Source organism: Lepidochelys kempii, chromosome 4 (assembly GCF_965140285.1).
Source record: "Lepidochelys kempii isolate rLepKem1 chromosome 4, rLepKem1.hap1, whole genome shotgun sequence".
Classification (NCBI taxonomy): domain Eukaryota; kingdom Metazoa; phylum Chordata; order Testudines; family Cheloniidae; genus Lepidochelys; species Lepidochelys kempii.
In genome coordinates this window covers 110,403,872-110,663,644 of record NC_136383.1, presented here as the reverse complement: position 1 = coordinate 110,663,644, position 259,773 = coordinate 110,403,872, and the positions used below count along the sequence as shown (strand labels likewise).

Here is a 259,773-nt window from a genome sequence, read left to right as displayed (position 1 = left end):
TCATATTATTCAAACAAATATCAATATAAATTAACTAATGGTTTGATCCATAAGCATCAAACCCTCCTGCCTGACCTGTCCCATCAGCTCAACGGAAACTTAAATCCAGCAACCCACCTCTGTTCTAAAACCCCCCACAGAAAGATCTTCTTCTTTTATATGTTCTAGGAATAATTTCTAATGAAAGACATGAATGCTTTACACACCTAATTCAACAGTTAGGAAAAAGGTTTCAGAGTAACAGCCGTGTTAGTCTGTATTCGCAAAAAGAAAAGTAGTACTTGTGGCACCTTAGAGACTAACCAATTTATTTGAGCATGAGCTTTCGTGAGCTACAGCTCACTTCATCGGATGCATACCGTGGAAACTGCAGCAGACTTTATATACACACAGAGATCATGAAACAATACCTCCTCCCACCCCACTGTCCTGCTGGTAATAGCTTATCTAAAGTGATCATCAAGTTGGGCCATTTCCAGCACAAATCCAGGTTTTCTCGCCCTCCACCCCCCCACACAAATTCACTCTCCTGCTGGTGATAGCCCATCCAAAGTGACAACTCTCCATGATTTCAACAATTTCCATCCCACCATCAACCTCAGCCTGGTCCAGTCCACACAAGAGATCCACTTCCTGGACACTACAGTGCTAATAAACAATGGTCACATAAACACCACCCTATACCGGAAACCTACTGACCGCTATTCCTACCTGCATGCCTCCAGCTTTCACCCTGACCACACCACACGATCCATCGTCTACAGCCAAGCTCTGCGATACAACCGCTCCAACCCCTCAGACAGAGACAAACACCTACAAGATCTCTGTCAAGTTTTCTTACAACTACAATACCCACCTGCGGAAGTAAAGAAACAGATTGATAGAGCCAGAAGAGTTCCCAGAAGTTACCTACTACAGGACAGGCCTAACAAAGAAAATAACAGAACGCCACTAGCCGTCACCTTCAGCCCCCAACTAAAACCCCTCCAACGCATTATTAAGGATCTACAACCTATCCTGAAGGATGACCCAACACTCTCACAAATCTTGGGAGACAGGCCAGTCCTTGCCTACAGACAGCCCTGCAACCTGAAGCAAATACTCACCAACAACCACATATCACTCAACAGAACCACTAACCCAGGAACTTATCCTTGCAACAAAGCCCGTTGCCAACTGTGCCCACACATCTATTCAGGGGACACCATCACAGGGCCTAATAACATCAGTCACACTATCAGAGGCTCGTTCACCTGCACATCCACCAATGTGATATATGCCATCATGTGCCAGCAATGCCCCTCTGCCATTTACATTGGTCAAACTGGACAGTCTCTACGTAAAAGACTGATGATACTGAAGATTGCGGATGATACTAAACTGGGAGGAGTGGTAGATACGCTGGAGGGGAGGGATAGGATACAGAAGGACCTAGACCAATTGGAAGATTGGGCCAAAAGGAATCTGATGAGGTTCAATAAGGATAAGTGCAGGGTCCTGCACTTAGGACGGAAGAACCCAATGCACAGCTACAGACTAGGGACCGAATGGCTAGGCAGCAGTTCTGCAGAAAAGGACCTAGGGGTGACAGTGGACGAGAAGCTGGATATGAGTCAGCAGTGTGCCCTTGTTGCCAAGAAGGCCAATGGCATTTTGGGATGTATAAGTAGGGGCATAGCGAGCAGATCGAGGGACGTGATCGTTCCCCTCTATTCGACATTGGTGAGGCCTCATCTGGAGTACTGTGTGCAGTTTTGGGCCCCACACTTCAAGAAGGATGTGGATAAATTGGAGAGAGTCCAGCGAAGGGCAACAAAAATGATTAGGGGACTGGAACACATGAGTTATGAGGAGAGGCTGAGGGAGCTGGGATTGTTTAGCCTGCAGAAGAGAAGAATGAGGGGGGATTTGATAGCTGCTTTCAACTACCTGAAAGGGGGTTCCAAAGAGGATGGCTCTAGACTGTTCTCAATGGTAGCAGATGACAGAACGAGGAGTAATGGTCTCAAGTTGCAGTGGGGGAGGTTTAGATTGGATATTAGGAAAAACTTTTTCACTAAGAGGGTGGTGAAACACTGGAATGCGTTACCTAGGGAGGTGGTAGAATCTCCTTCCTTAGAGGTTTTTAAGGTCAGGCTTGACAAAGCCCTGGCTGGGATGATTTAACTGGGAATTGGTCCTGCTTTGAGCAGGGGGTTGGACTAGATGACCTTCTGGGGTCCCTTCCAACCCTGATATTCTATGATTCTATGATTCTATTAAAAGAATAAATGGACACAGATCAGATGTCAAGAATTATAACATTCATAAACCAGTCGGAGAACACTTCAATCTCTCTGGTCACGCAATCACAGACATGAAGGTCGCTATCTTAAAACAAAAAAACTTCAAATCCAGACTCCAGCGAGAAACTGCTGAATTGGAATTCATTTGCAAATTGGATACTATTAATTTAGGCTTAAATAGAGACTGGGAGTGGCTAAGTCATTATGCAAGGTAGCCTATTTCCCCTTGTTTTTTCCTACCCCCCACCCCCGGATGTTCTGGTTTAACTTGGATTTAAACTTTGAGAGTGGTCAGTTTGGATGAGCTATTGCCAGCAGGAAAGTGAGTTTGTGTGTGTATGGAGGTGGGGGGGTGAGAAAGCCTGGATTTGTGCTGGGGGTGGCCCACCTTGATTATCATGCGCATTGTGGGGAGAGTGGTCACTTTGGATGAGCTATTGCCAGCGGGATAGTGAGTTTGTGTGTGTGGTTTTTGGGAGGGGGGTGGGGGGGTGAGAGAACCTGGATTTGTGCAGGAAATGGCCCAACTTGATTGTCATGCACATTGTGTGGAGAGTTGTCACTTTGGATGGGCTATCACCAGCAGGAGAGTGAATTTGTGTGGGGGGGTGGAGGGTGAGAAAACCTGGATTTGTGCTGGAAATGGCCCAACTTGATGATCACTTTAGATAAGCTATTACCAGCAGGACAGTGGGGTGGGAGGAGGTATTGTTTCATGCTCTCTGTGTGTATATAAAGTCTGCTGCAGTTTCCACGGTATGCATCCGATGAAGTGAGCTGTAGCTCACGAAAGCTCATGCTCAAATAAATTGGTTAGTCTCTAAGGTGCCACAAGTACTCCTTTTCTAGTTAGGAAAAAGGATATTCGCTCCGCAACACTTACATTAATGTGTGTGTGTTTATGGTCTTGTATAATTTATGTACTGTGAAGTGTTTTGAGAGCTTTTTAGACAGGACTATAAACACAAAGCCCGATTCTTTCATCAATTTACATGGGTGCCAATCCCATTAAAGGTAGCGGAATTTGTGCTTGTGTCTCTGAGGGCAAAATTTGATTGAAATGCTAGACCAGATTGTTTTACAGTTTTTTAGTCCAATACTATTGAAAACCTGAAGAACAGTTAGGCTAGTCACTTTTGTTCCTGAAATATTTTATATCATCTTAATTAAATTATCAATAAAATGGACTATAAACTCCTCAGATCAGGGACTGTATCTTCCTCCTCTATCCCTGCTGGGATCTTTGGGTACTACTGCAACCCAAGTAAGTAATCGTTGTCATATCTGATCTTTATTTAAATTCACTTTGTCACCAAAATACCTTTTTGGAGAATAAAAAATTCAGAGCCTAATATTTCCATCCTACAGAAAAGCCCTCTGGAGGGGAAAAGTGATCTGAAAGCTCTGTGAAAGTAAGTAAAGTCACCAAGTTTGAGGAACGTTTCTCTTGGTAGGAGAAATCTGGACCTGTCGGTAGGGGACAGGTGTTGCAGTCTTCAAATACTGCAGACCCAGCTGAGCTGAAGGGAACAAAGGATCTGAACAGATGGATTCCAGAGTATCAGTAGAGAGCAAAAAGAACAGGAGTACTTGTGGCACCTTAGAGACTAACAAATTTATTAGAGCATAAGCTTTCGTGGGCTACAGCCCACTTCATCGGATGCATAGAATGGAACATATAGTAAGAAGATATATATATACATACAGATAAGTTGGAAGTTACCATACAAACTGTGAGAGGCTAATTAGTTAAAATGAGCTATTATCAGCAGGAGAAAAAAACTTTTGTAGTGATAACCAAGATGGCCCATTTACACAGTTGACAAGAAGGTGTGAGGATACTTAACTTTAGGGAAATAGATTCAATATGTGTAATGACCCAGCCACTCCCAGTCTCTATACAAACCCAAGTTAATGGTATCTAGTTTGCATGTCTCCCTGACCTGCTCCTCTTGGCAGCAAGACTTCCTCAGAAACTGTGCTGCCATTCGCTTCACCTGTGCCCTAACCTCTGCTTTCCCCTAAGGATATAGCTACCAAGCTTTGCGCAGCTCCATGAGTGACATTTCATTCCAGTTATCTAATTAGCTAATTTACATATCGGCATATAACCATAAACTTCCATTATAATTGTGTGTGATTCAGTTTCAGTGAAAGTTATCAGTTTAACAGCTCTAGTAAATGAAGTTTGCTGTTTATGTACAGGGTAGTGCTATGGCAAGCTTGCCATATGCTGTCCCGCCTGCCAGCATGGTTCTATCCGATCCACGAGGGGTAACAAAGATAGTTCAGTGTCTCCACAGTCTGTACAATTCTTGGCTTTTCTGCTGAGTCTGCCACTTAGTGCAAACTGTGGTGGTAAATTTGTCATGTGGGAGCTAGAACTGAGGCCAACCAAACTAATCTCATATAGAGGACACAAAACATGTATTAGATCGGATAGGAACAACTTCAGTCTTTACAGTGTTTTGCTGGATTCAGATTGGTGACCTACAGATAAGACATAGTCCACTAGATACACCCTGACCAGTGGTGCAAGTATGGCGGTATAGTACAGTACACCATACCAGTATGATATTTATAGCTGGTACTCTATACTGGAAAGACACAGAAGGAGCAGACCGGCATGGCTGTACCACCCTAAGCCCTGCCCCCAGCCCTTCCACGCAGTTGCATCTCCTGTCTGGGGTCTGTACAGCAGCTCCGCTGGAGGACAGGGCTGGGAGAGGGGCTGGAGTGGTACGGCCGTGCTGGAGGAGCTGCTGGCCCCATGTTCTGCTCCTCCTGTGTCTTTCTGGTAGAGAGTACTGGCTATAAATATCATACTGGTATGACAGTTTTTCGTAACTGTCAAACTTTAACCATTTGGGATGAAATTTTCCATGCCTGGAATTTGCCTCAGTCTGGATTTTTTTTTAAAGTTTCAGCCAAAATGATAGGAGTTTTCTAAGACCAAAGTTAGGGGAAAATATGTTATTTTTTTCATGTTAAAAAAATTCTAACAACTGTTTCTTTGAGAAGTTCTAATTCCCTCATGCTCTGGAGTAGAGACTTGAAATTTGGCAAGGGGCAGCCTTTGTATTAGGGATGTGCCTTTGGCTATTCCTGTGGCAATCCGCCCAAATTTAGGCAAGTTACAAGCCTTTGAAAAATCTAAGATGCACCCATTAAGAGTTTATTTTTTATACTCTTTAATAATCAGCTAGCTGGACATTAGCTAAGGTCAGATGAAGCAGTTTCTGATATAGTCAATTATTTGCTGTCCCTGGTGCCCAGTTAACCATGTTTTATTTCTATTAATTCACCCCAAGTCTTAAGTAAGATAACACTGGTATTTCAAAGAGTCACTACAAGTTTAACACCACAACTCTTCTTTCTCCTGATCTCATTGTTCTTGGAATATTCCCATTCTATTTAAAACCATAGTTCACCTAAATATAATGTGGGCGTCTACACCCTCATAGCTTGTATATGTGACAGAACTGATGTGCCATCCCCAAATAGTAACTGAGTATGCTCGAGCCCAGGGCTCAGCAGGACTTTCCTTGCAATTACAGCACCCCGGTACTCTGGGCCATGGTAAAGCTAGGCCCTGGAACTGAGAGCAGGAAGCCTGTCTTCACTGTGCTCTCATTGACTTCCCTACTGGCACCCAGGCAGTGTGGAGAAGGAGAGTGTCTGTCCTGAATACAGAGGTGATAACAGCTCGAGTGGGGGTGCAGAGAAAAGGTGTTGACTGGGACAAGGAACCACTGAGGGACAGGGACTGGGACTGGAGGCTGGGACAAGGGAGAGAAACTGGGACTGGAAAATGCAGGGAAGACAGGGATCAGTTCTGCAAAGAGACTGGGATCATGGGAGGTTGGACAAAGAGTGTGGGGGTGCAGAGAAGACCGGGACTTGCTGGGCAAGGAGATTAGGATTGGGAAGTAGTGGAGAGGAGGATGGGCAGCTCTGACAAGGACCTGGGGTGTGAAGGAAGAACTGGAAGTGGGTAGGCAAAAAAATGGGGCAAAGAGCATGGGAAAGGTGAGATTGGGACAAAGGGCAGTGCAGACAGGGGAGAGAAAACTGAAATTGGGTGAGGAGCCTGAGAAAAGAGACTGGGAGCCAGTGGGGGGAATGGTGGTGGTGCAGGAGCAATGACTGGTGGCCAGATGGGTGTTGGAGAGAAACAGATTGGCTGAGGAGCTGGGAAGGAGGAACTGGGATTGGCTGGGTCAGGAGGCTGGGATTTGGCTGAAGAGACTGGAGAGGAAAACTAGGACTTGCTGAGAAAGGTGGCTGGGACTCGGATGAGTAACCTGAGAAGTGGAGTCTGGGGCTGGCTAAGTGAGGACAATGGGCCTGGGATGAGGTGATGGGGTGGGAGAAGAGACAGAACAGGAACAAGGTGGAGGGAATGTAGCAGAAGGGGTCACACTTAGGAATGGGAGATAAATGTGTGGCAATTAGAATACACTTCTCTCCAGAGCGTGGAATGGAACCCAAGATTCCTAAATCTCACCATTACTTTGGTGTCTGCAAATACATGTGAAAACCACTGATGTGACCTAGTAGGGATGGTCCACACATACATGTGAGTGTGAGGCCTTTCCCCCCACAAAATAGTCTATAGTCTAAGGGAAATTACTGACTGAGTTGTAGGTTTACCTCTTCTACAGACTGATGTTACTGCTATCAGTTACTCCATCAGCTCAAGTGGCAGAGATCTATGTCAGGGGTGGGCAAGCTTTTTAGCCTGAAGGTCACTTCGGGGTATGGAAATTGTATGGCGGACCATGAATGCTCACGAAATTGGGGGTAGGGATGCGGGAGGAGATGAGGGCTATAGCTGGGGGTGCAGGCTCTGGGGTGAGGCCAGAAATGAGGAGTTCAGGGTTCAGGAGGGGGGTCTGGATTCGGTTGCGGCGGGAGTGAGGGCTCTGGGGTGGGGTTGGGGATGAGGGGTTTGGGCTGTAGGATAGGGCTCCAGGCTGGGACCGAGGGGTTCAGAGGGTGGGAGGGGGATCAGGTCTGGGGCTGGGTGTTGGGGTATGGGGGAGGGGTGCGAGGGCTCCAGCTGGGGGTGCGGGCTCTGGGGTGGGGTCGGGGATGAGTGTTTTGGAGTGCAGGAGGGTGTTCCGGGTTGGGACCCATGGGTTCGGAGGGGAAGAGGGGGATCAGGGATGGGGCAGAGGATTGGGGTGCAGACTCCGAGCGGTGCTTACTGCAAGTAACTCTCGGAAGCATGTCCCACCTCCAGCTCCGAGGTGTGGCCAGGCGGCTCTGTGCGCTGCTCCGTCCGTAGGTGCCATCCCTGCAGCTCCCACTGGCAGGAACCACGGCCAATGGGAGCTGCGGGGGCGGTGCCTGTGGACGGGGTGACGCCTGTAGACGGGGCCGCGCGCAGAGCTGCTTGGCCACGCCTCCGCGTACTACTTAGGAGCCGGGGGGGGGGGTCATGCCAGCCGCTTCCTGGGAGCCGTGCGGAGCGGGGCAAGCCCCCGACCCCACTCCCTGGCGGTAGCTAAGGAATGGATTAAATGGTCTGATGGGCTGGATGTGGCCTGCGGGCCATAGTTTGCCCACCCCGGGTCTATGTGGTATATCTAAAGGTTCCAATTCTTCTTAAAGCACTCAAAAGTCAGGAAATACAAGAGCTAAGGTTGCCTAATTCAGCCCCCTTGTGAATATGCATTATGATACAGTCTTTAATTACATGATGGCTTCTCAAGGTCCCATCCAGTCCTACATCCATTATCCTATGATCGCATACTGTTTTTTCCAATACAGTTATCAACATGATTTATTAGCACCTTCATATACAGAACAGAGAGCTCTACTACTTGAGCTAAAGAACTAGCTTGTAGCAGAAGTAGGCTGTTACCCTCTATGTGGACCAAAGCTTAGGTATACAGCACCTGGGACCCTATGTCAATGGGTTACAGTACAAATCTGTTAATGAAATCTGTTCCTGGGGCATATTTATTCTGAAAGGCATGGTGGCTAAGGAGATGAGGCTTCTGGTTGTCATATTAGAGATCTGAGTTCTCTTTCCTAGTAGGAATATAAGGCCTAGCAGAAATATTACCATCACTCTGTGGAAGAGGTGAACCTACAACTCAATATCCGGGCTCAAAATCCAGTGTGATTTTCGCTAGGCTAAAGAATATTATGTGTGGAAAGGCCTCACACTCACATGTACACTTTCCTTGAGACGCAAGCAAGCATAACAGGGCTGCCAATGTGTGACTATCAAAAATAATTTAGTCCACACTCTGACTTTGAAAGACCTCTATAGTTTAATTAAAAAGCAATCGTATCTCTTTTGTGTTACTAGTGCACCAAAAAGCATTGAAAACTGGCAATTTTTTTTCCACACTCCTTTAATGGAAAAAGATGGATAATTTAATTTTTCAGAGTAGATATCTAATGGGATAATATTTACACCACTCCATTCCTGAAAGTTCAGGGTGCTCTATTGTTAAGTATATATTCCTAATGCTTTTTAAAGGATCATTATTTTAGCGGTTCCAGTCAATTACTTAGAAACTGAAGACCCAGCAAGTACTAATCACATGGAGGATTTGTGTGTAATAATAGATATTTTTGCAAAGTGACTGCTTCCCTAGCACAGTATTGGTTTCATCCTGTATTTTGTTTTTAAAAGTGTCACTTAATGTATGAGAAGTAATTATTGCACAGCCACTGTGTATTATTACTCTAGGATTACTATTGCCTTCTCCCTAGATTAGCAATGTAGTATCAGGCCAAAACATTAGGCCTGAAAATTTGATAACAAGAATTTTTGGCTACTCTACTTAAAGAATCAGGTATCTGTTTTTAATACACCACACAACAACCCATTTATGTTGTAGTACAGTGTGTAAGAAACCCCCTCCCCCATGTGCTTGTTTATTAGCCTAATAAATTAAAGGTTCTTGTGATCCTGGGGCTGCTTCCCTTAGTTCCCAACATATAGGTCACACTCACCATAATCCTGGAACACAGTTGAAAAGATAAAATTGTTTTATTATTTTTGCAGATAAAAAACTGATATCTTGCCTCAAAAACATTACTTTGACCCAAAACTGAAACAAGACTGACCCCTGGTGGTCATGTTTTAGATGTTTGTCTGAATGATTTTCGCATTCTCTTGGAAAGACAGAAGTGTTCCTCTTCTGGGAAGATATCTGGGGCATGTTTTAGATTCTTTTTCTATATACACTGCATCATTGCTGAAGGTAATAAAAGAACATTATTTGGGAAGATTAAGTTTGCAAACCACATGTTTTGGGTTTCAGTACAATACTTTTGGGAATATGTTAAAAAATACTATTCTTTTCCTAATTGAAGTTGCCCAATTTGAATGCAATTGTATGATGAAGAGGAGAATATTTGAAACTCAGGCCAGAGTAATTAAACAAAATAGTATCACTTCTCCTATATGATGGCCTAGAATTTCTCCTTTCTAAAAGTGCAACCCTATAAATAGCGGTAAGTAGATAGGTTTCAGAGTAACAGCCGTGTTAGTCTGTATTCGCAAAAAGAAAAGGAGTACTTGTGGCACCTTAGAGACTAACCAATTTATTTGAGCATAAGCTTTCGTGAGCTACAGCTCACTTCATTGGATGCATACTGTGGCAAGTATAGAAGATCTTTTATACACACAAAGCATGAAAAAATGGGTGTTTACCACTACAAAAGGTACCTCACGAAAGCTTATGCTCAAATAAATTGGTTAGTTTCTAAGGTGCCACAAGTACTCCTTTTCTTTTTGGTAAGTAAATATTAAAACATCCCCCAAAACTCTGCATGAATGTCCAGTAAATTTAAGTTCCTAGTGTTCTCAGTCTCCATGATTACATACCCTTTTCTACAATTTTTGTGACTCTGCTCTTTGAGTACCTTCTCAGATTCTCCACTGTTTTGCATGTTGTATAGTCACTGATACCTGTGCAAAGTGGGTGTAAAACACTATTATTCTGGTTTGGTAGTATTTTACCCCTACTTTGCACTCACTCTTACTAGCAAGTAAATGACAATGCAAGATGTGAAGCAGCTGAGAATCAGGCCCATTGTGACAAATTCTGTTCACATTAAAATTCTGTTTAAAAGTATGTGCCTGGGAATATGTTACTGAAACATGATTTGATTGTGTCCCTGCGGGCTGGCTGATTTGTGCTAGAAATAATTTTAGCTGGAGATGTGTTTAAAAACTGAGGCCCCATCTACACTGGCAAGTTTCTGTGCAGTAAAGCAGCTTTCTGTGCTGTAACTCCCAAGGTGTACACACTGCCAAGCCACTTAGAGTGCAGAAACTGCCCAGCTGTAGCGCTCCAAAAAAACTCCACCCCGATGAGAGGCATCGAGCTTTCTGTGCCGGGGCTACAGTGCTGCGGTGCCCGTACATACACCCTGGTCGATTACAGTGCTATGATTGGCCTCTGGGAGGTGTCCCACAATGCCTGTTCTTGCCTCTCTAGTCATCGGTTTGAACTCTACTGCCCTGCCCTCAGGTGACCAACTCTCATCCCCACCCCGTAAATTCCTTTGGAATTTTGCAAGTCCCTTTCCTGTTTGCTCGGTGATGCGTGCAGTGGTCTCAGCACATCTCTCCAGGTGGCCATGCCTGCTCCACGCACCAGGCGATCCCCCGCTTGGAGCAGTGCCGAGCTGCTGGACCTCATCAGCATTTGGGGAAAGGAGGCTGACTAGTCCCAGCTGCGCTCCAGCCGTAGGAATTACGATACCTATGGACAGATTTCACAATACATGATAGAAAGGGGCCATGACCGGGACACATTGCAATGTAGGGTCAAAGTGAGGAAGCTGTGGAATGCCTGCCACAAGGTGTGGGAGGCAAACCGCTGCTCCAGTGCTGCGCCCACGAGCTGCCGGTTCTACAAAGAGCTGGACACGATACTTGGCGGCGACCCCACCTCCACTGTGAAGGCCCCTGTGGATACGTCATTGGCTTGCATGCCAGTTGAGAGTGGACTGAGCCTGGAGGAGGAAATCTTGGACAAAGAGCGGGAGGGGGACCCAGAGGCAGAAGATGGCTCGGAGGCCAGAGATGCATGCAGTCAGGAGCTCTTTTCTACCCTGGAGGAGCCTAGCCAGCCACAGCAGTAGGATCTTGGTGAAGCACAAACAGGAGAGGAGGCGCCTGGTAAGTGGATCTGATTTTGGGAATTGCTGAAGCAATTTGTTGGGGCAGGAGGGTTGCAGAAAGCAGGCTCATCTCCCACCGTATGCCTATTCTGAGCGGCGGAACAGGCTGTTGATAGACTCCCTCACTTCAAGGAAATCACCCTCAGAGATCTCCAGGAAACTCTTGTGGAGATACTGGGCAATCCGCTGCTGCAGGTTTCTCGGCAGAGCTGCTTTGTTTCTTGCCCCATTAACGGTAACTTTCCCTCGATACTGTGCCATCACAGGGGGTAAGGGGGGGGGGCGGCGAAAGGGGGATGACCATTGCTGCACACAGGCATAGGGGCCAGGGAGGAAGCTGCAGGCTTGGAGAAAACCCTCCCTTGATTCCCTGCTCATGCTCAGCAGCAAGATATCTTCTATAATGATCACATCCTGTGGAAAGTGTGGGGACAGGAATGATTATCAAGCCCCCCCTACAGTTCTGGCTCTCCCCAAGAGCCACATGCCCAGTGTACAGCAGGGTCTGGGAGGAGTGATTCACGCTGCCCAAGTGGCTACTCACTGTTTTGGGGGTCTTGTGGCTCATGTGTGCTTGTCTTGGGTCAGCCAGTTAGTGACAGGTGTGTGAGTACAGTCTGTGTTGCAAACAATACTGCTTCTGTAAAATGTTGCATTTAAACTTCACAGAGATGACCTTGGGAGGCCAGTCTCCCTTATCGGCAGCAGAATGGCTGCGCAGAATTAGAAGGCGGCCTCGGAGAACTAAGGAGGACTTTCTCTGTGATGTTCTGATGCACTCTGCCACTGAGAAACAGGAATTGAAGACAAGGAAGAGAAGAGACAGCAAGAAGAGGGACCGAAAGGAGAACGCGGCACGCCAGAATGAAGCCACAGAGCGGCTCTTAAACGTTATGGAGTGCAAAGCAGACACGCGCCAGGCAATACTAGCTCTTCAAACCAAGCAGCTCCGCGCCCGCCCTCCTCTGCAGCCGCTGTCACAAAACTATTTCCCGTGTGTCCCCTCCCCCCACCCACACACACTGCCAACATACTGTTATCAACCTCCTGGCTCCACTCTCTACCCCCAGCATTCCACTCCTCCCTCCTCACAGTCCAGCAAAATGTGGACTTCCACGACCCACTGCACTCAACACCCATCCCTCTGCAGTTTGGCCCTGCTGAAGTACAGCACCCGCTGTATTATACTCCAAAGGAGAAGGTTGGGTATGATCCCTGGACATACACAAATCTGTAGCCGTCCCGGGACCCCTCCTCCTCTGGAGGCCTTCCCTTCCCCCATCCCTTCCCTGCTGATGTATTTTTGTTCTTTGACTCTCTCCTCCAGTTGTTGTCTTTTAATTAAAAAATTGTGTTGGTCTAATAAGTGAAAGCAAAAAGAACCCTGCAAAGCAACATGCAATTATGTTAAACTCCCTTATTGCATCATGTGCACCAGTCACCTCCTAGCATTACAAGTACTGCAATCCCGAGCACAGCAGCAAATATTAGCGACTTTCAACTTCAAATTGTTGCCTCAAGGCATCCCTGATCCTTTTGGCCCTGTGCTTTGCCCCTCTAATAGCCCTGGTCTCTGACTGTTCAAACTCAGGCTCCAGGTGCTGAGCCTCTGCAGTCCAGCCCTGAGTGAAGCTTTCACCCTTCCCTTCACAAATATTATGGAGCATACAGCACGCGGCTATAAGCATAGGAATATTGTCATTGGCCATGTCCAGCTTCCCATACAGGCTGCACCAGCGGGCTTTTAAATGGTCAAATGCACACTCAACAGTCATTCTGCACTTGCTCAGCCTATTGTTTAACCTCTCCTTGCTGCTGTCAAGTTGCCCCGTGTATGCCTTCATAAGCTACAGCATTAAGGGGTAGGTGAGGTCTCCCAGGATCACAATGGGCATTTCGACTTCCCCTACGGTGATCTTCTGGTCCAGGAAGAAAGTCTTGCAGCTTCTTGAACAGGCCAGTGTTCCAAAAGATGCGTGCTTCATGCATCTTTCTGGACCAGCCTGTGTTAATGTCCATGAAATGCCCACGGTGATCCACAAGCACCTGGAGAACCATTGAAAAATACCCCTTGCAATTAATGTACTCGGTGGCTAGGTCGGGTCTGGTGCCAGAATTGGAATGTGCGTGCCATCTATCACCCCTCCGCACTTAGGGAAGCCCATTTGTGCAAAGCCATCCACAATGTCACGCATATTGCCCAGAGTCACAGGCTTTCGGAGCAGGATGTGGTTAATGGCCCTGCACACTTCCATCAACATGACTCCAACAGTCGACTTTCCCACTCTGAACTGGGTAGTGACCGTTCGGTAGCAGTCTGGAGTATCCAGCTTCCACAATGCAATCGCCCCATGCTTCTCCAGCGACAGGGCAGGTCTCATTCTCGTGTCCTTGCGTCATCACACAGGCCCAGGAATGTGACTTTCCTCATGCAAAAGTTCTGCAGCTATAGCTCATCATCCCAGACGTGCATCATGATGTGATCCCACCACTGAGTGCTTGTTTCCCAAGACCAAAAGCAGCATTCCACTGTGGTAAGCACCTCCCAGAATACCACAAGCAATCTCGTGGTCGTAGCTACTTCGCGTGGCGAGATCAATGTTGCACTCCTCTTGCCTTTGTAATTTAAGGATTAACTCCACTGCCACTCGTGACGTGTTGGTAAAAGCGAACAGCATACTGATCAGCAGTTCGGGATCCACTCCTGCAGTCTGAAAGAGGCAGGACACGCAGTACACAAACCATTGAAAGATGGCATCAAATGCAGACGGAAACACAGAGGTTGCTGGGATGCGAAGCAATGCATTGGGACTGGACCCAGGATTACCCTCGACCCCCTCCACCTTCCCACAAGTCTTAGTAGCAAAAGAGAAAGAGGTGCTCTGTGGGATAGCTGCCCAGAGTGCACCACTCCAAATAGCACTGCAAATGCCACAAGTGTGAACATGCTATTGAGCAGGCAGCTGTTAGTGTGAACACACAACAGAGGTTTTCCTTGTGCACTCTCTGAGTGGCACCGTAACTTTGCCAGTGTAGACGTGCCCTGAGTTAAATGATCCTCTCTTCTCCCTGATGCATAACAGAACAAAATAGCTCCTGCCTGCTTCCAACAAAGGAAACTTCCCTGCCGAGATCTTGCAGGAAAGATAGTCTGATGTAGGTTTTCCTTAGTCTCTCCTATTGAAGTTGTTCCACTTTAATTATATGATTAACTAATCAAATATTAATTGGGCCAGAAAAAGAATGACGCTGTAGTCCAGTGGCTAGAACATTCACTTGCAAGGTGGCTGAGCCATGTTCAAATACCTTTACCTCATCAGGCGAGGGGGAACCGTATAGCCTGCTACATCCTGAGTGGATACCCTAACCAGTAGGGCACAGGTTATAAGGGAGCACGTCTTCCTTTCTCTCCTCCCCCAGCTATTTTGCATGAGGTTAGGCAGTCTCTGAGCACACCTACTGGATCAGGCCCACTAATTAATATCTATCTTCCCATGGTTCAGAAAGGCAAGCTAATTAATATCTATCTTCCCATGGTTCAATCATTCTGGGGCTTATGTGGGAGATAGGTATCTGGGTGCCTATCATGAGGCTGGAATGTGCATGCCCAGAAGCAGAACCTTAGGTGTGTAGGGAACTCTTATTACAAAAACTTAGGTGCTGAGTAAGTTTAGGTGTCTACAGGGTTAGGTGACTGACAAGCAGAGGTTTTGTGGAATACACTGGTGCCTAAATCTGGGGTTTAGGCACCTAAGTACCTTTGTGGATCCAGGCCTTCTTTTACACATTCACACTGTTCCATTTTAAATTCTTTCCCCACATGTCTCCCAGTACAGAGGCAGCAGGTAAGTTGTAAAATCAAATGAAATAAAAAGGAAACAGTAAAGGAAGAACAAATAAGATAAGTGAGATGACAAATGTGTCCTTTGTAGGACCTACTTTCCACCAAGGATAAAAAGACAGGGAAAGAAACAAAATATTTATAAAGGGTTCTCTAGGATGGGGAGCCTGCCCTTTCTTACCATCTCTAGAGACTGACCTAATTAAAATTCAGTCTTTTAACGTGTTACCTCCAAAAAACACAGTATTTTATTAATTTCAAATTAAACTTTTGGAGAAAATGTTTATTACACATGTAGAGACCCTCCCCTCAGAATATTAAGGCACTCAGTAAAACACAAATATTAGTCTGGAAACTCAAAGTAAAGGTTACACAAAGAAAACATCCAAGCTTTGGAAGGAATGGAACTATTCATCCAGATAACCTTCAGTTAGCACTACCATCCTTCAGCTCGGCAGATGCCTTACAGACTGTGCCAAACATGAGGATGTTTTGGAAAGGATTCTAAAAAGTTTGTAGCCTGCAGCTGTCAACACTTTAAATTCACTTTATTTGCATAGTTTGCCCATGGAGTTGAGAAGCTCTTGGAGATGTGGCTTTAATACTGTAGGTTATTATTTATTAGCCTTATGTTTAATCTATTTTGTAGCTCCAGTTACAGTAACGGTTTTTGCTGAGTTTCATTGTATGACAACCCAAGAAAATATTTGTATTAAATTTGGGGTATTATCTAGGCACTTGTGGACAGCAGCATATGTTGCTTCAGGATAGTGATTGGCATAACTTTCTATCTATCTCTACCAGTCTCTTAAACTACCTAACAAAAAAGGGAAGTTGAATGTGCAGAATTTTGCACTTTCTGTATCTTATTGATCCTTCCAAAACGCTTGGCTTTCATCATCTAAAAGTGAAAATACTCCTGCATTTTGAAGTTTAGACATGACTTCCTCACCCACTCTCATGAAGCAGCACTTGTGTTTGATGGTCTTGTTCAATCTATAAAAGCCTAAACTTCTTTAGTCATTGGAATAAAAACATACTGTTTCCAGGCAGTTGGTGTGTGCATCCATCCAATAAGACCTAATTTTGCTACCTGGCCAAGTTCACCTTTTACTAAAGTTATTTTTGCAATAATTACTCAGCAATAGTCAATATGTGCTGATCTCCAACAGAGACAAGGAAATCACCCCAACCCTTCCTACTGTGTGGTTAAATTTTATTCTTTTATAAATTTCAGGTAACTGGAACTGTCATAAATATAAAAGGAAGGGTAAACCCCTTTAAAATCACTCCTGGCCAGAGGAAAACTCCTCTCACCTGTAAAGGGTTAAGAAGCAAAAGGTAACCTCGCTGGCACCCGACAAAAATGACCAATGAGGAGACAAGATACTTTCAAAAGCTGGGAGGAGGGAGAGAAACAAAGGGTCTGTGCGTCTGTCTTTATGCTGCCTTTGCAGGGGATAGACCAGGAATGGAGTCTTAGAACTTTTAGCAAGTAATCTAGCTAGGTACGTGTTAGATTATGTTTTCTTTAAATGGCTGAGAAAAGAATTGTGCTGAATAGAATAACTATTTCTGTCTGTGTATCTTTTTTGTAACTTAAGGTTTTGCCTAGAGGAATTCTCTGTGTTTTGAATCTAATTACCCTGTAAGGTATCTACTATCCTGATTTTACAGAGGGGATTTCTTTACTTCTATTTACTCCTATTTCTATTAAAAGTCTTCTTGTAAGAAAACTGAATGCTTTTTCATTGTTCTCAGATCCAAGGGTCTGGGTCTGTAGTCACCTAGGCAAATTAGTGAGGCTTTTTACCAAACCTTGTCCAGGAAGTGGGGTGCAAGGTTTTGGGAAGTATTTGGGGGGAAAGACGTTTCCAAACAGCTCTTCCCCAGTAACCAGTATTTGTTTGGTGGTGGTAGCGGCCAATCCAAGGACAAAGGATGGAATATCTTGTACCTTGGGGAACTTTTTGACCTAAGCTGGTAAAAGATAAGCTTAGGAGGTTTTCATGCAGGTCCCCACCTCTGTACCCTAGCGTTCAGAGTGGGGGAGGAACCTTGACAGGAACATATGCATTATTTTTTCAATATACCTTATAGAGGGATTTTCACCTCCCTACTCTAAAGAGTCCACTGAGCTCCCTCTAGCCATTATTCTTCCCATTGGCTGTGCCTATGCTCCCTCTGTGGGTCTGTCTACACTGCAGCTGGGAGTAAGTCTCCCAGGATATGCCTACACTGCAATAAAACACACATTTGCTGGGCTGGATCAGCTGACTCTTGCTCATGGGGCTCAGGGCGGATGCAGAAGTGAGCTGTAGCTCATGAAAGCTTATGCTCAAATAAATTTGTTAGTCTCTAAGGTGCGACAAGTACTCCTTTTCTTTTTGCGAATACAGACTAACGGCTGCTACTCTGAAACCTGTAAACATACCCTCAGTCTCCTCAACACCAGATATGTAGTACAGTATTGCCAGTATCAAGTGGTAACAAATCATGAATGAAGCATCCCCACAAAAAATAAAATGTTGAAAAATCGGGGGGGGGGGGGTTGTACTTATCTGCTTGTTTTTGAGTCTTTACAGGTTTATTTTTAATCTTTTCATATGGGCCAGACACTTTTTAAATGGAAGCTGAGATTCTCACATCATCATAGCAATGCAGGGCTGGAAGGGACCTCGAGAAATCATCAAATCCAGCCCCCTGCCTTGTGGCAAGACCAAACGAACCTATAGCATCCCTGACAGGTGTTTGTCCAACTTGTTTTTAAAAGCTTCCAATAATAGGAACTCCACGACCTCCCTTGGAAGCCTATTCCAGAACTTAACTACCAGTATAGTTAGGAAACAAATGGAGAACAATTGATCCCTGTCCTGTTTCTAACAGCCCTTAACATATAAGACTGTTAGCAGGTTGCGCCTTGGTCTTCTTTTCTCAAGACTAATGTGCCCAATTTTTTCAACCTTTCCTCATACTGTACATCAAGTTTTCTAAACCTTTTAGTATCATTTTTGTTGCTCTCTTCTGGACTCTTTCCAATTTGTCCACATCCTTCCTAAATTGTGGCACCCAGAATTGGACACAGTACTCCCCCTGGGGCCTCACAGTGCCAAGTAGAGTGGGATAATTACCTCCTGTGTCTTTACATACAACCTTCCAGTTAACCCTCCCCGCCCCAAAATCACATTAGCCTTTTTTGCAGCTGCATCACATTGATGACTCGTATTCAGTTCATAGTCCACTACAACCCCTTGATTCGTAGTCCACTACAACTGCTGATACTAGATCAGCAGTAATATCGCCTAGATGACAGTTATTCCCCATTTTGTAGTCATGCATTTGATTTTTCCTTCCTCATAATGTGATTCCAGGAGCTGGGGCTTGATCATGAGGCTTATTATAAAATCACAATCTGGCAATGTTAGAAGCAGACACTAACCCGCATTGTTTAGGGTGGGGAACCTTTTTTCTATCAGGGCCATTGACCCACAGAAAAAATTAATTGTGGGCTAGACACGCGGAGGCTCGGGGCTTCCCCCTGTAGCAGGGCGAGCCAGTGCTTGTGGCTCCAGCCCCACAGGGTATGTGTGTGGGTGAAGACATAGACTCATAGACATTAAGGTCAGAAGGGACCATTATGATCATCTAGTCTGACCTTCTGCACAACGCAGGCCACCGAATCTCACCCACCCACTCCTGCAATAAACCTCTCACCTATGTCTGAGCTATTGAAGTCCTCAGATCATGGTTTAAAGACTTCAAGGTGCAGAGAATCCTCCAGCAAGTGACCCGTGCCCCATGCTACAGAGGAAGGCAAAAAACCCCCAAGGCCTCTTCCAATCTGCCCTGGAGGAAAATTCCTTCCCAACCCCAAATATGGCAATCAGCTGAACCCTGAGCATGTGGGCAAGATTCACCAGCCAGATACCCAGGAAAGAATTATCTGTAGTAACTCAGATCCCATCCCATCACAGGCCATTGGACCTATTTACCATGAATAGTTAAAGATCAATTAATTGCCAAAATCATGTTATCTCATCATGCCATCTCCTCCATAAACTTATTGAGTTTAAGCTTGAAGCCAGATAGGTCTTTTGCCCACACTTCTTCCCTTGGAAGGCTGTTCCAGAACTTCACTCCGCTGATGGTTAGAAACCTTCATCTAATTTCAAGTCTAAACTTCCTGATGGCCAGTTCATATCCATTTGTTCTTGTGTCCACATTGGTACTGAGCTTAAATAATTCCTCTCCCTCCATGGGATTTATCCCTCTGATATATTTATAGAGAGCAATCATATCTCCCCTCAGCCTTCTTTTGGTTAGGCTAAACAAGCCAAGCTCCTTGAGTCTCCTTTCATAAGACAGGTTTTCCATTCCTCGGATCACCCTAGTAGCCCTTCTCTGTACCTGTTCCAGTCTGAATTCATCTTTCTTAAACATGGGAGACCAGAACTGCACATAGTATTCCAGGTGAGGTCTCACCAGTGCCTTGTATAACGGTACTAACACCTCCTTATCACTACTGGAAATACCTCACCTGATGCATCCCAAGACTACATTAGCTTTTTTCACGGCCATATCACATTGGCAGCTCACAGTCATCCTGTGGTCAACCAATACTCCAAGGTCCTCCTCCATTACTTCCAATTGATGCGTCCCCAACTTATAACTAACATTCTTGTTATTAATCCCTAAATGCATGACCTTACACTTCTCACTATTAAATTTCATCCTATTACTATTACTCCAGTTTACAAGGTCATCAAGATCCTCCTGTATGATATCCCTGTCCTCTAAATTGGCAATACCTCCCAGCTTTGTATCACCCACAAACTTTATTAGCACACTCCCACTTTTTGTGCCAAGGTCAGTAATAAAAAGATTAAATAAGATTGGTCCCAAAATCAATCCCTGAGGAACTCCACTGGTAACCTCCCTCCAGCCTGACAGTTCACCTTTCAGTATGATCTGCTGTAGTCTCCCCTTTAACCAATTTTCATATTGATCCCCATCTTTTCCAATTTAACTAATAATTCCCCATTTGGCACCGTATCAAATGCTTTACTGAAATCTAGGTAAATTAGATCCACTGCGTTCCCTTTGTCTAAAAAATCTGTTACTTTCTCAAAGAAGGAGATCAGGTTGGTTTGGCACAATCTACCTTTTGTAAAACCATGTTGTATTTTGTCCCATTTATCATTGACCTCAATGTCCTTAACTACTTTCTCCTTCAAAATTTTTTCCAAGACCTTGCATACTACAGATGTCAAACTAACAGGCCTGTAGTTACCCGGATCACTTTTTTTCTTTCTCTTAAAAATAGGAACTATGTTAGCAATTGTCCAGTCATATGGTACAACCCCTGAGTTTACAGATTCATTAAAAATTCTTGCTAATGGCACTGCTAATTTCATGTGCCAATTCCTTTAATATTCTTGGATGAAGATTATCTGGGCCCCCCAATTTAGTCCCATTAAGCTGTTCAAGTTTCGCTTCTACCTCGGATATGGTAATATCTACCTCCATATCCTTATTCCCATTTGTCATGCTACCATTATCTCTAAGAGCCTCATTAAAGACAGAGGCAAAGTATTTGTTTAGATATTGGGCCATGCCTAGATTATCCTTAACCTCCACTCCATCCTCAGTGTTTAGCAGTCCCACTTCTTCTTTCTTTGTTTTCTTCTTATTTATGTGGCTATAGAACCTTTTACTATTGGTTTTAATTGCCTTTGCAAGGTCCAACTCTACTTGACTTTTAGCCTTTCTCACTTTATCCCTACACGTTCTGACCTCAATAAGGTAGCTTTCCTTGCTGATCCCTCCCATCTTCCACTCCCTGTATGCTTTCTCTTAATCACCTCTCTGAGAAGCTTGCTCCTCCAGCTTGGTCTACAACTCCTGTCTGTGAATTTTTCCCCTTTCTTGGGATGCAGGCTTCCGATAGCTTCTGCAGCTTTGACTTGAAGTAATCCCAGGCCTCCTCTGCCTTTAGATCCATAAATTCTTCAGTCCAATCCACTTCCCTAACTAATTTCGTTAATTTTTGAAAGTCAGCCCTTTTGAAATCAAAAATCCTAGTTGCAGATTTATTTTTGTTAATCCTTCTGTTCAGTTTGAACTGAATTAGCTCATGATCACTTGAACCAACATGGAGGCTTGGGGCTTCCCTTAGTGTTGGCCAACTTTCTAATTGCACAAAACTGAACACCCCTGCCCCACCCCTTCTCTAAGGCCCCACCCCCCACTCACTCCAGCCCTATCCCTGAACCGCTCGCTCACCCCACCCTCACTGGGCTGGGGCAGGGGGTTGGAGTGCGTGAGGGCTGCATGGTTGGGGCCAGAAATGAGGCATTCAGGGTGCAGGAGACGTTGAGGGCTCCAGCTGGGGCGTGGTGGAGGATGAGGTGTTTGGGATGCAGGAGGGGACTCTGGGCTGGGGCCAAGGGGATTGGAGTGCAGGAGTGGGCTCAAGGCTGGGAGAGGGGGTTGGTGTGCAGAAGCGGGTTCAGGGTGCTGGCTCTGGCTAGGCAGCACTTACCTCAGGTGGCTACCGGTGGGTGGTGCAGTGGGGTTAAGGCAGGCTCCCTGCCTGCCCTGGCGCCACGCAGCTCCCAGAAGTGACCGGCATGCCTGGCCCTTAGTCGAAGGCGTGGCTCGGCAGCTCTGTGCAGTGCCCGTGCCTGCAGGCCCTGCCCTTACAGCTCCCAAAGGCTCCCAGCCAATTGGAGCTGCGGAGCCGGTGCTAGGGGCTGGGTCAGCACATGGCGCTTCCCTGATCGCTCCTGTGCCTAGGGGCCACAGGGACACGCTGGGTGCTTCTGGGAGCTTCCCGGAGCCTGCCTTAGCCCTGCTGCGCCGCCGACCCGGCTTTTTAACGGCCTGGCAACCCTAGCTTCCCCCTGCAGTGGGGCGAGCCGACACTCGCGGCTCCAGCCCCACGGGGGAGCGCCGAGGCTCGGGGCTTCTGTGCCGCGGCGCCAAGACTTGCTGTGGTCTGGTCGGGCCATAGGTTCCCCACCCCTGGTTTAGGGCACCGCTCAGGGCACTCACTGGTGTCCAGATGTAACAAACATGGTTAATGTGGTACCCCCCCCCCTTGACAGCTTTGGGGATCTGCACCAAGTGGTAGGGGTGCTGGAACAGTTTTCATAATGGGAGTGCTGAGAACCATTCAGCCAAATTATACTGGAAACCACGTCAAGCCAGGGGGCGGGGCAGCACCCCCGACCCCCTTCGTTCCAGCAGCCTCTCTGCCGGTGTAGCGTCTGCTCTTCTTCCCCCAGAAACCCAGCGCCCCGCCAGCCGTGCCCCACAGGCTGTGTGAAATCCGGCTGCGCCCCCTCCCGGCTGCTGCCCGCACCGCCCCCCGCACAGGCGGCTGTTCCTACGACTGGGTCCCCTCCCCCTCCCGCCAGCTCCCGGCTGTTCTACTACTGCACTCCCTCCCCCGGCTGTGCCGACTTCCCGGCCCGCTCACCCTTATCCTGGCTGTTCCTACGACTGCACTCCCTCCCCCGGCTGTTCTCACTGCTACACGGCCCGCTAGCCCGCACTCTCCCGGCTGTTCCTACGACTACTCAGTCGCCCGGCCGTTTTTGTAAGGGCCTCCTCCCCCTTCCTGCTTTTCGCTCTCCGACCGGAATTCTCGCGAGACTGCTCGTGGCGCTCGGGAGAAATTTGAACTCGGTAACGGCAGCAGCGCGGGAGCTGTGGCCGGGGCGCGAGGCCCGGAGCGGGGCTGACACCGACCGACGCGATAGATCAGCGCTTCCCAGCCCGGGGCCCGGCAGGTGAGAGGCGCCCGCTCCCCTGGGCGGGGGCGGGTGTTACCGCCTGAAAAACGCCCTGGTGGCCCCCGAATCCCGCGTCCTGGTCCGACCGCGCGAGTCCCCGGGGTCTCGCAGCTGCCGCCCCCTCCCCCCTTCCTTCCGCACGGGCGGAGCGGCGCTGGGGCGGGGCGGGGCGGTGCAGGCTCCTGCATCCAGCACAGCCCCCCCCCCCCCCCCCGCCCCGTGGGTATGCGTGGGGAGGGTCAGTCGAAACGACTTGGCGAACTCGACACACATTCCCGAAGGCGTTGGGGGAACTCCCCCTTAAACTCCTCGTTGCAACCAGTCCCCCAGAAGGCCCGCGCAGCCCTGCTCATGCCCACGGACCACTCGGGCCTTCTGGGCCCTGCAGCGGCCCCGTTGTGTTCCCTGGGAAATGACGCGCTCGTATCTCCCCAGCAATGGGAGCGGAGAAGAAGCTGCTGCAAATCAAAGATGCGTTCGAGATGGCTCAGAAACCTCATCAGAACCATGCAAAGCTAGTGGCAGCTTTGAAGCGTACCTACAATCAGGTGAATATCCTCCTAGGGATTGTCCACACGAGGAACAGAGGTGGAGGGAACACACTTTAAAATGCTGATTGAACTAAGGGCCATCGCCAACCTCCACACCTTCCATTCTAAGTGCAGCTTGTGCTGCTTCTGTATGGCCTAGTGGATAGAGCACTGGACTCAGGAGACCTGGGGTCTAGTCCCAGCTCTGCCACTGGCCTGCTGGGTGATCCTGGGCAAGTCACTTCCCTGCCCCGTGCCTCGGTTTCCTCATCTGTAAAATGGGGATAATACTGACTCCCTTTATAAAACATTTTGAGCTATGTGGATGAAAAACAAACTAGGTATTATTATTATTTTTTACCTTGCTTTCTCTAACATGCATAGCAGCATGTACATTAAAAAAACCTAAAAACAAAGCTCTATCAAAAAACAGTGCACTACACTGCACACACAATTTTCCCCCAGGGAAGAAGATGAGAGAGTATGAACTACATATGACCGATGTTACTCACATTGTCTAATGCACTATTGGAAAGTACTCTGGCACTACAGAGATGAAGTGGTATATGAACCTCTATAGACTAGTGTAGACACACCAAGTTGTAGTTTTAATGTTTTAGCTTCTTGAGCTGAACTTACAGGGGAGACTAGAGTTCAAACTATGGCATAAATTGTGACAGCTCAATTACTAAGCAGGACATTGTGCTGAAAGCACATTGTGCAGTGGATCTGTGCTTACAGTTTTAGACCTATAAAGACCTAAATGGGAGCTGCCTATCTGAGACACAACCTCTTTTTTGTGATTCTGTCATGGAAAGATTGCTAACATTCTGTATTTGATGTATTTCAGCTGAAGGATAGGATGGTTTTTCATGAGGAGTTTGTTCATTACCTTAAGTATCCTATGATAATCTACAAGCGGGAACCAGCAGTGGAACAAGTGATAAATTTTGCAGCTAAGTTTGTTACTTCATTTGATCAGCTGGGGAAAGAAGATGGTAATGAGGAAGAAGAAGAAAACTCACTTCTGAGTTATTTGTTTAATTTTCTGCTTGAGGTACCATGACAACATTTATCAAGTTATTAATGTGATGGTGAAATTTCCATCTAAGAGAAAATCTTGGCATTGTAATGTACTTACCAAGTGAACACTATATAAATCTATGGCTTGATCTAAACTTTACCAGCGTAGCTAGGATAGGGGAGTAATTTTTTTATTTTTGCCTGAAGTAGCTATGCCCGTAAAAGCCCTAGTGCAAATGTGCTCATATCTGTATAAAAGTTCTTATACCAGTATCATTTATGCCAATTCTCCAAATAGGAATAAACTGTACTGATATAGTATCAGAGGGGTAGCCGTGTTAGTCTGGATTTGTAAAAGTGGCAAAGAGTTCTGTGGCACCTTATAGACTAATAGATGTGTTGGAGCATAAGCTTTCATGGGTGAATACCCACTTCGTCGGATGCATGTAGTGGAAAGCAGTTTCTCCTCCCTTGATGTTCACACCTCAACTGCTAGAAGAGGGCATCATCTTCCCTGATTGAACTAACCTTGTTTTCCCTAGCTTGATTCTTGCTTGCATATTTATATCTGCCTCTGGAAATTTCCACTACATGCATCTGACGAAGTGGGTATTCACCCACGAAAGCTTATGCTCAATACATCTGTTATAGACTAATAGGTCTATAGTTCAATCAGGGAGGATGAGGCCCTCTTCTAGCAGTTGAGGTGTGAACACCAAAGGAGGAGAAACTGCTTTCCATTAAATGCATCCGATGAAGTTGGTGTTCACCCATGAAAGCTTATGCTCCAACAAATCTGTTAGCCTATAAGGTGCCACAAGACTCTTTGCCGCTTGTACTGATATAAGCACTGCCATACAGATATATTATGGCTGCACTAGGAAAGTTTTGCTCGTTTAAGTATACCAGTGTAGTTAAATCAGCAAAACTTTCTAATGTAGATCTTGCCTAAATAGGGCATTCATTATTGTACTATTATTATTATTATTTTAATGAAATTTAAGTGTTCCAATAACAAGAAATCACAAATAGAAGTATGTTTGCTTTTGAAATTGGTAGCTTCAGAAAACTACAAAACTTGTTTTTTGAGAGGGGACTGTCTATGTGACTACAATGGCCAATCAAAATTGGTAATACTAAAAGAAAATGATTCCCTCCCTCCCTTCCCCCCCCTCCCCCATTTTCAAAGAACAATCAGCTCTTCATATTCAGTTTTGGTTTATTGGGGGCTGTGAGGAAGCATATTATAGTTAGTGTTGTATAATACTTACTAGGAAATACTTGTTCTTTTACAGTTTAAGGCCCAAATCCTGCAAAGACTTTGCTTAATTTTACTACCGTGATTTCTGTGGGACCACTCACAATAGTAAAGTTAAGCATATGTATAAGTCTTTGTAGATATACAGTCTAAGTTGTGATTTATTGGCTCTAGAGTAAAAATGTGTATTTGTTGTGTACCCACAGTATTAAGTAGCTATACATCAATATGTCTGTGTGATGTAATAATGAGGGAAAGTTATACATGATGTATAACTTGTTTATTATATCGTAATTGTGGTCAAAATCATAACCCTTTGGTCACTGTCTTGATAACTTTTGTTTTTAGTCTCACAGTGCGAACAGCCATGCTGTTAGACTTCGAGTGTGCCAGCTTGTTAATAAGCTTTTGGGAAGTATGCCAGAAAATGCCCAGATTGATGATGATCTCTTTGATAAAATTAATGAAGCCATGCTAATTAGACTGAAGGATAAGATTCCAAATGTGAGAATCCAAGCTGTACTGGCATTGGCTAGACTTCAGGATCCCAGTGATGAGAACTGTCCTGTGGTTAATGGTGTGTTTGTATATCTTTTATAATCTTTGCTTTTAGTAAGCACAGTTGACTTAATCTCTTCTAAAATTTTCTTTGTAAGCATTGACTAAACCTGAAATACTGTACAAAAATGTAGCTGTCATTTGTTTATTAATTCTAGCAATGCAATTATATGTGGATATGGATATATATAAATAGGATAGAAATTCTTTGAATCCGTAACATCTAAAATTTACTTAACATATTAAACTAGTTAATCTAGTAGCATAAAGGGCCATACAGTAAAACACAAATAAAAATAAAAAATAAAGATGTTAACTGAATAGACTGCTAACCCAATATTGCACCATCAAATAAAAGGCATTTTAAATGCCCACAAAAGGTTGAGAGAAGTGAGATTTAACAGATAAAGTAATGCAAAGTAAAAAATCAGAATAAGCCTGCCAAAACAAGTGGGCTTTCTGTTGTGCCTGAAGTCAGCTGGTGAAGATTGCAGTTCTTGGTTTATAGGGGAGAGTTCCACAATCAAAGACCCTGAACTGAAAGTTCTGCTTGAGGCTTGGTCTTGAGGGAAGCTGAGGCCTGGGACCCTTAACTGACACAAAAGGTCATTGCTTGTTATAGTTAGGGCTTAGAGTGTTCTACAAAGTGCCTACAGCATAAGGGTTGTACAGAGAGAATTTTTAATTGATTTGAACTATTTCTCATGTTGTGTTTGCAGGCATCTCGAAGATGGGTTTTATCTTATGATGATGATGAATATTTTTTAAGAAATGCAATGCTAATGACTGATATTTTCTTTTCAGTTTACAGCGCTTTGCTTGAAAATGATTCAAGTTCAGAAGTGAGACGTGCAGTGTTGTCATGTATTGCCCCATCAGCGAAGACTTTGCCAAAAATTGTAGGCCGCACTATGGATGTAAAAGAGGCTGTCAGGAAACTGGCATATGAGGTAAACCGGTCTCTTAATTTCGGTTCCAAGGCTTTAAGAGATTTGGTATATGTTTTTATAAAGCTTATAAGGTATTTCCAGTAAGAAAAGTAGCTAAAATGGGTAGTGTGTTCAGTTACCAGAAAAGTCACTGCATAAGAGAGTGATACATTAAAGGAATCTTTCAAGTAGCATCTCCTGAACCTTTAGAAGTAGTAGTCATTTTTTTCATTCATGATATAACCTTCATGGAGCTTCATTGTAAAAGTAGTGTATGGTAGAGTACATGGGCTTGCCAGCTCTTCAGGAACAGAAAGCATAAATAGTCCATCCCCTTACTACCTATTAGTCTCTCTCTACCCATCCACAGGTGTGGCTGTGAATCAAACTTTATATCTGTATATATAGCTATTGTTTCCTAAAACCTGGCTATTGGTGTTGGAGTGGTACTTGTTTGGAGTGTGCTTTTTGTACTATTGTAATACGAATGACTAGTAATAGTATTGTGGTAGCACTCACATGTGCTAGGTGCTGTTTAAAACACAAAAGAGAAAACACTTCCTGCCTCAAAGAGCTTACAGTCTGAAGGAAAAGAACCACATACAAGCAAAATATTTGGGATGATTAACAAATGTTAATTATATTTTAAATAGTTTGTCTGATAGAGTCCCTCAACAATCTAACTTGTTTTTGGGCTGAATCCTCATATTGGTGGACTTGGAAGAAAAAAAATTGGGTTTAAGTAATGTAGCAGTCTTGTTTCTATCATTACAGACACGTTTGGCTTCTCTGCTTAGTGCTTTAAAGGGAAGGTCACTCTTATTCAGAGTGTTACTTGTGAATCTTTTCCCTTAAGCCAGGAAGGAAAGAAGACTTAAACTCCAATTCTGCACTGAGAGCTAAGCAGAGCTGTGCTGAGGAAAAATGAAGTGGTGGGGTGGGGGGTGGAGAGAGGTGAAGGGGCGGTCTGGTTGCTCAGTTATGTTAAGGATCATAGATATCAGTGCCTTATTAGTGTGTCTAGGATTCTGGCAAGAGGGCTGACTTATAGTTGCTGTGGAAGCAATAAATGAATTTTTTTGCTTTGTGTGTTTAAATTCTTAAATATTCTATTAGGGTTTTTCGCATTCAGAACCATAAAGAGAACTTGAGGTGTTGAATTTCAAGTTGCTAGATGTAATTTGTAGACATGCTTTTGATAGTCAAATATCAATGTCTGTTTAACTTTTTTTTTTAAGGTTTTGTCAGAAAAAGTTCACATGAGAGCTTTGTCCATAGCTCAGAGAGTAAAACTACTGCAGCAAGGACTTAATGACAGATCTGGTGAGAGAACTATTTGAATTTCTGAGTGTGTTTTGGCTTATTTATTCCATTAAATGTTTGTTTTTCAGGTATTTAAAAAAATACTCTAAAAGAAAATGCAGAAGATATAGTATAAAAGTAATATGAAGGCAGAACACTACAGGCTATAGGTACATAATAGAGTTCAGTTAGGGCATAGAGGATTTCAGGGAGTCATACAATGTCACAGTTTTTTTTTATATGTGTAAAATGTGAACAGTTTAATGCAAAGTTTTGTATTGTGATTTTTACTAGGTTTTCTTAGGGTTGCCAGGTGTCCGGTTTTCGACTGGAGTGCCCAGTTGAAAAAGGACTCTGGTGGCTCCGGTCAGTACTGCCGACAGGGCTGTTAAAAGTCTGGTTGCACGCAGGCAGGCTTCCTACCCAGCTCCATGCAGTTCCTGGAAGCGGCAACATGTCCCTCTGGCTCCGAGGCGCAGGGGCAGCCAGGGAAGCACCACTTGCTGCCCCCTCCTGGAGCGCCGGCTCTGTAGCTCCCATGGGCCAGGGAACACCTGGTTGCCTCTGTGCCTAAGAGCCAGAGGGACATGTCGCCACTTCCAGGAGCCGCCTGAGGTGAGCGCCGCCCAGAGCCCACACCCCTTCTTATGCCCCAACACCCTGCCCAGCCCTCTCCCACACCCAAACTCCCTCTTGGAGTCTGCAACCCAACCCCTTGCCCCAGCCCGGAGCCCCCTCATGCACTCCGATCCCCTTGGCCCCAGCCTAGAGCCAATTCCTTCATCCCCAGCCTCACCCCCTCCCAACCACCAGGCCCAGCCCAGAGCCCCTTCCCATATCCCAACCTCCTCATCCCGGCCTTACCTCAGAGCCCTCATCCCCAGTCCAGAGACCATGCCCTGGCACAGAGCCCCCTCCTGCACCCTAAACCCCTCATCCCTGGGCCCACCCCAGAACTCGCACCCCCCAGCCGGAGCTCGCACCCCAAACTCCTCCCCCAGTCCGGTGAAAATGAGTAAATGAGCGAGGGCGGGGGGAGAGCGAGCGGGGGAGGGGGATGGAGTGAGCAGGTGGCGGGGCCTCTGAGAAGGGGCGGGACAGGGCAAGGGTGTTTGTTTTTTTGCAAATAGAAAGTTGGAAACTCTAGTTTATCTAGATATACTGAGCAGAGTAAACTCAGTCCATAACTTTACCAAACATTACACTCTAAGTATGGTCATTAGATCTGATGCTAAATTCAGAAGAGCAGTTCTGCAATCCTTGTTTATCTAGCTGTAGCTAGGACTTCTCAGACCTTCCTATTAAATTGGGAAATGCTAGCTATGTACCACAAGTAGGTCTGTATGGACACAGATTTAAAAAATGTTACTTTATGGTAATTGTGTTTCTTCAAGCTGTTTTATCCATGTCTTATGAGTATCTCTGTTCCCACTCCTTTGGAGTTCATTTCTTTTGATATTTGGAATGTCTGAGGGAACCGAGAGGTTGGGGCTGTTCTGCTGTATGTGGTCTCATGGGGGGGGAGAAGAAGCACAGAAACATGCAAAACACAAGCATGGCCAGCATAACACTGTTGGTTAAGAGATTGTAATCTCACACACATGCTGTTTGTGCACACCACAAGTGGGATCCACACAGACAAAACATCTAGAAGGACTACAGTTCTCATAATAACATAAGAATTGCCATACTGGGTCAGACCCAGGATCCACCTAGCGCCGTATCCTATCTTCTGACAATGGCTGGCCCAGATGCTTCAGAGGGAATGAACAGAACAGGGCAGTCAGTCAGAGATTTAGGGACACCCAGACCATGGGGTAACATGATCATCTTGACTAATAGCAATTGGTGGATCTGTCCACCATTCCTTAAAGTAATGTAAGTAGCTGCTCTTTTTTTCTACAGTAGTACTATGTCAGTTTTTGTTTCCTTATGGTCTTCATGTATGCATTAGTTTCTAATAACCCCAGAGTACCAAAAGTATATGGGAAATGTACTTAATCCTGTGAATATAGATTCAATTCTTCTATGAATAGATGCTGTTAAGGAGGTGGTGCAGAAGAAACTTCTTCAAGCCTGGTTACGGTTGACTGAGGGGGATGTCTTAGAATTGCTTCATCGGTTGGATGTAGAAAACTGCCCCAAAGTGGCTGTCTCAGTGCTTAATGCCATGTTTTCATTATCTCCACTTAATGACTTAGTTCAAAATTGCAAAAACCTTGATAACAGGTATGTAAATCAGCTCTGTGTATCTAAAAGGTTAACATTGTTCAACTTTCAGCATGGGATATCAGTTTATTGGGGTCTTTTTAATGGGAAAGGAGAAACTGTTCTGTGTGCTGGGAAATGAAGTCCATGAACATTATAGTGATTATTACGCATTTGACCTTCTTTAATGTGTCTTTTTTTTTTTTTTGATTCTGAACTTGGCCCTTTTAAATAACAAAGTTTAAAACATTTGAGCCAAATCAGCTGGGAGAATTTTTTAAATAGAAAAATTTCAGTGATAATTAGGAAGTGTTTAAGAACATGTTGTTAGGCAAAAGCCACAATTCCACTACTGAGAGAGAAGACTACACTGGTTAACAGAACAGCTTGGCTTACAGGGGAAGTTCAAGCAGAAATACAAAATAATATACAGCAAAAGGAAAAAAAAGGGGAAGTTGATAGCAATGAATGTATAGTAGAAACTAGAAATTGTAGAAAATTGATAAGGGAAGCAAAAGGTTACAAGGATAACTCTATAGCAAGCAGAGTTCAGGAGCATAAGGAGGTGTTTGGTTTTTTTTTTTAAGTATTGGGAGCAAAAGGAACCTTAACAATGGTAACTGTCCTTACTCAATGGAAGTGGCAGAATTGTCAATAGTGCAGAAGAGCTGGAAGCGTTTAATAAACGGTTTTGAATTTGGGGAGAAAAACAGATGATGTCATATTCAATGAGGATGAAATACTTTCATTCCAATAGTAGCTTAGGAGGATATTAAACAGCAACAACTAAAGTTAGATTTTTTAAATCAGCAGCTCTGGATAACTTGCATCCAAGAGTTTTAAAAGAGCTGGCTGAGAACTTCTCTGGATTGCTAATACAGGGGGTCCCCTGTATATATCGGGGTTTCTTTATTGAAAAGGGCAGTGGATACCGAAACCATGTATATCGGAGAATAATGGAATAAGGGGGGATGCATTCACAATGTCACCACGCTCGCCTATGACTGCTCTTTTCGCCTAAACTGTACCTTTTTACAATGACAGGTTATACAGTACACATTTTACGCATAAAACATTGAATAAAATAATATAGAACCCTACTAACACCGTTCAAACACATAGAACATTTTAATAAAATAATGCAGTATAAAGGTGTCAGTTATGCTAAACTTAGGTAGGAGTGGCTGACTTTTCCGTGGCTGGCTTTTTGGTTGCAGAAGTCTTTAAGAAGGATTTTATCGACGTCTGCCCTCCTGCATGAATCTTTGAACGATAAAAAGAAAAGGAGTACTTGTGGCACCTTAGAGACTAACCAATTTATTTGAGCATAAGCTTTCGTGAGCTATAGCTCACTTCATCGGATGCATTCAGTGGAAAATACAGTCAGGAAATTTATATACACAGAACATGAAAAAATGGGTGTTATCATACACACTGTAAGGAGAGTGATCACTTAAGATGAGCTATTACTGGCAGGAGAGTGTGGGGGAGAAAACCTTTTGTAGTGATAATCAAGGTGGACGATTTCCAGCAGTTAACAGGAACGTCCAAGGGGCGGGGGGGATAAACATGGGGAAATAGTTTACTTTGTGTAATGACACATCCATTCCCAGTCTCTATTCAAGCCCAAGTTAACTGTATCCAGTTTGCAAATTAATTCCAATTCAGCAGTCTCTTGTTGGAGTCTGTTTCTGAAGTCTTTTTGTTCTAATATTGTGACCTTTAGGTCTGAAATCGAGTGACCGGAGAGATTGAAGTGTTCTCTGACTGGTTTATGAATGTAAATATAATTCTTGATATCTGATTTGTGTCCATTTATTCTTTTACTTAGAGACTGTCCAGTTTGACCAATGTACATGGCAGAGGGGCATTGCTGGCACATGATGGCATATATCACATTGGTAGATGTGCAGGTGAACGAGCCTCTGATAGTGTGGCTGATGTGATTAGGCCCTATGATGGTGTCCCCTGAATAGATATCTGGACACAGTTGGCAACGGGCTTTGTTGCAAGGATAGGTTCCTGAGTTAGTGGTTCTGTTGTGTGGTTGCTGGTGAGTATTTGCTTCAGGTTGGGGGGCTGTCTGTAGGCAAGGACTGGCCTGTCTCCCAAGATTTGTGAGAGTGATGGGTTGTCCTTCAGGATAGGTTGTAGATCCTTGATGATGTGTTGGAGAGGTTTTAGTTGAGGGCTAAAGGTGATGGCTAGTGGCGTTCTGTTATTATCTTTGTTGGGCCTGTCCTGTAGTAGGTGACTTCTGGGTACTCTTCTGACTCTGTCAATTTGTTTCTTCACTTCAGCAGGTGGGTATTGTAGTTGGAAGAATGCTTGATAGAGATCTTGTAGGTGTTTGTCTCTGTCTGAGGGGTTGGAGGAAATGCGGTTGTATCATAGAGCTTGGCTGTAGACGATGGATCGTGTGGTGTGGTCTGGGTGAAAGCTGGAGGCATGTAGGTAGGAATAGCGGTCAGTAGGTTTCTGGTATAGGGTGGTGTTTATGTGACCATTGTTTATTAGCACTGTAGTGTCCAGGAAGTGGATCTCTTGTGTGGACTGGTCCAGGCTGAGGTTGATGGTGGGATGGAAATTGTTGAAATCATGGTGGAATTCCTCAAGGGCTTCTTTTCCATGGGTCCAGATGATGATGTCATCAGTGTAGCGCAAGTAGAATAGGGGCATTAGGGGATGAGAGCTGAGGAAGCGTTGTTCTAAGTCAGCCATAAAAATGTTGGCATACTGTGGGGCCATGCGGGTACCCATAGCAGTGCTTCTGATTTGAAGGTATACATTGTCCCCAAATGTGAAATAGTTATGGGTGAGGACAAAGTCACAAAGTTCAGTCACCAGGTTTGCCGTGACATTATTGGGGATACTGTTCCTGACAGCTTGTAGTCCATCTTTGTGTGGAATGTTGGTGTAGAGGGCTTCTACATCCATAGTGGCCAGGATGGTGTTTTCAGGAAGATCACCGATGGATTGTAGTTTCCTCAGGAAGTCAGTGGTGTCTCGAAGATAGCTGGGAGTGCTGGTAGCGTCGGGCCTGAGGAGGGAGTCTACATAGCCAGACAATCCTGCTGTCAGGGTGCCAAAGCCTGAGATGATGGGGCGTCCAGGATTTCCAGGTTTATGGATCTTGGGTAGCAGACAGAATGCCCCAGGTCGCGGTTCCAGGGGTGTGTGTCTGCGGATTTGTTCTTGTGCTTTTTCAGGGAGTTTCTTGAGCAGATGGTGTAATTTCTTTTGGTAACCCTCAGTGGGATCAGAGGGTAATGGCTTGTAGAAAGTGGTGTTGGAGAGTTGCAGAGCAGCCTCTTGTTCATATTCCGACACATTCATGATGACAACAGCACCTCCTTTGTCAGCCTTTTTGATTATGATGTGAGAGTTGTTTCTGAGGCTGTGAATGGCATTGTGTTCTGCACGGCTGAGGTTATGGGGCAAGTGATGCTGCTTTTCCACAATTTCAGCCCGTGCACGTCGGCAGAAGCACTCTATGTAGAATTCCAGTCTGTTGTTTCGACCTTTAGGAGGAGTCCACCCAGAATCCTTCTTTTTGTAGCCTTGGTAGGAAGGTCTCTGTGGGTTAGTATGTTGTTCAGAGGTGTGTTGGAAATATTCCTTGAGTCAGAGACGTCGAAAATAGGATTCTAGGTCACCACAGAACTGTATCATGTTTGTTGGGGTGGAGGGGCAGAAGGAGAGGCCCCGAGATAGGACAGATTCTTCTGCTGGGCTAAGAGTATCCTTTTGGTACGATGTCCATCTGTTTGCATTTGGAAAGGAAGATGATGTCTGTCTGTATCCGTACGAGTTTTTTCATGAAGTTGATAGATTTCCACTTCATACGGCTAAATGCAGTGCCTTGCATAATGACAGGTTTCAGAGTAACAGCCGTGTTAGTCTGTATTCGCAAAAAGAAAAGGAGTACTTGTGGCACCTTAGAGACTAACCAATTTATTTGAGCATAAGCTTTCGTGAGCTACAGCTCACTTCATCAGATGCGTTCAGTGGAAAATACAGTGGGGAGATTTATATACACACAGAACATGAAAAAATGGGTGTTACCATACACACTGTAAGGAGAGTGATCACTTAAGATGAGCTATGATTGGCAGGAGAGCGGGGGGAGAAAACCTTTTGTAGTGATAATCAAGGTGGGCCATTTCAGCAGTTAACAAGAACATCTGAGGTACAGTGGTATGTCCAGGAAAACCCAGATATATGGTAATCCTAGATAAGATAATACCTTTTTTTTGGACCAACTTCTGTTGGTGAGAAAGACGAGCTTTCAAGCTTATACAGAGCTCTTCTTCAAGTCTGGGAAACATAATGAGACGGTCACAGCTAAATGCAACATGGAACCTCAAAATGTAATTGTAAACAGAATCATCACTGAGCTGGTGTCTATAATGGGCTACTGCGGGGGTTAGTTCTTGTCCCGATGCTATTTAATATTTCTATCAATAACCTGGAAGAAAACAAGATAATCACTGATTATATTTGCAAGAGTGGAGTGGTAAATAATGAAGAGGACAAGTCACTGATACTGTGTGAACTGGATTGATTGGTTTTGTGGCTGCAAGCAGACCATCTAGGAATAAAGACTGTAGGCCATACTTACAAGATGTGGGGGGAGTCTATCGTGGAAAGCAGTGAAACTGAAAAAGACTTGGCAGTTATGTTGTTTAATCAGCTAAATGTGAAGTCCCGGTGCGATGCTGTGACTAAAAGGGCCATTGTGGTCCTTGACCCTATAAACGGGACTATAGAGTTTGAGTAGGGAAGTTGTATGTGTAGGACCAATGTATCTTGAAAGATGCATTATTGTGAGTGAGGGGTGTTGATCATCTTAGAAGTGGAGCAGCTTTTGCATCTTGTTCTGACGGGGTCTGGTGCTGCTTTGAGTTGGTATGTCCTGGTCTGTGGGGAGCTTGCTTCTGATGATGAGGTTGAGGGGTTGTTTGAAGGCTAGAAGGTGGGGTTCAGGAAAGAAGTCTGCATCCTGAAAGAGAGATTTCTGCTGCAACAGTGATCAACACCCTTCACCACACACCTTTCAAGATCCATGGGTCCTACACATGCCTATACAACATGTGGTGTACCTCATCCAGTGCACTAAATGTCCCAGTAACTATGTGGGTGAAACCAAACAATCACTACACTCTTGAATGAACTCAGACAGGGTGTTTTTATCTTTTATCATTTTCCTATTACCTGTGGGTGAGCATTTTTCACAAAGTGATTACTCTGTATCTGATCTCTGTCCTCATTGTCAAAGGAAACCTACACAACACTTTAAAAAGACAAGCATGGAATCTTAAATCCATAATATAGCTAGAAACGAAAAATTCTGGACTGAAGAGTGACACTGGATTTATGGCTTATTACAACAACCTATAACCCACTAACACACCTGCCCTTTGTGCACACCTGTGACTGGCGGGGTGTTAATGGGTTGGCTTCACCTTGAATGGTCCCTTGAAATGTATGTTAACTACTTAAGCTAAACAATCTCTCATCTTGTACTTAGGTGTGACACTGAGTACCTTTCCCAGACCTGAAGAAGAGCTCTGTGTAAGCACAAAAGCTTGTCTCGTTCACCAACAGAAGTTGGTCCAATAAAAGATGATATCTCACCCATCTTCTCTGTCTTTTAGGTTTCTAATATTTTTTAACTGATCTCAGCAGGTGTGTGTGTGTGTGTATTTATTTCTATTTTTATTTTTAGGAAATTGATTCCAGTGGAAGATCTAACTGCTGAGAGTGCTTTATATTGGAGATCCCTTTGTGAGTATCTAAAATCAAAAGGGGAGGAAGGTGAAGCTTTGATGGAGCAGATTTTGTCAGAACCTGCCACATATGCAGATTATCTGTTGAGGTAATTTTATTTAAAAATGCTTAATTACCACTAATGTAGGAAAAACTGCTGAGAATATTTCTTAGGGGTGGTCTGCACGACAGATTTAGGTCAGATTATGTCAACCAACTCTGTAAATGTCTATACTAAAACGTGTAGTACAGATTACGTCAATTTCATTCTGTAAGTGTCTATACTAAAACGTAGCTCCCTCTGATGTAAGTCACCCACTACATCGACTTAATTCCATCTCCGCAACAGGTGTAGTGCTTAGGTTGATGTACTTAGGGCAACCCACTGTCTACTCCTGGCGGGAATTCTGTGCCACTGCGTGTGTGCATAATTAAGGAGCCGCACATAATTTAAATTTTTTGCGCAGAAAAAAGCTGCTGCTGGAATGTTGCTGTAGTTCCACCTTTTTCCCACCAGAGGGTACTGTACTGCTAGAACACAGCAACAGCTCCCAGCCAGCTAGGGAAGAGAGAGCCTTTCTTCTTCACTCAGCACCTGCCAGGCCAGGTCATGAGATGGGGCTATGGGGAGGGAGACAGCATGAGGCTACTGGAGGGTTAGACGGGCTCATGAGGGTTAGTGGAGAAGGACAGATTGGGTCAGGGGCTGAATCGGAGTGGAGCTGCAGCCCCACATGGGCAGAGGGGGAGGGAGGTGCAGAGCTACAGGGGGAAGGGGATGGCTGAGTGGGGGCACAGAGACACATGAGGAGGGGGTGCAAGGACACATGGGGGTGCAGGGGTAGATGTACCTGACTGAATTTGACAGGCTAGGGGTCAGCCAGGATCTGCATGGGGGAAGCTCCCTAACCATCTCTCCCCAGCCCCCCAAAAACCCTGTTTCATACTTTACTCACCTATACCCAACAACCCTTCAATTTCACACCCAGGCTCCTTCACAGCAATTACTTCCCTCTCCCTCAACAACTCTGTTACCCCTGATTCCCCCTGCACTGCTTCTGTGGGGTGCAGGAAATACGGTTCTGTATTGTAGTGTAAATGAATTATTACTCGAAGTTCTGTATTAATATGTCCAGTAAAGAATCTATTTGTTAAACATGTTCTGAATCTTTTTTGTTGTCTGTTATTGTTACAGACATACTTGCTGAGAGGTATTTTGAAATAAATGACCAAAAATAATTGAAATTGGTGTGATGATATTGTATTATGTTGGCAAATAAAATATGCAGTATTTGGAAATGTTGTGTGCAGAATTTTTATTTTTTTGTTGCAGAATTTTTTGGCTCAGAATTCCCCCAGAAGTAAATGTTAGTGTAGACACTGTGTTACTTACATTGCCTGTTGGCTGTCACAGCTGGAGCCCTCCCGCCCTGGGACTAACCGCCTGGACTGTCAACCCTACGTGGTGGGAGAGGGCTGTAGCTGGAACTCCATGGGCCTGAGAGGCTCCAGCTGTGAGTTCTGCTGCCAGGGGCTAACAGCTTAGGCTATCAGCCCCAGGATGGGGGTGGGGCTCCGGCTGTTAGTGCCCCCACAATGCCCCACACAGTTAAGTTGGTGAAAGTGCTCCTGGTGAGGGCATGCACCGCCAACAGAAGGAGCATAAGGTGGACATGAAACACCGATTTAGTTACCGAGGTGGCTGAACGTTGACTTAACTTAAGTCGACTTAATTTTGTAGTGTAGACGTGCCCTTAGCTTTGACTGTTTAAGATTATTGAGGTGCATCCCTTCCCTATGTTACCCAATGCATACCGTAAAGAAACTGGCAAATTGGTATGCATATTAGAGGATGGGGATGAAACTATTAATTTACTGTTCTTTGGAAACATTTTTTCACAAATTGAAGGTCATCAGTTTTATATCTGACCCTGTTTCCTAACTTTTTCATCCTGTAAAATATAAACCATTTTGTTACACAGAAGTAGGAAGGAACACTTTTTTGTATTTTGACTTTGCAACAGGGATCCTGCATTTAATGACGACTGTCTTTTTTGTTCAGTTACCTTCAGAACATGCCAGTTTTAAGTGAAGAACAAAGGGAAGATTTTTCGTGTATTGAAAACTTGTTGACAAAAGAATTTATAGGTCAGCAGTTGATTCTTATTATAGGCTGCATGGATACCACTGAAGAGGGAGGAAGGTAAGCTTTGTAAAATTGTATGCGTGTACAGGTTTGTTTTACTGACTTCTTGGCCTTTACTATGGAAAACCGCTTGCTTACATCTAGAATGTACTCCTAAAGAAAAAAATGTCAGCCAGTCAAAATATTACAGTTCTGTGCTGATTGGAAAAATGTCCTCACCTTGCTTAACAGGATTGCTTCTGAGTATATTCAGAGTCCTAGCTGCTTACTTCAGTGGAACAATACATTTAAAATACTTCTGTTATTAATGCAGACCTAGTATCACTGTGGGAGAGTGAATTCATTTCTTTTCCGTTCTGACTTGCTTATAATCAAGAGAATTGTTGATTAAGTTCCAAGTAAACAGCCTCTTCATGAACTGTGATGTCAGAAAGAAAAAGGCATAGATTCCATTTTAGATTTCAAGCAGATTTTACTATTTTAATTGATTAATTAAAACCATTTTTACCTGCAACTTGAGCAAACTTGACATGGAAGTACTTGAGAGAGAATAAGCTTGAAAACCCACAATGACACATTTTTCCTTTTTCCAGGTATAACTGCACATTAATTAATATTGCAGGTGTGACAGTCTTGTTTTGGTTTACTGCATTGTGCAGGCATTGAAGGAATAAAGTTGTTTTGTACTATCAGACTACTGAAGACATTTTGCTTTGAGTTTTTAATTAAAGAACTGAAATAGAAGTGCTCTTCACTAATTATAAACAATGAGTGCTACTACTCCTCTCACTTTTATTTAGATAATAGGTCACACTTCATAGAAAATTTGGTGTCAACTGGTGAAAGCAGAAGAAAATAATATTGAGTTAAAAAAATTGAATAATGCATGTAAATACTGTTCAGCTAAGAACAATCTAGTACTTTACTAGCAAATGTCTTTCAAAATAAATAAAGTAGATTAAATCTTAGCTGTTGAGTGTTTTCCCAGTATTTTAAGAAAGGAGGGTGTAATTTGAAAAACAGTAACACTTTACTTTTTTTAAAAAAAACACAGGAAGCGTCTACTGGCTGTCTTGCAGGAGATTCTTATTCTACCTACTACTTCAACATCCCTTATATCTTCACTTGTCGAGAGATTGCTCAGCATTATCAAAGATGATGACAGGAGAATTCATACTGTAAGTAGTTTCAGTTGTTCTAGGCCATGTGACACACAGCCTTGACAGATTATTGTAGTGGAAGTGACAGCAATCACTATAGTTACATTTGCAAAAACATGCCATTCTGGTCCTCTGTTCCAGTCTTGTCTCATTTTCACCATTCACCTTAAGAGATGTGAACTCTGAAGTTAAATAAGCCATGTGCACGCCCACAACCTGGAATGTGTGCTTTCTGAACATCGATGGATTGTTTTTGAAAATACGACTAAATTTAAAAAGTGGTGCCCTTTCACAAACTGCAATATTTAGTGTCTCCTAACTTGGCAGATCTCAACCAATTTTTGACCAGAACATGCACAAGCCCTTACTCCTTTTTTTGAAGGCATCAGTCCTTTCTATCGCATTTGCAGACTCAGCTAGCTACCAGGAAATTCTAGACCTCTTGCATGGTAGGGCAATATATTGGCAAAAATTGTAGTAGTTTTATCTATTAAAGAAATCTGTCTCCTGACTAAAAGCTCAGGATTTATGCAGAGGGATGATGCTTTTTTAATGTTGAAAGTCCAGGTATATATGGTATATAGGATCTGAGAGTCAGACCAATGACAACAAGCGGTATTAATAGCAATAACTTTTGCATCCAATATTAGGTTGCAGAAATTATCTCAGAGGTTCGTGAGCCTATTGTTACAGTTGACACTCCTATAGATGCAGCTGAAATAAGAAAGCAACAACTTAAGGTAAATGAATTTTAGGTAACTTACGGGAAATGGATACAGTAAACCCTTAAATTTATGTACTTTTACAGACAGTACACTTAGTATATATGTGCTACTGACTAACTGATTTAGATAGGTTACCATTTATTTTACAGCTAATAAAAATCAGTTACAGTGTTGTGACTTTCATTTTCTTTGTATTTAGCTGGCTGAAATAAAAGTGAAACTTTTGGAAACAAAAGAAGCTTTGGAGGAATGTGTTACTCTGCAGGATTTTAATCGTGCGTTGGTGTTAAAAGAGAAAATAACAGAGCTGGAATGCATTAAGAGTGATCTGATAAAAGAAGCAGAACAGCCTGAAATTAAAGAAATGCGTGTGGAGAAGGTTCTACTTCCTTTCTTTCCTTCCCCTCCCAGCTTCCGCCCCCCCAAAGTGCTGGTCATGTTTTGATATCAGTGATATTTTAGTTCACTTTGGTTTTCAACAGGTGAACAGGCCTGTCTTATTTAATATCTTTTTTAAGCTGTTAACAGGCATTTCATTGTTTTTCATCCAGTTGTCCATGTTTTGTATTTAAATTTCAAATGTAAATTATAATATACTCTATCAAAAATGCTTTACAATATAACTGCTGTTTTGTGCAGTTTATGTACTTTGAGGCTATAATTAAAACTTTATTTTATAAAAGGGTTTTTATCCTACCTAAGTGCTCCTAGCCTTAAGTGAAAATTAATGACAAACGAACCACAAATTCAGCTAACTGTAGTTCTATTTCATTTTCAGTCCTGTAGGTGGATATATCATTCTTCGATAGTCAGAATATAGTGTAAAGAGAACATTTTACTTGCATAGAAAATATATGATTATCTGTTTGTTTTTCTTTCTCCCTTTCCTGATAAAGAAAATCTTTTTCTCTTAAAGAATGATCCTGAAACACTACTGAAGTGTTTACTGATGTGTTATGAACTCCTCAAGCAGATGTCCCTTTCTAAAGAAATAGGCCCAACAATGAATGGGATCATTGAATCCTTGGTATGTGACAATAAGTAGTACAACTTTACAAGTATAAAAGATAAAATGAAAATAGAAAGATTCTTAAGTATCATGGAAAATGGTGTAGTTCTTGTAATGCACCTTCACGCTACATTTCTTGTAGTTGTCAATTTCTTTGTGTATATATGGGTGTCTCATCTTCTCTGTCAACATCTCAATCTCTGCATTTTGTTTTGTGTGTGTGTGATGTATTTTAGTGTTCCTTTATAAGCTAATTTAAACAGCATTCTTGGTATTAATGCAGTAAGCTGAGAAATGCTGTTTTGGTTTGCTAAACATGTTCGTTCTTATACATAAGTTCCTGATATACTGGTAGATGGGTGTTTACTTAGTTCTTAGTCAACTAAATTGCCAGCCAGGAGCAACTAAACTCTAGTAAAGTTTAGCACTGTACATGGACTTTTACTATTGTGTTTGTGTTCCCTTTCCTAGTGTCTGTTTTTTGTGGGAGTGTCACATCAGTAGTGCCTCTGTTTGCTAGCTTTTACTCTTCATATTTACTTTTATCTTTGTAAATAGATTCAAAGCAGAAAGAAACCATAGCAGTTCATGCTACTGCTTCTAAGCTGCTCCTTATGTTGAAAGAGGCTGAAATGTGTATTTCTGCCACCTAGGTCAAGATAATGAGTGCTGAGATTCCTTGTAGGAAATCCCAGTAGAAGTTGAAGCCCAACTTTTTTACTGAGAAACCAATTCAGTCTTGCTCCCATTTCAGGGATGCCTGTATACACTCGACCTATCTAGTAGCTGACCTTAAAATGGCTGAAGCTGAGCCCTCAAATGCTGCAGGCCCTTTTATTTGTGTTGATGAGATACTTTGTTCCTTTTTCCCCTCTGGTTGTTAATACTGCTGAAGATTTATGTGGAGTGAAATGGTTCTGTGTTGAGGTATATAAAAAAGGCAATTTCAGACTTACCAAATCTTTCTCACGAGGTATGCTGCTCAACTCTAGTAGTTTTGATTATGGGATTTCAAGTTGAGTGCTTTGGATTGCCTGAAGTCCCTTTATCTGTCAGTCTGACCAAGAAACGTGTGGAAGAAATAAGTTGCATTGAACCAATGGCTGTGTTACAGAAGCTGGTGTTTTTTGGTATCTGTTCTATCTCTCCATCTGTCCAGAGTAATCTTTTACACAGTGGTCTTTCTCTAGAATTACAACCATTAAATATTGTCAGTATAAGTCAGTATTGTGATCCATGCAATCTCTCTAGCGAGAGAGGTTTTTATTTAAGTTAGTAGTTTCTTGTGCAGTGTCTCCTGTGTGTCCTTAGGTGGTTGCTTCCACTCTTTTACACTGATCTTCTGGGCCAGAGGAGTGAGTTTGTTTGAACTTGTATGTTTGTTTTAGTGTGCGAAATTCAAGCCATTTTCCTAGGCTGGTCATCCCCTTGTAATGACAATTAGATGAGGTGGGCATCAAAAGTAAATCACCAGACAACATGTTAGTGTGGGTCGTTTGAGTTCCTTGTGGTAGGGCTGGTGTGTGCTTGCAAGTGGATTTCGATGTCTGTGAGAGAAGGTGATGTATGTAGTTGTGTGGGTTCACTCTGTATTTTCTGTGATTTGGAGCTGGATAACTTTTTTTTAACAGTTTTTGTATGTTTGCCTTTTACTTAACCATAAATTATGTGTTTAATTATATTTTGTCTAAAACCTCTCTGCTCTAAACCAAAATATTTTACGGGCCCTTCATAGAGCAATTCTTCTGAATTTATAACTTCGGAATCTTTTTTTTTTTTTTTTTTTTTTTTTTGAAACTCATCAGAATATTTGAACTGATATGATGAGTCAATTACTGGAAACCAGTGTTTCACCTTCTAGTGTAGGCTCCATTTATCTCTGTTTACTCTCAAGTCTGAATATTTTGTCTTCAGTTAGCAATGGAATAGAGTCCTACTTTTTGGTTGACTCACTCATTAGGTACAAAAACACACGTGAATATGTTGCACTCTAGGTCTCTTAACGTTAACTTTCTAATAACTGCTTTTCAAACATGTTGTAGCAAGTCTTTTGTTGTTCTAGTATGTACGTTTTAATCACAAAGAATCAAATTATTATTTTTAGATACTTCCTGGAATAACTAATGTCCATCCAGCTGTAAGAAATATGGCAGTTTTATGTTTGGGTTGCTGTGCTCTGCAGAACAAAGACTTTGCCAGTCAACACCTTGCATTGCTGCTACAGGTAAAAATTTTCTTAGTGATAAGAATTGCGTTGTTTGGCTGTGACTTTGTGAATAAAATTGGCCTTGTACTTGTGGCACATAATTCTAAATAAAGTAGTACCGATATAGGATCTCAGCTGTGTTGGTTGAGGATTTAAAAAATAGTGAACAATATATATGTGGCTTACATCCCAACTCTGCCACATACACTTGACTTATGCTGATTGATCTAACTTCTCTCCACCTCAATTTTCCTCACCTGTAAAATGGGGTATTTCAGTATTGTTTACAAGATGCTGAGAAGCTTAATTCGTAATATTTGTGACTTTCTTCTTTTTGTCCTATCTTGGGCATTATGTGAAAAAGAAAGGGTTCTGGCAGCTCTAGGTGGTCTTCTCGGTACTTTTTTTCCCAAACGCAAGTTGCATATGTCCATTGTGTGGAAAATGCTTCATGTTTGGGGCTCTTCTTTTTTCCCCCCGAGTTCAGGGCAGAACAAAAGGAGCTTAAATCAAACCTAAGGGCTCTAGAGCAGAGGTGGGCAATTTGCGGCCCGCAGGACCATCCTGACTGGCCCTTGAGCTCCCAGCTGGGGAAGCTAGCCCCCGGCCCCTCCCTTGCTGTCTCCCCTCCCCCACAGCCTCAGCTCGCTGTGCTGCTGGCGCTCTAGACTGCGTGGCAGTGTGGCTGGCTCCGGCCGGGCATCGCGGCTGCCAGTACTAGTGCTCTTATCAGCATGGTAAGGGGTGGGGAGTGGGGGGGTTGGATAAAGGTCAGGGGATATGGAATAGGGGGGCTGGATAGGCATGGGAGTGTCAGTGGGCAGGAGTGTGGATAGGGGTCAGAGCAGTCAGGGGACCGGGAGCAGGGGGGTTGGATAGGAGTAGCTGGGGGACAAGGAGTGGGGTGGAGGTGGTGAAGTGGTGGATGGGTCAGTGGTTTTTAAGGCGGGCAGTCAGGGGTGGGAAGTGGGATGGGGGCGGGGGCCAGGCTCTTTGGGAAAGCACAGCCTTCCCTACCCAGCCCTCCATACAGTTTCGGAACCCCGATGTGGCCCTCAGGCCAAAAAGTTTGCCCACCCCCACTCTAGAGTCACATGGACCAGAGCAGATGAATTTCTTGAACCGCTGTTTTCTTATTTATAACATTCTTATATATTTATTTGTACTCTAGTAGCATCCAAAGGCCCTCATCAAAATAAGTGACCCATTGTATTAGGTGCTGTATAAACATATTAGGTGTATTAGGTCTTATATAAACATATAGGACAGTATAGTCACTGTCTGAGAGAATTTAGGGTAAAATTTTCAAAAGCCTAAATCCTATTTTTCAAAAGTGATGTAGGTACTTAGGATCCTAAATCCCATTGACTTTCAGTGAGACTTAGACTTCTAAGTCACTATAGAAAATGGAGCTTAAGATGAAGTCACTTTTGAAAATGTTACCCTTAGCTATGTGTGTCTTATTTCAAATTAGACTAACTTATGCAACTATTTGAATTTATTACCCTCCTCCTCCCTGCTGTCCTTCCATTCCATTCCATTACTTGTTGCGTCTTCTTTCAAATTAGACTGTAAACTGTTTGGGACAGGCATTATTGTCTTACATGAATAGTACTCAGCAGAGTGGGGTCCTGATTATGATTTGGGCCTTTGGAAGTTAGCAAAGTCTAAATAAGTTTGATTTTATTATTACATGCTTCCAAAATAGACACAATAGGACAGTAAGAATACATGGGATAAGGCCTCCAATTTGGATCAGGATGACATCCACGATTGAAACAGCTATAAATAGGGCTGCACTGTTTTGGCCTGAACAAAGTAGGCTGATTGCATAGCTGGAGCTGAATGAATAATTTTGTATAGTTCAACCTCAGATTTTATTCCAAACTTGGGTTCATATTTGAGCTCTGTTTGCTTTTTCATATTGTTCTAGAGTTTGGGGAGATTCCGCTTAGCTTAGATGGATTGTTGTGTGATCTTTGGGTAACCTCAGTCACTGATTTAGGAGTTAAATATTGTCAGCTCTTTGTTTTTAACAACACTTCTAATTGAGTGATGTACCACAGAACTATACATCTTTTTCCCCCCTTTACAAAATCTAGGTTTTACAAATTGATGATATAAAGGTAAAGCGAAGTGCTTTAAAGGCAGTCTTTGACCAGCTGATGTTATTTGGGATAGAAACATTCAGAGCAAAAAAAGTCAATGATTCTCACAGTGAAGAAACAGAGATTAGAAGTGGAGATATTGAAGAGGAGGAGACTAAAATAAAAGAGTTGGAAGAAGAGACTGCCACTGTTCACAAACTCCTACAACTTCTTTCCAGTTTCTTAGACAGCGAGGTAAGTTATCTATAAAATGCCGTCAGTCTGCTCTTCTACATCTTTTTTGTTACAAAAGTAAAAATTTGTATATAATTGTACATAAGTAACACTTCTGTATGTTTTATATCTTGGATCAGATGCCCAGCGTATTGAGATATTTCAGGAACTGCTTGTAGATTTAAATGTGAATGAAAATTGCATGTGCACTGTTGCATACTGCACAGAAGTCTATAAATAGGGCTGCTGTAACTCCATAGTACTCCTGGTGAAAATATGTGAGACATTCCTTTATGACCCAGATAACTATTTTCCCATTAAAGGTCATTTGGCTAGATCCTCGGGTGGTGTAAATTGGCATAGCTGCATTTAAATCAATAACAACTAGAACAGCTTGTGATAACAAGGATATCTGTGTGACTACAGCAGTATCTATACCAGAACAGACTTATTTAAACACTACTCCAATCCATTTTTATAAACTGTTTTCTGTACTTTGCAAGAGGAGGAAATTACTTCATCACTGTTGGAGTTAAAGCTTCCATTGTGAGTTCACTGGGTCTGGTTTTTGAGTCGTAGTATTCTGTTCCTGTACTTTGCTACCCTCCGACATAACTCATGGCATTAACTAGACAACTCCCCAGGTTTTCAGTGGTTTTGTTTGTTACAATTATATGACCCCAGTGCTTTCTGAAAACCATCAAATTGTGACCTTTGTAAGGGGGGGGAAAAAGAAGGTGTACGTGCCTTCTGATGGATTGTATTCCTCATTATTATTTTCTGTTTTATATCAAATGTTCATTAAGCTACTTTTGGATCTTGGTCACGTTGTGTGATTTGGCTTTTTCAGGATGGTAGCCTTCTTGTAAATAGTCTTAGGATAAATATATTGGGACTTGTCTTGCAAACTGGCTTCTACTTTGGACCTACTTGACTCCTTCCTTCCTTTGGGAAACCGCTCACAAACTTTTTGAAACTCTGTAAGTAGCTGGATAAGGGCAGATATGAAGCCTCATCGATGAGTTTGAACTAAATAAGGAGAAATGGATGCAAACTACTAGTGTATGAGTATTTGGCAACTTCCAAAGAAGTATGATTAACTGCATCTCTGCCATTACTAAAACTGTCAGTCCTACATGCCTTTCATAGCTGTAAAAGAGCAATGAAATGGCAGGATTGTTGTAGCAAAGTTGTGTGTTCTGAAATCCATTTTTTTCACTAGTGAGTGAAAAGCCTTTTTCATTTTTAACTGGGTTGGAAATGGATTGGAATCTAAGAAGTGTGGGGTTTCCTCCCCCCCCCCCCGTATGTTAGCTGTAGGTTTCATGATAGAGATTTGAGGCTCCTGAATTCTCTTAGTATGGATTTGGATATCATTTTGCATTTACAGTAACTTAAGTGTCTGGGATATGCTATTTTTAGAGTTTCACTGACACTAAGGATGCAAGTTTGAGCCTGCATTGAGGTTGTCGGTGGTGTAGGTATGCATCCACAATGATGTCAGTGTAAGATTGGGGCTTTATTTTTCAATTAACTAATGTGTATCGGTCAAAGGATTGTAATTCTGTCTCTGATACAGTCTTTCTTTACTTAAGTTTTCAGAACTCAGGACAGAAGCTGCAGAAGGCCTGGCCAAGTTGATGTTCTCTGGGAGATTAATTAGTGCGAAACTTCTTTCTCGTCTCATTTTGTTGTGGTATAATCCCGTGACAGAAGAGGATACTCAACTTAGACACTGTCTGGGAGTTTTCTTCCCTTTATTTGCTTATGCAAATAGGTAGGAGCTTTTAAAAATCTGATGTTGAAATCATACATTGTTTTTTCTTTCTTTTCTAGGTTGTAGTTTTAACTGATTTTGTTCTTGTGATTCCCGTACATTTTGTATGTGGGATGTACTACGTAACTATGATACAGTAGCCTAAGAAAGTAAGGATAGCAGTGTCCAACCTGAGTACTTTAAATTAGATAACTAAATAAGTGGCCTAATTTTTCAGTAGGTCTGAGCACCTGCAGTTCTCATTTACTTCATTGGGAGTAGATGCATCTCAATGACTCTGAAATCGGGGCACATTTAAGTGCCTAACTATGTGTTTAAAGGCTTAATTTACAGCCTCTTAAGAAGGTAAGGTGATCATTTTCATGCTTCCCTCTTGAGAGAGTTAAAATAGTAATAGTGTGTATCTATTTGCACAAGAAGATTCTTTCCATATTTATTCCTTTGCGCTGCATTAGTATATGGCCGTCAACACTGATTGATCGCTCCACTGTTTTGGTTACATCTGCAACATACCTAGAAGTAAAATCCCCACCTCCATTTTTTTAATGGAGCGTTCTTCAATGCTTAGTCAGACAGTCATCCATAGCGATCGTTCGCCATTTGGCCCATTTCCTGCACAATTGCAAAGGCTTGGTGGCCTGAGTGTGCAGCATCAGAACAGACTTGATGAACCCATATAATAGGGGGTCTGCCTCTGGGCCGCCTCTACCCCTCAGTTGGTGGAATTTTATCCCAGATGTTACAAGCCACCCGGAGAACGGTGTTCACTGAAACGTCTTGTGGCATCCTTGTGACTTGTCCGAAAAGCATAAGGCTCCACCTGCGAACAATGGCCCCCATAGTCTGTAGACCCGAACAATCATAAACATCTGCATTACAGATGAAGTCATTCCACTCTATGCCCAGTATACAACATTGACATTTTGTGTGGAAAGCCTCTAGCTTTGTCCAGTCTGCACGGCATAGTGTCCATGTTTCGCAGCCGTACAACAGTATGGGAAGGATACAGCTTGAATAAATCCTGAACTTAGTTGTCATACTAAGATGATGTTGATTCCATATCCATTGTAAACAGCCTATGGCAGATGCTGCGATGCCAATCCAATGGAAATCCTCCGTGTGAGAATTGGAGGAGCTTGTAAGTATAGAACCCAGATAACAAAAGATGGAAACTGTTTCGTTGATCAAAGAGATTGGAGTCGCCGGTGGACCTGGTCCTAAATTTTGCAGTTTTGTCTTTGACCATGAAACATGGAGACTAATCTTATCTGACTCCTCCTCCACATGCTGCAGTGCCTCACGAAACCTATTGGGGCTCTGTACTAAAATAACATCAACAACATAGTCGAGGTCTGTGAGTGAGAAATCACTGATTTCAATGCCGATGGACCTGACGAATGCTGCATTATGAAATCCATTGCCCAACAAAGGAGTGCAGGGGCCAGAATGCAACCCTGCTTAACACCAGATACTGATTTAAAAGGCACTGACATGCGGTTCCCCAGACGAACACGGGGAGTGGTTCCATTATGTAGCTCTCTAATCAAGTCCAGCAGTGTGGTAGGGACACCTACAACTTTTTAAGGCCTTCCATAACACAACACGGTCTACTGAATCAAATGCGGCCTTAAGATCAACATACGCCACGTGCACGGGCTTCCTGAACTCGCGATGTATCTTCGAAAACAAGCAAAGGGCCAAAATGGCGTCTAATATGAACCTGTTCCTCGTAAAATCTGACTGTTGGGAACGATGCTTCCGATGTAGCAAAGGCTCAAGCAAGCAAAACATGCGAAAAACACCTTCCCTAGAACGGAGAGCATGGTGATTGGCCTGTAGCTCTTACATTCATTGCGCGGTCCCTTGCCCTTATAGAGTGAGATCACAATACTGTCCTTCCAGGTGGTTGGCAAGGTTCCAGTTCTCCACACTAGACAAAAGATGGCCAGAAGTGATTCTGCTACAGGATCAATAGTACATTTTAGCAGTTCTGAGTGGATGCCATCAGCACTGGCTGCGTGTCCGTTTTTCAGTTTAGAGATGATACACTTCATCCAGTGTTGGTGCATCAGTACAAATGTCTGGATCTGGAATCACAGTGACTGCCAGATCATCCAGCTCTGAACAAGCGGCAGCTGGAGGATGGTTCAGGACACTGTGATAATGTTCCGCCCAGCGTGAGAGAATGTCGTCATGCGATTTACATGGATGACGTTGGCTGTCGTTCAGGATGCCATTTGTAATGACTACCTCTTGACCGCTGAGGTTGCAAATGGCGTGAAATGCTTCAAGTCACCCCGGCTAAGCCAAATTCGACATCATCTGCCATTTGGTTATAATATGGCTTGCGATTGTGGAGTGCCAGGATGTTAAATTTTCACTTCAGCTGATTACAAGTGTGCTTATCACCATGCTGGCGGGCTGTGGCCTTCAATTTAATAATCTGGAAGGACTTTTCTGATAGCCATGGTCGACGTGCTGGATACCTATGAGCAGCAATTGTCTGCTCAGCAGACGGGTTGAGGGTAGAAGTGAACAGGGACCAGGCAACCTCCACGTCGTCTGGCAGATGAGCTAGAGCCAAGAATCTGTTGCTGACATCAATACAAAACCTGTTGGCTAAACCTGGCACATGGAGTGTGTTGATGTAAAACTTCATCATCATTGCAGAGGATTTACCCTGCTCGTTGGTGCATCAACACCATACGGGCAACCACTAGAAGGTGATATGTGTTCGCTGCGCATTCTGCACCACTGTATGCTCCACAGGAGGCGAAGAGATGCCTATCGCGTGTAATGATGTGGTCCAACTCCTTCTGAGTGACTCCATCATGAGAGATCCATGACATCTGGTATATGCGTTGCCACTTGAACCATGACCCAAGAATGGAAAGAATCTGGGAGGCACAGAATGTAAGCAAGCGGTGAGAGTTATCATTGGGTGTGCTTGAACCATAATGACCAATGACCTGTTCAAATCCAGTTCGTAGGGATCCTGTAACTGCATTTAGGTCACCCAGGATCACGATATCATCATGTGGTGGGACTGTGCATACTAGATGTTCCAATTGATTGTAGAAATGATCTTTAAGTCCACAGATTCCTCTGTCTGCGCATAGATTACTGTGACAGTGAGATAACTATGCCGATGTTTGACATGCAGTTAGGGTTGGAGTGAAATAAATCTTTTCTATTCTTTTGAAATTCCCTTTTATCTCCTTTTATCCTTCTTTTCTTTCCCCTCTCTTAAATCTATAATTTTTACTGCTGCCTGTGAAACTGCTTTGGGAGCTCTCATCCAACTCTTTTATTGAATTTCTGAAGGAAGAGATGATATAAACAGAATTATTTTTACTTGTTTATGCTGCTGAGCACTGCAGCCAGGCATTGAAGTGTCACTGACGGAACACTAGCAGTGGAACTTCAAAAGGAAACAGACAAACTGACCTTAGTGCTCAGCAGCTGTGTAGAGGAAACAGTTGGGCTCCTGTTTTAAATAATTAAATTTGCAGATTCAGGATTTTCAATGCAGGGTATTTGTTTTTGTGGGGCAGAAGGAGGTTGGTGCGGGAGAGGGAAAGGTGAGGTTTAAATAAACCCAACAAAAATGTGGCAGACTTAAACTCTCCTTCCTTTCTCTGCCACGGGAAAAATAGGACTGGCTACTCTTTGAGTGGCAGTTTGTGGCTAGCTAGTATAAAAGCTAAAGTGGGAATATGAAATAGTTACGGCATCCTTTTTTTACAATAAAATGTGAATTTAAAGTTTCTACAAATTGCTACTAAAAGGACAGCTGAATGAATTGGGGATGAGGAGGGGGAAATTGTGGAGGGAAAAACCCTTAATTTCCTATCGCTACTCTGTCAAGAGCAGGAATAAGTCACTTTATTGAGAGGATAATTTTTCACTTAACTTCTGTTGAGTCCAGTATCAAAGTGAAACTAGGATATATGTCTTCAGTGTCCCCCAATCTGGAAAAATGGGCTGACCTCGGTGATTAGTTCTTCTGCATGTGAACAGGTTATCTGGTTTTATTGAGACATGTTCTCTGGTTGCAGTTACATTGGCAAGAGGAGTCTGAAATCTTTATCTTTGAACATTAGTCTTACTGTATATCCCACCAAGTCAAGGTCATTCTTTGTTCCAGAGTCACCACTATTAAAAATGCAATTGCGTATGTGCTATTGTGGCATTGAATGTACCTTCTCTAATAGGAGGGAAATGCTAATGTACTTCCTTGGTTATCATCCCTTTGGATGATCCCTCTGGAGAGTTGCAAACTGGATTCTTCAGGGACCAACAGACACAGAAAGGGTTGTTGGATAAATAACCTGGTTTTAAACTGTTTTAGGGCCTTCTTTCTGATACAGTAAACAGACAGGACCCCTGGTCCATGGTGGACCCCAATCCTTAGGATGGGGTTGGAAGTTTTGGGCCTACTGAGGCCCCACAAAATACTGTGCTAGTTCTGAGATGAGGCTGTGATGAACTTCTGATCACATTTTCACATTGTTTACTAACATTTGACTCTTTTAAAACAGGACTAATCAGGAATGTTTTGAGGAAGCCTTTCTTCCAACTCTGCGCACACTGTTTAATGCTCCTGCATCTTCACCTTTGGCTGAAGTAGATATTGCTAATGTTTCTGAACTGTTAGTGGACCTGACAAGACCAAGTGGACTGAATCCTCAGGCCAAAAGGTCCCAGGATTACCAAGTATGTAGATCATGGCTGACGGGGATGCTACTTTGATGTTTGTGGCTAGAGATTGCATCCCAACAACCCAGCCACTGCTATCACTCTGTGAAGATTTCTCTGTTTGAGGCTCTTGCATAAGAAGGAAGGAAAGAGATTATCCCAAGTGACCTGTCTCTAGCTTGCTGTTTCCTCATGTGGCTAAAGCAACACCACCGTACTTAATTTACCAGCAGCTGTTGTTTGCTCCCTCCTGTGTGTGCGTGCATGTACATAAATTGGTGCACATGCATAAAATGCTGCTTTTTGAGAAATGTAATTTTTTACCATTTAACATAGCTGATCGGGCACTTACATCAGGCACATTACACGGTCTTCTCATGTAAATAACTTTCAACCAGCTTTCAGAATATTCTTATGATTTTTACAGGATTTAACAGTGCATGATAGCTTAGCTGTGAAAATCTGCAATGAGATCTTGATAGACCCAACTGCACCAGATGTTCGTATTTATGCAAAAGCCTTGAGTTCATTGGAACTCAGTAAATATTTCACAAAAGATCTTCTGGTCCTACTTGAGGAGATCCTTGAGGTAGGTAGTATACAAATAAATTGTTACATTGCTCTTGGTACCTTTTTTAATAGCTAAAAATTCAGTATTCTAGTAGTATTCCATAGTTTATTTTTTACTTATTTAACAAAGAATCTGTGTTTAACTTAATACTAATCAGGATGGAATTATTTTTGTTTTAATCAGGATATTTATATTTTAAACTGTGGGCTGAGGTCACTATGAACTATGTTGTTAAAATACATTGAACCATTTCAACCAGTGCAATAAGTTGAAGCTACATGGCATGTTTTTCATGTGTCATCACAGTAAGATTCATGATAGATGTGCTGCACCTTATTTTATCACATGTAAATAAAATTGAAGATAGTCCTTTACATCTTGGACCATAGAATAGAATCATAGACGATTAGGAAGAGACCTCAGAGTCATCTAGTCCAACCCCTTCTCAAAACAGGGCCAGCCCCAACTAAATTATCCCAGCCAGGGCTTTGTCAAGCTGGGCCTTAAAAACCTCTAAAGATGGAGATTCCATCACCTCCCTAGGTAACCCATTCCAGTGCTTCACCACCCTCCTAGTGAAATATGTTTTCCTAATATCCAACCTAGACCTCCCACACTGCAACTTGAGATCATTGCTCCTTGTTCTATCATCTGCCACCACTGAGAACAGCTTAGCTCCATCCTCTTTGGATCCCTCCCTCTTTCAGGTAGTTGAAGGCTGCTATCAAATCCCCCCTCACTCTTCTCTTCTGCAGATTAAAGAAGCCCGGTTCCCTCAGCCTCTCCTCATAAATCATGTGCCGCAGCCCCCTAATCATTTTTGTTGCCCTCCGCTGGGCTCTGTCCAATTTGTCCACATCCTTTCTGTAGTGGGGGGCCCAAAACTGGACGCAATACTCCAGATGTGGCCTCACCAGTGCCGAATAGAGGGGAATAATCACTTCCCTGGATCTGCTAGCGATGGTCCTACTAATGCAACCCAATATGCAGTTAGCCTTCTTGGCAATAAGGGTACATTGTTGACTCATATCCAGCTTTTTGTTCTCTGTAATCCCTAGGTCCTTTTCTGCAGAACTGCCGCTTAGCCAGTCAGTCTCCAGCCTGTAGCAGTGCATGGGATTCTTCCATCCGAAGTGCAGGAGTCTGCACTTATCCTTGTTGAACCTCATCAGATTTCTTTTAGCCCAGTCATCCAGTTTGTTTAGGTCACTCTGGCCCCTATCCCTACCCTCCAGTACATCTACCTCTCCTCCCCGCTTAGTGTCATCCGCGAACTTGCTGAGGGTGCAGTCCATCCCATCATCCAGATCATTAGTGAAGATGTTGAACAAAACTGGCCCCAGGACAGACCCCTGGGGCACTCTGCTTGATACTGGCTGCCAAGTAGACATCGAACCATTAATCATACTTTTTTAACTTGCTGGCAAGAATACTGTGGGAGACTGTATCAAAAGCTTTGCTAAAGTCAAGATATATCACACCCACCACTTTCCCCATATCCACAGAGCCAGTTATCTCATCATAGAATGCAATAAGGTTGGTTAGGCGTGATTTGCCCTTGGTGAATCCATGTTGACTGCTCCTGATCACCTTCCTCTCCTCCAAGTGCTTCAAAATGGATTCCTTGAGGACCTGCTCCATGTTTTTTTCCAGGGACTGAAGTAAGGCTGGCCTGTCTGTAGTTCCCTGGATTCTCCTTCTTCCCTTTTTTAAAGGCACCATGTTTGCCTTTTTCCAATTGTCTGAGACCTTGAGTTTTCAAAGATAATGGCCAATGGCTCTGCAGTCACACCAGCCAACTCCCTCAGCATCCTCGGATGCATTAGATCCGGCCCCAAGGACTTGTGCGTGTCCAGCTTTTCTAAATAGTCCTTAACCTGTTTCACCACTGAGGGCTGCTCACCTCCCCATACTGCGCTGCCCAGTGCAGCAGTCTGGCAGCTGACCTTGTCTGTGAAGACCAAGGCAAAAAAAAACATTGAGTATTTCAGCTTTTTCCACATCATCTGTCACTAGGTTGCCTCCCCCATTCAGTAAGGAGGAATGCACCTCCCCCACACTTTCCTGACCTCCTCCTTGTTGCTAACATACCTGTAGAAACCCTTCTTGTTACCCTTCACATCCCTTGCTAGCTGCAACTCCAGTTGTGCTTTGGCCTTCCTGATTACATCCCTGCATGCTCGAGCAATATTTTTATACTCCTCCCTAGTCATCTGTCCAAGTTTCCAGTTCTTGTAAGCTTCCTTTTTGTGTTTAAGCTCACCAAAGGTTTCTCTGTTAAGCCAAGCTGGTTGCCTGCCATATTTGCTATTCTTTCTGTGCATCGGGATGGTTTGTTCCTGCACACTCAATAAGGATTCTTTAAAATACAGCCAGGTCTCCTGGACTCCTTTCCCCCTCATGTTGTTCTCCCAGGGGATCCTGCCCATCAGTGCCCTGAGGGAGTAAAAGTCTGCTTTTCTGAAGTCCGGGATCCATATTCTGCTGCTCTCCTTTCTTCCTTTTGTCAGGATCCTGAACTCAACCATCTCATGATCACTGCTGCTCAGGTTGCCACCCATTTCTACTTCTCCTACCAATTCTTCCCTGTTTGTGAGCAGCAGGTCAAGAGGAGCACGGCCCCTAGTTAGTTCCAGCTACTGCTGTTAACCAAATCTCAGTATTTGCAGCTGAATGTAGAGTTGGACCTTATCTTTATTCAGTCCTTCCTCAGCTGAATGCTTATGTGCATGCTTAGCATTAGGTCTCTTAGGCAGTGGGGAAAGAGTACAGTTTGAGCTGAGATGGAGAGGTATTGGAAGACTGCTACAGATAGCTAAAAGAATAGCAGAGAAAACTTGCATCAACCATGGTCCAAGTGGATGGAGGGTTAGAAGAATACTGTGCTATACATGCAGAAGAGTTGAGAGGGACACAAGGTCGATAAGTCCATACCTGGATTTAACAAAAGTGGTAATTTTGAACTCAGTCCTGAAGTGAATGTGGAGCCTATGGACTCTTTTAAGGATGTGGCCTGAGGAGGGTGTGTGTGTGTGTGTGTGTGAGTGTAGGGCAATAACTTCTGCATGCGTTGGAGTCTAGAGAGCTTCGGCTGTTTATCTGATTCTTCTCTATTGATTTTAAAGCTAGTTGTAGTAGCTAGCTTGGTAGTTTTAATTCTAACTTACAGTTTAAGCATAGTTTGACAAGTGTAGTAAGAAATGACATTCTTCCATGTTTAGAATGGCATAAAAATGAAATATATAACCTAATGTGTTGAATCCTCTTACTGCGCCAACAAAGTGCATTTCAGGCACTTATACCTAGTAATGAGAATTAATTTGCCTTCGAGTGGTGTTTGGACTATTGTGGTATTACACTATTACCTGTGTCTAATGGGGTGGGATGGCCCTTTTAAGGGATGTGGGCTTAGCCCAGGGGTGAGCAAACTTTTTGGCCTGAGGGTCACATCTGGCTATGGAAATTGTATGGGGGGCCATGAATGCTCACAAAACTGGGGTGCATGAGGGGGTGAGGGCTCCAGCTGGGGGTGCGGGCTCTGAGGTGGGGCCAGAAATGAATTCAGGGTGTGGCAAGGGGTTCTAGGCTGGGGTAGGGGGTTGAGGTGTGTGAGGGCTCCAGCTGGGGGTGCAGGCTCTGGGGTGGGGTTGAGGGTGCTCCAGGCTGGGACTGAGGCGTTTGGAGGGCAGGAGGGGGATCAGGGCAGGGGTGCGGGTGGGGGGCAGGGTCTGGGCGGCGCTTACCTCAAGCAACTCCCAGAAGCAGCGACATGTCCCCCGTCCGTCTCCTACGTGGCGGCATGGCCAAGCGGTTCTGCGTGCTGCCCTGTCCGCAGGCACCATCTCTGCAGCTCCCAGTGGCTGTGATTCCCAGCCAATGGGAGCTGCGGGGGAGGCTCTTGGGTCGGGGGCGACGTGTGGAGCCCCCTGGCTGCTCCTACGTGTGGGAGCTGGAGCAGGGACATGCCACTGCTTCCAGAAGCTGCATGGAGCGGGGCAAGCCCTCAATCCCACTTCCTGGCTGGAGCACCGGAGCGGGCCAAGCCCTGGATCCCGCTCCCTGGTGGGAGCTGAAGTGCTAGATTAAAGTGCCTGAAGGGCCGGATGTGGCCTCTGGGCCGTAGTTTGCCCACTCCAGCTTAGCCCCACCTGTTACTAACTAGGTGCCTTCCAGGTAGAGGGTTTGAGATAGGGGGTTTGAGGTCAGTAGGTCACCTGGTCCTTAGATAAAAGGCCAGCAAGCAGGAAGTCTTTTCCAGAAGACCATGATCAGGGAACAGTGTGGGAGGGGCTCTCTACACCAGCTAGGTGGAAGATCTGGCTGGAGATATCTGCTGTGGCAGAAGCCTTTTGAGGAAGAGGCTTTAGGAAGGGCTAGGCATCAGGACCTGGTTTACCTGTTTTGTTTTGAGTTGAACTGTTTGGATTTTGAAAAATAAACCCATCCTAGAAGAAAGCGACTGCTATTCTATTGCTGTTGGCAGCTTTATTTGACACACTGGTTGGTGAGTTGGCCCCCTTCTTATACCACAGTACAGCAAAGTGATGGAACCTTCTGGAAGCCCTGCCCATTGTAGTCCCTGCACTTCTTCCTACCCCTGAAGCTCTAAATGTTCCAAAGGTGAGGGTATAAAAGGGGCTAGGGTGCCCAACTGCCTCATTTCCTTCCAACACAGGTTATATGCAGACCTGGAACCTTTACTGGGTCTTAATAGCAGAAAACATTTATACTCTTAGTACCTTGTACATTGTAGTTTTTACCAAATAAATTGGGGATTTTAGGTTGGAGCTCTCGTATGGTCACAGAGCTGTGACGGGATTCAAAATGGTCCAGGCCTTTATATGGTCTCCTCTGAAATGTTCAGAGCAGCACAGGTGCCTTGAGGCATTGCTTTCAAAGGGTCCAGTAGCTTGCTGCACTGCCGATACACCTTCCAATAGTGTGAATGGGCAGGGACTCATCTCGAAGAATTCAGATGATTGATCAGTAGCCTTCCTTTTATTTCGGCCACTAATTCTAAAATGAACAAAGGTTTAATGCTGGTGACCTAAATAGTCTTTTTATTCTTCATCTACATTGCTACGTAATGACCTTGGTTTTTAAACTGATCCACCCTGTTGTTTCCTAAATAATTCGCCTTGTCTGTTAGTATCCATAACTTAGAGTGTTTTATCGCCATACAAAATATGGTACTAGTTGCATTTACTATAGTGAAGGGTACCTGATTCTCAGATATAGAAATACCAGCATTTTGTGGATAATCCTATATTAGAAGATATGTAGAAACTGAGCTGTTGCAGAATTAAGCAATATTAATATGAAACATTTCTACCCACAGAAGGTCAAAGATAAGTTGTGTCAAAGAGCGATTGAGAAATTCAAGATGAATTTGAATTTAAGCAAAGGAAATTATTTCGACAAAGACCGCTCAGAAGTAGAACAGGAAACTGTCACCACAACATCTGAGCATGTTAATCCAAATGAGGAAGGTAATGTACTGAAAGTATGGCTAACAGGAGAGTAAATGAGTCCCTGAATGCAGGCGGGGTGGGGAGTGTATATATATTTTTTACATAGAAACATAAAGGTTTTCTCTTTACTATGCAGAGTTTTAAAGTAACAAAAATATAAGTTGTACATTCTTACCCTTTTGAAAAAGTATTGCAATGTTGGACTAATCTATCTTTTGATTTTTTTTCCTAGCTTTTTCCTAGTTTCTCTACTGTTTTTCCCTTTCATTTTCCATATTCCTCTTGTGTTAAGTATTGCCACACGTTTCTCCATCATCGATTCTCTCCACAGTCTCTTCACAAATAAATGTTACACTAACCAGATGGGCTTTCTTCAGCAGATTTGAATAGTCACTTACCTCTTGAATACTAGTGTCTACTAATTAGCCTGGAAACCTACTGAGTTGAAAAGTTTTCACTAGTTTTCAAGTTCTTCTTTCCTTTGCTTGCTTGTTGGACTTGAGTACTTTTCATATCTGTAGTTTTTCTCAAAAGAGATTTCTTATGTTTTTCAGACTAATTTTTATTGTAGTGATATGTTAGCCGTGATGCCTCTTCTCAGTGTTAGCTTATACATCTGGAGCTAGACTTTGCACTTGTAGTTGTGCAGCAAGAAGCTAGCCATCCTCTGTACCATTTAGGCAGCAAGGGACCACTTGCAGTTCCTGTGCTATCAGTAACTCAGATCTGTTAGCACCCCTTCGGACAAGGAGTTTAGAAATCCTTCCAGGAACTGGTCTTGATCAGTTTCCTATCTAAATAGCTAAGCAACTTTCTTAAGCTGACTTGAAGACCACTCAGTTGGCTCTTCCTTTCTGCTTCTTTATTAGTGGCTTACTTCAGGGCCTGAACTCCATCATTTCAGAGTACTAAGCTCCAGGAGTCATAGCTCAGTGGGGCTGATAGATTAAAATAAATTTAATTCAGAGATGAATCACAAAATATGTATAACAATTTCAGCTGTTTTCATCTTTGCATATTCATAGTAGGGGGAGCTGGTAGTGATTCGTTTGTTTAGGTTGTGCGCCCTCGCCTCTCTCCTCCAGCTGTGGGATAACAGCCTTTGCCTACTGTTGGCTCATAGTTGGTTTTCTTTCCAGTGTGAAGTTCCGTCAAAGAGGAATGGAGATTCTGCATTTCAGTACATATTTTCTTGCAGCGAGAGCTCTTGCGTCCTGTAAAGCAGTGGTTCTGAAATTGTGGGGTGTGCTCCCCTAGGGGTGCAGAGGAATATTTAGGGGGGTGCAGGACTGTGGCCAGCCCCCACAGGAGGGCAGGAAGGGAGTGCCATGCCCCCCAACCCAGCACCGCTTTGAATCTGAGCTCTGCTGCTGAGGATGCCTTGGCTGTGCAGTAATTGGAGGGGTTGGGCGGCGGGGGGGAGAAGGTAGACAGATTCCATTACTGGTAAGGAGGGACATGACTGGAAAAGTTTGAGCATCACTGCTGTAAAGAAAACCACACTTTGCAATAGTTGCTAGTGTGTGTTCCTATTTTTTCTGAATTAAAAATGACTGAACTTTTAAAAAATGACAGCAGAGTTGTGTTTAGTTTATTTTCAGCATTGGTATGTAAAGATCACATCTGTTACGATTGACCTGATACACTGTTCTGTTACACAGAAAAGAATAAAGAAGCTGATCAAAGTCCTGTTAATGAACATAAAGATAATGCACCTCCAAAGCAGAAATCTACAAGAAGCAAAGCTAATAGAGGTATGAGCTGACTTATAGCTTAACATTAACAGCTACAAATATTTTTTTTTAATTTAAAGTAAGCCCTATAGGAATTGCAGCAAAAATGTTTTTGTTGTAGCATAATTTTCTTTAAAGCCTTTGATTTTTAAAAAATAAATAAAACATCTCTGACTGACAGAGTTTATGAAACAGTTCTTGTCACTATAACACCCTTATGTGGTTACTTTACACAGACTAAAGCAGTGTCAAGTTATCTGTAAAAAGTTGGAACTGTGGTTTATGAAACGAAACTTCTGCCTCTACTTGATATTCTGTGTGTGCAAATAATGTCCATGTCAAATACACATTGTACTGTTCGTTACTGCGAGGTGAATTGTAAATTCTGTCATTGGACACCTGACTTAAAATCTTTGAATGATTATAGGTGTTTAAAAAGTTGGGATAGAGGAGAAGAAAATGTTAACTGGTTTTAGATCCCTCATTCAACAGGTGAGAAGTAAGGGGATGTATTAACGCATTTTATGGCACATTAGAGCAGTATAAGGAGAGGAGAAAGTATGTGATTTGAAGCAAGACACAAAAGCTGAGCTCTGACTTTGGAAACAACAGAGCTAGCCAAAAGAAAAGACCCACAACCTCCACATTCTCTGGCCCTAAGTCACATCACATTACTGCCTGCAAAGATACTAACGGGCCCCGCTTGTGCAGTCTAAATATTCGGCATGGAGATGAGATAGCAAGGACTGTTCAGTCATTTTGCCTTTTAGTTGCCAATGAGAAACTGGCTTCCTAATTCCTTTTTATTATAGTCTAACTAATAGAACCCAATAAGTATTGTATGTAAACAAATAAGGCATTTTAAGAGGGTGATATGTGTGTTTCTTCATGGTTTATCAATCATCTATAGTCAGGGTCCTGTGTTCTATGTCTGTGGTTCTCAACCAGGGGTACATGTACCCTGGGGGTACGCAGAGGTCTTCCAGGGTGTGCATCAACTCATCTTGATATTTGCCTAGTTTTACAACAGGCTACATAAAATGTATTAGTGAAATCAGTACAAACTAAAATTTCATACAGTGATTTGTTTATACTGCTCTTACTATACACTGAAATGTAAGTACAGTATTTATATTCCAGTTGATTTGATTTATATAGTAAAAATGAGAAAGTAAGCAACTTTTCAGCAATAGTGTGCTGTAACACTGTTGTATTTTTATGTCTGATTTTTTAAGCAAGTAGTTTTTAGGTGAGGTGTAACTTGAGTCTGATTTGTCTTGCAGACCCCTCTGAAAGGGGTACGTAGTCTGGAAAGGTTGAGAGTCACTGGTGTAAGGAACTACCCATGTGTGGTGAGGGAAATTTGTTTAGGAAGAATAGTATTGAAGAAATGAAAAGTCTCTAGGAGTTCTAAGATGTGAAGATTGTTTGAACAAAAGGCACATTGTCATTGTTCTGGTGATGGGTAACTTTCATTTGTGTTTTAGGGCAGAGAAAAGTCAACACAGAGGCTAGGTCTGTGAACATGAGAAGAAATCGTAAAACGGTAGCGTCTGACAGTGAAAGGTAAACAGTCTTGTGTAATGACTGCATGACGTCCCTACTGCCACTCTAACTTCCTTCCTTCTTCCTTGCAAGCAAACTTAATTCAAACCCTTTCATCCATATGATCCTTCTTTTTAAAATTAGATGTTCCAAGCACAGAAGATAAACTACATGTTAACTATATATACTATAGAATTAATCCCAGACTTCTCAACAAGGGTAATAAAAAATAAGTAATTAAAAGCTGTCCATAAATGTTCAGTCTCCTTCAGAAGTACTAGTTAAGAAAAAGTAATTTTTTTCCTTTCAAGGAAATAAAACAATTCTTTAATAGCTAAGACTTACAGCTAAGAAATTCAACCTGCATTAATTCTTTTCCAGTATATCTTCCAATTTTTTGTTCTTGTGTAACAGCTATTTAGGGAAGGGTTTGTAAAGTTACCTCTGCTATACTAATTGCTACTATCTTGTTGCTATTATTCAGTTTTTTAATTTGTAAATTGATAAACTGTAGAAATCAACATTTGGAAAAAAAAATTGAATGCCATTCACTTCACCCCATTACGCAGTGCTGTTATCTTAACACTAACTGTGGACCCACATCTGCTTATGGTCAGGCACATGACCCATTAACTTCAATATGATCAGGCCCTTTAATTTGTCTAGACAATTTGTTTTATGTTGATAGCCCCTAAAAGCTTATCTTGCTGCTTTCCACGCACTTTAACTACTAACCTTTGGTTATGCCTTTGTGGTGGTCACTACTCTAATTGATATATACACAGCTATTTAAAAATAAACTTACAACCTATATCAAGTGCAGTGTCTACAATAAAGAATGCAGTTTATTATTCAGTGGTTTCAAGGCAGTGCATTTACATTTAAATTTGCTTTTTTGTGGCCATTTTGAAACCTTTTATGTTTAGTGGTGATGAAGTTCCAGAACCAGTTACATTGCCAAGTTCAAGACCTTCAAGACGAGCAAAAACAGCAGCACTTGAGAAAACTCGGATGAATCTCTCAAAGCTTCTGAATGCAGAAGCAGATGATTGAAGATGAGAGCAAGCAAGAGAAGTGTCCTTCATGAAAGCCAGCTCTTCACAAGACTTACAAAAATAAGCTTTGTTTTACTGTCAATTTAGTTTTTTTAAAACTTTCTATAGTTGTAAAAACATGAAGTTCCCTGGAACTTTACAATATTTTAAATTAGGGTTAATTTTGACAATCACTCCTTAGATGCATATTTTCTCTTTGTGTAATAAAAGTATGAAGTCTGTCTTAAACCTGATTTGCGGCTTTTAGTCTTCTTGATAAAGCACCTTAACACCACAGCACTTTCCATCTGAAGATTTAAGTCTTATTCGCAGCATTGAGAATTACCTTTTGAATTTTCAAGCTAGCTGTTGTTTTTGGTGTGTGTTTACAGTTACTGGTGCGTGGGTTCTTGAAGGCGGTACATCTTAATGGACTTATTCTCATTATTGGCTTGTCTGTATTGCAGTGTGACGTGGGGGGGGACCTGGTTGCTTTATGCTTCCAGTTTAACCACTGAATCATCAAAGGACACTTCTTCCAGGCTCTTGACTCTCTTGGCTCTATATTATCAAGGATGGAGAACTGAGTGAAAGAATCTTTGCTCTGTCCATAAAATAAGTGCATCGAGAAAAGGGAAATGTGCAGTATAGGGTTTTTTTATACCTAATATAACAGCACACTACTATCAATACACTTTTTATTAGACATGTCAAATAACCTTAGCTGAGGCTATGTTTTAGGCTTGATAAAATTGTCTACTAGGTAATAAAAATGGAAACATTTACATCTGCTTAAGAGGTATACTCCATGACTGTTGGAAGTGTGAAATTAATTCTAAAATGCAATAAAGCAATTAACTGGAAATGTGTTTACATCCATTTTAATTGGTGACAGGCAAATTCATAGAAACAAAACAAAATGGACCACTTATCAGAAACATCAATAAAAAAGTGCAGATACAAGTTTGTTGAATGACTATCTTTCAAGAGATTTCTCCTGCAAGGCTGGCCTTTCTTTTAGACTACAGTTTTTAAATATTGACACATTTTCTCAGGATAAGTGAAAATAAACCCCACCCGCAACCCCCTAGAAAAGGAAAACATACTGTGCAATCTGATTGTTCTGTAAATTTTGAACATTTCTGAATGAGATTTTATACATCTTTGCCACATCTTTTTACTGCTTTGCTTCGAGGTAGTCAGTCTCCACCTGGTACAGAATTGTTTCTGAATCATTGCCATAAATCTTTACAGTTAGTGACCCATGTCACAAAATATATTAACTTTTGTGCACAAAAATAGAACTGGGATAATATATAATTAAACTTAAAAGAACATACGCCCCCTTCCGCCTCCCCCTCCCCCCCATGAAATACTATTAAAAGGGAAACATCTGATATGAGATTTGTACTGCAAAATTCCATAATGGTCAAATGCAAACCTTCATGTAAAAAACATAAGAGTACATCAAAATGAATAATGCTACTGATTTTAATATAAAGCCAAATCACAAGAGATCAGTTCAAGATCAATTTAATAAATGCTTATGATTCAGCAGGAGTAAAACAACAATGTACAAAATAATAGTGCAAGAATAGCTGCAGTCTATTTGTTCTCATCACTTTTGAGATTTTGGTTAAAAACTTTACAGCTGGCAAGAGATACTGTTGCAAAATTCAGATTCCACTCAGTGGGCTGATTAAGGCACTTCTTTACGGACTTCAACGGTTGAGTTGCTGTGTTCATGTCAAATACATTCTGCTTCTCAGAGGCTTTCACTTGTATCAGGCTGGGGGAGGGGGAAAAGGAGATAAAGAACTTTAGTGTTTTATTTTTCATCCAAACCAGGCACATCACCACAGGTGAGAGGTGGAGAGGGCACTTTTCTTTTCTTTGGCTACCTCAAGCCCACCTAGAGGTACCAACTGGGAGTGGAGCAGAGCTGGGGCTCTGCACAACATCTAGGAACACTCAGGGTTTTCCTCACTGTAAGGTTAATTCAAATTATAACTGAAGCACTGTCCCCAGCTCAAGTCCTGTCCACACAATCCTTAATGCAAGTGTGGTGGTGCTTTAAATTGGAGTTGGCTGGTGCATTGGGGCTCTTAGGCTACAGCTCAAATTAGCACAACTCATCAGCTGCCCCTACGGTTGGTTGGTGCACTTTCTGTGCTCTGCAGTATTGCCAGGTTAGCCTCTCTCGAGTGAGCATGAGAAGTGTTAACCGCAGTCAAGCTGTAGCCTCAGTCCCTGTCCCAAAGTTTATTGTGTAAAAGTAGTCTGCTTATTGCTGTGTTTAATCTAGGTTGTATTTACAATAGAGACACTAAGGATGGATATACTATTTCCCTGGATGGCTGGGTGGTTTTGTTTTTTATCCATACCAAAAAAAGCACTGAAATCAGGCTGCAGCCTTCAATTTATTCAACGCAAAAACCTCATCAGTGCAAGGTAGTGTGCATTCAAAGGTCAACAGGAAACAGTCTCTAGAAAGTAGGACAAAATTCCAAGCTAATTTCAAAGCTCCCTAAACACATTTTTATCAAAGGAACAAATATTGGAACCAGGTGCCCCAGCAACTGTAGAGTGAGATTTTTCAAATGTACTCAGTCCTGGTGTTCACACTGTACAATTTGTCAACATTGTTTTTCAAAGGATTCAAAAGAGAACTATAAAAATGATTCAATTTCTGGAAAGCCTGACAGTGAGAATCCAGGAAAACTCAAATCCATTTACCTGAATAAAGATAGTTAAGAGTGATACTCAGCCTGAGGCTTTGCAGCATATGTTATTAAAACACTGTGATTTTAATTATTAACCAATCAGCCTGCTTTTACTATGTTAACTAACTAGTTGATAAAATAACTTTGCTGTGAGAAAATATATATTAAAAATAAATAAGACAATGAATTCACACTACTGTAGCTCTTTAATGTTGATTGCTCACTGGCGTAGTCTAGTAGAAAAAGGCACAGTGCTCCAGTGGCTAGATGCTGAAGCTAAACCAATTGACTGGAAATAAGCTGCAGGTTTAACCCACATTACCAAAACTTACATAGGCAGGTGGAGATTTTGCCATCAATTGAACTCTTAGCTATCCTCGCTATATAAAAAACATGCTCTACTTCAATCATGGGCTTGATGCAGGAATTAGTTGGTTGTGGAACATAAGGCACGGGGTTGCGGCAGCTCTGGGCAGCATCGTTGACCGGGCTGTTAAAAGTCCCGTCAGCGGTGCTGCCCAAGGCAGGCTAGTTCCTAGCTGTTCCAGAAGCGTCCAGCAGCAGGTCCTGCTCCTGCGGGTGGGAGCCACGGGGCTCCATGCGCTGCTCCTGCCCTGAGCAGCGGCTCCGAACAACCATTGGCCTGGAACCTGCAGGCAAGATCCATGCAGAGCTGCTTGCACACCTCTGCCTAGGAGCTGGACCTGCTGCTGGATGCGTCCGGGGCGCAGCGCGGCCCACAGTGCCAAGACAGGTGAGAAGCCTGCCGCTGCACCACTGACTGGGAGCCGCCAGAGGTAAGGCAGTGCCTCAATCCCCAGCCCTGAGCCCCCCTCAAACACAAAGCCCCTTCCTGCACCCCAAACCCCTCATTCCCAGCCCCACCTTGCAGCCCTCACCCCAACCCTCTTCCGTAGCCCTGAGCTGCTCTCCTCAGCCCCAGCTCCACTGGGCTGCGGGCATCAACAATTTTCTTCAACTGGGTCACCAGGTCAAGGGGATATGAAGTATTATATAAAATCAGACAGGAGATCTTTTCGCTGGCCTTAACTATGGCTTTTGGAGGTTAACATGCATGTGTCTGCTTCTTTGAATTAGAGTGCTGGGCAGGTGCCCCAGAAAAAAGTTGCAGGTTTTTACTGTAGGAAATGGGTTTTAAATAGAAGTATGTTCTCTTTACACAGGTGATATAAGAAAGGGTGGCATTAAGTAGACATACACATTCCATTCTCTAGCTAGAAACAGTAGTGAGAACATTCTGTACAGAAGAATCTGGTGCATGTCTCTAAAGATAAGGACTGTGGCCTGTGCTTGAGTCAGATTTTTCAAAAAGCTATAAAATTTAAAAACCAATTTCTTCAACCAATATTTAGCTTGCCAAGCCTTTTCCAGTTTCAATGAATTGTAATCTTCAGAACATTCCCAGCTGTGACTTAGAAGTAGTCTACCCCATTACAGCTAGAAAGCAAAACGAGGAAGGCCTAAACAATGACTGGGATGTGCGGTCAAAATCAGAAGTTTTTGCGACTGAATTCTGGTCTTAAAGCACTAGCTCAGGCACCTCCCTTGTTGAAAGCAAAGCCCACATCCCACATGCAGGACCATGTACTGTACCTGCCAAATTTTAAAGAAAAGCCATTCTGAGTCAGCTGAGCGTCTCACAAAAATGAAAAACAAAACAAAACCCTGAAAAGTATTTTTGCATTCTGGCACTTGGAAAGTGATCCAATTTGATTATAGCCTAGTAGTGTCTAGATGAGCCAGTTTTATTTATCTAATGGGGAGGCATTGTTTGTATTTTTATATTTCTAGGTCACCTAGGAAGCTTTTGGATGAAACTGATGACAGACAAAATCTGCTTTTAATGAATAAATATTAGTGAAATGATATGAAAGCTTAATATGGGAACTAGCCAAGCATATGCTAGCTAACTAGCATTTTTCACACAGGTGGCAGGAAGACAATATTTCCTTTTTGCAAGAAGTTTTAAGGTAAAAAACTTTCATTCTGAAACAGATCTTAAAGATTTTTTTGAAAAAAAAAATCATATAAATAGTGAGGAAGCACAAGCCCAGACTAGCCCGGTTACTAGGACACCCAACAGCAATGTGGGTGACCCACGTTCAGGCTCGTGTTTTGCCTGATTCAAAGCAGGGACTTGAATCTGGGTGCATCTGTCTAGCTATTTCATCCTGCACCAGAGAAACACTCCTGGGGAAACCAATGTTTCCATGAACACTGCAGGTCTGACGAAAAGAGTGGCGCCTAGTCACTTTTTAAAGCTTTGTATCTTGTTCGGGTTTCTGGCTTAGGAGAGACAAGAATTAGTTTTCTAAAGAACAAGGAGCTAAGAATCAGCTGAAGCTTGCTATGTAGTACAACTCTAGGAAAGTGATTTTCTTTATCTAGGCCCGTTCATGGCAGCTGTCACTGCTTTCTAACAGGTATTTTAAAGCAGAAATAGCAAGTGTGTGTGTGTGTGTGTATATATAAAAATGTGTATGTGTAGTAGGGCTGTCAATCAATTGCAAATAACTCACACGACTAACTCAAAAAATTAACTGAGATTAAAAAAATTGTGATTAATCACACTGTTAAACAATAGAATACCACTTGATGTATTAAATATTTTTGGATTGTCTTCTACATTTTTAAATATATTGATTTCTATTACAAAACAGAATGTATGGTTACAGTGCTCATTTATATTTATTACAAATATTTGCACTGTAAAATAAAGGAAAATATTTTTCAATTCACCTCATACAAGTAATGTAGTGCAATCTCTTTATCCTGAAAGTGTAACTTACAAATGTAGAATTTTTTTTGTTACATAACTGCACTCAAAAACAAACCAATGTAACACTTTAGCCTACAAGTCCACCCAGTCCTACTTCTTGTTCAGCCACTTGCTAAGATAAACAAGTTTGTTTACATTTATGGGAGATAGTGTTGCCCGCTTATTTACAATGTCACCTGAAAGTGAAAACAGGCATTCAAATGGCACTTTTGTAGCCAGTGTTGCAAGATATTTATGTGCCAGATATGCTAAACATTCATATGCCCCTTCATGCTTCAGGCACCATTCCAGAGGACATGCTTCCATGCCGAGGATTCTGGTTAAAAAATAATGTGTTAAATTTGTGACTGAACTCCTTGCAGGAGAAGTGTATGTCTCCTGTTCTGTTTTACCTACATTATGCCATATATTTCATGTCTCAGATCATGACCCAGCACATGTTCATTTTAAGAACACTTTCATAGCAGATTTGACAAAATGCAAAGAAGGTACCAATGTGAGATTTCTAAGGATAGCTACAGCACTCGACCCAAGGTTTGAGAATCTGAAGTTTCTTCCAAAATCTTAGAGGGATGAGGTGTGGAGCATGCTTTCAGATGTCTTAAAAGAGCAACACTCCAATATGGGAACTACAGAACCCGAACCACCAACAAAGAAAATCAACCTTCTGCTGGTGGCATCTTACTCAGATGATGAAATGAAAATGCGTCGATCTGCACTGCTTTTGATCATTATCGAGCAGAACTCGTCATCAGCATTGACACGTCTTCTGGAATGGTGGTTGACACACGAAGGGACATATGAACCCCTTTAGCGGATGTGGCACGTAAATATCTTGCGACACTGGCTACAACATTGCCATGTGAAAGCCTGTTCTCACTTTCAGGTGACACTGTAAGCAAGAAGCGGGCAGCATTATCTCCTGCAAATGTAAACAAACTTGTTTGTCTGAGCAATTGACTGAAGAAGAAGTAGGACTGAGTGGACTTGCAGGCTCTAAAATTTTACATTGTTTTATTTTTGAATGCAGGTTTTTTTGTACATAATTCTACACTTGTAAGTTCAAATTTCATGATAAAGAGATTGCACTACAGTACTTGTATTGGGTGAACTGAAATATACTATTTTGGTTTTTTACAGTGCAAATACTTGTAATAAAAAATAAATACAAAGTGAGCACTATACACTTTGTATTCTGTGTTGTAATTGAAATCAATATATTTGAAAATGTAGAAAACATCCCAAAATATTTAAATAAATGGTATTCTATTATCGTTCAACAGTGAGATTAATCACGATTAATTTTTTTAATCGCTTGACAGCCCTAATTGTGTGTGTGTCTCACACACACAATATAAATGCTGTTTCTTTTTTCGAAGGGCATGACTAAACAAATCTTTACTCGTTTTTTTACTTTATAAACAGATACGGTAAGTCCCTAATCCATTTCTTTCTACTGTATGATTGTTGTGCTGTCCAGAACAAGTCCATCATCTACCTTTAGCTCTGCCGCTCACGTGGATTGACTTATCTCATAACTACCTGTGCATCACCAGAGAACTTCTGCACCTATTTAACAGTACACATTTTTAAAAACACAGCTCCCTGATTATTTTGGTACATTTATGTGAAATATATTTTGAATTATGAAATTTACAATGAACACAAAAATAGAATTGTTTCCTAAATACCACTGTGATTATGCAGTACATTTTACAGCTTTTAAAAATGTTTTGTTCTTCAAGCAAAGCTTAGTAGATACAGTGTTGCACTCAAGTATGAAATGTGTTCCAAGTAATAGAAATGGCGGCATAAATGTTTCACATCTACAACTGTTGTTTGGTCTTTCCACACAGACACCTTTTGCTGGGAAGAGCAGAGCTGCAGATTACACCATGACCCTAACAGTGGGCCTACTTCTTTTCTCCACTTCCAATGGAGTCAATTAATGGTCTGTTTATGAGAGCGGGGATTCCAGCCTCCCTGGCCTCATCTCCAGCTTTCCCTGACCCCAGGAAACCCCTCCATAGGTGCTCCACAAATACAAAGCTTGGCAGTTGTGTGTGGTTGGGCCAAGGTGACCCCACCAACTCAATGGGAAATCAGGAATCATTTGCTTGCTGAACCCAGTCAGCTTTAATTTACTTGCTCTTCTGCTCTATACTCTGAGCATCCTAATGTTCTCCAAGGAGTGATAAGCAGCAGTCTCCTCAGGAAAATCCCCTAGCAGCAGCTTCTGGAACCATACTGTTGCATGCCTTGGTGGGGAAGGGGGAGAGGAACCAGTGCTCAATTACAGGACATCTATATAGAGATGGCTCTGTTATCAACTGAATCCCTGAGATCTGCCAAGTTCTATGTTCCAAGCAGCCTGTCAGATCCAGGGCTGGTCAAGCTCTGCCCCACAAAAGGGATGAGTTGAAGGAAGCTTTGCAACTGAAAACTCTTAATTTCCTATTCACAATGCAAGAAAACCCCACATAAGGAAAGATATGGCTCACTTCAGCAATCTCAGGCACACAGCATGAAACTGCAATTTCAGGAGTCTTCCTTACACACTATAGAACATTTTGCCTTACAGCAAAACCAGTAGCAATTTGCTGAATTTAAACTATAGCCTGTAGAAAGACTAAGTTTCTAGTTCTGATGCAGAATGTTTAGTATTTCTGCAATAAGGTCTGTTTCAGGTGCATTAACAGTAGTACATATTATGAGGGACTAGGTGATAGATGCATTCATCTTGAAAATACATGGGTTTTGAAGTTAGACTTGGGTGCTTCCATCAAGTGGTATTTGAATTTGGGTCATGGAGTACGCAGCAGTTCTGCTTGCAAATTGTCCCAGCAAAGACAGTCCAACAGGATTAAGAGGCCCTATGAAAAAGAAGCGAGCAATTAAAAACTGGACTTTACAAATACCTAAATTTTTTAGATTTCAGTGTTTAATGGACAAAATTTGCCAAGAAAAACCCACACTAAAAGGACTTAAGAATTAAAAAGCTGCTTATCCTCTTTAAAACTGTGCTGTCCCAAACCAGACCCTGCCCTCCAGCTGTAGTGGCACGAATACTGTTGATCTCTTTATTATAAGAGACATAATTTGCTGAGAAGTACAATATTTCCAAGTCAATGATTTAAAAGATTTCAAATATTCTTGGAGTGTAAAGTAACCATATCATGCTCACTCTTGCCTCTGCTTGTAACGTCTGTAATTAAAAGTCTGTTATGGGCAATCAGACTATTCCTATGGCCTTTCATGACCTAAAGCAAAAGAAACAAGCATTTATAGAATTCAAAGGGTTAAATCATGGCTTTACCATAAGCCCCAAGAGAGCACTGTGTGGTTGCACCACCCAAGGGATTAGACTGGGAGGCAGAGGCACCAGAAAATAATGCTCCCAAAGGTTCTTATTTTTTAGTGGTTGTGAATTGTATTCCTCAGGAGAAGCAGATGAAGTGGCACCTACAGTATGGAGACTAGAGGATTTATTATTTAAAAAAAAAAAAGTCTTCTGGCTAGCTATATCCACAGAACTGCTGGGTGAATTGCAGTGTAGCAGTTTAACCCCTTACACTAGGTCAGTCCTAGGCATGTACTGTGAAAAGACCATCAGTTAAATTATAGGGCAGTTATCCTGTGCAACTGACCCTAAAAATGGCATTGTGGAGTTCCCTGGTTTTGTCTGCCAATGACTTCCAAATCTGGTCAGTTTACAAATAAAAATGTCTTTTTCTCACTGCAAACTCATTGTAAGGCTTTGTCTATACTAACACTGTTTTCGGCAAAACTTTTTCAGTCAGGGGTGCGAAAAGACACCCCCTAACCAACATAAGTTTCACTGACAAAAGTGCTGATGGGGACAGCACTGTCAGCAGGAGAGCATCTCCTGCCGACATAGCTACCACCGCTTGTTGGGGTGGTTTAATTATACCAGTGGGAGACCTCTCTCCCACCAGCATAGAGCAGCTACACAGGAGACCTTACAGCAGCACAGCTGTGCCACTGTAAGGTCTGTAGTGTAGACATAGCCTTAGTCAACCTGTGTTTTTTCTGTCTGACACATCATTCAACAATAAAGAACCTGGGATTGGAAATCTGTGAACAATGCCACTGATTATGGGAGAGCTGGGAAAGAATTTGGCTCCCTCTCCCAGCGTCAACAGGAAAAATGTAATGAGTCAGCATAACCAGAATAAAAATTGTGTTCTACTTCAGCCAGAAGTTATGGGCTTGATGGAGAAATTACTGGATGAAATAATATGGCCCATGTTATGCAAGAAGTCAGACTAGATGAACATAATGGTCCTTTCTGGACCTAAGAAAATATTACTCTGAATATACACAGAGTACTAGATGGCCTGAATAAAAAGGTGCAATTTTTTCCAGCCATTTTCCAGAAAAGAGCTGCTTTTTAAACTATGATGTTATAGAGGGTGTTTTTGTGGTGCTGGCTCGGTTCACTGAATTGTGACCACAATTCATTTCAGTTATCACCACCTTTACTTCAACTATTTGACTCCATTAAAACTCTCTTTCTTTCTTCAACTATTTGACTCCATTAAAACTCTCTTTTCTCATAATGCTGGCTAACTCTCAACTTTGACTCCATTAAAACTCTCTTGTCAAATCAAAAGTCCCCAGGACAGTAATTCCATGTAGACATCAATTCATTCCCTTCCCAAACCCCTTCCCTCAGGATTGCTAGTGATACAATTTAGTGTTTCATGGAGGCAATACAAATTTAGCATCCTTTACTGTAACCTCTTTCCCAATAACACAGGGACATGCAGCATTGATTTCAAGATTTTACGGAGGATTTCAAAAATACTGGATGGGGTCTTGTGGAACCCTAGATCATATAACAAAATATTACCTTGGACAAAAATCTCTCTTTTTACTATAAAATATAGAGGACGAAATATAAATCTTTTAAATCTACAGCTGCACCAGATTCAACATCTCTTCAAATATGGACAGATTACATAATGCCTGTATGTTGGCGTTAGGGCAGCCTGGGCAGAAATGTGACACATTGTTTAGTTGTACCTAAAATTGAAAATCTTTTTGTTGGAGCTTCTAAACACAACACAAAAAATTATAAAAAACAACATGCGTTTCAATTATACTTGTCAAATGATTTCTTACTATAATACGGAGCAACTATTTTGGTAAAAGGAGAGGTCAGGAGTTAGACTGTAGGAGATCCACAAGAATTAGAAGTAAAGGGCCCTGGAAACAGATGGCATGCATAAGGAGATGAGAGAGTAGTTGGAGAAGCAATGCAAGGTCTAGGGAGGCTTTTTAAAAACAGGGGATACAAAATCAGGCTTGAAAATAGCTAAACGAGAGAAACAGACAGAAGTTCGGAGGTGAGAATGGATGGAGCTGAGGAGACAGAATGAAGGGTTAGAGATTGACACTAAGAGAGCCATCTTACAAGACTGAAATTAAGGCTGTTGTGTGGGAGGAAATGGTGGAAAGAGTGGGCAGTGGAGAAAAAGTAGATTGGAAATCTTTTTTGTCTTGAAAAAATTGGTGAGATCTTGGATAGATGGGGATGCTGGGAATATGGGTTAAGGACATAAAGAGAGAAGAGGGGAGTTGTGGGGCATGGAAGGCGTAGGGATGTGTCAGGAAGAGAGATTTACTTACCAGTAACTGTTTTCTGAAAGTATACGTTGTAACAGATCAACGCTCTGTGTTCATGCTTTGAGTCTGTGACAGGCAGAATTCCTAGAGATATAAAATTCTAGGGTAGAAGGTGGCATGTTGTACCATAATGCTGGCGTACCATAATGCTGGCTAACCATCAATTTCATCTTCAAGCAAAAGGTGTCAGCATAAAAGAATGCAAGCACCAATTTGCAACTTTACTGGGAAAGTGCATGAGTGAAGGTGGGTCTATTAAAATGTATCATTTCAGAGACCACCACCACAATTTGCGGGAATTTTTTTCTCCATATAGGTACCAACTGCAATAGGTTCCCAGCTCTTAGAAACTTAAAAGCTTCAAGGATGTTCTATAAAAGACCAAGCAATTAGCCAGAGCTTTTTGCCAAGAGGAAACCGTTATATGTAGCTTTTAAGCAGTCATTGCTGTTTAAATTTAAACTTCTAAGCAAAGAAAACAGAGCAGAACAACTATTTAAGAGATGTCCAGTAGTCAGTAAAATTTGTAGGGGCACAAGACTGGGCACTCAGCCAGACTGTGCCCCCAAACCAGACATTCTGAGAGTTAGCCTAGACAGCAATGATTTGTAAAAGAATGCAGAAATTCTATTTCAAGCAGACTGACCTAGAGAGTCACCTCAGAACTGTGAAGTTGGAGTTTATCAAGAATTACCATGATCAAAGGTCAGACCTCATCTTTACATTGTTCTCGTGGAAATTTATTAATTCAAGCAGTGTCAAAAGGACCAAAGCTGAATGGACACTCCAAGAGTTTTAGTATGCTTTAGTTTTATATAAATTTTAGGCCCCTTTAACCATTGCTGAAATTGGTATGAATAAGAAAGGAAATCTTACTGGGATAATTACCCAATCTGTAGTCTCCCCTAATGGTACAAAAATTATAATTGTGGTCTCAAGTTTCCATTCCAGTGGTTGAAGTCACTGACATCAGAATTAAGAGGTTCTGGAAACTGAAGCCTACAAGTCACCTAGCCGTTGAAGGGAAATCATTCATTAGTTTAGTAATGAACACAATGAATCCCTTATTTGGGGATTTCAATGGAATGTGTTTTATGAAACAGATGACCAGAGTCGGACAGAGACTCACTAATTTCTGTGTATTAGTGGAAACCTAAAGAATATGTAAATTACTAAGAAATGTCTTTTGTGGTTCAGATGGGAATATAGGAGAGTTTCCCTTGGAAATATGAATCCTGTAAGAGAATCAAGACCTTACACCTATTCTACTCAATTGCACTAAGAAATTGGTTTAACTACGGTAAAAAGGACAAAACATGATTAGGAGATTCAGACACTGGAATCTTGATCAGGACGCTTGTTTTCACAAGAGGCCAATGCTGTGCATTGTTGTTTGTGGAACGAGATGATCCATCCAAAAGGGCCTGACTCTCCTGCCGGGTTCTCCAACTGTGATGGATGCAACTTTGTATACTGCAGCTTGAATTAGATTAATCTAAATTCATAATTTACTCTCTAATGTCAAGAAACAAGTATGACCTGGATGGAGATTAACTCAGAGATATGATGCAACAGTCCACGTGTGGCTTGTGAATTTACTGAGACTTCTGAATAGTTAGGTGGAGTAATTAAGGTTGAAACCAACCATTCCATTGGCTGAAACTTCTATGTCCCTAAGTGCACTTTTTACACAAATAGCAGTGAAAGATAGAGATGCAGAATCAGAAGCAGACCTCAGAGACAGGGGAAGACTACCCTGGGTCAGGAATTCTCTAGAGAAAAGGGATAGCAGATCACCGACACATTCCTAGATACTGCCAGGATTTTACCACACACGTATCTGAAGGTAAGTCTCCTAAATCTTTATTAGTATCCCAAATAAGTGATTTGATTTTCAAAAGTGAGGTCAATGGGCACTGAGCACTTATGAAATTTAAAAGCCTAAATACAGACTGTGCTGGTAAGAAGTCAACTAAATTCTCTGGGTATATGTGAAAATAGCACTCTGGCTAACAGTCTGTAAGTGAGAGAATCCATGAAAGGAACAATCACATATGACAACATATGTATGGTATGAATACATATTTACACACATTACAATGTGAAACATACAGATCACATCACATAGGGAGTGCTAAATAACTTTATGCATGAAGCTGCAAAGTGACAGTGGTTGTCAACTCCACCCCCATATTTTCTGCACAGAATTGAATGGAAAAATGTGTAAGATTCGATTACGCTATTCAGTAATGGGCCCATGAGTACAAAGGGCTCTTTACATGCAAAGTTGCACCAGTTTAACTACAAGTGTGATTCAAAAATGATTTAGGGCTTGTCTGCATAGGGAGTTACTGTGCGGCAAGCCCGGGTGCCCATCTCAGCGCACCAGCTTTGAAGCAGTAGATGTGCTAAGCTGCACTCTAGGACTTCCACTATGCTGTAGCAGTGTCCATATGGGACATTATTGCACAGCAAGCTGGTTCACTGTAGGCTTGCACCCTGGCTTGCTGCATAGTAACTTGCCATGTAGACAAGCCCTTAGTTAAACTAATACAGAAGGTTGTGCAGACATTGTCAAATCAATATAAACTTGCCTTTATATAGATTAAGTTTAAATTGATTAGAACAGGTTTAAGCAAACTGAAACAAACCCCTCAAATGGAAATAAGAGCATATATGCAGGGTTTTGAACTAGTTTAATTTAGTTTTAAAACCCCTTTAAATTAAACTGGTGGAATTTTCATGTGCACAAAAGACCTAAGTCTCTTGCCACTGAAGAGATTTCTGGAGTCACCTCAAGGCATCTCTGCCTCTCATATCAGACAAACTATGGCAAGGCACTGAGTCTCAAGATAGTGTGGGTTTTGTGGTAAGGCACAGACGTAGCTAATTTCAGCTGGGTAAGTCAGATAAGTTTCAACTGCTGAACCTGAAAGAAAAACGGAAAAATATTTGAGACACACAAAACCTAAAAGAAACAAGACAGGGAAGTAACCTTAAGGCTTAATGAGGCAGTAGTTGCCTCACACCATAGTCATATTCTCTTAAACTTGATAGACTGGGCCAGACAGATATCGTTAGGATACATGAACATAAATCCCAAGAAATACTTCAAAGCAATAAGTAGTTTTAGCTAAATTTGTGACCAATGCAATTGTAGTCAGAAGGAGTTCTTCTTCCATCAACAGTGAAAACAAATTAAGAGAGGAAACTGGAGTTGCTACACCTTCTCAGCAGGTACAGAATGCATCACCTGTTGACAGTCTTGGGAAGGTGAGCAGACGGAGAGTAGCTCCTCTAGAATTCTAAAGTTTTCAGAGTACCTGACCTAGAAGCATAGAAACAAAATACTACACACGATGCCTTTGCATAATTAGTATTTATGATGTTTAGTGCTTTACAAACAAATTGTAAGGTATATAGTGACCTGCAATGAGCTGGAAGTGGCTAAAAAACTAGCAATGGCTATTTATAAAGGGCTTTCTCAGTGTTTTGAGGAAAGATTGGAAATATATTGCTTGTGGGAAGAAGGAAACAGTTCTCATGCCTAAGGAATGGAATGAAAAAGCAGAGTTTAACAAGGAACAGTGCAAAGTTGAAGAATGAATTTGGAGTGCAGGAAATGTACTTTGTCGCTGGATTTTCACGCAGTGGCAAAAGATTGAAAGTGTAGAAAGATGATATAAAGGTTCAGAAGAGGCTGGGGTTTGATGAGATAAACAGAGTAGTGGGAGAGAAAAATGAAGGAATTAAGTTGGGGGGGAAGGTGGAGACCATCATACAGAATGGAGATCAGAAAGGGAATAAGGGGACTGAAAGCTGCAGAGGTCAGAGTCTGATAGTCCTGAAAGGAGTATTGGATTCAACAGGTTGTAGTGCAGGGAGTGAGCAGCAGTAGAAGAGATGAGATCAGTAATCAAGTATTCAGAGTGAAGTCAGGAAGTGAACAGTGCTTGGTGAAGACCAGTATGAAGAAAATGTCCAAGCCAGTCAGCCAAGAGCTGATGATCTAATGAAGAAAAACAGCAAAAGAAACAACAGATGGAGGAATTATGGAAACTGAAGTAATCCAGGATAACAACTGGTGGACTGAGATGAGAGGAATATGAACAGGAGGCGCTGAAGAACACATACAATGTAGCAAGGTACTGTACTTTGGCCAATTAAGAGAAAGAATTTTATTTAAATTCTAATTGTTAGCTGAGCAATGAAGCTTGTGTGTAACACATTATAATGTCTATTTTTCTTGCAGAGTAAGGATTTGCCTGGATATTATTAAAAGTTGTCCACTGACCATCACAGAAATGATATCTGCTTCCTTTTATCACACATCAATATTGCACAGCTAAAAACTATTTGCATATATCATGGCAACAGAATAGGCCATAAGGGGATCCTTGTGATCATCTAGTCTGACCTCCTGTATAACACAAACTATAAAACTTCCCCAAAATAATTCCTAGAGCAGATATTTTAAAAATACATTCAGTCTCGATTTAAAATGGTCAATGATGGAGAATCTACCACAACCCTTTGTAAATTGTTCCAATGGTTAACAACCCTTGCTGTCAAAAAATTATGCCTTATTTCCAGTCTGAATTTGTGTAGCCTCAATTTACAGCCACTGGATCATGATGGACAATGTTAATTGTCTTGTTGATTTGTGTCCTTAATCTGAGCTCCATCTGCAGTGTTTCAAGAGAAGGGATCTGCCTTTTTAAAATAGTCCATTGGAAATTCCCTAAGTAGGTAGAGACTTCCTTCTTGGATTTATTTTAGTCTGTTCAAATGTTTAACTTTGGTTCTAGAGGTAATCTTACCCCACTGCAACCTGTTCTTGTTTAAAACTCCTAAAAACATTTTCATAGCCAGATAATAAACCTTACAGGCTACTGATGACAAATATGAAGTTTCATTGCCAGATTTCATATATAAGCACACCATTATTTCAATACAGGCAGTTGTTCCAGATCACAATGGGCCCAATACTGTAAGATGCTACAGTGTGTTTAAGGCCCTCAGTTCCCACTGAAGGCAAACATGTAGGCCCTGATCCTACAATGCATAGCACACATGCAGACTGCTGCTCCTGGGTGAAGCCCCACTGAAGTCTAAGGGGCTTCATGTGAATGCAGCAGTTCATATGTGAGTGCTACTCATGGCAGGAGAAGGGCCTTGATTAGGATTTGAGGGCACTCAGCTTATTGCATGAAATCACTGCCCAGTTATACAGTTTATGTGGAGGAATGAAAAAAAACAATCACATAAAAATCAAATACAATGTAAGAAAACAACCAAATCTTTACCTCTGATAAAAACACTTGGATAGGTTCATACACATTAGCTGCAATGGTGCAAACATTGCTGAGCAATGTTTGTTAAAAAGTTTCCATTAGAATGTTTAAAAAATAAAATATTTGTATTGGTCTAAAATTTTGTTTAAGCTTAGTCTAGATCAGAGGCTCTCAACTTTTTTCGAACAACATTCAACCTCAGTGTCACTTAACAGCCTTAACTGATTTTTGACATTTTCCCATCTCCCCGCACCCATTCTTTTGTGTGGGAAAATAAAGACAAGGTTTGTAAAAATTTTAAAGAATAGACAATGCAACAGATTACTTGGTGGTAGGCAGCTAAGGAAATACGGTCTTCTGTGGTCTGTCTCATTTAATTTGCACCTAATATATGTACATTCATTATGTAGCCAAGTTAGTCATGTTTGCATGTGGCGCACAGCTTAACTTCTCTCCAAATATTGGCTTAAAAGTGTTTAGGAGTCATAATGTTCTATCACAAGATTTAAAACACAGATTTCTTGGATTTATAGACAATACTTAACCTAGTAGGCTGATTGTGCCTCCCAGGTAAGATCTTGAACCTCTCTATCTCTTAGTTACCCTGTCCAAAAAATTTGGAGCCCCACTGTTTGTTCATCTCAAAATCTCAAAACACTTTACAAACTTTACCTTCTTTATAATGTTGACCTAACTACAGAGAGCTGAGCCAACATGTATAAAAGACGGGCTGTTGTCTAAATAAATGAAGTATGGGTCAACAAACATAGATCAAGGTTCTATTCCCATTCCTGCTGCAGCTTCCTATTAACTTTTAGGAAGTCACTTTAACACTTTGCTCCTTAGCTACACCATGTAGAAAATGAACCCAATATCTAGGGCATGAATTAGTTTTGATGGTGAAAGAAGATAATGAGTAAATTTTATCAGCTCTTTCCTTTCAATTTTGATATGTAGCCCTGGTCAATTTCTCTGTCACCATGAAGTTCTTCTAGATCAGCTTAACTAACAGAATCATGTCAAGTTTTCTAATAAAGCTATTTATTTATACAGTAGAACCTCAGAATTACGAACACCAGAGTTACAAACTGACCAGTCAACCACACAGCTCATTTGGAACTGCAAGTACACAATCAAGCAACAGTAGCAGAGACCCCCTTCCCCCCCCCCGAAAAAGCAAACATAGTACTGTACTGTTAAATATAAAATACTAAAGAAATAAAGGGAAAGCAGCATTTTTTTTCTGCATAGTAAAGTTTCAAAGCTGTATTAAGTCAACGCTCAGTTATAAACTTTCAAAACAACCATGTTTTGTTCAAAGTTACGACCAACCTCCATTCCCAAGGTGTTCATAACTCCAAGGTTCTACTGTATATTTATTTTTACTAGTCCTGCCCTTGAAAAATGCCTCTTAGATCTGCCAGGTTAGAACTTTTTACCTTCCTGAATTTCTGTTAGATGATTATTTATCAATCATTTTTCAAATTAGTCATTTATCTGGATCAAGATTTTAAACCATGGCTGGATAAAACAATACAGTACTTACCTGCATTTCTTATAAAATAATATATATATATATATTAATATATAAAATAATTTCTTATAAAATAATATTTTACACAGATCTACACTCGTAGTTTAATGATTCTCCAATTAATGGATTTGGGAGCATTCTCCAAAGCCCAATTCAGCAAATCACTTAAACCCATGAATAGTGTTGTTGACTTCAATTGAATTACTCACATATTTATAGTTTAAACATATGCTTAAGTGCTTTGGTGAATTGGGGCTCAGGTGATTTTAAATACATTTCTTCTCTAGTGCATCATCTAAAAAGCATTATTAGTTCATTAAAGGAGCCTGAAAAACCTAACAGTAATTATCCCCAAATTGTAGCTGAAGGAGAGAAGATGAGTGTGAATCTGTCTGGATTACCATATTTGGAAATCAAATGTTAGTATACCAGTTAAAGAAAAGGTATTGAGACCATCCTAAAAGAAAAACTGAAATAAAAATAAGATTTAAAATGATCAATGAATGTTTTGAGTGTAAATTATATACAAAGGATGAAAAAACAAGACACCAAGATATAAAGAGATCCTAGCAGACAAAATAAGTGGAAGTATTTAGAGTTAAGCCTCTTTGTTTAAAAGAACTATTGTAGTACTGATAAGCCAAATTTAACATGGTGCCTGGCCAGTGACACTCAGCCCATGGCTCTCTCCAGTGAGAGGATAAGCAACAGCCTATGATTCAATAATTGTCCAAGAAAAAAAACTGCAATTTCACGCACAGGCATGCACATATGCACACACACACAGGATTTATTACATGTATATTTGTACTGCTAGCAAAATAAATTAAGTTAAAATTTTGTCCTTGACATTTTAACTTTAAGAAACATGCATTTAATTGAAAGTAGCTATTAATTTTAATAACTGTTATATACAATTTTATTTTCACTTGTTACATTCTTTTATATCTCTGTGATTCTGTTCAATGATAAAATGACTCCTTGACTGATAACAGTTGGGTGCCAATGACTTAGGTAATTACAGTTCATGAAATGAACTGCATGTGTTTGCTCTGAAAATCTACAGGTGGAAATATCCTGAGTCCAACTACTTTCATTAGTATTCCTCTGATTTCAGCAGATTATTTTGCACTTAATGTGACCTCATATACTAGAAACATATGCCTCACTTGTTCCACACCTAGAGCATAGAATAAGCCTCTCCATGTGTTAAAAAGCTGAATGCACTCTCTAAGATTTTATTTATTTGTCCTTAGCTCTTTGGAGCAGGGATTATGTCTTCCAATGTGCTTGTAAAATGCCTAGTACAATGGAGTTAACTGGACTATAGTACCAAAACAGAAATAGACAGACTTCAATATAACTTTTAAAATCCAAGAATCTTTCTGGAATGAGAAGGGAAGTTTGAGAAAAATCTTGGCTGTTGTTATCCTGATATGTTAGTGCAGACATTGTTTTAAATTGCAAGGGATTGTACAAAGCAAGAGATGGAAATCAATTAGATTCTTGGAACAATACAGTCCAATTTTCAAATGTGGGCTCCATGTCCAAATCCTGTAGTTGGACGTCCAAGTCAGTATTTAGGACTGTAAATTCCCATTTTGTCGAAGTGCTGAGCTGAGTGTACCCCATTAAGATATCGACATTTGAAAACAGGGCTCTCAAATCTGAAAATAATTAAATAAATCAAACTACTGGTAATTTTACACATTGCTAGTAAAACCTTTTCAAATACCTATGATGGGAGTTGTTCTAAAATCTCCAAGCCCCTGTCGACTCTGTTCGTTGCCAAAATGTAAGGCAGAAATGAAAAAGTTCACAATAGGATGAAGAAAGGTGCCCTATGTTGCAAATAATTATAATTGATCTCATTTTTAAGAGTTCTTTCAGTACCTCTAGCTGAAAATCTTTAGACCATTCATCATATGGTGAATTCCTCACATGGCATCGTCTCAATATCATGTTACGTTTTATCATAACATGATCATTTATTCTATTTTAGCTTAGCCATCTCCAGAGCCTCTATGTGGATACTTTAGCTAGCTCCAAGCCTCTAGGTGAGGTCTATAATATATTGACAGGGGAAATCATGTTAGCGCCTTTCTAGCAAGAACCATAAATCCTTTACTAAAAATGTATTTATATGATATCCTTGGCTCGTGTAGACAAGTCTAATGCAACACTGCCTTTTTTAAAAAAAAAAAAAGTTTAAGAACAGAGATTCATAGTACATTGGAACCAAGCCCTCAACATATCCAAATATGTCATTGCAGCAGCCACTTCACAAGCTAATCGAAGTGCCAGAAGCATAATATAAAGTTCAAAGTATCTCCTATTTGCCATTTTTTGAACAAAATGTGATATGAGAGTATGATCAGTCCTCTTCTGCAGTCAGACTGAGACTTGATCACAGGGGCACCTTCTTTTTCAAAAGTGTCTTGACCTGTAAGAATGCAATAGTATCCACCTGTGTATGGTTATATAACTCTCAGATTGCAACAAAAATTGAAACCACAATTTTTCAATATCAACATCTTGCCCTTTCTCTCAGGTTTTCTAGATAGAGGACATCAGAAAGTTCCTTCAGGAATACTCAAGGTATTCCGCAGTCGGATATGAGGAAATACTTGAAAATGTTGACAAAAATATCTATTTATCTATATAAAAGTATTTAATATACAGAAAATCTTAGCAAGCGATGTAGTTCTTGATACCCTATAACACCCACATGCAAGCCAAAGAATATACACATACATAATGATGCTTCCATATACATGAAGCTTTCAGATGCAGGAAATGTGCCAGAAAACAGTTATGCATGCAAATTAGAACCCCATCTTGCAGCTGCATTCATTGGGGTATGGGGAGAGGGGCGAGGGAGGAAAGAGAGAGGGAGAGACAGGTTCTGCACCAGTTCAAAAATCCACAAGCATGGATGCAATTGTAGAATCAGGTCTTAAACACCAGGTTGAGGCTGACTAAAATTTGCCTCTTTGAGATCAGTGCTTCTTTTGATGCTAAAAGTGAGCTTTTTTTGACATCTTTCTATGGATGCCAACAGCTATGGGACAGACACTATGAATAACAGAAAAGAAAAAAAAAATGTAACCAAAGTCTAAAATGAAATAATGTAACAATATTAAAATAGTGATCAGATTTTCTAAAGATGTCAAACTAAAAAGGAGGAAAGTTATCAGTAAAAATTACTCTTAAGCAGAACTAACATGAGAGTATGTTGCAGTTTTTTTGTAGATTGTTGTCATTAGAAAAAGTAAACTCAGAAATAAATATAATTTGAATACAAACTTTCTGTATTACAGCAAGAGAGGGTTTAGCTATTTTTTTCTTTTGTGTGCACTCCAAAATTAATGCACTTGAAGCACACACAGAAAAAAAGATAGTATAAATTTAGGTAGAAAATTTACCTTTGCAGAAGTAGGATTACATGAAGTGAGCATGACATAAGAACCATTTTACACAGTTCATAATTTTCCCTCTTTACCTTATTTATAATGCAAGAAAGCACAGTTGCTTTCTGTGCTGCATTTTCTAAACAATGTACAATTTCATTCAATGTGTCGTTTTACAGCTAAAATTAGATTTTGCCTTTACCCAGGGTCAGTTTTCTTAGATACAAAAGACAAGGGGAGAAATATTAGATTTTGCTTCATTGTTTTGAATAATTTAAATTAGTTCTCTTTTCTGGGCTACCTGGACAGATAATCTAATATAATTGTAGGTTAGTAAATGTTTCATTTTATTGTAATTATGGGCCCTGTTGTGGAACCCTTACTGTTCTGCTGAGCACTTATTCACCTGAGTAGTATTATTAAAATCAACAGGACTACTTATGTTAGTAAGGGTTCACAGTCATGAATAAGAATTTCACAATCGGACCCTATATTTTTAACTATATTATGGCCATGACAACGTCAAACCTGCGCAATTATGCCCTATAAATATCTTACTGTTCTTTCTTATGTACAAATTGCATTTCACAATAGCAATACAACATTCTAGGGCAAATGCATTTCAGTGTGATTATTGTATGTCTCACTTAATTAGGATCACTCCACATCTGGTTTTGTATATTAAGGGATCACTACAAAATCTATCAGCATCAACAGAAATCTTTTCATTGATTTCAAGTGGCATCGAATCGGGACCTACCACAGAAATTCTAGTAAATAATTGCCCAGAAATACACAATACTACCGGTCATATCTTACTGTTTAATTATGAGTCCTATTATAGATTTGTATTTCAATCAATGTCAAATGAGAAAAAATGAATTCTTTTGTTTAACTGTGCTGTAACTTTGTATCTCAATGTAAATATATTTTGTAGTTAACTCCTCCTTGACATACCAAGGACGGCATAGGTGAAATCCTGCCTATGCCGTATGGGTGAAATCAATGACAAAACTCCAATTGACTTTGACTTTAATGATGTCAGAATTTCACCTGTCTTGCTCAGACTATGCTACTAAAAGTAGCTCATTGCTTGTCATTAAGTGTATCTTCAGCCTGGATAGTGTAATATATCTATTGTAAAAGCAAATGGCAAACTTTAGTAAAATGATAAAGTATTTTAAAAAATTTAACTGGACTTTCAGCACTATGCTTTTGGTATTATAAATTGTTCAGTAATACTACTTTTTGAAGACTGGATATTTTTGACCCACACAGTACACATTTTAATGTTTCCAGCTATTCTACTTCTCTTTCGGTTATACTCTAAAATGAGTATTTTAAAATTAGTGGGGGGGAAGGGGGGAAACTTACCTAGTTGGTATTTTGAGTAATAATTCATCATTTGTCCAGTACTGCATGATTGTCTCTTATGCCTTTTTCTTATATTCATATCAGTGGTCTCCCATTGTGGTCTTTTTCTTATGTTTATTTTGTTAAGAACTTCAGAACTAGCAGCAGGGCTCTCATTATTTACACATTTGTTTGATTTTTTGCTGTCTAATTGGTCATCCAGCATTGCAGTCATTTTGGAAGGATTAGTTCCCTTACATGTCTCCACATCCTTTTCTTTTCCCTTTAATACATCTTGCCTACCAGAATAGGACCTTAAAGTACAATGCCTTTTTTCTTCAGTGTAGGTCTGATTGCTTCTATTTTCAACAGCTTCCGGAGAGTAAATGTTTAACTTAAATGATTTATGCTGTTCGATATGGTTGAGTTTTCTCAGAAATATTCTACAATCTTTAAAGGTTTTGGCTCTCCATGTACTTTGACTCATTTTAAGTTGGTTCTGTGCTTTTCCAACATTTTTTTGATTATAACTTGTTCCATTTATCTCTGAATGTGATTTAAAAATATTTGTTAAACCAGGATGTGTGCTGAAGTCCGACAATTCTATTGTCTGTGGAAGAAATGTATCTTTGACTTCAGTTCCAGTTGACAAGATTCTATTGTGAGATTCTAAGATTTCAGTGGGCTGGGTTTTTACTGTACTTTTTCCTTGGTTCATGGACACTACATCACTGATTTTCCCACTTGTATTTTTAAAAAACTGGCTTTGGCAGAAAAATCTTAAGTTTCGCCTTTTAGATTTCCAGTCACCTGTTCCATGGTTATACATTTTTTTCACTTGTCTCCACCTGTCATGTTGTAACTTCTTAAATTCAGTTCTTCTTAATTTGGCTAGTGTGAAATTACTTTTCATATTTAAGACTGGAGCCTGGACCATTTTATGCAAAATTTGTAATTTCCCAGCTGGCTCTGAAGGAGAGGATAGTGCAAACTTTTTAAAGTGCTTTCTGAAAGGAGTAGTATTAAGATCAGATTGTTTACTTCCCATCTTCATCTCTCTAGTACTAATTACTTCCAAAGGATTGCGAGCATTTGCCTTTCTCACTAGAGAGAGGGACTGTGTTTCTGTTGTTTGCATAAACCAAGTACTAAGTTCATTTATATTACACTTCTTCTGGAAAAGCATTTTTATAGGTGATGCTTCAAGTTCTACAAGGCAGGTGTCCAAAGGTCTTGACACTTTAATGCTACAATCTTGTTCAACATGATGGCTTTTTTCATATAAACGCTTTTCAAATTCATTTCCACCCACTTGCAACCAGGTATTAGTTATCTGTTCAAATCTATTATTTAGTTCTTCCAACAAAGAGTCACGTGAAGTGGAAGTAGCCCACCACCTGAGAGAAGGATTTGATGAAAAAATGGGATCCAGTGATATTTCATTAACAGACCTGAATTCATTTACCTCTGAACCCTTTTCTTCACTCCCTGGATTTTTAGTTTCTGAGGTATCGTTGGATACTATCTTCAGATTTGATTGCATATGTTTTTCCCTTTGATCCTTAGCTTTTTTCAAACGGAGCTTATATGATTTACGTAGCAAGGCACTTCTACAAGTAAATGTGCTAGAAGATGCTAATGAATGTAAGAAATGCAGTGATGGTCTTCTGTCTCTAACAGAATGCCTCAAAGGAATTTCATGTTTTCTTGATTCTGTAGTAATCACAGATGAAACCGTGGTAGTGTCATTCTGAACGTTCTTTATTTCATTCATCTTATTGCACGGTTGATTATTCTTCTCTTGTGATATTTTTTTTTCTAACACATGCTGTTGCTGTAATGGAGGTAGGCAGCCACTAATACTTACTTTTCTTTCCTGAGGTGAAACTCTATTAACAGTCACTGATATGCCAGAGATTTTTACCTTTGCTGGTCTACCAGGCTTTCTAGTGATAGTTAAAGGCTTCTGATTTGGTTGTATGATATTGCTGTAAAGGTGTGGTAACAGTGGATTATTCTTGATAGGTCTAATATATTCATAACCAGACCCAGAGACTTCATTTTCAGTAGCAGAATTCTGTAAGACTTTTACTATTTCTGCAAAACCACTTTCAGTTTCTGTATTTTGCCTCAGTTCACTACAGTCATTTGTAAAATTGGAATCATGTTGTGTAGGCATAGCATTAATTATATTGATATTACCTTCAGAAACATGCCTTTTAGTTCTTCTTGACCTTCCGAAAACAACTGTCACAGTAATATTCTTGTTACTGATAACTTCTTTCATCACTGTTACATCAGATTTGGTGGTTTTCCCAACACTGGTGGGTTCACTTCTAAGGTCACTATTTTCAGCCATGTTTATTTTAGGCTTTGGAGGTCGTCCAATTGGTCGCTTAACCTGTTTTACAACCTGAGGCCCTATTTTTTTAGGCCTACCAGGTTTTCTTTTTAAAACAGGTTCATTGCCACTATTTGATTTTTCCACAGTTTCTTCACTTTGCTTAAAATAATTTAAGTCAGTTTCACCTGCTGCACAAGTATCTGCAGTTGTCTCAGCATTATCAAAATTTGATTCCTCTTTACTGTCACTTTCATTACCATTATATCCAGAGTCTCCAATGCAGATTTCATGAACAAGATCACTTGTTTTAGATTTTTTTCCTGATATTGTGTCTGGATGCTTCTGAAATAAACAAAGATTGGTGTTTGCTGTAGAAGATGCACTGGCAGCAGTTAAAGTATATTTCACTCCTTCACTACTATTAACCTCTGAGACAAACATAAGTTTTATTGGGCTAGAGTAACCTAGGAGAGATGCACTCTCCCCAACTTCAGATCTTGTTTGTACATCCCCATTACTGAAAGTCAATCTGCCTGAATCAGATGATGAAGTTTTCAAAAGGTTGTTACCAAGTCCTTGATCTAGAACTTCTTTGTATTTTCTTGTTGGCACACACTCTGTTTTGCATGTATTGCTGCATGACAAGTGAGACTGGGGGAGGAAACTCTGTCCTGCACATCCTTTTTCACCCATGTTAAAATGTAGGCCTCTCCTAGCAGTTTCGTTCATATCACACTCAAATGTACTGGATATTTTATAACTATCCAACAATGGACTTTTAGTCTTTTTGGCTATGTTTATTGTATCTTCCAAGCGCTCCACAACAACTTGTAGATTTGTGTTCCTTACAATCTTATTTACATCAATAGATCTTTCAGCTTGAAGATCTTTAACGATATTATCTCTCTCCAAATTTTCAGGAGATTTTTTTGTTTTGGAGGATTTTCTACATAAAAAGTCATTTGTTACATATACAGAGTACCATCCAGGAGGCACAATGTTACGTTTAGTTCTGCCCAAGATTCCATTATATTCCCCCTTCAAAGGACTCTGATCACGCTCTTTTTCAATTGCATAATCTCCTTGTGTTTTTGCAAAGTTAGTCTGGTCTACTATAGTAACATTGTTTTCTGAAAATGCTACAAAACCAGAGTTAGTTTCAAAATTATTCAGAGGTAGTCCCATTGATTCTGCTTGACACACTGGCAAAGACATGGATTTAGCTTGACATCTCATACCTAGATTGTCAGGATTTTTTAAAGCTTTGTCTTCGAACATGTTGTAACTGTCTCCTTTGTTTGCTGACATTTTACCATATTTTTTGGTAGACTTCTTTACATTTCTCTCTAAAGTTGACTTTTTCCTTATAAAAGTTTCATCAAGACTTGCAAGTTCCCTCTTGATTTGCAAAGACTGTCGCCTAATCAGTGGTGAATCAGGAGAATTATACATTGCGAATAAAGTTTCCTGACGTTTGCGAAATCTGGTTTGGATAATTTTATTTTCCACTTGTTTATCATGTTGGCTCAGTAACTCCATAAAAGTGTAATCACTTGCTTTAGCATCGTGCAATAGAGATGTTATGAAGTCCCCCAATTTTACATTATCGTTTTCTGGTGCCCTGTTACTCTCAGACAATTTTACAAGATTGGTTGTTATATCTGTAGTTTCTATTGATTTTAATTTTTCATTAATACGATCAATTAAATCTTGAAAAATGGCAGAATGTTCACCATTTTCAAACTTTTCAGAATTTATAACACATTTGCTGCTTTCTTGATCTGTTGACAGCCGCGTTTCATTTGAGTAACCAAATCCTTTTCCTTTGCATAGTTTACCTTCATCTTCATACTCTCTATTGCTTCCTTCTGCTGGCAAGAGAGATGGAGGTTGATTAATGGTTATTTCAAATTTGTTGTCTAAAGCTGGAAAATCTATAGGTGATCCTTCCAATGTTTCAGTTTCATTACTTTGTACAGGTGACAATGGAGGGGGTGATGGGCTGCGAGATCTACTAGAACTTTTAATGCTGTTTGACAAATCATAGTCTTCGGTTGAAGAAAAGGATGTACAAGTTGCTGCCGTCACAGAGTACTTGTTGTTATAGTTTTGTAGTTGTCCTGTATAGCACCTATGAGGATTACAACTGTGAGAAATCCTTTTATTCACTACTGTCTTAATACATCCAGTAGCTACAGTCTGACATGGCAAACAGTGTAAATCTTTACTACAAACACACAGAGATGGTAAACAAGTGTTTGGATTTTGATTTTGTAAACAGCATCTTTTTGTCACCATATGTCCATCAGAACTACAAAATGGAACATGGATATCATCTTCAATGAGGGAGTTCTGAATTTCTGAATGGATAATATGAGGTTGCAGGCAACTGCAAAGTGAAGGAACATTTTTGTCTTGGATTAAAAATTTCAAAATAGCCAAAATCTGCTGCCAGTGGTAAGAGCACAAGGATTCCAAAACCTTGTTTAGTGCCGATTTTCCTTTTTCCAATTTAGTTGCTTCCTCTGATTTTTCACCAACTGTTGAACTGAAAACAAAAACAAATCAAAACAAAAAATAAATTACAGTAAAATATGATGTATGTTACAGTTTTAACTGTTAAACAGAAGACTGAAATCCTGAAAAGGCATGGAAAAATTATTTCCATTTCCTTTACATAGTTCATTTATCGTATTTGCAAATTTCTAATAGAACTATTTCACTACAGCTGATATGTATGTTATATACAGTACAATATTTCTAGCATGTTAAGTAGGAAAATATTCAGTGAAAAAAACATTTTACTCAACAAAGGAAAAATTGTTTGAAATCCAGCATTTCTCAAATACAATAATTATAATACTATTTATTTCATGGCATCTTTCATCCAGTATTTCAAATTTCCTTGCAAACATTAATGAATTAACCCTCACAACAAACATGTGAGGTAAGTATTATCCTTATTTTACAGGTGTAAATGGAGAGGGGTAAAATGATTTGTCCAATGTCCAGTGTCACAGTGGATGCTTGTGGCAGAGACAGGGAGAGAACCCCTCTCCTCTGACTCCAGATTATGTGTTTTAACCACAAGACCATCCCTTCCTTACTGTATGTGTTATGCAGCACAGCCCATAAGATGTTCAATATGAACTTGAAAAATTTGTTTAAAAGGACATTCAACCTTAGTAGGCCATAGAAATAACTTTAGAAGCCATCACTGACGTTAATGTTCTTTTAAGATATAGATTCCCTTTTTTACCCCAGTAGCATAAATCTGCCACAGACTTCCACTGCATCTCTCTCAAAACACACACACACACACACACACACTAGAAGACAAAAAAAGGAAGTAAATAACTTGCAGACCAAATGAGATTGAATCCCTTTAAATATCAGGTTAACTTAAGTGTCTATATCTAAATAAGACTTCAAAATAGCTGTTCTCAGATACTCAACCAAAACAAAATCAGTTATAAAATACTATCTTCTTAACTACTGATTTCTCAACACAAATTTATTAAAACTAAAGTTACTACTTACCTAATCAATCATTTAAATTGAAAAGCTGAAAATGTTCCATTGTAGAAATAATAGATCTTTCTTCAACTAAACACAAAAACCACTGTTGAATAGTAACTAAAATAAAATAGTTATCCTCTATAATTCAGAACTTTTACTGGTACCAATAGCAAGAGCAGCAAATAATATTAAAAGTATTCTGTTTTAGAAAAGTATATATTTTTTAAACATATCACCAAACTCTGAACATGACACTAACTATTCACCCTATTCCTCTTGCCAATCATTTTCAACATTTAAATCTCCATTTTGGCAAAATTTCATTTTGATTGGTTTTACATTTTAATATACCATGTATATAAATTATTAATTCATTACTCAACAAATGTAAACAAACTAGTATCCTGTCTGAATGATAAAAAGCCATAAATTACTTCATCGTTCTTACTAAGATTTGTACATGCATAGTTTTGTATGTATAAATTATTGCCCGAGGTAAGTTTTAAGTTGTATGCTATAAAAGCAATCAACTATGCTTAATAATTCCTGGTGATTTTCTTCCTCTCCTGAAACATTTTATATAAAAGTTTGAAGGTGTTCAAAGTGAACCATCAGGTTGATGCTACTATCTCTTAAAATCCTAACTGAATCCTGATGTTATTAGCTGAACTTGTAATTAAAATTCAATTAAATGACATGAAAAGACAAAATTATTTGCATCTGTCATCTAAAATGAAACTCTACTGTATTGTGGAGCCTGTAATGATATTACCACCATGAGTGAGTTTAGGACCCAATCAGCTAACCTTATTTTATGTGGAACTCCAATTATAGCAATAATAAAATGTAGAACAACTTATCAGATTTATTGAAATACCAAAAACAAACCGATCAACCAAAAAAACAACAAAAAACAAAAATCAAACAAAAATACAAAAGCCAAGACTGAAAGCGAAATAGAAAAATTAGATTAAAAATTGACTTCTGTAATCACACTGGATAGATAAATAAATAAAAGGTATTTTCTATTTTTTTTTTTTAATTTAGGAACACATTTTGTCATTTAAAAATAGAAATAAAAATTCTTGAACATAGTAATAGGGCTTTAACATGTTATTTAATAGTTTGTTCAGTAATATTATATGCTGTAGTTTAAAGAAACACCTATCAAATTACAACTTTGATAAGCACTTAATTCACCGTGATTGGTGTGGTAAAAAATACCTACATAAACTGAAGCCTCCAGACAGGAATCTGTCTTTATATGCTCTCCACGCATATAAATGCGTTATCAATTATGGACTATTAGTGTTCTTTATAAGATTACTTTTTTAAACATTTGACGAATCAAGAATATTAGAACATCCATCTAAAGAAAATATATGCTCACTAGTGTAAGAAACTTCAGTGTTCCTAAAGGTCTCTCAAAGTTATGGGCCAGGTCTTCCAGCTCAAAGCTTGCCACTGAAGGTTTTCCCACTGTGTACAGTTATTCTCAGGTGTGCACAGTCACTATTGCTTGTACACCACCGCTTCCCTGGCCATCAGTAGAGTGGGTATGACATCCCTATACTCCAGTGATCCTTAGTTGCCAGAACAGCCCTATAAAATCATATGCAGCTCATGCTGCTCTAACTTATGCATGGACTATGTGATCCCAGGTTCAGGGGAATGCAAAATGTTAAGAGTTACCTTTGCACCACCCTGCACTAAAGTATGTTGAGCACAGCTTGGCTGCTGCGCAGGACATAGGCCTAAAAATCTGTTTAAAACAAAGCATTTACTTTAAAGAGATACGAACATTTCTACAGAGGGATTTTGTGTATATGTAAACGAATTCATTCAACTTTCATGTTTTTAATAGCTTTCCAACCACTTTCGTTAAATATTAAAGAGTTGTGCTTCAGCAAATTCTTTCCCCTCTTTTTCTCTTTCATCCTGTTGTGTCGTCATTATACAGAATCTATAGTATCACAGTAATTCCCATGGCAAAAAGTGGCAGTGTCAAACACAGAGGTCCAGGTTACTAGCCCTGTAGAGTCATACATGAATCTTTCCCCTTCCTGTGCGCAGCGGTAGCTACAATTCCTGTCTTCACAGGACTCTTCATCTTTTTATGAATTCCATGGTAGAGGTTCTGTGGGTACAGGGTTCATGTAGAAGGAGGGGATAGAAACGGGTTGGGTTAGGGGCAAGAGGATCAACACATCTTGTCCGCCAAAGTGAAGCAATTCACAGATTCGGTGGAAATTATAATAGAACCTGGGACTGTATTATCCTTTCTACTGAGATCCCCTGCTCAGTGCCAGGGGCAACAACTGGAAAACTGGTGATTATTTGTGGGGGTCAAAGTTTGCACAAAGGCATAGGGTCATCACATAGTGACCCACCAAATTTGAGGACAGGTGTCATGGCCTATTTTGTATAGAATTAACATATAAAATATCAAGATCTGTTTTCTCTTCCAACCCAAGGAAACTATCAAAGAGGAACTGGGAGAGGGATAGCTCACTGGTTTGAGCATTGGCCTGCTAAACCCCAGGTTGTGAGTTCAATCCTTGAGGGGTCCATTTAGGGATGTGGGGCAAAAATTGGGGATTGGTCCTGCTTTGAGCAGGGGGTTGGACTAGATGACCTCCTGGGGTCCCTTCCAACCTTGATATTCTATGATTCTAAACAAGATTTTCTCCCTCGGAGTTCCAGCCTCAGCTTTTTCCTCCAGAGATGCTTTATAACATGATTACAGCTTCTATGAAGAAATGAGCAGAAAGGAAACTGGACTTGGGAGGAACAAAAATGTTTTCAAGTAGTCAACGGGAGAACAAAAAAAAATTACTGGCCATATAAATTATCTGTATAAATGTTCTCCCTTTTTCTATGCCCCAATGCATATATTTAATAAATAAATATATTGGCTGAAGAAAGTTTAACAAATTAAATGAATAAAGCTTTCTGAACAGATTAGTAGTAAAATAAGCATTCAATTTATACAGATCGGTTTGCAGTTGAAAACTGATAAAACAATTTTGTGCGACTCCTATACTTTAGGACATTTTAATTTTCTAAAGTGTGCCTAATTTATTAGCAGACCATCATATTTTGAGAATCAGTCTTCCTTGTGACAATTATTTTTGCTTTATAAATATGTTCATTGTAGCAATAACTGTCAAAAGCAAGTTCTATCATGAACTTATTAGACTAATAGTAAATTTGTGCCTAAGGAGTAAGTCAAATGAGCCAGTATATGGTCTTTTTTTCTTTTGTTTTACTGAATGAGCAAAATCAATCACACATCAGTGTTGTTGTAAATTTATGTGCAAAAGCATTGAAGTGCTTTACTACAAATTACAACGTAGAAACACGTTAACTAAACAATTAAATTCATACAATCAGATTTAGGTATATAACAACACAAAGAGGAAACAGAATTACAGTACATTTACAACACAAGACAAATACATGGAATTCATTAGAAAATATTGTAATAAATAATTCATGAATTATAGTGCAATTGATTTATGCATAAATATAACTAATTGCCTAAAAATCAGTTATTAACAAAATCTGTCAAAAAATCAAGGCAGCCACAGAGTTTTACTAAATTACTGCGACAATGGAAATACTGCAATTAAAAAACAAATACAAGTATTTGTACTGTAAACAACTAAAAAAAAAATCAGTCTCACTAAAGTTAATATACAATTTAATATAAAATTGTCATTAGCTACCAGAAATGGTTTAAACAACTTTACTGAGCAGTAGTTCTAAAAACAGAGGCACTGTTTTTTAATATAAAATACTTGAGAAACATTCAAATAAGTAGAAAGCATGTAGGGCTTGCTTTCGCCTTCATTTAAAAGTCTGCTGAAACATGAATTTTCAGAAATTGTCAATTACGAAGTAGTGACTGGTAACTGAATTTATAAAACAGTTCAAAGGTACAACTTAAATGACATTTAAATGGAATACACTGGAGTTAGGGAAGGGGAACCTACACATTTCCCTGCCTTTCCTTAGTTGTGTAATCAAAAGTTAATCTAATAATTAGAAACAAATAATTCTGTTTCTTTTTAAACACTTACAGGTCGAGCATCATCTATAAACTATCAAAAAATATTTTAATATACTATTTCTGACCAAAAAAATAAATAAATACAAGTACTAAAATGCTGAAAATTAATTATAATATTACATATAAAACTACTGATCACTGTTAAGTGAATAGTAAAATGATCCCTGATTTTATGAATCCTGTCAATTTTTGGTCAGGTCATCTTTTAAATGATATAAAAAGTGTACTGTAACTTGCCTTCAATATAAACTTCTGACTCAATTTATAATATTGTCTGAGGAATAAAAATTTTTTAGTGTGGTACAAATATTAGGCAATGTATTGAAGCCCCCAAAACTTCTGCAAGTAAAATTCTGTATAAAGAGAGATTTCGAAACCTTTAGGTACTGTTAATTTTGTTTTCCACTGGGGAGTATACATCAACAAATTCATCTTTCTGGCCCTCACAAAATATGGCTTAATTCTTTAAAAATCAACGATGACCCTGACACCTGCTTATATGTATCCTACTTGTTATTAGATACAATTATTTTTACAGAAGGATTCCATTTCTAATATGCAAGTAAACCTTAATAGTTGAAGAGGGTACACTATAGATCTAAGAGACCAAAAGATTGATATGTTGGTGGTTGTGCAGTTTCACTTAACTTCTTATGGATTAATTTATTTTAAAAAATAAGAAATTACCTGTAATTAGGTTAATAGCCAAGAGCTAGATTTTACCATAAATTTTTGAGGGAAACTTCCCACTGAGTTCAAGTTTCTTTTGAAAGTCAATTACATGATGTGGCCCTACACGTGTAATGTATTCTTACATTCACATAGGATACTCAGCCTATACAAAGGCAAATTTAAGCAAAAAACATGTCTGACAATGTATGTGTGTGAGAAAATTTACAAAAAGTAGAAAAAAGGGTAAGTGTTTCTGGATATGTTTGATTTGGTTTAGAAAAAGCAATCTAAACCTAAATTTTAATTGGAAAAAGGGCACAGATGTTTAATTTCGAATGTATAAAGCAAGTATTCATTCTTATGTAGACACATGCTTTATGACATTACACCACCAAAATTACATATTATTTAAAATCCAATGTAAATACTTGGAAATTAATTTAAAAACTGCAATCTGAAGACAGCTAGTCTCTCTTAGATTCTATTAAGTCACATATTTTAAATGAACTGCCTAGCTTCTACCAAATTTATAATGAATTTATACTACTGAAAGTTCAAAACAGCTTCACTGTTTAATATTTGTGAATCTGTCAAGACCCTGAACTGTAAATTTGGTTATTAGCAAAACAATAGTGTATCGGCCCACCAAAATGAAAACTTGATATTCATTTTGATAAACTGAAAAGGTTTGAAATGTCACAGCAGCAAATACATTATAGTTACAGTGAGTTTTTTGTTTTTCAATATAAGGAGTGTGACAATCCTTAAATGAATTTAAAGTAGTCATAACATTAACTAACCAGCACATTTAATATCCATTCTCAAGCTCATTCTGTGCACATTATGAACATGCTCTAAGTTGCATTCCAACTTTCTTCTTAAACTTTAGAAGTTGTCTTATTCTCCAAACTAAAAAGGAAAATTAGGTTAATAATTAAGTTTATTTTATACTTAGTATTCCATCTTCTTTCATATTTAATAATTCTATAGCTACAGTAATTTGTCAGTTTTCATAAATGTATATTTTGTAAACACCAATTTCTTGCTAAATGAACAACAAAATTCTTCTTAAAATGATAAAAATGCAGTTTTATGTCTGCTATCACACATTTTTATTAATGAAATGTTTTGGTTTTTTCTAGTTGTATTGGAGATCTAGTTATGATGTTTTTATTATTTTCTTCCACAGAATGTACTACCTCCTACTAATACTTCACATATCCATTTCCTTGGTAAGGAACTAACTTTGTAAAAGAAAAACAATCCCTTGATTTGTGTATTCTGAACTACTTACAAACTATTGCAAGTATTTTGTGAAGTATAAAAGTTTACAAACCATGGGTCATGAATTTCGATAATAAGATGGTTTATTCAATGGCTAATGTGGTTCTTTATCAACTAAAAATAATGCTTCACATGACAAATACTTGTTTTCCCCAAACATTTTATGCTATTGACTACTAAAGAAAACCTGAATATTTTTCACCTATTTATACAAGGATTTTATTAAATACACACTATCAGAATTAAGGGAGAACTCTATAATTCTGTCCACAGTGAAAACCCTGAATAAAACTACTTTTCAAAAGGCATGTATGTGGTTTTTGAACTGTATAATTTCATGTCTTCTGTCAGTGTGAGCATATGTATTTCTCGTATGTGTGTGTATACAGACAGACATATACACACACACACACACACACACACCCCCCAAACAATTTGCTAACAATTAATCTACACAGGCTTGCTGCTGTTTTTGCAGCTGCCAGTCCCTGAATCTGTCATATTAAATAACCCAGTGTCTGGTAATCGAAGTTTCTTCTTCGGCGGAGTCTTCAGTGTTCCAGATCTTTCTTTAACTTTGTATTCTAAAGTGCTGTGAGGTACCCCATAAATTCCTTGTGCTTTGGAAACACTCATTTTCCCACTCATTACCATAGCAATAGCTTCTTCCATTATTTCATGATCGTATTGCCTATAACGGCCACGTTTTTTCCTTGGTTGTTTATTGTCTTTGCGATCCAAACCATCTTCTGTATTTTCAGATGTTCCATCAACTGTTCCATTCTTAACATTAAGACATAAAGAAGAGAGGTCCCCATGCAGAAAGTAGGAGTCAACACTTGAGTGAGTTACAGGTCCAGAACATTCAATTTTGTTCTGTTTAGGGAGTATATTTTTCAGTTTTTGAAGAGCTGATCCGTCTAAGACTGAGGAGGTTTTGGAAACATGGTACATGACATCCAGAAGACCAGCATTATCAGATTGTGGTTTGGACACAGAACTTATTCTTAGCTGAGGAATTTTTAACTGTACAGTAGGATTTGAAGTTTCATATTGTAGATTTTCACTTTTTTCTTTGAACTGAGTGACCATTCTCTGTAGAGTTAACTGGTGGAGGTAACTGGAAGCTGTTGGGAATTTTAATTCTGAGGTTTCAAGTAGACTTAGTTTACTTTTTTCTGTGCGCTCTGCTTGAGCTCTTGCCCACAAGGCTACTTTTTGCAGCACTGCACAAGTTTCTTTTCTGTCTTTAAATGAATAACTATCATTGAAATCTCGAGTTTTGTTTTTAAAAAGTGCAGGCTTTCCTGCTGGTAAGGCTTCTAAGTGGAGAAGTAAAGTTTTTTGAGGTATGCCATAAAGTATGCCTGCTTTATTTATGTCCAGTGCTCCAGACTGAATGTCTTTCAAAGCTTTTGAGAGCAAACCATCTGCAAACTCAGCACTTCTTTCCACATAGTCCTCTCTGTGTCTGTGTAGTCTCCTGGATGGATGGAATGAAACGATGGTAAACTGATGTATGAGAGACTCTCACACAGCTATGGAAGGGAAGGGTCCACTCCTTTATTATACTCCTTGCTTAGGTAACATCACTGCTTCTGATACTTTTAAGTCTTTGAGATGTAGTAGTTACTGATTATCATAGTAAAATGCTACAATGTGTCAAAATCATACGGTGGCTTCTACAGCAGCCCTTCCAAGAACTTTAAATCCTAGTTCAGTATTTGATAATATTCTCATGTGTTTGTTATTTTCCCTTTGATACATGCTTGCAGAGCAACACTTATAATTTTAGTTATGCAATTAACATTCCATTAAGTACCCAAATCCTAAATGAGATTTTGTTAGTAGAAACGTGACGTTACCGCTAAACAAGTAATAAAAGAGTCAACCCCCTTATAGAAAATTTGCAGTGATAGGTACATTACCAAACACAAAACCCCCAGATTTCCACAGGACTAATTTTTCTACATTCATAAGATAAAGTGCTGTATTAACAAGTAAGTCCCATTTTGTCAATTTACAACTCAGTTTTTAAAATTCTAATCACTATTTATATTTTCTAATTATAAAATCATAATTTTAAAACCTGTTCATATTAATAGATTAACAGAACACAATTTTACACAATTCAACAAATAAAGCTAAATGTATTATTTGGAACAAATTATTTTGTAAAATGTACAGGTGACAAAAAGGGTCCTGCTATGGCTAGTGGATGGGAAGATGCCAAAATTATAACAAAATCCAACAGAACAATGTATTTCACTATTTTTGTTTCAGTTAATGTAATGGTAGCTTTCAGCACATGAAACAACATTTTTAGTTTTTAATGCTGAATGGACATATTTAGCAGTTTGCCACCACACACTATAGGCAAAACCATGATGTAAGTATAACAATTAGGAACTCTCTCTCTCTCTTTCTCTCTCATTGAGAAATATTGAGGATAATAGCTGTTTAACTTGTTCATGTTAGCTGAAGGATATTTTTAAAATATAATCTGGATGTTATATTTTTGTGCAAAATGGAAGCTTCCTAAATAAAACCTTGAATAATAATTTATGTTTTCTTCTACTGTCCTACTCTTTTGTATTATGTAATTAAGTTTTCAGTTCATTTTTAGTAACATGAACTAAAGTTTGGTGATTGTTCTGATAACTTTTCTTTAACAGAAAGAAAAGAAAAAGACAATGAAACAAATGATATATACATAGACACACACTTATGAGTGAAACTCTTGAGGAAAGCAAAATATAAACTGAATTTGTGTGTCAGTATATACTGTACAAATATGTTATAAAAAATAATCTGCCTTCACAGAAGAGATTTTTTTCAGTGTTTCCTTTTACAAATATTAAAAAAATATTAAATGCTGCTTACCCAGACACTGAATTTTCAGATGATGATGGATCGTATGTTGACTCTTCCAGCCGTGCGCTTTTCTTTGTAGAGAGATCTAACACTCCATCCCCTGTAACAAAATAATCATAATAATTTAAGAATTTAAGGATTTTTTGGAATTCTGTTAGTAAATTTTTATACACATAGCACAACTTTTTAATATATAACCTATGTTGTAATATTTTCTGACATCTTGGTTCCATTAACAGTGTGAAATGTTGAGGAGTTAACTTTTTGCAAAATTCATTTGTAAAAGTTAAACAAGATTTTTTAAAAAAAAGGTGAGTCAAAATAAAAAAAAGTGGGCCTATTGTCATACATAGGAATCAGAGGGCTTAAAAACAGATATTTATTTATTTATGGGAAGGCCATAAAATGGAATTCTCATCCCTTGTTTCTTCCACAGATATACTCCAAGATTACACTTGCCATTTCAAACAGACCAATAAGCCACAAGTAATAATGGTTTGATATGTGGGTCATAAATCTGAACATATGTAATTCAAGATCAAGTTCATATTAATAAATAGCAGATCCGTGATACACTAATAATACAAAGATCCAAAATGATGACGATATCTGTGTGTTTGGGGGACAAGGTCCATGAAAGAACAAAAAGAAAAGGAATACTTGTGGCACCTTAGAGACTAACAAATTTATCTGAGCATAAGCTTTCGTGAGCTACAGCTCACTTCATTGGATGCTGCTACTCTGAAATGAAAGAACAGTTATTTATCCTACAGGAACTGTGTTTTTTCAAGATGTTGTAATCAGTGAGGATCCCAGTGTAGGTGCGCATTAGTCCTATGCATGCAAAACCCAATTCTTCTAGCTAGCAGTATTTATCAGAACTGCACGTGTTCCCACATGAGGCACACAGGATGGGGTGACCGCCAACTCTCCCTCAGTTCCCTTGCATTTCAAAGCCTGTGTTTGCCAAGAACTCCTGAAGTGGGGATGGAGGGTGGGTTGTAGCAGCCACATTGACTACAACATCTTGAAGAACCAGCTACAGTAGGGTAAGTAATAGTTTGTTATTCTTTGAGTAAGTGTCAGTATGGACCCCACTGTAGGTGACTAGTAAGCAATATTCTCCTGAGATAGTGGGATTGAGGAGTCTCCACAGATGAAACAGACAGACTGTAGTATCACTCTTCTGAACTCAGTATCTGCCCTGGCTGCCATGTCAAATGCATACCATTTAACAAAGGTCAGTGGGTTACTTGCAAATCTATAAGACTGGTGCATTTCTGAAGCAGGCCAATGATGATGTCTCCTGTACTTCAGTGGAGTTGTGTCCTAATGTTTGGGGGGAAGGAGGACATCTAGTAACAGAGGGAAATGCACTGTATTTCATTTGGAAAGTTTCTGTGAAAAGATCACCAGGTCTTTCTATACACCCAAATCAGCCACAAAGAGCCAGTGAGAGCCAGAAGGGTTTAGTCCTGTCTTGGTAGTAAAGTAGAAGCTCTGGAGACATCCAAGGTGTGATGTTTCTTTTCTCCTGCAGAAGAGAGGTTTTGGAAAGAAGACCAGTAAGGTAAGTGACTGATTCAGTTGCTATTTTGAGATTACCTTGGGAATTAATTTAGGGTGTTGTCTCATTACTATATTGTCCCTGTAAAATACAGATGGTCCAACTATAAGGATTTGGATCTCACAGACTTTGTGCCAATGTAACAGCAACAAAGTAGAATGTTTTGAAAGATAGAGGCTTGAAGGGAGTCACCAGGAGATACAGGAGAATCACACTGAGGTCCCAGAAAGCAGTCTGGTGTCTAAATGGAGGGTAGGCATGAAAAAGGTCCTTGATGAATCTTGACACTGTAGAGTGTAAGAAAAGTGAATGCAACTGAACTGGTGTATGATATGCTGATATTGCTAAGTGGACTCAGAGAGCTTAATGCAAGTTCTGATTGTTTCAAGAGCAGCATGTAGTCTAGGATCTTTGGAATCTGGGCTTCAACCAAGTCAGGTTTTTTGGGCTGCCCATATGGAAACCTCTTCCATTTGCAGAGCAGATACTTCTAGTGGAAACTTTCCTGATGTGGATAAGAACTGCCTGGAGCATTCTCTATCGGTAGTGCTCATCCGGCCAGCATCCAGGCAGTCAGGTGTATTGACTGCAGGTCTGGATGTTCTGAGATATTGTGTTTACGCAAAGAGGAAAAATGAATGGGAGATTGACTGGACATATGGAGTAGGTCTGGCAGCCAAAACGGTCTTGGCCAGTATGAGGAGATCCTGATAGTGGTGGCCTTGTCCCATCTGATCTTTGATATTATTATGGTAATCAGGGGGGTTAGTGATAAGGTGCAAAGGAGAGCTTGACACCAGCAGAGTAGAAAGACATCTGGCAGAGATCCCAAGCTCACGCTACCTCTATAGTAGAAGGTGTTGCATTTGACATTATTTGCAGTGGCAAACTGGTCTTTGGCCAGAACCCCCCCTGGCTGGAATATCATGTCTAGGATGAATTTCCAGCGACTACTGCTGGTTGGTTATCACGTCTCTGCTTAAGAAGTCTTCAAGGTAATTGCTGACCCCTGGAAAGTGCAGGGCCAGTGGGAGCTCGGGGGGTTTACTCTGCGTTGGTGACACCATTCCCAGAACTTGATGGCTTCCAGGTAAAGTGGGATCTACCAAGGGCCTCCTTGTTTGTTGACATTACGCATCACAGATGTACTGTCCATCAGGATTTGCTCTACAGAATTCTGTCGAACTGACAAGCATGCTATACAGGCCAATCTGATGGCTCTCAGCCCTAGGACGTTCACATGCAATTTCTTGCAATTGAGGTGATTCAGGTGGGCCTCCAACCTCTCACTTTTGCATCCATATTAAGTATAGTTTGCACAGGAAGGAGTTGAGAAACATACCCTTATCTCACATTCAGGGGGGTCATCAGGTGAGTTCTCACAGGATTTGAAGTGTTACAGTGGCCAATCTGTTCATATTGTTTTTGTCTGGGGAATACACTGTTCTTTGATGGTGTTGTAGTGACCTCAAGCAAAGTATGGCAAGCACATCATGTATGTACACAACATATGACCTAGTAATCCTATGCAAGCACAAACCATCGTAGATGGTCTTGACCTTATTTCATGTATGATTGATCAAAGGGAACAGAATCCGTCCTTTGGCAGATATGATCATGCTGACAGAGTCAGATAGGGTCTCCTATGAAGCCTATCATCTGGGATAGAGTGAGAGATGACTTTTTGTAGTTCACCATTAGCCCTGAGACAACAAGGTGAGGATTCAAGGTACGGTTATCTTGGTTACGTCATGAGGTTTGTCCTTGATCAGCCAGTTGTCCAGGTACAGGTAGATGTTTCCCTAGATACCTGTTACAATCCTGAATCTGAGGCATCAAACATATTTGTTGAGCCTCCTCAGGTCTAGAACAAAACGAAGGCCCCTTTTTTCTCTCGAATGAGGAAATACCAGGAGTAGAAGCCTCTTTCCCAGTACTCCTAAGGCACCTCTCCTATGGCATCTAGACAGGGCAATGAGGCCATTTCTGTTTGTAAAAGGCTCTCATGAGAAAGGTCCCTGAAGATAGATAAGGAAAGGGGGTTGTGGTGTAAAGGGAAAGAAACTGGATGGTATGTCCACAGGTGACAATATCCAGCACACACTTAGTGGTGGTAATGTCTGATCTTGCCTGATGGAAAGAGGCAAGGAGGCTTCCAAAAGAAGCGCTCTGCTGACTGTTTGCGGTGCAGCTTTCAACTGAGTGGTCAAATTTACTGGTGCGTGCACGGAGCACTACATGGCTGGAGTGGAGGAAGGTGAGGTTACGTATCTTATAGCAACTGGAGATTCTTTGAGATGTGTGGTCCCTATCTGTATCCACTGTGGGATATGCATGCTCTCCATGCGCCCAGAGTTGGAGAATTCTGAAAGCAGTGTCTGAAAGGCCCGTGCATATGCCCTTGGTCTCCTGGTGCATCCTACTGAGGAGATAAATGGAGAGGTAGGCCGACTGCACCTCCAGTTTCTTCTCTACTGCAAATCCAAGTAACGTCCTAACCGTAGGGAAAGAAGGGTGGGTAGTGGTATACAGACCACACATCTCAAAGAACCTCCAGTTACTTAAGGTTAGAAACAACCCTCTTCTTCTTCTTCAAGTGCTGGTCCTGGTGTGCTCCATTATGGGTAACTAACAAGCAGTACTCAAGAAGGCAGGTGGCAGACCATTTGAAGCTGTCCCAAAGGATGTCAGGGGCGGAGTCCTGTACTATAGCATAATGTCTTGAACATATGGATGGAAGTCCACATCACTGCTTTACAAATGTCAACCAGAGGCACTTCCTGAAGCGATGCTATAGACATCACTTGTACTCTTGGTAGAATTCTCACTCTCTATCGGGGAGGAATGTGAGAAGGATTGATTCTTACTCTATCAATTAAGAGCCACTTACTTACAGATCCTCTGAGAGGAGATATCTTGATCTCAGACTCTTTCTGCTACACCAATAAAGAGTCTAGGAGATTTTCTAAATCACTTGTGTCCTTTGTAGACAAAAGGCAAGAGCATATTGTACATCAAGGGAATGACACCACCTCTCTTCACGATGTACGTGGTTTTAGAAAAAATGCAGTTAAGTAGATTGGTTGGTTTATGTGAAACTCCGAAATCAACTTGGGAATGAATTTAGGATATAGCCATAAATAAACATTTTGCTTATGGTATACAGTGTATGGCGGATCTGCCACTAGGGCTCCCACCTCACCTACCCTTCTGGTGGAGGTGGTGGTCCCAAGGAATGCAACTTTCATAGATAGGTGAGACATGGAACATGAAGCTAATGGCTCAAATGGAGGCTTAGTAAGAGCTGACAGATTCAAGTCTCAGTGACGGGGAGGGCTCCTTACTGGAGGAAAGGTTCTAATTAGGCTCTTAAGAATCTGATAGTCAACAGCTGAGTGAAAACCAAATAACCATCCGCTGGAGGATGGCATACTGTCATGGCCAGGTCATGGGAAGCCAGACCTAGTAGTCAAAGCCAGAGTCCACAATCACAAGACAAGCTTCAGGAGTCAACTGGGTCAGGATATGGGTAAGTCAGAAGCAGGAGACAAACTGGAGATCAGAACCACAAGTTGGATGCCAGGAGTCATGCCAGATCAGGATGTCAGGAATTCAAGCTAGGGGAACAGGAGCAGGAAGCACAAGTCACACACAGTCCAGAACAGCATGGAGCCCAGTTGTTCAGACAGCTTCCTGTTTTTGCTGCTGCCATAAGTAGGGCCAGTCAGGTGCTCTGAGACTCAACCAATAGCACTGCATGGGAGGAGGTTCAACCTCGGGCAGGATTTCGTGGGTCCTATATAATCAGCATCAGCAGGCTGCCAGGTGGAGGGCTGGAGCTTGGCTGTTCCTATAAACCCTGGTAACCAGTTTCAAGACCCGTGGGTTCTGATATCAACCCCAACCCTAGGGGTGCTCTCCAGGAGATGTGGGCCTAGGTTTCTCAGGGTGGCTCCTAGGGAAGACCCAAATCAGGGTGAAAGCATGAACATTTTCTGCAGGCTCCCAAGTGTGAGCCTCTGGGCCATAACCTTCCCAATCCATCAGGTACCATGATTTTCCCCATTTGATCTGAGGAGTCGAGGACTTTATGAACAATATATTCTTCCTGACCCTGTACTTGTACGGGTAGGGTGGTGATAGTGAGCTCTGAGAAAATGTATTCTCTTAGAAGTGAGACATGGAACACAAGGTGAACTTCAAGGGATCAAGGAAGCTTGAAGGTGACCAGGTTGATTGGCCAAATGTGTTACGGGCCAAGGAACCAATAGTTTAGTTTCTGGGAGGGTCTGTCCGTGGGGAAGTGTTCTCTTGAAAGCCATATCTCTTCTGCTACATAGTCGGCAGGGCCTGTTGTCTAGGTTTGTCTATATGCCTTTTGTAGTTCTCCTTTGCCGTTTCAAGATGCCACATCACCTCCTCTTGGATGTGATGTACTAGGTCTGAGGCAGATGGGTTGGAGGAGGAGGTGGGTAGCTGTCAGTGAAATCACGGATGGTACCCACAGTTGATAAAGAAGGGGCTGTGGCTTGTGGATGCAAGGTCTGCATTACTGTCTGAGAACTCTGCATATGATAATAGTGAAAACCAGTCATCCTAGTGATGGCTCATGTAGCATTTTAATTATTGTTCAAGGATCTGGTTGATTCTTTCCATTTGACTGGGGTATTATGCACAGGACTAGTGCACATGGACTCCTAAAAAAATTAGGGTCTCGTGCCAGAAGTGGGCAGTAAATTGTGGTCTCCAGTGAGAGGTGATTATGATCTGGAAGGCCATGAAGACGGATTACATTGTTTATCCAGAGCCAGGCGATTTCTTCCACCAAGGGTAAGCCTGTGCAGGGAATAAAGTGCGCCATCTTAGAAAAGCAATCTACCACTCTCAGGATGGTCGTGAAACCACTGGATTCTGATAGTTCCATGTCAAAGTGAAAGGAAATGGCTTCCCAGGCTCAAGATGGGGTATCCAGAGGTTGGGGATTGCAGGGTTTCTGGCTAGGGATCTTGGTGTGGGCACACGCCTGGAAGGGTACTTAAAGGTCTTTATTGTGAGGCACATTTGGGGCCACCAGAAGAAATGGGATGTTGATCATTGAGTTTTATATCACTCTAAGTGTCCTACCAAGGTGGAATCATGGCATAGTTGAAGAAATGCCACCCTTGCAAGTCCTGGGGGAAAACACAAATATGATCCCCTCCTGGGTACTGTGAGGTTCTCGGTTGACAATGGCTAACTCATCAAGTGGAATTCCAGAGACAGAAGCAAAATGGATGAGTATGAGTAGGTCCTAGCAGTGAGCTGCATTAAGAAAGTTATAAGACTTGAGAATGTGGGCTGGTTCTAAATTGGGCCTCATAGGTCAAAGCCATATCCCTGAGACAAGGCATCAGCCTTGCCATTTCTGGTTCCAGGGCAGTAGGTCAAGGTAAAATTGAGCAGGGAGAAGAAATGTGGGATATGCATGCTCACTGGCCCACTGGACCTGTTGTTGGTGCAGGGTCTTGGCCCTGCGCAGGTACTACAGGTTCTTGTGGTCCGTAAACACTTGGACTGGATGACAGGCCCCTTCCAAGTAATGTTGCCACTCTTTGAAGGCAGCCTTAACTGCCTGGAGCATCTTGTCCAAGATCTCAGTTTCTATCAGCAAATGTAAGCTTCCTTGAGTAGTAGGTGATGGGATGCAGTGTTTGCTTGAGTTTATGCCTTTGGGAGAGCAGTTACGTGATTGCTGTTCTACAGATGTCAGCTTTCACAATGAAAGCTTGTGCCATGCTGGAGTGGGCCAATACTGGAGTAGTGATGAAGGCAAGTTTCAATTGCTCAAATGTGTGCTGGACTTCTGGTAACCAAGAGAACTTGGCATTTTTTCAGAGTAGGGCAGTGAAGTTTATTTTGAAAAATTTGAAATGAACCTCTAGCAGAAGTTCACAAAGCCTAAAAGACCTTGTTGGTCATGAACATTATAGGAGCCTGCCTAGTTGTGGACAGCCTGGACCTTGCAAAAATCCAACCAGATGAAACCCACGAACTCGGTTGAGGTCTGATCAAATGCGCATGTCTCTCGTTTAGCGTAGAGAACATGTGTTGTAGTCTCTCCAGGACAGTGGGGACATGAGTTGAATGTTTGTCTAGATCATCTGAGAAGATTAATATATCATCTAAGTACACTACCACAAACTGTTCCAGTAGGTCTTATAGCACATTGTTAATGAAGTGCTGGATTGTTGCTGGGGCATTAGTCAGTCTGAATGGCATAATTAAATATTCAAAGTGGCCGTAGCAGATCCAAAAGGCAGTCCCTATCTCTGATACAGATGAGATTGCAAGCTCCCCAGAGATCCAGTTTTGTGAATATGCAGGTAGCCCCCACGCAGTCCAACAAATCTGCTATCAGGAGTAGCAGGTAATGGTTCCAAATTATCTGATTTATGGCTAGGTAATCGACACAGAGGTGGAGGCTGTCATTTTTTATGAAAAAGGATTTGCAGATGAACCCCCAGGCCAGATTCTCTTGGAGATTCTCACAATGCTGCCAGTTTAGACTATGACACCGTGTATATCCGCCCAAACAGCAGCTTTGCCCCTGGCTGAAATTCTGTCGGGCAGTCGCAGTCTGCCTCGTATATGGGTCGGTTTTCTGCATTCTTCTTCTCAAAAGACATCAGTGTATTCATGGTACTTGGAGGGAGGAGAGGAGGGGGAAGAAGTTCTATAGTTCCTCCAGTGCGTGTTCAATGTGGACAACTACACCTATTTGAGCCTTCTGGGGTGTAGGTGCAATGTCTGCTAGTCCATGGCCATGCTGTCAGCAGAATTCCAATGGGAAGATAACTTTCTGTTATCATCAGTGAATGAGGAGGTCATGAAAGGGCATGCCAAACATCAGGGGAAAAAATGCAGGGAATGAATCACACCAAATTGTATTATTTCTCTGGCATCCAGAGGGACAGTCTCCTCCAAAACTCTATCTGAAGATAGTGGAGAGCTGTCAACCATTTCAACTGGTTGGGTATGGCCTTGCGTAGCAGGGGAATCTATAGGGCTGAACTGCAGCCATGAAATTGTCCGCTGCTCCTGAACCAATGAGGGTCTGTTGGAGGGGAATCTGTCAGGGATCCCATAGGATGTGAAGCTGAATACACACCTGCAAATGAGAAGCCCATGGATGGGGCTTAGTGTGCATATCAGTGAGGACTAGGGTATCAGGATATTCTCTTCTTTCAAGGTGCAGGCCAGTTCCCTCCACCAGGCCTGGGTCAGCTTGTTTTTCCGAGCTCTTCGGTGTTCATGCTGGGTAGAATGAGATGGCATGGTCAGGTTCACCACAGCAGAAGCACAGGTTACACAGATGATGGCGTTCCTTTTCTTTATGTGAGAGTCGCCAATAAATCAGATTGGCATGCACGCATGAGCAACACAGAAGCTAGGGTCATGGTTCATGGTAAGGGAGTTGGAGGCAACCTCCTTTCTTATCCCTTTATTCTCACAGCTGATTACCTATGCAGATAGTGAGGTCCACACAAAAAAACCTCTTGGTGTCTCTACATGGGGCCAGTGCGTTTTTTATTTATTCCCATAAGCCCCATTGGAACTGATACAGCTGCTTTGTTCCACTCTGTATCCATTCTGATGCAACAGAAGTGCGCTGCACAGGAGGCCACTGGGTCTTGCCCCTGCTGGAGTCCCCTCAGGGTAACCTCAGCTGTCTGCATTAGGTGTAGGTCATTGAAGATGGCGGGCACTGATTGGAAAAAAGCATCCCAGTCTGACAGCACAGGGCTATGGCCTTCCAGGAAGAGGGAGGGCCAGTCTAAAACATCTCGTCAGCAGGCAGATTACCAGGGCCACCTTGGCCTGATCAGAGCCATAGATTTGGGGATGCATCAGAAACAGAAGGTGGCACTGGTTCATGAAGCACTGGAACTGCTGGCAGTTCCCATTAAGCCACTGGAGCAAGGATAGTGGAGCCCCCTGTTTAAGGCAAAGCACTGCACACTGGGTTCACAGCACAGTATTCTCAGTGCTGACCTGCCTCACTTGCAGCCACTGGTTGTCCAAGATCAGCTGTGCAACTTGGGCCTGTAGTGCTTGATTATCCGTAAGGCTACGTTTTAGTCAAGGGTATTTTTAGTAAAAGTCATGGACAGGTCAGGGGCAGTAAATAAAAATTCACAGCCCGTGATCTGTCCATTAATTTTACTATATACCCCTAACTAAAACTTGGGCTCGGGGCCATGGGTGCTCAGGGGGGCGGGCTAGGAGCACTGCAGGGTGGTGGCCCGGGACCTCCGCTGCTGCTGGAGGAGGGGGGGACGGACGGGAAGGCAGGTGGCAGCACATGGCCTGGGACCCTCACTGGTGCTGGGAGGGAAGGAGAGAGGGAGGGACCGGGTGGCAGCACACAAGCCAGGACCCCCGCTGGTGTTGGGAGGGAGAGAGAAGGGCCGGGTGGCAGCGTGCAACCTGGGACCCCTGCTGGTCCAGGGGAGGGAGTGTTGGCGAGACTGACAGGCTCCCTACCCGGCATGTCCCTGTAGCTCTTAGGGGGACAGGTGGCCAGGGGTGCTCTGTGCGCTGCTCATGCCAAAAGCGCTGGCTACACAGCTCCCATTGGTCAGGAACCGCAGCCAATGGGAGCTGCAGGAGAGCACATGCGAGTACAGGCAGCACACGGAGTCCCACCCAGCTGCCCCTCCCCCAAGGAGCTGCAGGGACATGCCAGTGGAAGCGGGGAGCCTCCCTCTCCCAAGTAAGCGCCATCATGCACCCCAACCCACTGCCCCAGTCCTGAGCCACCTCCCACACACCCAAACTGCTGCTGCCAGCTCAGGCAGCCCCTAAGCCAGCACCAGCCGCTGCAGAAGTCATAGAGGTCATGGAATCCATGACCTCAGTGACAAAAACGCAGCCTTAATTATCCGCTTGGAGATGGAAGGCCCATTCAGGCAAGTCCAATGCTTCTAGGGGCTGCAGTGGTGCATCTGGGTCCATACTTCTCACACCAGGCTCAGTCCCCCAGGGTAACTGTGATCTGAACAAACTGTTATGGTTGGGTCATGGGCAGCCAGAGTCCATAGTCACAAGACAGGAGTCCGCTGGGCCAGGACACTAGGAGGTCAGAAGCAGGAGACAAACTGGAGACCAGAACCACAAGTCAGGAACCAAAGTCAGGCCAGGTCAGGATACCAGGTGGACAGAGGCAGGAGACAAACTGGAGATCAGAAACACAAATCAGATGCCAGGAGTCATGCTAGGTTAGGATGCCAGGAAAATCAAGCCAGGGGAACAGGAGCAGAAAGCACAAAGCACACAGTCCAGAACAGGGTAAAGCCCAGTTGTTCGGATAACTTCCAGTTCCTGCTGCTGGCTTAAGTAGGGCCTGCAGGTCAATCAGCTTCTCTGGGACTCCACCAATAAGACGGCAGGGGCAGAGCTCAAACTGGGGCTAGGCTTCGTAAGTCCCAAGTAAGTGAGCATCAGCAGGCTGCTAGGTGGAGGGTTGGAGTGTAGCTGTTCCTATAAATCCTGTGGATCTAGATTTGAGACGCGTGGGTCATGACACACACACACTGATTGCTGCCAGTGGACTTGTACAGAACTAAGGGAAAGGTCAGCCTTTTTGAGAGAAACTAGTCCAAAATGGAAGGAATAACCACTGACTAAGACCCCCAGATGGAGAAATGTTTCCACTTGGCTGAATAGGACTCCTAGTGGAGTTTCTTTCTATTGTTATTAAGCATGGTTTGTACAGCTTCTGAGCAGGAAAGTATCAGTGTTGATGCCCATCCAAAAACCAAGCTGGTGAGATGAAGCTCTCGGGGTTGGAATGCTTGATCCTGCCTCTCTCCTGGGTCAAGAGATTTGAAAACTATTACATTCTGATCAGAGGACAGAATGACAGCTGTAGAAGGTTTGGTAACCAAAACTGTCTGGTCCAATGGGGGGCACTGAGGATGACATGTGCCCTTTCTTGACAAATTTTCTTCAAGACTCCAGGAAGGAGTGGTAAAAGAGGAAAGACATAGTTCAGATGATTTGGTTAGAGAAGATGGAGGACATCACCTTGAGTATGTAGCACCTCTGGAGCAATGTGTGTTGAATTTCTTGTTCATTTGAGAGGTGAACACATCCCAGGTCGGAATCCCACACTGAGCAAGAATGTTTACTACTGACTCACGCAATTCCCACTCGTGATCAGATGGCCAAATGCCTACTGAGGGCATCCATCAGCACGTTCTGTGGCCCTGGAAGGTAAGCTTCCAAAAATGTGATTTGATTCTTGATACATTAACTGCATAGGCTGAGTGCTTCCATGCAGAGGGGAACTGATCTCAGACCTATGTGTTTGTTGATGTAAAAGATGGTTGTCATATTGTCTGACATTATCAGAACATGGCTGGACCATGGGAATTGTAGAAAAACTTTGCAAGTTTCTCAAACTACCTTGAATTCCAGAAGACTGATGTGCAGATGGCCTCTCAAGTGCCCTGAGTCATGATTGTCAGTGTGTGCTCCCCCCAGCCTAAGTGAGACACATCTGTAATGATCATCTTATCTGGTGAGGATGGTAGGAAGCAGATGCTCACGCACACCTGATGACGATCTTTCCACCATGTTTGAGATGCTGTTACTCTGGAAGGATCTTTTACCATGGTGTTCATGTTATGTTTGGTTGGTGAATACACAGCGTGGAACCACACCTGAAGCCAAGGTAGGCAAAATCTGGCAAATCCAGTAATGTAAGTACATGAAGCCATGTGCCCCAGAAGGGCAAGACAAGTTTTGATTGAAGCTCGAGAGTTGCATAAAACTTAATCAATCAATCAGGTCTCTCATAGTGCAAAACCTGTCCTTTGGCAGATAAATTCTTGCTCTGACTGAATCTAGGGTAGCCCCTATGAAGTCTACAGTCTGCCTCAAAGTGAGAATAGACCTTTGCAAATTGACTGACTCCTAGAGAAGAAAGTAGTTGAAGCATTAATGAGGTCGACTTGTGGGCTTCCTCACAAGTGCTAACAAGTAGCTAATTGTCAAGGGAAGAAAATGAAACTGATCCATCTGAAATGAGCTGCTACTGCCAGGAAGATATTTGGTAAGGTCTCCGGGGGCAGTGGGAAGGTCAAATGGGAGTGCTCTGTATTGGAAGTGGTCAGAGCTGACTATGAATCCGAGAAAATGTCTGTGTGTAGGGTGAATATCCACATGAAAGTAAGCATACTTCATACTGACTGCTGTAAACCATGTGTCTTTTTCCAGGAATGGGATTACAGATGGCAGAGTGATCATGCAAAACTTCAGGTTGTGGATCAATCTGTTGACTTTGCGAAGATTGAGGATGGGTCTCCAGCCTCACTTCTTTTTGAGGATTAGGAAGTATGTAGCGTAAAACCTTTCCTTTGGTGTTGGATAGGTACATTTTGGTTCTAGAGGTACATTTGCTCCTCATTGGAGGAGGGACTCCACTTCCTGTCTGAGAATCTGCTCATGAGAATGGAGATTTTGAAGGAGATAAAGAAGTAAATTTGATCTTATTGCTATATTAGAGGACATCTAAAACCCACTTGTGCATTGTAGCGGCACTTCAGTTATGGAAACAGAGTGCTAAAGGACTCCCGAATGGTATGCAAGGATTGGGTAGTGGTAGTATTGTTAATGGTCTACATCTCTCAAACTCCTGTCAAAAGTATCTTTTCACCAGGGGATGGGATTGAGATGATACAGTAGGGAAATGATACAGAGTACTCTGCCTTTTACGAGGAGGGTCAAAAGATAGCTAGAGAGAAAACTGTTGAGATCCTGGTCTAGGTCTGTAAGATTACCTGTAATATTTCCTTTTCAGGGCAGGTGTATATATTCCCAGGGAGCAGAGGATGACTCTAGAGTTCTTTACAGTGTGCAAAGGCTCAAATGTCATTTCATTGATAAGGTGGGCTTCATTAAAGAACCGGTCCTCCATCCCGAGGTGCATAACCAACCTCACAGCACATTATGATGGCTATTGCCATCAACCAGGATGATGTGTCTGCTGCATCAAGTGCTGATTCAAGTGCAGTTCTGGCCACTAGCTTTCCTTCATCAGTAAGAGCCTGGAAATGAGCTCTATCTTGAACTAGCTTGTCTACAAAATCCATAAATTTTCAGTAGTAGAGATAGGCCTACTTAGCCAACAGCACTTGTTAGTTCGCTGCACAAACCTTAAGGCTAATAGATGTGAACACTTTTCTTCCCAATAAGTCTAAACATTTAGCTTCCTTGTAGATTTAACATGTTGCTGCCTAGATCTCCCCATGGCCACCTGGACCAACAAAAAGTTCAGTGTCATGTGGGTAAAAGGAATTGTACTCTCTTGGATAGGATAAAATATGGTTACAGACTAAGCTTTGTTGTCTGGAAGGGCTATACGGGATCCCGTATTTTCCAACATGTTGCATCTGGAGAAGTTGTAGAGGTCCCCAAGGCAAGGGGAGTACCAGCTGGCCTAAGGTGAGTGTCAGAGGGGAAGCTGATATCAGGAAGCTCTGGATCTCCTGTGTGAACTAACAGATTTCAGAGGAGGAGATGGTGGCTGTTGTGGTGGCTCAGATTCTCCCAAACAAAAGAAAGGGTCTGGATCCACCAGCAGCGCACACAGTTCCAATGGAGGAAAAGCACAACTGGAGGGGGAAGATACATTTCTATATAAGGTAACAAGGTGTACCTCATTTTATGCCTTAGCCATTTTGATTTTGTCCCTATACGAGTGTGTAGGGACAAAATCACAAGCAATTGGTCCATGCTTCCACATCTTCCTTTTTGATTTTCAGGTAATTAAAGAGCTACTAATAGAGCCGATTGGCCTCTTACTATTTCTTCTGATCTTTCCTTTGCTTTGGGATAGTTTGAATTTGTGCCTTTAATATTGTTCTCAGTATGTTTTTCCTTTCATCATACAGTGGCTAGGATGCGTCACAGAGTTTAGGCTGGGTCTAGCAATCCCTCACCTGCAGCTGATGAGATGTTGAATACTTAGAGATTTTTTTGGATTTTTTTTTGATAGGACTGAAGTCTTGATTTCCAGTGTGTCTGCATTAAGTACCAGGAGCTCTGGAAACACCCTGAAATCATCCTACATTAGTATCGGTGCTGAGGTGACCAACTTTGTTGGGCAATGAGGAGCAAAGGTCTTTTGGTGGGTGACATCAGGCACTGATAGATTTGCATCTCTGTATCCCGCTCCTCCTACGACTCCGACATCTGCTGTTTTGCCAGTAAGGCTAATAGAGAGGGGGATCTTTTCTCTTGACATGTAGGTAACCAGCTCCTTGAGGCTCTGGAAGGCAGACCCCAAGTAATCCCAGAAGGGCCCAGGAGGCATCCCATATGAATACAGTTGACAGACAAGTTGTTAACTGGACCAATGCCACTGTTCAGTGGCGGAGCTGCAAAGAAGTCTTCTGGTTTTCCAGCACTAATGCTCAGGGATCATATGGAGCATTGCTTCCTACTCAATGCTGAGGAGGTGTACCCTGACCACAATGGTGAGTATATCTTCCCCTAAGGCACTGCCAGTAGTATGGCACCGTTGGCGCTTGGGTTTTTATTGGTACTGGTGGATATCTTGGTGCCAATGACAGTTCCAGCGTCCACAATTTTTCCCCCGGTTGTGGAAACTGGTAGTGGGGTGATGGAATCTGCTGCACCACAGTCTACTCCTTTTCACTTGTCTTCAGTGCCATACACATTTTGAAGGATTTATCCTGTGATGGTTAACTCTCTCTCTCTCTCTCTCTATGTGAGAGCACACTGAGATCTTCCTAGAGCTCCTGCCCCAATGTTCTGGGCAGCATCTTTCAATGGCCTGCTTTCACATCTCTGGCACCACCTTCAAGGTGGACAGCCTCAATGGTTCTAGTGCCATGGTCAGTGCCAACTTCTCTGCTGAAGTCTTGAGTGCCAACTGCCCGCTTGATGGAGCACTGAGGATCCAGGTTTGACTGGTATTGTGGTTTTCAAGTCCATATCTATTGGGTCCAATCCCACTCTCATAGATTGTTCTAAGAGATGGTGCCTGAGTGTTGCATTCCATGATTTTCAGGTTCTGGTGCAGAATGAAAGGCAAACTGAGCACTTGCTTCAGACATGGGATTTGCCCAGATAAAAAAAGACATCTGTGCCCATCTTAAAGCAGAATTAGTCCATCCCAGGATGAGCAAGACTTAAAGCCTGTGGCTTTTGATTCCAGCATCTTGGGGTCCTTGTACAAGGGTGCCTTGCTGTGGGTGGTGAGTGGTCAACGAATTTTGAACCCGTTGAGGACTAGTCAGTCCAAGATGCTATAAGAACATTGTTCTAAAGTTTTCCAGAAATTTAGGTGAAGATTGCTGACAACTCTAGTGTGAGTTGAAAGGATACCGATAGGTTCCATCTCTCTGCCAATGGCAGTAAAAGGGAACTGAGGGAGGTTCATAGCTGCCACACCCTTTATGCTTTAATGTGGGAGCAAAAGGCAGCATAAGCCACATGCACCACCCCAAATACACACTGCTAGCTAAAAAAATCTGGTCCTTGTACACATGCACACCTACAATGGGATCCACACCAACACATATGGACAACAGATTTATTTATTTATTGGTCCTTCTCCAAATCTTCTCCATGAAAAGTTTAACTGTATTGGTTGGATGGGTAGGGAGAAATTTGAATGTGATTGCATGACTATTCTAGTAAAGTGAATGTCAAATATATACCCTATGTATCACAACTTGACTTCTAAAGTTCCCTGGGCTATATCCTGTGCATCACTATACAAAATATACATGTATAAAAATAAAACAATGTAATAAGTAAACTACTTATAAATAAAATCACTCCTAATAATTAAAATTAAATACCTTGGAGGGGACACAACACTAAAGGAAAAGGTAAAACACTGACAAGGGTTGGGGTGGGTAAGAATGTATTCAGGGCCTACACCAACTAAGGGCTTTAAAAACAACGGTAAGGTAAATCTGTCAATTTGAAGGCAGCTAATGTAAAAAGCACAGGGCAGAAATAATGGGTAAAATCAGGGCTCCATTGAAGTCAATGGCTAAACTCCCATCCTCAGAGTTATAGATTAGGAAAATCCTGAATTTTGGAATATGGAGGTTAAAAGTTGATAATCTCCATAACATTTCTTCCTCTTTTTAAACTTTTTGCTCAGTCTTTTTCTCCATCTTATAATGAACTACTTTAATGTATTTAATTTAATTTCTATCATATCTATTACCTTTCCTCACTTCCTTTCATTTAACCTTTGCTACCATTTTTTGTCAGGGCTATTTCTACTCAGCTAAATCAATGTTAAGTTTGTATGGTTAAACATTAAAAATATCTAGATATACCAAACTTATGGTTGTACAAGCAAACTTAACTCCGTCCTTTTTCCTTTATGATAGTCAATCACATACCATTTGTAGCCTTTTATATTTAAACTGAATTTAGTGATTTTGTGTTCAAACTACAATAGGTTCAGTTCCTGTTGCTAGTTTCAAGCGTGACAAAATGATGCTTTTCTCAAATTTGGAGACTCCAGGAACAAAAGGTAGTGACCACAGACACAATCACAAATATAAGTCCTATCTGTACTACAAGTTTTATTAAAGCAATAAGTAAAGTTACAATTACTATTGCATATATAAATCCTACAAAAACCCATGCAATGACGAATACTGAAGTCATACTCACAACCTCAAAAATATTCTAAGCTCTCATGTACCTCTCATCAAATGATCATAAGAAAGGCCCAAAGGTCCATCTAGGCCAGTATCCTGTATTCAGACAGTAGCCAATGATAGGTGTCCCAGAGGGAATGAACAGAACAGGTAATCATCAAGTGATCCATCCCCTGTCGCCCATTCACAGCTTCTGGCAAACAGAGGCTAGGGACACCATCTCTGCCCATCCTGGCTAATAGCCATTGATGGACCTAACCTCCATGAATGTATCTAGTTCTTTTTTGAACCCTGTTATAGACTTGGCCTTCAGAACATCCTCTGGCAAAGAGTTCCACAGGTTGACTGTACGTTGGGTGAAAAAATACTTCCTTTTTCTTGTTTTAAACCTGCTGCCTATTAATTCCATTTGGTGACCCTAGTTCTTGCGTTATGAAAAAGAGTAAACAAACTTCATTACTGGTGTGGAGAAAGTAAAAAAAGGATTTTATAGCCCTCTATCATATCCCATCTTAGTTGTCTCTTTTCCAAGCTGAAAAGTCCAAGTCTTATTAATCTCTCCTCATGTGGCAGCCATTCCATACCCCTATTCATTTTTGTTGCCCTTTTCTGAACCTTTTCCAATTCCAACTTTTTTGAGATGGGGCGACCACATCTGCATGCAGTATTTAAGATGTGGGTGTACCATGGATTTATATAGAAGCAACATGATATTTTCTGTCTTATCTATTCCCTTCTTAATGATTCTCAACATTGTTTGCTTTTTTGACTGCCACCGCACATTGAGTGGATGTTTTCAGAGAACCATCCACAATGACTCAAAGAGCTCTTTCTTGAGTGGTAACAGCTAATTTGGACCCCATTATTTTAGATGTATAGTTGGGATTGTGTTTTCCAATGTGCATTACTTTGCATTTATCAACATTGAATTTCATCTGCCATTTTGTTGCCCCGTCACCCAGTTTTGTGAGATCCTTTTGTAGCTCTTTGCAGTCTCCTTGGGACTTAACTATCTTGAGTAGATTTCCATCATCTACAAATTTTGCCACCTCACGGTTTATCCCTTTTTCCAGATCATTTATGAATAGTTTGAACAGAACTGGTCCCAGTACAGAACCCTGAGGGACACCACTATTCACCTCTCTCCATTCTGAAAACTGACCATTTATTCCTACCTTTGTTTCTTATCTTTAACCAGTTACCAATCTTTGAGAGGAACTTTCCTCTTATCCCATGACAGCTTACTTTGCTTAAGAGCCTTTGATGAGATACCTTGTCAAAGGCTTTCTGAAAATCTAAGTACACTATATCCACTGGATCCCCCTTGTCCACATGCTTGTTGACCCCCTCAAAGAATTCTAACATCTCTTGTGAGCTCTCCTAAGCAGGGACTGTTTTTTACATGTCTGTATGGTGACTAGCACAATGGAGCCATGCTCCTTTATTGGGGCTCCTAGGCAACATCACAAAACAAAATAATAAAAATGACTAATAAGAGAGCACTGGACCAAGTCACTGAAAAAGTATCTACCTAGTAAGCCAAAGGATTCTGGCATCTGGAGCAAACCTTAAGATGCTAAGTATGCACTGGAGATGTGCAGAGGTTCATGATTACCAAGTACAGTAGAAGAGACAGAAATAGAAAGTGGACCCAGGGAATCACTGAGAGACAGGTTTTAAGAGGGCAAGTAGGCCATTCTCTGGAGGAAGAAAACTCTGCTGAAGAGCTTGGAATACCTAGCCAGAAAACGTTGTCTTTTAATAGACAATGCAGCAAGACCAGTTCTGTTCCATGTGAAAAAGAACTCCCATGTGGATGACATTCTGAATGGAATAAGGGAGATTCTGACAGGGTTCAGAAGACCTAAGGTTTGGAAAAAGACAAGAGTATGGGAAACACTTAATTGCATCTTCAAAGAGAATTACCCTGAATTAGACAGTCATCAAGATGCAATCACTGGACTCTCCATGCTTCTGGAGATGGGCTTTGAATAACATGTGGCCAATGACAGGCCAAGGTAGGGGTGTGAAGCAAAGAGCCTAGGACTGGAAACACAGGCTTCTGAAGTACAACGGCTGCGTACAGTTGGTAGTTGAGTGGTTGTCAAAGCACAGATTTATATCCTATAAGTTTGTGGATGAGAAAGAGTTCCCACGGATGATGGGGATATATGATTAAATGGGTCAACTCAGACTTGTGCCTCAGAGGTGGCAACAGAACAATTTAAGACAAAGGCTAAGATCAGCTGCTTCTGTCCTCCCTCTTGCAAGTTTATTGATTGCTATATAAACAAATAGGTCACCAAGAATAGCAATGAGGACTGAAGTCATTGTCCTATGGCAAGATGATTGTGTAAAAGACATTGTCTCTTTAATGGGATACTGAAGAGAGATGAAAAACAATTTTGAACAAGAAAGAGGTGCAGAAATTTATACAGTAACCACTGGTAACAGACTTTACTAAGTGACTGGAGGTGAAAAAGAAGTAGCCTTATATAGGATGGTCTGGTAAGTCAGAAATAGTTAAAAGGATTTCTTGTATACTGTGGTCCCTGCTTCTGGAAGATGGCCCTCTGGCTTTGTAGAAGTAACATTAATTGTTCTGGTGAAGGAAGGAAGGAAAGAAGGAGTACATGAAAGTAGGACCAGGACAGATAATGAAGACCTGTAAGTTGAAATTAGAAGCTTTGTTTTTCTCTCGTTCCTAAAGCACGGACATCTTAATTTTAAGCTAGTTCATTGTCTGACCAAGAAGCATCCAAAGATGCCATCTACAGAATAAGGAAGAACTGCTATTTGGCAGAAAGAGAATTAATGGTAATTTAGGTACAAGTGATCACAACTTGATTACATTTCTAATGTGCAAACAGAATAAAGCCTAAACCAGTGATATATATTTTTATTTGATGCTTTAAAACGGTCAATTTCACAAAGTTGAAAACAATTATGAGCTGAATTAGATGCAAGGAAGAATTTAATCAGAAAAATGTGAATAATTGGGAATTGTTTAAGAATGCTTTACTAGTTGCCCAAAAAAGCCACAATCAGAAGGCCATATTGATTAAAACAACAACTTGGTTTAAATGGGAAGTGAAGGCAATTCTAAAAATTTTTTAAAAAATATTATAAATGGATGAAAGGGGAAGTTAACAGTAAGAAATACAAATCAGAAGCTAGGACTTGTATAAAAATGGTAAGGGAAGAAAAGGGACACAAGGCAAAATCTATGGCCAGCTGGATTAAAGGAGTTTTTAAAGTCAATTAAGAACAAAAAGAATCTTAACAATGGTATTAAGAACATAAGAACAGCCATACTGGGTCAGACCAAAGGTCCATCTAGCACAGTATACTTTCTTCTGACAGTGGCCAATGCCAGGTTCTTTAGAGGGAATGAACAAAACAGGTAATCATCAAGTGATCCATCCCATGTCACCCATTCCCAGCTTTTGGCGAACAGAGGTTCGGGACACCATCCCTGCCCATCCTGGCTAATAGCGATTGAGAGACCTATCCTCCATGGATTTATGTATTTTTTTTTTAACCCTTTTATAGTCTTGGCCTTCGCAACATCTTTTTGCAAAGAGTTCCACGGGTTGACTGTGCGTTGTGTGAAAAAATACATCCTGTTTTAAACTTGCTGCCTATTAATTTCATTTGGTGACCCCTCTTATCCCATGCCAGCTTGCTTTGCTTAAGAGCCTGTGGTGAGGGACCTTATCAAAGGCTTTCTGAACATTTAAGTACACTATATGTACTGGATCCCCCAGTCCACATGCTTGTTGACCCCCTCAAAGAATTCTAGTAGATTGGCGAGGCATGATTTCCCTTTACAAAAACAATGTTGACTCTTCCCCAACAAATTATGTTCATCTAGGTGTCTGAAATTTTGTTCTTTACTATATTTTCAACCAGTTTGCCTGGTACTGAAGTTAGGCTTAGCGGCCTGTAATTGCCAGGATCAATTCTGGGGCCCTTTTTAAAAATTGACATCACATTAGCTATCCTCCAGTCATCTGGTAGAGAAGCTGATTTAAACGATAGGGTACAGACTACAGTTAATACTTCTGCAATTTCACATTTGAGTTCCTTCAGGACTCTTGGGTGAACACATTCTGGTCCTGGTGACTTATTACTGTTTAGTTTATCAATTTATTCCAAAACCTCCTCTACTGACACCTCAATCTGGGACAGTTCCTCAGATTTGTCACCTAAAAAGAATGGCTCAGGTTTGGGAATCTCCCTCACATCCTCAGCCGTGAAGACCAATACAAATAATTCATTTAGTTTCTCCACAATGGCCTTATTGTCCTTGAATGCTCCTGTAGCATCTTGATCGTCCAGTGTGGCATTGGTTGTTTAGCAGGCTTCCTACTTCTGATGTACTTAAAAAAAAATTTGTTATTACTTTGAGTCTTTTGCTAGCTGTTCTTCAAATTCAAATTCTTTTTTGGCCTTCACTTGCCACAGTTTATGCTCCATTCTATTTTCCTCAATAGAATTTAACTTCCACCTTTTAAAGGATGCCTTTTTGCCTCTAACCGCTTCGTTTACATTGTTGTTTAGCTACGTTGGCACTTTTTTGGTCCTTTATGTTTTTTAATCTGGGGTATACATTTAAGTTGAGTCTCTATTACGGTGTCTTTAAAAAGTTTCCATGCAGCTTGCATGGATTTCACTTTGGGCACTGTACCTTTTGATTTCCGTTTAAACTAACTTCCTCATTTTTGTGTAGCTCCCCTTTCTGAAATTAAATGCTACTGTGGTGGACAAGCTATATTCACCTCTTGGACCAGATCCTGTGCTCCACTTAGGGCTAAGTCAAGAATTACCTCTCCTCTTCTGGGTTCCAGGATTAGCTGCTCCAAGAAGTAGTCATTTAAGGTGTCAAGAAACTATATCTGTGCATCCCATCTTGAGGAGAAATGTACCCAGTCAACATGGGGATAGTTGAAATCCCTCATTATTAATTATTATTATTATTTCAATTGTATCGCCTCTCTAATTTCCCTGAGCATTTCTCAGTCACTATCAGCATCCTTGGTCAGGTGGTCAGTAATATATCCCTACTGCTATACTCTTACTATTCAAGCACAGAATTACTATCCATAGAAATTGTATGGTACAGTTTGGTTCATTTTAAGATTTTTATTTCATTTGACTCTACACTTTCTTTCACATATAGCACCACTCCCCCACCAGCACTACCTGTTCTGTTGTTCTATACACAAAATATATTTTGTGTATATTTCGATATATGGTCCACTACTAGATGGAAATGGTAGAATTATCAATAATAATGCAGAAAAAGCAGAAGTGTTTAGTAAATATTTCTCTTCTGTACTTGGGGGGAAAAAGATGATTTAGTCGTATCATATGATAACACTCTTTCCATTCCACTAGTATCTCAGGAGAATTTTCGACAGCAGCTACTAAAGTTAAACATCTTTAAGTCTGGATAATTTGCAACAAAGTTTCAAAAAGGCTGGCTAAGGAGCTTGCTGAACCAATAATGTTGATTTTCAATAAGTCTTGGAAAACCAGAGAAGTTCAGACAACTGGAAGCAAGGTAATGTTGTGCCACATATTTAAAAAGGGTAAAAAGGATGACTTGGGTAATTATAGCCTACCAATCTGACATTCATAATGGGCAAGATGATGGAGCAACTGATACAGGACTTGATTAATAAAGAATTAAGGAGGTAATATAATTAATGCCAGTCAAAATGGGTTTATGGAAAATAGATCCTGTCAAACTAACCTGTTATTTTCTTCCTGAGATGATGAGTTTGGTTGATAAAGGTAATGGTGTCAATGTAACATACTTATACTTCTGTAAGGTGGTTAACTTGGTACAGCATGACATTTTGATTAAAAACTAGAAGGATATAAAATTAACCCAATACACTATAAATGGATTCAAAGCTGTTTAACTGATAGGCCTCAAAATGTAACTGTAAATGGGGAATCATCGAGTGAGAGTGTTTCCAGCAGGGTCCCTCAGGGATTGGTTCTTAGCCCTACACTATTTAACATTTTTAATAATGACCTGGAAAAAATATAAAATCATCACTGATAAAGTTTGTAGATGACACAATAATTGGGGGGAAGTGGTGAATAACAAAGAGTATAGGTCACCAGTACAAAGCAATATAGACCACTTGGTAAAGTCGGTAGAAGCAAACAGTGCATGTGTTAATGTGGCTAAATGTAAACATATACATTAGAGAAAAGAATGTAAGCCATACTTGCAGGATGGGGGACTCTATCCTGGGAAGAAGCAACTCAAAAAAATTTGGGCATGATGGCAGATGATCAGCTGCACATGAGCTCCCAGTGCAATGCTGTAGCCAAAGAGTGCTAATGCAATCCTGGGGTGCATAAACAGGGGAATCTCAAGTAAGAGTAGAGATGTTATTTCACCTAAGTATTTGGCACTAGTGCAACTGCTATTGGAGTACTGTGTCCAGTTCTGGTGTCCACTATTCAAGATGGAAGTTGGTAAACTGAAGATGACTCAGAGAAGAGCCATGAGAATGATTAAAGGATTAGAAAACTTGCCTTATAGTGATAGAGAAAAGGAGCTCAATCTATTTAGCTTAACAAAAAGAAACAGTTAAAGAATGATCTGATTACAGTCTATAAGTATCTATATGAGGAATAAATATATGTCATAATGGGCTCTTCAATTTCAAAAAGAAAGGTATAAAATGATCCCATGGCTGGAATTTGAAGCTAGACAAAGGTAGAAACGAGGCGCAAATTTTTAAATGAGGGTAATTAAACCACTGGAAAAACTTACCAAAGGTTGTGGTGGATTCTCCATCAGTGTCAATTTTAAATCAAGAGTGGACATTTTCCTAAAAGTTATGCTCTATGAATTATTTTGGGGGAGTTGCATGGCCTGTATTATACAGGAGGTCAGACTAGATGATCACAGTGGTTCCTTCCAGCCTTGGAATCTATGAATTTAAGAACTCTGCAGGCTACAGTTAGCACAGCCAGGGATTTAACCAAAAGGCGGTTTTCATTCAAATATTTTGAAAATATATCAAAGTAGATGGTCTTCATAGGCAGGAGATATAAAGCACAAGATGCCAAAGGTTCAAAGGGCAGCTCCATTAACACAGATGAGCTCCCCATCCAACATCACCAGCATCTTGGCAGATAGACTTATATCTCTATCCTTAACTGAATTCCTTTACAGACTGTATTCTTGGTCTAACTATATACTTTGTTTGTTCAATACACACAGTAAACAGAGATAACAATGAGCAATATAAAAACTAAAAAAATGGAGACTGCAGCTCTATTCCTTATACTGTGGACATGCAGAGAAAGGAGCAGATTATGGAGGAAAGTTAGACTATTTATAATTCCCAGTCCACAGGCTTTTTCTTCTCATTGATTTTGTCATCAGTGAACGTTTTTGCCATTGAACTAGGAGATGCTCGATGCAGTAGGACAATCTCTGCAATCTCAAAGGGATGGATTAATGTCCTGGATGCATTGATATTTCTGGAAAATCTAATAATTTAAGGGAAAAATCAGGATCTTTTATAAGCCAATAAGAGTAATAACTCTCTGTATAGTTTAAATCATGGCTTAATTTAGCTATAGCTAGCACTAATAAATCTCTAATCTTCAAGCAGATCAAGACTATTATGAAACTGACTTCTAGAAATAATGGGTTTGGCAAAATGATATCAGACCAGTGTTTTGGTAATAGTGAACTCAGTGTTGACTTTTGGGAAGAAATTGGATAGAACACAGAGTACTATCTTCTGTTGATGGAATGTAAAGTATTATTATTTTATAACAGTTCTCCAAGTTCGGGCATCATCCTGTCAGAAACAAAAGGCATGAGAAAGGCCACACTGAAGAACAGGAAGTAGAATACCACCTCTTGGAATGGTTTAAATGTTTTTTTGGTTAAAGAATAGAGTACCAGCTTGAGCATCTATATGAGAAACATCTTAATTTCTGGGGGTTTCAATAACATTCATGTATTTTAAAAATCTCTTGACATGTGAGCAAACTCCAAAGTCTGGAGTTATCTGAATTCAGCATAATACCCAAGGATGAAGCTACTGAATTAGTGGACACCCAAACACTAGACCATATTGGAAAAGTAAAATCTGCAAAATGCTTAGGATGCTGTAGACTTCATGCATTAGGTTATGATGTTTACCTGAGTGTCTTACATATATTAATGGTGTTAGCCTTTGTCATTGTGAGGTTTAATGCTGCTGGATTTGGAGGAAGCATTAAGTCCAGAGAAAAGGTCATAGCTGAATAAAAATAGCAAACAGCATCTTCTTACCCCATCTGGGAACCACAGCCTGGGTCACCAGTTTGGTGCCACAGGTAGCACCCTGGCCCTTTCCTGTCAGACCAGTATTCTTCAACAGTCCAGTCCAGTTTAACGGTCAAGAAGCTGAAGGGCATTATGATAAATGAAGTGGGGAGTGAGGGGGGCAGGGGAGCAGCTCCCTTTGATGGACACCCAGCCAGCCAGTTCGCTGTAAAATCCCTCTTGGTAGCTGTTCTCTACTTGCTTTACCTGTAAAGGGTTAAAAAAAGTCCCCCAGGTAAAGTAAAAAGAAAGGGGGCTGTGCACTAGCTTCCCACCAATGTTTTCAGCCACCCCAGGACGGACAGAACGTGCGTACCACTCCATTAACACAGGCGATGCTTGCCCAATTGGAGCCCAACCCTACTGGATGGCTCCTCAAGCCAAAACCGCAATAAAAAGGGAGATCAAGGACATGTTACAGATGGGTGTAATCCGCTCCTCTGAGAGTGCATGGGCATCTCCAGTGGTTTTGGTTCCCAAACCAGATGGGGAAATTCACTTTTGTGTGGACTACTGTAAACTAAATGCTGGAACTCGCCCAGAAAACTATCCAATGCCATGCCAGATGAGCTATTGGAGAAACTGGGACATACCCAGTTCATCTCCACCTTAAACTTAACTAAGGGGTACTGGCAAGTGCACTAGATGACCCAGCCAAGGAAAGGTCAGCCTTCATCACCCATGCAGGGCTGTAAGAATTTAATGTGCTCCCTTTCGGACTGCAAAATGGACCCACCATCTTCCAAAGATTGGAACATGATCTTCTGGCTGGATTTGGGGAATTTGCCATCGCCTACCTCAACGATGTGGCTCTATTCTCAGATTCATGGGCAGAACACCTGGAATACCTCCAAGTTGTCTTCCAGTGCATAAGAGAGGCAGAATTAACCGTTAAGGCCTTGAACGTCAGGTGGGTCAAGGTACTATCAACCCCCTAAGGCTAAGATAAATGCTAACCAAAATTGGCCTGTCCCTAAGTCAAAGAAGCAGGTCCAATCCTTCTTGGGCTTGGCCGGGTATTACTGACCGTTTGTACCAAACTACAGCCAAATTGCCACCCCCAATGACAGACCTGACCAGGAAAAAACAACCAAATGCTGTTCAGTGGACTGAGAAGCGTCAGAAAGCCTTTAACCAGCTTAAGGCGGCCCTTACGTCTGACCCTGTACTGATGGCTCCGGACTTCAACTAACCATTCGTCGTAACCACAGATGCATCTGAGCGTGGTGTGGGAGCAGTTTTAATGCCGGAAGGACCAGATCAACAATTCCATCCTGTTGTGTTTCTGAACAAAAAAATTTCTGAGAGGGAAAGCCACTGGTCAGTCTCAGAAAAAGAATGTTGTGCCATTATGTATGCTCTGGAGAAGCTACGTCCATATATTTGTTCCACCTGCAGACTGACCATGCTGCACTGAAGTGACTTCACACAGTCAAAGTGACTAACAAAAAACTTCAGTAGAGTTTAGCTCTTCAAGACTTTAATTTTAAATTACAACACATTTCAGGAGCCTCTAACGAAGTGGCTGATGCACTCTCCTGGGAAGGTTTCCCAGAATCAGCGGGGTAAAAATGCACCCGCATTCTAAGTCATTGTTGTCCTTGAAATGGAAAAAGTACTGCTTGGTTATTCATATAATTATTAGTAAAATTAGAGGTGCACGTATTTTATTAACTCTGCTTCCTAAACCTCTGGGAAGAAATTCCAGACGGCGTGGACCTGACCTGAACCAGGCTGGCCAGCACCATCTGTGATTTGGGGTGTGTGAGATAAACGAAGTGGAGGGAGTAGCTCCCTTTGATATACACACAGCCAGCTAGCTGTAAAAATCCTCTTGGTAGCTGTTCTCTACTTGCTGTACCTATTAAAAGAGTTAAAAAGTCCCCGAGGTAAAGAAAAAAAAAAAGTGGGCACCTGACCCAAAGAGCCAATGGGAAGGCTAGAACTTTTTTAAATTGGGAAAGAAAACTTTCCCTTGGTCTGTTGCTCTCTCTGGACTGAAGAGACGGGCAGCAGGAATGCTGCATAAAGTTTTAACCAGATATGAAAACCATCAGATCGTATTTAGAACTTTCAACAACCCAAATATGTAAGTAAATTAGGAATGTTTAGAAAGACGCGATTGGGTTTATTTCTAAGGCTTGTGAAATCCTCTGTGCTAACCCCAGATGCTTTTGTTTGCTTGTAACCTTTAAGCTAACCCACAGGAAAGCTATTTTGGGTGCTTAATTTTTGAAATTGCTCTTCTAAAAATCTAGCAAAAGCCTAAGTTCCAGATGTATTTTCTTCCTTTTTGTTTTTAATAAAATTTACCTTTTTTAAGAACAGGATTGGATTTTTGGTGTCCTAAGAGGTTTGTACATGTTGTTTGATTAGCTGGTAGCAACAGCTAATTTCCTTTGTTTTTTTCTCAGATCTTCCCCGTGGGGAGGAGGGGGCAGGCTTGAGGGTACCCCACAGGCAGGAATTCCCAAATGCTCCTTCCTGGGTCCAAAGGGTTTTTTGCATGAGTGGTGGCAGCGTTTACCAAGCCAAGGTCAGAGAAAAGCTGAAACCTTGGGAGTTTGATACAAGCCTTGAGTGGCAAGTATTAATTTTTAAAATCCTTACGTGCCCCCACCTTCTGTACTCAAAGTGACAGAGCGGAGATTCAGCCTTGACAGGCATATTCATCCAGTATTGTGACTCCCCAGACTCTGCTCCTGCATCTCTTCCTTTGACAAAGCAACTGGGGGAGGGCCTTATGATTCTCCTCTGTGACGAACATGGTAATTCCCAGCTCTCCTATGGCTACATTTATATGAGAAAATTGCACCTGAAGCAACAGTACAATCTATCCTTATTAACCACCCTGCTTCAGGTGTACACAGTGTGCCCATCCTCATATAACACTTATTGCAAGTGTTGCAGGGCCTATAGATTGTTGCATCTATCCCACAATTCCTGGCACAGTTCCCTGGAGCAACTGTATAAATATTATAGGCAGAACTGGTAGCAATACCAAAAGTAAAAATCGCCTAACACTTTCCATTAGTTGCTTACATTTAACTTTGCTAAACATCAACCATTTGGGCTGAATTTTCCATGCTGGATGGCTAAATGTTCTTAGAATATTTCATCAAAAAGTATAAGGTGTTTCTCAGAGCAAGGCTGGAAAGAATTGTGTTGTTTTGCCCATCTTGAAAAATTCTTACAAACATTTCACTAAGACACTAGCATCTCCATGCTTTAGAGCAGGGATGTGAAACTGGAGGGTATGGTGTAAGGTGGTGCTGCCCTGGTATCAGGAATATGCCTTTTGCTGCTCTCATGAAAAAAAACTGCCCAAATCTGGCCAAATTATAAATCTAAAAAAAAAAAAAAAAAAAAAAAAAACCCCTGCAGTTCACACATACTCACTTGAGACTGTTTGGTAGAAACAGTCAATGAAGATTTTGTCTGTACTGGGCTTGCACCAGGGCTGCAGGTAGCGAGCAGGATTTTCCCTGCAATTGCTCTGCTCAGCCATCAGGGGCCACCATGGTGTTTGGCACAGGAAATGAGAGGAGAGAGTCTATCTCCTGTGCTATCAATGCTTCTGGTTGCTGGTGCCCAGGAGAAATGAACAATGCATTTTGAATGAAACACAGAGGGTGAGAGCAGAGCATAGGTAGTGAGGGGAGTTGCATCCATGTGGAAAAAATAGTATCATGATGATTCTATAATTAAAGACTGTATCTTAATGCATATGCACAAGGGGACCCTAATCTCAGAGTTGCAAATGCCATGGCAGAATCACCAACCTTTCCCTCAGGACTGCTGCTGGACCAAATTCAGGCCTGGAGACCCAAGGGAACTATTCTGACTAGTGCCACCTCTTTGGGCAGTGGTGCTATATTCACCCTCTTCATATCTCCATCCCTCCCATCTCTCAACAAAATACTGAGTTTTTACTGAGAGCTTTGGCCTAAAACAGCACCTCTTACTATACTGTACTAGAAGGAAAGCAGTACCTTGAGTCAGACAGCGGCAAAAAGGATATCCCAGATCTCTTCCTACACTGTTTCTATAAAGGTAACCTAACAAGTCTATAAAAACAAACTGCGAGACTGAGATACAATTTAATAAGTAAGTTATATCAGCATCCCCCAATAATAAAAATACCAACAGAGAAAGGTTGTAAGGACAGATGCAGGTAAAAATGGAAGAGATATGGTAAATTAGGCAGGAAAAAATGAAAAAAGCCAGACGAAAGGCTGGGATTGATACAACAGTTAATTGTATATCTATATCATGATGGTCTCCAGTCATAAAACTTAAGTTGTCTCTGATATTTCCTTAATGTTCCACACCAGCTCGAACATAATGAGCCAAATATCCAAAAAGAACTTATTACCAATCCTAACATCTTGTCTACCTCCTGCCTCCTTCAATCTATTCAAAATCCCATTGCCCGTCGTCACTATGCCATCATTCCACCCAATTCCCTTTATTAGCGTCTTTAAAAAACAAACCACACAACACTCCACGCCCCCCCACAAAACACAAATTCAAGCTCCTTGTCCTTACTTTCAATGTTCTGCAATATCTCATCCCTACATATACAGAATCTCCATTTAAAACTTCCTCATACACGTCTACTAAATTTCTATCCTTACTTTTCCCTTCATCTTTTCCTGTTCGGACTTTGTGCTTCCTTGCATACTGCCCTCTGTGCTTGGAACACCATCTACTTATCCACCAGTATCTTCTCTCCCTCCCTTTCATGCTTCTAAATCTTATTTCTTCAATAAAGTTATCATACACTGGTTTCCTCGCTTTCTTAGCGACCAAACAGGTGTAATATATACTTCTCTCTTGTTAATGGTGCAAAAAGTAAATGAGGGAAGCAAGCAGTAGATCACACTTCAGCAGGTTTATGCTGCCCATTGGTGAGGTGGTTTAAGAGTTTTACTGTTCCAAAGGTTCCTGAATCACTAACAGTCACTGAGTGCATGGATCCAGGAGTGGGGATATTTAGCTTTTAGGGAAACATGGCACACAAACAAAAATGTTTTTTGAAAGAATTTTTTCAAAGTTTTCCCATGAGATTTCTGCAGCTGTTTAGAGAACCATTTGTTAATGCTGAAAAAAATACAGAAAAATCAATCATGCAATAACTGATTTTTTTGTACATGGATTTTAATAATCTACAATATAATTTATTTTAATGTATTGAATGCTACTTTGGATAGACAAACATTTTAAAATAGTGATTATTTTAAATTGTTCAGATTTGGACAATAAGACAATTCTACATGAAAACAATTTCAAAACAGCAGGATATTAAAGAAACAGATACAAAAGATTTACCTTGCTGAGTTTTCTGTTCTTGAGTTCTATTCACAGTGAGGTCTAGAGGGCTATCCTGTTCTTCCTGAAGGGAGTTTTCCGTTTGGTTCATTTGGATATTTTTACATATCAGACTTGGTTCAAATGATGAACCATTTCTATTCTCTTGAATTTTGCTACTTTTTGAAATGTATTCAATTGCAAACTGACGGATCATCTTTTTCATTAATTCCTGAGCAACTAGGGGAATGTTAGGATCACAGTTCTGAGGAAGATCTGGGGGGGGAAAAGAACACATGGAACATATGCATTAATATAAAAAAACAATTTTCTTTGATTATTTTTCTTTCAATAAATACTTAAGAAATTTAATCATTTTGGCCCAGATTTTGAATCCCTTTCTACCTTACTCCATCTGTAATTCTATGGAAATCAGTGAGATTACCTGGGAAGTAAGGTACTACTTAATGTAAGCAAGGGTGCCAGAATCCAGCCCTTTGATTTTTAAAATATACTGAGCTGAAATCTGTCTTGTAGACTTCTGGGTCTGTGGTTTCAGGTGTGAAAGGTGTTTAAACAAAAATAGTGCAAGTGAATTAAATAAAGCTATAAGTTACAGTGTAGTCCAAAAATGTTACTTTAAGAATGAACTTTTACTATAGCAAACAAAATATTTATTTTAAAAATGCAGTTTTACACACAATTAATCCTTAGTATTGATTGTTTTTCTGAGAATGTCAGAATATTCCAAAGATTAAGTTTGACAAAGAGCTGTTCCACTTACACATTAAGTTAATTTTCATTGTCCACATTGTCAATTCAGGATTGCGGAGACAAGCTGGTAAGAAGTCATTAGAAATGTCCCATACAAATTGTAGTTCTGTAATAAACTAACGTTGGATTTCTCAAATTTTTTCCATGTTCTAATAGAGAAACTATTGTCTTAGGGAACAATTTCCTTTCCCACTTTCAATTATGTGGCCATATCTCCTTTAATTTGTGTTCACATAACATCCCTATGGCAAAAACAGCAATTGCTTAATTTTTCCAACACAGAAAAGTAGTATTAGAAGTGTAACATATTTTAGCCATCTTTTAATACAGTTTACCAGCTGGAAAAAGGAAAAAAAGAGACAGCATCATGTGACTAGCCAGGTCTCATCAGATCACTCCGCAACTTTGCCATAGACCATAGTTTGAGAAACACCAAAATAACGTAAAATCCCACCTTCTGCTGTAATATAAAAGGTCTGCCAAATCAACAAAGCAAAAAAAAAAAAAAAAAATTAGCACTGAATAAGAATAGTTAGAAAGATTATCAAAATAGATCATTACTTCCTTATAGTTTCTACTCTTGCTGACATAAGATGAGTTTTCAATGCAATACACGGGATTTACTCTCAGATACAAAAATCATCCAATGGAGTTGAATGGCTAAATCTCCATATCCCATTCAACAATGAACCCTTACATGTCTGAATCGCATTTATTTTGACAAAAAAGATGGTTTCTATAGTTAATCTTAGTTTCATTATATGTTTTAATTGTGCTTTAAATATTCCAGCAATATTGCTGTACAGCAGCCCAAATGTCATGGCAAAGAGTGTGGGGAACCTTATAAAGCAGGATTACTTATCTTGTAATTCTGCTTCTCTGAAGATACAATTTTGGCAGAATTCTCACTTGCGCTTTTTAGCACAAGACAGGCACCACTCCCCAAGCTCTAAGATTTTTGGTCTCTAAGGGCAGCAGTAGTTGGCTAGGGCATCATACTCCTCTCTTCCACCCTCCTCCCCCTCTAACAACAGAAGTGGCACACAAGACCCAGGAATCTAACCACTGCCCTTTTTTGAGCTCACAGGTACTGAGTGTGCCAGAGAACTTTCATCGGCTTTGTCAAGACCATATCACTATCCTATGACACCATGAACTTTTTGATGGGGATTTCAATAGCGTCAAGCCTCTCAAAAATTTACAATAAGGGATGCAGAGAAACTGGTTTACTCTTCAACTAGGGTCCTGAGAAGCTGAAACGTCTGCCAAATGAACCTGGATGCAGTTACTGTGGTGTTTAAATTATTCTCAGACAGACGATTAAGCAGGTTTAATTAGTGGGGACTGAGGAATTTAAAGGGCTCAAACCCATGTGGGCCTACTACATCACTGAACTTTTACCTCTTACAAATTTTAAGTCCTCTAACAAATGGTTTCAAAGAGACCAGTATGACACAGTACTCCTACTCGGAGACAGCATGCTGATGAAGCTCTACTAAAAACCATCAGTGAGGGCTGTCAAGTTGGGATGGAGTATGGCATCCTGGTTCAGAGTAATCACCCATGGCGACCAGAAATGTTGGTGGGGCTGCGCCCACTATTCCCACACCTTCAGAGCTTCTGAATATCAAGGCATGATCCACTATCATCCTACCTGTGCATACAGAATGTGGGAATCAGAGTGCATTTGAATCAGCACTACTTTTAGAGATAGCAGATCTCTGAAAGTGCCTAATGTGTTTAGGACCACGCTCCTCTCCACAAGAATGATGTGCAACTGCTGTTCCGTGAGAGCCCAACTTCCTAAATATGGAATCCCTGAACGTGGGCTCAGCAGCACAGGTTGGCTGTATCCATTTTTCACTACAATTTGGAAGAGAAGTATTTGCAAGTCAATTCCTAACTGGCAATAGCTTGCTGGACTGCCACTAGGATCATGTCACTCAAGTGTGATGCACAAGTCCCTGTGATGCATATTTCAATGGGATCTTGGGATCAAATGAACTTGCTTCATATGGGGACTGTCCAGGGTACTACTAACACAGCTGCAGCAAGGAGATCGAACATTGACAGCATGGTCTGAGCTGTTCCACTGCTTATGCTTTCTCTAATTGGGGCTGTCTGGGATTCTGCCCTGAGCCAAAAAAAGGCATTCAGCTGAGCCATGTCTAGCATGGCTCCTACTTTCTCTTATTGTTTGCTGAGGAACTGAAGCCACTAGGGAGCATCATAAACTACTCAAACTACCCAGTAGTGAGGTGGAATTATTTCAATTGTGTCTTTGACCAGCCATCTGTCCAAGAAGGGGAACATGTGTGCTCCCAATTTAAAGGAGAATTAGGCAACCAGTGGCCATTGGGGATAACAAGCTCGCAAATTGCCTCTTCAGTGGGGCTTCTCTCTCTTTCCCCTCCTTCCCTTGTGAGAAGCTCAATGGACCCAACCACAAAATACAGAAAAAACAGAGTTGCCTTCAACTCTTATCTTCTCTATAGGAGTACCCACCCATTCCTCTCAGAGGTTCTATTAAGTACCTATTTGGCAGCTAGCAGAGAAGCAGACATACAGTCATCCATTCCTTTATGAAGGGTTCATGCTCCAGGAAACATTCAGAGCACACCCTGAGTGTTGTGTGGGAGCAGTGCACACACTGCTCCTTTCAAGGACATGAACCATGGGAAGTCGCCCAGAGGACATGAACCATGGGAAGCCTCCCCGGACTGGGCTAAAGGCCCAAGAGCAAGGAATGTAGTAGATAGAAGCCGGTAAATAAGAATATTAATCAAAGTCATATTATTCCTTTTGCTGTTTCCTTTTTGCTGGTGGAGTATGTAATGCGCAAGGATAGAGAGAGAATAAGAGAGGGTGGAAAAGCCGACACGAGAGACCAGCCTGCTTGCTTGCTAAAAGCTTTGTTTGTCTTGCATTTGAACCACAACACCTTTAACTTAGGCTGTTACTATCTTATTATCCACATCAATGACTGTCTGAAAATGATCCAATTCTAGTATTTGCCCTTGTGAAAGGACTCCACCAACACAGACACATTTTTCCAAAGCATGACCTGCACATTGGCTTTGAAGGCCCAATAGATCACAATACAAAAAGGCTATACCTGCCGATTTATAATTTCTTTGTCCATATTAATTCCATTTAGCAAAGCTTTTGACACGGTCTCCCACAGTATTCTTGTCAGCAAGTTAAGGAAGTATGGGCTGGATGAATGCACTATAAGGTGGGTAGAAAGCTGGCTAGATTGTCGGGCTCAACGGGTAGTGATCAATGGCTCCATGTCTAGTTGGCAGCCGGTATCAAGTGTAGTGCCCCAAGGGTCGGTCCTGGGGCCGGTTTTGTTCAATATCTTCATAAATGATCTGGAGGATAGTGTGGATTGCACTCTCGGCAAATTTGCGGATGATACTAAACTGGGAGGAGTGGTAGATACGCTGGAGGGGAGGGATAGGATACAGAAGGACCTAGACAAATTGGAGGATTGGGCCAAAAGAAATCTGATGAGGTTCAATAAGGATAAGTGCAGGGTCCTGCACTTAGGATGGAAGAATCCAATGCACCGCTACAGACTAGGGACCGAATGGCTAGGCAGCAGTTCTGCGGAAAAGGACCTAGGAGTGACAGTGGACGAGAAGCTGGATATGAGTCAGCAGTGTGCCCTTGTTGCCAAGAAGGCCAATGGCATTTTGGGATGTATAAGTAGGGGCATAGCGAGCAGATCGAGGGACGTGATTGTTCCCCTCTATTCGACATTGGTGAGGCCTCATCTGGAGTACTGTGTCCAGTTTTGGGCCCCACACTACAAGAAGGATGTGGATAAATTGGAGAGAGTCCAGCGAAGGGCAACAAAAATGATTAGGGGTCTAGAACACATGACTTACGAGGAGAGGCTGAGGGAGCTGGGATTGTTTAGCCTGCAGAAGAGAAGAATGAGGGGGGATCTGATAGCTGCTTTCAACTACCTGAAAGGGGGTTCCAAAGAGGATGGCTCTAGACTGTTCTCAATGGTAGCAGATGACAGAACGAGGAGTAATGGTCTTAAGTTGCAGTGGGGGAGGTTTAGATTGGATATTAGGAAAAACTTTTTCACTAAGAGGGTGGTGAAACACTGGAATGCATTACCTAGGGAGGTGGTAGAATCTCCTTCCTTAGAGGTTTTTAAGGTCAGGCTTGACAAAGCCCTGGCTGGGATGATTTAACTGGGAATTGGTCCTGCTTCGAGCAGGGGGTTGGACTAGATGACCTTCAGGGGTCCCTTCCAACCCTGATATTCTATGATTCTATGATCTCTGACCTGAGGTTTCTGGGGCCTGGTGCCATGTGTTTGACTCGTTTTTGCTTGAACCATAGTTGTGTTGGTCACCAGGTTCTTGTGGGAAGGGAGGAACACATGACTGATGCCATTCATTGGAAAGATAGACTTTTCCACAACTGTCTCCAAGAATGGAGCAGTGGTATAAGTTGCCTGTCACATTTCTGTCACCAGCAGCTGCAAGACAGATAGCAAGAAAAATGCAGCCCTACTGGACTTGGGTTTCTGACCCACATATCACAGCCCTTGAAAATTCCTGGACTTGCCCTATCTCAACATTTAGCGTGCTGCTTCTCCATGCTGGCATGTATTTGCTATCAGATGAGTTCTCCAGTTCTTCAGAATCCAGGTAACAATGACAGCACCCTGCCCCACCCAAATGTCTGAAGAACTAATGAGCTGATATGATGGTTTGGTCTTAAGTGTCAACACTACATTGGGATGCATCAACACACTGCGCAAAGAACACCGACACCAGAGGTGCCAAAACAGTACAAAAATAAGTTCAGGTTGCGCCAAGAAATCTGACAGCTCATGGTACAGCATTAGAGGGAACCACTGAAAGCAGTACTCCAACATCTGAAGGAGCCAAGTACTGCCATTCATGATTCCTAGCTCCATCTCAACCTCAAGCCCTGGAAACAAAAGGGAATCATGGATATCTGAATATAAAGCTGCCTGGAGTTGGGGGCTTCATCAGTGAAGCACAAGAGGTCAGCTGGCTATCTCTAGCCTCCTGCCAATGCTTCTTGTTCAGAGGCAATACCTTATCCGATGAGCAGGAGCTCAGTACCACTAATTTTCAGGCGCAAAGACTCCAAGGGTATGAGGGACTCTGCATGAAGTGCAGGGCACTTCAGTGGTGCTGTCATAAATTTTTAACGTTAGCAGCTGAAGACAACTAAGACTTATGGTTTGAGAATTTCTCTTTGGATACACTCTCAGTCAGTCTTAAGACACCTTCTAGAATCTCCAGGACTTCTCTGAGGAGACCCTGAAGGCAATCCACATGATGCCTGAATGGTTGGAGAGAGATGTAATACTCCCTACCACATTACAATCTAACACCCTGGCACAGGGCACAGCAAGCACACTTCTCTATTACTGATATTTTTCTGCCTCATGGACACTGACTCCATTAAGTAATCTTCCTAGCTCCTTAAGGGTAAAGGCAGTGGATGATATTTTGAAAAACAGAAAAACCACTCAGTGCAAATAGCTTTGTAATTTAGCGAACTCTGAAATGCAGACCAGAGCCAAAAAGACTTAAGGAAGCTTTGGGGGGGGGGGGGGGGGAACCAAAAACAAAAAACAAGGTGAAAAAGGTGAAGCAGCAGCAAGGCAACAAGTGTCAAAGTGATGAAACAACAGACATCAAGGCAAAAACGCTAATGCAAGGACAAAGTGGTGAAATTAAAGCACCGAAGCATCTAATAGAAATAAATGCCTACCTATGGAACTGAAGTTCCCAAACTAGAGCAAGAAAAGAACTACTGAAAAATGTAACAGTCAAAAAGTTAACAAACACAAAAAGATATCTGAAGTATGATCAACACTAAGCAGGCTACCAGCTGGAGCAGGGACGAGAGAGCGAAGTTCTTTTGCTGACACAGTCAAGAAAGAGCTGACTAGAAAAGAACTACAGATTCCTGGGTAATATGCAACCACCAGTGGAGACGGGAAGGTGAGGTGGCTTGCACCCCAACACACTCTCTGTGCCTTTAGGAACCACAAAAACTACAGAACTTGGAGAGTTCACCCTATGTTATGCTAGGGAGCACAAAAACCAGGAATGAAAAATCTGCCCATCTGGCATCTTTAGTGAAATACAATTACTATCAAAGTTGCTGAAATAACATAATAGTGGAGAGTAAGCTATGTAGCAATAATCTCTCTGTATCCACAAAATTACTGTTTTTTCCAATTTCAGAATCTTTACTGTTGATCATGTGTAAATCACACACTGACTGTTAGACCCCAGGTTGAATTTGCAAAGCTGGTAATTGCAGAAGTCATCTTTTCACTCAGTCTGAACACTGGAGATTCAAATTTCCCATCAAAACATTCTCTCAAATATTAGGCTTTAAAAAGAAAATCCCCTCTGAACATTTTCCAATTTTATATGACCTATGGAAAAAAATCCATTAAAATCAACCCAGATCTTCAACTGCCAGTTACTGTAAATTTACAGATTTAAACTTATTTACCATAAAAAGCTAATATATGGAGAATATGTGTGTGTGTGGAAGAGGCAGAACATGACTCAAGATTGCACATGACTTAATTATAAATAGTACTTTGAATTTCATATTTTATTATCTTTATACCTAAACATGGGACTACTTTATATTTGTTTTTCTACAATTCTTTAAAGAACTCTTGGGTCAATGCTAAACAAGCACATACAACTTATGTGTATGGGTGTATATATTTAACTGAAAGACCCACACAGAATCTAAAAATAAACCCTGAGGTGCTAATCACTTTGCTTACCAGTAGATGCTACTTTGGTTTCACATCATCAGGTCCAGATTTTTCTTATAAATAACATAACTTATCTAAGAGCTCTGCAGCTAAAAGGTTAAGTGAGAATCAGGCCACAAAGTTCTTGATAATAACTTTGAAAGACTGGGTTCAAGATCAGAGCTGTGTGAAATTCTGTATTTACACTCCTGAAAACATCACCCCTCTCAAATCCTGGTGAAAAATCTTCAAGAAACATGAATTTCTTTAGTCTAGACCAGATTTTAAAAATATCAGCAACTTCCTTGGGGACGATGTGCATCTCATACTCCCTATGTGTTCCTCCTCTGTTCATTTATGTACCCAACTCAACCCTGACTTAGTGAGATACCACAACTGAATCTGTTGGTAATCTGGCCACATCAGTGTTACTGAAATAATATATAGAGAGAGTGTGCACTATACTACTATTCTTTCTGAGACAGATCATATTTCTTTAACTTCTCAGATGGTGGAGGAATCATATAGACTAGAAAAACTTGTTTGGGGGAAAAGAATGAGAAACCTAGCTTTTCTTTTCAAATATGATATGGCAGGGAACTGATTAGAAGATATAATGAAGAAGATATAATGCCCAACAGCTCTTCAAGACAGGTTGAAGTGTTGTGGGTCTTGAGAGTGCTACCAGTCAATGAGAAAAATTCAAATGAAAACAATATGTGACCTTGGATTTATACAGGATTTTCAATCACATACTGTATACTTCTGTCAAGTAAAAATTTACTTATGCAAAAGTACTGAAATGTAATTTTTAAAAGTATGTTGATGAATACTGAAAAATATTTTTAAAAGATAAATTCAATAAAGGACTTGCTAGGTTGAAGTAATTAAATTACAATACATATGCCCCAGTTGCATTATATGACAAAGTCAAAAAATTATGTGTAACTGTGCTTATAAAACTGTATTTTTTTACAAATGAAAAAAATATTAAAAAGTTTAATATTCTACTTAGCAGAAGTGTTTCACTGTATGTACATAATAGTAACTAAATTTAGTGAATGTGAAAACAGTAAATATAATAAATACACTCTTGCAAAAAAAATAAACTGCATCTCTCTATATATAGTGCGGTTATGGAATTTTTTTTTTTAATCCTCAGTAGGTAGCACCAAATACGCTTTGGATGAACACCCTAGTAATACAGTGCAAAGATGTGTTTTATTATTTCTTAGGAAGTCATGACTATAGCTAAGAGCTATTTAAATAAAAAGAAAAGGAGTACTTGTGGCATTTAGACATGAAGTCAGGCCACCTATTTTTCCCAAATCACTGGGCAGCTGAGGATTTCCCCAGTATGTGTGTGTGCACCATTCCTCAGGCAGTGGAACAGTCCTTAAGAATTTGGCCTAACAGAAAGTAGCTCTGTGGTTGCTCTAACTTTTGCCCAGGGAGATGCAGGTCCCTCGCTGGTACTGGGACCAAAGTAGGTATTGCTCCCAGCTTCAGGAGTGTCAGTGAGGAGTAGTTGGAATTTTTCTGCCCATGATTTCTCAACATTCCAGTCCAAAATACAAGGGAAGACAATGATGGAGCTACTGAGTAACTGTAATTATTATTACTCTGTATTATAGTGGTTTTCAAGCTTTTTGTATTGGTGACCCCTTTCACACAGCAAGCCTCTGAGTGTGACCCCCTTTATAAATTAAAAATCGAAGAGATAATTTAATTTAATGGCGGCTCGGGGCTGTCAGCCCCATGGAGCTGACAGCTCATGACCCCCATGTAACCACCTTGTGACCCCTTAAGGGGTCATGACCCCCAGTTTGAGTCTCCCTGATGTATTATTTATTACTGTCTGGAGTCCCCAGCATCAAGACCGCCCCCATGTTCTAGGTGCTGTACCTATTAAACAAATGCTTGTACTAGCATGCCAAAAATGTTCAAGTCCATCTTCTAAGCTATACTATACAGGATCACTATACTGGGATGGCCCTTTGTAGAGAACATAGATGACTAGTTTAGTTGGTGGTTTGGATATACACACATTTTAGAAAGTCTACCGAGGGTGTGATGAGGTATACAAACCCCACATTGGGCACCACACAGTTAATAAACTATTATGGGCTCAGTCAGCCGCACCCCACTTGTGAGAGATGTCAGACTTGGAAGGAACAGCTTACGAGGGGAGATCAGAGCAGAGTTTGTTTGGAACAGACCAGAGAGGACCACAGGCCTCCAGCACTCAACTCCTGGAGAAAGGCTGGCTGAAGAAAAGAGCTTCTCAGATGAATGCTGATCCACTTTTAGTGGAACTATTGTTTTCTGTTAAGCTGTGGCCACAACTGGGCTCATAGGCTACCAGAAGCCCTCTGAAGAAAGGACCGGTTACTCGTCTTGTGCAGTTACTAGAGCTCTTTGAGATGTGCGTCCCCAGAAGGGTTCTCCACTTCATGTGCTCATGCATAGATGTGCTTTTGACTGAAGATTTTCAGTAGCAGTGTGTTTGGCCAATGCATGTTCTCCAGACATCCTCATGCCCCATACCAAGGATATGTAAAGCTGTGCAGGCGAACCACCCTCAATTCTTTCTCTGCTGCGAAGCCCCGCAAGAAGCAACTCCGAAACAGAGATGAAGGAAGGCAGGTTGTGGTGTGCCCGTAGGGATGCATATCTCAAGGAACTCCAGTTACTGCACAAGCTGAGCAACCTCTCCTTCTTCAAGTAGCATCCCTATGAGCAATCCAATTCAGCTGACTCCCGAGCAGTATTCCCAGAAGGATAAGGGAATTTTGGAGCTGGATCTAAGAGTGATGACAGAGCTGGATTGCCAATAGCAGCTTCTAATCTGGCAGCAAGTATAAAAGCATTGTTTGGGAAAAGTATGAATGAAGACCAAGTAGCAGCTCTGCAAATTCCTGCAACTGGAACTATTCTCAATAGCACCAAAGAAATAGACTGGGATCTTGTAAAATTAGTTAATGCTCTGGAAGGAGGTGGAACGTTAGCAGCCTCTCAGAAAAATATATCCTGAAATCAACCTTAAAACTCTCCAGCTGGAAACTGTGGATCCTTGGATATGTCCACAAATGAAACACTCTAGGAGACTTCCTAAATGGTTTAGTTCTGTCCAGATAGACGGCTAATGCCTTTCTAACATATATGTACGGAGGACAGCTCCCTCCCTACATTGCTGTGGTTTGTGGGGAGGGGAAAAAAGACTAATGAAAAACTTGGTTACCTAACATGAATGTTAAAAGATATTTAGGTAGGGACTTAGGATGCTGTAACAATTATTTTTCTCTGAAGAATACTGTAAAGGGTGAATCTGCCACTAATGAACCCATTTCTCCTGCTCTCTGGGCAGAATTAATGGCCACCAAGGAGGATGTCTTCATCGACAAATGAAGCAACAAACATTTAGCCATCGGTTCAAACAGATGTTTCATGAAATAATTAAGAACCAAGTTCGAATTCCATGCAGGAGTAGACTTTCTAACTTGTCGGAAAAAATTAATCAGCCCCTTGATCAATCTTATTTGGGCATAAGCTTTCATGGGTAAAAAACCCACTTCTTCAGATGCATGGAGTGAAAATTACAAATGCAAGCATAAATATACTGACACAAGAGAAGGGAGTTACCTTACAAGTGGAGAACCAGAGTTGACAGGGCCAATTCCATCAGGGTGGATGTGGTCCACTCCCAATAATTGATGAGGAGGTATCAATACCAAAACAGGGAAAATTGCTTTTGTAGTGAGCCAGCCACTCCCAGTCCCTATTCAATGCCAAATTAATGGTGTTAAATTTGCAAATGAATTGTAGCTCTGCAGTTTCTCTTTGAAGTCTGTTTTTGAAGTTTTTTTGTTGAAGTATGGCTACTTTTAAATCTGTTATAGAATGTCCACGGAGATTGAAGGCTCCTACAGACCTTGGGAGGCAGGCCAGTCCTTGCGTACAGACAGCCTTCCATTCTGAAGCAAATACTCAGCAGCAACTACATACCACACCACAGAAACACTAACCCAGGAACCAATCCCTGTAACAAACCCCGTTGCCTGTTTTCATATCTACTCTAGTGACACCATCAGAGGACCCAACCACATGAGCAACACCATCAGGAGCTCATTCACCTGCACATCTACTAATGTGATATATGCCATGATGTGCCAGCAATGCCCCTCTGCCATGTACATTGGCCAAACCGAACAATAAATAATTAATGGAAACAAATTAGACATCAGGAATAGGAACATACAAAAGCCAGTAGGAGAACACTTCAATCTCCCTGGATATTCTATAACAGATTTAAAAATAGCCATACTTCAACAAAAAAACTTCAAATACAGACTTCAAAGAGAAACTGCAGAGCTACAATTTATTTGCAAATGTAACACTATTTAACACACGGTGGAGTGAGCAAACACAGAAAATCTCTACTTGTGAATGAAAGGCTGCGATAGCCACCAAATGAACCTTGACAGAACTCGTGAAAAGACTTTTTTTTAAATTCCATCAGGCAACTGAGAATAGTGAAGAGGGAAGATAGAGCAGACAAAAACTGTTAGTGGACACACCAGTGGTGAAATCTCTTCCCACTTTTTGAGGTGAGTGTTTCTAGTAGAAATGTTCCTTTGTTCGAACAGAACCGGTTGTACCTCTGTCAAACAGGAAGTTACTATCACCGAGAACCATTGAGGAGTCAAGCTTAGAGTTAAAAAATCTGACTGGAGACAGCACATGTGGAATAGACGGAGGAGAGGTGAATCAGGTAAAGGTACCAGACTTCTCTCGGCCAAGTCAGTGCAGTGAAGAGGACTTCGCCTGATCTTGTTTGCCACTCTCAGGATCAACAGTGTCAGCAGAAATGCATAGGGAAGGCCCTCTATCCAAGAGGACAGGAAGGCATCCCCTATGGACTGAGGATCCAGCCCTCCCCTCCAACAAAGTTTCCTGAACTTTCTGTTGGCAGTGGTGGGGCAAAGAGATCCCTGGAAAAATCATGGAGCAGGTCCTCAAGGAATCAATTCTGAAACACTTAGAGGAGAGGAAAGTGATCAGGAACAGTCAGCATGGATTCACCAAGGGCAAGTCATGCCTGACTGATCTAATTGCCTTCTATGAAGAGATAACTGGCTCTGTGGATGAGAGGAAAGCAGTGGACATGTTTATTCCTTGACGTTAGCCAAGCTTTTCATACTGTCTCCCACAGTATTCTTGCCCGCAAATTAAAGAAGTATGGGCTGAATAAATGGACCCTAAGGTGGACAGAAAGCTGGCTAGATCGTCGGGCTCAACGGATAGTGATCAATGGCTCCATGTCTAGTTGGCAGCCGGTATCAAGCGGAGTGCCCCAAGGGTCAGTCCTGGGGCCGGTTTTGTTGAGTATCTTCATTAATGATCCAGAGGATGGCATGGACTGCACCCTCAGCAAGTTTGCAGATGACACTAAACTGGGAGGAGTGGTAGATACGCTGGAGGGTAGGGATACGATACAGAGGGACCTCTGATTTGTCTAGGATTGGGCCAAAAGAAATCTGATGACGTTCAACAAGGACAAGCGCAGAGTCCTGCACTTAGGAAGGAAGAATCCCATGCTCCGCTACAGACGAGGGACCGAATGGCTAGACAGGAATTCTGCACAAAAGGACCTAGGGATTATGGTGGACGAGAACCTGGATACGAGTCAACAGTGTGCCCTTGTTGCCAAGAAGGCTAATGACATTTTGGGCTGTATAAGCAGGGGTATTGCCAGCAGATCGAGGGACGTGATTGTTCCCTTCTATTCGACATTGGTGAGGCCTCATCTGGAGTACTGTGTCCAGTTTTGGGCCCCACACTACAAGAAGGATGTGGAAAGATTGGAAAGTGTCCAGTGGAGGGCAACAAAAACAATTAGGGGACTCCAGCGAGAAACTGCTGAATTGGAATTCATTTGCAAATTGGATACTATTAATTTAGGCTTAAATAGAGACTGGGAGTGGCTAAGTCATTATGCAAGGTAGCATATTTCCCCTTGTTTTTTCCTACCCCCCCCCCAGACGTTCTGGTTAAACTTGGATTTATGCTGGAAATGGCCCACCTTGATTATCATACACATTGTAAGGAGAATGGTCACTTTGGATAAGCTACTACCAGCAGGACAGTGAGTTTGGGGGGGGGGGGGGGGAAGGGGGTGAGAAAACATGGATTTGTGCTGGAAATGGCCCAACTTTATTATCATACACATTGTAAGGAGAAAAGGAGTACTTGTGGCACCTTAGAGACTAACCAATTTATTTGAGCATGAGCTTTCGTGAGCTACAGCTCACTTCATCGGATGCATACCGTGGAAACTACAGAAGACATTATATACACATAGAGACCATGAAACAGAGACCATGAAACAATACCTCCTCCCACCCCACTGTCCTGCTGGTAATAGTTTATCTAAAGTGATCATCAAGTTGGGCCATTTCCAGCACAAATCCAGGTTCTCTCACCCTCCCCCCCCCCCACACACACAAACTCACGCTCCTGCTGGTAATAGCCCATCCAAAGTGACCACTCTCGAATGATCACTTTAGATAAGCTATTACCAGCAGGAGAGTGGGGTGGGAGGAGGTATTGTTTCATGGTCTCTGAGTATATAACGTCTTCTGCAGTTTCCACAGTATGCATCCGATGAAGTGAGCTGTAGCTCACGAAAGCCTACGCTCAGATAAATTGGTTAGTCTCTAAGGTGCCACAAGTACTCCTTTTCTTTTTGCGAATACAGACTAACACGGCTGTTACTCTGAAACCTGTAATTAGGGGACTGGAACACATGACTTATGAGGAGACGCTGAGGGAACTGGGATTGTTTAGTCTGCAGAAGAGAAGAATGAGGGGGGATTTGACAGCTGCTTTCAACTACCTGAAAGGGGGTTCCAAAGAGGATGGATCTAGACTGTTCTCAGTGGTACCAGATGATAGAACAATGAGTAATGGTCTCAAGTTGCAGTGGGGGAGGTTTAGGTTGTAATATTAGGAAAAAAAATTTCACTGGGAGGGTGGTGAAACACTGGAATGCGTTACCTAGGGCGGTGGTGGAATCTCCTTCCTTCAACGTTTTTAAGGTCAGGCTTGACAAAGCCCTGGCTGGATGACTTCGTTGGGGATTGGTCCTGCTTTGAGCAGGGGATTGGACTAGATGACCTCCTGAGGTCCCTTCCAACCCTGATAATCTATTATTCTATTTCTGGAAACCCCCCCCAAACAGAAGAATACATTTGAAAATCTGAAAGTTTAGCTCCCATTCTTAATTTTGGGAGAAGTGCCTGCTCAAATTGTTGATCATGGTGTTTTGTATCCCTGGAAAGTACAAGGTTGAGATGAGTACGTTGACTGTACACCAGTTCCATACTTTTAGTGCGTGAGCACAAAAGCAGGGGGCTCTTGCTCCCTCCGCTTAGCCCCAATGATTTATATAGAGCACATAGGCTCTGTTGTCTGTCATGACTATGATGGATTGACCTCTGTTTACGAATACAGGTATTCCTGACAGCCCTTAATTCCACAAAGTTGATGTGCAGAAGACTCTTGGACAGATGATTTGCCCTGAGTGGTGCACGTCCTTAGATGCCCACTCACAACCTATAAGGCATGTTTCTAAAGTTATAATGATGGGGAGGTGAGGGGGGGGGTTGCATTGGGTAAAAGGAACTCCTAAACAGAAACTCCTTCCACAAACTGAGTGAGTCTGGCACATGATGATGGACAGACAGCAGCTTGTCTAGACAGCAATTGCTCTGGAGATGGACTGTTCTGACAGCACTGCAGACAGCAAAGATGTAAACTGGCGTGTTGTATTACAAAAGTACAAGCTATTACATGTCTTAGTAGCTGGAGACAATTTCTGGCCAACGTCTGGTGGCTTACTTGAACCTGGGAGATTAGGCTTCTTAAAGTTGTACGCCTGTCCACAGGGAGGTAAAGTCTGACTGTTACTGCACCTAGAGAAGCCCCTATTAAGTTTGTGCGTTGTTCCCAGCTGATGTAGATAAGCGGCTACCACTGCCACGACTTTTGACAATAACCCTGGGACATACAGGAGAGGATGAAGGGAAGCACTTACTACTGGAACTGATCCCGGTTGAGTGAAACAGACTAACCTTTTGTGAGGGCTGATTTGCGCAGCAAAAGTACATATGTTATGTTTTTTGTTGATAAGAATGGCCATACTAGGTCAGACCAAAGGTCCACCTAGCCCAATATCCTGTCTTCCGACAGTGCCCAATGCTAGGTGCTTCAGAGGGAATGAACAGAACAGGTAACCATCAAGAGATCCATCCCCTGTCACCAGGGTGGATTTGATTTAAATCAAATTGGTTTAAATCATTAGTCAGGAAGACTTGATTTAATCATGGATTTCTACATAAAAGTGCGTTCTCGTTGGCTGTTATAACCTTAATAGATATTCCTCATAACTCAGAGACAGAGATAGGTTTCATTTTTAGAAGGTACACACTATACATTTTTAAAGTTTTTTTTTAAAACTTCTCAGATTAATTTTCTGATGATCATTTGGTTATTTCATTTACCAAAGGTAATTGAAGCAGATATTTATGAAGTCATTGGGAGGTGAACTATCTTTAATTCAACAGGTTAATCATTAATATTGGAGGATTTTCTTGCCAGGCTGTATTAGGAGGAGAACATCACCAGACAAACATTTAAATTGTTTTATTTAACTAAAGCAACAACATTATGTATTCTGGATTTTTTTTCTTCCACAACAAATATATAATATTTTCACAAAACAAGCATATGAATTTTTGAATTTAGTTAAACATTCAAGTTTTCTAAAAGCAGGTTTGTTTTTGTTTAAATTGTTTTAACTAAAATAGTTAAATGAAATATTAAAAAAAATTAAATCGACTACGTCAGCCAGGTCAACATGAGAAACTTAAAATACTGGCTTCTGCAACTAACTCAGTTGTCTTCACTGTCCGTTTCATGTTTGTTCATAATCTGGAAAAGAAAAACAAGCTTTCCTGCTTTTTCAGGTCCCAAACGATTTCTCAATTTGGAATGAATTAGTTCAAAGGAAGAAAATATTCTTTCTACGCTGGTGGAAGAAGCTACTGCTGTTCAAAGTGAGATCATCACTTCAACACTCTCTGAATCCAAGTTCTTAAGCGACTTCCACCAGTGAACTGGTGTGACTTTCTTTAAAACATCATCAACAAACATATATTTTCTTTGAATGGTTCACCCTTAGCTCTGAAGTTTATTATAGTTGGCATTACGGAGGGATGATTGCTGGATGCCCATGTCCTAGCCAACTCCTCCTCTTCAGCAATTAAGGTTTGACCCTGGTACCGAATATTGAGAATATTTGCAAGAAAATGAGCTGGAGATAGTGCTTGTCCCATTCGTTTTTTTTTAATGCTTGTAATTTAACTCTGTCATTGCATATTTCTGTTTTTAAGATCTCACTCGGTTCCTTCCAAATTTCAACAGCGTCAACAATAAAACAGCTATTTCCCTGCATTTTGTTCAAGGCTACAGAAATAGGCTTCAGGGTGCTCGGCATGCAGTCAACATTTCTCTTAAGCCCAATGTTGAGAACTTTGGCTGTGACAGTGCCATCTATTTTTTCAAATTTTGTTCACAAACTGACATCAGATTAGGCCAGTTCTTGATATAGTGCTCAAAACAGTCCACTACGGAGTTCCATCACATGTCTTGTGGGCGAATTAGCTTGGTTCCTCCCGCTTTTTTCAGAGCAGCTGCTGCAAAGTGGTTGTCACGGAAGTATTTTGCAATTTCAACAACATTAGCCTTTATTTCTGGAACACTGAAGTCTTTGGCTAGGAGGTGCATCAAATGAGCTCTGCAACCGTATAGTATTAGCTTGGGACTCTCTTCTAAATTTCTTTTCATCTTGGATACATTTGCAGCATTGTCTGTGACCAAGCTGCATACTAGCCATTTGAAAATTTTTTTCACCGTTTGTTATAGCTTTTACTGCTACTTCTTGTAAGTATTCTGCTGTGTGCGCATTTCCTGATGTATCAGTTGTTTCTGGAGGGAAGTTCTTCCCTCCTTCTGTTGTCACACAAGCACATACAACAGCATCATTGTGGACATTGTTCCACCCATCAAGACTCAGGTTAACAATTTCACCCTCTAGACCTTTTGCACACTGCTCAATTTCTCTTTCATACACTTTATCCAGCAATTTGCCTGTTGCATCTGCTCTGTTGGGTGGACTGTCTCCTGGTCTTAATGACTGAACCATGTTAATGAAGTGTGGATTCTCAATCATACAGAAAAGAGAGTTGGTTGCATAAACAAACCAGGCAACTTTTTCATCAATCACCTCTTTTTGTGATCTGCTGGTTCTTATCACAAAGTTATCTATGGTTGTTTCTGGATGATTTTTTCTTCTTTTTGCTACAGGTGATATACTGTGGCTATGTGACATACATGATGTGACTGAAACACTATCCCTGGCAGATAACTCTGAAACTATAGAAAATAATGGTGATCTTGAAGGTGGATAGTCTTCAGAATCCTGTATGTTGAGGATGGATTCTCCTAAACAAAATAAGTCAATGCAGTTATTTATTATTACTATAGTGCTCATTTAGAATTATTCATTGCATTCACTGACACTCAGTACTACTTTAAAGGTGAAACCGTAAAAGGAAGATCTGCCTATTTCAGCTATTTATTTTTTTATCACAACTGCATCTAAAATCATAGTACCATAGAACAACAACTATATATTTTTGCTCAAACATGAGAATTCAAGAATAGTCCAGAAGGAAGACAAGCAGTCCTTAAGAAAGCAGTATGAAATAAAAAAAAAGTTTACCAACCTGAAGATCCTGCATGTTCAGACAAGTTTCTTTCATCAACTTCAACCCAGCTTCCTCCTGAGAAGGAACACTTCTCATGATGTTGTTTCATCTGGGCAACCAGGCCTTGCATTTCTTTGTTGCGCTGTTTGCATTTTGCACGCGTGCCTGTCTTACCCACAGGTAGAGGAACTTCATTAAAATATTCCCAAACTGGGTCTCTCTTACGGCCTGCTGCCATTATAGGTTTTCCCTTCTAGTGAGAGAATGGTATAGTAGATCTCAGATAATGAAGGTTACACTCAGAAAGACCTCAAGACTTCTGAAATATGCTGCTTAAACAGCTTCACTTTTGTTTCTATTGCCTATCCCTCCCTTCTCACATTTATCTCCAGACTTCTTCTCCTTGTCCAGAACAATCTTCTATCCTTTGGACTTTTTGAAACTTTGCACGTTTAGAGAGAGGTAAGGGATTGACTCTTCGTACACGCAAATTTGCAGATAGACAACAGGGTTGAGGTCTGTTCTCTCTCTCTCTCTCTCTCTCTCTTTCTCCCTCTTTCATATATATATAATATTTATTTATTTAAAACATTTTTTATGTTATCATGTTGTCTCTGGAGACACAAATCCACAGTTTGAGAACTGCAAAACTAAGCATCTCTGACGGTATCTTCTAGACTGAGCACTGAGTCCCATTGGGTAGATAGAAAGATTAACCTAAATAATCTATACAGAAGCCCTTAGAACTCCTAAGATTGGGTCCCCAATCCGTGAACTATTGGAACTCATTTACAAAACTTTTCTTAAATGTTACATGAATATATTGTCTCATACTATAGAATTAGAATTTATAATCCCTATTACATTATGAGATATCTTTGAGCTATAATGTATCTTAGTTTATCAAAAAAATCTGATTTAAATAAAAAAAATCCGATTTAATTTTTTTTTTTTTTTTTTTTTTTAAATCATTGGTTTTTTTTCATCCAGGCTGCCTGACACCCATTCCCAGCTTCTGGCAAACAGAGGTCGGGGACACCATCCCGGCCCATTTTGGCTAATAGTCATTGATCCTCCATTAATTTATCCAGTTCTTTTTTGAACCCTGTTATAATCTTGGCCTTCATAACATCCTCTGGCAAAGAGTTCCACGGTTTGACTGCATTATGTGAAAAAATACTTCCTTTTGTTTGTTTTAAACCTGCTGCGTATTAAATTTCATTTGGTGACCACTAGTTCTTGTCCTGAAGTTCGAGGGCTGCAAACCAATTCCCTGAATCTAATGATGGAATTATAGCTGTGAGGGTCACCATCTTGAATTTCTGTGATTTCCCAAAGGTATTTAGGAGTCAGAGATACAGTATCAGCCTCTGTTCTTTTTGGGAACAGAAAATACTTGGAACAGAATCCTTTCCCCTTGTGCAGGACTGGAACTAGTTCTGTGGCCCCTCCTGTCTCAGCCAGTGTTTGTAAGAGGAGTCTGTGAAAAGCGACAGTGAAGGGGGGTGGCATGGAAGTGACCTGGATTGGGTACGCCAATGTTATAACCTCCAAAGCCCATTTGTAGGATGTAATCGGCTCCCATGCAGGTTAGAAAAGGGAGAGATGGTCTCCAGACACAGGGAGGTGGAAAAAATGGTGAAGCTGAAGGTTCCTGAGGTAGCGTTGTTCTCGACTGTCAACCAAACCCTCAGAATTGCCTTTTGAACAATGAGGATGGCTGGATGATTGTGGTAGCAGGTCTCTCTTTTTTTTTTTGATATCTTGGCCTCTCTTTGGCTGGTTCAGTAGATATATGATAGCTGGAAAATTGGGCTGTGTGGAATCTCTGTACCATTTGTGATCTACTAAATATCCTCTTGTTTGCAGATGTATAAACATTAAGAGAACTGAGTGTTTATCTCAATTCCTGTGCAAGCGTTCATCGCTAGATTCAGAAAAAAACTTAAGTCCATCAAAAGAGAGGTCTTCCACAGGAAAACCTGACAGCTTCAACCAAGATACTGGACACATGACAACAGCAGTAGAACTGAAATGAGCTGCAGTCTCGGCTGTACCTAGAGGGGGCTGCATGTGTTATGATGTCCCATAAGGTGTTCAACAGAGGTGTTGGAATTTACTGTACTTAGTGTGGTTATATTTTGCCACCAGAGCTTGATATGAGATCCCAAACTGTAGGGTCACAGAATAATAGCTCTTATGATCTTTCCTGGGTATCTGGCTGGTGAATCTTGCCCATATGCTTAGGGTTCAGCTGATCACTATATTTGGGGTTGAGAAGGAATTTTCCTCCAGGGTAGATTGGAAGAGGCCCTGGGGGTTTTTCGCTTTCCTCTGTAGCATGGGGCACGGGTCACTTGCTGGAGGATTCTCTGCACCTTGAAGTCTTTAAACCATGATTTGAGGACTTCAATGGCTCAGATATAGGTAAGAGGTTTATTGCAGGAGTGGGTGGGTAAGTTTCTATGGCATGCATTGTGCAGGAGGTCAGACTAGATGATCATAATGGTCCCTTCTGACCTTAATATCTATGAATCTATGAGAACAATGAACTAGTGGTCCTTATTATAAGGCGTAGATTTTGTATAGTGTTGGCTGCCATGCTCACTGACAGCTTCTACTAAGAAATTTGGTGGAGGGTGGGAAAATAAATATTCAGAATTTCTGTCTAGAATGTAATACTTTTTGTCAGTTCATTTATGCATCAGTGATACCATAGGTGGCATCTGCCAGATTGTTTTGACAGGTTCCAGTAAGGCCTCATTCACAAGGAGAGCCACTTCAACAGAGGTGGTTGTGTGTAAAATGTCAAGACCTTTTGCTGCAACTACTGGACCTCCTCTAAAGGGATCTACAGTATGGCAGCAATATGTTTCATCAGCTCTTGAAATTCCTTTAAGTAGTCAGTGAGAGTATAGCCTCACATCCAGTGAAGATGATAAAATAGTAGTTTGAGGTTTTATCTCCTTATCTGCTCTAGCCTCTTGCCCCTCAAGAGACCCCTCTTGCAGGTGGGGCTGTTCAGGAAGTGACGGAGCAGGGAAGTGTTCTCCTCAATGATCCCCACAGGAGTAGATAGGAGCCCTTGAGAACTGCTGACAATAGGCAGCTCTCGGGTCCCAGTATGGCAACTGAGGGGGACCACAAGGTAGAGAATGAGGCATCCAGTGCTGGTCAAACTAATGAAAAGGAATAAGATTATTTGTGCTTTGGTATTTTTCTGAGCGAATGGGAGATATCCCTTTGTAAGTGGGTGACTCCTGTACAGATATTTAAGAATCCAAGGAGTCGTCCTCGACATATTCCAAACGAGGGTCAGCTAAAAAGGGTGAAGATGGTTGTCTGCCCTGTGGTAATAGGTACCAGAGAACTAGGAGGTACCGATGAAAGATAAGGCCTTGGTGACTCAGAAGATCTGACAAACGTTCCGTACCCATTAACAAAAGGAGATTCTGGCTCATCCAAATCCAGTCTCTGGAGCACCTAAATTTCTGTGAAACTTAGCGCATCTGCACTGTGAGTGAATGAGGCTCTGAACTGGCTGAGGTCAGTACCAAGGATGTTGTTTGCTGCATCTGTACTTGTTGAGTGGATTATGTTGGTACCGATGTTGATGACTTCAAAGGCACTGTGTAGTGATCTGAGACACCTGTTTAGGTACCAAGGGGTCTGAAGACAGTATAAGCTTCCTACATAACTGCCATACTGGGTCAGACCAAAGGTTCATCTAGCCCAGTATCCTGTCTTCCGACAGTGGCCAACGCCAGGTCCTCTTTTTGGGTGCCTTATTGATACCCTTTCTATTCTTACCCCACAAAACTCGGTGAATGAGGTACTGAGGTTGATGGGGCGCTGTGTTCACTCAGAGGCTGATGTACAGAGGGGTTACCCAGACCTGTATACAAGGCTGGTTGCAGGGATTGCTACATCGTAAGAAGTCTAAATTTAATTTCCCTGTTTTTTTGAGATCTGCTTTTAATAGATAAGCAGATTTTACCCTTTAATAGTACATGGTTGTCTACCAGACAGTGGAGGCACCAGGAATGTCCGTCACTAACTGGAAATCGATTCCTGGCGGGTGAAGCAGCATTTGAATCCCAGCATAACTCTGCAAAGATTATTCCTGAAGATCGGCCTTCAAGGGAAGGCTGGAGGAGGGGAAAAAAGGGTGTTAGAAAGAAGAAAACAAGTTAAGATAATATCAAACTATAAAAAACTGTGCTACAACAATAAGAAATAACTAAACTAAATTATCAGAAAAGGCAGAGTTATGAACTCCGTTTGAAACAGTCATACTAGGCACTCCATCTCAGGCCAAAGGGAAGTTGAGAAGTAACTTAAGGTGTTTTGCCCACGCAGCTCTATATAACCACCGTAACGGGGAAGAGGATGGCAGGTCAAATGAGCACTGCTACTGAACATCTCCAATCAAAGGTGCACACAAACTTGAAGTGAAGCACCCGTAAGAACACTACTCGTAGAAGAACAGAACTTTACCACACCCATGGGACAATTCACATGTGTTCCTTTCTTTTTGTGCTCATTGGCTACCCCAGAATGGGTGGACTGTCCACCAGGGCTCAGCTGGAGGGCTGAGCATCTTCTAGCACATATCTATACTTGGACTAGTGCGCTAGAGTGCCCAGATGTTGCAGACTTGAGGCTGGGTGAATGCAAAGGCCTGACTCGGGCAGTAAGGGGTGCTCCGGACAGGAACATTATGACAAAGGATAACAGAAATCAACAGGGATTTTTACAAACATTTGTTGAGCATTCTCCCCAGACTTTTGGAGTTTCACCTGGGATTTTAACCAAAACTTGTGGATTTCTCATTTTGTTTTCAGCCCTACTTTGGCCCAATTCATCAATTTTAATACTAGATTTTGAAAGACATAAGGAGAGTTGTTCAAAAATGATTAGTATAAGAAAGTGAACAGTTGCTACTGGATCAAACCAGTAACAGAAACCTCCAAAAATCCTGCAAGTAACACAAGTAAAAACCAGGGAGGCAGAAGAGCTAAAGGATATGTTGGCAACAATTGTATAAATTGGCCTTTGAATACATTTATTTTGGAATTAGAAGACTGTAGTTAACATAATACAAATCACTTCCACCCTTAAAGTGTCTTAATTATTTGAATAATCACAGGACTATCTAATAGCCAACCTTGTTGTTTTGGGGTTATTGCACTACCTTTTGCAAGATCAGACTCCACTCACACAGGCCAGCAGGAGCTGAAAGAACTTTAGAGGCAGCACAATTAGATTTCGCTAAGACAGGAATACCTCTGAGTCTGAACTAACCTCTATAGGCAAGAGAAGAGTAGGGATGAGGAACACAGAACTGAAAGGTACCTCCTGGTTCATCAAATCCTTTCCTGCTATCACTGGCAGCCCCATCACATAATCCCATTCTTAAACTTATCAAGCTCCACTTGAAACCTAGTTAGGTTGTTTGCCCCCACTATTCCCATTGGAATGCTGTTCCAGAACCTCACACCTCTGATGGTTAGCAACCCTCTAATATTCAGCCTACATGTATTCGTGACCAATTTATACCCATTTGTCCTTGTGCCAATGGTTATCCTTTAGCTAAAATAGCTCTTCTCTCTCCCTCATTTTTATTCCCAATGTATTTAGAGAGAGCACTCATATCCCCTCTCTCAGCCTTTAGTTACTCAGGCTAAACATGCTGAGAACTTTTAGTCTTATCTCATAAGATAGACGTCTCTATTCCATGATCATCCTCCTAGTCCTCTCTACACCTATTCCAGTTTGAATTAATCTTTCTTGGGATGACCAAAACTACACACAGTATCGGAGGGGGTCCAAACACAACAAAATTCACCGTGGAAATCAAGTCGGGGGAGGTCAGGATATGGAGAGTTTTGGCATCCAGGGAATAAGGGTTTGGAAGCACAGAAAGACTTGAATAGCTTGCAGGAAAGATCATTTTGTTGTAAAAGAGAACTGCAATGGATGGTGCCTGTCTTAGCTTATGGCTGCTTGGAAGGACTCAAATCACCCTGACTGTACTGCTCCCTGCTCTGCTTGTGACTCCACTTCTTAACCTCTACTGCAACTGCCTCTGGTTTTCCATCTTCTCTTGCATAGAGGTCTGATTCTGTAAGGTGCAGAGCAAGACCCCTTCAAGTCCTATGGATTTCAATGGAAACCGCTGGGGCTCTGTACTTCTGAAAATCAGGCCATTCTTATTTAGAAAACTAAATAGGAATTTAGATGTTATATACTTGTACTTAGTTTGAAAATTTGGGCCTAAGCATTTTGTGTATTTCCAGACAAAAACTGTATTAAGATGGAGTTATGTTTGAGAGTACATCTCAATATTTTAATAAAATGAACATACTTGGATGTTGTAATTGTTCCAAAACTAATCAAAACCTAGAAAATTCAGAGTTAAGGTTAAACTTAAAAATATCCAAAGATATTAACTCTGCCCTGTAGTAATATAATGCAATAACTATGCTAGTCTGAAAAATGCATTTTACTATTTGCGAGTCAAGATGAGAGGAAAAGGATTTTTAAAAACACATTAGATTTTTTCCATATTTCTTTTTCCTAACCATTCACCTCTTCCCCATAGCAGCTTCTCTAAGACTGGGGAAGGGAATGGGTGGCTTTTGGTATGTCATCTAACTGAAAAAGCATCTTTGTTCCATAGCCTCTGGGACCCACCACTGGAATAATGAAAACCCATCTTATAAAAATTAGTTCAAAGAGACCCCAAAAGAGAAAGAGAAGGAAGAAATGGGCAGAATCTGGCTAACTTTCAGATCTGTTGCTTAGTAGAAAACAGATACTACATCATCTCTGGCTTTTCTGAAATGTCCTACTAAATTTCTGTAACTGCCTAAATCAATATTAGGCTGAGCTTCTATACACAAAACAGAATTTGTCAACCATGAATGCCTGTAGAAAAACCAAATGCTACAAGCACATATTTAGCAGATGGCTTTGGGACATTGTAGGATGCCTCGAGATCTACTGAAGTACCTTCATGATGTCTTTAAAAAATTCTATCTTTGCTCTCAACATAAGAGGCCACTTGGAATGAGCCTCATAAATTTGCTGCTCACTATTTGCATTACAGTAACTCCCAGAGGCTCCAACTAAGCTGGTCATATGTGAAGTCTGTGGTAGGTTTAGTCCAATTTCTGAACCATAAGACTATCCTTCCTTGTAACAGCAGACCTACCTACCTGCTAAATATTTGGATTCTTTTCCCCCAAAGTCAAAGAGTTTGATCAAGAACACTGTGAAAATACCAAAAAGTATCAAACAGCAGCATAGTGATAGGGGAAAAAAAATCATGCCCTTTTTCCAGGAAGCCAGTAGAGAAAGTTAGATTTCCTGCATGTTGATGGGACAGAGACAGGATATTTCCGTATCTCTTAAACTTCCTTTAGAAGTTCTTTGCTCATACAGCAATTCTCTTTCTGTTCACTTTCAAAGTATCAAGCAACTTACCGGAACCTCAACTAAAGCAGTATCCATAAACAGCTGATATCTGACCTACCAATTACTGGAAGATCCATGGACACTCACTGGAGGGGTAAAAGTAATAATAATAATAATAAAAAAAAAAAAACAGCCCTGCTTATTATGTCTCCTCTGAATAGGAAGAATGATTTTTCTGACACAGCATCACTGTTTCATAGGAGACCAAAAGAGGTAGGTAAGACTAAAATATTGCACTTTTCAGGGAAGACTTGGGAGCTTGATGTACATGTCTCTGGTGCTAAAGAAAATCCAGATCTCCTCAAGGTCTCTCTCACACTGAAAGTTCCTCTATAGAGACATCAGAAGATGGTGGGTGGGTTTGTCCTACAGTTGGCTAGAATCCTCAAAGTATAGAGGAGCTCTGTGGGGAGAAACTTTTCCAGATACCACCACCAAGAAGAAGTAGAACAAGTGGAAGCTGAAGGCAGACACCACATCCCAAGCTTAACTTAGAAGCAGCAAGAGGAACCTCCCGCCAGGACAGGCCATGGAGCAGATTAATGGAGCTGATTAATCTGCAACAGATGATTCTAAGGTGCACTGAGGTGACACCACCGCTGAGCTTTCTATTCACTCAAAAGTGAGATAAGACTGACCTGGACTCAAATGACGCCAAGAAAAAAAGCAGGATTTAAATCCCCTAGTTTCTCAGATGTCCAAGTCTTTAAAGCAGGCCTATGCTGAATACACAGATCAAAAAGTCCCATCAATGCAGACAAAGGATCCAGCCTCCTTGATTTCAAGGAGCTACTCCATATTTTCTCCATCCTGTAGCCAGGTAAAGAAAGAAAAGACAGCCACTCTTCCTTTTTTATTTTCCTTGGGAAAGGGTGAAACGCCATTCTCTTCCATCTCTTTCTAGTTGCTTAGAAGAGAGTGAAGTGCCACTTCTACTTCCACCGACACACATGAAGAAACAGGTGAAGGAAGCAGATCTTTTTCTAGCACCTGGATTAGTCGCTGCTCTGTTTGAAACACAATAGGCAGAACTGATACAAAGAATGTAGCTCGGATACATATGTGCGTGTCGTAGACAGCAGAGCACACTTATGACTGGTGCTCTGTTGTCCAATTAGTCTAGTAGGTCTCAGAAGAGTATTAAGCGGAAGTCAAAACTACCAGGCAGGAACTGAACTCTTGCAAATATTTATCATCAAATTCACGGGAGAGAAAGTTGTGTAGCCCTTCTAGCAGGTGACTAGTTTATTCCCAAGTTAGCATCAAGAGCCAAACTGACTTGTCATCCACACTACATACCCCACGAAATTACCAGGGTCGAAATCAGTGACAGCAGTCATGGAAGTGAAAATGTGGAGTTACTGAATGCTATCAAATAACAGGTTTCAATCACTAACTTGGTTGGATTTAGAGTAGCAACTATGAGATAAGAACTATATCTCGTTACTAAACCCTTGAGATATCCAATTCCCCCCTTTAAAAAAGCATTTTCTTCTAAAAATAGAAAAAGCAGCTTAAGAACAGAAAAATGTTTTAAAGCGTCAAGAATCCAGGGACCAAAGGGAGAAGAATGCATCATAGGGGAAGGCAGAATTCAGGAACAAAATGAAACCGGAGGATAGCAACAGCAGGAGAGGAGAGGTAAGCACCACTGCGCCCGCTGGTCCAAAAAGAAGGGGGGGGGGAGGAGAGAGAAAGGAAAAGAAGGAATAAAAGACAAATAAAATAAAACTCAGACCTCAAAACTGGAGTAATAAAAGCAATCTGGGATTGAAAAATTATCCCTAAATCATGTGATTATTCAAAACTTTTACAGCATAATTTAATGTGAAAGACATGCTTCTATTACCTTTCTTTCGAAAGAGTGCATTTAGGTAATTTTCTGCTTGGCATTCAATCTTATCAGTGTTGGACTGGCCCTGAGATGATAGTTCCTCTGTTGGTGTTGACTGTGAAGAACCAATAACTGGGATACGCTCCTAGAAAATGTAAGATGGCAACAGATCTCAACAACAATTATAGTATCTTCTCAGAACCCAGTACATGAATGAATAGCATAAATAAAAAAGATTTCTGCCAACTTAACATTCCTCCCTTACGCCCCAGCCAAAACAAACCGTGTGAATCCATATGGGAAATTTCATTCTCCAAGCTCTATTTTTAGACCCAATATTTCAAAAATATAAGTTTCAACAATTTATATCACATTCATACTTACACTGACTGTTTCTTTGTGTAAGTTACAAAAGGAACATTTTTCGTCCATTGACCAGTCAGTCAGCTCTTCTGGCTCACAGTCTTAAAGAAAAACAATTAAAAAAAATTATTTAAACATGAGCAAATATAGATTGTTTAAAAAGGAACAAAGTGTGATCAATTACAAAGTTAAAATTTCTAGTCTAACATGTTTCAGAGTAACAGCCGTGTTAGTCTGTATTCGCAAAAAGAAAAGGAGTACTTGTGGCACCTTAGAGACTAACCAATTTATTTGAGCATGAGCTTTCGTGAGCTATAGCTCACTTCATCGGATGCATACCGTGGAAACTGCCTTTACTTCCGCAGGTGGGTATTGTAGTTGTAAGAAAGCTTGACAGAGATCTTGTAGGTGTTTGTCTCTGTCTGAGGGGTTGGAGCAAATGCGGTTGTATCGCAGAGCTTGGCTGTAGACGATGGATCGTGTGGTGTGGTCAGGGTGAAAGCTGGAGGCATGTAGGTAGGAATAGCGGTCAGTAGGTTTCCGGTATAGGGTGGTGTTTATGTGACCATTGTTTATTAGCACTGTAGTGTCCAGGAAGTGGATCTCTTGTGTGGACTGGACCAGGCTGAGGTTGATGGTGGGATGGAAATTGTTGAAATCATGGTGGAATTCCTCAAGGGCTTCTTTTCCATGGCTCCAGATGATGAAGATGTCATCAATATAGCACAAGTAGAGTAGGGGCTTTAGGGGACGAGTGCTGAGGAAGCGTTGTTCTAAATCAGCCATAAAAATGTTGGCATACTGTGGGGCCATGCGGGTACCCATAGCAGTGCCGCTGATCTGAAGGTATACATTGTCCCCAAATGTAAAATAGTTATGGGTAAGGACAAAGTCACAACGTTCAGCCACCAGGTTAGCCGTGACATTATCGGCGATAGTGTTCTTGACGGCTTGTAGTCCATCTTTGTGTGGAATGTTGGTGTAGAGGGCTTCTACATCCATAGTGGCCAGGATGGTGTTATCAGGAAGATCACCAATGGATTGAAGTTTCCTCAGGAAGTCAGTGGTGTCTCGAAGGTAGCTGGGAGTGCAGGGCCTGAGGAGGGAGTCTACATAGCCAGACAATCCTGCTGTCAGGGTGCCAATGCCTGAGATGATGGGGCGCCCAGGATTTCCAGGTTTATGGATCTTGGGTAGTAGATAGAATATCCCAGGTCGGGGTTCCAGGGGTGCGGGTTCCAGGGGTTCCAGGGTGGTCTCTGTGCGGATTTGATCTTGTGCTTTTTCAGGAAGTTTCTTGAGCAAATGCTGTAGTTGCTTTTGGTAACTCTCAGTGGGGTCACAGGGTAATGGCTTGTAGAAACTCGTGTTGGAGAGCTGCCGAGCAGCCTCTTGTTCATATTCCGACCTATTCATGATGACAACAGCACCTCCTTTGTCAGCCTTTTTGATTATGATGTCAGAGTTGTTTCTGAGGCTGTGGATGGCATTGCGTTCCGCATGGCTGAGGTTATGGGGCAAGTGATGCTGCTTTTCCACAATTTCAGTCCGTGCACGTCGGCGGAAGCACTCTATGTAGAAGTCCAGTCTGCTGTTTCGACCTTTAGGAGGAGTCCACCTAGAATCCCTCTTTCTGTAGTGTTGGTAGGGAGACCTCTGTAGATTAGTATGTTGTTCAGAGGTATTTTGGAAATAGGCAGTTTCCCCGGTATGCATCCGATGAAGTGAGCTGTAGCTCACGAAAGCTCATGCTCCAATAAATTGGTTAGTCTCTAAGGTGCCACAAGTACTCCTTTTCTTTTAGTCCAACGTGTATTTATTAGTATGATTTAGTTGGTAGAGATTCAATTCCCACATCAGGATTCTTGGGATCAAAGCTGACAATGGAGGATGGGGATGTTATTCTTTAAATGAAAGATAAAACCCAGTGGCCACTTTGGCTGTCTCTTGTGGTTATCCAAGTCATATTTAAAGATCCTATGACTCTTTTCAAAAGGCAGCATATTAACCTGAGAGCCCTGGTTAATATTCTTCCTTTCAATAACAAAAGATTTGAATGTTAAAGCAACTTGTAAGCTACCAATTAGGGCACAGTGGCTTTGCCATTTAGCCATGCAGACGTACTACTACTGTGCAGTAACTAATGTTGTACTGATACTGCATATAAATCAACATTCTACTGTCGCACTAGAATAATATATAAAACTTCCTAAATACAATATACAGAATATCAATACAGTAATTGAACAATCTCATCTCTATTTCAATGAATATATACAATATATAACCATTCTCTTCCTTCTTTCGTCAAAAATCAAAACAGAGCTGCCACATGCCAAAGTCTTGATTTTGCTCTGCTAAATAATTCAGGAAAATTTCAAAAACAAAATGAAAGAACACAACAATGAACAGTTTTATTATTTTTTTCATGTGAACATTATACTTGTGAAAAGCTGCCAGACTGACAAATCCAGAGACTGAATTCCTCTATCAACAGAGCAGATACAGCACTGTCAGCACTTATATAAACTTGAATGGAGCTCAGTAGCAGAAAACAGTAGTATCTAAAAGCTGAAAAAGAAGCTTTATGTAAAACAAACGTTCTTGTTGAATGGTCATGTGAGAAATAAAATAAAAAAGGGCAAAAGTCAAAGAATCTAAGAATTCTGAACCTAAATGAATACATCAAAATGGAACATTTAATAATAAACATAACATTTTGCTGTGGGAATTGTGTTATATTAATTGATTCCTAGTTGAATTTAGAGCATGATGTTGACACATTCTGCATGAATTAATATCATACAATTCACTGTCTTATGACATAATTAAACATATATTCATTCTTATTGCTCCACTCCAGGTTCAATCTCAGGTGTTAAGGCCTCGTCTACTCTAGGAAAAAGAACGGTTATTGACAATGACGGTCAGCAATCAATCAGTTTAGCTGGATCTGTAGTTGAAACTCTGACACTGTAGGAGCAAAGAGGGACATACTGTTTGAGACATAATTTCCAAAACTGTAATTAAAAACTGTTATCTGAGTGAGTTGCTGAAACAGTACTGAACACAGTTTGGCCTTGCCTACAATTTGAACTAAAGAGTTTTCAATATTGGTTCAATTAAACTGACTGCTGACAATCAGTGCTAGTAACCGTTGGATTTAATAGTGTAGACAAGGCCAGACAAAATTTCTGCAGAAAAGTCTAAATTCACAGATTATACCTTGCGGTTCTAACACAACATTATGCATACTGGAGAAGTGCCTGGTATCCATGGCAAATACAAGTCAGATGCCACCCCATATTCCAAGTGCATGGCCTTTAAATGTCAATGTGGCAAGGAAATTCTGCCGCCTTCCAGTGAAGTGAAGGGGTTCAACTCACTCATTCAGTATCAAACAGTTTCTAATGAAGATTATTATATTTCACATAACTATACTAGTTTCTGAAATCTATATACAAATGCATTCTATCTATTTAACAAAGACAGGCTTTGGAAGAAAAAAGGGAGAAAAGAAATGTATTCCTGAGCAGAGAATCTCCTCACAGAGTACATCCTACATACAGCAGCCTCTCATTTAAGCCAGGAGATCGTTAGCTAGAGTCACTTTAAGACTATTTAGGGTTTCACACATTAAAACCAACACCTTAAAACTTCACCTGGGAGTCTGTGGTGGCTAGTGCAAATTATGGAACACAGGTTTACAGTGTAATTTCCTATAGGAAATACTATTTAATTAACGAAGACGATATGTTGATATTTAATTCAATAACTTGACTAATGCAACTAGTATTACTTGTATGTTTTTAAAATTTAGTTCAGTTTGTTTTATTCTGCCCTACAGTACCAATATTCAAGAGAATTTTATACTGGCATTGTGCTATACACGGTATTTTGTATTTATAGTATAAAAGTTATGGGGGGGGGGGCGCGGACGACAAGTTTTTAGAGCTGAAGCTTTTGGCAGCCAGGAGGGAACAGCTGGTGGTGAGACTTGGGATAAGCATATTAGCTGAATATTTCTGCTGGATGACTTTAGCAGTTCATAACTTTTAGAGTTATTGTTTCAGGCTGTCTGCAGACTCTGGAAGACATCTCTTGAGAATCAGCTCATGTTTTTAAAGAGGTTTAGTTTTGTTTGTTTTACACGAAAGCTTGGATTCTGGAGCTCAGTTTTGTGGCAGGGGTTGAATTTTGTGCGAAATTCCTCTACCTTGGAATCACAGAACATAGTGGGTCCTACTATACATAAGGCTAATTGGAGATTGTTCCTGGACTAGAGTAATAGAAATGTCGGACTCAACAGCAACACTGAAAGGTCATCTAATCCATCCTCCTGCACTGAGGCGGACTAATTATTATCTAGATCATCCCAGACATGTGTTTGTCTAACCTCTTCTTAAAAACCTCCAATGAGGGAGATTTCACAATTACTGTAACTGTTGTTCTTCAAGATGTGTTGCTCATATCCATTCCACATTAGGTGTGCAAGTGGTGCATGCACTGTTGCTGGAGATTTTTCCCTCGGTGGTATCCGTCAGGCTGGCTCTAGCACCCTCTGGTGCTCTGCACTTATGTACTGTTATAAGGGGCACTGCCGGCTCTGCAACCTCCTCAGTTCCTTCTTGCCGGCTAACTCTGACAGCAGGGCAGGTCATGGAATGGACATGAGCAACATCATCTAGAAGAACACAATTACAGAAAGGTCAGTAACCATTTTTTCTTCTTGGAGTGATTGCATATCCACTACAAGGTAGGTGACTCACAAACCCAAAGGAGGTGGGCTTGGAGTTCATAGACATGCAGATTGCAACACTGCTCTCCCAAAACTGGCATGATCACAAGCCTGCTGGGCGATGGCGTAATGGGAGGAGATGGTATGCATTGACAAACACATTGCAGCCCTGGAGATGTCTTGGGTCAGGACCTGGGCCAGAAACATTGCTGACGAGGCCTGAACGGTCATTGAATGAGCCGTCATGATAGCAGAAGGGGGGATGCCCCCCTGCTTATAGTATGTCTGCAAACAGGAGGTTATCCAGGATGAAATTCTCTGGGCTGAGACTGGCAGGCCTTTTGTTCTTTCTGTGATTGCTATGAAGAGTTGTGTCGATCTATAAAAGAAGCTTGGTTCTCTAGATATAGAAAGTTAGTGCACATCTAACATCCAACGAGTGAAGGCGCCGTCTTCTGAATTCTTGTACTGTTTCAGGAAGAAAACTGGTAGGAAAAGGGCCTGGTTACCAGGGAAGTGCGAGATCACCTTTGGAAGGAAGGCTGGATGGGGCGCAGTTGAAATTTGTCCTTAAAAAACACGATGTATGGTGGTTCTGATGTGAAGGCCCTGATTTCCGAGACCCTTGGGGCCGAGGTAATCACAACCAGGAGGGCGACCTTCCACAAGAGAAATAGCACAGGGCACGATGCCAGCGGCTCAAAGGCAGAGCCCACAAGTCTTGACAGGTTTAAGTCAAATGGTGGAATCAGCTTGTGAATTTGAGGGTAAAGTCTTTCTAGCCCTTTCAGAAAGTGGATGGACATCTTGTGCGAGAAGACTGACCTGCTGCTCACTGGGGGGTGGAAGGCTGAGATCGCTGCTAGGTGTACCTTGATAGATGTGAGGCCAGGCCTACTTATTTCATATGGAGCAGGTATTCCAGCACAGATTGGAGGGAAGACCAAACTGAGAAATGTTTCCACTTAGCCAGATAAGTAGCCATAGTAGAAGGCTTCCTACTATCTAGCAAGACCTGGAGTACTTGCTCTGAACAGGCTTGCTTCTCTGAGTTCAACCATGCTGCTTCCATGTGGTCAGGTGAAGGGTCCCAAGGTTTGTGTGGAGTAAACGGCTGTGATCTTGTGAGATCAGGTCTGGGCAGAAGGAGATGGGCAGTGGGGGTGCTTCTGACAAGTCTAGTAGCATGCCGAACCAGTGTTGGCATGGTCATGCTGTACCTATAAAAATTAATACTCCCCTTGTCCCACTTGACTTTCAGAAGGACGTTGTGCATCAGAGGAACTGGAGGAAATGCATAGAATAGGAGCTGTCTATGGAAGCAGGAAGGCGCCTGAAAGGGAGCCCAGGCTGTGACAGTGCAGCAAGCAAAACTGTTGGCATTTCCTGTTCTGCCTGGCTGCAAACAAGTCTACCGGGGGAGATCTTCACCTCTGGAAGATGAATCTGGTGACCTCTGAGCGAAGGGACCACACATGGTGAGAGGAGAAAGATGTGTGGAGGTTATCTGCTGGAGAGTCCAGGGCTCCCGGAAAATGGGTAGCCTTGAGGTGAACAGTGTGCTTCATACAAAAGTCCCACAGATGGACATCCTTCCGGCACAGGGTAGAGGAGTGCACTCCTCCCTATTTGTTGATGTAGAACATGGCTACCATGTTGTCTCTAAGAACTCATGCTACTTTGCCTGTGATCTGGGGAAGGAACACTTGGCAAACTTAGCAGAGGGCTCTGAGCTCTGACGTGTATGTGTAGGGAGAACTCTTCCTGGGACCCCAGACCCTGTGTCCTGAGGTGTTCGAGGTGAGCTCCCCTACCTAGATCAGAAATTAGGGATACTGAAGGCTGGGGGATGGGGGTGATAAAGGAAATGCCTGCACTAATCGACCATGGGTCCTTCCACCAGTTGAGAGAGGCGAGTACCAGAGAGGGAACTGTAAGCACCAAGTCTAAGTGGTGCCTCTTCGGTGAGTACACCGAGGCCAAACACATCTACAGGGGTCTGAGGTGCAGCTTTGCATGTCATACCAAGTAAGTACATGCAGCCATGTGCCCCAAAAGATGTGACATTGTCTGGAATTGAGCCTCTGGAATATAGGCTTTGGCCTGGGTTGAGTCTAGGATTGCTCAAATAAACTCTATTATTATCTGTATTGGAACAAGAGTAGACTTTTGATCATTTATCAACAGGCCCATTGTTCGATAGGTCGTTTGGAGCAGGCTGATTCTGTTCTTTACTTGAGCCTCTGAACAGCCCTTGATCAGCCAGTTGTTGAGGTGCGGGTAGACTTGGACACCTCGCCTTCTGGGGAAGGACACTACCACCACCACGCATTTCGTAAAAACCGAAGGGGCTGCAGACAGACCAAAAGGGAGGACAGTGAATTGCTAATGGGTCTGGCTTATAATAAACCTGAGGAACCTTCTGTGGCCTTGGAAGATGAAAATGTGGAAACAGGCATCCTTCAGGTAGAGGGCAGCATACCAGTTCCCTGGATCTAGGGAGGGAATGATGGAGACCAGGGAGACCATGCAGAACCTCAGTTTCTAGAGATAACTGTTGAGGCAGCGCAGGTCCAGGCTGGGTCAAAGACCCTCCTTGCCCTTCGGAATTAGGAAATATTGGGAGTACAACCTCTACCTCTCAATTTTTGAGGTAACTCCTTCAGATCTCCCACCTATAGGAGGGCTTGTACCTCTTGGGCTAGCAGTTGCTCCTGAGAAGGGTTCCTGAAATGGGATGGGAGGGAGGATAGGAAGAAAACTGAAGGGTATAACCATCCACCACCGTACTCAGCACCCAGTGGTCAGAGGTGACAAAGGTCCGAACTGGAATGAAGTGGGAGAGTCGGTCAAAAAACAAAAAGGAGGCACGATCTGATGCAGAAACTGATATAGCACCCTTGGGTGCACCTTCAAAAGTTCTATTCGGGGCCTCCCGAGTACCTGAGACATCCTGGTAGCGAGGCTGAGGTGAACAGGGATGGTTGCCAATGTTTAGAACCCCTACTCCTTTTCTTCAGCAGGTCCTGTCTCTGCAGTGGTGCCAAGAAGCGGGCCGGTTGCTGGAGCCTGAAATGCTTCCTCAAAGGAACTGGAGAATAGAAGCCCAGTGATCTGAGAGTAGACATGAAGTTCTTCAGACCATGGAACTTTGCACGTCCATTTGCTCTGAGAAAAGAGGTATCCTCTAATGGGAGGTCTTGGATAGACTGTTAAACCTTCAGTGGGAATCCCGAAGACTGAAGCCATTAGCATCGCCTCATGACCTCTGCGGAAGCCATCATTCTGGCTGCCATGTCAGCTGTGGCCAGGGCTGCCTGGAGTGAGGCTCTGGCTATGTTGTTTCCTTCCTCTAATAGGGCAGAAAAAACTCTTGCCTGGAGTCCTGAGGCAGCAAGTCTTTAAATTTCTCCAGAGATTCCCAAACGTTGTAATTGTACCTCCCAAGCAGGACTTGCTGGTTAGAAATACAAAGTTGGAACCCTCCAGTCAAATGAATTTTTCTGCCAAAAAAGGTCTAGTGTCTTTAAGTCCTTCTAACTGGGGATAGTGCTTGCCTCGTCTTGTCTGTCCCTCTCATTGGCCACTATCATCACTAGGGAACCTGAAGGAGGGTGAGAACACCCATTCTCTAACCTCTGAAGCAGGAGGGAGAAAAGATAGGGTCTGCCACAGGGATCTGACTGGGCCCATAACAGCCTCATTGATGGGTAGGCCACTTTAGATGAGGCTGCTGCAGTCAAAATGTCAATGAGGCTATTATCCTCTTTAGAAGTTCCTGATGGGCTCTAAACTCATCTTGTGACAGTGAGTCACTCAGCCCCGAGACTGCTTCACCTGGGGGGAGGAGGAAGAGGGGGGCTTTCTCCTTTTCTTCTGCCCTTATGATGTCCCCTGGACCCACATCTTCTGTGTTAGTACTGGTCTTGGTACCACAGTCTGGGTTGGGTGCCGAATGGGGCAACGTAGAGGCCCTCCTTTTGGATTTGACCATGTAGTACCAGTGGAACTAGGTACTAGGGGTAGGGGCCCCAGTACCCAGGGAAATTCCCACAGACTCCAGAACAGCCACTGGACCTGAATAGTTCACTGTGCTCCAAGCCAGTGCTGGCAGGACGTAGGATGGGTAGCAGTGGTGGCTGTTGGAGCCCTTCACCCAGCCTCTCTTTGACTGCGAAGAAGAGTCCTCCCGAGCTGACCACGGGGGAACAGTACCCTTTGCTTCTGCCGGTCAGTGCCCAGGGACTGGTGCCGGATTGGGAAAGACTTCATTCATATAAGAACATAATAATGGCTATACTGGGTCAGACCAAAGGTCTATCTAGCCCAGTATCCTGTCTTCCAACAGTGCCCAATGCCAGGTGCTTCAGAGGGAATGAACAGAACAGGTAATCATCAAATGATCCATCCCTTGTCACCCATTCACAGCTTCTGGTAAACAGAGGCTAGGGACACCATACCTGCCCATCCTGGCTACCAGCCATTGAGGAACCTATCCTCCATGAATTTATCTAGTCCTTTTTTGAACCCTTTTATAGTCTTGGCCTTCACAACATCCTCTGGCAAGGAGTTCCACAATTTGACTGTGTTTTGTGTGAAGAAATACTTCCTTTTGTTTGTTTTAAACCTGCTGCCTATTAATTTAATTGTGTGACCCCTAATTCTTGTGTTATGAGGCAGAAATAACACTTCCTTATTTACTTTCTCCACACCTAGTGCTAACACTTCAGGTACAACCATGAAAAAGCCCAACAGTGCTGATGGCCCATCAGCAAGCGACAGTGGACTGTAAAGGAGCTTAGTCTTCCTGTGAACATGTGGATCAGCCAAGAATGGCTACAGGTGCCCTGCAGAAACATATGACCATGTCACCTGATACTGGAACCCATCATGAATTCTGTACTTTTCCACAAGAAGCTGAGGGGAGGGAGTGTGCCAAACTAGGAAACAAAGGACTTCCACCTTATGAAAATCCTATTTAAGGGTGGGGAGTGAGGTAATCAGGGTCATCAATTCTCCCCTGCTACTCCACCCAAGATGACTGCTGGAAACAACGAAGGCTGAACTGGAGGGAAAAACTGGACCCAGGCTGGAAGGCCATCTGGCCTGTGAAGAAGATTATTAGAACCACATTTAGCGTGAAGAATTTACATGTAACCAGTTTCTTTAGTGTATTAAGCTTAGATTGCGTGCTCTATTTTCTTAAAAAGAAAAGGAGTACTTGTGGCACCTTAGAGACTAACCAATTTATTTGAGCATGAGCTTTCGTGAGCTACAGCTCACTTCATCAGCTGTAGCTCACGAAAGCTCATGCTCAAATAAATTGGTTAGTCTCTAAGGTGCCACAAGCACTCCTTTTCTTTTTGCGAATACAGACTAACACGGCTGTTACTCTGAAACCTCTATTTTCTTAGTAATCTGCCTTGTTCTGTCTGCTACTTCCTTAACTACTTAAAATACACATTATAGTTAATTCATTTATTTCTGGTTTATGATATAATCCAGTTTATATGATTTCAAACTGGGGGAGCAAGAAGTTGTGCATACCCTCCTCCACATTGAAGGAAGAGGCAAATTTAATGGGTTTGTACTCTTGGGGGTGGACATCTGCATTATGTGGCAAGCCCCATAAACTGAGCCTTCTCAGAGCAGATCTCGGTCTCTCTGTGCAGCTGGGAGTGGTCCTGCCTGTGTGCTTGGCTAGAAAAGGCAGGGGAGCCTGGCTCAGCAAGACAGGTTAAAAGGGGCCAATGCTGGCAGAACAGGTAGGCTCAGTGGTATCTCTGCATGTCAGATGGCTTCCCAAGGGGTCCAACCCATCACAGGGTGACCACAGCTGCATGCAGTATTTAAGACACTGGCGTACCATGGATTTATATAGAGGCAATATGATATCTCTTTCTTAACAATTCCTTAAATGTTCACTTTTTTGACTGCTGCTGCACATTGAGCAGATGTTTTCAAAGAACTATCCACAATGACTTCAAGATCTCTTTCTTGAGAGGTAACAGCTAATTTGGACCCCATCGTTTTATATGTACAGTTGAGATTGGAAAACATAATGTGCATTACTCTGCATTTATTAACACTGAATTTCATCTGCCATTTTGTTGCCCAGTCACCCAGTTTTGTGAGAGCCCTTTGGAACTCTTTACAGTCTGCTTTAGACTTGAGTAGTTTTGTATCATCTAAAAATGTTGCCACCTCATGGTTTACCCATTTTTCCAGATCATTTATGAATATGTTGAATAGTGCTGGTCCCAGTATCAATCCCTGTAGAACACGACTCTTTACCTCTCTATTCTGAAAACTGACCATTTCTACCCTTCGTTTCCTATCTTTCAATCAGTTACTGATCCATGAGAGGACCTTCCGTCTGATCTCATTCCCTCATGGATGACCGAAAGACCAGTTTGCCTTGGGCAGATACTGAGGGGACCAGTGATGCGGAAGAGCTTGGAGCCCCATGTCCCCTTCTGCTCGTTGTGCTCATCAGAGCCAGAGGTTGTCCCATTGGGGTCAGCAGTACCAGGAGTGATTATTAAGTCCCTGAATGCTGTGAAGGCCTCTGGGGTGGAAGGCACCGCAATCACTTCCTGGTGTCGGCGGGAGGTCTGGTACCAAACTCAATAGCCCTTGCAAACGGGGCACAGTTGATGGTGTGTCTGGGGAACTGTGCGGTGCAGGAGTGGCTCAATGCAGGTACACTCTGCTGCCCTCCCCATTTGTCCTCTCTCAGCACCAAGGAGCGTCATCTCTCAGACTGCTGCTTCTTATGTTTCTTCCTCAGCACTGGAGATTGAGAAAGGTGCTGAGAAACGTGCAGTGCCAGAGGGGTACATCATACCAGAGCCAAGGTGCTTGGTGCTGAATCCAATCAGCTTAGCTCTGACACCAGTCTAAGTGCAGCTTCTATTAGGATAGCCCTCAGTCTAGCTTCCCTGTGTTTCTTCATACAAGGCTTAAGGTCTCAACAGATTTGATAGTGCTGTCGTACGTGAGCCTCTCCCAGACACTTCAGATAACTGAAGCAGGAGGTTGCTGACCAGAACAGACTTGCCATAGGAGGCACAAGGTTTGAAGCCTGGGAACTGGGGCAGGCCCAGCTCAGGAGTGAAGGGAGCCCCTCTAATGCTAAGAGAGGGCAACTAAATATCTACGCTAATAATATTTACTCTACTACTAAACTAAAACACAAACTAAGCTAAAGACAAAACCACTGAATAATGCCTTCCCGAAGCAAGAGTTGTTCCAGCAACCGTCACAGGTAGTGTGAAGGAACTGAGAGGGTGTGGAGCCGGCGTTGCCCCTTATAGCATGGCACCAAAGGGTGCTAGAGCTGGCCCAATGGATACCACTAAGGGATGGCAATGGGGCACATGGTATGGGCACATCTAACGTGAAATGGACATGAGCAAGCACGAGAAGAACTATTTCTCATGTCTTGCCTACAACACTCCTGCTAATATATCCCAGAATGATGTTTGGGGTTTTTTTTTTGGCAACAGAATTACATTTAGTTTGTGATTCGCTATAAAACAAGATCCTTTTCTGCAGTAAGAACACAAGAACAGCCATACTGGGTCAGACCAGAGGTCCATCTAGCCCAGTATCCTGGTTCCGACAGTGGCCAATGCCAGGTGCTCCAGAGGGAATGAACAGAACAGGTAATCATCAAGTGATCCATTCCCTGTCGTCCATTCCCCGCTTCTGGCAAACAGAGGCTAGGGACACCATCCCTGAACATCCTGGCTAGTAGCCATTGATAGACCTATCCTCCATGAACAGGAAATGGGAAATGACTGCCTAGTACTCCCACCTAAGTAGCCATTTCCCATTTTGTATTTGTGCAATCAATTATTCCTTCCTAAGTGTAGTACTTGGCATTTATCCTTATTGAATTTAGTCGTATTTCATTCAGATAATTTCTCCAGTTGGTCAAAATCATTTTGAATTCTAATACTGTCCTCCAAAGTGCCTACAACCTCTCCCAGCTTGGTGTTGTCTGCAAACTTTATAAGTGTACTCTCTATGCAATTATCCAAATCATTTATGAAGATGTTGGATAGAACCAGAACCAGGACAGATCCTTGGAGGACCCTGCTCCATATGCTCTTTCACCCCAATTGTGAACCATTGATAACTACTCTATGTATGGTTTTCCAAGCAGTTGTGCACCCTTCTTATAGTAGGGTTGTCTAGGCTCTATTTCTCTAGTTTGTTTATAAGAAGTTCATGTGAGATCATATTAAAAGCCTTACTAAAGTTGAGATATATCATATCGCTGCTTCCCTCCAATCCACAAGGCTTGTTACCCTGCCAAACAGGATATTAGAATACCACATGTTTTGACATGATTACCACCAAAAAAGGCAAGCTAGGAAATAGTTTGTCAGCTGGATGTGATGACAGTTCTTTATGTGGCTTGTGACTGCCTACAAAATCAAAATTCAAACAGGGTACACCATGTAGAAACATACTAAGGTGTTAAGAATACAGTTGGGGCCAAACAAAGTCACAATCAGAATAAAAGAGTTTAACATCACACGCCGGTGACAGTTCACCTCTGCTCTTCCCTGACAAGGTAGGTATTCTTTCTTTAAAAAAAAAAATCTGAATATTTCTGATTGTGAGGTGAACGCTTAAAGCCTTTTGAATTTTGATAAAAATGGAGTCCAAGTGCCCTGCCAGGGAGCTTTTTCCCTTTTCCCCTCTTTATGAACATAGGATGACTGAATGACAGACCCAAGAGAAAGGATTAGAGAGGCAAGGTGGGTGAGTTAATATCTTCTATGGAATCAACTTCCAATAAACCAGATTACCCAACTTTGTTTCTTTAATATCCTGGGACCAACATGGTTACAACTACATTGCATACACCAAGAGAAAGGATGATTTTTTACTCTTTTGCCTTAGTGAGGCTACACCAAACAGGCTCTTCTCAGCTGCTCTGAAGAGCTTTGTGATTCTCCTAAAATGCTGTATGAAAGCATGAAGAGTACAACCAAAGATGCCCGTGGACACCAATGCCAGAGATAACTATCTTCTATTCTGTATCACCAACATGAAAGGAGGTCTGGATCCTCAAGTTTCGTTACCCAGGTCTCCGCATTTAGTCTCTGTTTTGGAAGAAAGCCCCTTAAAGGCCTTTTCCCCACAGCTAAAAATGGCATTTTCCCAAGAAAGGCAGGAAAGGCAGCATTTCCCAGTGCTAACTGCTAGCTCAATGAACTGGTATACACAGTACTCCTGGGGGGAATTCTGCATCACTGCACATGTGCAGAATTCATGTCCCCCCGCCAATTTCTTTGCTTCCCCATCAGATGTCATTTTTCTGTGGGGAAGCAAAGGGAAGCCACAAGGGTGGTCACGTGCCCCTCCCTGACAGTGCAGGTCAGTTTGGGCGTGCGGAGCAGCCAGTAGAAACATAAAATCACTGCTGGGGGCGCGGGGGAATGGGCATTCGTGCATTTGAGAGGGACACACTGTCCCTCTCACTCGCTGTTGTGGCACTCTCAGCGTGCAGGGGCAGGGCTTCAGGATATTTCTGAGGAGGTAGTAGTAGGAAAGGCTCTGTCCTTTCAGGCAGAGCAGTATACTCCTGGGGGAATGCTGCACCACTGGACAATGCAGAATTTTGCTGCAATTAATGTGCGTGCAGAATTTCCTCCCCGCCAGAAATGGGCTGCAGTGCTGCTAGCTACCACTAGGTCTGGCAGAGCCCAGCTCCTACATACAAAACACAGCTGGGGGAGGGAAAGGGAACTAGAGGGTTCCTGGCAGCTCCAGTTCCCAGCATGCCATGAGGGAAGGAGAGGGCGGCACAGAGGAAACTCCAAGCTTGCCTGGTACCAAGCATCAGGCTGTTTCTTCCTCTGAATCCCTGGGCTTGGGGTGGGGGGATGCCTGGGCTCTGGGGTGTGGGTATCTGGGCTAGGGGTCTCACAGCTGCGCTCTGGGATGGAGATGGTTTGGGTGTATTGATGGGGGAGCCCCATGGCTGGGCTCTGAGGGGGGAGTGTCTGGCAGGAGGGAAGGGGGCAGAGAAACAGGAACTGGGTTGCCCTAGGGGTTTCTTTAACTCTCTGCTCCTGGGGGAATTTGTTTGTTTGTGTGTCTGTATTGTTACAGACATACTTACTGACAGGTATTTTGAAATAAATTACCAAAATGATTGAAACTGGCATGATTATGTAGTGTTATTTTCACAAATAAAATTTTACAGAATTTTAAAATATTCTGTGCAGAATTTAATTTTTTGGTGCAGAATGCCCCTAGGAGTAACATGGCATCTAAATGCACCCCAGTGTCTCAAGTCATTGTCCCAGGAAACTACTATGACTTTGATCAGCCTAGCTTTCTACAGAAAGGCTTTCGTATCCACGCTATGAGGATCGGAAAAACAGCTGGTGGGTTCCCTAAGCAGAAAGTATTTTCTGTTAACCATCTTGGAGATGGAAAGGGCAGCATGAGGATGATGACACAGCTCTTTCACCCAAGGAAGCTGGAATATTCACTGTCATGCTATCTAAGAGAGGAGTTTATTATAGGTGATACTGGTAGTACCTTAATGCCCAATTTCATCTCAATTCTGAATAATACATTGTCTTCCAGGCTAACAGGGTTTTAACTTGAGTGCAATACTCTGTGGAATTTTTTTTCCCCAGGCATAGATTTCAAGTAGAAATGCATTTTCCCCTCTATGGATTTTCTCAGATTTGACCAACCATTCTGCATTAATATCAGCATGGATTCTCTAATTCTTCCTTGAAATTCCCCATTTACTTGAGGCATCTGGTAAGTTTAAACTTGTAAGTTTAAATCTGCCTAGAAGAACATATCCAAAATGAAGTGTTTCAATTATTTCTTTATTCATTTTATGGTACACTAAAATCAATGTTGATAGCATAAAAGGTTTCCAACCTTAACAAGATAAACGGTTTGAATTGCTTTTATAGCACAATTACCATTGATCTTTGACATCTTGGGGTGTTGAAATATGAACAGAACGTAATAGTGAAGACTTGCAGGAAAGCCTGGAATAGGAAATTTAAATCTTCATCCTCTCAGCTATGTTTTGATGAACATAATGGCATCAAAACTATTTCACTCCCAGTTCAAAAGACAGTGCCATTCAATTGCAAATGTGATCTTCAGGAATTCAAAGACAGTGATTTTCTGTACTTTTTGAGAGAAGCATGAAGATTTTACACCTTGCTACTAAACAGTTCTTAATGTTTGTGTGTTACATTATGAAATGTATCTGTTTTCATTACACAGAAGTGTTAAAAACCAAGCGGATGAATGGACTTTCAACTTTAAGCGTGCAGAGTCAAATAAATGCATAAACACGCTTGCAGTATCAATCAGCAGTTTCCACATTTACAACAGTTAGAATGAGAAATAAAGCTTGGAAATTTAATACTGAGATTACTAAAAAAAGAAGATGGACTAGTCAGCTTTCTATAGGGCAACTAGTGGTTTCACTGCTCACGTTTACGATTTTATGTAAACTATGAGTATGGGTGGACAACTGTGTGTGTTGGACTTTGTGTTGATCTGTGCAGGTGGTCAATGAAATGTGCGTTTGGGATTACTGTGTGTGTTGTTTGGATTGTTGCACAGATGGTTGTACTTGGGGATATTGCATTGAGCTGTACAGGTGATAAATCAACATTTGAAGAAGGGGAGGTTACTTTCCTGTAACTGGAGGTTCTTCAAGATATGTGGTCCCAATCTGCATTCCATTGAGGGTTATGTGCATGTGCTATGCACCCGGAGCTAGAGCTTTTGAAAGTAGTATCATTTGGCAGTCTGCACATGTGCCCTTGTATGATCAGAATGTGGCGATAGTGGACAGCTGGTAAGAACACGTGGCATACTTTATGTGCATCCTGGCCTCTTGTGTGGTCCAGGTGCCTTGTGTCACATGATCTCCCATGTGAGCACCCCAGGCTGCAAGTGACATGTGTCATTATTGTCACTTGGCGAAGATGGGAGAAAGCAAAACATGGAGCAGACTTGTGGCGGGTCTGGCCACCACCAAAGTGAGGAGATGACTTCCACTGAGACACTGAGTATAGCGTTAATGGACTGGTGTATAACAGAATAGGTCCTTTGTAGCCATTGCTATAGACAGTGAAGGTGCAGGCAGGCAAAGGGCACGATGTACGTGCAGGCTGCCATGTGCCCAAGGAGGGAAAAGCAGACCCTGGACAAAACCAAAAGATTGAAGGTGTCTAGGGCTATTTGGTCTAGTAGGCTCTGAAATTGATCCTGTGGCAGATAAGCTCATGTGGAGGCCACGTCAATGCAAGTGTCCATGAATTCCAGGGACCAAGTAGGACGAAAAAGTTGATTTTTTGACACTGATGCTCACTCCTAGAGGAGAGGAGTAGAAAAAGCTGGGATGTCAATCCTTGAGCTCTCTCTTTGGACTGTGCTGCTAGCAGTCAGTTATCCAGGTAAGGGAAGATGAGGATTCCCTAACATCGGAGGTGAGCTGTTACCATGGAGAAAACCTTTGTGAAGACTCATGGAGTGGTTCTAAGTCCGAATAGGAGAACCCTATATTGGAAGTCAAGGTCCCACCTTAAACCTCAGGAATCTTCAGTGGGTCGGGATGTACATCGACATGGAAGTAGGCGTCTTGCAAATCTAAGCCACAAACCATATGCCTTTTTCTAGCAAGGGAATGATGGCCACAAGCAGTCCACATGGAATTTTGGCTTGCGAATCCAGAGGTTGAGGAGTTGGAGATCCAAAATTGGTCTCCATCATCCTTTCTTCTTGGGTACCAGGAAGCAGTTGGAATAGAACCCTGTGTCCTGAAAGGCTGCAGAGACTGGTTCCACTGCTCCTCTCTGCAGGAGGGAGTCCACCTCTAGGGCAAGAATACTGTCCTGAGAGTGATCTCTGGGAGGTGGTGGTGGGAAGCTATGAAGGAGGCATTGTCATAAACTTGATTTCAGTCTCTCTAAGGCAAACAATGTCCAAGACCCACTTGACTGTTGTTATAGATCTCCATGCTGGTTGAAAGAGTTTGAGATAACCCACAAATGAGGTGGATGGTAGGAACGTTGGTATATGGAATGGTTGTCGGCTCTCTAGTCACACTCAGAAATACCATTTTCATGACAATTGAGTGTTATGCATAGGTCTGTGTTGCCAGAACAGGCAGACTGGTTATGCGTACTGCAGGGCACTCCGAAGAGGCTCATAAGCAGCAGAAATGTGGTGATCTATAGCCTTGGCGTGGTGGTAGGCGATATTTTCTTTGGTGCCAGTGTATAAATGCCGAAGAATTGTAAGGTGGCTTTAGAGCAGGGATCAGCAACCTATGGCACACGTGCCAAAGGCAGCACGCTAGATGATTTTGAATGGCATTCACACTGCCGGGGTCCTGGCCGCCAGCCTCAGGGCTCTCCTGCCAGCCTGGGGTTCTACTACTGGACCCCTGCCACCTGAGGTCCCGTCCTTTCTTGACAAAGCAGACAGGACTGTATCAATCAAAAAGGCAGTAGCAGGATATTAGAAGCAAAGCAGTGTTTTTAAATGCTTAAGTGTAAGTAAAAATCAAGCCAAAGAAAAGAAGTTACAAGATTGTACAGTGTATTACAAAACAAATGGAAAGCTGTTTACAGATGGAGAATATATAAAAAAAGTTTCTCAGCAGTCCAGAGGTTTTGTTCAATGATTTGCCAAATAAAGATACAATCTTATCTAGAATAAAAGAACTATCTGCCCCTGCCAGAACAGTTGAGACACGCGTAAGCAAAATGGCAGAAAACATTAACGAAAAGCAGACTACTGCATTAAAAGACACAGCAGTGTTTAGCATTGCAGTTGATGAGAGCGTGGATATAAACAATGTTCCACATTTGGCAGTTGTTTGCAAGTTATTGTGCTTCCGATGAAATGCAAGAGGAACTTTGTGGCCTAAAACCCCTGCATGGCACAACAAAAAGGGGAAGATATAGTGGGAACTTTTGTAAACCATTTTGAAGAGCAAGGTGTTTACATCAGAAAAATATTGTGTGTGACAACAGATGGTGCTCCTGCCATGGTCGGAAAACATAAGGGATTTGTAAAGTTACTGGAAGATCAAATTGGCTGCCTGACAGTCAAACTTCACTGTATCATCCATCAAGACAACCTGTGTGCTAAAATTTCTAATTCAGAGCTTAATAATGTGATGAATACAGTGCTGCGAATTGTGAATTTCCTTGTTGCTCGATCTGCTTTGACTCACAGTTTCAAGCACTTCTAGAAGAGATAGACAGTGCTTATAACGACATTCCACTTCACAGCAACATTTGGTGGCTAAGTTGTGGCAAGGTTTTGGTGCACTTTGTAAACTGTTTTGATGCAATCAAGGTCTTTTTGTCAAAAAAGGACAAAGCTACCCCAAACTCGATGATGATAAATGGCTGTGTAATTTCATGTTTCTAACTGAGATCACCACTCACCTAAACGAATTCAACCTCCGTCTCCAGGGTGCAGGGCAAACGGTTCTGGATCTTTATAAAACCTGAAAGGCATTTGTTGTAAAACTAGCAGTTTTTTCTTGGGATATTCGAACTTCGACTTTCCAATCTCATCGACATTGACAATGCAACGTATCGATAGCTCTTGTATGTGTTGGAAGTTGTGGAATGTACATGCAAGAACTGTAATCAGAATTTTCTGACAGATTTCAAGATTTCCAGCTGTTTGGCCCAATGCTCTCTTTTCTAATTAAACCTGAAAAGTTCAATGAAAGCTACTTGGATTTGTCTGTATTTCAGTGGATGGGTGTTGAAGATTTCAAAATGCAGCTCATTCAGTTAAAAAACTCAGAATTGTGGGCATCAAAGTTTGGAGATCAGCGGAGTGCACTTGAAGCTACCGAGAGAGATCATGGGGCCTCTATTCTGACCTGCTGGACATCCCTGCCAGTGAAATTTAATTTCAAGAAAATTGCGTTAGCAATGCTTTCAGCATTTGGATCCACACACCTGTGTGAACAGGTATTTTCACACATGAAGTCTGTCCTCTGTCCCTCTTGGAGCCGGTTAACAACTGATCACTCAGAAGCCTGTGTGCAGCTTAAAGTATCCAAATATGTGCCAGACACTGGAAAACTCAGCAAGGAAAAGCAAAGGCAAGGATCATACTAAACTGATAAGATCTGCATTTTAATTTAATTTTAAATTAAGCTTCTTAAACTTACTTTACATACAACAGTAGTTTAGTTTTAGGAGAGAGAGAACTTCTAAAAACATTAAAATGTATTACTGGCACACAAAACCTTACATTAGAGTAAATAAATGAAGACTTGGCACCCCACTTCTGAAAGGTTGCCAACCCCTGCTCTAGAGTTTTTAGTGAGTTTAATGGATCATCAGTTTTCTTGTTCAAGAGGTGTGACTTGACAGGAAGGTCTCTGATTGTGTTCTGCACCTCTCTAGGGAATCCTGTGGAATGTAACCAGGATTCCCTCCTCATGACTATTCCCACTGCTAATACACATGAGGACATGTTCACTGAATCAACTGCAGCCTGAAGTATGGGCCTGGCAACTAACTTGCCTTCCTGTAAAATTGCCTGGAAGCAATTACAATCCTGTTAGGGTAACCTCTCTGCAATCTCTTTCATCCAGCCATAGTTTATAAAGTCATACTTAGCCATCAGTGCCAGGTAGTTAGAGATCCGGAACTGTAGTCCAGCCGAGAAGACCTTTCGACCCATAAGGCCCAGTCTCTTACCTTCCCTGTCTGACAATGTGGAGCACAGGTGTTGTTGTTTGATCTACTCCAATGTAGCCTGTATCACCAAGAAGTTAAGTGGCTGGTATGAAAATAGAAATTCTGACATCTGGGGTGGGGTGGGGGGGGGAAGAAAGAAACATAGTATTTTTTCTGGCCCCTTCAGAGTCAGTATGCATATGGCTGGGGTATGCCACATGGTGCGCGCCAGTTGAAAAATGGCCTCATTGATCGGTAGAGCCACCCTTGGTACTGATGTGTGCAGAATGTCTAGTAACTGATGCTGACTGTCCTGCACCTCTTCTAGGGGGATCTCAAGAGCAGTGGCTATCCTCCGTAGCAGCTCTTGAAACAGTCAGTAGTGATCTAGTGGGGAGGAAGATGTCAATGACATGGCAGAGTCTGGAGACAACGACAAGAGTCTCTACAGATCCACCAGTACTGTCAGAGCCGGGCTAATCAGTGCATTGTTTAACCTCATTTCTGAATGTCTATTGGACAAAGATTGTGTGGGTGAAGTGGGGGAGTTCTCTGGGGATGGACTTCACCTGAGTAAGGAGGGAAAGAGACTTCTACGATGGAGGATGGCACAACTGATCAAGAGCTTTAAACTAGGAATTTGGGGGAGATGGCTGGGAGACGTCCAGGTAATCTCCACGCCAGTTATTCTCTGAGAGGGAAGAAAATGAAGAAAGAAAGGATACAGCCATGGGTAGGAGAATGTATACAAGGAGGAAGAGCAGTGTGGATACCAGTCTAATAGGTTATACTGGCTGTAGAATGACAGTGCCTAATAGGGTACAGAATGTGAGCGAGGCCAAACAGCAAAAATTAAGATGTTTGTACACCAATGCGAGGAGCCTAGGTAACAAAACGGAGGAACTAGAGCTACTGGTGCAGGAAATGAAACCAGATATTACAGGGATAACAGAAACATGGTGGAATAGTAGTCATGACTGGAGTACGGGTATCAAAGGGTATGTGCTGTTTAGGAAAGACAGAAATAAAGGCAAAGGTGGTAGAGTAGCATTGTATATCAATACTGAGGTAGACTGTAAAGAAATAAGAAGTGATGGAATGGATAAGAGTCTGTCTGGGCAAAAAATCACATTGGTGAAGAAAGCTACTAGAGTCTGCCCTGGGATAGTGCTTGGGGTGTGCTATAGACCGCCGGGATATGGATAGAGACCTCTTTAAATGTTTTTAAAGAAGTAAATACTCATGGGAATTGTGTCATCATGGAAGACTAACTTCCCAGATATAGACTGGAGGACAAGTGCTAGTAATAATAATAGGGCTCAGATTTTCCTGGATACAATAGCTGATGGATTCCTTCACCAAGTAGTTGCTGAATCGACAAGAGGAGATGCCATTTTAGATTTGGTTTTGGTGAGCAGTGAGGACCTCATAGAAGAGATGATTGTAGGGGACAACTTTGGTTCGAGTGATCATGAGCTAATTCAATTCAAACTAAATGGAAGGATAAACAAAAACAGATCTGTGACTAGGGTTTTTGATTTCAAAAAGGCTAACTTTAAAAAATTAAGGATATTAGTTAGGGAAGTGGATTGGACTGAAGAATTTATGGATCTAACGGCAGAGGAGGGCTGGAATTACTTCAAGTCAAAGTTGCAGAAACTATCAGAAGCCTGAATCCCAAGAAAGGGGGAAAAATTCACAGGCAGGAGTTGTAGACCAAGCTAGATGAGCAAGCATCTCAGAGAGGTGATTAAGAGAAAGCAGAAAGCCTACAAGGAGTGCAAGATGGGAGGGATTAGCAAGGAAAACTACCTTATTGAGGTCAGAACATGTAGGGATAAAGTGAGAAAGGCCAAAAGCCATGTAGAGTTGGACCTTGCAAAGGGAATTAAAACCAATAATAAAAGGTTCTATAGCCATATAAATAAGAAGGAAACAAAGAAAGAAGAAGTGGGACCGCTTAACACTGAGGATGGAGTGGAGGTTAAGGATAAACTAGGCATGGCCTAATATCTAAACAAATACTTTGCCTCAGTCTTGAATGAGGCTAATAAGGAGCTTAGGGATAATGGTAGGACGACAAATAGGAATGAGGATATGGAGGTAGATTTTTCCACATCCAAGCTAGAAGCCAAACTCCAACAGCTTAATGGGACTAAATCGGGGGGGGGGGAAGCGGGCAGCAGATAAACTTAATCCAAGAATATTAAAGGAACTGGCACATGAAATTGCAAGCCCGTTAGCAAGAATTTTTAATAAATCTGTAAACTCAGGGGTTGTACCGTATGACTGGAGAATTGCTAATATAGTTCCTATTTAATAAAAGTAAAAAAAGCAATCCAGGTAACTACAGGCTTGTTAAAATTTGACATTTGCAGTGTGAAAGGTCTTGGAAAAATTTTTGAAGGAGAAAGTAGCTAAGGACATTGAGGTCAATGGTAATTGGGACAAAATACAACATGGCTTTACAAAAGGTAGATCGTGTCAAACCAACCTGATCTCCTTCTTTGAGAAAGTAACAGATTTTTTTAAGACAAAGGGAACACAGTGGATCTAATTTACCTAGATTTCAGTAAGGCATTTGATACAGTTCCACATGGAGAACTATTAGCTAAATTGATAAAGATGGGGGTCAATATGAAAATTGAAAGGTGGATAAGGAACTGGTTAAAGGGGAGACTACAGCGGGTCACACTGAAAGTTGAACTGTCAGACTGGAAGGAGGTTACCAGTGGAGTTCCTCAGGGATCAGTTTTGGGACCAAATCTTATTTAATCTTTTTATTACTGACCTTGGCACAAAAAGCAGGAATGTGCTAATAAAGTTTGCAGATGATACAAAGCTGGGATACAGAGAAGGACCGGGATATCATACAGGAAGATCTGGATGACCTTTTAAACTAGAGTAATAGTAATAGGATGAAATTTAATAGTGAGAAGTGCAAGGTCATGCATTTAGGGATTAACAACAAGAATTTCTGTTATAAACTGGGGATGCATTGCTTGGAAGTAACAGAGGAGGAGAAGGACCTCAGAGTATTGGTTGATCACAGGATGACTATGAGCTGCCAATGTGATATGGCTATGAAAAAAAACTAATGCGGTCTTGGGATGTGGAGATGTTAGTACCGTTATACAAGGCACTGGTGAGACCACATCTGGAATATTGTGTGCAGTTCTGGTCTCCCATGTTTAAGAAAGATGAATTCAAACTGGAACAGGTACAGAGAAGGGCTACTAGGATGATCCGAGGAATGGAAAACCTGTCTTATGAAAGGAGACTCAAAGAGCTTGGTTTATTTACCCTAACCAAAAGAAGGCTGAGAGGAGATATGATTGCTCTCTATAAATATATCAAAGGGATAAATACCATGGAGGGAGAAGAATTATTTAAGCTCAGTACCAATGTGGACACAAGAACAAACTGATATAAACTGGCCATCAGGAAGTTTAGACTTGAAATTAGATGAAGGTTTCTAACCACCAGAGGAGTGAAGTTCTGGAACAGCTTTCCAAGGGAAGCAGTGGGGACAAACGACATATCTGGTTTCAAGACAAAGCTTGATACGTTTATGGAGGGGACGGTATGATGGGATAGCCTAATTTTGGCAATTATTTGATCTTTGACTACTAGTGGTAGATATGCCCAATGGCCTGTGAAGGGATGATAGATGGGGTGGGATCTGAGTTACAACAGAGAATTCTTTCCTGGCTATCTGGCTGGCGAGACTTGGCCCCCATGCTCAGGAATTTTCCTCCAGGGCAGATTGGCAGAGGCCCTGGGGGGTTTTCACCCTCCTCTGCAGCATGGGGCACGGGTCACTTGCTGGAGGATTCTCTGCACCTTGAAGTCTTTAAACCACGATTTGAGGACTTCAATAGCTCAGATATAAGTTAGGGCTTTGTTACAGGAGTTGTGGGTGAGACTCCGTGGCCTGCGTTGTGCAGGAGGTCAGACTAGATGATCATAATGGTCCTTAAAGTCTATGATTCTCCAGAGATGAACAGGACTTATCTGAAGGTGAATACTGAAGCCATGAGCTCCGATATGGCCAACCTGGTTGATCCTGCTGTTGTGGAACCTGTGCCCAAGGAGCTGTGTACCTCTTTTGCCTTACCTACAAAGTGGGGAACTGTAGGGTGCCATCAGAACCCTTCAGTAGTCGTGCTTCCGGAACAGGAGTGGCAGGCCCTGGCGAATGTTCATATCCTCAGAATTGGAGGAATATGAGATCTCCGCAAATGGCAGTGCCGATGGAGCCTCAGAACAGGATGTGTCAGAGCATGGGTAGAAGATAAGCGCAGCAAAACATGAGGAAACCTCAATCCCTCTGAGGCAAATAGCTTGTGGGTGCCAGGAACGCTTTTGAGTCTCCCCAGAGTCAATGTTAACTGGTTTTTTGATGGGATCGGAACAAGTAAAGGCATCAGTCTCGGAACAGACATTTCTTGGGACACCAGCAGAGCTGAAGTAGGTAGAGCATGAGGGTCTGAGATCAGTATCAATGGATCTGGTGAGCGGTTCAGCCTTTATTCGCTCTTGTGAGCCTCAGAACGAGTAGTTCCTCCGGGGCTGGATTTTGTAGACAGTGCAATGTCTTTCTTGGACTTGGAGGAAGACTTACTTATGTGCATGCTTCTGTGACTCATGGGTAGGCCACGGTACGAAGTCCATAGCACTGGTACCAGCAGAGCCAGATGGAGGTTGCATAGTAGGGGGAACACTGAGGTTGCTCAGGCCAATGTACGGGGAAGGGTTCCCTGGCTAGGATCCGATTTCAGTCCCTTGTCAGCTTCCATTAAGTAATTTTTGAGGCAAGAACTCTGCCTTTTTGCATACGGGCAGGGAAGGAGAGGCAGATATGGCACCTGAACACAACGTGGGGTTCCTCCAAAAAGTACAAACTGCACTGATACTAGTCATTGATGGAAAACAAGCAAAGGCAGGAAGCACAGATTTTGAATCCTGGTGTCTTCGGCATAATCCACTACCCAGGCCCAGGTAACGGGGGAGGGGAAAGACTGGTTGGCAAGAAAACAACCAAAGCGGCATCCCATGTTCTTAGCCCTATCAACTACTATGAAACTAGAAATTGCCTATAAAGAACAATAAAATCCTAACTATGAATCAATTTTCAAAATTACCTGGAGAAAGGGTGGTGATTAATTGAGTTGCATCTGATGTCGTAATGGTCTAGGATGGTTGGCATAGATAGATACACGACTTACTGTTTTATTACATATGGGAGTCAGACAACATGCCTACCTTGCAGAACTTTCTAGGTTACCACAAATCAAGCCCCATGAAGTTTTCCATCCACAAAACATGTGCCCCCCACACAAACACACCAATTAATCAATTACTCCACCCTAATTCACTTCCTATAGCATTGTTACTGTTTCCTAATAAACACAGCAAGAAGCTTGATGTTCTCATCACTTCCCTTTTAACTTTTTAAAACAGCTGAAGTTTCCATTTGGTGGATGAAAGTAAAGCATAATATTTCTAGTATCACAAAGCTTTCAAGTGTTATGTTCTTGTAAATACTCCAGAATGACACAAATCCACCACCATCCCTCCCCCAAAACTCAAAACACATACCCATTGCCACCTTCCTCAGAAAAATCCAAAGTGTGTTTGTTTGTTTTTTAAATACCTGAAGGAGGAAAAAAAGTGTTTTTTCCACCACAGTTTCTTCTCTATCTGCAAAAGAAGAAAGCAAAAGGGGGGAGAGAGGGAGAACCTGATACCGCATCAAGTGAACCAACTGATTTGTTTAGCAAAAGTTATGCTGCTGGAGTTTGGGGCCAAGAGGTTCTCTATGGATTGGGTGAAAAGGCAAGAAAAGCTTGTTAATTAAAATAAATAAAGCTGCAGTAGGACCAGGTAAAGAGTAATGAAGCTTTGGGTCTAATGATGTAGTCGGAAACTGACATGTTCAATAGTTGGTGAGTGAAGGAACATGAAGTCTGAGGGATTCATTGATTCAAGAAGCCTCAAACACCTCCAAGCGTCAGTGCCTTGATGTTACTCAAAAAATGAATTTATTGATTCTAAACATAAAACTGACAATAGAATAAAGAAGTGTTGTTGAAGCCATGTTGGTCCCAAAATATCAGAGACAAGGTGGGGGAGGTAATATATTTTATTGGACCAGCTTTTGTTGGTGAGAGAGACAAGCTTTCAAGCTTACACAGAGCTCTTCTTCAGGTCTGGGAAACTTACTCAGTCTATCATAGCAAAATACAAGATGGAAAGAGACTGTTTAAGTTGGTCCAATAAAAGATATTACCTCACCCACCTTGTCCCTCGAATAAGACAAAGAACTAAGGCACAAATTCAGCAAGGTAATTAAGCATGACAGGTTTCAGAGTAACAGCCATGTTAGTCTGTATTCGCAAAAAGAAAAGGAGTACTTGTGGCACCTTAGAGACTAACCAATTTATTTGAGCATAAGCTTTCGTGAGCTACAGCTCACTTCATCGGATGCATACTGTGGAAAGTACAGAAGATCTTTTTATATACACAAAGCATGAAAAAATGGGTGTTTACCACTACAAAAGGTTTTCTCTCCCCCCCCCCACCCCACTCTCCTGCTGGTAATAGCTTATCTAAAGTGATCACTCTCCTTACAATGTGTATGATAATCAAGTTGGGCCTTCTCCCCCCCAACAAACCCACTCTCCTGTTACCGGGGGGCGGGGACGGGACCTGGATTTGTGCTGGAAATGGCCCAGTACACACTGTAAGGAGAGTGATCACTTTAGATAAGCTATTACCAGCAGGAGAGTGGGGTGGGGCGGGGGGAGAGAAAACCTTTTGTAGTGGTAAACACCCATTTTTTCATGCTTTGCGTATATAAAAAGATCTTCTGTACTTTCCACAGTATGCATCCGATGAAGTGAGCTGTAGCTCCCGAAAGCTTATGCTCAAATAAATTGGTTAGTCGCTAAGGTGCCACAAGTACTCCTTTTCTAATTAAGCATGAGTTTAAGTACCTTGCTGAATTGAGCCCCATGTGAAGAGGCAAATATGATAAAATGCAATGTCATTCAAAGCTAGGATGTGAAACTAGTCAGTTGTAACCAGGAGTTCATTGTTAAATGACAGTCAGAAAGACTCTGACCACTGAAGCAATGGATGTGAACGGAGTACTTCAAGCAAGAATAAGATGACCTCTAATGTGTTATCAATGTAGAACTTGGAGATAAAGGGAACTCTTGCCAAACCTCCTAGATGCCACTGTAATACAAATCAATTTTAAAAAATATAGTGGGAGGGCATCCCAGTCTGACTCCTTCTCTTTCCCTTACCACAGCTGCTCTGGCAGTTCCCTGGTTTAGTGTGCTGCCGCTGTAGCGGCAGTGGTATGAACCCAGCAGGGGTGTCAAACATATAGCCCAGGGTTCAGAACAGTGATTCAGGCATACTGCCTAAATAATGAGAGACAGAAAATGGCAATGTAACACTATATATCTCAGCCAAATCTGAATGGAATTTCATGGGACACAGAAAAGGCACTTCTGCAGTCCAAGGGAATTCTCAATGTCAAATATCCAAGGTCTATTGCAAACAAGGAAGATATGAGACCTTTTCAAAGAAAAGATTTCACAAATTCTTTATAATGGAAAGTGTTAGCCAGGCTAGAGAGAGGGTCACTACCAGCTTCCCCATTAATATATCCCATATACATAAATGCACCAATTATAGAGCAGTGAAATCTGTCATGTAGATCATCATGTTCCTTTACCTGCATCATCTGCATTCTACCCATTATCCCAATACTACCAACATTCCATGCTTCTGAACTGCTTTCAATCCACTTACAAAACAAACCATAAAAAGGTTTTTCTTCTTTCTATGCCCCAAATATAAAAATTCCAGTGCCCAGGAATATTCAAACCTTGGATCACTAATAGGTTTAAAATCTAGTGTCCTGTGCCCATTAGTAATTATGTCTAGAAAAGGAGTGCTTTATACCATTAGAAAGCCAGGAATCCTCCCTTCCCTTTCCAAATGGTGAAGTGTATTTGTTTCCACCACAGTACACAGTAATCAGTTAGTACTGTATCATACCTAAAACTGACATTCTGGAAAAGTTATTTTTAGGAACATGTAAAAATTACACAGACATTTTATAATCTCTGACTGATGGCACTCCTGGCTTTACAGATGGAGGGAAACAAAAAACAGTATCAAAAATTGTCACAATTTTTTAAAAATATTCTCGGGGGGGAGGAGGGGGAGGAAAAAAAAGTGAGACAAACAAATGCAAAAGATATAAAATGAGGGAACACTGTAGAAGATTTTACTAACAAATGATTTGCATAACTTAGTCATGGAGTTGCCACCTTCAAGTAATGCAGTTATTCAAATTCATTCCAATAAAGCTTTTATACCATGCTACACACTACATTTATCTCTCACATTGCCATAACATAACACTTATGACAGTCAGTAACAAATTGCAAGGCAATGAAAGGTAAGGCAAGGGAAAAGATTTTGAGTAGCTAAGTGGTTATAGAAAGAGCAGGCTTTTTCAATAAATTATGAAAATGGATTTGACAATGTCCTTTCTTTTTAAAAATTCAGGCACGTTCATGCAGGCTTCACCCGCACTGTTTTAGTGAGAAACCATTAATATGGCACCATCATTTACTAACATCACACCACAAAGTACATTTTCCTATCAACTTGAATTTTAAAAAATTGTAACTGTTTACAGTTATTCCAGCATAACTCTGCAAACTTGAGAAAAGATGGTTACGTGGATGCTAGAAGAAGACTGTATTATAAAAATTAGGTTAGCCTCTTAAGAGTAGGTGATTATGCAAAATTAATGGCTGTTGAGAACCACCTGATTCCTAATTAATTCTGATAGCAACAATGTCAGAGAACTAAACTGTTTGCCTTCCCTTCTAAAAGTTGCTCACAAAAAGAAAGTTAATAAGAGATACAATATTCCAGAAAAAAAAAAAATCTTTCCTGTGCCAGATACTTAGGGATGCCTAGTTAATCCAGGCAATTCATTACTAACAAGTTCCAGCTACTAATTCTGTATACGTACAGAAAGTATGAGGATGGGAAGGAGGCTAAGATGAAAAAATGCATTAGGGAAAACACAAAGTTTCATAGCTTCACATTTCCTTCTTAGACTTCTATAAATCCTTAAAAATAAAATTTCTAACTAAATGAAAAGCTAGTAAATAAAACCCAGTGCACTAAATATGAGCCATTTACCTTCAAATAAACTGAGGTCTCTTCGTAGCCTTGGTCCATAAAGCCCTTCTAAAATACTTTCAAAACCTGAAAACAAAAGAGAGATTTAAAATGGTGAACAAAACCCTTTACCCCAAAATAAATCAACATAAAAGCCACAATTAGGCAAATACTTTTTAAACAAATGTAGCAACTAAAAATTGTTACAATTTATCTTGTAGAAATTTTTCTTTATTTATAGTGCTGTTCAACAGAACTAGAAGATCAACCTAAGACAAGGCAAGTGCCATCTGTACCGAATCAGCCTACTAAGCCATGCCCCAACAACCTTATCAGATTTAAAAATAACTACAAGGAATCTTAAAGGTGAGACGATTAACCTCATAGCTTCTCCACAAATGAAGCAGTATCTTCATTTCATTGAGAGGTAGGTTCCTCTATGACAAAAATGTGAATCTTCAAAACACAAGGTTCTCAGCTTTGATCTTCAGAATTATATAACTTGAATATGCATTCTAATAATATGAATTTCTACAAATATATCAATTATGAACTTTTCTAGACTAACAAAGCTTGTTTCCTCTTTTTGAATTGTAGTGCACTTTTTTTCGGGTGGCAGGGGGGAGGAAGATCTCCCAAGAATTCTCCCTAGTCTCATACAAAAATGTTTTAAAATTAAGGATGAGACAAATCAAAATATTTTCAAGATTTACCAGTTTACTTAAGGCATCTGGAAATATCAATTCCATAGGACTACAACAGAAGAAAAGATGATGTGTCAGGAGGCAATTGACAAGAGGAAACAGAAGAGGTGGTTCAAGTCTACTGCTGGAAAGGGGGGAGGAGTTTCCAACACTGTGTTGGAGTGGCAGGAGAGAGTCTTAGGCTGTGTACACACTACAGCTTAAGTAGGGCTAAGTTATGTTGCTTAGGGGTGTGAATAAGCCATCCCAGAGTGACACAAGTTACACTGATTAAAAGCAATTGTGTGGACAGTGCTGTGTCAGTGGGAGAGGTTCTCCCACCAACATAGCTACCATCGCTCGCGGGGCAGCAATAATTAAGTCAACGGGAGAGCTCTCTCCCGTCTGCTTAAGGTATGCTACTGAATTACATCATGCATGCTTATCACTTCATGAAATCATTCTTCTGATACTGAGACAGTACTAAAAAGACGTCTTATGCTAAGCTGTCTCTTTGAGGTACTCATGCACGCTGTGTACTCATTATAATTACTTTTTGGGCAATTAATTCTACAAATTACAGGTCAACCCCGTTGAAACATCTCTGAAGATTGTTGAATAATGATGTTAGTTTTGCCATTTCTAACCATTTGGATTTGCATAGTTATAGCAGCTTTGTGAACGGGAGGTCCATGAAATTACTTTCCTTTAATTATTAAATAAGAAAAGCACTGTTAGTGTAAATGTCATCTTCTACAGACCAATCTCTCAGTATGCTTCTGCTCATACCTGGAGAAACCGAAAAAGAACCAACAGAACTGGTCAAAAAAATTTAAAGGATTTTTTCTTAAGAAAAATAGCTAACATTTTCAGCTGAAAAATTTCTGCAAATTAACTCCGGAGAGGGCGGGAGAGTGTCTTTTTGTTTTTCCTTTCTTGTTCAACTTTTCAGTGGCAACATGAGAAAGGGGCAGGGAGGAAGAAAAGTTAAAAATTCAAAAGTGAATTTTTTACAAAAATGTTAATTTTAAATAACTGAAAAGTAATTCTTTTTCCTACACCAGCAAAATTAAAATGACTGGCATTTCTGCACTAGCTCTCCCCCATTTACTTTTTTAAAATCAGCTCTATGGCTAATTGTAATACAAATTCCTGTCCACGTGCAACTAAACTAGGACCAATTTCAGATCTCGGTCTGCTCAGATAGTCAACCTGGGTCAACTTCCCTCCTTGGTTTACCTGGGTCTGCTTCTTTCTATGTTGGATACTATCTCCAGGCCCAGACAAATGTTTACTGTGTTGGTATCAACGGTTCATATTTTCAAACTTTTCTTTGCAAACATCAAAGCTAGAAAGAAGTGCTTTCAAAATGAAAGCTTAGATTCTGACATCGTATGACACTGTGAGCTGGTGACCTAGGCATATGTCTGTTATAGCTATACCCTAACTCCAGCCCTACCAAGGAGGTGTCAACTTTCCATTAAGGGAAGAGCAAGCACAAGCCGAGGACTCCAGCAGAGCACACATCATATTGAACATATGCAGTCTAAGCCTGGGGTGTCTCAAATAACCTGCAATACAATGTCATTATGTTCATTTTTGGTACTTTTCCTCCCTCTAGAACTTTAAATTTTATTATATTGTAGTCATCATTACTTGGTTTCAGCTAGTTACTTCTTGAATTAACTCCTGCATGTTACTTAAGAGTACACTGAGTCTTTGCTCTTGTGCACTCTAGAACTAACTGTTTCAAGAAGCAGCCATTTAAAGTGTTGAGAAATTGCTTCTCATAACTTTGTCCTATTACATCATTTGACCAGTTTACATGCAGGTAACTGAAAAGCTCCATTACTACACTGGGGTAGTAGTTCCACAACAGTGCAGGTTACGTGAGACTTCCATTTTAACAAGGGTGAAGAGTCTATAAAAAGAATCTGTGTTTTGCATGAGAAGAATTCCGAATGCTTATTGGAGTTTATGAACTGCTTGAATTTTTATGGCAGTTTGCAGTGATAAAACAAAAACTAACCTTTATATTTTAAGAGTAGAGTGACTTTTTTTTTTTTATCTGACATTGTCTTAAGATCGTTTTTGAAAACATACTAAAAGTAGTTTGATGTACGAAATTAAGTGTGTGTGATTCTTTACTATGAGTAGATTGGAAGAATGTTAAAAGAAATAACTATACAAAATATATGGCAAAAGGTGTTAAAAGTTACTGTATTTAACATCAACATTTTGTTGTTGCTGGTCAAAGCTGACAGTTACCGATGACAAAGTATAATGGTAAATTATCTTTCACAGTGGTAGCCGTGTTAGTCTGTATCAGCAGAAAGAACGACGAGTACCTGTGACACCCTAGAGACTAAAATTTATTTGAACATAAGCTTTCGTGGGCTAAAGCCCACTTCATCAGATACATGTAGTGGAAAATACAGGAGGAAGCTATTTTTATTTTTTATTATACATACACACACACACACACACATATACACACACACCATGAAAAAAAAAAGGTGGTTACCATACCAACTCTTAATGAGACCAATAGATTAAGGTGGGCTATTATCAGGAGGAAAAAAAAAATCTTTTGTAGTGATCATAAAAAAAGATGACTACAAAAGTTTTTTTTTCTCCTGCTGATAATAGCCCACCTTAAATCGATTCTCCCATTTTTTCATGGTGTGTGTGTGTATTTATATATATATTATATATATATAGCTTCCTCCTGTATTTTCCACTGCATGCTTCTGATGAAGTGGGCTTTAGCCCACAAAAGCTTACTTTCAAATAAATTTGTTAGACTGTAAGGTGCCACAAGTACTCGTCGTTCTTTCTATAAATTATGTTTACACCATGACCCCACATATTGAGGTTTAAAGAGCCAGACTGTATTACAGGTGAATCTTCCGAAATAGTGTACTGTGGTAGGAAACAAATGTCTGTTACATTAGGTCATCCTAAGCCTTGTCATTAGGCTAAATACAGGAGTAATTGTATGAAAAACTCTATCAGAGGGATAAATACCAGGATAAATAACTCCTCCCCCACCTGGTATTTAACTTATGCACCAGTGTTGACACAAGAACAAATGGATACAAACTGGCCATCAACAAGTTTAGGTTTGAAACTAGACAAACGTTTCTAACCAACGGAAGAGTGACATTCTGGAACAGCCTTCCAAGGGGGAAAAAAATAATCCTAACTGGCTTCAGACTGAGTTTGATAAGTTTATGGAGGGAACGGTATCATGAGACTTCCTAAATGGCATGTACCCAATTTGCAACTGCTAGTTGAAAATATCTCGTGTGGCCAGTTATGGGACACTAGATGGGGAGGGCTCTGAGTTACTACAGAGATTTCTTTCCCAGGTTTCTGGCTGCTGGGTCTTGCCCACATGCTCAGGGGTCTAACTCATCACCATATTTGGGGTTGGGAAGGAATTTCCCGCCCCAAGTCAGATTGGCAGCTTCACCTTCCTGTGCAGCATGGGGTAGGGTTTGCTTGCAGGTTTGAACGAGTGTAAATGGTGGATTCTCTGTAACTTGAAGTCTTTACATCATGATCTGAGGACTTCAGGAACTCATTCAGAGGTTATGGGTCTATTACAGGAGGGGGTAAGGAGGTTCTGTGGCCTGCAATGTGCAGGTCAGACTAGATGATCATGATGGGTCTTTCTGACCTTGTAATCTATTAAAAGAAAAATGTATTATATGTAAAGCACGTGTCACACTTTTGACTGCTGGTGTTACTCACTGACAGGTGGAGAGGTATGCTTCATACAGAGAGACCTGGAATACAAGTACAGATAATGCTGCTGCAGCTGCTGTTAGCCAAACTCATTTTTTGGAATTACAGGATTGATTAGGGAATATTTCAGGAAACAAGAAATCATGCAAACCACTGACGGGTTATGTTGTCATTGCTAAACATAGTGGTCTACCCATAGCGTATTTACTTCACGGACTTTTCATTGGTGATTAAATATGAGATAGAGAGACCCTCTCACCATATAAAACAGTCAACACAGGCAGCAAGCCTCAGCAATGCTGTTTCTCCCTCTCCAGCTCTCCTTCTCTCCACTCTGCCCCGGAGAGATACCTCCTGTAGTACACCAATCTTCCTCACAAAGAAGAAAACTACAAAACATATTTTTGGTTAAGGCTGCATCAGGACAACCCCCTTCCCCAAATCTATCCAGACCCTTGAAAGTGTGAAAACAAGTTAGGGAAAGAGTTTCCAGTATTCCTTGTCATTTTTACTTCATCTACAGTGCTGCTGATCATGCATGCCAAGAGGCATTTAGTTCATCAAACTCACTCTGTCACAAAATGTTAACAATTTCAGCAGGGCTGAAGCAAAATAACTATCCAGAGAAATTAACTATCAATAAACTGATACAAGTAGTATGAGGTCAACATCAAGATTGTGTGTTAAAGAATTGGATAAAGTTGGGATATTTGTTGTTTCAGCATACATTGGTTATAGAAGTGAATACCTCTGGACTACGCTATCAGTATCGAAGAGGATATGAAAACAGCCACAAGTACTGGAAAACTTTCCCTTGTTTCTTCCACATGTCCAAGGGGATGGATTTTGGTGCAACCTTAATGTCACTAAACTTAGTTTGTTAGACTTTGCTGCTTTTATCTCTTTCAACTTTGAGCACTTGGTGTCTTTTTCTTGAGCAAAAGGCTAATAATAAAGCCCTACTAGTATATTTGTATTTTTACAGTTCAGGATTCGTATTCAAAGATTCAACTGCATGCTGCTCTCCACTCTTTTTTTCTATTAGATTTTATGAAATCTTTTAGATATACCACATCACTTCACTGAAAAGGTCTACTTTGAACTCACCCTCTGTCCCCATAAGACCCTCCCCTCTAGTGTTTTACTTCTGGGGCACAGAGCTTCACAACACCTTTCTACAGAGGACCCAGAAGCCCTGGACAATTTGTTTTTGCTCAGCACCAAGACAAATTGTTCAAGAGGACACCAAGCATGAAGAGGACGATGGCTATATGGATTGAAGAAGGGACTTGGCATAGAGCTAACTGAGCCTGTACCATGTGAGCATAAGAGAGTCGTATTTCATAAAAGAGCGTTTATGTTGTCCTTAATCGTTGCCTTAGGAAGAAGCATTCTGAAGACTGTGGAGGTTGTGTTATAGACACATCAGGCCAGCAAGATTATGACTGCTGGATTTAGATTTCGGAGGATATAAACTGCAAGTCCTGGGCCCAGTGGTGCCAACTTATATGTGGAAATCTTATTAAACAAGGTTACCGTCATAGGTTATGCAATGAAATGTGTCTGCTTAACCCAAGGAAGTTTAGCACAAGAGGCTGCCTTAGTAAATGCCGTGCAAAGCTCTCGAGACCCTACCAGGGTTTTAAACAAAATCATCAAACTGAAGGATACCCATGTAATATATTGTATTGATCACATGATCCGCACAAAAAGTTACAGAACCTGGTTTAGGAAAAAGATTTGCAAGACATCTAAAGTTAGAGAATGGTGAATGGACCAATGTGACATTAAATATAATAAAACATGGCATCTGTAAATAAAAGTAACTGATGAAAAGGTCTTTATATTTGTGTGGGTTCTAGTGCAAGGCCAGTGTGGCCCTTAAATAAAATGGGGGCTTTGAAGGGTCCCCCCCCCCAAAAAAAAAAGCTTTCAAGGGGGTAGCTTTCAAAAACTCTAGCTATTGTCTTTAAAAAAACCAAACATTTTACAACAAAAAAGATGGAATGTCTGTTGTAAAATCTGGCTGAACTAAAACCCCGTGGTTGAAATAAAGCAAAAAATGACTAGGTTGTATAGCTTTCTCTCTCAAACCACGTTCTTGAGAACAATATAGCTGACAAAACACCCATCAATATGCCTTGGAATTCCTGGCTTAATCAATCTGTTCTTTGAAATTGCCTGGGTGGATCTACAGCCTTCGGCAGTTGTGTAAACAGATACCAGGTCCTTAAGGTTACAGCAAAGTAAGATGTTACGATTTGCAAAAGGATCCATAAACAGTTTTAATGAATATCCAGGTTTGGGCAATCAAGGTGGGACCAGCTGACAAGGGCTATGTCTGGTTTAATAAACCTTTGATGTTTGTAAAAATGCCATGGATCAAACTCTCTGGCAACTAAAACAAAGTAATGACAAGTTCAAAAAAGTAGAGTTCATTTTCAATAGCAATCCCTTGGCCTACCCCATGTCGGAAATGGTGAAGGGAGCCACAAACTTCCACCATATTTATAAAATAAGAGTATGCTGTAAGAACATGCTCCCTATCACATAACTAAAACCTACAGGTATTTGTGCTCTCTTTACTATTTAATTCTGTAAGAATACGGGTGCTAGGTCCACTTTCATGTAAAAACAAAACCATAACCTAATGCACAAAAGAAATGTTTAAAACAAATTCATTTGCAGCTGCAAGGTAAATAGATAGGAATGGGGGATTCGGTAACAGTCAGAATTGCTGTGTATGTTTATTTACTGTTTAAAAAGGATTTACAGTGCTGTTTTTAATTGAAAATAGAAAAATATATTTTAACTCAGTGGTTCTCAAATTTTTGTACTGGTGATCCCTTTCACACAGCAAGCCTCTGACTGTGGCCCCCCTTATAAATTAAAAACACTTTTTAAATATTTAACACTATTATAAATGCTAGAGGCAAAGTGGGGTTTGGGGTGGCAGCTGACAGCTTGCAACTCCCCCATGTAATAACCTCACGACCCCCAGTTTGAGAACCTCTTAACTAAAAACTAAAAAGACAGTTATTATCCAGAGACCACCAAAAGGGGATGTTCCGGGAGAAATACATAAATTACACATGAATCTATCAGTTAAGGGTGATAGTGATCAAAACAATGTGTTAACATACTCTGAAGTTTTGATTGAACCAAAGCAGTATGATGGTATAAAATATGAGTTTTTTGGAGAGACCAGTAGTCCTTTTACAACAGAAAGCACCTTTGGACAGGGTTAATGTTGCTAGACTGTAAGATATGGTTGTCAAGCTGTCTTGAGAGGCTCACAAACTTGGGTGCCAACATCAGGGCAGACTGTTACAAATCAGGGCACAAACCCCAAACTGGTTTTAGGTGCTATAACTAGATTTCAACAAGTATTAAATGTAAACTCCCCAAGCACTAGAACAGCCTTAACATGGAGTCACAGACAATCTCCTTGGGCACATTAGTCTACTCTGCAACCCAGTCTTAGTAATAGATGGTTCCTTATACCAAAAATCACAACAATATTCAGATTACTCCAAGTCCCGAAGGGCCAGTCACTTATCAGAGGTCAATTGTACCTTATGTCACTCAGAGACAATGCTTGTAGCCAATCCTGTAATAAAAACTAAAGATTTATAAATTAGGAAAAATAAATTAGTAATGTTAAAGCGGGTGAACATACACACACACAAACGAGTTACAGTCTTAAGTTCCAAAAGGTAAAAGAAGCTGCTGAGATATGTAAGCTTTCTATGTTCGTTAGAGCTAACCCAAGCTAAGCAGCTTGGGGATCCCTTGCTTATGCTTACAAATATTGCCCTCTCCAAATTCCAAGTAGCACGGAGATACAGTTCCTCCTGGTCAGGGATTTTTTTTCCCCTTTCCTCCAGAGTTCAAACTTATGGAATACATATCAGTGCCTGTCTCCTCTTCATAGGTGTGTGTGTGGCAGGGGTGCAATCAAAGTTTTTGCCCTTTGAAACCAAATGAGCCTTTGTGAAACATCAATGGACCTTCTTCTGTGTAGGACCAGCACTTTGCATAAACTCACGAAACAAGAAAGAAGCATTTAATTAATGTAATTACACACGTTTACATCATTAACACTTAATATAACTTTATATTTTGGGCTACAGATGTTATAAGTGAGAGCAATATATGCAACACCCTACAAGCATTTCAACTAGGGCTGTCAAGCTATTAAAAAATTAAATTGAGATTAATCGTGCTGTTAAACAATAGAATACCATTTATATAAATATTTTTGGATTTTTTTTGCATTTTTAAATATATGGATTTCAATTTTAACATAGAATACAAAGTGTACAGTGCTCAGTTATAAATATTTGCATTGTAAAAATAAAAAAATATTTTTCAATTCACTTAATACAAGTACTGTATTGCAATCTCTATCATGAAAGTTTAATTTACAAATGTATTATATACAAAAAATGCATTCAAAAATAAAACAATGTAAAACTTTAGAGCCTAAAAATCCACTCAATCCTAGTTCTTGTTCAGCCAATCACTAAGAGAAACAAGTTGGTTTACGTTTGAAGAAGATAATGCTGCCCTCTTCTAGTTCACAATGTCACCTGAAAGTGAGAACACGCATTCTCGTGGCACTGTTGTAGCCAGCATTGCAAGATATTTATGTGCCAGATGCACTGAAGATTCATATGTCCCTTCATGCTTCAACCACCATTCCAGATGACATGTGTCCATGCTGATGACTGGTTCAGCTCAATAATGATCCAAAGCAGTGCAGATTGACACACGTTCATTTTCATTATCTGAGTCAGATGCCACCAGCAAAAGGTTGATTTTCTTTTTTGGTTCTGTAGTTTCCGCATCAAAGTGTTTCTTTTTTAAGACTTCTAAAAGCATGCTCCAGACCCCATCCTTCTCGGATTTTGGAAGGCACTTCAGAGTCTTAAATCTTGGGGCGACTGCTGTAGCTATCTTTAGAAACCTCACATTGGTATCTTTTGTGTTTTGTCAAATCTGCTGTGAAAGCGTTCTTAAAATAAACAAAAACATGCTGGGTCATCATCCAAGACTGCCATAACACAAAATATATGGCAGAGTGCAAGTAAAACACACAGCAGAAGAAAATACAATTCTCCCCCAAGGAGTTCAGTCATAAATTTAATAAACGCATTTTTTTTTAAAAATGAGTGTCATCAGCATGGAAGCATGTCCTCTGGAATGGTGGCCAAAGCCTGAAGGGGCATACAAATGTTTTGCAAGGTATTTACGTGCCAGATAAGATATGCAGGCTACAACAGTGCCATGTGAATGTCTGTTCTCACTTTCAGGTGACATTGTAAATAAGAAGAGAGCAGCATTATCTCCCATAAATGTAAACAAACTTGTTTCTCTTAGTGATTGGCTGAACAAGGGGAAGACTGAGTGGACCTGTAGGCTCTAAAGTTGTACATTGTTTTGTTTTTGAATGCAGTTATGTAACAAAACAAACAAAAAAAATCTACGTTTGTAAGTTGTGCTTTCATGTTAAAGAGACTGCACTATGGTACTCATATGAGGTGAATTGAAAGATATATCATTTTTACAGTGCAAATATTTGTAATAAAAATATAAAGTGAGCACTGTACACTTTTTATTCTACGTTGTAACTAAAATCAATATATTTGAAAATGTAGAAAAAACATCCTAAATATTTAATATTAATTGGTATTCTATTAACAGTGCAATTAAAACTGCAATTAAATCAAGATTTTTTAAATTGAAATTAATTTGAGTTAATCACATGAGTTAGCTGTGATAATCAACAGTCCTACATTCAACTCTAAACACTAAACACATTCTTATCAACTTAAGATTTATTTTAACAATGTTAACACACAGGTGAGCCAGGCTGGGTCCAGCTATACGTTTGTCAGTGTTCATTAAGGCCTAGGGACATGAGCTGGCACCTGGTTTGTAAGCTTACAATGGTGTGGTTACTTTATAACTCTGTATATCTACCTACTCCCCCGCCCCCTCGCCCTTTGTCTATACGTTTCTTACTAATCATGATACATCTTTATTGCAGAGGGAGTTATTTAGTATGGAACCAAAAACTTTAAGCCGTAATGTGGAAGGGCCAGATACAATTCCATTTTAACTATGCCTGTGTTTAACATGGTTTAAAAAAAAAAATGGTACTTAAAACAGCTTTTATAGGGATTTCTGCATCTGGGGAATACTACTAACTAAAATTTTGCTTGCTCTTTAACCAAAAGGCCCAAGTTCTTGTGTAGGAAAACAGAGTAAAGTTGTGCTGGCACTTGATTCTTCTGAAGTGGAAGATAAATTTCTGAAACGTTGCTTTTAAAAACATGTTTTTTAAAAAGGGGTGTTTTTAAAGTTAGTTTTAATACTAAATACTAGTTTTAATACTAAAACCACAAATTGTTATTTGTGGTTTAGGTGCACATGCAATGTGTCATTTTTTCTATGGCAAAACATGTGTCTGCCCCCAGAAAAGGGTATACATAGGTGTGTCGTTTTTAAAAGTATTTGGTTACAAATGGTTTATTTTTGGGTGTTAATATACTGGGTTTTTTTACTCCAGCCAAGATTTTTATTTATAGTGTGTGTGTGTGTGTGTGTGTGTGTGTGTTTTGAAATGGGTTAAAAAGTCAGTATATGTATTGTAGCTGTACATGTAATCTTTTTTTCTACAGGATAAAAGGTGTTTGTATGTATGTCCCAGGAAATTAGTACTTCCCAGAAAAGGAGATTAATTTTGTGTAAAATAAGGAAGATTTTCCTCCCTGTGCGGGGAGGGAAGAACATGTAGAATGGTGTTTGCATGTTTTTTTATAATGGGAGAATGGAGAAATGTACTAATGTTAAAAAATGTTTGTCTATGGCTGGAACAACACTGTTAGTAGAAAAGAAATTTCAAAAACTGAGCAAGTGAGGGAGAAAAAGAGCACACGCATGTCTAAAATGGCATTTGTAAAGCACTGTTTTAATACAGTTTTAAATAGTAGAAAAACAGCCTGATATTTTATTTTACAAGACAGTTTTACAGGTTTTGTAATAAAAGAGAGGCCCTTAGACTGAGATAAACTCAAAAGAAAAAAAAAGAAAGACACCTGTAAAGGAAAATTCTCCAGCGTCAACAGCTGACAAAAGTTAAACCTTAGTACATATATTCTGATTATTTGTTTGGTTGTTTAACTGGTTTTCTTTTCATGCAAATACATAGACATGTGGTGGATTTCTGGTGAGAAAGATTAGAGTTAATTTTTGTGTGACTACTGTAAACCAATTTGTCAAAGCTCTCTGTGAATACTATGATTCTTTGAAGAGAGAGGTGATAGGTGGTTTTGTCTTGGGGGTTGCAACACCAGATTTCCAGAGGGTAAACGCCTTAAAAATGTGCACTTTAAGGGTTAACCTATAGCTCAAAACAAAGGTGACTAGGTGTGAATATAAAGTTGTGCAGACAAAGTGGTGTAAAAGGGGCTGCACAGAGTTTGAGAGGGGGTGATGTTGGGATAAGAAGAGGCTTGCACAACAGTTGCTGGAGAAACAGAAGAGGGCTCAGTATTTAGGGGATAAACAGACAGCACCCAAAGAGTTATAGGTCATAGATTCTAAGGCCAGAAGCGACCACTATGATCATCTAGTATGACCTCTTCTGGGAATTATTTTGGGGAAGTAACATAGTAGAGATCATAGATCATCTCTTTTTAGAAAAATATCCAATCTTGATTTAAAAGGGTCAGTGATGGAGAATTCACCATGATTCATGGTAAATTGTTCCAATGATTAATTACTCTCACTGTTAAAAATGTACACCTTATTTCCAGTCTGAATTTGTCTAGCTTCAGCTTCCAGCCATTGGATCATGTTATACCTTTCTCTGCTAGAATGAAGAACCCATTGTTAAATATATTTGTTTCCCACATAGATTAGACTAATCAAATCACCCCATAATCTTCTCTTTGCTAAACTAAATAGATCGAAGGAGCTCAGTCTATGATTAGAAATTGTACTTTATAGTTCTTTAATCATTCTCGTGACTCTTCTCTGAACCCTCTCCAGTTTATCAACATCCTTCTTGAATTGCAGGCACCTGAACTGGACACAGTATTTCAGCAATGGCTACACCAGCACCAAATATAGATATAAAATCTCAATACTCCTACATTAGAGTCTCCGGTTTATGTATCCCATGACTGCATTAGCTCTTCTGGCCAAAGCATTGCAGTGGGAATTCATGTTCAGATGATTATGCACAATTACATCCAAATCTTTTTCAGTCGTTGCTTCCCAGGATAGAGTCCCCCATTCTGTAAGTCTGGCCTACATTCCTCGTTCCTAGATGTATACATTTAGCCATATTAAAACTGATATTGTTTGCTTGCGCACAGTTTAATCAAGCGATCTAGATAGCTTTGTATCAGTGACCTGCCCCCTTTGTTATTTACAACTTCCCCAATTTTTAGTCATCTGCAGACTTTCAGTGATTATTTTGTTTTCATCCAGGTCATTGTTAGAGATGTTAAACAGCACAAGGCCAAGCACCAAACCCTGTGGGACCTCACTAGAACAGATTACTCAGAAACGATTTCTCACTTAGTTACATTTTGAGACCTATCAGTAAGCCATCTTTTAATTCATTTAATGTGTACCGTGTTAGTTTTATATCATTGGTTTCCTTTTTTCAATCAAAATGTCCTGCAGCACCAAGTCAAAAGCCTTACAGAAGTCTCGGTATATTACATCCAACACTATTACCTTTATAAATCAAACTTGGAGAGAGAGATCAAGTTAGTTTGACAAGATCTATTTTCCATAAAACCATGTTGATTTACATTAATTACATTACCCTGCTTTAGTTCACTATTAACCAGGTCCCATATCAGCTTCTCCATTATCTTGCCTGGGTGACAGCCTATAATTACCCAGGTCATCCTGTTAAAAATTCACACAAACATTAGCTTTCTTTCAGTTTTCTGGAACTTCCCCAGTGCTCCAAGACTTACTGAAAATCATCATTAACAGTCCAGCAGCTCCTAAGCCACCTTTTCTAAAATTCTTGGATGCAAGTTATCTGGACCTATTGACTTAGAAGCTACTAAAGTTAGTCATGTGTGTTTGACATCCTCCAGAGATATAAATGGAATGGAAAAAAAAGAGTGTTATCATCATACACTGAGACTGTATCATCTGCTTTTTCACTCAAATATAGAATAAATATTGATAGAAAACTCAGCCTTTTCTGCATTATTACTGATGATCCTACCATTTCCACCTCACAATGGACCACTGTCAGGATTCTTTTTGTTCCTAATATATTTTAAAAAATCCTTATTATGCCTAACTCTACTGGCCATAGATTTTTCCTTGTGTTCACGGGCTTCCCTTATCAATTTTCTGTACTTCCCAACTTCTGATTTATATTCATTACTATCAGCTTTCCCTTTCTTCCATTCATACGTATATATTAATTTTTACAGTTGCCTTCACTTCCCCGCTAAAGCAGGTTGGTTTTTTATTCAGCATAATCTTCTTCCTCAATTAGTGGACCTATTGCTTTTGGGGCATCTAGTAATTGAGAATCATTTAAGAACTTATTCACGTTTTTCTGATTAAATTCTTCCTCCCAGCTGATTTGGCTCACAATTGTTTTCAGCTTTGTGAAATTGGCCCTATTAAAACACCAAGTAAATATGCTACTGGGCTGGACTCTATTTTGTCTGCACATTTATAAATGTAAAAAAGTCATGATCACTTGTACTAAGCCACCATATTAGTTTTTAGTTCTGTGATAAGTTTCTCTTTATCTTTTAGGACAAGGTCTAAGATAGAATTCCTCTGTATTGGTTGCAACACTTTTTGCGTTACCCAATGCCAACATCGTGAGAGATCCTGATGAACTCTTTCAGTATCTATTGTACCCCAACTTACGAGGTTTCATCCCGCAAGTTTATAAAATGATGAAACAACCTATCTTGGAAGTATGCAAAAGAATGCCACACAGTTTCCGGCAATATATACATCGTTTATAGCCTGTTTCATCATGGCTTATGCCTGCTTAGCACTATAACACCAACAAGGGAGGTTGCAAGAGAGTGTTGTCCGTGTCATGATACAGACTCAGTGATATTTGTAAGACAGGAGGAAGAATGGAACCCCCCTCTGGAAGATTTAGGAGACCTCACAAGTGACATCCCACCAAAGAAGCACATCATGAAGTTGGTGTCAGCACCTCCAAAACATGCAAATACAAACTGTCAGGAGGAAAGCCCTGTATGAAAGTCAAAGGATCACCTTCAATGTAATAAACTGTGAAAAGAGACTGACAGCTTGAAAGATCTAGTTCTGGACTATAGTATAAACCTAGGGAAGAACACCCCTAAAGAGACAGAGGCACAACAGCCCTCTAAAGTAACACCTGATGTCACCATGGATCAACTAGGAAGCCTATATAAATCTGGCCCTACACTAGTCTGCTGCAGCTTTAGACTTTTTCTTTTTTTTCTTTTTTTTTTTTTTTGGGGGGGGGGGGAGGAGAGAGGAAGAGAAGAGAAGATGGTAGGGACTGAAAGATAAGTGTTTGCATTCCAAAGATTTGTATTCAACATTATACTTTTAAAAAGTCTGATATTCTTCTAGACTCTTCTGAAACTTGTGTTTTTATTCTGATCTGATCCAGAGTAGAGGTTATAGCTTAGTAAACAATAATGTATAACCACGCTAAGCTTACAAATAGACAAAATACATACTCATCACTGCTCATTTATCAGTTTCTGGTGCATCGCATTTCATATCACTCTTCTACTCCAATATTTTCATTGACTGAAAGCCTTCTGGGGCAGGGATGATGTCCACATCCAATACCTATTTTTTACTACAATGAAGAAAAGGATTTTTAGAAAAAGTTATGGCCTCTCTATCCCAACAGGGGAAGAGGACCTTGAGGCTCATGGATAATTCTTTGGGACCTGAGCTATTCCTTGTGCACTCACTGTGTCAACAGAAGTTTTGTAAGGATGGCATGGAATTTAACAGAGAAAAAACTAGTTTGTCCCAGTTTAAGGCATTTTCTATTTTACGAACGATTAGTGCACAGCACATTGTGTTTAGTTTGTTACATATAAAACTTGTGGTTACATAAGAGATTTGGATGTTAATTTAGGATTGTACAAATAAAATAAAACTTCAGTGGGCACACTACTAAAATATGTAATTAAAATACTAAACATCAGAATGTCTGTATATATTTTGGTTCAATATTTTCTCAAAAAGTTATACATCAACTCTTTTCAGTTTTCATTTTAATACAAACAAGTCAAAAACCATTTTGATTATATGAAAGTAATAATAGAGAGTTGCAGGCTTGAAGCATCAAGCAGTCAAAAACATGCAGAGTTGCAGACAACTGGTCCAGATCCATTTGGCCATCCAGCATTCTGTAGCAGAAGACCAACTTTGATGTAGCAGATAGACTGAGCTTATTCCTCAATTTTGAATAGGTGTATCTATGCTTGCTTAACTTGCTGGATACAACAACTGCACCAGCAGTTCTACTGAGTACGACTGAAGAATGAAGATACTCTGATTTTTCCACAATGTCACAGAGGAAACTTTTTCCTTGATAGCAGATGAAAATATTGATTTAAAATATTAATTTAATGCAAGAGGGCTTTGCCTTGCAATTTTTTTTGTTCAGCTGACAATTTCTTTCCTGCATATTTTGGATGAAGGAGGTTGGCCAACATGTGTACAGGAGTAATTGCCCCATTAAATCTCTTTTTGTACTTTAGCCTTGCACGGAGCAAGACCTTCATTTTTCATTAGATACAACCATACTTCACATGCAACAGCAATCGTTGATGTGTCCCTTTGGAGCATCAAGTGGCACAGCAACTGGTTTCAACTGACCAAGTTTTTTGCTTCTCAGAAAAATCCCTTGATTATTAATTATACAGAACACCGTCTTCATGTTCCGTCTCAAGATCACTCACAATCCTAAAATAATGCAGCCGATTTTTAACATGGTTTCCAGGCATATTATTTGACTGTTCCAGTGTGCGTCACCAGGGATTTGGGGTTTTACAGATCATTGGCATTCTTTTAACGAGGCTCCAGCCTGATGGGGATTACAAACACACTTTTGTAAATCTACATGTTTTATCAAACCACTTGGGATTAGGTCTTGTCCGAGTAGATTTAGCCAATGTGATACACATACATGTGTAACCAAAATGTTGTCATCTTGATCCAGATCACTTTTCATACTTTGCGCCTTTCCCCTTATCTTGTACTAACACTTTTCCATGTAATCTCTTGCATGCTTCCACCCTCAAGCCACCAGTAACTGTATCAGTTCATCTGCTACTGGCTTTTGACTGGGTGACTTGTAGCTTGGTTTTAGATAGCTGATCATTGCCTGAAGAGCTGGAAGCGCAATAACCTAAGAGACACTATTACAGCCATTAAAAAAAAAAAATGCAATCTGCAATTTGTCTGAAAATTGTGTTTCAGTTCTGGAGCTGTTTTTGCTACAAACATATATCCATTTGTGTCTGAAAAACCATACTTCCTCCTCATTGTCTCTCGCCAACCTGGATCTGCGTTCATTTGATGTATTTGGCAAAGGCAATGCAGTTTTAACAGTACCTTCATCCTCAGAGTCTGACTCTAACACTTGTGTAAATATAGCCAACAGCAGTGGTTCTGGTGTGTCTTTTTACAAACTGCAGCAGCAAAAACTAAATGTTTCCTCATATGGTCTGCCTTCCCACTCACTTTTTTTTTTTTTTTTTTTTTTTGCAGTTTTTGCCTCAGATTCTTTTCCATCTTCATGAACTTTCTCAAAATAACCATGAATTGGGTCAAGTGGCCTTCCACCTTTGCTCATGTTGAAATATTTTGACTTGGGTTACTACACTTGGAGTTCAGTTACGGCAACTACACTCCAACCAGCCAGATCAAGAGAAGAGTACTGACCTAGACAGTTTAGCAATTGACCTCAAAAAACAAAACTTCCGATTTTGGAAATTCCCCTTATTTTTCCAAGCAAACATGCAATTTTCACTGCTAAACAAAGAATGGGAATTCCCAGATTCAGACGTTTCTATTTGAAATAGCCAAGGCCATAGCATACAGCTTTAGATTGAGGTTTTTCTGCATTTTATTTCAATCATTTAAAATTAAACCAAGTATATTACTACAAAATGATCTGCTAAACATTTTTCAGTAATATTCATTTGTATAGTCTAATAATTTTGTTTTTCCAGTTTAAATTATTTAATCAGTGCCCTGTCCTAAAATAGGTTTCAGAGTAACAGCCGTGTTAGTCTGTATTCGCAAAAAGAAAAGAAAAGGAGTACTTGTGGCACCTTAGAGACTAACCAATTTATTAGAGCATAAGCTTTCGTGAGCTACAGCTCACTTCCTCAGATGCATATCGTGGAAACTGCAGCAGGCTTTATATATACACAGAGAATATGAAACAATACCTCCTCCCACCCCACTGTCCTGCTGGTAATAGCTTATCTAAAGTGATCATCAGGTGGGCCATTTCCAGCACAAATCCAGGTTTTCTCACCCTCCACCCCCCCACACAAATTCACTCTCCTGCTGGTGATAGCCCATCCAAAGTGACAACTCTTTACAACTCTTTTTCCCTCCTGCCCCTTTTTTGGGCTGTTTTATGACTCTCTATATTTATGTTACTCTTCTAGGAGAAATGATACTGAAATTTAGGACATTCCATTTGATAAATGCATTTGTTTTTCCCAGTTATGTTTGAAAACAGAACTGTAGATCCAAAAGGACATTTAAAGCAGAGGTCCCCAAAGTGTTGAGCACGCCCCCCTTTGGAGGGTGGGGGGGCACAGAGGAACATTCAGGGGGGCGCAGCATGGCCTGGGCCAGGCCACACAGGGATCGAGCGCCACCCAGCCCTGCTTCACTCCCAGTTCCGCTCCAGCCCCCAACCATGGCCACACACCTGGCCCTCAACCATGCCTCTGTTCCCAGCCCCAGATCTACCCCCCAGCCTCAGCCCCTTTACCTTGTCCATGACCTCCCCACTCCACCCAGGAACTGTGTCCACACTCCCAGCCCCAGGAGTGCAGGGGAGTGTAGACAGGGAGGGTGCACAATCCTGAAAAGTTTGGGGACCACTGATTTAAAGAGTGAAACTGCAGTATATAAAAATACAGTAACTCCTCACTTAACATCCTCCGGCTTAATGTTGTTTCAAAGGTACGTCGCTGCTCAATTAGGGAACATGCTCATTTAAAGTTGTACAATGCTCCCTTATAACGTCCTTGGGCTGCCTGCTTTGTGCACTGCATGTAAGATTTTGTGGAAGAGCAGGGACTTTACAAGGGAGCATTGCACAAGTTCCTCTTCTCCGCCACCTCTCCCTCCCTCCCAGCACTTCCCCCACTGCTTAGGACTTTCTGGGAGGGAGGGGCAGGAGCGAGGAAGCGCCGCATCTCCTCTCTTCCCCCTCCCTCCCAGAAATCCTAAGCCCACCAAACAGCTGTTTGGCAGAGCTTAGGACTTTCTGGGGGCGCGGAAGGAGTGGGGATGCGGCGTGCTCTGGAGAGGAGGAGGAGTGTAGGTGCGAAGAGGTAGGCTTGGAGTAGAGTGGGGACAGGAAGAGGCGGGCCTGAAGCATCCCCTGGCAAAGTGGGCACCTATTCTTCTCCAGGTAAGCTGCCACTGCTGCTGCAAAGGTGCTTCCTAGCGTCCTTGCCTGCAGCAGGCTGTGCCTGTGTGGGGTAAGCCAACGGCACTTCCCCAACCACAGTACAGTACTGTACAGTATATAATGCCTTTTGTCTGCCCCCCAAAAATTTCCTTGGAATCTAACCCCCAGCATTTACATTAAATCTTATGAGAAAATTGGATTAGTTTAACATCGTTTCACTTAAAGTTTCATTTTTCAGGAACATAACTACAACGTTAAGTGAGGAGTTACTGTACCGTCCACAATTTTCGAAGAAACAAAAGAGAGCACTTTAATTTTCTGAGCAAAGTGAATGGGATGAGCAGAACCTAAGGGAATTTGTATACACTTTAAACAAGTTTAGCAAGTTAAATATGAATTTTTCAATAAAGTTGCAATGTACCAAGATAAAGTCACAGTAATCTTGAGGCTAATTTCTACAGGACTGCAAAATTTAACAAGTGATCTTTAAAATATAATTAGGAAAATCCACAGAATAGGCTTAAGATTAATAAAGTTGTGCTGTCTACTTCCAAACAGAGAATTAAAATAAAACTTCTATCTTCCATTAACGTGTACTGCAAGTTTCCCCTCTTTACATTTATTTTTGGTTTGGTTAACAGACTGGACTAATACTCAAAAATTTAACTTCTGCCTCTGCAACAGTTTCCTGTGTGACCCTGGACAACTCATTTAATCTCTGTTCCTCAGCTGTAAAAATCTATTTTAAATACTCAAGACCCTCATTATGATAGGAGCATGTCACAATCTTTAATGTATTAATTCTCATATCCCCTCTTTGAAATGGGGATAATACTTCTGTATTTGTAAAATGCAGGGAGACCAAATGACTTGCTCAAAGTCACACAAGGTAGCCACGGTAGAGCAAGGAACTAAACGCAGGTCAGTACCCTACATACTGGGCCATCCTTCCTTACCACCACCACCACCACCACCCCCTTTATCTTTTTAAATAGACAATCTGTGCTCTGAAGTTCTCACCGATACACACACACACACAGAGTGCTCAGCACAATCAGGTCCTGATCTGAGTTGTGGCATCCAGGCACTATTTTATAAAATCATTTTGGCATGAATTATAATTTTATAGTACATGGGGTGTACTTTGCCCTTATTTTCATACTGGGGAAGAGAACTTGTGAGAAATTTGTATATGAGTCTCAAAATAAATGAGGTGCATTTAAGTAAAAAAATACCATGCATATCACATCTGTCCAATCATTTAATCTCTCCTTGTTAAAAAGTTGTTAAAAAGTTGTTAAAAGCAGACAGGAAGGAGGATGGGTAAGGGAGCATACATAGAGACACACATCTCAAAGAACTCCATTTACTGTGCAAGTTAAGTAGCCCCTACTTCTTAGAGTAGCCTCCTTGTGAGTGCTCCACTTCAGGTGACTCCTTAGCAGTAACCCCTTAAGGTGGCAGGAGGCTCAGAACACAGTCCAGCATCCAATCTAGCAATTAGCAACTGGCATGTCCTTGTGTAGAACAGACAGACAGACCGTCATCTAGCAGAATGTGCAATCACTTGTAGGGGAAGCTGAATATCAAACCATAACAGGTAATACATCTAGAGATCCATTTTAAAAGTCTCTGAATAGAGATAGCAGATCCCCTAGACCTAGCCACAACAGAAACAGTCTAGAAGACTTCCTGAATGGTCTGGTTCTAGTCAAACCAAAGGCCACTGCCCTCTTAACAGTGCATGGAAGGTAGCTTCCTGTGTAGACTGATGTAGCTCACGAAAGAAAACTGAAAGGTGCATAGTCTGGCTAATATGAAATTCAGAAAAAAAACCCTTCAGTAAGAGTTTTGGATGGGTCATAATGATCACTTATTTTGTTCTCCAAGGAGAAGGTAAGGAACTATCATTAGAGCCCTCTCTCCCCAACCCTTTGCATAGAAGTGATGACCACCAAAAAGGCCATCTTAATAGACAAATGTAACTGAGCCACTAGCTGTGTGCTCTAAAGGGTTGTTTTATGAGACAGTTAAGAACAAGGGTGAGATCTCAACATGTAGCAGAATCTCTAAGTTTGCAGAAAAAGATCTGCAAGACCATTCAGAAATCTCCCTCTGGTCAGATATGTGAAAACTGAGAAACCTACTGGTGAGTGTCTCTAAGTGCACCTTGATGGAATGGGGACAGAGACCGAGAAATAGAGACACACTTCCCCCGATGTTTTCAATTCCAACAGCTAAACCAAGACTGAAAAGAGATGACTGGACAGGTGAAAGATGACGGAAGTTACAAAGATGATAGAGTCTCCATTTGCGGAGGTAAGCATGTCTTGTGGATTCCTTCCTGCTAACAAACAGCATAAATTGTACTCCCAATGACAGGATTCCTCTGGTCCTGAAAACCATTGAGGAGACATAATTGAAGTTGCAGATGTTCAAAATGTGGTGAATTGTTCAACCTGCATTCTGAGACAGTCAAGAATTGACCAGGAGCCACCAGAGAGCAAGAGGTCAGTCTGATGAGGTAAGGAAGCCAAACTTGTCTTAAGTTGCTGCAATCAAAATGACCCTGGCTTGGTCCAGCTTGACCTTGTTGAGAACATTTAAAAACAATGGAGTTGGTGGATACATGTGAAAGACCCTTGTAATGAGGAAAGCGTCTCCTAAAGATTGGGAATCAAATCCTCCTCTGGAACAGAATTTTCTGCACTTTGTGTTTGCTGCAGTGGCGAAAAGGTCAACCTCTGGAAACCCTTCCCCCCCAGCTAGAAGTATTTTTTTTTTTTGAGGACTCAAGAGTCCAACTCTCATTTGTAATTTAGAGGGAAATTTCTGCTGATGCCATCTGCAATGATGTACTGCATACCTAAGAAGTAAGAAGCCAAGATGACACTCTGGTTGGCTGTGCGTCAATTCCTGAGGTTTATCACCGTGGTGCAGAGCAAGGGGGAAAACAAACATACTCCTCCCAGACGACTGATACAATACATGACAGATAACATAGCTTGTATGATCTTGATTGACTTGGTTTTGATTAGGGGAAGAAAGTAGAGGCAGACATTTCTGACCAACCCCCTGAACTCCAGCAGGCTGACATATAAGCATTGTTCTTGTTGCAACCTTTTGCCCTGACCTGTGAGAGGTCCTAAATGTGCTCCCTGACCCCAGAGGGAAGCATCTGATGTTATGACCAGAGGATGATTCTGGATAAAGAGGATTCCTGAACAAGCCTTGGAAGGATCCTTCCACCAGGTGAGTGACTGTGGGACCCAACTGAGTACAAATACCTATTTGTTGAGACTGTGCTAGTTGGATACATAAACTCTCCAGAGCCATCCCTGGAGTCAGAGATGTAAACTGGCATTTTACGTTAAACATGCAAGCTGCCACATTTCTCAGAAGTTGCAGACAAGGTCCTTGCTTGAGCTTAACAACTGAGCTGTATTCTTTGAATAAGATTCTTTAGAGTGAGGAACCTGTCGGGAGGGAGATAAGCATTGCCTGTCATCGACTCGAGAAATACTCCTTTACAAAGTATTTGCTGTGTAGAGGCCAAAGCTGATTTCTCGATATTTATTTGTAGGCCTAAACTGCAGAATAGTGAAATTCTCATTTGAACTGCCAACAGCACCTCCTGATCCATTGAGGAGCTGATCATCAACATATGGAAAGTCTGTTATTCCTAGAGGATAGTTATAGCTGCCCACCTCTCACATGATTTTTGAGAAAACCTTTGAGGTGGAAGAAAGGCCAAAGGGTAGAACTGGTACTGGTAGAAGTTGTGATAGAATGTGAGAGAAAAATCTTCTGTGAGAGGGAGTGGGGGTGGGGCCAGGGACAGCAAGGGTGGGGTGTCAGTGATGCGGCCCTCGGGACAAAGCACTACTCCTCATGTGGCCCTCATGGTCATTTGAGTTCGAGACCCCTAAACTTTAGCACCACAACAACATAGGGTCAGCTGTTGGTGAAGACTTCTTTGCAGGCTTCACTTGATGCAGTCAGCACTGCAGCCAGGTTTGTTTCCACTGCAGTAGAGGTAAGATGAGCATCCTGGCTTCAGTTGTCTCATTTCTCATGGGAGGTACAACCAACCATTGAGGACCTACTATTTAATGGTCACAAGCTCTTCCTGAACTCCACAGATGACTCTTCATACCCTGAAGGACTGTAGGGCTACACTTACATTTTTGGGGATATAAATGCCTGAAAATAAAATTAAAGTTTATCAGGTGTCAACTGGTACAAAGATCCCATTCTGCTCAATTTTCCACTTTCTGTAGGCTATCTGAACTGCTGAGTTAGTCAGATTTTCTAAAATGAAGCAGACAACTACCTCATCCTAGCTATTAACATCTTCCAAACACCAGTTTTGGTTGAGAGTCTAAACCACACAATAGTCTGTTTCTTGCTTGCGCTATGCCACCCCCTTCCTCAGTTTGGACACCGCCTTTCTATTCTAACAAGCATGGGAGGCTATAGCATCAGACAAATATGTACTGGAGTCCCTGACATCTGGTTATAGAATCCAATTTACCTCCATCCTGCCCTGCCACCCCATTCCCCATCCCTCTTCAGTGACCCCTCTCAGTCAGTTGCTGAGACTAAAGATCACATTGCCCTAAGTCTAGGGGCCATAGAACCAGTTCCACTTCAACAGAAAGGAAAAAAGTTTTATTCAAGGTATTTTCTGATACTCAAGTAAAATGAGGGTTGGAGTTCAATACTAGGTCTCAGACAACTGAACAAAAATGTTAGACACTTGAAATTCTGGATAGTTTCCCTAGAAGCTATAATTCTCTCCCTAGAGTCCAGGGATTGGTTTTAAACTCTCAATCTCAAAGATGCCTGCCCCCGTGCCGCTCTGCTCCGCTCCAGGAAGCGGCCGGAGCCACGTCCTGGGGCAGGTGGGGGAATCTACTATGTCTTCTAGACTGTTTCTATTATGGCTAAGTCTAGGGGATCTACTATGTGTGCTGCTCTTACTGCTCCTCCAGGTACCTCCCATTGGCCGTGGTTCCCCGTTCCCAGCCAATAGGAGCTGCAGGGGGTGGAGCCTGGAACTGAGAGCAACGCAGGGAGGCGTGCCCCCCCGCGGGCCACATGTTTGTTACCCCTGTGCTAAACCAATCTTGATGCTCCTGTGGTAAAGTGTTCAATAAAATCATTAAACTTCTCTAGCTCAGGTAGCCATATTTTGACATCTGTGCCTGGTGATTCAGTATCCTGAACTCTAATGTTGCTGAAGAGTAGCTTTTACAAACAAAAAGGTCCAGATGTTTCTGGTCCTTGTTATATAGGATAGCATATTCAAAAAGCTATCTCCCCTTTCGTTAAGCTGTGTTCATGACTAGAGAATTTGGAACTCGTAGGTTTTTTAAAAAAAAATCAGCATGCTTGCTGTTGGGTTGCTGCTGTCTAATTTGCCAGGTGGCCTTCGTTAGCTCAAGAAGATCTTCATTAAATCAGAAATACCACCCAGACTGAAGTAGTATGCAATATATCCAGGAGCTTTACCATTTAGCTATGGGACTTCATTTAAGTCCTACAGTGCTTCATTGTACCAGAAATACTCAGCCTCAATAGCTCTCCTCCCGGGCCCAGCCTGAGGTCTCTGAAGACTGAATCTTCTTTGAAGAGGAACTCTCCGCTCTGCTGCTCTTATCCCTCTCCTTAGTCTCAGCAGGAAAATCTCAATACTTTTGGCACAGTTATAGGTCTCACTCTTAGGAGAGTGCTGGAGACCAGGGTCTTGATGCTGCTTTCACCTTGGAAGCACTCAGTGACCGTGACCATGACCTTGGTGTAGACTAGGCACTAAAAGAAGTCAAGTATCACTGTACAAGAGGGTTCTCTATACTTGAGTCCAAAGCCAGTCTTAAAGCTTGCTACATAATTAATCTATCCATCCTTAATTTCTTTGTTTATGGGCAAAGGCTGGGCAGGCATCTGCTAGTACTTGAAAGTGGCCTTAAAAAGGTGATCTAAGAGCCATTCTTTCTTATGAATGGAGAGTGTCCTAAGATCCAGACATGTTGCGATAGGGGTTTTCAGGATCCCGGATAGTGCTTCACTAAAGAGTATGTGAAGAACAGCTGCAGTGGTGGCACTTCATCATGAAGCAACCAAGCAAGCTGGGTCTCATCTTGAGGTAGCAGGGCTGTGCCTGCACCCACAGGCCATGTTGAGTGAGCTGCCTCACCACAGGAGCACTGTTGCTGTGCTATGGCAAAAGACTCAGGTGTGGATCCCAGGTGGGACTTGAGTTTCCACACAGCATTATAAACCAAGATTTACAATAGCTGGACCTAGGTCCCTCAGCCGTGCTAATGGGTCCATGTTGCACTACAAAGTCCTCCTTATTCATGTCTGCAGCTGGACCTGCATCCACATTCCAAAGTGATCGGGCATGGACCCGAGTCACAGGGACTTAGGACCTGGGTCCTAGAACCCTACTGGAGAGTAGGTCAGGGCCCTAGGACCCAGGTCCTGAGTGCTTGTTGACCTAAGTCAGATTGATGTGTGTTGATAGAAGGAGCGCTTGCACTAAAATCTGAATCAGAGCTCGGGCTTAGTGTGCAGGATAGACATACCCTTACTGGTCCTGGAACTTCTGCAGGACTCCTATGGAGCTAGCTAGTTGTACATGGGACTGAGAGCCTGTGGAATGACAGTGCCTCAAATGGTACTGCAGAAGCAGCTGCAAATCAGCAGGAGGCTAGAAATACTCTGAGGCCTCTGAAGCCTGCTCCATTCTCTTATGTTTGTTCAAAACTCTGATGTCCCAGAAGTCTGCAATGATCTGGAGTCCCCAGACAGTTTTGGGCTGGAGGAAGGTGTTATGATTTTGGTGGAGGCTTGACTGGGAAGAGAAACCAGAGATTCTTGTATAGTTCTCCTTGCTTCTGTGCATCTAGGCAACCTCAGGCTTCTTTCCCTGCTAGCCTGGAGAAGATTTTATCAGCTTAGTTAGTACAATAAGAGAGCATTCTTATGCTCAGACTATAGCATGCATATCTACTTCCTTCTTATGCGAAGAGATAACTAACTTGTTTCTTTCCAAAGCGTTTCTGCTGGAAACGGTGTGCTATTTTCCCCCTTCAAAGAGATACTGCAGTTGGAATGTTTTCTTGGCTTTTCCCTTAACCAGGCACATTTGAGAGTCTGGAAAAGAACTAAGCAACATCACTAAGTTTGTCCAAAATTACCTAGAAAATTTAGCACTGCCAATTGAAAGAGTTGGGTTTTTTCTCTGACTAGCTTATATGGAAAAATGAGTATTTAAAGTCTTCAGAAGACCTGTAATGACAGATCATAAACATCCTATTACTGCTGTAAGGGGTAGAACTGTTCTAGCAGCTGTTCCCATTCATGATTTTAAGGCCAGAAAGGACGATTGATCATCTAGTCTGACATGTATAATACAGGCCACAGAACTACCCTAAAGTAGTTCCCAGAGCATCTCTTTTAGGAAAACACCCAATCTGGATTTAAAAAAAAAAAAATGGACAGTGACTGAGACTCCCCCAGAACCCTTGGTAAATTGATCCAATGGTTAATTACCTCACAATCGAAAATGTGTGCCTCATTTCGCATCTTAATTCATCTAGCTTCAGCTTTGCCACTGGATCATGTTACACCTTTCTCTGCTAGACTGAAGAGCTAATTGTTAAATATTTGTTTCCCCATCTTGGTACTGTAATCAAGTCATAGCTTAACCTTCTTTGTTAGGTTAAATAGAAAATATGCCTTGTAGTTGGAGCTCTTTGAGTTTCTCTACTCTTTTAATCAGTCACCTCTCACGACTCTGTGAACCCTCTCCAATTTATCAACATCCTTCATTTGTTGACACCAGAACTGGACACAGTGTTTAGGCAGTAGTTGCACCTGTGACTAATACACAGATAAAAAAGCCTCTACTCCTATTCAAGATTTTCCCCTTGTTGATGCATCCAAGGACTGCATTAACTAGCCCAGTCTAGGGGCAAGGCTTGGCAGCAAACTAATAAAAGGTAAGTCTGGCCTTCCTCCTAAATTATTAAAAGGAAAGAACATGGAGTCACCTTGTAAACAAGACAAGGATTTGCAGAAACATTGCTTTGCCTCTAATATAGCATTGTTTTTTAAAACAAATACAGATTCATTTAAGCCTCAGTCCTGCAATTATACTGTACCCATATGGAGGCCCATTTATGTCAATGGTGCTTCACACAGTTGCAAGGGTCTGCCCACTTCGATCCCTCTGCAAGATCAGAGCCTTTACAGGTTAGAGGCATCTTGTTTGATTGATGTGCATTTAAGAATTCTTAATTCCCCCAAAGGCACTGACAAGAATATAATTACACTTGAAAGAATCAGATTTATTGATAAAGGTCAACAAACATCAATTAAAAGGACACGAGATATTTCCACTGATAATAAAAGATTACAGATAGGCAAAGAGAAAAATGGTGCTTGAGAACTTAAATTTGATTTAAGGATTTTTTAATTTTTTTTATATATATATTTTGACTAGGGCTGTCAAGCAATTAAAAAAGTTAAATACGATTAATCGCACTGTTAAACAATAACAATACCATTTATTTAAATATTTTGGAAGTTTTCTAGATTTTCAATTACACAGAATACAAAGTGTACAGTGCTCACTTTATTTTTTATACCTGCCAGATGATCTACAGATTCATATGTCCCTTCACGTTTCAACCACCATTCAGGGGACATGCATCCATGCTGATGATGGGTGCTGCTAGATAATGACCCAAAGCAGTGCAGATCGACAGATGTTCATTTTCCATCATCCGAGTCAGATGCCACCAGCAGAAGATTGATTTTTTTTTTCCAGTGGTTCTGTTCTGTAATTTCCACATCAGAGTGTTGCTCTTTTTTTCCTGAAAGCATATTCCACACCTCGTTGCTCTCAGATTTTAGAAGGCACTGCACATTCTTAAACCTTGGGTCGAGTACCGTAGCTATCTCACAGTGGTACCTTCTTTGCCTTTTGTCAACTCTACAATGAAAATGCTCTTAAAATAAACATGAGCTGGGTCATCATCCGAGACTGCTAACACATGAAATATATGGCAGAATGAGAGCAAGACACAGAGCAGTAGACATACAATTCTCCCCCAAGGAGTTCAGTCACAAATTTAATTAACACGTTTTTTTTAAAACAACAAGTGCCATCAGAAGGAAGTATCTCCTTTGGAATGGTGGTCAAAGCATGAAGGGGCATACAAATACATTTCAGTTGTTATTCCATTGTTTAATTGCAATTCATTTTTTAAATCACAATTTGAATTATTTGTGTGTGTTAACTGCAATTAATCGACAGCCCTACAATCTGCAAAATTCATACAAAATAAACAAGTTCACACTAATCTGCAAACGGTTTTGGAAAAAAGGAGGAAGTTGCTCTTTTAAAAAAAAAACAAAAAAACAAACTACTACAGGTTATTTATGTCACAGGATTCTGACTCTTTGGTCTTGGGCCCCTATGTGAGACCGATTAAAAACTCCCCTACAAGAAAGGCAACCTTGACATTTCAGTAGCCAATCCCAGGTGCAATGGACTCTGCCTCATGCACTCCTATGTTCAAAGGTCAGCTCTTTTCAAGAGATTACTCACCCTGTGCAGTAACTCTGGTTCTTTGAGGTGTGTGTTACTATGGGTGCTCCACTCTAGGCACACCTTGCGCCTTTGATTGGAAATTTCATAGCGTCTGTTCAGCATGTGCTTACATCCCATACAGTGCGGTGCACTGCACCATCGTTATGTAGTGTTACATAGGTGAACCACCCTCAGTTTCTTCTGTACCGCGAAGTTCCACAGCAGAGAACTTCAAAGAAGATGGGAGGGAGGTGGGTAGTGGAGCAGGCATAGGGACATAAATCTCAAAGAGCTACACAGTTACTGCACAGGATGAGTAACCTCTTTGAGCAGTAACCCTATGGGTGCTCCGCTCTAGGCGACTACTGAGTAGTTCCCACTGGAGGGGGAAAGGGAGGGCTTCCAAATCTAATTTGGAACTGAAAAAAGCACAGAGCCAAACATAGCTCTGGAATAGCATTGGAAGCAGAGTCTTGAGTTATGGCTTAAATGTTCAAAAAAGGCATGTATAGCAGTCCAAGTAGTTGCCCTACGTATTTCAGTGATAGGAACGTTTTTCAGAAAGGATACTGGAGTAGAAATAGATCTTGTTGAATGGGTTTGGACACCCAAAGGAAGCTGAAGACCCCAAGATTGATAGCAACAATTAATTCAGTCCAATATCTGTCTCAAGTCTTTGTTGACTGCTGGCCCTTTAGATCTGTCCACAATACAGAAACAACGTGGAAGACTTCCTAAAAGATTTAGCCCTGCCAAGGTAAAAGGCCAGAGCACTCCTAACATCAAAGTGTGTGCATCAGCACTTCTTCCTTACCCAACAAAGGTTTAGGGTAAGAGACTGGGAGAGGAATGGGCTGGTTAATATGGAACTGTGAAGATAATTTTTTATCAAAAGTTGGGGTGCGTGACTGTCTTTGAAAAATATTGTGAAAGCCCTTATTTCCCCAACTTGTTGAGCAGATGGGGCAGCTACCAGAAATGCAGTTTTTATCAAGTTTTTAAAAATGGAGGAGCGAGCAGGTAGTCACTGACTCAAAAGTTGTTTTGTAAGGTATTTAAAAAGGAAGCTGAGGTCCCAAGTCAGGATAGGACATTTGACTTGTGAAAAGATTTCCAAGCCTCTTGAGGAACCACACTATCACTGGGTGAGTGAAAACAGAAAAGCCCTCTGTCAGGCAGTGGAAGACTATGGCAGCTGTCAGATGGACTGTAATGGGAGTTCAGTGACAACCCTGATTTTTTCAATTCCAGGATATACTCCAGTACATATGACTGTGAAGAGGACGCTGGTGGAATGTGTTTTAGGTCACCAGCAGCTGAATCTTGTCCACTGTTGCAAGTGTAAGCGCAGACTGTTTTCTGCTGTGTAATAGTACTCTTTTTACCTCCTCTGAACAGATTATTTCTAATCCTGCTAACCACTGACTAGCCATGCTTTGATGCAAAGAACTCAGATTTTCTGCCTTCTTGAAAGAGAAGATGAGGGACAGTATTAAGAGTGATTGGTGAGCAAGTCACCAGCTGAATGAGGTAAGGGAATGTCAAGATTATTACAAAAACCCTGGCATCGTCTTTACTTCTAATTCCTCTAATATCAAAGTTCTGATTGAGATAAAGAATGGTGTACAGCAGACCCGATGACCACTGAAAAAGAAGGGCATTCCCCTAAGGACTGGTGACCCAGCCTGCCTCTCTAGCAGAATTGTGCACGTTTATTGTTCCTAGTTGTGGCAAACAGGTCCTAGGGAGGGGTAGAGGGATGAACCAATATCAAAATATACAGTGAAATATGATGAAATCTATTTCCCCATTTGTGATCTGAGAGAAGTGTCTGCTGAGTGTAACTGCAGACACATTCTGAGCACTGGGAGGGTAAGCTAGTTTGATGTTAATACAATTGTATATAAACCAATTCCAAAGCCTGACTGCTCCAGCGCAGAGGGGAGGGTGATCTTGCCCCTCCTTGACAGCGTATATAAAAAAAAAAAAATGACAGACTTCATATTTGCCCCAAATCAATGGTAGAAAATTGGAGAGAGGCATATCTGACTGCCTTGAGTAACATCAAGTTGACATATTGTTTAGAGGTGTGCACCTGCCTTGACCCATGTGACTGTCTAGAAGTGCTCTCCAACCTAAGATGGATGCATCTGTTGTTATATCATTGGGAGAAGGCTAGACAAAAGGATCTCAACCAATTGAGGGAATTCTTCATCAAGATGGGTATGGAGAGTAACTTGTTCAGGACTGCACCTGCTCAGGGAATTAAAAAAACAGTGTCCTGAGCCACCTTTGAAGGCAATGCATCCACAATCTTGCGTGGCCTAAGACGAAAGTACCTACTGCCTATATGTCCTAGCAGTTGTAGACTGTTCTTGACCTGTGTCTGTGGGTTGATCTGGACTGTATTGACTATACTGGATAGAGCGACAAAATTGTGCAGTGGGAGGTAGGGTCTCGCTGCTATCAAGTCAAGGTAAGCGCCTATGAATTTGTACAGGGGTCAAAGTGGATTTTTCTTTTTTAAATTGTTCAGCTGCAGGCCCAATTTAAGGAAGATGTCTATTGCCTTGTGAGTAGCCACTGTAGGTTTTGCATAACAACCACCTTTCTGAAGCCAATCCCTTAATTCCTTTTCTGGAGAGGTGAGCTGCTGTTGACAACTTTCTAAAAGGTTCTTGGGGCAAAGGAGAGACCGAAAGGGAGTACCCTGTATTGAAACTGGTCTTGACTGTGAAACATAGAAACCTTCCATGGAAAGGGTGGATTGCTATATGGAAATATGCATGCTGAAGGGCTGTGAATCAATCCCTTTGGGTCCAATGACAAAATTATTTGTGCCTTTTTCCTCTTAGATGCCCTCAGGGAGCGTGGTGCTCAAGCAGTCACAGATTTGTATGGAGACTGGCGAAGGGTGAGGTGGGGTCCTCGCATGGATCAGAGGTTGGGTGAAGAGAGCTCTCCATCATGAGGAGATGTAGTTTGATCTTGCTGTTCTTGTCAATTCCCAAAGTACTATAACAGTCTTATAATGGAGCCGCAGGCAGTCTCCTTAGACCAGTGCTACTCAGACCTCAGTGGTGCAGGAGCCAAATTAGCAATCAACTTTACTCAGAGCCACAGTAGTGTGAATTCATTGTCTCATTTACTATTTGTTTGTATACATATATAAAAATCACAGCAAAATGACTACTTACTATTTTATCAATTACAATTGGTTAACATAGTAAAAGTATCCTAACTGGTTAATAATTAAATCAGTGTTTTAATATCATGTGCTAGAAAGAGCCACAGAAGACACGTTTAGGAGCCACTTGTGGCTCACAAGCTTTAGTCTGTGTATCACTGCCTTAGACACTCCAGTTTATCTTGCCACCCAGGCAAGATAGACTATATGATAAAGTGGTCATGTACACAAAATAAAATCACAAAATATTCAGGTTGCTTCCAGTCCCAAAAAAAAGTCACTTATCCCAGATCAACTTAGATCTCACACAGACAACACTGGTAACCAATCCTGTAATAAACTAACTAAAGGTCTATTAAACTAGGAAAAAGAAGTGTTATTTACAGGTTAAAGCAGGCAAACTGAACTCATTTGTGGGTGTTCTAGTTACCACATCTGTCACCTTTTGAAATCTGTTAGCAATGAACATCTTTTCAGGGCTAACCCAGGCCAAGTAGCATGGGGATGTCTATGCTTATGTTTAGGAATCCTTGCCCCTCAGAGTGCAGACAATATAAAAGTAGATTCAGTTTCTCCATGTCAGGGATTTTTATCCCCTTCTTTCCAGAGTTCAAACTGATGGGATGAGTTCATGAATAGGTCTCTCCTTCCTTGAGGGAGATAAGAATGCAATCAAAGTCTCAGTCGTCTGATGCTACAAAACATATCAATTGCCTTCAATGGGCCATTCTTGTATACAAGGCGGGCACTATCATCTTAAAATCAATGCTCCTCCCATTTGCTGAATTACACAATTAGAGAGGTTTACAATGCAAACACTTAATATAACTTTATGCCATTGGCTATAGAGACAATAAGTGAGATCAATATATGCAACATCCTACAAGCACTTTATGCAGTCTGAAGTGAACACACACTCTTATCAACTTAACCTCCAATATCTATTTGGACAACACTAACACACAGATAAACAAGACCAATTTCCAGCGATGCATTTGTAAGTATTCAGTGAGGCCTGAGGCACCTGGTCTACCAGCATTGCAGGTGTATAACTCCTCAAAAAGAGTGCAGAGTGGCTTTGGAGTCTTAATGTGTGGAGAGACTTGTCCATGCTCTCCACAAACAAACAGTTTGGAGCTGTTGAAAGGAAGGTCCTCAATAGTTTTTTGGACCTCTCTGAAATCCTGAAAGCTAGAAGGCTCTCCTCATGACTACCGCCATACAATAGAAAAAAATGGCACTGTCAGCCACATCCAGAGGCCTCCAGAGATGTTCTAACAAGAAGTTGGCCTGCTACAGTGATAGCCTGAAATTTATTCTCTGTGCTTTAATGGTGGACGCTCAATAAAGGAATGCAACTTGGCATAGTTGTATTTCACCATTAAACACCTGATAGCCAGTGATTCTAAACTGTAGAATGGCCAATAAGTACGACTTTTGACCAAACAGATAGAGGCATTTATGATCTTTATCATGGGGTGTAGATTTAGCGTAATGCTGCCTTTCATGTTAATTAACTGCCTCGATCAGAGAACTGGAAGAGGATAAGAAAAGCATCCCAAGTCCTAAAAGGTGGCATAATATTTCTTATTTATGCTCTTGCACGTGGTCAGAATCATAGATGGGGTATGCCAGATTACTTTCACTAGATCTAGTAGGGCCTCGCTAACAGGGAAGGAGATCCAGGCAGATGATGCTGTATGGAAGATGTCAAGCAGCTTATGATGTGACTCTTTAACCTTGTGTGGGATCTGTAAGGAGTCTGCTGTCCTCTTGATGAGTTCCTGGAACTGCTGGAAGTCATCAGCCACAGATGATGGGAGGTGGCATAACAGTTTCAGACAGGGGAAGGAGATGTTGACTGGCTGGGAGACCCATTCATCAGCCCTCAATTCCTGTTTATTTAAGGTTTCCTCCCGAGGTTCAGGTCTCCTAGAGAAAGATGATGGAAACTGTCTGCCTCTATGGTGGGTGGTACTCAAGGCCCACAAAAATTGCTGACAGTAAGCCACCCAGAAGTCCCACGATGGGTGTGTGTGTAGGAACCCACAGGTGTTCATACCAGCAAGATGCTGGCTGTAAATGTTTCTGATGGATATTATCAGCTTCTTCAGATGCCCCTGGAAAAGTACCCCTTTGGAGATGGGAGAGGAGCGGGGAGATCCTTGAACTGATATTTGAGAAACCAAAGCAAGATCTTTGTCAGAATCCTCCTCTTCCACATCACTTTGAAGCAGTCGAGCACTGAAAGAAACAGAAGGCAAGTCTATTGGTACTGGATGAATGTCTGGAGACGGAGGTCCTTGGTACTGAGAATGGATCAGTATCAAACAATGGGTGAATCAGGTGTTGTGGTCACAGAAAAGTGCAAAGGAAACTAATTCCTGTAGTACTGAGTGCGTTGTTGGTACCATAGGGATGGCCTGGGTAGGAGTAATAGTGGTACCGTGGACCTTGCACACTCTGTGGAGAGTAGAGAGAATGTCTGACTAGTCTTTTTCGGTACCCAGTGAGAAGGACTAGATCTTTTTACTGCTTAGCTTTTCCAATGGTACTGATGGCCTAACAGAGCACAGCATTTTGGAGTCCTTTGGCTTAGTGATTCTTTTGCTTCCAAAACTTGTGGGTTGGAGACCAATGGGTGCCAAAGAAGCTTGTGGCATTGATGACTGCAGCTTCTTTGAGGAAGATTCCCTAGGTGGAGGATTTCAGAGACCTTATGAGAGGAATTTTGACTCTTTCCTCTTAAGTGCCCTCAGGGAGTGTGGTGCTTATACAGTTGCAGTGGCAGACTTTTATGGAGACCAGCGAAGGGGAGGTGGAGTGGCATCATGGCCAGGATCAGAAGCTGGGCAAAGAGTTCTCCATGATAAGTAGATGTAGTCTGATCTCCCTGTTCTTTTCTGACCCTAGGATTTTAATGCAAGGCAACAGCTGCACTTTTGGGTTACAAGAGATTCCCTGAAGCAATAGATACATCGGGATTGCTCATCACTCACCAGGATTAGTGCCTGGCATGATAGGCAGCGTTTAAAACCACGGAAATTGGGCACTCCCTCTCAGTAATTTAAAGGGAGAAGGGGAGAAACATTTAAAAAACACTAACTAGGATGAATGAGACTTCTATGGAAAAAATAACTCTTAGATGTGGGGAACTGAAATATTAACATGCCCTCTACCCTCAGTCTTCCTGTTGTCTCAGAGAAAAAAAAAAAAAGACAGTATCTTCACAGGACTGCCCTATTCCTGATTTCAATCTCATGACATTTCCCTTCTTTGTGACTACTGTCTCCCATTATTTCCAACAGATCTGAAGCGCAGCAAGATGGCCACCATTTCCCTTCAATATCTCCATATGGAAGTGAGGCTTCCCCCCCAATAAGATGGCCGCTTACAACCACTGTTTCAATTGAGACAGAAGCCCGACAGTTCTCAAAAGAGTTAGAATGTCACTTTATAGTCAAGGGACTAGACAGGATACTGAGACAATTGGGGACTGAACAGAAGAGAAGATCAAAAGGTGCAGGAGGAGCCTGAAGGGTGGAGCAAGGGAAGAAGGAAGCTAATTAAGGTGGAATAAGGAAAGGGCAAGAGGGAGAATGTGAGAGGAAAGAAAAGAAGGAAGGTAAGCACAGTAAAAGCAGGGGACAAGTGGAGGAACACAGAGGGAGGATGCATATGTGATAGCTCCCTATCCTGTCTAGTTAAGGAGAGAAAGAGAATCAGAGATCCCCACATCCTAGGTATAGGAGAGGTAAGCAGAGTTCCCTCTGAGTAGCAAACAGGGAAAGACCTGCATTTTTTAGAATATTTCAGATTGAATTTTGAATCAGAGATCACTTCATACACATTTGGAGGTAGCCCTCTGCACCAAAGAGGAAAAAACGATCTGAAGATAATTGAAAATGTGATAAACAACTTTTTTGGGAGAGAAGGTCTGACAGTTTTTGAATGCTTGAAATTCACATTACTGAAGCAAGGTCCACACAGCTCAGATGATTTTGGGAGGTGGGGGGGGAGGGGGCGGAGGAGGCGGTAGTTAGGTTGAATTTAGCACAAGTGTACCAGGAGAAACGGAAGCAAATAAAGACAGCATATGATTGGGAGGAGGATGAAAGATGCTCATTACTACTAAACTTGCACTCAGCAAAAATGACATCAGAGGGAATGCTGGTAAAAAGATTAATTTAAATCCAAACCACAAGATAATAGAAGTGTAGATAATTGCATAAGTTCTGAGACTCCATTTTGTTTTGTATTTATTAAAAACCAATAAAAAGAGGTAGCTACATACCAAATGCATACAAAACTTAATTGTCTGCTTTCGTGCCAGGCTACAGAAGTCACTTTGGTAAGGAGTCTCTGTATGCACTTTATCTTATGCCTAAAATACCAGATACATTCAGATGCACATTTCCTACGCAATAGGGCAAACCTTGCTCATCCTGATATCTCACTACAGTGATTCTCAGCCTTTTCCATTCTAGGACCCCTCATGATCCCCTCCAATTTAACTAGGACACTAGTTAGGAACTTCCACTCCCATTTAGCAATGAGGTGGACAGGTTGACTGTATTCCCATCCTGCCTACCCCACCCTGTTATTCTTCCCCCACCTCTGATCTTATCTTCCCTCCACCTCAGCCCCTCCCAGCACCTCTCCACACACATGCCCACTTCACTGCATTTTAGTCAGACTGGTTCCATATTTTTGTCCATGCTACGTGGATAATAATGGAGGAACACAGAGGACAAGAGAGACAAAATCCTTGCTTTCACCTGCAATGCCCAGCAGCTCACAGCAACTGGAAAGAGCAGTTGCAGAGAAAGTCCTCCTCAGTCCCTGCTGCCCCAAAATGGTGCATGCATAGCTCAGTTGTCATGTAGGAGCCCTTTGGGGATGAAGCACGATCAACGCATATGGTATAAGAATTTAGATGTAAAACTTCTGAGTTTCTGTGAACTGAAATTTCAGAGGTTTACAATCTGGCCAAATTTAAGTGAGTTTTCATGAGACTGGCACAGGGGCAACTCACCGGCCAAATGTCAAGTCCCTGCTCCAAAATACAGAGGCACTAGAACTTAACAGAACTGGTAAGATTTAAACACACACACACACACACACACACACACACACACACACACACACCCAACGGCAAAACAAAATTCCTTAATCTCGCTCTCATTTTAGCTGAAACTTCCAAAAAAATTGAGCTTGAGGCAGACACCCACCATGAACATTTCAGCCTCAATGGCTATTTGGCAAAGTTATAAGCAACTAAAAGCAGAATCTTATAATGGAATGTGTCAACCTTAACTTCAGTAAAACCTAAAGTATGGTCCCAAAAGTCATTCACACTGTTATTTTAAGAAATACTTAACTGCATGTTGGAAATCAACCCTTAGAAATTCATACTAAGTTACCCACATTTGCTCTTCTGGGGAGTAATCCCAAGAGGTAATGAGGGCCTGTAATTCCAAGTACAATGTTTGACAACTGTGGATGCCTGTTCCCCATCAGAACTATGCCCCTAACAATTTCATAATTGGATTTAATGTATTGATAAGTAAAAGTGACCATAAACACTATACCATGGAGACTCCAAAAAGGGAGGTCTTCCAGGTTAAAAGAAGCCATACTTTCCCTGACCAAGTTAGTACTGCTAGCATTAGACCTATTTAAAAAACAGTGCATGAAACCTCAGTTTTCTAGCTCCATGCTCAAAGCTATAAATTATCAAACCCTCTCAACTCAGTGGAATGCAATTAGGAAATGAATGAATGTTCACACTGCCCTCTACTGACCTATTGCTAGCTCAGCAGATTCTTTACATACTTATTTGTACACTAGCATTCAGCTCATTGCTACTATGGTAGTTAGAATTGTTCACTTCTACAGTTTTGATCAGTCCTCTGAGGGAACATGGGCAAAAGGAGAAGACAAGTTCTTTTAAAAATTTACATTTTGGATAATTATCCTTAGCACCTTTATATTCTATGATACTTCCAACATAATAGTATGCTGCAAATGTACTAAAATTATAATATCCTTCATTATGAACTTTGTTCATTAGATGAAAATAAAGTAATCAAATTAATCTCTCGTTTAATTCCACTGCCTTCCAGTGTGCTTATGGACCTTAATGGCCTTGCACTAAAAATCTGAAAGAAAATGGTTAATAGAGGACAATTGTTAGACTTCAGAAACACAATGGCTCCTCCATTGCAGCAATTCTCAAACTCCGGGTCACGACCCCAGAGTGGGTCATTACCAATTTTAATGGGGTCTCCAGTGCTGGTGTTAGACTGGCTGGGGCCCAGGGCTAAAGCTGAAGCCTGAGCCCCACCACTCTGGGCTCAGGCTTCGGCTTCAGCCCTGAGTGACAGGGCTCAGGGTACAGACCCCTTTGTCCAGGGGGTTGGGATGGGGGAGGGGAAAATGGGAGATCAGGTTTTGGCCCTGCCTGAAGCAGTGGGGCTCAGGCTTCAGCTCCCCCTCTTGGGGTCATGTAGTAATTTTTGTTGTCAGAAGGGGGTCACGGTGCAATGAAGTTTGAGAACCCCTGCTCTAACGAACATCTTACTTTTAAGGATTTTAAGTGACATGGAAGCGATCCTTATTGACTTATGATCTTTTAAAGACTTCACATCTGAAAAGTATTTTACAATACAGAGGTTTCATTTTCCAAAGCTCTCTTCCTCCCACAAGAAGTACCTGCTTCCTCCTGATGTAAAACCTGACCTAATTTTTAGATCTCCACAGTTTATGTTATGGGGAAGGTTGCTGCCATGCTGCAGTCAAGGTTCAGCCAAGCTTTCTGTTTAAAATCTACATACATACATACTTGGATTGCCTCAAGTTTTAGTGCACCATTGGGGCCCAAGGGATGGCTAATGATGCATGCAGATTTGGGGTCATCTGATCAAAGGTTCTCTCAGATACTGAACCCCTTCCCTCCTTTAAGGAGTTGATTTTAATACTCAAATTGTTCGAAAAATCCATCTTGAAAATTGACAGATCAACAGTAGCTGGAAAAGACTTTGTGGTGCAAGTTTAAAGGAGATGAAGCTGAAACATAACTTGCTTTTAAATTGTTCAGATTCTTGGTTTTTTGGGGCAGAGCTAGTGGAAAAAACTAAGACGCTAACCCTCATAAAAGGTATACTATTGGACTGCCCCTGAGCTCAGCTATTCAATGGCACCAGGAACCAGTTCAGAAATTTTTCCAAAAATCGGTCACTTCTGCTATAGCATGAATGATGTGGGCCTCTTGGAGAACTTCAGTACTGCACAGAAAAATGCCCATAAAGCAGGGTGGATACAAATCAATGATTTAAAAACCAGATTTTTTTTATTTTTGATTAAATGCTTTGAGGAAAAAACCTATCTAGATATCTCTAGCTATAACGTATCATAATTAAAACCATCTTTAATCATGGAATAGGGATTATAAATTCTAATTCTATAGTATGAGACAATATATTCATGTAACATTTAAGAAAAGTTTTGTAAATGAGTTCCAATAGTTCACGGATTGGGGACCCAATCTTAGGAGTTCTAAGGGCTTCTGTATAGATTATTTAGGTTAATCTTTCTATCTACCCAATGGGACTCAGTGCTCAGTCTAGAAGATACCGTCAGAGATGCTTAGTTTTGCAGTTCTCAAACTGTGGATTTGTGTCTCCAGAGACAACATGATAACATAAAAAATGTTTTAAATAAATAAATATTATATATATATGAAAGAGGGAGAAAGAGAGAGAGAGAGAGAGAGAGAGAACAGACCTCAACCCTGTTGTCTATCTGCAAATTTGCGTGTACGAAGAGTCAATCCCTTACCTCTCTCTAAACGTGCAAAGTTTCAAAAAGTCCAAAGGATAGAAGATTGTTCTGGACAAGGAGAAGAAGTCTGGAGATAAATGTGAGAAGGGAGGGATAGGCAATAGAAACAAAAGTGAAGCTGTTTAAGCAGCATATTTCAGAAGTCTTGAGGTCTTTCTGAGTGTAACCTTCATTATCTGAGATCTACTATACCATTCTCTCACTAGAAGGGAAAACCTATAATGGCAGCAGGCCGTAAGAGAGACCCAGTTTGGGAATATTTTAATGAAGTTCCTCTACCTGTGGGTAAGACAGGCACGCGTGCAAAATGCAAACAGCGCAACAAAGAAATGCAAGGCCTGGTTGCCCAGATGAAACAACATCATGAGAAGTGTTCCTTCTCAGGAGGAAGCTGGGTTGAAGTTGATGAAAGAAACTTGTCTGAACATGCAGGATCTTCAGGTTGGTAAACTTTTTTTTTATTTCATACTGCTTTCTTAAGGACTGCTTGTCTTCCTTCTGGACTATTCTTGAATTCTCATGTTTGAGCAAAAATATATAGTTGTTGTTCTATGGTACTATGATTTTAGATGCAGTTGTGATAAAAAAATAAATAGCTGAAATAGGCAGATCTTCCTTTTACGGTTTCACCTTTAAAGTAGTACTGAGTGTCAGTGAATGCAATGAATAATTCTAAATGAGCACTATAGTAATAATAAATAACTGCATTGACTTATTTTGTTTAGGAGAATCCATCCTCAACATACAGGATTCTGAAGACTATCCACCTTCAAGATCACCATTATTTTCTATAGTTTCAGAGTTATCTGCCAGGGATAGTGTTTCAGTCACATCATGTATGTCACATAGCCACAGTATATCACCTGTAGCAAAAAGAAGAAAAAATCATCCAGAAACAACCATAGATAACTTTGTGATAAGAACCAGCAGATCACAAAAAGAGGTGATTGATGAAAAAGTTGCCTGGTTTGTTTATGCAACCAACTCTCTTTTCTGTATGATTGAGAATCCACACTTCATTAACATGGTTCAGTCATTAAGACCAGGAGACAGTCCACCCAACAGAGCAGATGCAACAGGCAAATTGCTGGATAAAGTGTATGAAAGAGAAATTGAGCAGTGTGCAAAAGGTCTAGAGGGTGAAATTGTTAACCTGAGTCTTGATGGGTGGAACAATGTCCACAATGATGCTGTTGTATGTGCTTGTGTGACAACAGAAGGAGGGAAGAACTTCCCTCCAGAAACAACTGATACATCAGGAAATGCGCACACAGCAGAATACTTACAAGAAGTAGCAGTAAAAGCTATAACAAACGGTGAAAAAAATTTTCAAATGGCTAGTATGCAGCTTGGTCACAGACAATGCTGCAAATGTATCCAAGATGAAAAGAAATTTAGAAGAGAGTCCCAAGCTAATACTATACGGTTGCAGAGCTCATTTGATGCACCTCCTAGCCAAAGACTTCAGTGTTCCAGAAATAAAGGCTAATGTTGTTGAAATTGCAAAATACTTCCGTGACAACCACTTTGCAGCAGCTGCTCTGAAAAAAGCGGGAGGAACCAAGCTAATTCGCCCACAAGACATGTGATGGAACTCCGTAGTGGACTGTTTTGAGCACTATATCAAGAACTGGCCTAATCTGATGTCAGTTTGTGAACAAAATTTGAAAAAATAGATGGCACTGTCACAGCCAAAGTTCTCAACATTGGGCTTAAGAGAAATGTTGACTGCATGCCGAGCACCCTGAAGCCTATTTCTGTAGCCTTGAACAAAATGCAGGGAAATAGCTGTTTTATTGTTGACGCTGTTGAAATTTGGAAGGAACCGAGTGAGATCTTAAAAACAGAAATATGCAATGACAGAGTTAAATTACAAGCATTAAAAAAAAACGAATGGGACAAGCACTATCTCCAGCTCATTTTCTTGCAAATATTCTCAATATTCGGTACCAGGGTCAAACCTTAATTGCTGAAGAGGAGGAGTTGGCTAGGACATGGGCATCCAGCAATCATCCCTCCGTAATGCCAACTATAATAAACTTCAGAGCTAAGGGTGAACCATTCAAAGAAAATATATGTTTGTTGATGATGTTTTAAAGAAAGTCACACCAGTTCACTGGTGGAAGTCGCTTAAGAACTTGGATTCAGAGAGTGTTGAAGTGATGATCTCACTTTGAACAGCAGTAGCTTCTTCCACCAGCGTAGAAAGAATATTTTCTTCCTTTGAACTAATTCATTCCAAATTGAGAAATCGTTTGGGACCTGAAAAAGCAGGAAAGCTTGTTTTTCTTTTCCAGATTATGAACAAACATGAAACGGACAGTGAAGACAACTGAGTTAGTTGCAGAAGCCAGTATTTTAAGTTTCTCATGTTGACCTGGCTGACGTAGTCGATTTAATTTTTTTTAATATTTCATTTAACTATTTTAGTTAAAACAATTTAAACAAAAACAAACCTGCTTTTAGAAAACTTGAATGTTTAACTAAATTCAAAAATTCATATGCTTGTTTTGTGAAAATATTATATATTTGTTGTGGAAGAAAAAAAATCCAGAATACATAATGTTGTTGCTTTAGTTAAATAAAACAATTTAAATGTTTGTCTGGTGATGTTCTCCTCCTAATACAGCCTGGCAAGAAAATCCTCCAATATTAATGATTAACCTGTTGAATTAAAGATAGTTCACCTCCCAATGACTTCATAAATATCTGCTTCTGTCAAGGTTCCTCCCCCACTCTGAACTCTAGGGTACAGATGTGGGGACCTGCATGAAAAACCTCCTAAGCTTATCTTTACCAGCTTAGGTCAAAACTTCCCCAAGGTACAAAATATTCCACCCGTTGTCCTTGGACTGGCCGCTACCACCACCAAACTAATACTGGTTACTGGGGAAGAGCTGTTCGGACGCGTCCTTCCCCCCAAAATACTTCCCAAAACCTTGCACCCCACTTCCTGGACAAGGTTTGGTAAAAAGCCTCACCAATTTGCCTAGGTGACTACAGACCCAGACCCTTGGATCTTAAGAACAATGAACAATCCTCCCAACACTTGCACCCCCCCTTTCCTGGGAAATGTTGGATAAAAAGCCTCACCAATTTGCATAGGTGACCACAGACCCAAACCCTTGGATCTGAGAACAATGAAAAAGCATTCAGTTTTTTTACAAGAAGACTTTTAATTAAAAAAATAGAAGTAAATAGAAATAAAGAAATCCCCCCTGTAAAATCAGGATGGTAGATATCTTACAGGGTAATTAGATTAAAAAACATAGAGAACCCCTCTAGGCAAAACCTTAAGTTACAAAAAAGATACACAGACAGAAATAGTTATTCTATTCAGCACAATTCTTTTCTCAGCCATTTAAAGAAATCATAATCTAACACATACCTAGCTAGATTACTTACTAAAAGTTCTAAGACTCCATTCCTGGTCTATCCCCGGTAAAGACCAGCATATAGACAGACTATAGACAGACACACAGACCCTTTGTTTCTCTACCTCCTCCCAGCTTTTGGAAGTATCTTGTCTCCTCATTGGTCATTTTGATCAGGTGCCAGCGAGGTTACCTTTAGCTTCTTCACCCTTTACAGGTGAGAGGAGCTTTCCCCTGGCCAGGAGGGATTTCAAAGGGGTTTACCCTTCCCTTTATATTTATGACAGCTTCAATTACCTTTGGTAAATGAAATAACCAAATGATCATCAGAAAATTAATCTGAGAAGTTTAAAAAAAAAAAAAACTTTAAAAATGTATAGTGTGTACCTTCTAAAAATGAAACCTCTCTCTATCTCTGAGTTATGAGGAATATCTATTAAGGTTATAACAGCCAACGAGAACGCACTTTTATGTAGAAATCCATGATTAAATCAAGTCTTCCTGACTAATGATTTAAATCAATTTGATTTAAATCAAATCCACCCTGTTATAAAGGTCAAATTTAGGTGTGGATTAGTAAAGGCAGGGTAACTAAACCTGATTTACACTTGACCACTTCACACAAATATCCAAGACTTGCCAGATGTTAACACCTGTTCATCCGTCTGGGACATCACCTTTTGTTACCGACTGTGCCAATAAACTGCTAGAATTCCCCAGAGCAATAGTGCAGCAGAGAGGGCATGGACGTGTATGAACGCCAGTGCAGATGAGGCATTTTGTTGTCTCGGAGTCTGCAAAAGGATATTCGAATTTGATGAAGTGACTACATTCTTGTTTCGTCTTGACATACCTAGTAGAATGTCAGCCTCTGAAGGTGACAGTGACAGTTTTTCTAGAGGCCTTGAAACTCTCATCATTCTTACAACTCTTTCATGTATTCCTAGATTTCAGAGGCAAGAGGACCATCATGACCATCTATTCAGACTTCCCTATTTTTCTGGGCTGTGTAACATGTGATTTCTGATTCCTCTAGCTACAGCCATAGGAGCCGACTCCATGGGTACTCTGTGGCTGGAGCACCTATGGGGAAAGTTAGTGGGTGCTCTGCACCCACCGGCAGCCAAGCTCCCTGCCCCCCTCACCTCACCTCCACGCCGCCTTCTCCACTGAGCGCACCATGTCCCCGCTCCTCCCTCCCTCCCAGCACTTGCCACCGCTAAGCAGCTATAGCAAGCTCTGGGAGGGAGAGCAGGGAGGAGCGGGAATGTAACGTGCTCAGAGCAGGAGACAGCGATTTGGGGAAGGAGTCTAATGGGGCAGGGAGGGGGAGAAGTTGGGACGGGGACTTTGGGGAAGGGGTTGGAATGTGGGCAGGAGGGGGTGGGGCAGGGGTCATGTCTGGGGGGAGGAGGGGGTGTCGTGTACCCACCGGCACCATTAGAAGTCGGTGCCTATGGCTGCAGCTGCACCTCTCCTCAGAAACCAGTGCAAGCTCTGGCCACTTGCTGCAATCGATACCCGAATCGATACAGTTCCACCTAACCGAGAGGGTCAGTTAGAGTGTATGAAGAGGAATGAGAGTTTAGAGTTGTATTGAACATAACTCAGTACAATATAGAAAATGGCAGATGTTAGGAACAGGACAGGTTCAACTTCAGAGAGGCAGAGTTAAGATTTTGTGGAGGTGTGATGGGAGATGTTACCTTAACTCCATACTTGCTGGTTTTCAGAAGATTCAGTTTAGTGACCCTTCAATTTATGGAAAAGCATACGATAGCACCAGGCAACCTTAACGCCACGTTAAAATTTATTTGCTAATGAATTAAGCTACACCACAAAAATATGAATAGTTATAGTGGCCTAACAAGATAACAGCAAGGAAGTTCAAAATAGGTTAGCTCAGATTTTTATGTATACCACTAGTTTCCCTGGAATATACTAGTATGAATTGATCAAATGTTACAAAACCACAGGCTTCTAGGCACAAAGAGTACTTAGAAGATGACTATCTACACTACGTAATTTAACTACTATAATTTGCACCAGTGAGAGTTTACTGGCAGTGTACATCCACACAAGTCATTCTGTTTTGAGTGCAAAGGGTCCACACACAGCACTCCCTGCACGTACAGCATGGTCTGTTACTTGTTCCTTGGAGCAAGTGCATATTGTCTGTTTATATAATGTCGATTTACACTTGTTCACACCATTGCTCTGTTTGATTGCCTGTTTCAAACAGTTCTGTCCTGTATAAGGATCATAACCATCTTTCTTCGTGAACAGCAAGAGATGTCTCCTACACTCCCACAATGGCAGTTTCCATGCAGGAAGGCCACTAAGCTCCCAGTGCACCCGCAGCCAATTAGACACTGGATATGAGTGGAGACTCAGTGTACTTTGATGAGCACAGCCATGTGTGGGGTAGTAGCATTCAAGATAGCAAGGAACCTGATTTTATTCTCTTCCATTTATTCAATAATAAAAGAAAACTAGAAATATAAAATTACATTGTTTTCTAATTGAAGTAAGCGTTTCTTTCTAGAAGCAGACAAGAGTAGTGCAAAGGTAGGACTTCCTTCCAACCACATCAGTGTGGGCACCAGGTAACGTACCACTTTGAGAGAGAAACAAGTAGACCATGGAGAGGAAGGAGAATTATTTGAGGATAGGAGGGGGTATAGCAATACCCCGGCCTATGCATATTTCAATTAATGATCCTTTCTGTTCTTCCTCTTTCAAATCTCAGGAGTGGCAGATCATGCGGAGGCCTGCTGTAGCAATCCCCAACAAAGTATGAATAACGCTTCTCTAACCAGCCATTTAATTTTTCTTATTTTCCACAAGTACTCCTTTTCTTTTTGCAAATACAGACTAACACAGCTGTTACTCTGAAACCTATTTTTCTTGTGTCTCCCCAAATTCATTTGAGAAACAAGAAAGTTAATATATTTTAAGATGCAGGCATTTCATGTCTTCATTTGATTATCTCTGTATCTTCCTTCGCTGCTCTGAAGGCTGGAGTGGCAAGGGAAGAAAATTGTTCAGAGCACCCACATACAGTACTACATTGAGTGCTTTCCTGCATACAAGCTGTTGGAGAGTGGCTTGACAGATAGCTTTGGTAGCTCAGTGCTGTCACTAATGGGTGAGCAAGAGCATTAGGGAATTACACGGGGAGGACTAATTACACTTCTGCAGCTACAAGGTTTGTATTTCCTGTCCATACTGGCACTGCACAAGAGCTGAGTGACTGGGGCAGGATGCAATGGTAGTCTACACACACTCTGAGTAAATCACAATAGTGGTTTAAACAACTCTGCACTGTTGGAAGGAACTGTGTATGAAAAATTTTTTACAGGAGTGCTAAGGAACTATAAAGGTGGTGATATCACAAAAATGCTGTACTTCAGAAAAGTCTTTTGATTGAGATAAAGAACTACCATGACAAACGCACTGAAGACAGGTTTCAGAGTAACAGCCGTGTTAGTCTGTATTCGCAAAAAGAAAAGGAGGACTTGTGGCACCTTAGAGACTAACCAATTTATTAGAGCATAAGCTTTCGTGAGCTACAGCTCACTTCTTCAGATGCATATCGTGGAAACTGCAGCAGGCTTTATATATACACAGAGAATATGAAACAATACCTATTCCCACCCCACTGTCCTGCTGGTAATAGCTTATCTAAAGTGATTTCCAGCACAAATCCAGGTTTTCTCACCCTCCACCCCCCCACACAAATTCACTCTCCTGCTGGTGATAGCCCATCCAAAGTGATAACTCTTTACACAATGTGCATGACAATTAAGCTGGGCTATTTCCTGCATAAATCCAGGTTCTCACATCCCCCCCACCCCCATACACACACAAACTCACTCTCCTGCTGGTAATAGCTCATCCAAACTGACCACTCTTCAAGTTAAAATCCAAGTTAAACCAGAACATCTGGGGGGGGGGGTAGGAAAAAACAAGAGGAAACAGGCTACCTTGCATAATGACTTAGCCACTCCAAGTCTCTATTTAAGCCTAAATTAATAGTATCCAATTTGCAAATGAATTCCAATTCAGCAGTTTCTCGCTGGAGTCTGGATTTGAAGTTTTTTTGTTTTAAGATAGCGACCTTCATGTCTGTGATTGCGTGACCAGAGAGATTGAAGTGTTCTCCGACTGGTTTATGAATGTTATAATTCTTGACATCTGATTTGTGTCCATTTATTCTTTTACGTAGAGACTGTCCAGTTTGACCAATGTACATGGCAGAGGGGCATTGCTGGCACATGATGGCATATATCACATTGGTGGATGTGCAGGTGAACGAGCCTCTGATAGTGTGGCTGATGTTATTAGGCCCTGTGATGGTGTCCCCTGAATAGATATGTGGGCACAGTTGGCAACGGGCTTTGTTGCAAGGATAAGTTCCTGGGTTAGTGGTTCTGTTGTGTGGTATGTGGTTGTTGGTGAGTATTTGCTTCAGGTTGCGGGGCTGTCTGTAGGCAAGGACTGGCCTGTCTCCCAAGATTTGTGAGAGTGTTGGGTCATCCTTTAGGATAGGTTGTAGATCCTTAATAATGCGTTGGAGGGGTTTTAGTTGGGGGCTGAAGGTGACGGCTAGTGGCGTTCTGTTATTTTCTTTGTTAGGCCTGTCCTGTAGTAGGTAACTTCTGGGAACTCTTCTGGCTCTATCAATCTGTTTCTTTACTTCTGCAGGTGGGTATTGTAGTTCTAAGAAAGCTTGACAGAGATCTTGTAGGTGTTTGTCTCTGTCTGAGGGGTTGGAGCAAATGCGGTTGTATCGCAGAGCTTGGCTGTAGACGATGGATCGTGTGGTGTGGTCAGGGTGAAAGCTGGAGGCATGCAGGTAGGAATAGCGGTCAGTAGGTTTCCGGTATAGGGTGGTGTTTATGTGACCATTGTTTATTAGCACTGTAGTGTCCAGGAAGTGGATCTCTTGTGTGGACTGGACCAGGCTGAGGTTGGTGGTGGGATGGAAATTGTTGAAATCATGGTGGAATTCCTCAAGGGCTTCTTTTCCATGGGTCCAGATGATGAAGATGTCATCAATATAGCGCAAGTAGAGTAGGGGCTTTAGGGGACGAGAGCTGAGGAAGCGTTGTTCTAAATCAGCCATAAAAATGTTGGCATACTGTGGGGCCATGCGGGTACCCATAGCAGTGCCGCTGATCTGAAGGTATACATTGTCCCCAAATGTGAAGTAGTTATGGGTAAGGACAAAGTCACAAAGTTCAGCCACCAGGTTAGCCGTGACATTATCGGGGATAGTGTTCTTGATGGCTTGTAGTCCATCTTTGTGTGGAACGTTGGTGTAGAGGGCTTCTACATCCATAGTGGCCAGGATGGTGTTATCAGGAAGATCACCGATGGATTGTAGTTTCCTCAGGAAGTCAGTGGTGTCTCGAAGGTAGCTGGGAGTGCTGGTAGCGTAGGGCCTGAGGAGGGAGTCTACATAGCCAGACAATCCTGCTGTCAGGGTGCCAATGCCTGAGATGATGGGGCGCCCAGGATTTCCAGGTTTATGGATCTTGGGTAGTAGATAGAATATCCCAGGTCGGGGTTCCAGGGGTGTGTCTGTGCGGATTTGATCTTGTGCTTTTTCAGGAAGTTTCTTGAGCAAATGCTGTAGTTGCTTTTGGTAACTCTCAGTGGGATCAGAGGGTAATGGCTTGTAGAAACTCGTGTTGGAGAGCTGCCGAGCAGCCTCTTGTTCATATTCCGACCTATTCATGACGACAACAGCACCTCCTTTGTCAGCCTTTTTGATTATGATGTCAGAGTTGTTTCTGAGGCTGTGGATGGCATTGCGTTCCGCATGGCTGAGGTTATGGGGCAAGTGATGCTGCTTTTCCACAATTTCAGCCCGTGCACGTCGGCGGAAGCACTCTATGTAGAAGTCCAGTCTGCTGTTTCGACCTTCAGGAGGAGTCCACCTAGAATCCCTCTTTCTGTAGTGTTGGTTGGGAGACCTCTGTGGATTAGTATGCTGTTCAGAGGTATTTTGGAAATATTCCTTGAGTCGGAGACGTCGAAAATAGGATTCTAGGTCACCACAGAACTGTATCATGTTCGTGGGGGTGGAGGGGCAGAAGGAGAGGCCCCGAGATAGAACAGCTTGCAACAAAGCCCGTTGCCAACTGTGCCCACATATCTATTCAGGGGACACCATCACAGGGCCTAATAACATCAGCCACACTATCAGAGGCTCGTTCACCTGCACATCCACCAATGTGATATATGCCATCATGTGCCAGCAATGCCCCTCTGCCATGTACATTGGTCAAACTGGACAGTCTCTACGTAAAAGAATAAATGGACACAAATCAGATGTCAAGAATTATAACATTCATAAACCAGTCGGAGAACACTTCAATCTCTCTGGTCACGCGATCACAGACATGAAGGTCGCTATCTTAAAACAAAAAAACTTCAAATCCAGACTCCAGCGAGAAACTGCTGAATTGGAATTCATTTGCAAATTGGATACTATTAATTTAGGCTTAAATAGAGACTTGGAGTGGCTAAGTCATTATGCAAGGTAGCCTGTTTCCTCTTGTTTTTTCCTACCCCCCCCCCCCCAGATGTTCTGGTTTAACTTGGATTTTAACTTGAAGAGTGGTCAGTTTGGATGAGCTATTACCAGCAGGAGAGTGAGTTTGTGTGTGTATGGGGGTGGGGGGGATGTGAGAACCTGGATTTATGCAGGAAATAGCCCAGCTTAATTGTCATGCACATTGTGTAAAGAGTTATCACTTTGGATGGGCTATCACCAGCAGGAGAGTGAATTTGTGTGGGGGGGTGGAGGGTGAGAAAACCTGGATTTGTGCTGGAAATCACTTTAGATAAGCTATTACCAGCAGGACAGTGGGGTGGGAATAGGTATTGTTTCATATTCTCTGTGTATATATAAAGCCTGCTGCAGTTTCCACGATATGCATCTGAAGAAGTGAGCTGTAGCTCACGAAAGCTTATGCACTGAAGACAGACTCACTGTCAAGGACAACATCATGGAAGCAAGAGACAAAGCTCTTCCAACAGCCAGCCCACAGTCATGGAATAATCTTTCACAAAAGCATCATGGATACTCATTAAGACAAAATTCAAAACCCATCTTTGCACCAAAACTTTCCAATAATAGGAAAAAAAAAAAAAGAATCAGCCCAGATCCTTGGAATCTGATTTAAACATCCTATACAAAAATGCTTTCAAACCAATTATCCAACATTGTGAACACCACAATTATCAGAAAATAAAATTAGACGAGAAAAAATGAAAGTGAATTTTCTGTATTCATCATCTAAATTGAGGGAAGTGGGAAAAGTTAATAAATTGGGATCTTAAAGTTTAAATTTTAGAAACGTAAGATTTTAACAACAAAAACAACAAATCTGTGTGTTTCATTTTTAGAGGAACATACAGATGCTGTTTAAACAGATAGTCTCCCTTTCAAATTTTAGAAGTCTAGTTACATTTCCCCCATTTATGCTTGATTTACTCAACATTTCAGTTTCAAGATCAAGAACATACTAACCAGGGTTGCCAAACTGAGGTCCACAGAAGTCTGGCTAGTCAAATGGTGCTGACTACTCCCTTTATTCCAACAGAGGGAAATAGAACTCATGGGAGAGGAAGATGATGTGAATAAAAAGACACTATGATTCCTCTTCCACCAAAAAATGAAGAGGATAAAAAGATTGTTCCCTCTGAGGACAGCTAAACACACAAGCATATTTTCCTAATATTACTTTTCCAAATAAGTAATTTCTATCATTGTCTCAGGGATATTGTGTGATTGCAACAGGGAGGCGAGGTGGTCTCTCTCATCGCAAATGAGGGAAGAGGTAGGCCACACTTTGAAAATGTTGCAGATCCCCTGAAATAGGAAGTTTCATTCTGATTCTAACACTAACAGATTAGGTGGATTCACTAAGCTACAGAGAAAGTTCAAATATAAAAACACTTTGCCACTGTAATAGGGAAATATGAAGATACTTCTGTATCTATTAGGTTTTATATAACCTATATTAAATTACATACAAGAACTATATACTAAAAAAAGTGAAGACTCTGAAGTCAAGCACTCACAAGTAAGGAAGTCTCAAACTTAAAACTGCTCATGTAACATTCTTTTAACATTTTTTTTTGTATGTAATTTCCTAGGTCCCCTCAAAGCAAACTGAAGAAACAAATTCCATTATGTGGAACCATACTGACCTCCACATGGGTCATCAGCAAGGTTGGGGCCTTTAGATCTACAGTGCAGACCTCTACCACTAGCAACTCCATTAGCTCAACTAAAACTAAAATGTTCTTATCCTCCAAGTGGACATGCCTCTAGGGAGGGATGACATATGCACTTCAGTGAGTTTAGCACCTACCTGCTAGAGAGCAAAGGAATGTAGAGATTCTAGAAATCTGGACTAAAATTCAAGGTTCTGAAGGAGAGTGCACTCTAGTGGTTATAAATCTTTCTGCCACTGTATTCCCATCCTAGAATCATAGAATCATAGAATATCAGGGTTGGAAGGGACCCCAGAAGGTCATCTAGTCCAACCCCCTGCTCAAAGCAGGACCAATTCCCAGTTAAATCATCCCAGCCAGGGCTTTGTCTACCCCAACCCCATTAACCTTCCCCCACCTCTGATCCCATCTTCCCCTCCATCTCAGCCCCTCCCAGCACCTCTCCACTGCATTTTAGTCAGACTGGTTCCATCTTTTAGTCCATACTACCTGGACAATAATGGAGGGACACAGGGGACAAGAGAGACAAAATCCTTGCTTTCACCTGCAATGCCCAGCAGCCCACAGCAACTGGAAAGAGCAGTTGCAGAGAAAGTCCTCCTCAGTCCCTGCTGTCCCGAAATGGTGCATGCATAGCTCAGTTGTCATGTAGGAGCCCTTTGGGGACGAAGCATGATCAATGCATATGGAATAAGAATTTAGATGTAAAACTTCTACTGAGCTTGTGTGAACTCTAATTTCAGAGGTTTACAAATCTGGCCAAATTTAAGTGAATTTTCATGAGACTGGCACAGGGGCAACTCACCGGCCAAATGTCAAATCCCAGCTCGAAAACACAGAGGTACTAGAACTTAACAGAAGTGGTAAGATTTAAAAAAAAACAAAAACAAAAAAAAAAACAAAAAAACACAAAAAACCACACACCCTCACCCACCCACCAGCAAAATAAAATTCCTTAATCCCTCTCATTTTAGCTGAAACTTCCAAAAAAACTGAGCTTGAGGCAAAAAGAAAAGGAGTACTTGTGGCACCTTAGAGACTAACCAATTTATTTCAGCATGAGCTTTCGTGAGCTATGAAGTGAGCTGTAGCTCACGAAAGCTCATGCTCAAATAAATTGGTTAGTCTCTAAGGTGCCACAAGTACTCCTTTTCTTTTTGCGAATACAGACTAACACGGCTGTTACTCTGAAACCTGAGCTTGAGGCAGACACCCAGCATGAACATTTCAACCTCAATGGCTATTTGGCAAAGTTATAAGCAACTAAAAGCAGAATCTTATAATGGAATGTGTTAACCTTAACAATAAAATCTAAAGTATGGTCCCAAAAGTCATTCACACTGTTATTTTAAGAAATACTTAACTGCATGTTAGAAATCCACCCTTAAAAATTCATACTAAATTACCCACATCTGCTCATCTGGGGAGTAATCCCAAGAGGCAATGAGGACCTGTAATTCCAAGTACAATGTCTGACAACTGTGGGTGCCTAATCCCCATCAGAACTGTGTGCCTAACAATTTCATAGAAATTGGATTTAATGTATTGATAAGTGACCGTTGACACTATTCCATGGAGACTCCAAAAAGGGATGCCTCCCAGGCTAAAAGGAGCCATACTTCCCTTGACTAAGTTAGTAGTGCTAGCATTAGACCTATTTTTTCTTTTTTTAAAAAAAGGGAAACAGTGCATGAAACCTCAGTTTTCTAGCTCCATGCTCATAAAGCTATAAAATTATCAAACCCTCTCAACTCAGTAGAATACAATTAGGAAAGGAATGAATGTTATAAAGTTTTTATTCAAAAAGACAAGACTTTTTCTGCAAACATTCTGATACCTGTATATGCCTATGTAGAATCTCTTTCGCAATTGGAAAGACATTTCTTCTGAGTCTACATCCTTCAAGAACTGTTACCAAATGAGTTTAGATTTTCAATCACTCCAGTTTTTTAAGGTGAGAAATGTTATTCAAGACTCTAAATGTTCTGGTATTTTCATTTAGAGTTCCATCACTTCTTCAGTTTCTCAAACTCTTAAAAATCTGAACCAAAAAACTCAAACATACAAAATTATGTCCAACTGTTCACTAATGAAAGAAACAAAGTTTGATTCTGTCCCTTAACTTCGCACTGAACAATGCCTTATTCGGCAAGTAGTCATTTGTTGAAATTAAAGGTAATACTCAATATAACCTAGGATGGCAGAACTGAGTCATTGGTCTGTTAGATAAAGTCCCTTTAGACTGACTCAGTTTATCTTTCTTATAAAAATCAGTATATGATTATTCATCTTAGAATAATAATGTAACACTGAAATAACCCATGCAAAGCACTTTGTAGCACTTTTCATCTGAGGATCTCAAAGAGATGCTAATGACCAAGTTTGGCATCAATAAATTGTGAGATATCAGAAACAAAGTGGTTCTATCTCAGAGTTAGAAATGAACTGCTAGATTTGTTTAAGAATCCAGATTTCCCTCCTTCGTCACATGATCTAACCAATAAGTTGACATATATGAATGAGTTAACCTAGCTGTTTTGTTCTACCTTTCATATTTTGTAATTATTTCCTTCAGTTGCTCAGACTCTTCTCCCGTTCTTAACAGCATTTGAGCCTTTCAATCTCTGAAGAAAATCTTCATTGCCTGAAGAAAACTCCAACTACCAAATTAATGGTTTCACCTAATAGCCAACATAATTTATTGAACCAAAGTCCATGAAGTTTCAAAAAGTAGCAAAAGCCTGAAGTACATTTCCATTCTCCTGCCCATCCACTTTCCTGCCATTTTGTTAACGCTCTCTCTTTCTCTCAGCTAAGAACTGCTCAACAAGCCCATATAAGAGTATGTAACTGAGATAGGGACTGTGACTAAACATTAACCCTATAGCAATGTACTTCCTCCTTCGCAGTTATAAAGGGATACATACAATTACTATTAGTTCAATATCAACAGTGTGTTCTGTACTGTAGAGAACAAAGAATCTCTATCCTAAATCCACAATATGAGACAAAGGTAGAAGCAAACACAGAGCACTAAGTGAGAACACGGTGGAGTCTATTTAGGAGTTCAGTAGTTATGTTTTTGTTTTGCATTTAGTGAACCACAGCACACTGACAGTATTAAAACAAAGGGCCTGGTAAAAGTGCTTTTTAAATACAATAGGATTGGGATTTGCTGCACCAGCATAAGGACGACAAACGAGACATGAATGCAGTGCTTAAAATAATTACAATAAAAGAGTAGGGGAAAATTACAAAAGGAATGGTAAAAGTAAGATGTTGGCAAAGTAAAGGAGTCTTAGTTATTCTGTATCTGTGTAATCAAATTGAACTGAAAATTAAGTATTTCTAGCAACAGTATTTCTTTAATTGTTTTAAGTGAACCAACAAGCTCTAAAAATCACACAGACAACTTTGCGTGAAGTTGGGTGAGCATTAGAGCAAACTTGACAAAAAGACTGAAAAAAACAAATAGTGTTCAAACTGAGTTTTAATTTCACACGTTTCTATATTCATTTAGCTAGGACAGAAGCGTGCTGTCATGTGAGGTTTTCCTATCACCAACCTTCACCTTCTATTGGATCCTGTCATGAAGATATAATTTTGCATTTAGGCCATCACAGTAATTTCACGGAATAAAAATGTTAAATGAGTGAAACAAGCTATTTGATATAACTAAAAGATAAGAGAAAGTATTAAGTCTGAGCAGATGGATGACACGTACCTAAGTTTTCCCCCAGAAGCGTATTTAAGAACTATAACTCACACTATAATCCTAATGACACTGTATTTTATTTTCCTACCACAAAAAAAAAAGATATCAAGAAACACTTTTAAAGAAATACTTTTAAACACTTAAGGTGTTTTCTATAACCAAAGCTATAACTTTTTGGGGGGGAGGGGAGAAGAGACAAACAGCCCCCCCACACACACACTTCAAAAGAAAATCTTTCATTTGAAAGAATATTTTTCATCTGCTAACACCAAGAGATCAGGGTGATTTGCAATATACTTTTAAAGTAATATAAATCAGAGCATTACAGGGTTATAGAGACAATTCTTTGCAATGCAGAAGACAGCCTTCATGTAAAGTATATATCAGATATTTAATTCATACTTCAATCTTGGTCTTAGACCCCAAAAATGCTCAGTGAATTCAAGCCTATCATCTCAGCTCCCGAGGTGTGTTTTGATGGCTCAGCCATTGGGAAGATCAATGCAAACAGAGTAAAGAATCTGCTATGCCATTTAAAAAGACTGTTTGTTTTACCTGTCTCCCTGACAAGCAAGATCTCAATGTGGGTAATACAAATGAACACCCCCCCCATCTCCAAATATTCACAAACAAGCAAGGCGACTACCCCCCCCCCCCGCTCCAAAAATCTATTCAGAGATCGATCAATATGATAGCGCATATAATAAACAAGGAAGGGGACAGAGAAGGGCGGACAGAGTCATTCTCTATTATCTCATACATTCACCAAGCGGCTGAACAAATCCCCTTCCCGCACCTAGGAGCTGTCTCCAGTCACAGGTGTCCATCCAGCAGCAGCCCAACGTGGCTGGGTATCGACAGACTTCCCCGCAGGCCGAGATAGGGTGTTAAAGCGGGGGTGGCTCTCTGGTGCTCTCCCCCCGTGCGGGGATGTCAGCGCGAAGAAGTTTGAAAGGCACCCAGACTTGCCTCCCCCTGGGCCCTCGGGGAGTCACATGACACAGGGGAACTGCACGAGAGCCTGAGGACAGCCTCGCCGGGGGGGGGGGGGAAATAGAAGGAGGGAGTGAGGGGAGAACTGCCGTCGCCATGACAACTTCCAAGGGGGGGAGGGAAAACTTCAAATCCCAACCGTCAGTGCAGGAGCTGCTCCTTCTTAAAGGCGCAAAACACACCCGGATCCCATTCCCCCCTCCCGCCCCCCACGGTGGGGAGGAGGCAGCCGGCGCTCCTCGCACAAGCGAGAAGACGCCTAGACAAAAGGACCCGAACCAAGAAAGGGCCAGCCTGTCTTTCCCATCCCGCCGAGCTCGGCCCCAACGGGACTCGCTACGGCTCTCCCCCCGCCCCTCCGGGTGGAGAAACCCGGGGTTCCAGACCTTCTCCATCTCCTGGGCAGAGACCCTGCGGCGCCGCTTCCACCCGCCGGGAAAGACTCCTGAGCCGCTCCTCCACCGGCGCTACCCTCCCCGCGGCAGAGACCCGGGCTCCGGTCCCCGCCTCCCCCCGACCCCGACCCCGCTCTCCCGCGGCAGAGGAGTCTCCCCTCTCTTACCCACACAGTGCATGAGGCGGTGCCGCCAGGAATCGAGTTCTCGGCGGACTCCCCTGCGCTCCGCCGTGCAGCGGGGACTCCGGCACTGAGGGGAGGAGGAGGAGGCAGCGGCGGCAGGAGGAGCGGGAGCCGCGGCGGCCATTCTGTCTGTTTCCTTTTCCATCTGCCTCTGACCTCACGCCCGCTCATTTACATACGAGCGCGCGCGCCACCAGGAGAGCGCGTGCCCGCGCCTCTTCCCCAGAGGCATCCGGGAGGGGGAGCGCGCACCGCCTGGCGGGTTTGGGAGGGTGATTGACACGTGTCGCCTCCTCTGTCCAGACGAAGTGGGGAGGTGGGTGGAAGCCTCCTCACACAAAGTAGCAGCCAAGGCTCCTCCCACCCTTCTCGGTGGGGCCAGGGCGGGGCAAAAGAAGCGGCTGGACCAGTTGTGGATGTGTCCAAACTTTGTCCAAATTGTTGGGCTGCTTTGGCAACTGGATGTAAACTGGGCCCCCAGGCTGCCCATGGACTACGAATCCCAGAAGGCACCACGCCACCTGCCCGAGCCCAACGCAGAGAGCCAGCAGCATTGCCCCTCGGGAGCGGTAGTCCGTATCTCAGCCCTTCCCCCCTCCACCTGTAGACGGCCGGCTCGCGTGGGGTTGCTACCCAGCCCTGGAGCCACCATGTGAGGTTGGCTGCTACGAAGGTAACAGTGAGGGTTAATAATGGGATCTGATACCATGAGGATGGGCATCTGACAAGTGTCTCACACAGCTGCACCCAGCCTCAGCCCCCAGCACCAAGAGAGTGTGAGCTGGCTGGCATCCTTCCCTGCCCTATCCCCACAGCTGGGAGAAAGTAGGGACAGATTACGGTAAATCCAAGCTCTGGACACAGGGCCTTCCCACAGCTCTGCCCTGACTTGTTTGGGAGGATGGTATAAGGGAGAGGGCTCCCAGAGAGAGTATGTCATGGAGTAATCTCCCCCCACAACCCAGAAAAATCAGGGGACTTCGTTTCCACCTCCATCCTGGGAGAAGCAGGAGAAGCAATTGGAGGACTCTACTACTTACCGTAGCCACTGAGCTATATCTGGTTGGATGGGCGGACCAAACCCACTGCACTCATGCCACACAGAGATCACAGCTGGTATGTGGTGAGGCCCTCCAGTATAATGGTCTTGTAGTTAATGCCTCATTGATATTCATGGAACAGTTTACATCTCCCAGAATTCTTGTTTCAGGCTCTATGCAGATTCAGGTAGACATCACAGCATCAGTTACACTCTGGTCTCATTTTCATGCATTTTTTTGTAACCATGAGGGCTAGAAACTTACATTTTTAAATGAGAGCTGAGATTTTTGACATAATTGTGACTCCAGGAGCTAAGAGTTTAGTCATGGACCTATACTGCCACCCACCCCTATGTTACCTATGCCTTAATCTAGCCCTGGGAAAGAAGGAAATCTCTCTCTTCCCCCACAACTACACCTGTCCTATCCACTGCACCATGAGAGAAAGAACTGTCACCATTCCCCTACAACCACCTCTTAACTGGTCACAGCACTGGGACAGAGTGAACTATCACCCTTACCCCAATGCCAATCCTGACATAGCACCATGAGAGTAAGAAGCATCATAATTCTCTCTCTCACTGACTTGCCCAAAAACACACATCTAGGTAGCATGCAGTGCAGTTATAGCCATGAAGAAGAGCTCTGTATGGCTCAAAAGCATGTTCTGCTCACCAACAGAAGTTGGTCCAATAAAAGATATTACCTCATGCACTTGTCATTTGATAAGCTTATGGCTCAGTATTACAGAACACTTACAGATATTAGGGTAGCTAAATCATTGAAGAAAATGAAAGGCTGAGAAATAGTATTACTGTGAAACCTGCACTAAAGACCATCTCTAATACAACCAGGTAGATTCTGTCTCTAGCCTGTCTAATGCTTGTTTAATAATTACTATGAACATTAAATTGCCAACATGTTAAATTTACTTGAACAGTAGGCACTTTCCAATAATTTAATAAACCATAAAAAGCCAGAAACTCTAACCTTTTAATGTATTAGAGACCACTTACCACGTCATGTTTTTGTAGTGCTGGGAAAAAAAATTAATACAAAACTGCTTTCTTACTTTATTTTTTTTAAGAGATCTGAACTGTTATTGTTTCATACTGATTATTAAGGGCTCAATCCTGCAGGTTGCTGAGGGCCATCTATGACAGTTCCTACAGGAGTCACACAGCACTTCTCAGGACCAAGTCCTCCAGCTCTCTTCAGAGGTCCAAATATGCTTAGCCAGGTTTTGACCAGTGGGATTCTGCCTCCATTTCTGGAAGTCTAAGTAAGTCAATCACTATCTTATATTGCACCTCTTTGTACAAGCAACTTCAGAGAAACCAGATTTCAGGAGGCAAAAATGTCTGCATTTCTTCAGCAGAGCTAGGACTCTGAGAACCCCATCTCCTTAGATATGTGAGTGCTAGGTATGTATAGTGGCCAACTTGTGCTTAGTCTTATGATTTAGTGGTCAATAAAGAGGTTGAAAAAACTCTAACACTCTTAATCATTACATACGACAAGAAATAAGGGGTGTAATCTGTAGCAACGGAGATTTAGGTTAGTATATTAGGAAAAACTTTCTAAGTATAAAGGATAGTTAAGCTCTGGAATAGGATTCCAAGGAAAGTTGCGGAATCCCCATCATTGGAGGTTTTTTAAAACCAGGTTGGACAAACACCTGTTCTGTTATTTTCTTTGTAGGGCCTGTCCTGTAATAGGTAACTTCTGGGTACTCTTCTGGCTCTGTCAATCTGTTTCTTCACTTCAGCAAGTGGGTATTGTAGTTGTAAGAACGCTTGATAGAGATCTTGTAGGTGTTTGTTTCTGTCTGAGGGGTTGGAGCAAATGCGGTTGTATCGTAGAGCTTGGCTATAGACAATGGATCGTGTCATGTGGTCCGGATGAAAGCTGGAGGCATGTAGGTAAGAATAGTAGTCAGTAGGTTTCCGGTATAGGGTGGTGTTTATGTAACCATCACTTATTAGCACCGTAGTGTCCAGGAAGTGGATCTCCTGTGTGAACTGGACTAGGCTGAGGTTGATGGTGGGATGGAAATTGTTGAAATCATGGTGGAATTCCTCAAGGGCTTCTTTTCCATGGGTCCAGATGATGAAGATGTAATCAGTGTTGCGCAAGTAGAGTAGGGGCATTAGGGGATGAGAGCTCAGGAAGCATTGTTCTAAGTCAGCCACAAAAATGTTGGCATACTGTGGGGCCATGAGGGTACCCATAGGAGTGCCGCTGATTTGAAGGTATACATGTCCCCAAATGTGAAATAGTTATGAGTGAGAATAAAGTCACAAAGTTCAGACATCAGGTTTGCCGTGACATTATTGGGGATACTGTTCCTGATGGCTTGTAGTCCATCTTTGGACAGGCCCAACAAAGAAAATAACAGAACACCACTAGCCATCACCTTCAGCCCCCAACTAAAACCTCTCCAACGCATCATCAAGGATCTACAGCCTATCCTGAAGGACGACCCATCACTCTCACAGATCTTGGGAGACAGGCCAGTCCTTGCTTACAGACAGCCCCCCAACCTGAAGCAAATACTCACGAGCAACCACACAACAAAAACACTAACCCAGGAACCTATCCTTGCAACAAAGCCTGTTGCTAACTGTGTCCACATATTTATTCAGGGGACACCATCATAGGGCCTAATCACATCAGCCACACTATCAGAGGCTCGTTCACCTGCACATCTACCAATGTGATATATGCCATCATGTGCCAGCAATGCCCCCTGCCATGTACATTGGCCAAACCAGACAGTCTCTACATAAAAAAATAAATGGACTCAAATCAGACGTCAAGAATTATAACATTCAAAAACCAGTCGGAGAACACTTCAGTCTCTTTGGTCACTCGATTACAGACCTAAAAGTGGCAATTCTTCAACAAAAAAACTTCAGAAACAGACTCCAACGAGAGACTGCTGAATTGGAATTAATTTGCAAACTGGACATGATTAAATTAGGCTTGAATAAAGACTGGGAGTGGATGTGTCATTACACAAAGTAAAACTATTTCCCCATGTTTATTTCCCCCCCACCGCCTACTGTTCCTCACATGTTCTTGTCAACTGCTGGAAATGGCCTACCTTGATTATCACTGCAAAAGGTTTTTTTCTCTCCTGCTGGTAGTAGCTCACCTTACCTGATCACTCTCATTACAGTGTGTATGGTAACACCCATTGTTTCATGTTCTCTGTGTATATAAAATCTCCCCACTGTATTTTCCACTGCATGCATCCGATGAAGTGAGCTGTAGCTCACGAAAGCTTGTGCTCAAATAAATTTGTTTGTCTCTAAGGTGCCACAAGTCCTCCTTTTCTTTTTGCGGATACAGACTAACATGGCTGCTACTCTGAAATCTGTCATTATAAAGAGGGTTTGCAGTTAAAAAAATTTTAAAAAAATTGTCCTTTCCTGAACTTCTATATGCATAGATAAGGGAATGTGCAATCTAATTTAGATCTGAGGTCACTTAACTTTTCAAAATAATGCTTCTGTGACAAGTATTTTTTACCAGTCCTCGTAGGAAATAACTACAGAATGGGAACTGTCCATTTTGTGTGACTAGGGTCCAAGGGCAGTGGGTGAACCACGGGTTAGGGCAGGCTAGCCCCCAGCCCAGCTCACCCCTTCCTCCTGAGATCCCTCCCCTCCCCCCCTCTACCTCCTCCAAGCCCAGAGCCGCCCCCTCCCTGCCCCACAGCCGCCAGTCCCCCCACCAGCCGCAGGTTGCCCAAGTGCCTCCAACCCCAGAGCGCTGGGCAGGTAGCATGTGTCCCCCCGGTCCCCAGCCCCGGAGCACCGGGCAGGCAACATTCAGCCTCCCCCTTTTCCCCAGCCCTGGAGCGCTGGGCGGTGCGGCCCCAGCGCAGAGGGCTCCCCTACCGCTGGGTGGCCCCAGCCACCCAAGTCCCAGCTGCCCTATCCCCAGCAGGCTTCCCTTCCTGGAAGAGGAGCTGTCTGCCTGGGCTGGGGCCAATTTACAAGACAATATTTTTTCTAACTCTGTCCCATAAACTCAGCTAGGGTACTAAGAAATGAGCTCTGCCTTCCCCAGCCTATTATAGCCGTCCATGCTAGGGTCACTGTAATCATGTGAATAGAGACCACATTTAACAGAATGTTTCAGTCCATAAGAGTTTTCATAGTTTATTTTTAGATGTTAGATTATTGCTGTCATGTGGAGGTTTAAAATATACAAAAAACTAATTCAGTTTTCCTCTTAGTTTTTTACTTCAAGAAGGTTTAATAGTTTGTGATATGAGCAAAAGAAAAAACTTGTTTTTCCTTTTAAGTTACTTTAATGTTTGTGGCTTGCAAACATTTTAGAAATATTCTCCTTGAGAAGAATTTAGTACAAGATGCCAGGCCCCTGTACTTCAGACGATAGTGAAAGATACCTAAGCTAAACAAAATCACAACCATGTGCCTAATTATAACACCAACAGATTGAGTAATGGCTGAGATTACTTTTGGTGGTGTAAACTGGAGTATCATGTTTCAGCGTGCCATTATTTGACAATTTAGCGGGAATGTAAAAACCTCTGAAATATATACCAATATAAATGCTCAGGATGCAATATTCCAGATGCAATACTCCACTCTATATCTACATATTTTAATATGCTGTCTCTATAGATGCTATTTGTCAGGAATGGCTGGTTTTATTTAATTTATTACTCATTTTAAAGTGTTTTTCTGTTTTCCCAACAACTGTGTAATGTCACTCACTCACTATAAGGTTCCCCTAAGTGACCGAGTAATTTAAGTGTGTCATCACCAGAGCAACTCTGCAGCTGAAAATGTACTGCTGTTAACCCCACAGAGGATAGATTACTAATTGCAGTTTAATAGAGAAGGACAAAGTGAGATTCTGATCCACTACCTTAGGTCTGAGATTTAACTCTCCCCATACTAAACCAGCCTTGGGTGAAACTCAGGGATTTCACCACTCAAATTAAGGGAAAAAATGCTCCACTGCTGCTAAGGTGCCCCCACATCAGGAATGGCCATAACAAGAGTTCTAACATCAAGGGTTGTAAAGTAGAGACATCCAGGCACTGGGAAGTTTAGGCAGGAAACAGAAAGACCCAAGAATTGGTAAAATAGATAAGACAAGCTCTGACCAGTGAATTTATGCTGACCATCTGCACAAAGAAAGTCATAAATAAGTTACAATTTGGCATGAAAGATAAAATGTAAAAAGAGTTGAGCAGGGAGGAGAAAACATAAATGCTAGTGTGTGATTGGTTAAATTTATTACTTAGGGGTACAGAATAATGTGATAGCCATATAAAGGTTCTATAGCCATATAAATAAGAAAACAAAGAAAGAAGAAGTAGGACTGTTTAACACCGAGGATGGAGTGGAGGTTAAGGATAATTTAGGCATGGCCCAATATCTAAACAAATACTTTGCCTCAGTCTTTAACGAGGCTAATGAGGAGCTTTGGGATAATGGTAGGATGACAAATGGAAATGAGGATATGAAGGTAGATATTACCACATCCGCGGTCGAAGCAAAACTCGAACAGCTTAATGGGACTAAATCAGGGGGCCCAGATAATCTCCATCCAAGAATATTAAAGGAACTGGCCCATGAAATTGATTAAAAATTCTTGCGAACGGGCTTGCAATCTGTAAACTCAGGGGTTGTATCGTATGACTGGAGAATTGCTAACATAGTTCCTATTTTTAAGAAAGGTAAAAAAAGCGATCCAGGTAACTACAGGCCTGTTAGTTTGACATCTGTAGTATGCGAGGTCTTGGAAAAAATTTTGAAGGAGAAAGTAGTTAAGGACATTGAGGTCAATAGTAATTGGGACAAAATAGAACATGGCTTTACAAAAGGTATATCATGTCAAACCAACCTGATCTCCTTCTTTGAGAAGGTAACAGATTTTTTAGTCAAAGGGAATGCAGTGGATCTAATTTACCTCGATTTATTATCTAAATTGGAAAAGATGGTGTCAAGGTTCCTCCCCCACTCTGAACTCTAGGGTACAGATGTGGGGACCTGCATGAAAAACCTCCTAAGCTTATCTTTACCAGCTTAGGTCAAAACTTCCCCAAGGTACAAAATATTACACCCGTTATCCTTGGACTGGCCACTACCACCACCAAACTAATACTGGTTACTGGGGAAGAGCTGTGTGGACGCGTCCTTCCCCCCAAAATACTTCCCAAAACCTTGCACCCCACTTCCTGGACAAGGTTTGGTAAAAAGCCTCACCAATTTGCCTAGGTGACTACAGACCCAGACCCTTGGATCTTAAGAACAATGAACAATCCTCCCAACACTTGCACCCCCCCTTTCCTGGGAAATGTTGGATAAAAAGCCTCACCAATTTGCATAGGTGACCACAGACCCAAACCCTTGGATCTGAGAACAATGAAAAAGCATTCAGTGTTTTACAAGAAGACTTTTAATAAAAAATAGAAGTAAATAGAAATAAAGAAATCCCCCCCTGTAAAATCAGGATGGTAGATATCTTACAGGGTAATTAGATTAAAAAACATAGAGAACCCCTCTAGGCAAAACCTTAAGTTACAAAAAAGATACACAGACAGAAATAGTTATTCTATTCAGCACAATTCTTTTCTCAGCCATTTAAAGAAATCATAATCTAACACATACCTAGCTAGATTACTTACTAAAAGTTCTAAGGCTCCATTCCTGGTCTATCCCTGGCAGAAACCAGCATACAGACAGACACAGACCCTTTGTTTCTCTCCCTCCTCCCAGCTTTTGAAAGTATCTTGTCTCCTCATTGGTCATTTTGGTCAGGTGCCAACGAGGTTACCTTTAGCTTCTTAACCCTTTACAGGTGAGAGGAGCTTTCCCCTGGCCAGGAGGGATTTCAAAGGGGTTTACCCTTCCCTTTATATTTATGACAGATGGGAGTCAATATGAAAATTGAAAGGTGGATAAAGAACTGGTTAAAGGGGAGACTACAGCAGGTCACACTGAAAGGTGAACTGTCAGACTGGAAGGAGGTTACTAGTGGAGTTCCTCAGGGATCGGTTTTGGGACCAATCTTATTTAATCTTTTTATTACTGACTGTGACAGGGTCGGGCGAGAAGGCTACAGGAGAGTGATCCTATTGGGATCCACTACTAAAGGATCCCCCTCCCCAGCCTAAGAGGGTGATCCACAGGACCCAGACACCAAATAAATATGGGGGACAACTAATGAAATAACAGGGACAGGAGTGTGGTCAAAGGGTCAAACGAAGGGAATCGGACGGGGACACCGAGCAGAGAACCCCGGACAGTGCCCACTGCTCATCAAAAGCGTCAAGGCAGTCAGTGGACGCCGCCCAGATGAACTCTGCCCGGATACGTGAATGGACAGAGGATCGGAAATAGGCCCCACAGTCACAGGAGACTCCATCGGCCAACCTTCTCACTCTGGCTTTATAGATGGCCATTTTAGCAAGGGCCAGGAGGAGGTTGACCAGGAGATCCCGTGACTTTGTGGAGCCAGATAGGGAGTGTATAAATAAGAAGGTGAGGGGAAAAGTGCAACCAAAACCATAATAAAATATTTGTGAGGAGCCGGAAAAGGGGCTGCAGCCTGGCACACTCCAAATATATGTGTGCCAGGGTTTCCCTCACGCTGCAAAAGGGGCAGGTTTCTGGGATGGGGTGAACTGCGCCAAGTACACACCCATGCTCACAGCTCCGTGAAGGAGCCGCCAACTGATATCCCCGGCTGGCCTCGGGACCAAGGTGGAATATAGGCTGGCCCACTGGGGCTCCTCACCTTCCAAAGATGGCAGGAGGTCCCGCCATTTTGTATCGGGGCGGGACACGAGGGTGAGGACGTGAAGGGTGTGGAGCACGAGCGTGTATAGATGTTTCCTTGGCGCAGTCTGGAAACAAATCACGGTGAAGGGGTGGGGGGGGTCAGCTGGGTCCACGGAGCCCGATGAAAAGGTCCGGCGGGCCTGGAGTGGAGGATGGGCGGGACGTGCCCTCGCGCAGGACCCGGTCAAGATAAACCCGAGCAGTGGGCGGCAAAGCGGCCTTCACCTCCTGAAGTACGCACCGGGGAGTACGAGGTCTGGAGAGCCCCATGCGCTGAGCGTGTCAGGGGATCCAGCCAGTTTCCCCGGTCATAGTCCAGGAGGTCTCCGACTCTTGTGACTTCTGCCAGGACCAACCTCTGGCGCACCGAGGGGGACTCCTCCACCTGCACGCGGAGTTGGGGGTTGTGTAGCAGGAGCTCTGCGAGGAGATCTGCCCCCTCGGTGGCCGCCATGGACCTGGTTGTTGAAAACAGTTTCCAGGTCCAGAGGAGGTCCTGGTAGAAGACAGGCAGCCCAGAGAGGTCTTGCGGAAGACCTCTTGGATGGAGATAAAGGAACTGCCGGTCGTATCAGAGCCCTCGGAAGCGGCGCAGGAAGGCGTGCGCCAGTATGCTCCACACCAGACTACCCGCATCATAAAGGAGCCTCTGCGGGTCCTGGAGGCGGAAGACATGGACCTGAGTGTGCAGACACTTCAGGCCCTGCCCTCCCTCCTCTAGGGGTAAATGGAGAACCCCTGCACGGGCCCAGTGCAGTTCTGACCAAAATAACTCCAGAATCGATGTCCCGAGGTTGGCCAGGAAACCCGGGGCCGGGACCAGGGTGTTGATCCGGTACCAGAGCATGGACAGGACTAGTTGATTAAGCACCAGCACTCTCCCTCGAAGGGAGAGGCACCAGAGTAGTCCTGTCCATTTCCAGAGCCGCTCTATCACTCCGCCCTCTAAATTGTGCCAGTTCTCTGGCAGAGAGGGATGCGTGGCAGAAAGGTAAATGCTGAGCTAGAGCAGCGGACCCGTGCTCCACCGGATGGCCTGAAGCGCGGGTGGGAGGGAGCTCGCCTGCCACCCGTCCCCTATCACCAAGCCAGAGCTCTTGACCCAGTTGACCTGGGCAGAGGAGGCTGCTGAATAGATGGCCTGGCAAGCCTCCACCCGCGCCAAGTCGCCGGGTCCTGGACCACGAGGAGCACGTCATCAGTGTACGCCAACAGGACCAGCCACAGCTCTGTCTCCTGCATCCCCAACCCCATCAACCTCCTGCAGAGGAGACAGAGGAAGGGCTCGATCGCCAGAGCATACAGCTGGCCCGAGAGGGGGCACCCTTGCTGTACTCCTCGCCCGAAGCTGACCGGTTCGGTCAGGGTCCAGTTGAGCCTGACCAGACACTCTGCGGAGGCGTACAGCACCCAGAGAAAACCCATAAACTGGGGTCCGAAGTCAAATGCTTGTAGAGTGCTTAGGAGGTATCCGTGGTCCACCCTGTCGAACGCCTTCTCCTGATCCAAGGACAGGAGGGCAAACGACAGACCATCCCTACACCCGAGTTCGAAAAAGTCCCGGACCAGATATAGGTTGTCAAAGATACTGTGGCTCGGGATGGTGTAGGTCTGGTCTGGGTGGACCACGTCCGCCAGATGGACCCTAGCCGCAGCGAGATTGCTTTTGCCACGACTTTATAGTCCGTGCTGAGGAGCGAGAAGGGACGCCAATTTCGTAAATTGCGGAGGTCCCCCTTCTTTGGCAATAAGGCGAGCACAGCTCGCCTGCACGAAAGAGGGAGGACCCTGCTCTGCAAAGACTCGGCCCAGACAGTGACTAGGCAAGGGGCGGACCCCTGACGTGGCATCTGATGACCCCACGTGGCCCCCCTCAAACTCTGGCTCAATTGGGGGCGGCGGAGGGAAGATAGCAGCCCCTGGTGAGTCAGGACAGGGAAATACAGAGGCCGCTCCCTGGGGGCTATCCTCTGGGAGTGAGGAGATGATGGCCCCGGGGCGGCAATGGTATCAGGGGAAGTGGAGGGGACAGGGACAGGGTTGGCATCAGGAGCAGGGCAGGGATCTAGAGTAGGAGCAGGGCAGGGATCGGGAGCAGAGTCAGGGAGAGGGGCAAAGGCAGGATCCTGGGTCCCAGTAGCTAGGCCGCTGGGAAATGGCCCCTCTATGTCAAGCTCAGGAATCTGGGGGGTGGGGAAGGGAGCCCTCTGTGATGCCGGGCTCTGGCTCCATGGCCGGCGTAGTAGCCACAGCATTGAAAGGTGGACAGCCTTCAGTGGGGCTCGGGTCCCAGCTGCATGGCACCAGCCGTTGCCTCAGTAGGCTCGACAGCCGTCAACAGGGTGCCACCCGTGGCCGGGCAAATGGAGGAGCCCAGGGAACCCTCGGAGGTGGGAGCAGAAACAGCGGTTAGGGGGAAGGAGCATGGAGAAGGGGGGCAGGGTGAGATTGCTCAGATCGAGGCCCGCTGGCAGAGGGTCGTCCTCCCCCTGGGTGAGCGGGGTAAGACCCAGGGCCTCGATCTCCTCGTAGATGGAAAGGAGCTCTCCTTCCACCACCCTGGAGTTCTCCCCGCCAGAGCCTGAAGCAACGCTCGCCCTGGGGCTCACAGGGGCTCCGGATGGTAACGGGGCTGGAGGGGCTCTATCGGGGGCCTTGGAGGGAAGGGACTCCAATGGAGGGATAGTACTGCCCTCCCGTGCTGCCACGTCTTCCCCAGCCAGTACCGGTGGATGGAACGCACCCACGGGCAAGGCAGAAGGCTCGGCATTGGTGCCCCCCTTTCTTGTCTTCTGGGGGGCTTCCACATTGGTGGAAAGGAGCGGAGCTCGAGCCTTCCGCTTGCCCCGCTTCCCCTGGACTAGGGCCCAGCCCTCCATGGCATCATCCAGGGGTCGGCTAACGGGAGTCGGGTCGGGGGCAGGGGCGATGGTTCAGGGACTGTGGGAGGCAGAGGTGGGGTGGCATGAGGGAGGGAAGATTCCCCCTGGGGCGGGCCCTCTCCCATGCTTGGTGGTATCCCTGCCATACCCTTCTCTAGGGGCCCTGCCAGATTGCAGGCAGAAGAGGTGGGGCTCTCCCGCTCGTCTGGGCGCGCTGCAGGAAGTACCCCTTGGGCGCGAGCGGGAGCGCTGGTGGACTGAGGAGGAGGAGGAGGGGTGGCTCTGGGTGCCGGGCAGTCAGGGGCACTGGCGATGACGGGGCCGGCGCCCTGCCAGGTCTCGGGGGTCCCAGACACCCCCCCTTGCCAGGCCAGGGGGCAGTCCCTCCGGACGTGCCCCATCACCCGGCAGAGGTAGCACCGGGCCTCCCCCGTGGAATAATGCAGCCGGTAATGGGCCCCCTAGTAGGGGACCAGGAAGGACTCCTCGAGTGCCTCTCTGTCACGCGCCGCCAGCAGCAGTTGAAGCTGCGCTTGCCGACGGAACAAGAGGACGTGATGGAGGGCAGGGTCTTTGCAGCCCAGCGGAAGAGGGCTGCTAATGGAGATGGGTTTCCCCAGGGGGGAGAGGGCAGGTACCAGGGTAGCATTGGGAAGAAAGGGAGGAACAGAGGTCAGGACCAGGTGGACGCCCAGGTCCTCTAGTGGCTCCAGGGGGACGAACACCCCCCCACCACTGCCAGGCCCTTCTCCACCGCCTCCTGGGCGGCGGCCTCCGATGCTAAGAAGAAGACCATCTTGCCATACATTTTGGAGGCCGCCACAATGGCCGTTGGCCCCACCACCCTCGCCAATGCCCGCATGTAGGTCTCCACGTGGGGTGAGGTGGGCACCAGGAGGCAACGGACGCTGTGCTTCCTGGTCATGGTGGAGAAGGGGCCCCGGCCGCTACAGATGATAGTGGAGGCAGTGGGCGGGAGAGATGATATAGCAGCAAGCAGGGGGGCTGCCGCCACCTGGGCGTACGCCCTGGGGGCCGGGGGAGGGACACCCGCAGAGCTGGTGTAGGGAACAGCGGGGAGGGACGCCGCGGCCGGTGGTAGGTCCGTGGCAGTGGGGGTAGCCCCTGCCATGGGGGGCCTGGTCTTTTTAGCGGGGCCCTTCTCCTTCTTCTTACCCTGGCCCTTCCCGCCGGCTGGTGGGGCTCCCCCAGAATCTGAGGGGGCGAGGGACATGGCAGCAGCAGAGGTCATCCCAGTGCCCGCCGCTGCTGGCGCCCCAGCGGGGGCAGTGGCAGGTGGTTCGGCAGCGGAGGTAGAGGCTTGGGGGGGTGATGGAGGGGAAGGCGGGAGAGGGGCTGCTGGAGGGGCCCCAGCCGTCTCATCCCCTGCCATCATGAGCAGGGAGGGAAGGGGAGACACCAGAAGGAAGATCCTGTGGTGAGGATAAAGAAGGTGTTGGGAGGAGGCCAGGGGGAAGTAGCCCAGGGAGTCGTAGCTGTCACGCAGCTGTTACAGGAGCCACTGTAGACAGCTGCAATCCACAGGGCCCTGGGCTGGAACCCGGAGTACAGGGCGGGCCTGGGTTCCCCCGATCCCTCTATCCCCCTACTCCCTATTTGATAACGGAGGAGTTGAACTGGACTGTGGGTTCCACCAGAAGGGCAGGTCTCTGGCCTGTTCCCCGATCCACTAGGTGGATCAGCAGAGACTGAGGGGATTGTCTTTCTTCCTTTCCCCATGCTGGCCAGTGATGAGGCTAACTGAATGAACGGCGGATTTGAGCCATGAAAGTGGCCAAACTGAGGGCTGCCATGAACCTCTGAGGCAAGAAAATCCGCCAATAAGTGCAGACCCACCAAGGCAGAGGAGGAACTTTGTCACATGACCTTGGCACAAAAAACTGGAATGTGCTAATAAAGTTTGCGGATAACACAAAACTGGGAGGTATTGCCAATACAGAGAAGGACTGGGATATCATACAGAAAGATCTGGATGACCTTGTAAACTGGAGTAATAGTAATAGGATGAAATTTAATAGTGAAAAGTGCAAGGTCATGCATTTAGGGATTAATAACAAGAATTTCTGTTATAAACTAGGG

The 259,773-nt window shown here is 41.9% G+C and overlaps 3 protein-coding genes across 18 annotated transcripts; 2 read left to right on the top strand and 1 right to left on the bottom strand.

Moving 5' to 3' along the window:
- The first annotated feature begins 22,819 nt into the window (after window positions 1-22,819).
- Window positions 22,820-63,332, top strand: NCAPG (non-SMC condensin I complex subunit G). The gene is made up of 22 exons (XM_073342434.1): window positions 22,820-23,075; window positions 23,514-23,626; window positions 24,459-24,665; window positions 26,238-26,466; window positions 27,252-27,397; window positions 28,615-28,699; window positions 30,715-30,907; window positions 36,615-36,764; window positions 38,718-38,858; window positions 39,856-39,979; window positions 40,612-40,701; window positions 40,886-41,065; window positions 41,603-41,713; window positions 43,800-43,919; window positions 46,004-46,243; window positions 47,818-47,999; window positions 52,541-52,715; window positions 53,125-53,286; window positions 58,607-58,757; window positions 60,401-60,493; window positions 61,960-62,038; window positions 62,944-63,332. The coding sequence occupies exons 2-22, from the start codon at window positions 23,516-23,518 to the stop codon at window positions 63,068-63,070; spliced, it is 3,096 nt and encodes a 1,031-aa protein (XP_073198535.1). The 5' UTR covers window positions 22,820-23,075; window positions 23,514-23,515; the 3' UTR covers window positions 63,071-63,332.
- A 584-nt stretch (window positions 63,333-63,916) lies between these two features.
- LCORL (ligand dependent nuclear receptor corepressor like) lies at window positions 63,917-246,227 on the bottom strand. 16 transcript variants are annotated; one of them, XM_073342421.2, is made up of 9 exons: window positions 245,905-245,976; window positions 204,431-204,555; window positions 189,274-189,339; window positions 159,592-159,671; window positions 159,223-159,352; window positions 131,526-131,780; window positions 100,589-100,679; window positions 85,836-90,706; window positions 78,953-82,718 (listed from the first exon to the last, which is right to left on the bottom strand). In XM_073342421.2, exons 2-9 carry the CDS (start codon window positions 204,432-204,434, stop codon window positions 82,546-82,548), a joined length of 5,670 nt encoding a protein of 1,889 aa, XP_073198522.2. In that variant the 5' UTR covers window positions 204,435-204,555; window positions 245,905-245,976; the 3' UTR covers window positions 78,953-82,545. The 16 variants fall into 16 exon arrangements, with proteins under 16 accessions (XP_073198529.1, XP_073198524.2, XP_073198520.2 ...); XM_073342423.2 differs by lacking the exons at window positions 78,953-82,718; window positions 204,431-204,555 and adding an exon at window positions 64,754-64,840 and having other exon boundaries at window positions 245,905-246,225; XM_073342419.2 differs by lacking the exons at window positions 78,953-82,718; window positions 204,431-204,555 and adding an exon at window positions 69,682-71,447 and having other exon boundaries at window positions 245,905-246,226.
- LOC140910718 (uncharacterized) lies at window positions 228,614-231,663 on the top strand. The gene is made up of 2 exons (XM_073342414.2): window positions 228,614-229,448; window positions 229,733-231,663. The coding sequence occupies exons 1-2, from the start codon at window positions 229,229-229,231 to the stop codon at window positions 230,494-230,496; spliced, it is 984 nt and encodes a 327-aa protein (XP_073198515.1). The 5' UTR covers window positions 228,614-229,228; the 3' UTR covers window positions 230,497-231,663.
- Window positions 246,228-259,773: the final 13,546 nt, after the last annotated feature.

What these genes read in the sequence shown, in the direction of transcription:
- LOC140910718 (XM_073342414.2), top strand. Translation starts at nt 229,229, where the DNA reads ATGGCAGCAGGCCGTAAGAGAGACCCAGTTTGGGAATATTTTAATGAA. An exon ending in TGAACATGCAGGATCTTCAG is followed by an intron (nt 229,449 to 229,732) that starts GTTGGTAAACTT and finishes TATTTTGTTTAG; the next exon opens with GAGAATCCATCCTCAACATA.
- LCORL (XM_073342415.2), bottom strand. Translation starts at nt 246,067, where the DNA reads ATGGAAAAGGAAACAGACAGAATGGCCGCCGCGGCTCCCGCTCCTCCT. An exon ending in TACACAAAGAAACAGTCAGT is followed by an intron (nt 159,353 to 159,591) that starts GTAAGTATGAAT and finishes TACATTTTCTAG; the next exon opens with GAGCGTATCCCAGTTATTGG. An exon ending in TTACTCAAAATACCAACTAG is followed by an intron (nt 82,719 to 85,835) that starts GTAAGTTTCCCC and finishes AATTATTTTCAG; the next exon opens with ATTTGAGAGCCCTGTTTTCA.
- NCAPG (XM_073342434.1), top strand. Translation starts at nt 23,516, where the DNA reads ATGGGAGCGGAGAAGAAGCTGCTGCAAATCAAAGATGCGTTCGAGATG. An exon ending in TGAAGCGTACCTACAATCAG is followed by an intron (nt 23,627 to 24,458) that starts GTGAATATCCTC and finishes GATGTATTTCAG; the next exon opens with CTGAAGGATAGGATGGTTTT. An exon ending in CCAGTTTCTTAGACAGCGAG is followed by an intron (nt 46,244 to 47,817) that starts GTAAGTTATCTA and finishes TCTTTACTTAAG; the next exon opens with TTTTCAGAACTCAGGACAGA.